At 38.3% G+C, this 288,358-nt stretch overlaps 3 protein-coding genes, 3 long non-coding RNA genes and 1 pseudogene across 17 annotated transcripts; 3 read left to right on the top strand and 4 right to left on the bottom strand.

Annotated features, from left to right (window-relative positions):
* The first annotated feature begins 29,514 nt into the window (after nucleotides 1–29,514).
* Nucleotides 29,515–30,684, top strand: Nubpl (NUBP iron-sulfur cluster assembly factor, mitochondrial). 2 transcript variants are annotated; one of them, XM_070219753.1, is made up of 2 exons: nucleotides 29,515–29,822; nucleotides 29,879–30,684. In XM_070219753.1, the coding sequence occupies exons 1-2, from the start codon at nucleotides 29,645–29,647 to the stop codon at nucleotides 30,592–30,594; spliced, it is 894 nt and encodes a 297-aa protein (XP_070075854.1). In that variant the 5' UTR covers nucleotides 29,515–29,644; the 3' UTR covers nucleotides 30,595–30,684. The 2 variants fall into 2 exon arrangements, with proteins under 2 accessions (XP_070075854.1, XP_070075855.1); XM_070219754.1 differs by having other exon boundaries at nucleotides 29,687–29,822; nucleotides 29,895–30,684.
* Nucleotides 30,685–34,307: 3,623 nt separating this feature from the next.
* Nucleotides 34,308–35,191, bottom strand: LOC138911836 (uncharacterized). Of its 7 annotated transcripts, none has more exons than XR_011417489.1 (4): nucleotides 34,895–35,191; nucleotides 34,756–34,816; nucleotides 34,498–34,687; nucleotides 34,308–34,433 (listed from the first exon to the last, which is right to left on the bottom strand). It is a non-coding gene; the product is annotated as an uncharacterized lncRNA (long non-coding RNA). The 7 variants fall into 7 exon arrangements; XR_011417490.1 differs by having other exon boundaries at nucleotides 34,498–34,683; XR_011417485.1 differs by having other exon boundaries at nucleotides 34,756–35,191.
* A 63,947-nt stretch (nucleotides 35,192–99,138) lies between these two features.
* On the top strand, nucleotides 99,139–222,717 carry Tif-IA (RNA polymerase I-specific transcription initiation factor RRN3 homolog Tif-IA). 2 transcript variants are annotated; one of them, XM_070219617.1, is made up of 6 exons: nucleotides 99,139–99,570; nucleotides 99,632–100,113; nucleotides 101,441–101,932; nucleotides 101,990–102,165; nucleotides 147,319–147,568; nucleotides 147,626–147,915. In XM_070219617.1, the coding sequence occupies exons 1-6, from the start codon at nucleotides 99,355–99,357 to the stop codon at nucleotides 147,855–147,857; spliced, it is 1,848 nt and encodes a 615-aa protein (XP_070075718.1). In that variant the 5' UTR covers nucleotides 99,139–99,354; the 3' UTR covers nucleotides 147,858–147,915. The 2 variants fall into 2 exon arrangements, with proteins under 2 accessions (XP_070075718.1, XP_070067607.1); XM_070211506.1 differs by lacking the exons at nucleotides 147,319–147,568; nucleotides 147,626–147,915 and adding an exon at nucleotides 222,611–222,717.
* Nucleotides 195,532–196,054, bottom strand: LOC138911921 (uncharacterized). The gene is made up of 2 exons (XR_011417550.1): nucleotides 195,753–196,054; nucleotides 195,532–195,687 (listed from the first exon to the last, which is right to left on the bottom strand). It is a non-coding gene; the product is annotated as an uncharacterized lncRNA (long non-coding RNA).
* LOC138911995 (uncharacterized) lies at nucleotides 204,130–204,659 on the bottom strand. Its single transcript, XR_011417627.1, has 2 exons — nucleotides 204,351–204,659; nucleotides 204,130–204,285 (listed from the first exon to the last, which is right to left on the bottom strand). It is a non-coding gene; the product is annotated as an uncharacterized lncRNA (long non-coding RNA).
* A 12,359-nt stretch (nucleotides 222,718–235,076) lies between the features above and the next one.
* Nucleotides 235,077–238,227, top strand: LOC138911999 (transmembrane protein 53). 4 transcript variants are annotated; one of them, XM_070212388.1, is made up of 4 exons: nucleotides 235,077–235,514; nucleotides 235,575–235,682; nucleotides 235,740–236,100; nucleotides 237,726–238,227. In XM_070212388.1, the coding sequence occupies exons 1-4, from the start codon at nucleotides 235,378–235,380 to the stop codon at nucleotides 238,080–238,082; spliced, it is 963 nt and encodes a 320-aa protein (XP_070068489.1). In that variant the 5' UTR covers nucleotides 235,077–235,377; the 3' UTR covers nucleotides 238,083–238,227. The 4 variants fall into 4 exon arrangements, with proteins under 4 accessions (XP_070068489.1, XP_070068216.1, XP_070067936.1 ...); XM_070212115.1 differs by having other exon boundaries at nucleotides 235,077–235,520; XM_070212712.1 differs by having other exon boundaries at nucleotides 235,387–235,514; nucleotides 235,571–235,682.
* A 13,842-nt stretch (nucleotides 238,228–252,069) lies between these two features.
* On the bottom strand, nucleotides 252,070–261,524 carry LOC138914899 (uncharacterized; annotated as a pseudogene).
* Between the last annotated feature and the right edge of the window lie 26,834 nt (nucleotides 261,525–288,358).

The raw sequence follows: 288,358 nt of genomic DNA, 5'->3' as shown, positions 1-288,358 counted from the left end.
ATAAAGTTAGCAAAGCAACTTTTGAAAAGGCAACTTTTTTTCTATCGACAATTTGCCGTTATTTATCCGTAAATTATTCGTGAAAGAAAAAAATTTGCCGCTCAATTATTTTTAAAATTATGAGATGTTCTGCTAAGTTGATATCAACTTAGCAGAACACCCCCACTAAAGTTCAAAATTTCCAAAATCTTTTGTAATGGGAATTTGCCGTTATTTATCCGTAAATGATTCGCGAAAGAAAAAATTTTGTTGCTCTTGTTTTAACATTTTTTTTTTTAAAAACATAGTTGTTCTGCTAAGTTGATATCAACTTAGCAGAACACCCCCACTAAAGTGCAAAATTTCCAAAATCTTTTTTAATGGGAATTTGCCGTTATTTATCCGTAAATGATTCGCGAAAGAAAAAATTTTGTTGCTCTTGTTTTAACATTTTTTTTTTTAAAAACATAGTTGTTCTGCTAAGTTGATATCAACTTTGATATTGATATCAACTTAGCAGAACACCCCCACTAAAGTGCAAAATTTCCAAAATCTTTTTTAATGGGAATTTGCCGTTATTTATCCGTAAATGATTCGCGAAAGAAAAAATTTTGTTGCTCTTGTTTTAACATTTTTTTTTTATCAACTTAGCAGAACACCCCCACTAAAGTGCAAAATTTCCAAAATCTTTTTTAATGGGAATTTGCCGTTATTTATCCGTAAATGATTCGCGAAAGAAAAAATTTTGTTGCTCTTGTTTTAACATTTTTTTTTTTAAAAACATAGTTGTTCTGCTAAGTTGATATCAACTTTGATATTGATATCAACTTAGCAGAACACCCCCACTAAAGTGCAAAATTTCCAAAATCTTTTTTAATGGGAATTTGCCGTTATTTATCCGTAAATGATTCGCGAAAGAAAAAATTTTGTTGCTCTTGTTTTAACATTTTTTTTTTAAAAAACATAGTTGTTCTGCTAAGTTGATATCAACTTAGCAGAACACCCCCACTAAAGTGCAAAATTTCCAAAATCTTTTTTAATGGGAATTTGCCGTTATTTATCCGTAAATGATTCGCGAAAGAAAAAATTTTGTTGCTCTTGTTTTAACATTTTTTTTTAAAAAACATAGTTGTTCTGCTAAGTTGATATCAACTTAGCAGAACACCCCCACTAAAGTGCAAAATTTCCAAAATCTTTTCTAATGGCAATTTGCCGTTATTTATCCGTAAATGATTCGCGAAAGAAAAAATTTAATTGCTCTTGCTTTAACCTTTTTTTTTAATAATAGTTGTTCTGCTAACATATGTATGTACAACGCGGACGGTAGCAGAGCTCTGCTGACGTCGACGTCAAATGTGTAAAATTCCCGCGAATTCTGCGTTCTGGAGGTTTATTAATTTCTGCAGTGAGTCTGAGTCAATATTATTTACAGAATTACACATAATGAAAAGTTAAAAATGTTAAAGCATGAAAAATGGATGTTGCTTCTCACAGAAGCAGAATTTTAGTGGAACTTTAGTGGGGGTGTTCTGCTAAGTTGATATCAACTTAGCAGAACATCTCATAATTTTAAAAATAATTGAGCGTCAAATTTTTTTCTTTCACGAATAATTTACGGATAAATAACGGCAAATTGTCGATAGAAAAAAATTTGCCTTTTCAAAAGTTGCATTGCTAACTTTATGCACATCAAAAAGTCGTCCAAAACAAAAAACTTCATATGAAAAGCAACGTCAAAAAATTTTGTTTCATATGAAGTTTTTGTTTTGGACGACTTTTTGCTCGGTTGAGTACTACCCCTAAGCGATGAACCTTCACGTTTTTAAGTTTTTAGCCAAACCACAATTAACTCAGCAAGGATCGTGTAAATGCAACATCAACGTTCATGGTTACTAATATCGATTTCTGCGGGCCATTTTGCTACAAAACTGGAATTCGAAGCAAGGTGCCTGTCAAAACGTACGTCTACGTTTCTATCTGTTTTGCGACGAAAGCTATCCACCTGGAGCTTGTTCTGGATCTTTCAACACAAGAATTTTTGGGAGCATTTAAGCGTAATCAAAATTTCGGCGATTTTTCAACCCCCCCCCCCCATGTAATCATACAAAAAAAAAAAAAATTTCACTAGAGTGATCATTTGGTGGACCAACCACCCCCCCCCCCCCAAATTGATTACGTAATATATGGACAGCCCCTTACGAACTTCGTTGGAGCTAAAAACGAACTGCCTGAACTGAAGAATTGGCCCCCACATTCGAGCTAAAGAGGAAATCTGCCTGGAAGATTTAATTGAGTGGCGTTTTATTCCCCCTTTTATTCCCCTATAAAAGCATATCTGCATACTTAGTTTTCGGGTTTAACGGGTGGTATTTGTGCAATCGCGGTTTCAAAAAAGTTGAAACATTTAATGTTTTAATATAAGATATCTTCGAGGGTCTGTGCTTTGAGTCAATCAAAGCCTATGAGCCATTGAAGTAATTTGTTCACCTCTGTTCCAAACCAACCTAATGCGGTGAACAGGCTTAAAAAATACAATGAAAACAAAAGAGAACGCTATAGGCGGGTTGGTGTCCCGACTATCTAATATCCGTCACTCAGCTAAAGGGAGGGCAAAAGAGATGGATATATAAGCTTTTTTTGATTGCGGATAAGTTTTTAATGAATGGTCCGATTTGAAAAATGTCTTCTACATTTCGATAGGTATAAATATACACAACAAAATTGCATTTATACCTCTCAAAAATCTTTAAAGATGTGGGCGTCAAAAACATTTTAAAATGTTGGTCTTGGCGCTCGTCTGAAATAAACTTGCACTGCGTAGAAAGCCCAAGAATATGTGTGGGAAATCTCAACCTTCTAACTTTTGTAGTTTCCGAGATCTCAGCGTTCATATGGTCGGACAGACAGACAGACGGACATGGCTAGATCGATTCGGCTAGTGACCCTGATCAAAAATATATATACTTTATCGGGTCGGAAACGCTTCCTTCTAGCTGGCATTACAGGCATCTAGAGGCGTCTTTTTTTGAATTTTTGAGATAAATCCGACTATTGTATAGAATTTATAGAATTTATAGAATTTGTTCCAAAAGAACGTAAAAAAAAAACAAGTATTTTCAAGTCACTATTACGTAACGACATGGTCGTGATTTCACACAGTAGGTTTTTTAAAGATAACAGTGGCGTAGCCTTAAAATTGTGGGGGGAGATTTTTAATAAGCATACTAACCCCTTGATAATATAATTTTCCAATGTTCCCCGCCTACTGCTAACCAAATTGAAAGAAAAATTTTTACGAATGTGTCAGATATTTATGTAAAATGGGATTTAAAAATACTTGTTACTTTTCACGTTTTTACGGAAAAAATTTTTCGAACTCCATCCTTCGACGTACAATGGTCTTATTTGTCTTAAAAATTCGGTGAAAGACGCCTGATGCCTGTAAAATATTTTAGGGCACATATTTTTCTTTGTATTTTTTTCAAGCCTGTTCACCACATCAAGCTGGTTGGGAATAGAGGTGAACAAATTACTTCAATAACTCATAAGCTTTGATTGACTCAAATTATGATGGAACCTTAAACCTTAAAATATTCTATAATGGTCTTATTTGTCTCAAAAATTCGGGAAAAGACGCCTCTAGATGCCTGTCAAATATTTTAGGGCACATATTTTTCCTTGTATTTTTTTAAGCCTGTGCACCGCATCAAGTTGGTTGGGAAGAGAGGTGTACAAATTACTTCAATGGCTCATAGGCTTTAATTAAATCATATTACGATGGAACCTTAAATGCAATTATGTAAAAAGGCATCTTAACAATTTTTTGGTATTGGTTTTATTATAATTGAGCACAGACCCTCGAAGATATGTTAAATCAAAACATTAAATGTTTCTAATTTTTCAAACCGCGATTACACAAATACCACCCGTTAAACGCGAAATCTAAGTAACCAGATATGCTTATATACGTTTATTTAACATATTTTAATGCCAATAGGCCTGCACCTTTTTATAAAGTCCATTTTTACAGTCGTTTGTCACATTGCGGCAATTGTCAACTCACGACTTTTTCTCCCTCTTTCAGAGAATTCGACAGATCTTGAGGTGCTAACTCCTGCACACTTTCTTGTCACATTTTCGCTGGTGCTGTACTCTGAGCCTGACGTCACAAATCCGAACTTCAACAGTTTGGACCGCTGGCAGAGAATTGCATATATTCAACAAATCTTCTGGTCACGATGGCGTTAAGAGTATCTGACCCTTTTGCAGCAACGCTCAAAGTGGCGTATCTCCAAACATGCGCTACAAGTCAACGATGTCGTCCTAGTTCAAAACGAGAACTTGCCTCTTCCTAAGGGGGGAGAACTGTAATTTTTTCAAGTTTTTCGAGATTTTTTTTAATCAATAAGGAATTGTGCTGGGATTTCCTAACTTGGCATGTTGATTACATTGTGCTTATATAATTTCAACCAGGGCTGTGAACCCATATTATTTTTGCATGGGTTCGGTTCGGGGTTCAAACCTAATCGACAGATAATGTTCCGGTTTGCGAACCGGTTCAATGATAAGCCGGAGCAGGGTTCAGGTTCGAACTAGGGTTCAAAAAAATAAATTTTTGTTTAATGAAATAATAAAGTCAAGATTTATTTCCATGTATTTTCATTGAAATATGTACCATATCATTAATAATAAGTAAAATTACAAGATTTTTGATTTATAAAGTGCTTACCAGTTAAGGCAAAGAGTATATACTTTTAGATTTAATCATGTAATTTTAACGTGGGCATACTGCGAAAATATTTGAAAGATGATAGTTATATATTATTAGATTGTTTGCATAGACAAAATATTTGCGCATTTTTATTTCCCTTAGTAAATAAATTCTATGTTAATATGATCAGAAAACCCCCCACAATTCTGAATAAAAAACCCGAACACACAAATTAAATTTTTCGTGAACCGAACCGAATATCAAAAAAAAAGTTCCGGTTCGGTTCCGGTTCAATTATAAACAAATTCGCCGCTCCGGTTTACGGTTCGGTTCGTTTTCTAAAAAAAAGTCAACCACTCCGGTTCGTAGTGGTTCAGCTCCGGAGCAGTTCACAGCCCTGATTTCAACCAATTTTTATTTTGCTTTAATCTTTTAAAATGGCGGCCGTGGGAATTTTTTTGTCAGGCTATATTAAAAAAAAGTAGGCCATCTGCGGATCTTCCACAGGTCGCTGTGTAGATCCGATTTTTATGAAACTAAGTTTATTTTGTTAAGAAATAATGTAGAAACTGTCTGAACCTAACCTACATAAAATATCTCAAAAACTATGGTTGTGACACTCTTTCAATGTTAAAAATCTATTTTTTTTTATAATTTTGTTGTTGTTTTTGGCTATCAAAAAATACTTAAACGTACAAATTTCTACATAAAGTGGGTTCAGACAGTAGCAATTTTATTACAAATATTTCTGTAAAAGCAGCATGATGATCGAGGCATTACTTTTTGAGATACAGGATCCGCAGCTAAGGAAAATGTGGTTTTGAGAAAAAGGTATTTAAAGTTATGAAATATATGCCGCTGCCTAAATAAATTCTAAAAATTCCAAGTCTTAACGTAAACTAATTTGTCGATGTTTGTTTTTGCCTTTTCCACGCTGAAAGCACGGTCGCTGATCGCCTGCCTATTTTTCTGATTTTTTCTAATAAAACTTATAACTGTTACGGTCTCCGCCTTAAAGCACTTTTTTTTAATGCTGTATTGTTGTACATAAATAAAGGCCACTATGATATTTTCCGCAAAAATAATGTGAAATACCAGTATTTTTCTTTTGCAAATACGGAGGATCAAACGTGGTTTTAAGCATATAGTTTCTTGGGCAATATGTCTTGACCATTAATTATGTTCCACCCAAACGATTCATAACTTTTTCGTGTCCATACAAATGTTCCAAATTCAAGGCAACTTAGATATTTTGTATCGAAATTTTTCTCTTGCAAAAGCAGAGGGTCAAACGTGATTTCCAAGGTATAGTTTCTTTGGCAAAATTGCTTAGAATTGCCTATAGAATATGTTCCCCCTACTAATTGATGACCTCCAAATAAATATATGTATATCAATCACGATACAAACAAATTGTCATCTTTGCTCATTCAAATACATATCGCTCACTGATCGAAAAATATTCATCATGAGTAAGGAAAATAAAATGTTGAAAAAGTGATGGAAAAAATATCCCGCACGAGTGATGAAATGATCATTGAGAATATAGTCAAAGACAAAAGCGTGTTCAATTTACAATGGGCAGAAATAAAGTATTTGATCCACAGTCAGTGGTAGACTTAGCAGAAGATGAAAAGATGTAACCTTCGTTTAAAAACATATAAGGGGCTGTCCATATATTATTAATCACAATTTCAGCCCTGCTTGCTTACTCTTTATTTTATTGTGACATATATCACCGCCCTATGCTGATATTATTATATTTAAGCAAAATGACATATTGTGAACGATATTTTACGAACCCTGCTTATGGTGGAGACCGTGAATTCACAATGGACACAGCAAAATTTGGAAATATTGGGGACTTGGTGAAGGAGGCTGAACTTCCAAAAAAATGTAAATGCAGTTATTTGCCGCTATGTCATAAGATTATGAACAGCACATTTTAATTATTAAATTAATTTGATATTTTTAGATTTTTATGTCAATCCGTTATGACTGAATTTTGCTACTGACCGTACCTTATAGGGTCCAATTGTATTAACCTAGATAATACGAGTTTCACAGGATTCAAACTTATGTGGAGATGAGCAACTGCTGTTCACTTTAGCTGTTATCGGATGGTGGATGTTTTCTGTGGGAATAGGCTATAAGGTTTCGAGACTTCAACAACCTCTAATGCGGTTATTCCACAACATTGTACGGCTCATTCATTAGGGCTTTTTCTTTACAGCCTAGACGATTTTACATAGGTGCGAGCAAGGCATACATATGTCAGCTCCAATGAGCATTTAACGAGCAAATTGTAAAAATAGATAGGCACTTGTGGTATTTTTTCGGTATTTTAAAATACCTCCAAACGGTACTACATGGCCCGATACGTCAATGAGCAAAATTGTATCTAATGCCGTTTCCTCACTGATGTACATACTGTAGTATTTTTTCGGAATTCAAAAAAATGCTATTTCCTGTCCGCACGGGAAAGCATTTAGCATTCAGCATTTAATATTTCGAAAACAGATGTGCTTTGTATTTAAATTCAAAATATTCAATGCTAACAAAAATGATCTTATTTTTGTCCTGTGTTTTCTGCTGAAAATTCAGAAACAGCTAGAGAAACAGCGCAAGCACGGAAACACAAAGGAAAGCGTTGAAAGCTTTTCATGAGGAAGACATTTTTCAAAACCTGAGATATGGGCATAATTTCTGAAATACTAATCCGCAAGCAGGAGATTTGAACAATCAAATGTATTGACCATGGACAATAAAGATTTGAATGCATTATATATTGCTATGCAATGAACATTAGATCTTTTTTTGGTATCATTTTATTGTTGATTTTGCAATCCTTCGGTGGTCTAATCGATATGGTGGTTTGTTGCCTCTTACTTCCTGTGACAAACCTGAGCGGCAAAAGATTGGTCAGGTTTTGTTAACTGCAGTTACTCGTAATTTTTTTTTCTGCAGAGAAATCATCTATAGTGGGCCTTGATAATTTCGAAAATTTTGCGATGGCCGTTTTGTCGATAGTCAAAAAATACTCAGATATTTGGTATTTTAGGCACGAGAATATCAAAATGTAGTAGCATTTATTGTCGAATGCTCTTTTCTCCCACCTCTAGAACCACTTGAAAATATATGGGAAAAATGTAACATATACCAAAAAATGTCAAAATGCTACATTCAGCTCTGGTGAGGAAAGGGCATAAAAAGTGAATTCAGTAATAAAAATTAATTTAATGCTTTTTGTTTGTATTTTCAAACCTTTTGCGACTAATTAGGTTAAACAAATAACAACAATACAAATAATATTCCGTACTACAAATATGGCTTACTCTTCAAATTCAAGACATTAATGTGTCGATATATTTATATAGAATTTACTGCCTGATATATACTTTGTACAACCCAAAACATTTTAAAAACAAGTTAAAAATGTCTGATTTCATGGCAATACACACTAGCAGTTTCCCAGCGGGAAAAGGAAAAGTGGGTTTTTAGTGTTCTTGAAATCCCGTTCCTTTTTGCCGGCGGCGGTGTGGGGATAGATAATTTTTGAGCGTTAAATGGGGGTGGGTTTCCTAATAGCATCCATATCAGGCCACTTATGCGCTCTGTGATTTCTGGGGCACCCCAATTATAATATTTTTTAGAAAAAAATCACTAACTCATAACATTCTGAAATCCTAAGACTTACACCAAAAGTCTTGGTCTCACATTTATCTGTAATTTTTAGTATTTTTAAAATACGTAGAAAAAATATTTATAATGTTTAATCAAATAAATTAAACTAAATAACTATAATTAAAATGTCTATAATCATAATATTTATTGACGATTTTAATTTATTTTACTCAAAATTTTTACAAATAATAAAAAGAATAAAACTATAAAAAAAGCCACGGTAAGAAGATTAAAATATTTGATCACATTTATCAAGGATTGCCATTAACTTTAAAAAAAAACTATTATTGTTTTTTAAATAAAATAAAATAATTTCATCGTCCGATCGTAGCCTTAATCATTTTTAAGTGTTTTTAAAAAATTAAATTAATTAATTGGCGAAAAAAGGTTAATATACCTGTTGGGGCGGGGCGGCTTGATTGTAGAAATTGTTGCGTTCCAAGGAGATGCGGCGAAAATCCGCGCGGAAATATGTATGGAAAACACGGGGAAACTTTCGGGGTTTTGCGCGACGTGCGGCTCTTAATTTGACACTTGAAAATAGAACTAATCTTAGCTTAGTGGCTCCAGAGCGGAGCGGAGAGTTGCGGGAGAGTTGGAGAGGGAGAGCGAAGGGCAGTGCGAGCGCGCGAGATGTGGACATCTGGAGAAAACTGCCCCTCGACACTGCCCCTCGACACTGCCTACCGAAATTAAACGCCCCTTTGGCGTGAACATTCTCCCCCCCCCCCCTTGCGAGGACCACCGTAGCAAAGCATCAGGAGAAGTTTCCACAGGATAGCGGAGGCGATCGTCCCAGTGTAGGAGAGTGTGGTGGTCCTGTCCACACTTGTGGCATCTGTGGTCGCTACGGCAAGATCCTTCCGAATGATGGTGGGCCAAACAATTGTTGCAGTATTGATTGAAGTTTACTGCTTGGATGCGTTTCTCGGCACTCAGCGTCAGAAAGCGGTGGCACTTCCGTAGAGGACGGATCTTTTGGCAGACTCGTCTGCCATCCAAGGCGGGATATGGAACCCAATAGTCGGAATTCTTTGTAGGAAGGACCCTTATAATCGGGTCCGGATCGGAAATTCTATTAGTCCCACACGCGTTGGATACACGCGCTGAGAATGACGAAATTCTGTATGGGATTGAGGCCGATACTGGCCCTGGAGGTTTGGATGGAATCAAAGTCATTGTAGAATTGTTGCTTGGATGCAACAGCGAATGATGCCGACTTTGGCAATTGAAACAAGTGTTAGGGCTTGTGCAATCCTGCAATTTATGGCTGCTTGCAAAGCAGTTGGAGCATAGCTGTTTGTCTTGGATGTAGGCTGAACGATCATTTAACCGCATTTGGAGAAAGCGTGGACATATACGAATGGGGTGTTTTTCCTTTAAACACAGATCGCAGCCTTTGGGTGTTGGAAGTACACTCGTGGAAAATGAATTTATTTTTGGAAGTTCTGCCAATTAATTTGTGGCTTTGGACTGGACTTGAAGTAAATTAGCAGGCCGGATGCTATCGACGGCCTCTAGAGTTCGATGGCGGTTAGTTAAGAAGGAATTAAGCTTGAGCCAAGTGGGAATTTCGGCTTTATTTTTAATGGATTGCTCCCATAATGAGAGCGTGAGCTTTGGTAGCTTCGTTGACCATATGTAGACGAGGATAGGGTCCCAATTCTCAATATTTATGCTGGACACTTGTAAGGACGTTAGGCAAGCTTGAATGGTGTTTTGAAGTTCCTTCAGGGCATCTCCAGACTCTTGTGCTATAGACTCACACATTGAAGAGAGTGTTCAGGTGGCTGTTCACCTGGAATCGCTTATTTTCGAAACGCTCAGTTAGATTTGTCCAAGCTAATCGGAAGCCATCACTGGTGAGTGGGGATTTTGAAACTATGGAATTAGCTTCGCCACTAGTTTTGGACTTTAAATGAAATAATTTCTCTACGGGCGAGAGACGCGGATTGTCTATATATATCGTCGTGAAAAGGTCCCGGATAGTCGGCCATCGAAGATAATCGCCCGAGAAAACCTCGGTGTCGATAGGAGGGAGTCGACAGCCATAAAATATGCAACTTTGGGACGGAGTTACTGGAGCTTGAGATACTTGGAAGGAGCCCTGTTGGATTTCGATTTGCTCGAGAATCTGAGCGGCGAACTTTTCGTATACATCGTACGTTTCGTTATACTTCGCTTTGAAAATAGATTTGGTGTCTGCGGCGCTGTCACCTGCAGCTACAATGCACTTGGAGCATGTGTCATATTCCTCCTTGACCTTTTGCCATAAGAAACTGACGTGCTCCCTACGGATTTTGTGGCGGATAAGGTCGGTGTGGATGCACCGGGAACATTTATGATAGTCTCAAAATGGCTAGGAGTGTCAGCTGTGACAATAAATTTATTTAAAGCGGATTTTTCTTGGGATGCCATGTAAAAGAATAACTATTTATTGAGGTAAAAAATTAGTAAACAATTTGGAATTTAGGAACCAATTGAAAAGTCCGTAAGGATATACGGTCACACTGGATTGTGTGGATGAAGTTGTGTGGAGATTTTATTTTTTCGAAATAATAACGAAAATAAATATTAAAGTGTATGCACAAAAAATAATTAATATTTTATGCAAACGGAAAATACGGTCACACTGGTGCACGGATAGGGAAAATATATATAATTGCTTAATAAAATATAAAATTCGGATTTTAAGAGGGTTTTTTTTTTTATTAATTATTGTAAGCACTTGGAAAATAACATATTTTCATGAGGTTTCTCCATACAAGCGGAAGGCACAAAACCTCATTCACCACTTACATTTCTTCCATCTCTGGTTTCAAAATACACGGGGGTGACACAAAAAGTAAGGAAGAATTGAGGTTTCTATCTGGATCTCTGGCAGAAGAATGCAGGCCAAAATCCACTGGATTTTCGACTTCCCGCATTATAGATTTTCCACACGTGCCCAGTTATGGTTTTCCTCTACTTGCAATGTCTGCTTTTCCGCATCCTCTCAGTTTTGGTTTTTCCAGACACTTGCAGTTTTGGTTTTGCACTGCTTTGCAGTATCTGATTTTCCACAATAAAAATCATTTTTTTTAAATATTTGTTGTCTGTCTTCAGAAAATATCAAAAATTATTAAGAATTATAATAAGAGTAATTACCATTATTAGGTCTCCGCACAAAATTATAGGATCTCTCCAGAAATTATGTCTGGTTTGCCATGGCCGATCATTTACCCTCTGTTCAGCTGTTTTATGTCGGGTATCTATATCAAAAACTATGAGAAGAAAAAATAAAATATGACAAACGCAGGCGCAACACTTCTGGTCCCAAGAAGTCTCAATCGGCCTGCCTGAAATAAATGTAATATTTTGATTAAGTTAAATAACTAAGTTAGTTTTTAAGTTAGTACTGAAGTACTATTTATACAACCATTTAATGAACACCTCACACCATTTACCACTGGTAAAGATTAAAAACATTTAAAGTGTCACTGAAATGCAGAATTTGTGTTGAAGATGGCATCCGGAGGCGTATATTTATTAATGGCGAAAATATCTGTGGTAATAATTTTGTAACGCTGAAATAAAGATTATTAAAAGACAACATTTATTCTCTCAGTCCCTTTTTATTGTTTTTTAGATTAAAATTAACTATTTTCTCTTTTTTCACTTTTTCCAACAAATTTAAAAATGATGTGACCCTGCATCATATACTTGATAATATCCAAAATGCAAGATGCAGATAAATTTGGTGTAAGTTTCGTTGCAAAGTAGGGCCGAATAAATATTTCGTTTAAACAATACTTTTCAGGGACCGTAATCATTAAAGGTTACGTATATTACACTAGTTTACAGCCAAAATGCTCCCCAGCAATTGATGGCAAATTCTGTCAGTGTTGGACTCCTAGATCACGAAAATACCATTTATTTTTTTTTCGATGGCACAGTTTTTTTTTAAAGATTTTTTAAAGTTCAAAATGTTAAATTTCCGACTTTTTTCGAATTTCTTCTTATATTTCGGCAGATATCCACCCGATTGGGCCAGTTTTAAATTTATTTTAAAGTCAATAGATCAGAGCTTAACTTTGCCATATAGATCAATGTGATTGGATTAGTAATGGCAGCGCAGAAGCTTGACAAAGATGAAAAATGAGTTTTTTGGTCGACTGTAAGTCGGCTGTACATACCGTAAAAACTCGAAATAAATCCGTTAAAAATCATAACGAGTACAAGCTTAAAGTTTACATCTTACCAAATAAAACAAGCCGGATATGGCCCAAATCCATGGAAAACTGGATTTATGGTGGATTTTTAAAGTTTGGATTTTTCCACTTTATTTGGTTGACAGAGTCCAAATTTAAGATTTATCATAGGCGGCGACATGTAAACATAAATGAGTGGTGACGGCAACGGCGTCAAAAAATAGCTATTTTAAAAGCTAGAAAATTATATAAATGAATTTAATTTCTAAAAATTCCTAAAAAAAAATATAAAATTGCTTGCGTTATGACTGTACGTATTTTTAATAAGTAACATACATTTGGATAATTAATAAATTTCAAATATTAAATTCACTTCTGTAATTTTTTAGCTATTAAATATCTGATTTAGCTATTTTTTGACCCGGCTGCCATCACCAAAAATTTTTGTGTACATGTCGCCGCCTACGATAAAACTTAAATTTGAAATCTGTCGATCAAAAGATGTGGAAAAATCCGAACTTAAAAAATCCACCATAAATCCAGTTTTCCATGGATTTGGGCCATATTCGACTTGTTTTATTCGGTAGGATGTAAACATTAAGTTTGTACCCATTACGATTTATCAACGGATTTATTTCGAGTTTTTACGATATATACAGCCGACTTACAGACGACCAAAAAACACATTTTTCATCTTTGTCGAGCTTCTGCGCTGCCACTACTCATCCAATCATATTAATCTGTATGGCAAAGTTAAGCTCTGATCTATTGACTTTAAAATAAAACTAAAACTGGCCCAATCGAGTGGATATCTGCCGAGATACAAGAAGAAATTCGAAAAAAGTCCGAAATTTAACATTTTGAACTTTAAAAAATCTAAAAAAAAAAACTGTGCCATCGAAAAAAAGTTAGTGGTATTTTTGTGATCTAGGGGTCCAACGCTAACAGAATTTGCCATCAATTGCTGGGGAGCACACCAAGAATATTATTTTGTAAACTAGTGTTATAGGTATATTAGGCATTTTTCTTGTTTTTAAGACTACCAACACGAATTTTTATCTTTTAACAACACTTAAAAATGGCTTAGGCCACGATCTGACGATCAAATTATTTTATTTCACAGAAAATGTTTAAAAATGTATAAACCAATAATAGTTTTCTTTGTAATTTAATGGCAATCCTTGATAAATGTGATCAAAAATTTTAATCGTTTTACCGTGGCTTTTCTTTATAATATTTTTTTGAATCCCACATTTATTCTTATTATTATTTGTAAACATTTTGAGTAAAATAAATTAAAATCGTCAATAAATATTATGATTATAGACATTATGATTATAATTATTTAGTTTAATTTATTTTATTAAAAATTAATAACATTCTTTTTTCTAATTTTAAAATTACTAAAAATTTAAAAAAATTACTAAATTTGCAAATCGAATGGCGCGACCATCGATAGTATCCCAGCTCTAGTGGTAAATGGTGTTCGGTGTTCATTAAATGGTTGTATGAATAGTACTTCGTTGTTTAACTTAATCAAAATATTACATTTATTTCAGCCAGGCAGATTGAGACTTCTTGGGACCAGAACTGATGCACCTGCATTTGCCATATTTGATTTTTTCTTCTCATAGTTTTTGATATATAATATAAATAATGATGGACGTTGATGCACTACGAGCAGTACAAACAAGTGGCCCAACGACACCAAGCACGTGCTTGTTGCGGGACCCTTTATCAATTGGGGCAAAAATGCGAGTTCGCGAGGAAAATACATAAAACAAATAAAGACGGGACACATAATAAAAGTAAAGAAGAATTGACTCTATACGGTCAATTTGCACTTGGTATTGTGGGCTCCAAACCGAAGAACAATATTCAAATATAGGACGGACAAGGGAGGTAAACATTATTTTGGTTATATAAGGGTGGTCACATTATTTTGACCAACGCTTTATAAACCCAAAAACACTCATAGCTTTGTTGACAGTCATCATTATGTGGCAGTCAAATTTAAGCTTGAGGTCCAGATGAACGCCTAAATCATTTACTGAATATATACGGTCAAGTGGCAAGTTCTAAAGCAAATAACTTATAAACGTTGGAGTAATCCTATGAAAGGCAGTTCAAATTTAAGAAGTTAGACTCACACCATACTTGAAAATTATCAATGTCTGATTGTAAGCCGAAACCAGACACTATATTATTGTATGTCAAACAAAGCTTAGCATCATCAGCATCACTATGGACGGCAGTCCATGTAGTGACGAAGCGCACCAGGAGAGTGTGCGAAGGCGACTACTATATATACACGAAGAAATGAAAATCTACTGTGATGGTCCGATCATAATGAATGATACACCTATCGAAAGGTATTGCGAAAACTAACAGGATTGCATACCAAGACTTTAAGAAAATCAATTGGCTTGGGAGAGAGAGCGTGAAAAAGTGAAAATTTCGAAATTTGGAGCTGTTGGGGCCGGTGGGGATAAATGCCCCCTCGCAAGTTTTAGTTGTATTCCTTTTGAAAATACCCGTCGAATGATCATATGTCGAAATCCGACGCTCCGTTCAAAAGTTATAGCCAAAATAAAATTTTCTTCGTCTTCCCAAAATGAAAATTTAATTCTGTTTGTCAGTTTGTCAGTTTGTCCAAAACATGTTTTTTAAGTTTTGAAAATTTGATATGACGTTCATCACATCGATATAAAAAACTTTTGTTCTACCACTTTTGGAAAAACTCGCTAGTTTAGCGGGAAAACAGCTATAAATAGCTAAAATTTGGAAAGCCGTAACTTCTATACTACTAATGCTACAGACTTGTGCTGCATCTCGTTTGAAAGGTATTTTTAAATGCTATAAACGCTCTCTATATGCAATTTGTGTAAATGTAATAGTTAAAAAGATATGAACAATAGAATTTTTTTTAAACTTTCTTTTTAGCTTTTTTTAAATTTTCTCAAAAACGGCTCTAACGATTTTCCTTACAACTTTAAATTGTATAGCCCTTGAGCTTCCTTAAATTTTGGTATATAACACATTACTGTAAAAAGTCACGTTTAAAAGTTATTTTTATACGAAAATAGCCACTTTTGCCAGCTCGAACAACTAACGCTCCCTTAGTATTGAATTTTGTGTGAGGGTATACGAACTGTATTTTAGGGTCATGGAATCAGTAAATTTGCACTTAAGAGTTCCATATAGGAATCTTTTGTTCTACGACTTTTGGAAAAAGCCGCTACTTTAGCGGGAAAAAAGCTAAAAATAGCTAAATTTCGTTAGTTTGTAAGTTCTACACTACTAAAGGTACAGACATGTGCTATAACTTGTTTAAAAGGTATTTTGATATACTTCATCGCCTTTTTAACTTAATTCGTTTAATACAATGGCTTACCAATTTAAATTTAAATGTATATATTAGCTCCTATGAGAGCAAATGTAAACAAACAAAAACTTCTGATATCAAATAAAAACACCTCTTAACGAGGTAAAAAACTAGTGACGATCGCGCCTTCAACATACAAAAGTTCTGATATCAACATTTGTGACGAAAAATTATTACACTTGTCATTAAATAGTCTTTCTAATATTTTCTCATTCGGCACGCTGCAATAGAAAATGCCTGTAAAGGGAAAAAGGCTGGAATAGTTTGCTAGGGCGGGCCGAATGATAAAATATTAGAAAGTCTATTTAATGACAAGTGTAATAATTTTTCGTCACAAATGTTGATATCAGAACTTTTGTATGTTGAAGGCGCGATCGTCACTAGTTTTTTACCTCGTTAAGAGGTGTTTTTATTTGATACATTAGTACGGGAGAATTTGTTATGATAGAGGGAAGATCGTTAATAAACAGAGTAAACAGCAAAGGGTCCAGATGACTACCCTGGGGCCTTCCGGAGGTCACGTGGATCATTTTAGAAACAGCGTTCCTAAATTAAAACCCTCTGAGTCCTCCCATACAAATAACTTGAAATCCAAGTTAAGATATTACATGGAAACCCAATCCAGTCTAGTTTGAATAAAAGGAGAGAGTGGTTAACGGAGTCAAAGGCTTTTCTAAAATCTGTATATATAACGTCGGTCTGCATTTTATTGTTAAATCCATTAATTACAATAGATGAAAATTCAAGTACGTTGGTGGTAGTCGATCTTCGCCTAACAAAACCATACTGACACGGTGATATTAGCGAGGAACATAAATGTTGCAAATGAGATGTGATACTACGTTCAAAGGCTTTTGAAATTGCTGACAATTTAGAAATACCTCTTTAACTCTGGGCATCCGACTTCGCACCCTTTTTATGAAGTGGAAAAACTGATGATGAAATGGACAAATGAATGAGTTTAAGAATAGGTTTGCAGACGGTTGATGCACAAAACTTAAGGGCACACCCAGGAAGTCCATCAGGACCGGGAGAATAGGTTGGCGTTGTTGTTGTTAAATCTCTTAAGAGAGAACTTTCGGTAATTATAGGGGAAAAATACAATTTGCCCTATTTAAGGGATTAGGGTAGTTTGAATTTGACCATGACGAGGAGCTATAAGTAGTTTGGAAAAAGTCGGCAAATAAATCAGCAATTTCAGAATCTGTCGATGCCTCCATTGAGTTAAAACGAACCGATGAAGGCAAAGCTGATGACTTACGCTTGGCGTTAACAAAGTTATAAAACTGCTTCGGATCATTTGTAAATTCAAATTTACAACGATTTAAATACATAAAATAGCAATGACTGTTAAGGACATTAAAATCAGATCGAGCCACCACATATTTCGAAAAATCGGATGGCTTACCCAATTTTTTATGCTTTTTATAAGTGTTTGTTTTAAGATTTTTAAGTCTTTGAAGCGCATTTGTAAACCAAGGGGGCCTGTTCGGCTTTAGAGGAAGCCTATCAGGAACGCATTCATTAAAAAAAGTGTTTAGAGCGCTATAGAAAAGTTCAGTTGCACTTTTGATGTCCACACAGTTATAAAGATTTGTCCAATTATATTGCGAAATAATTAAGTTAAGTTTATTATAGTCACATTTCCGAAAGCTTCTCATTTTAGTTGGAGAAACTGAAGGAGAGGTGGTAGGCAAACTGTCATTTCCATAGTTGGGTGGTATCGGTCTTCTGGTACCACAAGAGCGTCAATTCTAGATACTGTGACTTCAGACGGCTCTGAAACAAACACAAGATCTAATTGTCTATTTAATGAATTTCGTATAAAGCTAACTTGCTGTAACGATAATTCAGAAAGGCCATCCACAAAAACATGGGCGGATAAGGGAATAGCGACAAGTGAGTCAGTAGGAGGGGTCCAAGAAATATCAGGAAGATTGAAGTCACCCAAAACAATCAAAAGGTCTCTGTTGGAAAGAGAGGTTAGGATAGTTGTAATAGCAGATAGATGTTGCTCATAAATTATTAAGTCAGAGCCAGGTGGAATATAAGAACATGTAAACAAAATAGACAAGGATTGGAGGAAAACTTTTACGCTAAGCATATTCTATGTCATTAGGGACATGAGCGTTTATTCTCTCAGAAAGTAGGGTAGAGGTAACGGCGATCAGAACACCCCCTCCTCTATGGGAAAGGCGATCGGTTCTGTAGGTATTAAAGTTGTTTGACAGTACTTCGGAGTCGGTTATCTCTGGTTTCAGCCAAGTTTATGTAAAAGCTAAAATATCGTCCGTAAATGCCGAGGAGTCAGCATAAAGCTTGGGTACCTTCATGTTAAGTCCTCTAACATTTTGGTAAGCCAAAAATAAACTTTTTAGTTTTTTGGCGCCGTGGAAGGCCTGTTATTTGTTCTCGGTTTATTTGGAACAAATTCTTTGATTACCAGATCATCATTAAGCCAAAAGCTTTCAGATAGCAGTACTTTAAACCAGGGACCGAAAATAATTATTATTTTTTTTGAGTAAAAATCTCCATTTAATGATTATTTTGTAAGCGAAAAAAATATCGCTCAGAAATAATGATTATTTTGTGAGCGATATATTTCGCTCAAAAATATTACTCAAAGTGGGATTGCATCCGTCCTACGCGAAATTTTACAAAGATTTAAACGTGCTCTTGTAAGTAGAACCACGAAGCACATATTCCGTTAAGAAAAAAAATAAATTTTCTTTGTATAAACCGCTTAAAAAAAACAAAAAAAACTTTTTGTATAAAAACACTTTCTGTGGGATTCAAACTCGTGCTTACAGCTCGGTGGACCAACACACTAGCACCCAGCCCACATATCGGGTTGGATCTAAGTGGAATAGTTGTCAAGTCGTTTTACTAATAAATAAATGACATAAAGTTCTAAGGTTGATACAACTTTTTGTATTTAAGCATACATCTTGTCAACTAAAAACCGCGTTTTAAAAAGTTTATACAAAGAAATTACCATCTTTTATTAACTCGATGTGTGCGTCGTGGTTCTACCTACAAGCAGAAATTTAAAAGTTTGTAAAATTCCGTACAGAACGGCTGCAATCGCACTTTGAGTGATATTTTTAAGCGAAATAATATCGCTCACATAATAATCATCATTTCTGAGCGATATTTTTTTCGCTTACAAAATAATCATTAAATGAAGATTTTTATTTTTTCACTTATAATGATTACGGTCCCTGCTTTAAACACATCAGACGGAGCAAAAATTTTTAAAGCCGATATCCTGCGGGCGTATGAAAATCGAAATTGTTCAACCGCAATATCTTCGGATGGGAATTTTTCACGAATAAATTCCAAAACATCCTCAGATGGGGCATCAGGCGTAAATCTTGAAACAAATAATTGCTGCTTATGTGGAACAACTGAGAGTTTCTTACGCCCCCCAGCAGCAGTCTGAACCTCACTCAGCTGAGAGCCAGAAGCGGCACCTAACCTGGTTCATTTACCTGGTTCATTTACCCCTGTGTCACCAGAAACTGCAGCAGCTACCAAGTTTGGATTTAAGGCGGATTCTACACTCGCATTTACTATCGTTGAGCTAGCTTTTTTGCGTTTGGGCGAGTCGGTTAATAATTTTTTATTATTAAATTGTTCACAAACGGAATTTAACCCATCATTGAGCTGTTTAAAAACTCGTGAAAGATTAAATAGGCCGTCTCGAGTCTGCCCATAAAGCTGCTCATGTCAACTGCCAATTCCCTGCAGGACTCACATACCCACATGAGACCAGCCCGCAGTTCAATGTAGTCTTTAACTCTGCCAGTGAATCCTGAACATTTAGAATGCATCATCGCTTCGCGGAACCAATAGTAAACAAACGGGTTATTAGATGACGTCCTACAATTTTTTTTAGTGCACCCAAGAGCAATTATAGGAAAAATATGTTAATTCAAGAGAATAAATTATAAAAATATGAAAATAATGAAAAGTACCTCAAGTAAATTTGACACTGGGATCAAATTCGCAAAACCGCAAAGACACATAACAACGAATTGTAATAAGAGCGCGAGATCGCGAGTTTAATTAGAAACAAGAGCGCGAGAGAAAAAACTTCTTTCGACTGATCTTGGCTTGTGGGACACCAACAACTATACACACGAACAGTTACAAATGTAAAGCAGCGGTCGGCACACACATACGTTGACATTTTGTTTTATATTTTTTTGTGAGTAATTTGCACTGGGCAGCTCATCGATGTGTGTTCTACGTTCTACGTTATACGTGTGCGAGCAGCGCGCCGGCACTTAATAGGGCGCTGCCGACCGCTAATGTAAAGCAAGCAAGAGAGATCTGCCCTGCTTACATTCGGTCTCCCTTCGCGCAAAGGACTGTATGTAAATATAAATGTATGTATGTACGTGTCTCTCCCGTGCCTCTCTCTCTCTGAAATTCGATTTTCAGCCCTTCATTTTCTACCTGTCTTGCTCCTCTCTCTCGGTCGTCTGACCAACGTGTTTGTATTTTGGCTATTATTAACATTACATTATTTCAAAAAAGTAGTTTATCTAATCACAAATCATTGATATCCCAATAACTCTTTTTTTCTAGATGAGGAAAGGCGAAGAAAATGGATCACCTTAGGTCATATGAAGTTCAACAGACTTTGGGTAATAATAATGTTTTCAAAGTCAACAAGATAGAACGCTATAATCGGGTGCCCCGAATATCAGATACCCGTTACTCAGCTAAAGGAAGTGCGAAGGAGATGGAGATAAAAATTTTGATCCGCCGTAACTTTTTAACGAATGGTCCGATTTAAAAAATTTCTTTTACATTTCGATAGGTATTGATAAACACCATAAAACTGCATTTTTACTTTTCCGAAATATTGAAATTTTTATATTCGTATATTAGCGATTGTGGGCGTTAGAGGGGGCGTGACACCCTTTTGAAACAAACTTGCGCTGCGTAGGAACTCCTAGAATCTGCATGCAAAATGTCAATCCTCTAGCTTTTATAGTTTCCGAGATCTCAGCGTTCATACAGACGGACAGACGGACAGACGGACAGACGGACAGACAGACGGACAGACGGACAGACGGACAGACGGACATGGCTAGATCGACTCGACAAGTGATCCTGATCAAGAATATATATAGTTTATAGGGTCGGAAACGCTTCCTTCTACCTGTTACATACTTTTGCACGAATCTAGTATACCCTTTTACTCTACGAGTAACGGGTATAAAAATGTGTTATTTAAAAATGTTTAAATGTTAAGTGTTAAATGTTTTAAATGTAATTAAATATAATATGCAAAAGAAAAAACCAAGTTACATTTTATTTTTAGGGTTTCAGTGTTAATATAAAACTTCCTTTCAACTCAAGAAATAAAATTTCTTGAAAGGAAATTTGAACAAGAAAGAATTTTTCTTGTTTAAAATGTGCCTTTCTAAAAAACCCTTTCTTGAAACAAGAAAGAAAGCACCTTTGAAACAAGAATCGCCTTTCTTGTTTCAAGAAATATTTTTTCTTCTTTTAATGGTGGGTTTCTAAAAAACCATTTCTTGTTTTAAGAAATTTAATTTCTTGTTTCAAGAAATATTGTTTCTTGTTTTAAAGGTGCCTTTCAAAAAAACCATTTCTTGAAACAAGGACGAGGTCACCTTTATGAGTGCAGAAATACAGCAAGTTCAGAGGGGGTGAGAGTGGCAGAGTGGAAGAGAGAATTTCAAGAGTTTTAGCAAGTTTGGATCGTGTAATTTACACATTGTTAGTGTAACAACTTCACATCAAGCAACAACAGCGCAACGTGTAAGAAGAGAACAGCAATACGAACACGGAAGAGCAGGAATAGGAATAGGGATATTACACGTTGCGCTGTTGTTGCTTGATTCAAACTTGCTAAACTAAAATCGTTGTCTTTACTAGTAGGTCTAGCGATTACAAAAATTTTATTTTACCACTTTGTTAAGAATTGATGAGGCAATATGAGGATAATTTTTTCATTCGGAAACAGCGTGTATTTCGGCGTACGGAATTTTTTAAATTTAAAAGTCCCTTAAAAATACTTAATTTAAAAATTAAAAAATTTTTAAATTATTTTTTTGAAAGATATTAAGATATCTCAAACGAGTCTGAAGTGCTGCATAACTTAAAAATCGTAGCTTAATTAGAAAAATATTTTTTAAAAATAAACGGTAAGAGTTCAAAAAACAAAAAATACCGATTCATATTTTAATCCTCTATCGAAAAAAAAGTTTCGATTGATTCTGAGATTTGACCCAAATGGGCCTGTCACGTTTCACGTGGAATTACCCTATAGCGATTATCTTTTAATAAGGTATTGTTAAAGGCAATTAAATATGTAAAAAAACATCAAAAGGGGAATTTTTTTAGTAGGGGAGAGTGGGGGAATTTCGTCACAGGGGCAATTTCGTCACCTGCAATATCTCGGAATCCATAAGTCGTAAAAATATATGATTTTTTTGTTTTAGTCCTTCAAGACGGCCAGACACAACCAATGCATTTGTTTTGCACAGAAGGCCAAGATAATTAAGCTATAATATTAAATGTGTTTTAACAGTTCAAAAGCTACATTTAAGATACACGATTTTTTATATAATACACAGTGCTATAATGTGCATTTCTGCGTCAGTGATTTTTAACTTCGCGCCTAATTTCGCAAGAAAAATAATTATTTCTAAAAAAGTACGGTCTGGGGAAATTTCGCCACCCTACGCTAAGGGTAAATTCGCACCTATTTTAAATACATATTTTTATATTTGACGAGCTGGCTAACGAACAGACTACCAGCAGCAGCAACAAATATAGGACGTCAACAAAAATGGTACGCTTGATCAGTGTAGCATATTTTCAGGCGTTAAACTCCCTACATTTTTCAGGTGACGAAATTTCCCCAGTTGTGTGGTGATTTTACCCCCCTGTGTGGTGAGATTGCCCCAGTATATTGGTTTTACATTTTATTTTTTTATAAATCACCAAGCTAATTAAAACAAGAGAAAACGCTATAGTCGGGTTGGTGTCCCGACTATCTAATACCCGTCACTCAGCTAAAGGAAGTGCGAACGCGGGTTGGTGTCCCGACTAACAATCGTAACTCAGCTAAAGGAAGTGCGAGGGAGATAGATATATAAATTTTGATTGCGTATAACTTTTTAATGAATGGTCCGATTTGAAAAATGTCTTCTACATTTCGATAGGTATAAATATACACAACAAAATTGCATTTATACTTCTCGGAAATATTTAAAGATGTGGGCGCAGGACCCCTTTTAAAATCGTTAGTGGGCGATTGTGGGCGTTAGAGGGGGCGTGGCGCTCGGCTAAAATAAACTTGCGCTGCATAGGAAGCCAAAGAATATGTGTGGGAAATCTCAACCTTCTAGCTTTTGTAGTTTCTGAGATCTCAGCGTTCATACAGACAGACAGACGGACAGACAGACGGACAGACGGACAGACGGACAGACGGACATGGCTAGATCGACTCGGCTGGTGATCCTGATCAAGAATATATATAGTTTATAGGGTCGGAAACGCTTCCTTCTACCTGTTACATACTTTTGCACGAATCTAATATACCCTTTTACTCTACGAGTAACGGGTATAAAAATAGGAGAATGTCACATTTTAAAGCTTGGTGCTAACCGCATTCAACAATAAAAATAGAAATATGATAACGTGTCTCAAGATGGACAAAAAATAGCTTTGAAAAAATGCTGACGAAATTCCCCCACTCTCCCCTACAATTTTTTTTGTTGTAAGAAATTAAAAAAAAACCTGTTTGTAAATCTATCACCAATACTGCCATTCGCTACAGATCAAGACTCGTCTCCCACACAAACAGACTTGCTTTCAGACTTTCCAGACCTATGAACAGAAGAAGACTAAAGAGATTGCACCCATCAGACAATTGGATACTTGTGGAAAACTCATTCCAGACTTAGGCGCATAGACTGCAACACTGCTCAATTTTTGTAATGACTCTTTTTTGTTGCATTCTACTGCCAGAGATCCAGATAAAAACCTCACTTCCCCCTTACTTTTTGTGTCATCCCCGTGTATTTTGAAACCAGATATGGAAAAAAGGTTAGGGGTGGATGAGGTTTTGTCCCTTCCGCTTTTATGGAGAAACCTGATGAAAATATGTTATTTTTCAGAGGAATTTTCCCGGCGGGTATTCACCCTAATGATTTAATCAGGTCAAGTTATTTGAATTATAAAGTTTAAACTTAGAATTTAAATTTTAAGGGCCCATGTCATCTTTTTTTTTCGTCCGGAGTCCCACGGCCACACCTCCCGCCCAACCGACCGAGGGGCGCTGCCGTGTATCGTACGACACGATTTGCGAGATGAAAGACGAGATTTAGAAAATAAAAAAATTGTTCGAGGAAAAAAAGTAGGATCTAATTCTGTGCTAGGAAATTTAATATTAATTGTTTTAGGAGAGGCAGAGAGTCAGAATTTCATATACCCAGCGGCGAAAATTGCCATTACAATATGGATTACGAATGCTTTACTTCTCCTCCAGTAATAGGGAAACAATGGAATACAACATGGATTACTTTGCCATTGGTATGGCCGCCTTGTAATGTGGTCGGGACACAATTTGCATTACTAGTAATGGGAAAAGTATGCTAGGGCCGAGTCACCTTCGGGTCTCCATTACGAATTCACTATACTTTCCCAAAATTGTAATGCAAAATGTAGACAGACTAAAGAAAATTCAACATACATTTTGAAAAACGTATGCTGAGTTGTAATGCTGTTCATTTATGAAAACAAAAAATAATCTTTTCTCGTGTAGGAATTGAACATGGGGATTATTGTATAATGGATGGAAAGGCTAACCGCTCGGCCATAGTCTGTGCTTTTTTTAGTAAGTTAAAGTATACTTAGAATGCATGCTGTTCTTAATAAAGTTCCGAAGCTCAAACGTGACGGAGGGGAAACGAAAAACGAACACATAGGCAATAATTTTTAGGTGTGTTTGTGATTTTTGACAAAAGGAAATCGTTAACGAAATGAAGTGATCTTATCCGAACAAATCCCATTAAATATATATATTTTTGACCCTATCTAAGCCTCTAATGAATGAGCAGAGCAATGTCGTGGAATAACTGGATAAGCTGTAGAAAATCTGAATTTTTACCTATTATCATTAGGTACATTCAGTGGCAGATTCTATGGCGACAAATATTCAGGTGCTGTAAATTTCGACTGCTAAGATGAAAAATACATGTAGAAAACAAAAAAATAATTTTTATTTATTTCTCAAATTGGTAGATTTGAACCTGAAAATGAACCTACTTTATGTAAGATTTGTACGTTTTAGTATTTTTTAAAAAGGAAAATCACAAAAAATATTTATAAATAAGTGATTGTTAACTTCAAATGAGAACAAGAATTTATGGCATATTCTCTGTAAGTTGACTGTTAGTTTCAGACAGTTTAACAGTTATTTTCTTATTTGTAAAGTAAAACTCAAAGAATAACAGTTATTTTATGAGTTTTATAATACAAGTTGACGATTAACAGTTATTTGTCGTGATTAAAAATAAAATTCAAACTTGATTTATGGCCATTTTGTGGGAAAAACACATTTTAAAAAATTTTAGTTACATGCACGGTGGCCTTTCTGAAAAGATTTTTAGTAAGTTATATAAAACACGGTTAGGAAGTTTTTTAAAATATTTAATATTTTCAAAAATGTGAAGGGAATAACTGCTATACATAAAAATCAACAAATAACAGTTATTTTTTAAGTTTTATTATAGAAATAAAAAAATCATAACGGACAAAATGCCAATCTTCTAGCTTTTATAGTTTCCGAGATCTCAGCGTTCATACAGACAGACAGACGGACAGACAGACAGACATGGCTAGATCGACTCGGCTAGTGATCCTGATCAAGAATATATATACTTTATGGGGTCGGAAACGCTTCCTTCTAGCTGTTACATACTTTTGCACGAATACAATATACCCTTTTACTCTACGAGTAACGGGTATAAAAATGTCTGGTAAATTTACCCTCCGCTAGTAATTCTGATCAAGATTTATATATTTTATAGGGTTGGAAACGCATTCTCAGACCTGATATATTACTTTTGCATTTTGGGTTGATCCATAATTAGCTATAATTTTCTGTTGAATTTTCAACAATTTAACAGTTTAAGGAATATTTAGAATACCATAATACCCTACTTCGTTGTTAAGCCTAGTACCACCATCGTCAAAAACCGCGACCTATCCATACGAGAGAGCGACAGGCAAATAGACGACTAACGCTTTCCGTCGTGTCCTTTTCTGCCGAGATGTTCAGATGAGCTAAGCCAACAAAAAAACAGATTTCGAAGAACGCCGTTATGACTTCGGCACACAGCCGCCTAAAAATTCTGTAGCAAAATCTTTTAAGCGCGCAGCTGATCGGCACAAACGACACACAGTGGCGCCTTGGGCCAAAAAACGTGCAATAAATCACTTTTTCGACTTTGTCCTAGAAAGTTGTGACCCATACCAATCGACAGGTAATTGATCCACTATTACAAATATGTAACCCTTTTTCAAATCAAAAAATTTTTGTAAAAGATATGAATTTTCAAAGTTGAACAATTTTTCACTTAAAAAAAACACACCGTTTTTAGGTAATTTTTCGCACTTCCGGGGGGTTTTTCTTAAAAACTAGGTATCGAATCGCTTTGCTTCTTTTTTCCACGGATTGGTGTGTTAGTTAAGAGTAAAAAAAGTAAAACATATTGCAGTTTGCCATGCGCATCTCTTAGTTATGAGTTATTTGCGAAACGTCCATTTTTTCCATATTTTTCAACTTTGATGGAAAATAAAAAAAAACTATTTAATACTATTTTTTTTATACTTCCGTAAAACGTTATTTGGACTTTCTTCTTGATATTACGAAAGTTGTAGCTGCGTCCGCCTGCGTCCGCGGTTTTAAGAGCCAAAAAAGGGAAAAAAGTCATGGTCCAAGAAATTGCATATGGCGCATCCTTGTGAAAGATTTGTCCAAAACATGGTTTTAAAGTCATGAAAATTTGATATGATGTTCAACAGCTCGATATAAGAAACTTTAGTTCTACCACTTTTGGAAAAACCCGCTAGTTTAGCGGGAAAACAGCTATAAATAGCTAAAATACGGAAGGCCTTAACTTCTAAACTAGTGAAGCTACAGACTTGTGTTTTGGAAAAACCCGCTAGTTTAGCGGGAAAACAGCTATAAATAGCTAAAATACGGAAGGCCTTAACTTCTAAACTAGTGAAGCTACAGACTTGTGCTTTTTCTTGTTTAAAAGGTATTTTAAAATGCTTTAAGCGCCTCCTATATGTAATTTGTGTAACTGTAATATTTAAAAAGATATGCACAAAACACATTTTTTTAAAACTTTTTTTTAGTTTCTGTTATTTTTCTCACAAACGGCTCTAACGATTTCCTTTAAAACTTCAAACTGTATAGCCCTTGAGATTCCTTAAATTTTGGTATGTATCATGTTACTGTAAAAAAAACACGTTTAAAAGTTATTCAGAAACGAAAATAGCAACTTTTGCCAGCTCAAAACAACTTACGCTGCCTAAGCATTGAATTTAGTATGTGCGAATCCAAACTGTATTCCAGGGTCATGGAATCACAACCTTGTCACAGAGTTAGAATCTAGTAATTACAGTCCAGAAATGTTAAGTCTATTTGATTTACCAAGTTTACCAAATTGTGACCATTATTTCAAAAAACATGAAATATAAAAATTTTTATTTTTAAAAAAAAACTTTAATTTTTTTTTTTTTTTTGTTTTTTTAGTTTTTAAAAATTAAAACATAAAAAAATAAACTAAACAAAACGTAATTTTTAAAAAAAAAAAAATTTTTTTTTAAAAATTCCAATTTTTTATTTATTTTTTTTTAATAAGTTTTAAAAATTACAACATGAAAAAAGAAACTAAAAAAAACAAAAACTTTTTAAAAAAAGTTTTTTTTTGTCGGAAAAAAATGGATTTGTTTTTAAATTCTGACTTTGCCGATTTGTAAGTACGCCTCTGCCACGCCCACTCCCTGTCTCAAGCAATAATTTGAAAGGTGGATCAATTATCTATCATTTGCCGTTTACAAAATTCAATTATCTTCACTGGTTCAAAAGTTATGATTTATTACCAAAAAAAAGTCAAAAGGCGCCACTGTGCGACAACTGAAATCGAAGGAAAAGGACGCGCAAATTTAGTAACCCTGAAAATAACATGAATTACAACTAAAAACTAATTGCATACGAAATGTTTTCAGCGGAAAATGACTTGTTTATTGTTATTATCAAATTGACCAAGAATTGCATTTTCATAAATTAGAAACGCTAAAACCCCTATAAACATTCTGAGTATTTGCTAAACTGTTGAATTGCTGAATTGTTGAAAATTCAACAGAAAATTTCAGCAATTAAGGGAACGACCCAAAATAGTTCCTGTTGGATTTTCAAAATTGTTACCAAGGTAAAAAAAGAACCACAAATATGCTTTCTAAGTTGATTTTAAAATAAATATGCGTACTGGTTATACTAAAATGTTACAGAGTTGCCATGACTTTTAATAAAGATTAACAGCTGACCAAAATTCAACAATTCAGCAATTAAACAGTTAAGGGAATACCCTGATTGAATATATTTTGTTGGAAGTCGCCAATTCCCAGCGTAGGTCCTTCTTGAAATGAAATCATGTAAGCGCATCCATCTACAAAATTTGTCCAAAAATTGTTGACTAAAAGAGGTAAAATCGAATGGATTGGGTTGTAAATATTTAAAAGGGTCAAAACTTTTCTTACATGCGAAAGTTCAAGTGGCGTCACTATTGGTCCACAAATACTTTTCTTTACGCTTGCCTGTATGGAATTCACATTCCTGGACAGTTTGTCAAACACTTAAACAAATCATATGCCGCTCAAAACATTACACATGCTACTTATAAAATATTAATTTGTTTTGAGTTTTACTTATTGTATTTTTTGTTGTAAATTATAACGTTCTCTACGTTCTGTTTCGGGAGTTGTTTGCGCTGATCAGCTGAGCTGTTATTTCATCTTTACATATTTTATTTTGCTCATTGACCTATCGGCACAAAAATATCCGCATCGAATACCAAAACAAATACCAGAAGTGCCTATCGGTTTTACCAATGTTGTTCATTAATTCCTCATAACAGCAGATTAGTCTGGCAAAATATTTGTTTAATTAGGGAGCCGAACCATGTCGTGGAATAGCAATAAGCAAACCATTTAATGCTGAAAATATACGACATGCTAGCGTTGAAACTGTAATTAGTTTTGCATTGTTATAATTTAGCACGTCCTTTTCCTCGATCACGGTTCGCTTATGTCGATCAGCTGCGCATAAGTGATTCTAAAAGTGAACACGATTCCGTTAAAAATTGCAAAAGCGGCTGTGTGGAGAGGATATAAGGCCCTTAATTGGATGCATAAGCGGCGCGTTTATTCTCAATATCTTGAACTTAGTGTGAGCAAGACCTTAGTTAAACAAATAGTTGATGCTCTGTGAGAATGAGCTCTTAACCGTCCGTCGCCATTTTCTCAGATCAAATTTATATGTGTATTAATATATATAAGATACTAAAGCACACAAGTTGCTTCAAATTGACCATTATTTGTTAAATATATTTGGGTATTCTCTGATATTTTGCCATGCTGCGACTATTTCCCAGCAACCTCCGGCTTCGGCGCTCTTATGCAACTACATTGAGCGGGCATCAGGCAGCTATGATGGCGAGGGGATTGCCACAAAAGAAACCGATTATAGGAGTGCAGAACATAATAGTGGTAGCGTCCGGAAAAGGGGGAGTAGGCAAAAGCACCGTCGCAGGTGGGCTAAACAGAGAGTTGTTCTGAGACTTGATGCTATTATTTTTTTATTTATAGCAAATTTCGCTTGCAGCATGGCCAGACGGGGAAAACGAGTGGGATTGCTGGACGGCGATATATTCGGGCCAACTGTTCCCCTTCTAATGAATGTGCACAGCGAGCCGATTGTGAACGATAAAAATCTTATAATACCGCCGCAAAATTACAACGTAAAATGCTTGTCCATGGGCATGCTTACTCCTTTGGAGTCTGCAGTAATCTGGCGCGGGCCTCTTGTAATGTCAGCAATACAACGGCTGCTAAGGGGTGCTGAATGGGGATTGTTAGATGTTTTGATTATAGATACTCCACCAGGAACTGGAGATGTGCATCTTTCACTATCCCAGCACGCACCTATCACAGGTGTTATTCTGGTAACAACTCCTCATACTGCTGCCGTCCAGGTGACTTTGAAGGGTGCAAAAATGTTCGAAAAGTTAAAAGTTCCAATATTTGGCGTAGTAGAGAACATGGGATATACCATTTGTAATAACTGTTATCAACCAATGCAGTTCTTTCAAGACAGCTTAATGAATTCTCTACCACGTAAGCTTATTTCTCTCCCTCTGGATTCACACATATCAGATTGCAACGAAAGTGGCGTGCCTGTTGTTATAAAGTATCCAGAAAGCGACTATGCAAATCTATTTACTAAACTAGCAAGAGAGATTTCTGAAATTCTTGATAGACAAAATTGTAGCAAACAAGAGGTAAATGATGGACTTCTTCCGTAAATATAGTGGCTAATATAGGGTATTTCTGGCAGAGGTATACTTCATGTTGTATTGACGGTGTTCTATTAAAGATATAAAAAAAATTTTGAATGCTGCTTTATTCTGAAGTATTTGACTATATATTGCGACATTACTCATCAGAATTTTAGAAAGCCAACCGGCTGAAGAAGCTGCTTCTGCTGGTCACGACTACGGTAGGCGGAAGTACAGTGGCTCACAGCTTATTTCGTGCAGAGGTAAACTTAAAATTCAAACTCGTATAGCTAACAAACTTTACGATAATTTACCAAAATTTAAATGCAGTTATGTTAGGCAGTATTCTGGCCCTTATTAACCCACTTTTTATACCCGTTACTCGTAGAGTAAAAGGGTATATTAGATTCGTGCAAAAGTATGTAACAGGTAGAAGGAAGCGTTTCCGACCCTATAAAGTATATATATTCTTGATCAGGGCACTAGCCGAGTCGATCTAGACATGTCCGTCTGTATGAACGCTGATATCTCGGGAACTACAAAAGCTAAAAGGTTGAGAAGGCTGGTTCCGTACTGTTAAATTTACCCCATACATTTTTAATAATTTTAAGTCTGTTCCGGTTCAGATACTATTGTACAGGATGCATTTTGGGCCTATTGGTACCACTGAATTCCTTCGTAAGAAGCGTTTGATCATGGATAGTTGAGAACTAGGTCCTTGCTTAATAAATAATGCAAATTTGGCATACATTTTTCGACAATTTTATTACGAAAATATACATTTAAACATTTTAATTGATTATTTTATTTATTTTGCATGTAACTTTTTTTTTAATGTATTTGACATAATTAAAATTAAAAAAAAATTGTTAATATTAGGCGCGTTAATGTAGAAATAAAAAAAACCCATTTTTAGCCATAATTTACAAATAATAATAATTTTAAAGTTTTAAACGAAATAAGCTGTGACATTAAAAAAGTCAATGATTTTAGTTTTTTTTTAATTTTAAGTGTTATTCTATGGAATCTAAAAATAAAAAAGTGGGTTAATAAGGGCCAGAATACTACCTAACATAAATGCATTTAAATTTGGGAAATTATCGTATAGTTTGTTAGCTATACGAGTTTGAATTTTAAGTTTACCTCTGCACGAAATAAGCTGTGAGCCACTGTACATGTAGTGCCGAAGCACACCAGGAGATTGTGCGAAGCAGACGCCTTCTTTTCTATTCTTCTAAATTATATATACAGTGGCGGACAAAAGTCTACGGACGACCCCCTTTTTGGGAGTTCACCCACTCCTATTGCTTTTACGGGAAAAATAATGATGCAGTTTTGTTCATTTTATTCCTGTTCATAAAGAACTTTAAAAGTTACAGACGAAAATCTTAAAAATGGCATTGACAAAAGTCCACGGACGATTTTTTACATAGAACTTTTAAAATTTTCGCTCCAAAATTACCCAAACCTGCTTTATAATTTGTATGCCCAGGCCTTATGGTGGTGAAAACAATTGCCGAAAAGCATAAAGCAGCAGCTAATTCTTAAGGATATGCGCCGTATGCTTAGGATCATTATCCTGTTGGTGGATCGAGATGGTTCCGAGGCATTATTTGTCCACAGATGCCTTCAAATTATGTTAAAATATGGTCTTATACTGAGAACGAACCATAATACCCTCGACGATGACCAAATTTCCTACTCCCGAGACTTCAACTGATCCCTACACCAAGACTTTCCTACCTTACTCCCACCACAGTACTAATTTGGACCGTAAAGCACTTCGGTGGGAGGGACATGGACAAGACTTTCCTACCTTACTCCCACCACAGTACTAATTTGGACCGTAAAGCACTTCGGTGGGAGGGACATGGTGTGGGGAACAGTTCAAGCCTCGGGAGTAGGAACTTTGGTCATCGTCGAGGGTATTATGGTTCGTTCTCAGTATAAGACCATATTTGAACATAATTTGAAGACATCTGTGGACAAATAATGCCTTGGAACCATCTTGATCCACCAACATGATAATGATCCTAAGCATACGGCGCATATCCTTAAGAATTAGCTGCTGTTTTATGCTTTTCGGCAATTGTTTTCACCACCATAAGGCCTGGGAATACAAATTATAGAGCAGGTTTGGGTAATTTTGGAGCGAAAATTTTGAAAGTTCTATGTAAAAAATCGTCCGTAGACTTTTTTTTGTATATTATTAACATTAAGAACGAAACTGCATCATTACTTTTCCCGTAAAAGCAATAGGAGTGGGTGAACTCCCAAAAAGGGGGTCAACGGTAGACTTTTGTCCGCCACTGTACATATCTACTAGCAGGGTCGGTAGCCCGCAGCTTCGCATGCGGAAATTAAAATTGAAAATAAGGCATACCTTTATATTTACTACTTATTTTAAATTTAAAAATTCCTCATTTTTAGCCTATAAGCCGAGAAAGGATTTTATCATAACTTTTTTCCTTGATTTCCGCAAAAACATTCCTAAAATTCTTATTGTTTGCTTAAGTTATCAGCTGCACAGAACAGAAAAAAACAAATTAATTTTTCGACACAAATCCGTTCACTTAATTTCTTCCCAACATTAGTACTTTGTCCAAAACATTTTGTTTAAATATAGAATGTCATACTGCGTTAAGCATGTAATTAAATTCTAAATCGATTAGCATGTAAGTCTAGAAAAAAACTTGTTTTCTTAAAATAAAATAGAACAAATAATTTCTAAAAGATATACAGACATCTCAAACAACCAATAAAATACTTTTGATTAAGATTTATGAAATTAGCGGGAATATTTTTATAGGCAACGAAAAGGTAAATAAAAACCAAATTAGTTAATGGGGGTTTTTGGAAGGTATCCACAGTAGATAACTCTTATAAGGGAAACCAATATTTGTGCGAGGCAATGTTTTATAATTCGACTAATTTAAGAAAAGACATCGCAATTCGATATTACTGCATTTTACCATAGATATTTTGTTTCAGTATTTTTGTTTTCATTAATTTTTCACCTTGGTTAGAATAATATTAAGAATAAGGTAGGCAGGTGGAAGGGGATGCCGTGAGTCAAATTTTTTAAACATTTCCATTTGTTTAAACAATATGAGGCACGTGTAAGGAAGGGTAAGAGAATCAATTGATTTGAATATTTCGGTTTTTTTTTAATACTTTCAATGTTATTTGCATTTTAAAACACAAAAATCTGTAAGAAAATGTCTTCGATCTGTTGTGGAAATGTTAATGCAATATTCTTTAAGCAAAAGGATATCAGTATATTAATTTGAATTTAAGCGAATCTAACTTCCTTAGTCAGCTACAACGCACACACGCGCACATATCTAGGGCCCAGCGGGAACACACCGGGAAAATTCCTCTGGAAAATAACATATTTTCAAGAGGTTTCTCCATAGAAGCGGAAGGGACTAAACCTCATTCACCCCTTACATTTCTTCCATCTCTGGTTTCAAAATACACGGGGGTGACACAAAAAGTAAGGGGGAAATGAGGTTTCTATCTGGATCTCTGGCAGAAGATTGCAGGACAAAATCCACTGGTTTTTCGACTTCCCGCATTATAGATTTTCCACACGTACCCAGTTATGGTTTCCCTCCACTTGCAATATCTGCTTTTCTACACCCTCCCAGTTTTGGGTTTTCCAGACCCTCGAAGTTTTGGTTTTGCACTGCTTTGCAGTATCTGATTTTCCACAATAAAAATCATGTTTTTTTAATATTTGTTTGTGTATTTATTAATATTATTTACAATCGAAGCATTGGAACTAAAAATTTTTAATGCCTGAAGCATTCCCGGGTTTTGCTTGGCCGAATGCAGTTCTTAGGTATCCATTTCTTGTCTGTCTTCTGAAAATATCAAAAATAATTTAGATATGAATGTAAGACCAGGAATAATAATAAGAGTAATTACCATTATTAGGTCTCCGCACAAAATTAAAGGATCTCTCCAGAAATTATGCCTGGTTTGCCATGCCCGATCATTTACCCTCTGTTCAGTTGTTTTATGTCGGGTAACTATATCAAAAACTATGAGAAGAAAAATAAAATATGACAAACGCAGGCGCAACACTTCTGGTCCCAAGAAGTCTCAGTCGGCCTGGCTGAAATATATGTAATATTTTGATTAAGTTAAACAACTAAGTTAGTACTGAAGTACTATTTATACAACCATTTAATGAACACCTCACACCATTTACCACTGGTAAAGATTAAAAACATTTCAAGTGTCACTGAAATGCAGAATTTGTGTTGAAGATAGCATCCGGAGGCGTATATTTATTAATGGCGAAAATATCTGTGATACTAACCTTTGTAACGCTGAAATAAAGGTTATAAAAAGACAAAATTCATTTTATCACGCACCTTTTTATTGTTTTTTAGATTAAAATTAACTATTTTCACTTTTTTTTCACTTTTTCCAACAAATTTAAAAATGATGTGACCCTGCATTATATTCTTGATAATACCATACAAAATGCAGATAAATGTGGGGTAAATTTCGTTGTAAAGTTGGGTCACACTTTGGCGCCGAATAAATATTTAAACAATACTTTTCAGGGACCGTAATCATTAAAGGTTACGTATATTATAGGTATATTAGGCATTTTTCGTGTTATTAATACCACCAACACGAATTTTTATATTTTAACAACACTTAAAAATGGCTTAGGCCACGATCTGACGAACAAATTATTTTATTTCACAGAAAATGTTTAAAAATGTAAAAAACAACAATAGTTTTCTTTGTAATTTAATGTAATTCCTTGATAAATGTGATCAAATATTTTAATCGTCTTACCGTGGCTTTTCTCTATAATTTGGTTGAATCCCACATTCATCCTTATTATTATTTGAAAAATGTTGAGTAAAATAAATTAATATTATCATTATAGACATTATGATAATAATGTTATATAGTTTAATTTTTTTGATTAACAATTATTAATATTTTTTCTACGACTTTTAAAATTACTAAAAATTAAAACTAAATGTGAGAACAAGTCTTTTGGTTTTGGTGTAAATCATAGGATTTTTTAATATTATAAGTTGGTGATTTTTTTTGTTAAAAAATATTATAATCGTAGTGCCACAGAAATCACACAGCGCATAAATGGCCTGATATTGATGCTACTCAGAAACCCACCCTCATTTAACGCTCAGAAATTATCTATCCCTACACCGCCGCCTGCAAAAAGGAACAGGATTTCAAGAACACAAAAACCAACTTCTCACATTCCCGCTGGGGTGTTGCGCCTGCGTTTGTCATATTTTATTTTTTCTTCTCATAGTTTTTGGTATAGATACCCGACATAAAACAACTGAACAGAGGGTAAATGATCGGCCATGGCAAACCAGGCATAATTTCTGGAGAGATCCTTTAATTTTGTGCGGAGACCTAATAATGGTAATTACTCTTAAATTATGTTTGATATTTTCAGAAGACAGACAAGAAATGGATATCTAAGTACTGCATTCGGCCAAGCAAAACCCGGGAATGCTTCATTAAAAATTTGTAGTTCCAATGCTTCGATAATAAATACACAAACAAATATTACAAAAAAACATGATTTTTATTGTGGAAAATCAGATACTGCAAAGCAGTGCAAAACCAAAACTGCGAGGGTCTGGAAAAACCAAAACTGGGAGGGTGTAGAAAAACAGATATTGCAAGTGGAGGAAAACCATAACTGGGTACGTGTGGAAAATCTATAATGCGGGAAGTCGAAAAACCAGTGGATTTTGTCCTGCATTCTTCTGCCAGAGATCCAGATAGAAACCTCATTTCCCCCTTACTTTTTGTGTCACCCCCGTGTATTTTGAAACCAGAGATGGAAGAAATGTAAGGGGTGAATGAGGTTTAGTCCCTTCCGCTTCTATGGAGAAACCTCTTGAAAATATGTTATTTTCCAGAGGAATTGTGTTTATAAAAAACTCATTTTGTGGCTTTTATATATTTCGTCCATGTGTGTGTGCAACGGAGGGAAAAATGTTTTTTACGAATCAACAATTTGTCAATATCTCAACGTTGGAAAACTAATAAATAGTTTGCTGATAATATTTTGCATTATACAAATAAAAGCAATTTTTAGGTTTCGACTGTAAAAATCAGCTTAATGGGATTTCTGCAAGTCTACCGATATTTTAAATTTAACGTTTAAGGCCTCTTTACACCTCAGTAGGAATTTTTCAAATGAAATTTCATATCTTTCAAGCCCGTTAACATAGTCTGTTGTTATTTCGGTGAAATAATTTTAAAAAGCTAGCTTGGTCTGACAAAATTGTTGTATTCAAATTTACATATCCTGTTATTATTCTGTTAAAATATCTCTAAAAAATGTTGCAATGTCTCACAACATTTAAAAAAATGTAATTTGCAAATTAAAACTATTGTGTCTGCTTTTACAATGGATGAAAGCTTTTATTTGAATCTATTCTGAGTGCATTATTGGAGCTCACTAATTCTTTATTTTTTTTAATCGTACGCACTAGCGGTTTTAAAGTCATAATAATTACAAATAATATTACCTAGCTGCATCCCTATATTGGTTTACGAATGGTTTATTGTAAGATGATCAGAAACAAGTTATATTCCCATGGTCGGTGCTATGGCAGAACGAAATAAGCCCTATTCATTTTATATAACCTCTCATGGAATATGTAGGGGAGAGTGGGGGAATTTCGTCACAGGGGCAATTTCGTCACCTGCAATATCTCGGAATCCATAAGTCGTAAAAATATATAATTTTTTTGTTTTAGTCCTTTAAGACGGCCAGACACAACCAATGCATTTGTTTTGCACAGAAGGCCAAGATAATTAAGCTATAATATTAAATGTGTTTTAACAGTTCAAAAGCTACATTTAGTTCTCGACGAAATTTTTTCTGTATGCCACAATTCAAAAGGAATAAGATACACGATTTTTTAAATAATACACAGTGCTATAATGTGCATTTCTGCGTCAGTGATTTTTAACTTCGCGCCTAATTTCGGAAGAAAAATAATTATTTCTAAAAAAGTACTGTCTGGGGAAATTTCGCCACCCTACGCTAAGGGTAAATTCGCACCTATTTTAAATACATATTTTTATATTTGACGAGCTGGCTAACGAACAGACTACCAGCAGCAGCAACAAATATAGGACGTCAACTAAAATGGTACGCTTGATCAGTGTAGCATATTTACAGGCGTTAAACTCCCTACATTTTTCAGGTGACGAAATTGCCCCGGTGGTGTGGTGATTTTACCCCCCTGTGTGGCGAGATTGCCCCAGTATATTGGTTTTACTTTTTATTTTTTTATAAATCACCAAGGTAATTAAAAAAATAGGGGCATGTCACATTTTAAAGCTTGGTGCTAACCGCATTCAACAATAAAAATAGAAATATGATAACGTGTCTCAAGATGGACAAAAAATAGCTTTGAAAAAATGCTGACGAAATTCCCCCACTCTCCCCTAATCACACACATATTCCAATCGAGTCAAATAAAATAATCTTAACAGATCAAAGTTCTGTTACTAACGAGCAAATGTTAAATTTTACAAGGGCTTCTATTGTAAATTGTTTTAATCTATGCTAAACAAAGGAGGCTTTTCTTAGAGTCTTGACCAAATTCCATTTGAAGTGTAAACTCGAAATGAAAAATGAAATTGAAAATGGAATCTATTCCATCTCAGATTTTGAAATTTGTATGAAAAATTCGATTCCATGTCACATTCCATCTGAACTGTAAAGAGGCCTTTACCTAAAAATAGGGCGCAAAGAAAAGATTTGCGTTATAATCGATTTTTTAACCGCGCATTTTAAATGTGGTATTTAAATTTTACATACATACAAAGTGCGCCAGCAAAACATTTATACATACATATGGGAGGACGTGACATCACATTAGGTTAGACAAATTTGAGAATATGGGGGAATTGGTTAGGGATGCTGAATCTCCAAAAAATGTAAAAGCAGTTATTTGCGGGTATTCCATAAGATTATGAACATCACATTTTTAAACCATTTTAACAACATTTGTAACAGAAAAATGGCAAAAGAAAGAATTAAAAAAAAAACAAATCCAATTTTGGGTACCTCACACGCGGCTCCTAATTATTTTAGCAATTAATGTGATTTTTTTTGATTTTTATGTCAATCCGTTCTGGGTGGAATTTGTTAGTGACCGTTTTTTAGGGGTCGCACTTTATAATAGTTTAGATTTGTATGGAAATTTTAAATGTCCTACTCTCACCCGGCTACACGGTGCGCATTGAGGTGTTTAAGGTATACCAAATAAAATTTAAAAAAAAAATCAACTAACTTTGCGATTTTTTTAATAAAAACAGGTTAGATTGATTTAATTCAAACCTTTTGTATTTTATTAAGTGCCATTTCAATGACATCGTCTAATTTTTATAGCCGATACTATTGGCTAAAATTTTGGTGACAAAGAGATTACTGGAACACTATTAAAAAAAGGCGATTTGCGGTAATTACCACCGAAAATGATCAGGTTTCTATTATGCTTTTATACTATACTCCTACGCCCAATTTGTGTCTTTGTGGACGTGTTTTTGGGTCCTGATTACGGGAAAAATAGTCAAAGTTGGCGCAAATAAGGGGATCATGAAAAAAAATTCTCCAGGAAGAAATGAAAGGTATTAAAAAAATGTTTGATTTATGTTATATACATTTTTTCTGTAAAACTAATAGTTTTCGTTGAAAACGCTAAATAAGATTAAATTTCACAAGGTTTGAAAATAATAAACCGTTGGAGCGCATTTGCACGATATGTCGCGCGGAAGCTTGTTATATAGGTGTGTCGATAATGATATCGTTGTCACTCGATGCTTTAGTGATGGTACGACCAAAACACGAGAACGTCAATAAATTGAATGCATTCTGATTGTATATTTCGCTTAAGCCTAGTACTCAGTACGACGAAAACTGCTAGCTAAGCATAGTAAGCGAGAGGCAAATAGGTAGCTAAAGCCTTTAGCCGGGACTTTTTTCCACCGCGGTACTCAGTTAAGCCTAGTACTCAGTTTGGCTAAGAGTTTCACTAGTCGAAAAATCTTATTACTTTAGTGTGACCGATGTTTTCGGGGTTCATCCGCAATGCATGTAGCATGGTCTTACTCTCAATCAGTTGACAAACAGCAAACATCAACTGGCGCCAATTTTAAAATTTTACAAAATGTTGAGCCGACCTGGGTTGCAAGCCTTAAATTTGCTGTTGGCATGGCGATATGTATTGCCGACTCTCCTACAGGCAGTTTTCCATTGGATTTTGGGGTTTTCCTTTCATTTATAATTCGTTATTGGCACACCGCTTCTGCACAAACACAGCCATAGATTAAATTTTTTATTCTTTGGCCCGCGGCTAAAGGCGATCATCGGAATTCATCCGCTAAATCTGGTATTTTTTGGGTATTTCCTTACCATTTCCTTAGCTCAACTGAGTACCGCGGTGAAAAAAGTCCCCGGCTAAAGGCTTTAGCTACCTATTTGCCTCTCGCTTACTCCTATGCTTAGCTAGCAGTTTTCGTCGTACTGAGTACTAGGCTTTAAGCTAAGGAAATGGTAAGAAAATACCAAAAAATACTAGATTTAGCGGATGAATTCCGATGAACGCCTTTAGCCGCGGCCCAAAGAATAAAAAATTTGATCTTTGGCTGGGTTTGTGCAGAAGCGGTGTGCCAAAAACAATTTATAAACGGAAGGAAAACCACAAAAACCAATGGAAAAGTGCCTGTAGGAGTTGCTCCAATACATATCGCCATTCAAACAGCGAATTTAGAGCTTGCGACCCAGGTCGGCTCAACGTTTTGGAATATTTTAAAATTGGCGCCAGTTGATTTGTTTGCTGAGAGTAAGACCATGCTACATGCATTGCGGATGAACTCCAAAAACTTCGGTCACACTAAAAGATTAATATTTTCGACTAGTAAAACTCTTAGCCGAACTGAATAGTAGGCTTAATAAGTAACCCAGATATGTATAATTTTATTAAAAGGTCTATACGAGGAGGGTTGACACAGTGCACACAGAGATTTTCAGTTGGGAACAATAAATATTTAAATGATTTTGATAGTAGTAAACCTACTAAATTTCTTAGCATACATTGATGCTAACAATTTATATGGTTGGGCTATGAGTCAGCCCCTTCCTTTATCAGAATTAAAATTTTTAAATGACCAGGAAATTAATAACTTAATCGTATTAAGCATATCAACAAATGAAGATATAGGCTTTTTGCTCGAAGAAGACCTAGAATATCCTGATGAGGTACACATAGCACATAATTCACTTCCTTTTTGTCCTGAAAATAAATTACCCCCGGGATCAAAACCACCAAAATTAATAGCTGTCTTAACAAACAAAGAAAACTATATAATTCACTTAAAAAACCTACAGTTGTGAATTTGAAAAACATTTTTTTTAGCTAATGAATAATGCCGTATGTAACGAACTGTTTTCAACTGTTGGATCGCTGCGATGCCGCGACTAGCTCAGAGATATTGCGTGTTCGTCCCACCAAATTTGTATTGCGTGACTGCCCGTGACCCAAGAAAATGCAGAGATATCCGATTGGGACAAATCGGAAAACTTTATTAAGTTTTTCTTTTCGCTGGTATTGGGTTCTTCGTCAGCTGGCTGTAGCGGCTCGTCTGGTCGGCGACGTGCCGTCCTCGGCTTGAGATTCACTTTATGCGTTTCTCGGCGGCGCTCCTCGACGGCGTCGCTGCTCTTGTATCCCTTCGTGCGGCTCGTGGACTCCTGCGGCGTCATTCTCCAACGGCGTCTCTCCAGTTCCACCCGGCTTGTAGGACTCAAAAGTCTGTACAACCTTCCTTTCGGGTCCGACCAGAATGATCCTGGGATCACCTGTTCCGTCGTGTTCCCTGGGGTCGGTCTGGCTCTAGCCTGAGAAACAAATGTCCCGACAGGTCAAATCCGAGGATTCAGCCTTATCGTCAGTCCACCGTAACCCCGACGCCTGGCACAAACTCTTGATCCGCGCTTACCCTGCCGGTAGCTCGTCCTTCTCTCGACTCTGCTCCTGTCCTGCACTCGTCTCCACTCCAATCTCTGTGTCCTGCAGATCTCACAGTTGCAGTCTCAGCCTTGGCCTAACTCTGTTATTTTGATCTGGGCGTTGAGCACTCGGTTTCTACGGTACTCTCACGGCCACGCACTCGATTGAATCCTCGCACTTGTATCTTGATCTTGATCTCTGGGTCACTGGTTGCACTTGTACTTTCGCTCGCGTATCTTGGTTGTCTGTCCTGTACTCCGGCTGCCAGCGTCGCGTCTTCCGACCGACACGTCCCGTGCCTCCTGGCTGCATGAACTGCGGCGCTTACTGCACTGACTGTCGCGCGAATTCCAACTGACTGCCTCGAGCTGCCCCTGCGCCGTCCCTTTTATAGGCAGCGGCGGGGTCCCGTTATTTCCCTTTTTGCACACGGCTCGTTAGGGTCCAATGTCCAAGTGTGTCCCGTTAGTTCCCTTTGCACCCGGCACGCATAGGTCCAAGGTCCAAGATGTCCCGTTAATTCACGGTGCATCCTCTTTGCGTGCATCCTCTTTACCGTTCGATCTTATTGCCTTTTGGCGGCGTGGGTCCAAGGTCCAGCGCGGTACCGTTATTTCACGGTCTCTACGCTTTGGCTGGGTCCAAGGTCCAGTATTTACCGGTGGACCTGGATGCCCTAGGATTCTGCCGCATTCTCGCTGCCTTCGCTGTTGCTAGGGGCTCTCCTGCTTCGAGATTTGTGGGGAGTTTTACGACTCCTCACACGTATACGGAAAAACGATAGAGAATGTGGCAAAGAGGAGGGATATAACTCTTGTAACTGATTATGACACAAGAAGAAACTCCCCGGGACTTAGACAACGTGTAGCTAGACATAATTTTCACAGTTTAGAAATTTTAGGTCCGAATTTAGCAGCAATTGAAGCCACGAAGACTAGAATACTTTATGACAAACCAATCTATATTGGGTCAGATGTACTAGAGCTGTCGAAATGGGTAATGTACGATTACTTTTATAATTTTCTTTCGGTTAAGTGTCCATCCTTAAGAATTATTTTTATGGATACAGATTCATTTATATTATCATCTACCGAAATATATAAAAAATATAAAATTAACTATTTATGTGTTTTGTGATTTTATAATTTTTTATTTCAGCAAATTTTTTTTATCTATCCACGAACTATGACTTTCATCAAATCCAAGCCATTTCACCTTGATTTTATTCTTTCGTCTTTTTATTATTTGTTCTACTAGATATGCGTTGGGATATTTAACGCGTTGAAGTTCTTGCTCATAAATTAATCCACTTATGTGTTCCCTCTTATAATCTTGCAATTCATATGTTGCAGGGAAGGTAGACTTACTTTGGTTACTTTAAAAATTTCCGTTGTCCAATTTGGCTCATAACCTTTCATAAATACTCCTTTATATTTACTTATTCTGACATAATCCCTACAGAGAATTTATGTTTTGGGAAAATTTTTGGAATATTATATACTGATTTTAAAAAAATTCTTCATTTTGTATGCATACATCAGCTGGTTTCATTTAAATGGTTCGGTGATATGAATTATTATAATCATATACAAGGTCTTTCATTTTATGAATCCATTTATATTTACCAATCATACTAAACATTTTCCACATACGATTTTTTAATGTTCGAATAAAACGCTCACATATAGATGCTTTCAAGTGTGTATAGGTATGATAATGATTTATATGTTGATTTTTAATTAATAATCCGAATGTAGAATTAAAAAATTCTTTTCCTTGATCTGACAGAATATTCTTTGGTAAAGCATTAGCGGTTTTAAATACCGTTCTCATTGCTTCTACTACATCCGGTGCGGACTTTGTTTTAACTGCAACGGCGTACGCGTACTTTGAGAATGTGTCAATTACAGTCAGTAAGTATTTATTTCCACTATTTTCGTTACTGAAAGGAATCATTTCAACCAAATCAATTTGCCAGGTATCGTTTATCCCTTTTTGAACAAATTTACGGCGAACAAAGTTCTTTCGAACTTGCTTATGAATTTCATTAACAACTATCTGTTTACTCATTATACCCGTTACTCGTAGAGTAAAAGGGTATATTAGATTCGTGCAAAAGTATGTAACAGGTAGAAAGAAGCGTTTCCGACCCAAAAAACTATATATATTCTTGATCAGGGTCACTAGCCGAGTCGATATAGCCATGTCCGTCTGTCCGTCTGTCTGTCCGTATGAACGCTGAGATCTCGATAACTATAAAAGCTAGAAGATTGATATTTTGCATGCAGATTCTAGGACTTCCGACGCAGCGCAAGTTTGTTTCAAAAGGGTGCCACGCCCCCTCTAACGCCCACAATCGCTTATATACAATTTTAAAAATGTCAATATTTCGGAAAAGTAAAAATGCAGTTTTATTGTGTTTAGAATACCTATCGAAATGTAGAAGAAATTTTTTAAATCGGACCATTCGTTAAAAAGTTACGGCGGATCAAAGTTTTTATCTCCATCTCCTTTCCACTTCCTTAAGCTGAGTAACGGGTATCTGATAGTTGGGGGACCCGACTATAGCGTTCTCTCTTGTTTTATTATTTTTTTTATTAGATGATGATGAGTGCTTAGACATAAGTGATTGCTTATATTCAAGTACGTCGCTTTTTATTTCTTCACGCATCTTTTTAGATATTTCAAAACACAATCTATTTGAACATTTTTATCGTAAGAACCACCTAAATCAGATAGCTGAATATCATATTTTTGTAAAGCTACACACATTGGAATAATATGATTATAGTAAAGGTATATAACTGGCTGTCTTAGGGCCGGTTTCTCGAGTGCCGGCTAACATTTCTCGAACAGATGAAGTCCCTGCTAAGGCATTTTGGCTTTCTCGAGCAACAATGTGAGAGCTGACTTTGACAGGGACTCGGAGTCCCTGTTAAGCGTTTTCGACTCGATAGAATGTCAGCTGATTTCCCAAAGCCAACTAAGAAGAAGAAACGAAATAACAGCTGACTTTTCCTTTGAATTATACCCAAACAGCTGATGAAATAATCGAAGCACGCCATTTTTTACGCTTTACAGCACAATTCTGTGCGTTAACAGCACTCTGTAATTATTCTCGTTCAGATAAATTTAAGCAGTCAAGAAAGCGGATTTGCTTTTACGAACAGTTTATCTGGTCTTTAAGTTTTTCGAACAGATAGCTATCAGGGACTTTGACAGGGACTCGAGAAACCGGCCCTTAATATAGAATTCCAACATAAAAATGTTGTAAAAAATATACCTAATTTTATAAGGCACCCCACGACTCACTATCAAACTCAATTTTGTTTCCGTACTGGTTTATTAACGTCACGTATTGTTTGTCGGACTTACGAAAACTAAAATTACAATTAATAGTACTCATATATGGATGATCAATAATTGTATCCGGCATCAAGAAGTCGTACTGATCCAGTTTCAATTGAATATACTCCTTGTATGTAAGTAGTTGCATCCATTGATCTTTATCAAATCCAAAATTTTTTTTTTTATTTTGCTGCATCCAAACCATTGGTAAAAATTTTCGGGAGGTCGACAGTCCACATTTCAATCTTAAATTATGTACTACATAATAATCGAAACCAAAAATTACTTCATGGTCCTGGTTCTTTCGCGATTTTGAATTTTTATTATCTTGATGGGTGTCTATTATGTTTGAATACTTCTTTCAAACTGGTTCTTTTTATCTAGCAGCTCGCCATATAAAGGAGAAAGATTTGGAATCGGGTAACTACACACAAAAAAATTTGCTTGGTAAAATTGACCAACAAAGATAGTTACTTAAATATTAAAATAGTTACGTGTATTTTGTTTTTGCTTTGGGTTTGTGTCTTTGCTAATTGTGTGTATTTTGTTGCTGTGAAATGACTATTTACTTAGTAGAATTGACAATTTTGCTGGTTGGGGCCTGTTTGACAATTATTACAGTTAATTTTACCAAGTTTTTTTTTTTGTGTGTAGATGTGAAAAAAATCTCTATCAATCATGAGCACGGTAGATTCAATTTTTATTTGGAAACAATAAACAACTTTTTACTGGAACTGGCATTCATGCCGTCTGGGACAGTGATACCCAACTTCTTTAATTTTAAACCACCATTTAACATAAATTAATTGGAAAATGATACTATTAGACAACAAAATTAAAACCGGCAAAATATTAACGGATTCGATTGGTCAGCAGGAAATGTTCTATATACGGCGCTAGTAGAGATACTTACACCCATAGCTCGCAAATAACTGTTGTTCAGACGAACACTGATAAATAAAGTATAAGATTTTATGAGCTCTGTCCATGTCATGTGTCAATATGTAAATCTATCTAGAGCCATAAACTATGATCTGTAATTGTAAACCCTACAATGGAGCGGTGCTAGCACTTGTAATCTGTAAGTGTAGGCCACTTGAGCCTAGCCGAAAATAATCACTTGAGATGTCTCTCACGCTGCACCAAGGGTTCCTGTGCGGGGGTCCCGCTCAGGCAGACGCGGCCTCTGCGTAGGCCACAGATAAGATCAGAATAAGAATTTCATGTTAGTTTCCTAAGCAGGGACTTTGAAAATAAATACTCAGTTTTAATACAGAACTCAACTGAAAAGGTTGTTTTACTTAATTCATCCCTTTCATTTTGGTCCTTCGACAACTCTGCAGTTTTCCCCCACCAGTGGTAAGAGACTCAGAAGTCAGGCCAGCACCTTTAAAAAATCTGTAACGCATTGCAGTTTTAAAAGGTTGCTAAAAATAATTGGCTCTTGTCTTCCCCCACCAGTGGTAAGAGACAGAGTATAAATTTATAGAGCAAAAAGATACAAAAGAATCTTTTATGTTAATAAATTTTTAGCAATTATGTGATTAACAAAAAATTAATACAAAATATTTTTTGTGAAGTAGTCAAATAATCGACAAAAAAAAAAAAAAAAAATTCTTGCCATCGAGCAGTTAATTTTTTTGGCGTTTTCGAGGCCGTTTAAACATCGAAAAAGTGATTAATAAAATCAGGCGTATTCGAGGCCTACATCGAAAAAGTTATCACAATCAAATAAAAATAATCCCAAGAAGAAAAAGAAAAAATCTCAAATCATCTTTAAACCTGCATATAAGGACTCCAGGACTTCAAGGACTTCAGCACGTCTACAACTACAACTACAACTACATGATCGAGGACAGCATCTACCAAAGTCAACTTTAATCGACAGCGGCAAAAACATCGAACTTCATAAAGTCAGCAGCGACGACAGCAGCGGCAACCATAAAATATAAATAGGATCAGATAAGTCCTATCATTCATAATTAAATAATTGAAAATTATATTATTACAAATAATAATATTATATAAGTTGTCGGTAATTTAAGTCGGTTAATATAATTTTTTGAAGTATAAAAAGTATATAGCAAAATGTTGTCCGATCAAACTATCGCACTTAAATAAAGGCAGGTAGAGATTACAAACGCCAGTAAGGCGCTTGAAGAGCTCTCAAGCTTATCTTTCGAGTATTTAAAGAAGATTGATGAGCTGAAGGCTGAATGCATCCAAAATCATAAAGCTCTGATTCATATTGGAGTAGTCGACCATGACTACTTTATTAAGAGTCATTACGAGCAAATGCTCTCTATTTTTAATAGAATTAAATTAAGAATAGATAACGTGTTAGCTGATTCTGACAAGTCCGAAGGAAAATTAATGGTAAAAGAGCAGAATGTAGATACAAATTTAAACTGTGAAAGCCAATTAGATACAGCAATAGAGCAGTTAGAAAGGTATTTAAAAGACACATTTGAGGACATTCAAAACGATAAAATTAAAACTTTTGAAATTAGGATTGGGAAGATAAATTTTTATTGGGATAAGCTAGTTTGTTTAAAGCAGGGAAACACTACGGACGTCACGATTAGAAGATATAATGATATATTGGAGGAATTAGCGTTCGATATTTCCATGGTAACCAAAGACATGAGAAAAAAACTAGAGGAAATTGTGCCAAAAAAGGTAGAAGTTGCAAATCATAAAATTGATGATTTGCCAACGCTGCCTAAAATTCAGGTACCCACATTTTATGGAGATTCCAAAGATTGGGACCTATTTTATGAGTTATTCAATGAACTCATACATTTAAGGGAAGATCTCAGTCCTACCTTGAAATTTAATTACCTCAAAATCTCACTTAAGGGAGAAGCCAGGAATGTGGTTTCCCACTTATTGTTGGGATCAGGGGAAAATTATGAGGCCGCTTGGGAACTGTTAACCAAGCGGTACGAAAATAAAAGAAAAATATTTTCTGATCAACTTAATCGCCTTCTTGACCTCCAAAATGTAAATATTGACTCGGTTCGGCAATTAAGAATGTTTATTGACACTATAAATGAGTCAATTTACATAATTAAATTAAAGGCACAAATTTCTGACGAAATTGACATAATCTTTGCTCAAATTATTATTAAAAAATTTGGTAAAGAGGCTCTGCAATTATATGAGAGCCAGGTTAAAAAAACAAAAGAAATTCAAGTTCTTTCCGACGTCCTTGAATTTTTAGAGCAACGACTAAGTTCAATAAGCTCTTTTCAGGATGCAAGGCCTGTTAAAAAAGTATTTAGTATCAATGTAAGCCCATTATATACTAAAAGATGTCCTATTTGCAAAGGTGTGGGACACACATTATTTCAATGTCACATATTTAAGGCGTTAAATCCATCTGAAAGAATGGAGCAAGCCAAAAAAGCACAGTTGTGTTTTAAATGTTTAAAACACACATTTAATAAAAAATGTCCCAGCGGTATTTCGTGTTTTATATGTAAGAAAAATCATCACAGCATGATTCATATAAATTATAGTAACAACCAAAAAAATAAAAAGGTTATAAAGAATATGACGTCGGAACAAGTGTTGTTAGCTACAGCACAAGTTCAAATTAAATCTTCTAAAGGAGGATTCGAAAAGTTTAGGTCTTTGATTGACAGTGATTCTCAAAGCACAATAATTTCTGAAGCAGCTGTTCGGATTTTAAAACTACCGCTTATTCGATCTCAAAAGGAGATCAGTGGATTATCGTCCACAGGAAAGTGCATCTCGAAGCACAAGGTGAATCTTTTAATTAAAAGTAAAAGTTCAAAAAACACTATGAAAGTGGAAGCCATTGTACTTCCTAAAGTAATAAGTAATCTTCCGATCAACACAGTCAATGTTGACAAATCGAAATGGGAGAACTTTAATTTAGCTGACCCCGAATTTGACAAGTCGGGGCGGGTGGATCTGATCATTGGGTTAGATTTATACACTCACATTCTGCAGAGTGGAGTTGTTAAAAAAGATGGGCTCCTAGGACAAAAAACTGATTTCGGGTGGATTGTCTCTGGATGTCAAAAATCCAATGCAAAAAAGACTATAGTAGGGACAACTATTAATTTTAACGATTTGGATAAATGTCGGAATTTAAAAGGAAAAAATAAAAATAACAGTAATGGTAATGGTTACCTTCGGAGGTAATGGTAAAGTTGACGTTAGTTCAGCTACGAAGAAGAATAGTCCTAATGTAGTGAAAGGACAGATTGTCCTAGTACGAGATCAGACTTCCTATTTAACAAAGTGGTTGATGGGAAAAGTGGTTCAGGTCCGTATAGGAAAAGGCAAAGAAACAGTACAAGTTAAATTGCAAAATGGTTTTATAAAAAGAACTATAAGCCAAATTTATCCACTAGACAAATTAAAGTCTGGAAATAAAGTAGAGTTTGATCCTAGAAAAATATGACAAATAAGGAAATTTGGAGACTAGGGTTTTATCTAGACTAGATAGTTACTTTGATTTCATTCATTGGTAAAAGTTTCAGGTGCACTCCAAAATGTTGCAGAGTGTATTTAAAAAGTGAAGTAGTTGTCAGCTTAAGCGTTTTCTTGTTTAATTCTTTAGGTATGGACAAAATAATAGTTGCTTAACACAACGTACAGATAATAAAATATTTGTCTTACATAGAAAACGAGATACTAAAGATTCGATGAAATTAGCTCAACTTACCATTAATTATCCATTTGGATGAAATCAGTAAATTATCGAACGAAATTAAAAATGCCGATTTTAGAGAATGCATATTTAAAACTAAATATCTAAAAATATTAAAATACAAAGGCAATTACAAGCCATAGCCATACCAAGCGGTATGCATAATATCTAAACATATAAATATAATAAATTATTAGAAAATGTTTAAAATAAATAATTTAATGATTTAAATTTTGTAATGTTATAATACAATCATTTCAAGCCGTTGCAAGGTGGTAAATTTGTTATGCAAGATAAAATATATCGAATAAATACAGTCCACTAATTTTGTATTGCAATAAATATAACCAGCAATGTAATTATATCACATACACCTCATCTTGCCGGCCCTTGCCAGAATGTTCAGACGAACACTGATAAATAAAGTATAAGATTTTATGAGCTCTGTCCATGTCATGTGTCAATATGTAAATCTATCTAGAGCCATAAACTATGATCTGTAATTGTAAACCCTACAATGGAGCGGTGCTAGCACTTGTAATCTGTAAGTGTAGGCCACTTGAGCCTAGCCGAAAATAATCACTTGAGATGTCTCTCACGCTGCACCAAGGGTTCCTGTGCGGGGGTCAAATGATAACTCTCCCGCTCAGGCAGACGCGGCCTCTGCGTAGGCCACAGATAAGATCAGAATAAGAATTTCATGTTAGTTTCCTAAGCAGGGACTTTGAAAATAAATACTCAGTTTTAATACAGAACTCAACTGAAAAGGTTGTTTTATTTAATTCATCCCTTTCAACTGTTGACCGATTCGTGCGGTCCCCAAATAACTGTTTTTCTCTGAGACTTTGAGCAAACAATCAGAGAGCAACCGATTGAATTGTTCGTACAGAAATTTTGGTCGCACTCAGCCGACGAGCAGTTTTTTCGGCTTTCTTTTGCTCGGCTCGCTTACAGACCGATTGCTCCTAAACGACGTTTCAAAAAGTCTTTTGCGCATGTGTTATCGTTAACGTGCTTGGGCGATATTGCTCTCCCTTTCACTCGCACGTACTTTCAAAGGGAATACATTGTATAGTTGTATTAGTGAAAAGACTTTTTGCGATGACTTTTTCAGTCAATCGGTCTTTTAATAAGTCTCCCTGTGCGAGCGACATTCGTATCTCTCATTGAACGAGGTTCGTAACAGAGCGTCTCACGAACAGCTCAACGTAAAAGGCTCAACCGAAAACCAAAACGAAAGGAAACGAAGTGTGCTGCGCAGAGAGAGAACGAGGGGCATGCTATTTTTCGGTTGTTCTCGGGAGTAAAGCGTAAGGAAAAAAACGGTTAACAGTTATTTGCATGCTTTGCTTACACCACTAAATAAATACAGTACAATTATTGTACGCGGAGATGTAAAAAAAAATTTTTTGGAAAAATTTTATCGACAACCATTATGTGTGTTTCAAAATTATACGACACCAACACACATATTTTTTGAAAATTTGAAGAGTTGTTGTTGTTTATAGAAAGCGAAACATTTAAATGCAATGTATGATGTGTACGAAAAAAAATACCACGCGTCCTTGATCCTCTTTTTAGGGACTTAACGCTAATTTTTCGAAATATGGTCTATTTTTCGGCTATGTGCGATCGTTTCATAATTATACGACACCATTGATTTTTTCCGGTTCCAATGATCAAAGTTAACCGAAAAATTTTTTCTGGTTAAATATAAACTAAAAGGTTCCAATTTGAGCGTAATCCAGCCCAAAGGTCCTTTCAATCTTCAACCCCAACATAAATATTGAATATGTCTCTGTACACCTTAAAAAAGTAGTTTTTCGAAGTCATATCCCAAAATTCGTCTTAACTTTTGTATGGTCAATATTCTTAACCCTTTTGAATCAAATAAAAATCCTGTTCAGTTCATTACGTGCACGAAACAGACCTAAAAAATCATTTTTTTATGAACTGCCCTTTTGGAACAAAACTGTTTTATTCCAAAAATATTTGATTTTGGGCGATACTTTCTGTCCAAATGCAAAAATTTGTTCTTCAAAACCTTAATAAACTTTCCACATTTCACGATTGGAACAGTTAAAACGCGATCCCAGTCCGTGTCACTTTAAAGTTTTTTCGAAATTTTTTCATACGAATTTGAGTGTTTTCTTCATGGGATTTCATTCAGGAGCGTATACTTGGCATCCCGTTTTGTAATGTTCCAGCATTAAATGTGAAAAGTTGATTAAGGTTTTAAAGAACAAATTCCTTCATTTTGAGACGTAGTAGCGACCGAAATCAAATATTTTTGGAATAAATACGATTTTTTCCAAACACGCAGTTTTTTAAAAAATGACTTTTGAGATCTGTTTCGTGCACGTAATACACTGAACAGGATTCTTATTTGATTTAAAAGTGTTAAGAATATTGACCAGACAAAAGCTAGGACGAATTGTCGGATATGACTTCAAAAAAAAACTTTTGTAAAGGTATAGAGAGAAATATTCAATATTTATGTATGGGCCGAAGATTAGAAGGATTAAAGATCCAGCCCAAATCTGGTTTACTCTCAAAATCAAATCTTTTAGTTTATATTTAACCAGAAAAAAAATTTCGGGTAAGTTTGATCATTGGAATCGGAAAAAATCAATGGTGTCGTATAATTATGAAACACCTTAAAATCAAGATTTTGTTATAACTTATGCCATGGAGGCAAATATTATATTGTTTTCACATGAAATTCTTTGTTTTGTTATAACGATTAAATACAAACACAATCACCTTAATACGACTTTAAATAAAAAAAATATTTAAGAAATTAATGGTGTCGTATAATTTGAAACACACCTTAGATATTGGAAAAAGTTTAACCCAATTACCAAATTTTTCACCAATTGTAGAATACATAAAGAAAAGCTTCCACTTAGATGTGCTCTAAATAATTTGTTTAAACTATTTGTAATTTTGGAAAACTCAAATTATGCTGTATATTGTAGCGCTGACACATATGTTTAAGTATCAGTAAAAAAAAAAATAGTTGAACTAATAGGTTGTATTACTCAATGGATTACATTAAAGGGATGTTTGGGAAGGATCTCCGCAAAAGGGGATACTCTCAACTCATCTATTGTAATTATTGTGGTTCTGATACTCATTTCGAGAAGAACTGTGCCAAGAAACGCGATCAAGAGAAAAATTAGTGTAATTCAAAAAGTATATGAGAAAATCATAAAATTAAAATATTTTAAAGTTTATCCTGAATAAAATACAATTGTTTAATAATATATAAAAAATAAAAAAATGTTTTCACAATTTATACATCCTTTCACAATGCTAATTTGTGGACAATCAGGTTCGGGAAAAACTACTGTAGAGATTCACTCTTTACTTAACTTTATTTAGATATTAATAGGTTGAGTAACAATTGTGTGTACTATCTGCTAATTGCGCCGCAAGAGAGAGGGATATCGATATCAATCCAATTTTGTTATCGATCCAGAGTTATTTTATGACATCAGCTGTTCGCTTCGGATTTCCAGATTGGTCGCCACATCTACTCCCCCTCCAGTGACTTCGTGTGATGGGCGAAGGTAACGGAACTAAAGCTGGGGTTGCAAGTTCAGGAACTTGTGGGTGGCTGAGATCCGTATGCTCACTTTCTATAAAGTCGCCAACAGCGAGAAATGCAGGCTTTAGAAGATCAACGGATACAGCTTTCTCCAGTCCATCCATGTTTATTATGTAGACCTTCTCATCTACACGACGAGTTATTTGGTGAGGTCCAGTATATGGATGTTCAAGCGGTTTTTTGACAGAAGCGACTCTCTTGAAAACGTGTGTACACGTTTTCAAATCCTTGGAATAAAAAATGTGGGGCTTCGTGTGATGGGCGGCAGGAGTAGTTTAACTGCCCGAATATGTTGGCGCAAACCTTCAGTAAGCCGGTGTTGGTTGTTGTATGTTGTATGCGGATCGAAAAATTCATTCGGAAGACGAATAGAAGTGCCGAAAAGCATTTCAGCTGGAGATGCTTGCAGGTCCGCCTTAAAAGTCGAACGCAATCCCAATAGTACCGTGGGTAACAGTTCAGGCCAAACTATGTGAGAGTTACACATTAGCGCAGCCTTGAGTGTTCGATGCCAGCGCTCTACCATTCCATTTGATTGTGGGTGATACGCAGTTGTTCGAATCCTTTCAGCTCCAATCAGTTTCGCTAGATCGGCAAACAGCGAGGACTCAAATTGCGTGCCCTGATCCGTTGTTATGGTGAGTGGGCAGCCAAACATACAGATCCAGTGGGTGTACAAAGCTTTTGCAACCGTTTCCGCGGTCATGTTTGACAGAGGAATAGCTAGAGGCCATCTACTAAAGCGGTCGATGATCGTAAGGCAGTAACGCAGGTTGCGGACTTGTGGAAGCTCGATCAGGTCGATATGAATGTGCTTAAAACGGTTGTCAGGAATATCAATCTTGTCCACAGCACTGTGTGTGTGTCGATGAATTTTTGCCCGTTGGCATGGAACGCATTGACGGGACCATAATGTAGCATCTCGGTTAATTCCTGGCCAAACAAACCGCTGCTTGAGTAACTTGGCAGTTGCACGGCTGCTTGGATATGCTAGTCCATGCACTGCATCGAATGCTTGGCGTCTTAAGCTCTCAGGCAAGTATGGTCGCTCGCGTCCATTCGAGCTATCGCATAGGATATCGAGCTGATCAATTTGTCGGATTTGGAGATTAAGAGATGTATTGGATAGCTTTGCCATTTCATCATCAGCTTGTTGTGCATTAAAAATCGCTTGGGCGCTGAAATTGGTCGGCATACTTATCGCGTTTATGCGAGATAGTGCATCTGCGACTATATTGTTCTCTCCGGGATTATAAATGATTTCTGTAGAAAATTGGGAGATGAAGTCCAACTGCCCAAATTGACGCGGTGATGCTTTGCTGGCTTTCTGCTTGAAAGCGTATTGCAGTGGTTTGTGGTCAGTTTGAATTACAAAAGGACGTCCCTCCAATATATGCTTGAGCGCTATAAAGCCGGCGAAAATTGCTAGTAGCTCGCGATCATACGTGCTGTATCCTCGCTCCGTGGGAGACAGTTTTCGAGAGAAGAAACTTACCGGACGCCAAACATTGCCATCCAATTGCTCGAGGGCGGCTCCAATCGCTGTATCCGAGGCGTCTGTTTTTAGGGATAGCTGGGCTGACGGGGAGAGAAACGTAGAGCTCACTGCTTTCGATATTCCCAGCTTGCAGGTGTGGAATGCGCTTTCAGCATCGGGGGTCCAAGCAATCTCTCGTTTGTCGTTTTTGGTTTGCACCTTTTAGGTAATCTGTCAGCGGAATCTGCGCCTGAGCTGCATGCGGAATCAGATGTCGGTAATAATTTACCATTCCCAGAAATCTGCGTAATTCCATAATTGTTTGTGGCTTGGGAAATTCCGAAATAACTCGAGTACGTTCAGCCGGAGGCTTGAATCCGTTAGCACTGACTTCAAAGCCGAGAAAAATAACATCACTTTTACCAAATCGGGATTTTTATGGGTTGATTTGAAGGTGGTTATCCTGTAGGATTTTAAAGATTGTTTGAAGATGTTGCAGGTGCTCCTCGTGCGTCTTGGAGAAAACAATGATGTCGTCGATATAACATCCTACGAATGGTACTCCACGGAGAAGATTGTCCATATGCCTTTGAAAGGTTTGTGCTGCATTTCGCAAACCTGGTGGCATGCCAACAAATTCAAACAGCCCAAATGGAGTGGTGACTGCCGTTTTTGAAATATCGCCCATGGCGACTGGAATTTGATGGTAAGCACGCACCAGGTCGAGCGTGGAGAAAACGGTGCAACCGTGCAAACGCTGTAGAATGTCCTCACCATGGGGGATAGGATAGCGATCTGGAACTGTGCAAGCATTAAGCTTTCGATAATCACCTGTTGTACGCCACTCATTGTTTTTCTTAGGGACCAAATGAATAGGGCTAGCCCATTGGCTACTTGAGGGACGAATTACTCCTTGTTGTATTAAAAGGTCAAAGTCCCGACGTGCCGCCTTAAGTTTTTCACCTGTAAGCCGTCTTGGCTTGTCAAAAACGGGGGGGCCAGTTGTCTCAATGTAATGTGCTACGTCATTGCTTACGCGCGTTGCAGGGGGTTTATTGGGTCGTGTTATGTCCAAAAAGAGACCAAGTAGATTGGAATATGGCTGATCTACTTCGGCGAAGTTGTGTGAGTTGATTGTAGAAATGTTATAGACTTTTGTTTCCGTCAGCTCTCCTTTTGTTGATGTGGACGTTAAAGAATCAATGAGGCGTTTACCCTTGAGGTCAATGATCAGACCATGATAAGTAAGAAAATCCGCTCCAATGATTGCTGATTGGACGTTAGCGACGACGAATTGCCAGCTAAATTTGCGTTGTAGGTTAAGGCCAAACGTCAGATTTAAAGTCCCGTAGGTATCAATTACTGATGTATTTGCAGCGTATAGTTTGAATTCGTCCTTGCGACATAGGCTATTTTTTACTAATGAAAGCGGAATGAGTGAGATGACTGATCCGGAATCAATAAGAAATTTGATGTTAGTGCAGCGATCGTAAATGTGTAGTCGATATTCTTTAGAGAGGCGAGCATTCGGACTTCTGCTGTCATCGGCTGCCTGTACGGATGACAGCTTTTTTAGTTTCCCTGTGACTGGGCCCACGAACAGGGCGGCGAACACTTTCGAGCGTTATTACCAAATTTAGCATGATAAAAACATAGACGAGATGCTCGCCCTTGCTCTCTATTCTGAACGGCTTGGCTAGAATTGCTGGCACGCCAATTATTTTGCAAAAGGGCCATTGAAGTCTTGAAAGCGGCCAGTTCGCGTTTTACTTCGTCCATGGAGTCCCTAGAAACCGAGTGGGGTTGGTCGAATTTGTTTCCTCGCGATTGAGATGAAGAATGTCCAGCAGCCATAACGAAAGAAGGGGTTTTGTCGAAGAACTTTCAAACCTCGCTGTACATGCTGAGGGAGTTGGGAGAGCCATCGAACTCGTAAGGCGTCACTGGATGCGCGACCGCCAGCAAGTGTCGTCATTTGCCGTAATAGCTGAGAGGGCTTCTTGTCCCCAAGGTCTAGCTCAAGTAAGGCACGCTGCAGTTGTCGATCCGGGGATTCTGTAAAGCGCTGAATGATGATCAACTTAAGGTGCTCATACTTATTGGAATCCGGTGGCTGAGCGAGAACATCAGAGACTTCGGACATAACCTCAACGTCTAAAGCGCTAAGGAGGTGATAGTAGCGAGTATTGTCCGATGTGATACGGTTGCATTGGAATTGCGCCTCGACTTGGAGAAACCATAACGGAAGATGTTGTTTCCAAAATGCAGGGAGCTTGCATGTGCTGATTGTCTCCAAAACCGGCGTGACATTGCCGCTACCATGTGGAGTCTCAAACGAGTCGGGCGAGGCTGGTGAAACATTTCCATTATCTTGGCCGTCATCCATAGTGCTTGTTGCGGTGTTCTTGTTTGCGGGGTCACCAATGTAGAGATTCACTCTTAACTTAACTTTATTTAGATATTAATAGGTTGAGTAACAATTGTGTGTACTATCTGCTAATTGCGCCGCAAGAGAGAGGGATATCGATATCAATCCAATTTTGTTATCGATCCAGAGTTATTTTATGACATCAGCTGTTCGCTTCGGATTGCCAGATTGGTCGCCACACTACCTTCTTGGAAAATCTAATTACCAAGAAGAGTGATCTTTTTAATATTTCAATAGATCAAATTATTTGGTGTTATGGAGAGGAGAGTGCCAAACACAATTTTAACAAGGTACTTTAAAGGAGTTCCTGAATCGATTGAAAATGAAGCAAATGAACCTATTCTTTTAATATTAGATGACTTAATGATGCGAGCGTTTAACAAAAATGTTTGCGAACTGTTCACTAAAGGTTAACACCATCAAAACTTATCAGTAATAGTGGTGACGCAGAAGATATTTCATAAATCTTCGCACACCAGGGATATTTCCCTAAATACTAAATATATTGTCGCTTTTAAAAATCCTCGTGTTAAGCTTCAATTTTAGTGCTTAGCAAGGCAAATTTATCCCGAAAACCCAGCAGAGTTATTTAAAATATATAAAGAAGTAACGGAACAACCGCATGGTTATTTACTTATTGATCTCACTCAGGGAATTAACTATCTCTTAAGACTTAGATCACACATTTTTAATTCGACATATACTGTGTGCTATTCATTGTATGTACTCAAAAAGGCCGACAATAGGCTACGTAAGGTTCTTATAAGTAACAGTAATAGTGAGCTGATAAAAACAATAGTAGAGATTGTGTTGAATACATTATAAGGAAACCATAAAGTTACAAAAGCACATCTAAATGCATTAAAAAAGTACCTTTCGTGCCCAAAGCGTACATTACACTCTAACAGAAAAGTCTTAATTCAAAAAGGCGGATTTTTACCTATTCTGATAAGTTTTTTGCTTTCTGGAATTTTTGGAAAGCTTTTAAAAAATGATTTTACATAACAATTTAACTAAAGTCATTTTAATAAATCCTAACTTATGCGAAAAATTTCTAAACAATGATAGCGGAAATGAATTATTAAATATGAAATTCCTCCCTATTTTAAATAATAAAGAAATAAGTAATTTTGATAAAAATTAGTTAGGAACTGAGTTACTATCAAAATAAAAAACGACTTAAATCCTGGAATATTCAGAATACACAAAAGTCACCTCTTATTTCTACAAGAACAAATGAGTCTCAAAACACCGATTGGATTGATATGAAACCCAGCACATCTAAATTAAAGTATGATCATTCACCGATAGAAAAATTACAATCTCTCCCCTTACCACCAAAAACGGATGACAAGGATTTAAATTCAAATGAAAAACAAAATGATTTTAAGTTTTAAGTTTTAAGTTGTCAAAAATCAAAACGCCTACTTCCTACACAGTTACAATGAATTTTCTTATATTTGTTTGAATATTGCTATGGGAGCCTTAAGAGTCTGGCGAACCTATGTACTATGTACTATGTACACCTATGTACTACCTGCAATATAAAGAAAACTTTCGGGAAAGTTTCATCGCGATAGCTTCAAAACTGAGAGACTAGTTCGCATAGAAACGGACAGACGGACATGGCTAGATCAAGATGATCAAGAATGTATATACTTTATGTGGTCGGAAACGTCTCCTTCACTGCGTTGCAAACATCTGACTGAAATTATAATACCCACTGCAAGGGTATAACAAGGAAACAAGGAAATTAAATATAAAAGATATTTTTTCTAAATCAAAATGAGTAACCGTATCGAATGTATGAAAAGTGAATTAGATTTGTTTGCACCACATCCAACACAAAGTAGTTCATCAGTTTATCTAAATAACATATTGGTGTCACAAAATGATAAAAATTATCATTACAGAGCTTATTTGCAAACAGTTTTAAACTATGGGAGTTATTCCTCTGAAAGTCACTTGGCCTCTCAAGGTTATTTCTCAAATTTCGAACGAATACCTTAAAAATATATTTCAAAATAGTAATAAGGTAGAATTATTCGGTAAAATTCATGGAGATATATTTAATCAACCAAAATTTCTTGTAAATAACGTTGATGTGAGAATTAATTTCAATATTGAAAAAACAGCATTTTATTTAATGGAATCCGGTACTGAATCAAATTTAAAGATACTAGAAGCACAACTTTTCATGAATGATATAACAGTTAACCCAAGCATTTTATTGGCTCATCATCATGTATTACAAACAAAAAATGCTTTATATCCGTTTAACAAAGTAGAAGTGAAATCTTTTACCATTTATCTTGAGTACTAGGCTTAAATGGGGGAAAAAAACATAAACGCGATAGATAGTATAAAAAGGCAAAATAGGTCCATCACTAGAGTAGAAAGAAAATGCTGTTATCCACTAATCGATAACTATCTGACGCCATTTTTATGGCGAGATACTGCAGTATTTTTAAATGTCCACTACCTATTTAAAATACTTCTTTACATTTCTTTCGGAAACCTTTATGTTAACGAAAAAAATGATTAATACACAAAAGATCAGTTTTATAAATATCTGAAACATTTATAGATTTTCCTTATATTTTCCGAAAAAAAACAGCAAAAAACAGAAAATTTTACGATTTCTACCGTTATTTTTCATGATCTCGTTATTTGCGCCAACTGTAACTATTGTTCCCGTAATCAGGACCCAAAAACACGTTGGTATGGAAAGTTTGAACAAAATGGGGCGTAGGAGCTAAACGGAAGTTTATCCGAAAAGTTTCTTGAACATTTCGAGAGGAATTGACAAACACAATAAAACTTCATGCTTACTTTTCCGAAATATTTAAAGGTGTGGGCGCCAGACACCTTTTAAAATCGTTTAGAGCGATTGTGGGCGTTAGAGGGGCGTGGCGCTCTGCTAAAATAAACTTGCGCTGCGTAGGAAGCCCAAGAATATGTGTGGGAAATCTCAACTTTCTAACTTTTGTAGTTTCCGAGATCTCGGCGTTCATACAGACGGTCAGACGGACGGACAGACAGACGGACATGGCTATATCGACTCGGCTAGTGACCCTGATCAAGAATATATATACTTTATAAGGTCGGAAATGCTTCCATCTAGCTGTTACATACCTTTGCACAAATAGATTATACCCTTTTACTCCAATTAGGTTTTTATAGTTGTGATAGGTTTCGACACAGTTTGTGACGGAAAATTACGATTGATAATGGTATTCAAAGGGACCGAAACATATATTTAACTCAGTGGATCGATTATATGAAGAACTTAAAAGTGTTTCTCTTTTACTGTGTGTTGTTATCAAATAAAAACACCTCTTAACGAGGTAAAAAACTAGTGACGATCGCACCTTCAACATACAAAAGTTTTGATATCAACATTTGTGACGAAAAATTATTACACTCGTCATTAAATAGACTTTCTAATATTTTCTCATTCGGCCCGCCCTAGCAGACTATTCCAGCCTTTTTCCCTTCACAGGCATTTTCTATTGCAGCGTGCCGAATGAAAAAATATTTGAAAGTCTATTTAATGACGAGTGTAATAATTTTTCGTCACAAATGTTGATATCAGAACTTTTGTATGTTGAAGGTGCGATCGTCACTAGTTTTTTACCTCGTTAAGAGGTGTTTTTATTTGATATCAGAAGTTTTTGTTTGTTTACATTTGCTCTCATGGGAGCTAGTATATACATTTAAATTTAAATTGGTCAATCATAATTTGTAAGCCATTGTATTTAAACAAATTAAGTTAAAAAGGCGTTTAAGTATTTCAAAATACCTTTAAAACGAGGTATAGCACATTTCTGTACCTTTAGTAGTGTAGAACTTAAAAACTAACGAAATTTAGCTATTTTTAGCTTTTTTTCCGCTAAAGTAGCGGCTTTTTCCAAAAGTCGTAGAAAAAAAGATTCCTATATGGAACTCTTAAGTGCAAATTTACTGATTCCATGACTCCAAAATACAGTTCGTATACCCTCACACAAAATTCAATACTCAGGGAGCGTTAGTTGTTCGAGCTGGCAAAAGTGGCTATTTTCGTATAAAAATAACTTTTAAACGTGACTTTTTACAGTAATGTGTTATATACCAAAATTTAAGGAATCTCAAGGGCTATACAGTTTAAAGTTGTAAGGAAAATCGTTAGAGCCGTTTTTGAGAAAATAGCTAAAAAGTGATTTAAAAAAACAACTTTTAGCCATAAATTTTAAACTATTGCATTAAGCCAATTTTACCCAAGGCAACGCGATTAACATTTTAAATTACCTTTTTAACGAGGTATAGCACGAGTCTGTAGCTTTGGTCGTTTAGAAACTATAAGCCGTCAAAATCTAGCTTTTTTCAATGATTTCCCGCCAAACTAGCGGGTTTTTCCAAAAGTTGTAGAACAAACGTTGTTCATCTCCTGCTGCTAAGCACAGTAAAATTTAGTTCAGGATCCTAAAACCACGATTTGATGCATACCCACAAACAAAGGGACAAATTATTTCATTTTGGGAAGAAGAAGAAAATCTTATTTTGGCTATAACTTTTGAACGGAGCATCGGATTTTATCATATGACCCATCATTCGACGGGAATTTTCAATAGAAAAACTACTAAAACATTGCGAGGGGGCATTTATCCCCACCGGCCCCAACAGCTCCAAATTTCGAAATTTTCACTTTTTCACTTTCACCGCTCTCTCTCCCAAGCCAATTGATTTTCTTAAAGTCTTGGTATGCAATCCTGTTAGTTTTCGCAATACCTTTCGATAGGTGTATCATTCATTATGATCGGACCATCACAGTAGATTTTCATTTCTTCGTGTATATATAGTAGTCGCCTTCGCACACTCTCCTGGTGCTCTTCGTCACTACATGGACTGCCGTCCATAGTGATTAGGTTGAAAAGCAAAAATGTATAAGCAAATTATTCGTGAAATTAAGGCCTGGACCCCGACACATGCAAAATTTGTTCGGCCTGTGTGATCCGAAAAAGGAAATCTGCCGTGTTACTTTAATACCCGAGTTCTGACGGGAAAATATATAGCACGGTTTAAGCCAATTCGAAGATAATAGATATTGTTCATAACGGTATATACTTTGTTTATGCAGATACATGTACAAATAACTTGCGCTGTGTTTTCTGTAAAGAAGTGGTAAAACGTGCCTCTTACTTAGTTCATAAATGTTGTGCGTTACAATGTTTAAGGTAAAGTTTTAAGTGCTTTTCCCCGGTTTTCCTCCAATGATGTTTATATCCTGATTTTTATTAATATTTCAAGATTATAAAAATGTTTTGTCCAGCTGCAGAATGCACTATGGGTAATTTGACCACTTTTTGTGGCATTAATTAATAACTCGAAAACGAAGCAACATTTTTCGGCTCTGTTTTTAGAATTAAGTTCGAATGGTGCCGCTGCACTTGTGGCATTAAAAAAAGCTTTTTAAAGGAGCCGCTGAATCAAAAATTAGGGATATTTAGTAATTCGACTGCAAATATAGATTTATTTAACAGATTGCTTTTAAGATCTGATCCATTTATTAATGGACAAAAAAACTTAGTTATAACCAAAAGTCAACACTTTTAGAGTCAACTATTTCGTTACTTGATCAAACTATTTAAGAATGATATTAAGTCGTATCATTGTTCGTTTTATAATTTTTTTTTTCTTTTATAATTTTTTTGGTGCGGGTGGAGTTCAGTAATTCCTCCCACATTTTTGTATTGCATTTCTAAGTTTGTAAATAACGTACACACAAAAAAAAAACTTGGTAAAATCAACTGTAATAATTGTCAAACAGGCCCCAACCAGCAAAATTGTCAATTCTACTAAGTAAATAGTCATTTCACAACAACAAAATACACACAATTAGCAAAGACACAAACCCAAAGCAAAAACAAAATACACGTAACTATTTTAATAGTTACGTAACTATCTTTGTTGGTCAATTTTACCAATCACATTTTTTTGTGTGTACGGTAAACAAAACAGCTTGTTAAATTACATAAATTGAATTTTTATTTGCCCCCTCATGTAAACGGAACCACTGAGAAAATCGTTCCTATGGAAGCTATAGGATATAGTGGTACGTTCTGGCCAATTTTTTTTTTTTTTTTTCGCGCGGAGTCCCACGGCCACACCTCCCGCCCAACCGACCGAGGGGGGCTGCCGTGTATCGTACGGCACGATTCGCGAGATGATAGACGCGATGCAGAAAATATAAATATAGTTCGAGGAAAAAAAAGTAGGATCTAATTCTGTGCTAGGAAATTCAATATTAATCGTTTTAGGAGAGGCAGAGAGTCAGAATTTGATATAATAGGATAAAGTCTATTATAGTCAGAACATAGTACTCTGAAAGGTTCATGCATGTCATAGTTAGATCTACAGTGCACAGTGGTGGAAATGACTGATTTAGCAGCGATTTATTAATATCTTCTGCAAAAATGATGATATTTTTGTACGGAAAATTTTTTTTGGTAGAGATTGGATCCACAAATCAAAATTAATATACAAAAAATTTTTAATAATTTTTTTTTATTTTTTAATTTTTTTTTGTTTTTAATATTTAACTGCTCTAATCGGTATCTGATGAGGAATCATAAGATAGGTCTTCCTCTACATCTTTATTTAAAAGAAGACTGATAACATTATTGTCTACTATTTCATTGCGTTTGGAAGGTGAAACTGAGCCTTTTGATAGCATGGTAATAAATGGATCCGATGAAATAAAAAGTGTATTGGCCAAGTCTTCCATAGTGTTTTTTCGCGAATTTTTTCGAGTATGATGTAAACGATATTTTCGCAAATCTTTATTTCTGGCCTCGAGAGCTTCTTCTGACATCATACCTATCGGAAGGGCAAAATGTTGTATTATTTCTGCACCATGCATTAAAATTTTATGGACAGATGTAGGCATGTAAAACCATGGATACAAGTCCACAAATATTATTGCGGTTTGCAATGCATAATGTCGAAAGGCTTCTGTATCAATTTCATATCCACATGCTAAGGTGCGTAAGATTACGCTGAATCGATAAATTAATACAGAGCTTACTCCTGTAATTTTGGCAGCCTTTTTTGGTTCTTGGAAAAATCTTCTAGCTGTGTTGCCATTATTAGTATTACCAGAACCAGGCTTAGGAACATCAACCAATATGCCCATTTCCTTTCGCAAATTATCTTGTATCTCCTTTTTTCTAACATCAACAGCTGCTTTTTCCGCACTGCGAACTTGCCATTTTTTAAGAATAATTCTATAGCTAATATGTAGAATGCAATCAAGAAAACGAATCCAAGCGTGTAGACTTGATAAACCATAGTCATACAAATTTTCTTTGCTTGGCAAATGTTGTATATCAATAATATCGTTCATTTTTTTTGGGGTTGTTCCACATATTCCACACACTAGGGATGAACACTGCCAGAACACTGAAAACTTTTCCATCTATCATGGTCATATGAAACTTATGATGTACTTCATATTTTTCCAGTCTCGTTGGCTGTATTTCGGCTATTTGACTTTTAAATTTGTCCACTTCATCACGTATCAAATCTGATGTTTCCTTAAGACAAAGCAATTTTACTGGCCTGCAATAATGTGTATATGAAGGTTTCATATTTTTCCAGAGTATTGTTGATCCAGAAACTATTTGTAGTGGTACCAAGCACACCGAAAACATATGTTGATCGATCATACAAGCATTTGTGTCGTTAAAATTTTGACGATATGTTGCATGGCCACTACTCCCATCACAGCCCCATTTGTATATTGCAGTTATCGTAGGAATATTGTTATTCTCTGCACCTGGAAAATCTTTGGCATGTGCGGTATATAATCTGGCAACTGTGTGATCAACCAAGCTTTGTAAGGGTACCTCGAATGAATGATCAGTGACGCTTAGACCACTAGGATAGCACCTTCTTTTTTCAGACAGTAGAACATCGTACGTCGGAAATATATTTGCATTCCGCTTTTTGGTACCACTCTGCAGGTCTACATATGCCTTCTTTGTGTAACCACCGTCAATATATAAAGCTAAGGCTTCCGCTGCTGTGTACTTAATCGGTTGGTTATCAGCTGATTGAGTAGCTAATATCATTTTTTTGGGTAAGCTTTCATCAGAGTTTAATAACGTAATCATCTTAGCTGCACTTCGCTTGCCAGAATTATACAAACTTGTACTAGCCGCAGATACGAGCTCTTCGCACGGAATTTCTTTGACGATGTCCGAAACTTTTTTTTTTTTTGTTTTCTCCTGGCTGTTAGTAAAAGTAAGTTCGGGTCGTCCAGCACTTGATCTTAGGTCCACTAATATAAGGTCATCATTTAACCATTCTTTGTTGCTTACCTCAAAATTTTTACGTATACGATGGTTCTTTTGCCATTTCAATGCCAATTTTTTGGTAAAACTTTTTATTTTCTCATTTATTTTGGCGCAGTCACTATCATTATATAAATTTCTGTCTATTATATTGTTGTACACGTATGTCTGTACAGCCAAACATTTGGCTAAAGCATCATTTTCCATGTGCCATACTGAGAATAGCTCGCGCTTAGACACTGACCATGAGGCTAAAAAAAAATATTTAAAGGTAATATGCGGAAATATGCAGCTAATGTTGGACATTTTCACAGCGCAAAACATTGACTAATTTTTATAAAAAACATTGAAATCGATCCCAGTCGATCCTCAAAAGTTCTGGTCTACGAAAGTTTAGTTTGTTAGTAAACATTATATCTCCCACGTGCACTACACCTCATACAATTTTGGGACGAACACAATCACAGGTCACAAACACTTATTTTGTAGTTAATTACATACCTTTTTCCATATTAATTGCAAAAAGTTGAATTGCAATGGATAAAATCGAATTATTTGCCAATTTTAGCCAGTGGACAAAATTGGCGGGAGAGCGGTTAGCGACAGCTGATGAAACACAAATGTTGTGTTTGAAGCTTTACAGCTGTGCGAATATCGAGAGGAAAGCGAAATGAAAAGTTTTTTTGGCCTATCGGATACATTAGTTATCGATTACAAAACATTTTTGGCGCCAATAATTAAGTTGAAATTTGAATTAATCGCTGCTAAATCAGTCATTTCCACCACTGTGCAGTGGTTTAAAATTAAGGGAATGTAATTTCTAGTTAATCTACTTGGAACAAAAAAGTTAAGTCGTCCAACCAAGTCGGGGCTATCAATTTCACCTCGAATAAGGTTATAAATGAAGACAGTTCCAAGCATCGTTCTATGGTTGGTTAGGGAGGGTAAGTTAATTAGGAGTAACTTACTAGAATAAGAAGGTAAAATGCGGTTTGCAGCCCAGTTTAGGCGCCTTAAGGCAAAAAGTAAAAAGTTCTTTTGTACGGATTCGACACGGTCAATATGAATTCCGTATTGGGGACTCCAGACGGGTGATCCATACTCAAGTATCGGCCGGACGAGCGAGATGAATAAGGTCTTAGTAACAGGGACCGTAAATATCGATGTATTTTTCAAGCAAAAAAAACCATCCACTTGGAAAAGCCGTACAAACAAACGAATTATACCAATCGGCTACTATTTGTGTGCTGTATCCATATCCGCAATGATCTTTTACTTCTTGATTTTTATACATTTTACTCAATTTTAATAATTATTTGTTGAGTTTTTTTCAATCGCGCAAAGAATAATTATTATTATTGTGGGCAAAAAAATATCGATAAAAAAATAATGATTATTTTTATTTTTTATTTTTTCGCTCAAAATATTACTAAGTTAGTAATATAAGGATCATAAAATTCCTTAGACCACCTTTTAATAAAGCCAAGCGCACCCCTAGCTTTATTTACCATGGATGAAATGTGATCAGTGAACTTTAGTCTTGGGTCCAAAAGAACACCAAGATCATTGACTAGGTCTCATCAGTGTTGGGACATACCTAGATACTTTTACCTAGGTACGTACCTAGGTACAATTTAGTGGTACCTTTTACCTTACCTAGGTATAAAAATAATTGAGTACCTTTTACCTTACCTAGATACAGATTTGTATATACCTTTGGAATTATTAAGGTACTTACATAGGTATTAAACATTGATCTGATTTAAAATAGCCAAATCTGACTGCGACACTGTAGTATCGTTTCATTGTATCGTTTCGTTTCGAAATTGTAATAGTCGGAACGCAGCATTAAAAGTCATTGGAATTCAGCCGTTCTATTGTTTGTTTTGTGAAGTTAAAACTAATCGCAGTTTTATTTTATATAATTTTGTGCACGTATGTATGTTTCCATCACTACATCAATTTATTTATGAAACCAAAGTGTATTTGGCGCGCAAAAATGGCGTATGTAAGTAAACAAACGGCATATACATATGCACAATATATAGTCAATGTTTCTACATACGGAATTTTTGCGCGCCAAATATGTACATGAGGGTTTCATAAATACATTAATGAAGTGATACGTGCATACAATTATTCATGCCGCGTGTTTTAAAAATATATGCACAAAATTAAAACATTTAAATTTAAATGAAATGAAAATATATTGTTTGATTAAGACGACTAATAACTGAAAACTAGTCTTATTTTAAGTTTAAATGATTACATTGAACAAAACAAAAAAATTATAAAAATAAAAAATACCTTATAAATACCTTTTACCTTTACCTAGGTACTGGGAAATTTAAGTACCTTTACCTTACCTAGGTATTTATTTTTGCCCAATACCTTTTACCTTACCTAGGTAAAAAAACACAGTACCTTTCCCAACACTGGGTCTAATCTGTCCAGAGTGCTTTCACTCAGCGTGAAAATCGCATATTGAGGAGTAACCCGACAAAAAGTCATCACCTTACACTTGGAGCCATTTAAATTCAGCGAATTGTCGGAGCTCCATGTTTGGAAACTTTTTAAATCGGATTGTAAATTAGACTGGGAAGAAGTATCCTTGTACTGCAGGCATAATTTCACATTATCAGCGTACATAAGTACACGAGAATGACTTATAACTGATGGAAGGTCGTTTATAAATAAAGAAAAAAGTAGCGGCCCCAAGTAGCTCCCTTGTGGGACACCCGAGTGTACAAGAGTGTACAAGAAAGAGAATTTTTAAAAAGTACCCTTTGCGTTCTGCCTTTTAAATAATTTTAGATCCATCTCAAAAGATCAACTGGGAACCCAATTAAATCGAGTTTTCTAACCAAAAGTAGGTGGTTTACGGAGTCAAATGCTTTACTAAAGTCAGTGTAGATGACGTCTGTTTGAAAATTGTTTTTGAATCCCTTTATCACAAACTAGCTATACCCGGAGCGACTTCGTTCGCGCAAAATTAATTTGCAGTTCGGAAATTAGGTTGTCAGGACTTTCTTATATCTTATATGCGCGTTTGTTGAAAACCTTTGCGTAAACAACCTTTCTAGAAGGTTCTTCCAGAGAGAGAATCCGAAGGGTGCTGATAGAGCTATATAATAAATGAATGCGATCTAAGTAAAAGTAGTGAATTTTTATACCTTCTATCAGTTACAATGTTATTAATGCAATTTTAGTTTGCGCACAAATGTACACTTGTTTGTAAATTGGAATTTGTTATTTTTAAATTTATTGTTTTGAATGAAACGAAAACATTTGTACACACACGAAAAGATTGACATCCCATACAAAAGTAGCGAAGTAACTTATTATTTTCCGATTCCACATTTGATTGATAATTATTAATTTTAAACTCTTCCAATTTTGCATTGGCTGAAAGGAAATGAATAATTTTAATTGTATTTAAGCACATTATGTACTTTCAAGTAGAAACATAAGCACACATTGTGTGTATGTATTGCATTGTACAAATCAAAACATTTCTTAATATGCATATGTACATACGTATTTGATGAAAAGTTAGAATCTTAAGATTAATAATTAACTTGGAAACATTTTGGCTTTGTTTACAGATTTTGTAGTAATTTTTTATCTTCTTCCATGGTGGAAATTAAATAAGGCTCTTACTTCTGCTGCAAAATGAAAAATATTTTTTGAAAAATAAAACCTAGGCATTTGATCTACAGGACTGACTATTGTTCGAAAATCATATTGGTCGGAACAAATTTTAACTTAAATTGCCCTTTTCCCCTCCCCCTTCCCAGCAGTACTACCCCTCCCTCTCATCAGTTTTCTTGGCTGCTGCTCTCTCGGCCGTCGCTCTCTTCGCATCCGCTCTCTGGGTTTCGCTCTCTCGGCGGGCTCCCACAAAATGCAACGCAATAACTTAGGAAATCTAAATAAATTCGTTAAAAAAACTTTAAAAAAATGTTAAAAACTTAAAAAATTAAACTTAAGCATTTGGGCCATAGAATAACCATTTACCAAAAAAACATCTCGATCGGAGCAGCGGCTTAGATTTTTTAAATCGAAAAGTTAATTTTAAATGTAGCCCCCAAATTATGGGGGATATCGAAATTTCTTTTAGATTTCTAATTAGGCCCTTTTAAGACCCAAAATTCTGCAAAATCAAAATTCCAACCACTTTAGAAGCTAAGCTTAAGTAAATCTAATGATTTTTTGCTCTAAATAATGATATTGGAGCTGTTTGGGGCCACTGGGGGGACATGTCGGACCTTAAGGGGCGCCTACGCCCCTTAACCTCGATGAATGCTATATTTTTGGATTCGTTACGAATTCCCAAGTTAAACTGCGTTTTCCAAAGAGTTCCCCGACGCACAGTGGTGGAAATGACTGATTTAGCAGCGATTAATTCAAATTTCAACTTAATTATTGGCGCCAAAAATGTTTTGTAATCGATAACTAATGTATCCGATAGGCCAAAAAAACTTTTCATTTCGCTTTCCTCTCGATATTCGCACAGCTGTAAAGCTTCAAACACAACATTTGTGTTTCATCAGCTGTCGCTAACCGCTCTCCCGCCAATTTTGTCCACTGGCTAAAATTGGCAAATAATTCGATTTTATCCATTGCAATTCAACTTTTTGCAATTAATATGGAAAAAGGTATGTAATTAACTACAAAATAAGTGTTTGTGACCTGTGATTGTGTTCGTCCCAAAATTGTATGAGGTGTAGTGCACGTGGGAGATATAATGTTTACTAACAAACTAAACTTTCGTAGACCAGAACTTTTGAGGATCGACTGGGATCGATTTCAATGTTTTTTATAAAAATTAGTCAATGTTTTGCGCTGTGAAAATGTCCAACATTAGCTGCATATTTCCGCATATTACCTTTAAATATTTTTTTTTAGCCTCATTGTCAGTGTCTAAGCGCGAGCTATTCTCAGTATGGCACATGGAAAATGATGCTTTAGCCAAATGTTTGGCTGTACAGACATACGACATAATGATAGTGACTGCGCCAAAATAAATGAGAAAATAAAAAGTTTTACCAAAAAATTGGCATTGAAATGGCAAAAGAACCATCGTATACGTAAAAATTTTGAGGTAAGCAACAAAGAATGGTTAAATGATGACCTTATATTAGTGGACCTAAGATCAAGTGCTGGACGACCCGAACTTACTTTTACTAACAGCCAGGAGAAAACAAAAAAAAAAAAGTTTCGGACATCGTCAAAGAAATTCCGTGCGAAGAGCTCGTATCTGCGGCTAGTACAAGTTTGTATAATTCTGGCAAGCGAAGTGCAGCTAAGATGATTACGTTATTAAACTCTGATGAAAGCTTACCCAAAAAAATGATATTAGCTACTCAATCAGCTGATAACCAACCGATTAAGTACACAGCAGCGGAAGCCTTAGCTTTATATATTGACGGTGGTTACACAAAGAAGGCATATGTAGACCTGCAGAGTGGTACCAAAAAGCGGAATGCAAATATATTTCCGACGTACGATGTTCTACTGTCTGAAAAAAAAAGGTGCTATCCTAGTGGTCTAAGCGTCACTGATCATTCATTCGAGGTACCCTTACAAAGCTTGGTTGATCACACAGTTGCCAGATTATATACCGCACATGCCAAAGATTTTCCAGGTGCAGAGAATAACAATATTCCTACGATAACTGCAATATACAAATGGGGCTGTGATGGGAGTAGTGGCCATGCAACATATCGTCAAAATTTTAACGACACAAATGCTTGTATGATCGATCAACATATGTTTTCGGTGTGCTTGGTACCACTACAAATAGTTTCTGGATCAACAATACTCTGGAAAAATATGAAACCTTCATATACACATTATTGCAGGCCAGTAAAATTGCTTTGTCTTAAGGAAACATCAGATTTGATACGTGATGAAGTGGACAAATTTAAAAGTCAAATAGCCGAAATACAGCCAACGAGACTGGAAAAATATGAAGTACATCATAAGTTTCATATGACCATGATAGATGGAAAAGTTTTCAGTGTTCTGGCAGAATCATCATCCCTAGTGTGTGGAATATGTGGAACAACCCCAAAAAAAATGAACGATATTATTGATATACAACATTTGCCAAGCAAAGAAAATTTGTATGACTATGGTTTATCAAGTCTACACGCTTGGATTCGTTTTCTTGATTGCATTCTACATATTAGCTATAGAATTATTCTTAAAAAATGGCAAGTTCGCAGTGCGGAAAAAGCAGCTGTTGATGTTAGAAAAAAGGAGATACAAGATAATTTGCGAAAGGAAATGGGCATATTGGTTGATGTTCCTAAGCCTGGTTCTGGTAATACTAATAATGGCAACACAGCTAGAAGATTTTTCCAAGAACCAAAAAAGGCTGCCAAAATTACAGGAGTAAGCTCTGTATTAATTTATCGATTCAGCGTAATCTTACGCACCTTAGCATGTGGATATGAAATTAATACAGAAGCCTTTCGACATTATGCATTGCAAACCGCAATAATATTTGTGGACTTGTATCCATGGTTTTACATGCCTACATCTGTCCATAAAATTTTAATGCATGGTGCAGAAATAATACAACATTTTGCCCTTCCGATAGGTATGATGTCAGAAGAAGCTCTCGAGGCCAGAAATAAAGATTTGCGAAAATATCGTTTACATCATACTCGAAAAAATTCGCGAAAAAACACTATGGAAGACTTGGCCAATACACTTTTTATTTCATCGGATCCATTTATTACCATGCTATCAAAAGGCTCAGTTTCACCTTCCAAACGCAATGAAATAGTAGACAATAATGTTATCAGTCTTCTTTTAAATAAAGATGTAGAGGAAGACCTATCTTATGATTCCTCATCAGATACCGATTAGAGCAGTTAAATATTAAAAACAAAAAAAAATTAAAAAATAAAAAAAAATTATTAAAAATTTTTTGTATATTAATTTTGATTTGTGGATCCAATCTCTACCAAAAAAAATTTTCCGTACAAAAATATCATCATTTTTGCAGAAGATATTAATAAATCGCTGCTAAATCAGTCATTTCCACCACTGTGCGACGCAAGGATTCTTAGCAAAAGGACCTCAAAGTTCGAAAAATGCTGAAATTGACCAACTTTGCGGAGCTCTCAGAGGCAAATGGATGCATGGCTTGGTTCGAAGCTAAAGTTTTTTAAAAGATACACCCTTTATCTTTCAAACCCCATATATAAAATAATTTTAGGATTTTTTTTAAGGCAGAAATAAATTCCAAAAAACATAGTCAAAAAACTGAAAAACATACAGCTGCGGTCAAAATAGTAGCAGTGTTGCCGCCTTGTGTTTTTAAAAGTTTGATGTTGTAATTTTTTCTGATCCAAAAGATCAATTACAACAACAAACTTTTAAATACACAGGGCGGCAACACTACTAGCATTTTGACCGCAGCTGGTCAGGGCGGCAACACTACTACCATTTTGACCGCAGCTGTATACTTTTATGATTTTTGACTAAAGGGTGTATCTTTTAAAAAACTTTAACATCGAATCAAACCATGCATCCATTTGCCTCTGAGAGCTCCGCAAAGTTGACCAATTTCAGCATTTTTCGAGCTTTGAGGTCCTTTTGCTAAGAATTTTTGCGTCGGGGAACTTTTTGGAAAACGCAGTTTAACTTGGGAATTCGTAACGAATCCAAAAATATAGCATCCATCGAGGTAAATTTAAAAAGCACTAAAAATGCTGCACAGTGTAATTATTAAAATTAAACTCGTCAAATTTTGCATTAGCTGAAAGGAAATGAATAATTTTATTTGTATTTGAGCACATTATCGACTTTCAAGTAGAAACATAAACACACATTGTGTGTATGTATTGTATTGTACATGTATTGTACAAATCAAAACACCCTTCAGTACCAGATGTCACTTTTCCCTCAGTAATCATCAAAGGAAAACCCGAGGACAGGTCATCTGTACTCGAGGACGCACCGAGGACGCCACATAGAGAAAATTGTATGGGAGTTCCGCTTTTTCCTCTAGTACAACAACAAATTATAAGACAAGGAAAGAGAGCGCAATATATAAATACCGACTGCTCTGCTGACGTCGACAGCGGCCGAGCGTTTGGCCTAAGGAATTGTCCCCGATATGGGACGCCAGAACTGAAGGGCATATACAAATAGTAGTAGTAGTAGTAGTAGGTTGTTTATTGTTTGTGTTTTGTTTTTCTTTGTTGCTTATTTATAGCTGGCTGTACATATTTAAGGTTACATCAAAACAGATAAACAAACAAAAATTGGTTACAACGACAATGGCTTTTATGCCGTCAGTCGGATTAATTTAGTTAAATTAGGTTCTAAAATTGTTCTAAAATAATTTTTTTCCTGTAATTACTGGCTTTTGTAATGAAGAATGCCAGATTCTCCCAGTTTTCCCCATTTAGAAGACTGTGGAGATCGGATTCGCAAAGGGTGGTTTTCGTAAAATATGTAAAACGAATCTCTCTCAGAATAGGGCAGACTGCAATGAAGTGTTGAACATCCTCGATTTCTCGCATGTTGCAGAGGCTGCATTCCAGTGATGTGTTGCTGCTGTAAGGCCTGCCATTTAGAGGTAAAGTCTCGGTTCTAGCTTGGAAGATATGTTTTATGAGTTCTCCTTTATGTTGATCGTGGAAGTAGTTTTTTTCATATAAATTATGCTCAAGATTTCTATACACACTCCTGGACGCGCTGTTTTTGGCCTTAGTTATAAATGTTTCTCTTTCTATGTTGTGGTATTTGGAAATTATTTCGGCATGTGTCCTGCTCCACGAACTTGCATCCTCGAGATCAAGATGGCAACCGCATTCGGTTGCAATATCCGTCCACCTAGAGAATAGAAGTTCTTTTCTTTCACAGAGAGATTTAGCAATTATTTTTGGTAGTCTATTATTTGGCATATGCATAACCTTATCGATGTAGTTAAAGTGCTGCTGAAGTGTGTAGGAGAATATACTAGGCAGTCCTGTTTCAATAAAGATTGCATAGTCGGGAGTATTTTGTGGCAGTCGAAATATCTTTTTTACAAAAAAAGTTAGTACTCGTTCCGCGTCTTCATATCTATGATTTCCCCACACCTCCGCTGCGTAGCACATAATGGTTTTCACTGTCGCCTGAAAAAGGCTGTACTTGGCACTCATTTTAACGTTTTTTCTGCCTAAAAAGTTTTTCCAGGTGGCGTTCATAGCTATTTTTGCATCCTTGAGCTTATCTTTTATGTGGGTATAAAAACTAATATTTGTGGTAAGCGTTACACCGAGGTATTTGAATGTTTTTACACGTTCCAGCTGGACTCCGTTCAGTTGCCATTCTTCGTTCCTAGCGTGACGGCCACCTGTACCCTTAACTACCATAATCTTTGATTTGCTTGTATTTATGGTGAGGTTCCATACTTTACAGTACTCGGATATGCTAGCAATCATGTCCCTTAACGTTTCAGGGCTATCAGCCAGTAGGCACATGTCATCGGCATACATAAGGGTCTTTACATGGGTTCCATTCACAGTCACTCCACCTGGTAAGAAATCCACAACATCGTCCACGAAGAGAGAGAAGAGGAGAGGGCTGAGAATGCAGCCTTGCTTAACTCCACTGTTGGTATCGAACCATTTTGAGAGCTCTGATCCGTCCCACACACTTGCTTTGTTATCCTCATAGATACTGGACAGTGCTAGTATCGCTTTTGTTGAGAGTCCGAGTTGGCTAAGTTTATACAGTAGGCTATTTCGGTTCACTGTATCAAAGGCGGCTTTAAAATCTACAAAGAAAATGTACAGCTTCTTTTTTTGTTGCAGAAAGGTTTGGGCGATTGATGTCAGAACGAAAACACTGTCAACTGTAGAGAAACCCTTTCGAAAACCTGTTTGAAATTCACTAAGAATGTTTTCTCGGTTTACCCATGTCGTCATACGTTTTAACAGTGCTCCTGCAAAAATCTTAGCGACTGTGTTTTGAGCAGATATGCCTCGGTAATTGCTGGGATCACTCTCCACACCTTTTTTAAAAATTGGGCTGATCAGACTTTTTTTGAAGCAATCCGGGAAAATTCCATGGCTGTAAAATTCGTTGTAGGCATCGGTAAGTCGCTGTATAAAGCAAAGCGGCGCGTTTTTGAAAAATTCTGCAGTTATTCGGTCTTCACCAGGAGCTTTGTTTAGCTTTAGTGCTAGGACAGCGCTTTCTATTTCTGCAAGGCTGAAAGGGGAGTCCATATGATCTGAGGAAAGCAGAGGCTTAGCGTAGCTGATTTCTGATTCATTTTGAATTTGGGAGAGTAGGCCACTAAAATAATCAGCCAAATCTGTTGCCCTTACTTTTATGGGTTTTTTCTGTTTGTTCCCGTTTAATTTATTAACGATTTCCCAGAACTGTTTGCTGTCGCGAACTTCTTGCAGTTGGCGTTCCATATTTACCCAGAACTGTTTTTCTTTGTCTTTGCATAGACGTTTGTAATTTGTTACTGCCGTTTTGTAGATGTGTCCCATTATTTCGTTTCGCCTTAGCTGTTTAAGGCAATCAAAAGAGTGTTTCCTGGCCCTTTCGCATTGTACGTCGAACCACGGTTGCTTTCTGCTAAAGTTTAGTGACTGCTGCATGGGCTTGGAGGCATCTACGATTAAGTTTAGCAGTTTGGCTAGCAGTGTAGACCCACTCAGATCTTCTATTTGTTGGACTCCTGATACTAATGCATCTGTGTAACTTAGGAGGTGGTTGTCCTTCCACTTTAACCTTCGGTTGAGTTTTGGCTGGGTACTATCGACTTGTTCATGTAGAATGAGTTTTAAAAGGACTTCGATGGGCATATGATCAGAAAGAAGTTGAGCACCTACCCCCAAATCTTTCACCACGTCGTGCCACTTTCCTTGTATGAGACAGTAGTCAATAGTCGACCTTGCTTCGCCCCTTATAAAGGTATATTCTCCTTCTTGGTCACCGATTGTCCTGCCGTTCATTACCGTCAGTCCCAGTGATTCGCACATCTCAACAATTTTTGCGCCTTTGCTGTCTGAGATTTCGTCCTTAGATTTACGAATCGTGCTACTGGTCCTAAGGTCTATATTTGTGGGTTCTGATGTGGCTTGTGCTTTTCCTATTCGAGCATTTATATCCCCAATAATCATTAGGTTATTGCAACCTGCTGTCAGTCCGAAATCGTACACCTTTTCAAAATCTGCTTGCCAGTTATTGCAGTTAATGTATACTGGGAGTATATGTAGTTTTTCGTCTTTCGTGTTTATTTCGATGACTTCTGCGTTTTCCTTGCTCGTAAAGGTAATGTGTCCTTCGTTCACCAGCTGCTTTCTGATTCCGTAAACACTTCCTCCGCTGGCCCGTCCACGGGCTGCTACTCTCACTGCTGGTATCCAGTGCAGCAAGTGATCAGGAAAGTAATTTGCAAAACTCGTTTCGTCGTTGGTCAGAAAAGTTTCAAATAGTAGAAAAATATCGAATTGTGTTACAAAATTAAAGAATTGTTTAAATAATGTCTTATTTGCTAAGCCAGCTATATTATACGATACAATTTTAATATTAAGGGACGGTACTACATTGGGGACATTTAGTTTTTTGAATTTAGCTTGCTCAATATAACTTCGTAGTCTAGGGCTATTTTAAATGAGGTACCATATATGTTCTCCAGGACATTTTGTGCTAACTCTTCTCCACACATCAGCGTGCCGTCTTTATTCCAGTAGAACCATCTACCTTCTATAACCATGCGATCATTTCTAACAGTGACCTTAAAGTTTTTGTGGCTTTCCAGAATGTCCCGGCGGAGGCCTAGCATCACGCGTTTTTTAACTCTTCTTTCGATGTTTAGATCCTGTTCGATTGAGACTCGCGTTCCTTTCAGGTTTTTGGTATGCTTAAGGATGGTCTGTACTGCGCTTGCTGTGTTAAGTTCAACCAGAACAGCCATTTTTCCGTCGGCGTCGTGCAGCTTCTTTACCGAGTCAATCTCCATACGGTCTTTTATCAACAATTTCCTTTTTATTAGGTCAGATACAGCATTAAATGGATTTTTTTCGGATTTTAGACCTCGGATAATTATATTTTTTCTTTTATTTGCGTCTTCTAGTTGTAGAAGTCTTGCATGTTTGTTTTCGTTGTCGCTTTTGATTTTGATAATCTCTGCCTGCAATATTTTGTTTTCCTCTGTTAGCGAATCGACCTTTGTTGAGAGACATTCTACATTTTGCTGAATCGTATCCATTTTTGTGGCAATCGAGTTAACGTCCGATTTTGTAGCTAGTTCTTTGAGCTTTGAGTCGAACATACCCTCCAGCATGGATTTCAGATCTTTAAGATCTACCAGGTTGCCAGTGTTTGTTGGTGTGAAATTATTTTGCGGGGGAGTGTCTGATCGACTCCGTTTTGAGACGCTAGCAGGTGTCGCATTGAATGTCCCGGCCTGACCGTTACCCTGAGACTTGGTAGGGGTCCTGGCGAGTCCTAACATTTTTATTTAGTTTTGAGCAGAGATTTAACAGTACGCCTAAAACGATGCTTTAAAATTTTTTTTTCCTAAACTTTTCTAAACGCCACCTGTTGGCTAAAGCTGGGACCGTAGATTAGACTTAGCTATTATTCTGGTGGGCGTTCGATAAGCAAGAGCTTTGGATCCGACTCACTGTGATTGCTTCTCAGCTGTTGTGTTCCGTCACTAGTTTTGTTTGCGCCTAATCATTGCCGGTCTTCTGAGTGTTTTTTATTTTGGTTTTCCTCCTTTGCCGTCGGTTTCCACCAACAAAAATGGTCCGTTTGAGTGAAAAGCCGTGTTTCCAGGTCGGTTTGGGAGGGGCGATACCAAGTGATTTTAGCCAGATCCGGAGGTGTTTGGCCAGAGATTTCACGGTGCCGATGTAGCCCCTACCAAGTGACAGTGTTTAGGTACGTCCAGCAGGGCTTTGGCGGACCAGGAGTGTTATGTTTTGAAAAGAATTCAGGAGCCACTTTTCGCACGTCCGTACTGTGTATCTTCTTCTTCACATTTATCCCTATCATATAAATTTGTATATATCATATACAAATATACATACGTATTTGTGCTAAAGTTCGAATCTTAAGATATTTAACTTGGAAACATTTTGGCTTTGTTTACAGAATTTGCAGTAATTTGTTATCTTTTTCCATGGTGGAAATTAAATAAGGCTCTTACTTCTGCTACAAAATGAAAAATTTTTTTTTAAATAAAACCTAAGCATTTGATCCACAGGACTGACTATTGATCGAAAATCATATTGATCGGAACAGCAGGTAAAGTTTTTAAAATTCAAAACTAATTTTAACTTAAATTGCCCTTTTCCCCTCCCCCTTCCCAGCAGTACTACCCCTCCCTCTCATCAGTTTTCTTGGCTGCTGCTCTCTCGGCCGTCGCTCTCTTGGCATCCGCTCTCTGGGTTTCGCTCTCTCGGCGGGCTCCCACGAAATGCAACGCAATAACTTAGGAAATCTAAATAAATTAAAAAAATGTTAAAAACTTAAAAAATTAAACTTAAGCATTTGGGCCATAGAATAACCATTTACCAAAAAATCATCTCGATCGGAGCTGCGGTTTAGATTTTTTAAATCGAAAAGTTAATTATGGATGATATCGAAATTTCCTTTAGATTTCTAATTAGGCCCTTTCAAGACCTAAAATTCTGCAAAATCAAAATTTCGAAATTCCAACCACTTTAGAAGCTAAGCTTAAGTAAATCTAATGATTTTTTGCTCTAAATATGGATATTGGAGCTGTTTGGGGCCACTGGGGGGACATGTCGGACCTTAGTGGGCGCCTACGCCCCCAATGGAATACTGTGAAAAAATATGGTTGCTCTAGCTCTTATGGTTTAGGCTGTGGTCGTATCCCCCTAAAAATCGGTCTTTCATTTTATAATCTTTAGAGACTAGAGATGAAGTGAGCTCCAAAAGGTTAGTAATTGTTGATCTACGTTTCATAAAGCCATGTTGTCATGGAGATATAACTGACCTACATAGGTGCTGCAAATGAGGTGTAATAATATTTTCAAAAAGCTTCGGGAGAGCTGACAATTTAGATATAATCCTGGGATTTAAGCTCCGATGTCCAGAATCTGCTTACTTTGCTTTTCCGTTTCAAAATTTTATTCTCATCAGACGAGAAGAGACAAATTTTGAAATCCTCCAAACATTGCATAGTATGGTTCCATGCCGATGGACTCATGTAATCCACTTCTAAGAGTACAAGCAATTCGGCTTAATTGTACATCCCAATTTCGCTGATCTTGTGCGATTGTTGCTCGTAACATTTGGAGTACTGAACGGTTTACTCTTTCAGCCGCGTTGGCTTGAGGGGAGTAGAACCCCGTTCTCACATGTCGTATACCATATTTATCAAGGAGTTCAGTGAAAGCTTGCGCAACAAACTGCTTACCGTTGTCTGAATGTATAAATTCAGGTACGCCAAATTGGTGAAATATATGAGTCTCCAAAAATTTGATGACTTCGGCAGAAACGGCTTGCCGCATTGGTTGTAGCCATACAAATTTCGAAAAATGATCCAAGCATACGAATATTACTGTGTTTCCAGTTTTGGTTCGGGGATACGGGCCCATAAAGTCAATGTACAACCTTTGCACTGGCCTTTCGGTAACCTGTTGGTTACCCATTGGAGGTCTTGTTGTTTTGTTGAAGGTTTTGCTGACTTTGCAGATTTCACATTCAGTTACTACTTTCTGCACGTCGTTGGTCATAGACGGCCAGTAGTAGAACTGTCTAAGTCTTGCAAGGGTCTTATGTAATCCTCCGTGTCCGGCTGTGATAGAATGGTGTGCCTTGTATACCAGATCAGATCGTAGATCTGTAGGGACCCAGAGTTTCCAAGCTCTGTCATCTCTTATGGCATCATTTGATGTGAAGCCCATCCGTTTATAAACGTATCCCTCGATTATCTCAGTATCGAGAATTTTTCCTGCATTTTCTTCAATTGTATGAATTAATTTTTCGTAATCCGCCGATTGAAATTCTGCAGAATTTAGATCCAGGTGCAATTCCATAGTATTGGCGTTGGCCATTGCAACCTCATCCATATTTACAGCATCGAACCGAACTGTTGAACGGACGTGTTTTTGATAGCTCCGAAGAAAATCCAGTTTTTACCTAGTATCTTAGGCCAAAAATCTAATCTCCGGTGTAATATTGGAACATTTTCCTGCCCTCACTGTGAACACTGTGAATTGTGGATCGCCACTGACCGTGCAAAGTTTCAATCGATTTAAAACAATTAATAATCACAAACTTCGATCTGCACTTGTTTTGTTGTTTTTGTGCATCAAACCGGGCATCTACACTTGTGTGTGTGAATCGAACATCGTTTTACCGCCTTCTTCAACTACCACCGTACCTCTACATAATCACTTGCCTTACACGTACGCAGTAACCATGTCTGTGACTGCTGCTCCATCTACCAAGCGTCTGCGTAGCAACAACAACAACTGCAACGGGATAGCCAACGAGCGTGTGTCCGATGCGCCGTCATCTCAGCTGCTGGAGATGCTCAACTTGCGTCTTCAAGAGCAAACACAAAAACTTACTGGCCTGGTGCAAGACGCGGAGCAGCGTATTCTTGGTGGCCTTTTGACTCGTCTGGATGGAATCGCAGCTGATCTAAAGCTGGTGGGAGAGCGGGTCGCGAGCGTGGAGGCTGAGGTTGCGATGCTCTATTGTGAAGTCAAAAGCCTGTAATTTTAAACTCCACCTTGCTAATCTTCCGGATAAATCCTTTTGGTTCATTAGCCATTTTAAGCTAGCATGATCGGTAACTACCGTGAAGGACATTCCTTCTACATATGCACGAAATTTACTAATGCTAAGAATTGCAGCATAGCATTCAAGCTCAGTAATGCTGTAGTTAGTCTGTGTTTTATTTAGTTTGGCAGACATGTAAGCTATGGGGTGTTCACCACCTGCCTCGTCTACTTGAAATAATACCCCCCGACTCCTGTTTTTGAAGCGTCACACTGGATAACGAATGGTTTTTTGAAGTCCGGTGTAATTAGAACGGGAGCTGAAACCATGTCTTCTTTCAAAGCCCTAAAAGCCTTTAGTTCCTCTTCATGCATCTCAAATTTCTTAAGACGCTCCTTCTTCAGACAGTCATGAAGAGGTGCTGCAATTATTGCATAATTTTGTATAAAGCGTCGGTACCTCCTCATCTGCTTTGCAGATTGTGGCTGGGGGAATTCTTGTATTGCCTGAATTTTTGTATCGTCAGTTTTGATGCATCCCCCACCTACAACATAGCCTAAATATCGCGCTTGGCTATAGCAAAACTTGCTTTTTTCTACATTGATGGTTAGTTTTGCTTTTTGTAGACAGCTGCTAACTTGTCGTAACATTTCAAGGTGTTTTTCAAATGTAGGTGAACACATCAGGAGATCATCCAAATACACGAATACGTGTTCTCGTAATGCAGCTGGAATTACTTTGTCCATCAGTCTGCACATTCTTTGTGCAGCATTGCACAATCCGAAAGGCATTACAGTGTATTGGTACAAAGGTCGACCTGGCACTGTAAAAGCTGTCTTTTCGCGACTTTTCGCTTCTAGGGGTATTTGCCAAAAGGCATCCCTCAGATCTATTGCAGAAATGTAGTATGTCTCTTGTAGTCGGCTCAAAAGACCTTCAATATGTGGTAACGGGTATGCATCTTTGATAGTCCGGGTATTTACTTTGCGAGCATCAAGGCAAAGCCTGTTCTTAATACCTTTCTGCACTAGGGTTACTGGAGAACTCCAGCTACTGTTGCTTTCCTCAATCACACCCAATTTTAACATCCGATCCAATTCGTCATAAACCAGCTTTTGTTTTGCTGGTGAGATCGGGTAGTGCCGTTGCTTGATCGGCAAGTCTTCTTCCGTGACTTTGATTATATGTTCCTCTAGGTCAGTTTTGCCTAGTCCTTTATCTATGCATGAGGGATATGTATCTATGACTTTGGTCAACTCCTCTTGTTGTGTTGCCGTAAGCTTGTGTGGTGTGTAAGTGGTCTCGGGCTTCGGAGTTCCTTCATCCAGATCGATTTCGGATATTGGAAGCGAACTTTTTATCTCATTCCATCGCTTTCCTATGACTGGTAAGCCGAAAGCGATCCAGAAGTCAATGCCAACGTAGAATCTTTGGTTTAACCCAGGCACGATCAAAAATTTGAGATCCTTAACTTCGCCTTCCCATTCGACTGGTAGAACTATAGCTCCTTTGACTTGACTTTCTTCACCGCTGGCGGTGCGAACATTTTGCCCGACCATCTTTGATATCTTCTTAGTTCGGTTCTGTAAGAAGGCTTCAGCCCCTTTTCCGATGCAGTTTGCGCCAGCTCCTGAGTCAAGTAGGGCTACTATTTCTTCTCCGTCCACTTTTGTCTGGGCAAAATGCCTGTTGTCATTTCGCTTATGTACCACGGTATCTATGACCTTTTGTTTAAGCCGATGACCATCAGCTCGCCTTCCATATAATCTTTGTATTTTCCGGTGGTCTCGGGTGGCATTATCTAGTTCTTCTGTGCCTTCAAAAATGCGTTCCCTGATTTGGTAGTACTCCTGCTCTCTTTGAGGAAGGCTTTTATCTGGGGAGATTTGTTTTGGAGTGGGTATTTTTATTGTTTCGGGGTGGACTCCGTCTGCGTGGTTACCCCGTTGTTCGCCGGCAGACTCGTTTGTAAACACACCGGAGCAGATGTGGTTGCAGAATCTCTTAAACCACATACTCTGCAGGTGGTTTCGTGGAAATAGGAACCACATTTCGGCTCCACAGTCGGATGTTTGAGGTAATAGTCCACTTCTTTATGGCATTTAAAGCAAGAAAGTAGATGGAGTGGTGCCGTGCATGTTTGAGTGGTCTGGTATGTTGTCCGACCTGAGTTCTGGTTTGTATGCCCTTGGCTTTTCACCTGGTCTTTACGGTATTCTGGCCTACGGTTTTGCTGATAGGCTTCTACTAGTGCCAGATCTGATTCATCCTCGTATTCAGGGTATCCCCCAATCTCATCCACACGCCTTGACCTTGACTGATTACCTTTTAACCATCTTTCTGCCTCGGCTCCTTGCCTTCTCAATTCTGCTACTGATTTTGTAGGTGTTATTAAAAGGAAAGGTCCCATGGTGGCATTGAGATTTCCTTTCAAGATCTTTACTAGATCAGGCTCCGGAATTTTTTGTCTCATTTTAAAATGCAAGTTGTGCATTGCTGCTAGATAATCCGCAAGTGGTTCGTTGGATCCCTGACGACGCTCTACTAACTCCTTGACTGTAACGAAGTCATTGTCACATGTGGAGAACACTCTGCGCATTTCCTGGGTCAATCCACCATAGTCAAATTCGTATTCATGCATCTTGTCCTCCATTAGTTGCCAATACCACTTTGCAGCAGCGCCTGTCAGTAGGCAATGGAATTCCCGGAATACTTGTTCGCGGGTGATTTCGTACATCTCTTGTAGCCTCTCTACGCGGAATAAAAAACTTTCTACTGTCATCCCCTTGCTTGATCCATCAAACTTAAGGTTCCACTTATCTAAGCGTACTATTCGATTGTTCCGGTTGTAGTTATTTCCTTCCCCGGCTCTTGAATCGTGTTCCGTCCATGAGCTTGGTGCAGCTGGTGGTGGCACACTATTTTGGCCTATTGAATGCCTATTTAGGCGTACTGGCGGCGGTGCCATTGGTGTCGGGGTTTGTTGAGTTCGCCAGAAGCTATCTCCCATATTTATCCCGGGGTTATTATTTGGAGTGCCAATTGCTCTATCCGACTGATTACCACCTCGAGTTTGATTCATTTGCGCCTGCAACCCGGTCATCTGAGTTTTCATCCCAGTGACTGTTTCTTTTAATTCATGGTTTTGCTTTATCAAAGCAGACATCATTCGTTCGATTCTTGAAGAATCTATATTTCCTGCGAGTGCATTTTGTGGTAACGGAAGTATACTAGATCTTCCTCTTGGGGGTCCGAAATTTATGTCTACACCTCCCACTGCTCCTTCATCACTTCCTACATCTTCCAAATTGCCTAAGTTATCAATTTTAGAATTAAAACTTAGGGATGTATTTTTCTCTGGAACTCTGCTGGTGCTAGTATTCCTACTAGTTCTTCCTGATGCTGCCGCGGCTAATGCAGCCTGTCGCATAGCAGTGGCTCTGGTATGACGACCCGGAAGTGGTACCGCGTATAGCGAAACTTTCTTTCTTGCCCCCGCCATTGTCACTTTGTATTTTTACTTGACACGTATATATATACTATGTAATGAAAATATAGTATACGCGAGCGCCTAAAATCACACTTCCTTTCGCGAGTCGTATGTAGATAATATACAAAAGTAAATATAATGTAGATACGTACAAGCCTCTGATAGTTGACGTGACTGAATCAGAGCATACGTAAGTTCACGAGAAAGGTTATATATATATTAAAATATATGTATATATAATATAAATATATGCAATTATTTTTCAATAGAATATTATCGCATGGATATACAACCTAGTTGTACACAGATTATCGAATACAATATAAAAATTAATTCAGGGGTGCTGAGTTACTGTAAGTTATTTTTCGGTCAAGAAACTGTCCAGTATTTAAGCCCCAGAATAAAATCAAAAAAAGGTCCCTAACCAAGAGTGCAAGTTGAACTTCTGCGCGCGTGGTTTCATTCAGCTAACAAGCCCTTGTTCCTTCTTCTAAGGAGCCCTTTGGCTGCGGTTCGCACGTGGAACTGGCTACACCTACAAGAAAGATCCGTCCGAAGCCCCCCCCGCCCGTCGTCGGAAATCAGGTTAGGTCCGTCCATGACCTCTACTGATCTGGTAGTTGTCTACACCTGCTGCTGTCAGACCGATACGTTCGGGATCCACAACAGTTTCCCTATTTCTCTGGACTCGAGCCTCACAAGAGTACCTGGCGTGGCCTAGTACATCCGGCAGCGTCGGCCAGAGAAACTAAAATCGTCCACCCGCCCAAGTAGATGTGGCTATCATACGGACTCGAGCCTCACAAGAGTACCTAGCTTGGCCTAGTACATCCGGCAGCGTCGGCCGTATGATTTCCGTCAGTCCCCATCCCCCCATTCAGTCCTGGATCAACAAACGACTGATGTAACCGCACATCTCCAGATCGGGGATAACACACTATATAAAACCCGCTGTAGCTGTGAGTGCGTCATCATATAGTCTGTGCTCCCGCCCTTCCTGGACTCGAGCCTCACAAGAGTACCTAGCTTGGCCTAGTACCTCCGGCAGCGTCGGCCAGAAAGAACAACTACAGTTTATTTACGTTAATTAAAAAGTTTGTCTGCACTAATTTAGGTAGTATTATCCAAAGGACCAGGTATTGCACAAAAATTAATTTTTAGAATTATTCTATTATAACTACATTTTTTAAATAACGTGCATAAAATCCCCTTTCTGATACTGCAGGTTTCTGAAAACGGGATTACACGCACTTGGACTATTTTCGTTAAGTATACATCGATCTCGTACCGCTAGAAATCAAAACTGATACCAAAGTTAAAAAAAAAGGTAAATTAGGGATATTAAACATGTCCTTTGCGTTGGGCGCCATTTCTGTTACGTAGGCGTATTAGGGCCCTGTCCTGAGGACATGGGCCGAGGGAGATGTTCAGGCACCATTTTGCCGGCTGAGCTCGACGGATGGGGTGGGTTCTTGGTAATCATCTCACCTCTCCCGCATAACCAGAAAGAATTATTAAAAGTGCCTGGGAAAAATAATAGAGATAGTCTGTTTCGTCTGTCATCTGTCTCAGCTGCCCGTAAGTTTCCCGAATAGCTAACTCGAGCACTCAATCGAAATACGATCGGCAGCTTGTGGCTGTTACCCTCCCCTTTTCACAAATCGTGTGCCGTTGGACCAGTGCTAGCCTTGCAATCTGATCCCCTAATGTTAATGTCGTCTGTCAAGTCGTCGTCATTATTCTAGACCTACTTCACTTGTGGAATCAGCACCCCCTTTTAAACGTGAACCTAGCAACTCATGTTGAGACTTTTCCTCACACGATAAATTTTAATAAATATATATTGAAATAATTCATAACGTATAGGCGAAGAATCTTTGTTTATGACACTGGCATTATCAATTAATGACAAGGTATTTTTTTTTTACGGAAGGTATCGAATTGATCGCTTGTAAAAGCGCGCACGTCAGCAAAAAGATTTGCAGACTATTCACGACAAAAAGGTCGCTCTGTGGGCTGCTTATATTTGAACATGCAAATATAAGAGCGGATACCTCCCGCTGAAAAAGAAAATTTTATTTAATAAAAAAAACTGAATACAGAGTTTACACTATTATCGAAATATTACCTATACATATGATTAACATGGATATTAAAAGTAGTTAAAATTAACTAAGAGGTAATAAAGTAAATTAACAAAATAGTGCTCAATAATAAAAAGGCATGCTAATAATTAGAACTCATTAAATGTAGTTAGCTTACTCAGTTAGAACTAAATTTTATTAACATGCACTTATTATATAAATGCTTAATATTATTATAAATATAGGTTAATTAGAGGTACTTAATATTTTAAGTATAATTTTAAAAGTATAAGTATTTAAGAGTACTTAATAGTAAAATTTAAAAATAATATTATTTTTCGTAGTACGGTTCTACTTATTAAGATAATATTCTTTAAGATAATCTATGAAAGTAAAGATTTGATTCCCGGAACTTATTATTTACGAGTAATTACAAACTTCATAATTCTCCCGAGAAATTGATTTTCTTCAATGACAGAATATACCTTGGTAAACGGAAGGGTAGATATAACAATCGCTTTCTGAGTGTTAGTGCAATGGCTAATCGGAGAAAAATCTAGGTTGTATAGATCCATATATTTTTGTTCGAATTCATTAACAGATATTGGAAGTGAACATTTCATTAAAACATATTCGGATCGACTATAAAAATCTGAATCCTTCTCATAAGTTTTGGCAATAACTTTCGTAGTTAACATTATGTATTCTTTATATGCACAAATATGTATATAAATAAGAAATAATATATAGAGAGTGGAACTTGGGTTCCGTAAAACTCACCCTCTAATATCTCCAGCGAAGAGAGCTCTCCTTACTGTGGTATAGGCTGTAACCTTGAAGAATTGTTAAACATATATTTGTGCACGTCTACACTCTTATGGGGTATTAATATGTGGTTATACTTCACTTATTACACTAAGTTATACATAGATTAAGTTCACACAACAATAATAATATATAATTTCGCCGATCAAGCGTTTTTCGTGGCACACGTCACGTCACGGCACATCTGAGTTTTCATCCCAGTGACTGTTTCTTTTAATTCATGGTTTTGCTTTATCAAAGCAGACATCATTCGTTCGATTCTTGAAGAATCTATATTTCCTGCGAGTGCATTTTGTGGTAACGGAAGTATACTAGATCTTCCTCTTGGGGGTCCGAAATTTATGTCTACACCTCCCACTGCTCCTTCATCACTTCCTACATCTTCCAAATTGCCTAAGTTATCAATTTTAGAATTAAAACTTAGGGATGTATTTTTCTCTGGAACTCTGCTGGTGCTAGTATTCCTACTAGTTCTTCCTGATGCTGCCGCGGCTAATGCAGCCTGTCGCATAGCAGTGGCTCTGGTATGACGACCCGGAAGTGGTACCGCGTATAGCGAAACTTTCTTTCTTGCCCCCGCCATTGTCACTTTGTATTTTTACTTGACACGTATATATATACTATGTAATGAAAATATAGTATACGCGAGCGCCTAAAATCACACTTCCTTTCGCGAGTCGTATGTAGATAATATACAAAAGTAAATATAATGTAGATACGTACAAGCCTCTGATAGTTGACGTGACTGAATCAGAGCATACGTAAGTTCACGAGAAAGGTTATATATATATTAAAATATATGTATATATAATATAAATATATGCAATTATTTTTCAATAGAATATTATCGCATGGATATACAACCTAGTTGTACACAGATTATCGAATACAATATAAAAATTAATTCAGGGGTGCTGAGTTACTGTAAGTTATTTTTCGGTCAAGAAACTGTCCAGTATTTAAGCCCCAGAATAAAATCAAAAAAAGGTCCCTAACCAAGAGTGCAAGTTGAACTTCTGCGCGCGTGGTTTCATTCAGCTAACAAGCCCTTGTTCCTTCTTCTAAGGAGCCCTTTGGCTGCGGTTCGCACGTGGAACTGGCTACACCTACAAGAAAGATCCGTCCGAAGCCCCCCCGCCCGTCGTCGGAAATCAGGTTAGGTCCGTCCATGACCTCTACTGATCTGGTAGTTGTCTACACCTGCTGCTGTCAGACCGATACGTTCGGGATCCACAACAGTTTCCCTATTTCTCTGGACTCGAGCCTCACAAGAGTACCTGGCGTGGCCTAGTACATCCGGCAGCGTCGGCCAGAGAAACTAAAATCGTCCACCCGCCCAAGTAGTTGTGGCTATCATACGGACTCGAGCCTCACAAGAGTACCTAGCTTGGCCTAGTACATCCGGCAGCGTCGGCCGTATGATTTCCGTCAGTCCCCATCCCCCCATTCAGTCCTGGATCAACAAACGACTGATGTAACCGCACATCTCCAGATCGGGGATAACACACTATATAAAACCCGCTGTAGCTGTGAGTGCGTCATCATATAGTCTGTGCTCCCGCCCTTCCTGGACTCGAGCCTCACAAGAGTACCTAGCTTGGCCTAGTACCTCCGGCAGCGTCGGCCAGAAAGAACAACTACAGTTTATTTACGTTAATTAAAAAGTTTGTCTGCACTAATTTAGGTAGTATTATCCAAAGGACCAGGTATTGCACAAAAATTAATTTTTAGAATTATTCTATTATAACTACATTTTTTAAATAACGTGCATAAAATCCCCTTTCTGATACTGCAGGTTTCTGAAAACGGGATTACACGCACTTGGACTATTTTCGTTAAGTATACATCGATCTCGTACCGCTAGAAATCAAAACTGATACCAAAGTTAAAAAAAAAAGGTAAATTAGGGATATTAAACATGTCCTTTGCGTTGGGCGCCATTTCTGTTACGTAGGCGTATTAGGGCCCTGTCCTGAGGACATGGGCCGAGGGAGATGTTCAGGCACCATTTTGCCGGCTGAGCTCGACGGATGGGGTGGGTTCTTGGTAATCATCTCACCTCTCCCGCATAACCAGAAAGAATTATTAAAAGTGCCTGGGAAAAATAATAGAGATAGTCTGTTTCGTCTGTCATCTGTCTCAGCTGCCCGTAAGTTTCCCGAATAGCTAACTCGAGCACTCAATCGAAATACGATCGGCAGCTTGTGGCTGTTACCCTCCCCTTTTCACAAATCGTGTGCCGTTGGACCAGTGCTAGCCTTGCAATCTGATCCCCTAATGTTAATGTCGTCTGTCAAGTCGTCGTCATTATTCTAGACCTACTTCACTTGTGGAATCAGCACCCCCTTTTAAACGTGAACCTAGCAACTCATGTTGAGACTTTTCCTCACACGATAAATTTTAATAAATATATATTGAAATAATTCATAACGTATAGGCGAAGAATCTTTGTTTATGACACTGGCATTATCAATTAATGACAAGGTATTTTTTTTTTACGGAAGGTATCGAATTGATCGCTTGTAAAAGCGCGCACGTCAGCAAAAAGATTTGCAGACTATTCACGACAAAAAGGTCGCTCTGTGGGCTGCTTATATTTGAACATGCAAATATAAGAGCGGATACCTCCCGCTGAAAAAGAAAATTTTATTTAATAAAAAAAACTGAATACAGAGTTTACACTATTATCGAAATATTACCTATACATATGATTAACATGGATATTAAACGTAGTTAAAATTAACTAAGAGGTAATAAAGTAAATTAACAAAATAGTGCTCAATAATAAAAAGGCATGCTAATAATTAGAACTCATTAAATGTAGTTAGCTTACTCAGTTAGAACTAAATTTTATTAACATGCACTTATTATATAAATGCTTAATATTATTATAAATATAGGTTAATTAGAGGTACTTAATATTTTAAGTATAATCTTAAAAGTATAAGTATTTAAGAGTACTTAATAGTAAAATTTAAAAATAATATTATTTTTCGTAGTACGGTTCTACTTATTAAGATAATATTCTTTAAGATAATCTATGAAAGTAAAGATTTGATTCCCGGAACTTATTATTTACGAGTAATTACAAACTTCATAATTCTCCCGAGAAATTGATTTTCTTCAATGACAGAATATACCTTGGTAAACGGAAGGGTAGATATAACAATCGCTTTCTGAGTGTTAGTGCAATGGCTAATCGGAGAAAAATCTAGGTTGTATAGATCCATATATTTTTGTTCGAATTCATTAACAGATATTGGAAGTGAACATTTCATTAAAACATATTCGGATCGACTATAAAAATCTGAATCCTTCTCATAAGTTTTGGCAATAACTTTCGTAGTTAACATTATGTATTCTTTATATGCACAAATATATATATAAATAAGAAATAATATATAGAGAGTGGAACTTGGGTTCCGTAAAACTCACCCTCTAATATCTCCAGCGAAGAGAGCTCTCCTTACTGTGGTATAGGCTGTAACCTTGAAGAATTGTTAAACATATATTTGTGCACGTCTACACTCTTATGGGGTATTAATATGTGGTTATACTTCACTTATTACACTAAGTTATACATAGATTAAGTTCACACAACAATAATAATATATAATTTCGCCGATCAAGCGTTTTTCGTGGCACACGACTGTCGCGGGTAGACGGGTCTTCACTCCACTCCGATTCCGTTGTGTCAATGGGTTTATACTTTGGCGCCGTCGGCGGTTTACTGTTTCATGCACTTATCTTCTTGGCACACTTATACTGCAAACGGATGATTGTGTTGTACTTTTCGCAATGCTTGGATGTTCATCGCGATTCGGATTAAATGGAGCACGGCAATAAAAACGAGAATATAGAACACTTCCGCGATTTGTTGATTGTGGTCTATTATTTGTATTTGGCAATTAGGATCTATGTCCTTGGAGTTCGTTCCTCCCATGGTTTTGTTGATGTTATGGTATAGTTGTTTATTATATATTTTTTTTTTTTTTTTTGATTTCGCCTTATTGCTGCGAAATGGTATTTAAGCCCAGAGCGCGTTCGATATCACTATTGTTCACTGTGTATTTCTTCCTCAAATTGCGCTTGTGCATTACATATGCATTCATAGCCACATTAAGGAGCAAAAGGACAGCAATAATGATCAGGACGTTGTATAGTTTATCAATCTGTTCTGAGTGATCGACTACTTGAACATTGTTGACAACATTAGCTGAGTCGTTGTCGGCCTTGGAGGTCTTTCCTCCCATATTGCATATGTTTTGGCCAGGACCAACTATATATTGCTTTGTTCCTGGATCCTTTAGTCCTTTTTTGGCAGGACTATTGTCAGGATTGGCTTCGTCCTCTCTTTTTTTTTCAGGAAGACTAAGAATGTCCTTAGTGTTAAGGACTAGGTTCTTATGCCTTTCCTTGGATCCTGTTAACTTAGCCTTTTAGGTTCACTGTTCACTTTTTGCCCGATTCTTTTTTTCTGATCCTCCATTTTCAGATGCGGCTCTTTATAAAGGTTTGCCGGGACTAAGATCGGAAAGAGGTGAATTCCATCGTTCCTATTAAAATTCCCGTTCCATCCAGAATCCCTTCTCTTCAATACACCCCGCTTGAACTCCCACATGGTGAAGTTAGAGTGCAACGCCGGTGCATCCACCTGCAAAGTGTCCAATTTCCATGTGTCGGCGGTATTTAAATCAGGCCACGCAAGTGCATCCACCTGTTCACCATAGGTGTCATCTTCTTGTTTCTGCATCCGGCGCGTGCCGACGGCCACGTGGAACTTTTCTGCATGCTAAGCGTTTCCCACGGCAATTATGTAACTTATCAGGTGGGGTTAGGTATTCTTACGTAATTGACAACGGTGGTTGACACGTGACCTTATTGTTTTTGCATCTGCTGTCTGCATGATCACTTACATAACTGATTGTTGTCTTTATCGGATGATGTTGTCACACTTGGTAGATGTAATATAATAATTGTTTGCTTCCAATTTATTACCTTTCTTGTGGAGGGGAATCACAAACGATTCTTTCCACATAGAAGGAAATTGAGACGTTTCTAAAGACAAGGTAAACAATTTGAGAAGGGGTTTGCAAAGGGCTTCTGCGCAATGTCTAAGCACGCAGCCGGGAATGCCATCAGGACCAGGTGAATAGACGGGCTTGACTTTTTGGAGATCAATTAATAGGGCGCTTTCGTTTAATGTGGGACAAAATATTAAGTTCGACTTGGATACAGTGTAAGAATAAGGCCGTGTACAGTGAGATGAAGGAGAATATGTCGTTTGAAAAAACTGAGCAAATAGATCGGCTATTGCCTGATCAGTTGTTGCTGTCATGTTTTCAAAAGATAGCGAGGAAAGATAATTTGTGGATTTACGCTCAGTGTTAACAAAATTGAAGAACTGTTTCGGATCCTGAGAGAATTGGATCTTACAACGGTTCAAATAATTTTTGTAACACAGAGCGTTATATTTCCTATAGAGTCTGGACTGACGGATAGTACAACGGAACACAAGAATTAAAAAACGAATTTACTGTTGAATAAAAAATATTTATCGCATCATCCATATTATGACATGAGTAAAGATCAGACCAATCGATTGGTTTGATTGCAATCAAAGGCAGATAAATAAGAGTTTAGCATGCAAAAGTCGGCCTTGCGAAAACAAAGTAGTTGCTTAGTAGACTTCTCTAATTTTGCATCTATCACAGTACCAGTGTCGATTGAAACCTCAAACGACGGATGATATGGATCTTCAGGTTGAGTAAGAGGTGCTATCTTGGATAGAAATACGCGGTCCGGATTTGAAACGCAACATAGGTCCAATAAACGACCTAGTGAATTTTTAATATGGTTAATTTGAGACAATGATAAATCTAGCAAGCCTTCAATAAAGTCGTGCTTTCTCTAGCATTTTGTAACATATATTTATAATATGTACATTAGGGTGGACTTATTTTGTATGAAATTTCTAAGGCCATGCTCTCACCCCTTCATATATAGCATTTTTGTATCCTTAATCCATTAAAGAAAGAAAAAGTAAAAAATAATTAGTTTTAGGCGGTGCGCAACGGCTTTAAAGTTTATTACGCATATTTCAGATTCATCTAGATGCCGTAGACTTAATTTTATACTTTGACAGTATTTTAAAAAGTATCTTAATCACATTCCCGAGCTTTTTAACAAGGGATGAAGTCGTTGATAAAATTCGAGTCCCTGGGAGACAATTACAACTTAAAAATAACATTAATAACGAATAATCAAGGACTTTTAGAGTAAAACTTATAAATATTACGGTCTCTGAAAAATAAGAGTCAATATCGTTATATCCTAAATGCTGGTTTTCTTTTTTGACGAAAATTTTTATTGGCGAACGCAAAAGTGATAGTTAATCTTCAAAATTGTAAAATAGAATCTCTATTTTATTGTGAGTCACAAAAAAAATGATGAGTCGGGGATCGAACTCGGTTTTTTTTGTCCGGAGACAGAAGCTCTACTGGCTAGGCTACGTCCAACTGTTAATATTCATGAAATAAATTTCTACTTGATTCTTTTATTCGAGCGAAACCAAAAAGTTGACGTGTTAAAATCTGACAAGAAATGGAATGGGGTAAATTCCTAGTTTTACACTTAATTTTCAGCGAAACTTTAGGGCCATTGCGCACCGCCTAAACGATGAAATACAATTTTTCTGTTTTCGCATAAATTTATTGGACACAGAAACCTACCATTTAAGATGCTGAGCTCAGTTGACCTTAAAGAAGTCCACCCTAATGTACATACGTAGATTTTTGGTGAAAATTTCATAGCGATAGCACATCTAGAAGTTTTTATGGCCGCGGCTCCATACAAGCCCGACCACTGTGCCGTCCGCGGTTTTTCTGACACCCATGTTCAACATTTTTTTTGCCCACAGCTGCAAAAAATTGCCACAGCGATACATGTTTACAAAGATAATTTCTTATAATGCACCACGGATTGGCACAAACAACACCGAAACCAAAGGAAGAGGACGTGCAAATATAGTTCCTGAATATAGTCCTAAAAACAAAATGGTTTACAACTATAAACTAATTACAATTTGAACACTAAAATATGGAATGTTTTCAGCGGCAAAGTATTTGTTTAAAGTCATTAGAAAATTGCCCAAGAATGAGAACTCATCCCAGGCAAGCGTAGTAAAAACTATTTGTAGACCAACAGTGACGTTAAAAGTATCTCCAAAAACTAGAATCGATTGAGGGCATTAGCACGCGCCAACAGCGAAGATGAAACAAAAGAAAATGGGTAGAGGGTATGGGTTAGAGCTGGAAAACTATCGATAGTGTAGTCAGTCGATTCTTTGACAGAATTTCAGTTGACTGTTTTGGATATAAGTCAACTAGTCGTTGTTTGACAATAATATGATAAGTAGACATCGGATTCTAAAAAAAATTCAATAAGAAAATAATGACATATCGAAAATATGCCGTTTTTTAGCCCAAACGAGGACGGAAGCTAACTTCGGCAAGCCGAAGTTTTAATACCCTTGCAGATTTTACGAATGAAAACTTGACTAGAATAGCAACATGAATTAATAAACAACAAAACATGGGAGCTATAGGATATAGAGACCGATCGGCACGCGCTTTTACCCTAATGAAGTTATGCATAAAATAATAAGATTTGGAAAGTTTCATGTCAATAGTATATATTCTGCGTGAAATATCCTGAAAAACTTTAAATTTTTACCGATTTTACTCTATTGTTCCTATGGGAGCTATAAGATATAGACGTCCGATCGGCACGCGCTTTAACCCTGATCAAGGTATGCGTAAAATAATAAGATTTAAAAAGATTCTTGTCACTAATTAGGTGCTATAAACAAATAAAAACATTATAATTATTATTTCAGCGGCCTAACTACTCCGTTGCGAACTAATAGCCTCTTCCCATAGAGTCCATCCGTTTGAAACGGTTGGGATTTTTGACGAATGTGAAACTCGTGTTCCCACAGAACTCCATCCACCATCTACCATCCAATAACAGCTGAGTAAAGAGCAGTTGCTCAGCGCAACATTAACGAAGGGGGATTTTAACTCGGAAAAACTGTCGTAAAATTGCGTTCTCCTAATTTTATTGGAGAATAATAAATATAATAAATAATAAAAATATAGTTTATTAACATATCTGAACGTTTATAACATATCCTACAATGAGTATGCATACATATTGCTGACTGCGGGGGAGCCTAACCTCCCGTATCCCACACTCCGCTCTTACTACGCCTCTGCGTAGCCAATATTAATATGAAAAATTTGTAAACAAAACCAAATGTTTGCTGTTTATGGTAAATTATAGCAACTTTGGAACTTTATAGGAGTACAAAGTACACTTTTAATTAACATTAGTTATATTTACGAAGTGCAGAACATATTTTGACGCTTTGCTGCAAACATTTATGTTTTCGTACGCACGACAGCTTACATTTTGGCCCACACATAACAACCTGCTTGCGAACGCTTTTCCGCTCATAACAAACTACAAAAAATTAAAAAAAACCCAAAAAACAACGGATGGTAGATGGTGGATGGAGCTCTGTGGGAAGACCCTATAAAATAACGCTCACACTTCAAAATTAAGACATTATTGCGTATAGAAATTTATATAAAATAACCTTTCTAAAAATTATTGCCGGATATGATAAATTAAAAACAATTACACATGTACCTTATACAGGCCAAAACATTTTAAAAACGTGTTAAAAATGTCTGATTTCATGGCAATACACACAATTAATTTTATAGTTTTTAACATTTATGATTTGACCGTTAAAGTTATTTGAATTATAAAATTTACGATTAACGTTTAATTCTAAGTGACCATGCCATATTATACGAACAAATCCCAGTAAATGAAGATATATTTGTCCCTTTCCTAAGCCTCTAATGAATGAGTCGAACAATGTAGTGGAGTAAATAAATAAGCCTGCTCTCAAATTTTGTTAATACCTTTAATGGTTTATCGGCTAGACAACTTTTAAATTAAAATATGTATCTGCACGAAATAAGCTGAGAGCCACTGTATGTATGGAATAACCGCATAAGAGTTTTCGGCTCCATAAAACAATAGCTGATTTTTCAAAACCAACTTAGAGGAAGAAACGAAATCACAGCTAACTTTGCCTTTGACTTAAACCCAAACAGCTGATAGAATAAACAATTGTGTGACCTAACAGCACTCTGTATTTGTTTCTCGATCAGATAAATAAAAGGAACGAACAGCTAATCTAGTCGTTAAGTTTTTCGAACAGATAGGTATCGGGGACTTTGACAGGGACCCGAGAAGACGGCCCCTAACCCTCTTAAATATATGGTTATATATATATATATATATATAACCCCGAGACCAAAGTAAGAGGACGTGTAAATTAAGTTTTTTCGAAAAGAAAATGGAATTTTTTTCCAACCAAACTAAATACAATTTTAACGCTAGCATGAAAAAATACTTCGAACCGAATGTATCCAAATCCGAAATTGTGTTCCAAAATAGTGTTATAACTAAAAATGCAGTTCAACATAGCATACAATTACCAAATAATTGTTGAACTTTTCCTATAATGAGACGTTTAAAATTAACATTTATATTTAAATATTATTTAATAGGTGAAGGCTTTAGCAGCTTTTTCGTTTAGTTAGCTTAGTTTAATAGCCTCTTCCCATAGAGTCCATCCGTTTGAAACGGTTGGGATTTTTGACGAATGTGAAACTCGTGTTCCCACAGAACTCCATCCACCATCTACCATCCAATAACAGCTGACTGAAGAGCAGTGGCTCAGCTCAACATTAACGAAGAGGGATTTAAACTCGGGAAAACTGTCGTAAAATTGCGTTCTCCAAATTCTTTTGTAGAATAATACAATAAATACCATAAGATAATAGTTTAAAACATATCTGAGCTTTTATAACAAATCCTATAACGAGTATGCATACATATTGCTGACTGGGGGAGAAACCAAACTCCCGTACCCACTCCCACTCCGTTCTTATTACGCCTCTGATTAGCCAATATTAATATGAAAAATTTTCAAACAAAACCTTTGTGCTGTTTTTGGTAATTTATAGCAATTTTGAAAATTTTAGGAGTACAAAGATTTCTTTTAATTTATATTAGTTATTATTGCAAATATTAATGTTTTCGTACGCACAACAGCTTACATTTTGCGTTCTCCCACTCATAGCAACCCGTTTGCGAACGCTTTTCCGCTCATAACAAACCACAAATAATTCGACGATAAAGCCTAGTACTCAGTACGACGAAAACTGCTAGCTAAGCATAGGAGTAAGCGAGAGGCAAATAGGTAGCTAAAGCCTTTAGCCGGGGCCTTTTTCCCACCTTGGTACTCAGTTGAGCTAAGGAAATAGTAAGAAAATACCACTAAAATACTAGATTTAGCGGATGAATTCTGATGAACGCCTTTAGCCGCGGCCCAAAGAATAAAAAATTTGATCTTTGGCTGTGTTTGTGCAGAAGCGGTGTGCCAATAACATATTATAAATAGAATGAAAACCTCAAAAACCAATGGAAAACTGCCTGTAGGAGTTGCAGCAATACATATCCTCATTCCAACAGCAAATTTAAAGCTTGCGACCTAGGTCGGCTAATCATTTTGTAATATTTCAAAATTGGCGCCAGTTAATTTGCTTGCTGAGAGTAAGACCATTCTACATGCATTGCGGATGAACTCCGAAAACTTCGGTCACCCTAAAATATTAATATTTTTCGACTAATAAAACTCTTAGCCGAACTGAGTACTAGGCTTAACCAAAAAACAATGAAGCATTTTTTAATTTTCTCTCGCCATCGATTTGATTTGCAATTTTTACAGTCCAGAGGAAGAATTCAGAGTTGCACAGAGAAAACATCGCCTAACTATCGTATAAAAGAGCCCGTCAAGGTCCGTCAAAATTGGATGGCGGACTAACCGGGAAATTTTTGGATCGGCAAAACCTTACGGACCATCCGTTCACCGGATGGTAGATGGTGGATGGAGCTCTGGTGGAAGACCCTATTAGGCTCTATATATATTACATTATAACACCTTCCTCCACCTAAAGATCTCGCCAAGCACCAACGAAGATATTCTTATAACAGCTGACTTGGGTCATGCATTAAAAATTAATTTTCTCCGAAACAAAAAACTGATTTTATCTTAGCTGAGTGGAAGCGACATTTTCCGTCTCTGTCTAGAACGTGATAACAAAAAATTCCAAATAAAAAACTGCTTATTAGGCTCCACTTTTAGCTGAAGTGGAGTTGTAACGACTTTTCTTGTCTCATTCTAGCACGTGTACCCCTGAAGCGAAATTTGGTCTCTGAAACAGAATTTCCCTTTGCCTTAACACGATCTGCAGGTCGATTTGTTGCTTTTCGATTTCAGCGATCATGTGTGAATGAGATGAAATACTTTTTCGCAACAGCCATGGAATTGTTTGAATATGGTATTACTATATAACTTGACATTATTGTTTCATGTAAAACGCGGTCACACGACAACGTGTTTTGTTTTGTTTTATAGTTGAAATTAATTATTAATTTATTAAAATAAAAATCCTCTGTGGTAAAAACAAAAGGGGTCAATAAAGCTTGTAAATATCTTATTGACGATTTCTGTGGACTATCGTTACGAAATCGGTTTTTGTAATATAGCAAATTTTCGGAAAGACATATTGACTTGCAGTCTGTGCATGGCAATATGTCATTATACACAAGCAAGTCGGGTGTGACATCCATTTTAAAGACATTTTCTAGTGCGGAACGTCATCGTTCCACTTCAGTGGCTGTCAACAAAGTCCGATTTTTCTGTCCAAAAACAGTTGGTCTCGCCGAGTCTATACGCGTCGCCCAAGAAGAAGGGAATTTCCATCTGGTTAAGGAGTTTACACACTTTCTCCGTCAAGCAGAACTTCAAGTAAGTGTTATATATCGTTATTTTTTATTTTTAATTTTAACTTTTCTCTACTTTTTTAAAGGATGACGAAGTTTTACTAATCGTAAAAGATGCCAAAAAAATTGTGCACAACTTAACTCCTGATTTTGTTAACGTTGTCGAGGCTTTGCTTTCACTTAACTGGAAGAAAAGAAGTTCGGAGATAATCAAAGCTTATACTGAATTTTATATAGACGTAATGGTGACCCACAATAGATACTTACCAATAGGAGTATCCAAATTAATTGCACACTGGATTCCTGGTGATTTGGACGATCGCGACTGGGTCACGGGATGTCCATCGGAGCGTACACGACTTGAATTGAAACCCATCCATGAAGTCCTAAATCGCATTTTAACGGCAGTGCCAATGACATTTGATTTGGTCATAGATGCCATATCCGCTAAATTTCCATATTTTAAAAAGCCAACTCATGTGACGGCAGGGTACCTGTTTAACGTGCTCTGGCTAATCGATTACAAGCCGATTTTTGAGGAACTAATTTTGCAGCTGGTTCTGCAAAAGTAAATACTTTACAAATATTGTTATTAATATCAGCTACTCATTGACTTGAGGGGTATAAAGTATCTACAGTGTGCCACTTAGGGCCGGTTTCTCGAGTCCCTGTCAAAGTCCCTTTTAGCTATCTGTTCGAAAAACTTAAAGACCAGATAAACTGATCGTAAAAGCAAATCCGCTTTCTCGACTGCTTTAATTTATCTGAACGAGAAACAATTAAAGAGTGCTGTTAACGCATGAATTGTTGTGTAAGCCGCAAAAAATGGCGTGCTTCGATTATTTCATCAGCTGTTTGGGTAAAATTCAAAGGCCAAGTCAGCTGTGATTTCCTTTCTTCTTCTTAATTAACTTTGGAGAATCAGCTGTCATTCTATCGAGCCAAAAACGCCTAACAGGGACTCCGAGTCCCTGTCAAAGCTAGCTCTTACATTGATGATCGAGAAAGCCAAAATGCCTTAGCAGGGACTTTATCTGTTCGAGAAATCTTAGCCGGCACTCGAGAAACCGGACCTTAGTCATGCTTCACCAGTCGATTTTAACTTCATTTGCAAATTGCTCCTTTTTTAAAGGACATTATATTCTTGATCAGGGTCACTAGCCGAGTCTGTCTGTCCGCATGTATAAGCGCTGAAATCTCGGAATATACAAAAGCTAGAAAGTTGGGATTACCCACACATATTCTTGGGATTCCTTCAGCCGAGCCCCCTCTAACGCCCACAAACGATTTTATACTTTGTCTAGCGCCAACATTTTTAAAGATTATAAATGCAATTTTGTTGCGTTTATTTATACCTATCAAAAATAAAAGAAATTTTGTAAATCGGACTATTTGTTAAAAAGTTATGCACAATCAAAGTTTTATACCTCCATCTCCCTCGCACTCCCTTTAGCTGAGTAACGGGTATCTGATAGTCGGGGCACCAGATTATAGCGTTGTCTCTTGTTTTTTTAATGAATGGTCCGATTTAAAAAATTTAAAAAGTCGATTGGTATTAATAAACACTAAAGATGTGGCCGCCAGATATTTGACATTTCTTGCCATAATTTTGTAAGATTCTTCATCATTATCATTATACTCGTTAGTCGTAGAGTAAAAGGGTATATTGTATTCGTGCAAAAGTAGGTAACAGCTAGAAGGAGGCGTTTCCGACCATATAAAGTATATATATTCTTGATCAGGATCACTAGCCGAGTCCATCTAGCTATGTCCGAAGGCATACTTGCGATAATAAGTGCCTTGTTTTTGAACCTTTTTTTCAATCTATCGAATAGCTTTCTTTTTTGTTGACACTCATTTAATATAATTATGTGTTATATTTTTACGCCTCTCAGACTTTTAGTACTAGATGTTAACGCACCACGAGATGAAATTGGCGCAGAATCAGATGATGAGGATGACAACGTGGAGGCAGATACCTTGTTTCAAATAGACGATATATCCGTCGATAGCTTGACTAAGACTGGAAAAACTATTGGGCATCCTGTCGGCAAAACCTTGGATATATGCCTTTTTATGCTTTATAGGTTTTTTGACGAAAGATGTCGAATTCACCAAAACAGTAGCGACCAACAGCGGTGGACTGCTAATCGTTTATTTAAAATGTTGCTGCATGTATTCGACGAGGTTCTGTTACCCACCCACAATACCCATCACGTGCAATTCGTCTTATTTTATGTGACTAGTATTCGGTTTGCATACTCTGAAGATTTTCTTGATCTGCTTTGGCAGAAGGTTAAAAATCCAAATATATCGGCGATTATTCGACATGCTGCGGTTGGATACATGGCTAGTTTTTTATCTCGCGCTAGGTTTTTACCACTTAGGTAAGAATAATTGTGAGTTATGAATTAAGAACATATATTATTGACACTTTTTTCTAGCATTGTAATATTTTATTTAAAAGAATTGAGCAAGTGGGCTCATACCTACATAGACGACTCCGGTGAATATAACCAAACTTGCTCGTTAAAGGCTCATTTGGTTTTCTACTCTATCTGCCAAGCCGTATTCTACTTGATTGCTTTTCGTGCCAGAGAATTGACTGCTTGTTCAAAAGGTATGCTTAACAATTATTTATCATTATACATATATGTAAATTGCTTCGACTGAGCCGAATTATATTTTACAATATTGTTGACCAGTGGTCAGCAGATGCAGCGCCCTTGGTCCGTGGGCTAGAAAAGATGCCTGTCCTGCTAAGATACGTTACTTTTCAGTTTGCACAAACAGAAAAGAAATGCGGTCATCGCTCACATTTCAGAAAGTTTCACAGAGCAAATCACTCACACAAACAGATTCCAACATGTGATTGTATGCTCTAATTCTGCTGGGCATCGCTGTTTCGCAGTAATTTATTTAATGAACATTTTTTTTATACGAGTTTTATTTTCTTTCTAGATAGATAGCACTTAAAAAAATTAGATGATATTTATTTTAAGTCACAACAATAATGCCATCCTTTAACTTGCCAAATAAATGAGCTACAGGTCGGCAAACTTTTGACTGTAAGATACATTTTTGAAAAGTGAGGTCACATTTATATTTGTAAGACCAATAGAATGAGCTGGTTTCCCAGTCGAATCGAATAGGGGAGAGTGGGGCAATTTCGTCAGCATTTTTATACCCGTTACTCGTAGAGTAAAAGGGTATATTAGATTCGTGCAAAAGTATGTAACAGCTAGAAGGCGTTTCCGATCCCATAAAGTATATATATTCTTGATCAGGGGCACTAGCCGAGTCGATCTAGCCATGTCCGTCTGTATGAATACTGAGATCTCAGAAACTACAAAAGCTAGAAGGTTGAGATTTCCCACACATATTTTTTGGCTTCCTACGCAGCGCAAGTTTATTGGGTCCTGCGCCCACATCTTTAAAGATTTCCGAGAAGTATAAATTCAATTTTGTTGTGTATATTTATACCTATCGAAATGTAGAAGACATTTTTCAAATCGGACCATTCATTAAAAAGTTATACGCAATCAAAATTTATATATCTATCTCCCTCGCACTCCCTTTAGCTGAGTTACTATTATTAGTCGGGACACCAACCCGAGTACAGCGTTCGCACTCCCATTAGCTGAGTGACGGGTATTAGATAGTCGGGACACCAACCCGACTATAGCGTTCTCTCTTGTTTCAAAGCTTTTTTTGTCCATCTTGAAACACGGAACACAGAAATATGATAATTCTTTTTTTATTGTTGAAGCACCAAGCTTAAAAATGTGACATTCCCCTTTTTTTTAAATTACCTTGGTGATTTACAAAAAATTAAAAAGTAAAACCAATATACAGGGGGAAAAAAAGGTGTGACATTCCCCTTTTTTTTAAATATCCTTGGTGATTTATAAAAAATTAAAAAGTAAAACCAATATACTGGGGCAATTCCGCCACATAGGGGGGTAAAATCGCCACACCACTGCGGTAATTTCGTCACCTGAAAAATGTAGGGAATTTACCGCCTGTAAATATGCTACACTGATCAAGCGTACCATTTTTGTTGACGTTCTATATTTGTTGCTGCTGCCGGTAGTCTGTTCGTTAGCCAGCTCGTCAAATAAAAAAATATGTATTTAAAATAGGTGCGAATTTACCCTAAGCATAGGGTGGCGAAATTTCCCCACACAGTACTTTTTTAGAAATAAATATTTTTCTTCCGAAATTAGGCGCGAAGTTAAAAATCACTAACGCAGAAATGCACATTATATCACTGTGTATTATATTTAAAAAATTCTGTATCTTATCCCTTTGTAATTGTGGCATACAGAAAAAATTTCGTCGAGAACTAAATGTAGCTTTTGAACTGTTAAAACACATTTAGGGCCGGTTTCTCGAGTGCCGGCTAACATTTCTCGAACAGATAAAGTCCCTGTAAAGGCATTTTGGCTTTCTCGAGCACCAATGTGAGAGCTAACTTTAAGCGTTTTCGGCTCGAAAGAATGACAGCTGATTTCCCAAAGCCAACTATGAAGAAGAAACAAAATCACAGCTGACTTTTCCTTTGAATTATACCCAAACAGCTGATAAAATAATCGAAGCACGCCATTTTTTGCGTTTCACAGCACAATTCTGTGCGTTAACAGCACTCTGTAATTGTTTCTCGTTCAGATAAATTAAAGCAGTCGAGAAAGCGGATTTGCTTTTACGAACAGTTTATCTTGTCCTTAAGTTTTTCGAACAGATAGCTATCAGGGACTTTGACAGGGACTCGAGGAACCGGCCCTTAATATTATAGCTTAATTTTCTTGTCCTTTTGTGCAAAAAAAAATGCATTAGTTGTGTCATGCTGTCTTGAAGGACTAAAAAAAATTATATATTTTTACGACTTATGGATTCCGAGATATTGCAGGTGACGAAATTGCCCCAGTGACGAAATTGCCCCACTCTCCCCTACGCAACAAATTTTGATTCTGTAAGTCTTTAAAAAATAACTTTATGTAAGAGAGTATTATCCAATGAAGTTTAAGTCAAAGATTTTATATGCAAAGTTAGAGACATGGTTCGATTACAACTACTCCCAGTGACAATGACACTGTTTCAGAATTCATATTAATTTTTTATTTGGGACAATTAACCGTGTCAAATGCCTTACTAAAATTGATTAAGGGTCGTTTTCTCCGTCCGTTCTGCAAAGTAGAATTTAACTAACGGAAAGATACTAAGCAATTTTATTCATTTGTTAACTCCAATCGTAAATCTAACGCATATCCTTCGTCCTGCCGCTATCGTAATAGTGCTGAATCTATTATTCTTGGTATATCTAACTTATTTGCTTCTTTCATCCCTTCAACTCACTTTACACAACTCTTTTTTTCCCGTTGTCTGTATCCTTGTACTCTTCCTCATGCGAACAATATTTTTCTGGCATCTTTCACGGAAGGTGATGTTCTTGATGGGTTGTCTTCGATTAACAATTCATTTGCTGCACGTCTTGATAAGGTTCCAAGCTGCATCTTAAAACAATGCGCCCAAAATCTTGCACGTCCTATCATACATTTATTTAATCTATCTGTGAACCAATCCAGCATGCCAGTGATTTGGAATAAATCCTACATTATTCGTCTTCACAAAAAAAGGTTCAAGGTCTGACCCTGAAAATATTCCCAAACTGCTGATCGCAAACTCGGTGGAATATTGTACAGTAGAAACAAGTGGCCCAACGACACCAAGCACGTGCTTGTTACGCGCGGGACCCTTTTATCAATTTGAGCAAGAATGCGAGTTCGCGAGGAAAAATACATAAAACAAATAAAGACGGGACACATAATAAAAAAAAAGAAGCAATTAGGTGTGAAGCAAATAAGCTAAAATATTAGTTCCTAATACCGGGATAGAAGTTGAAATGCAAATTAAATGATAAAAGTTGTTATTATTATTACCTAGAGCGCGAAAGGGCTCGTGCAGACTAAAATGTACAATTTTTTCTTAATTTTTTTATTTTTATTTTGATAGTAGATAAAACGACTAAAAAAATGAGATATGTTTCATTAAGATCGGTAAACAACTTAAACCGTACTACATGAATCGCACAACGCTAGATATCTATACATAAATACAAATTGCCCGTCCATACAAGTTTGTATGAAATTCGTTTTTAACGATATAGCAGTTTTGTTATCGTGCACATCGTCAACAGCCATTTTATAATTTGTTGACCGATCTTTATGAAACATATCTCATTTTTTTAGTCGTTTTATCTACTATCAAAATAAAAATAAAAAAATTAAGAATTTAAAATTTAACTATTTTTTTTTAAATTAAAACCGCATGTAACTTTGGTTTTTTCTTATTTATTTCCCCTTTTTCCTAATTTTTTACGGTGTAAGTACTCATTTTTTTCCAAATCGATTTTATTTATTCAGAGTAGTATTTTTAAGGAAATTTTAGGGAATCACAAGCCATACTTAAGTGTTAAGTGCTCCTTTTAAGCTGCAAATCAGATTTTAGCATGGATGATGACTTTGAAATAACCAAATCCAGGCTTGAAAACTTTTTGGATCGTCCAATTGGACCAGACTTCTTATAAACATGATCCTAACTTAAGATAAAATACTAACCGTAGCCCCATTCTAGATTTAATATTTTAAAATTTATAAGCAACACAAGTGTACTTATTATTTTGACCACACCAAAACCGACCTATCGCACAAATGTAGGGCTAACATGGATTAGACAGGTTTTACTGTATCCATTGTTTATTTAAATATTGCAGAACAGAATAACCTTTCCAAATAAAAAGGTTTGGGAGGTCTGGCCTCAATAACTATAGAGATATCTCTTAGCAAGTGAGGGTGTAACGTGTGTACTTATTCTTTTGACCAGTAGTGTATAACCCCTTAAGGGTTTTTGAGATCTGTAAGGTTTTATAAAAGAAGTTCCGAAAATCTGGATTTTTGCGAATATCTTCAGAACGGTTCCTTGAGAATTTTTTTTATTTGTTCAGCGTGATTAGCAACTCAAAACTTATCGAACAAAATTGGTCTCAATGTTTATCTTTTTTTGCTGTAAACTAGTGTTATGAACGTAGGAGTACCCCTATGAAAGGTCATTACGTTACATTTCAGGCAGTTCAAATTTAAGAGACTATACTCACACCATACTTAAAAAGAATTTCTTATGATAGAGGGAAGATCGTTAATAAGCAGAGTAAACAGCAAAGGACCAAGATGACTACCCTGGGGCACTCCAGATGTCACGTGGATCATTTTAGAAACAGCGTTCTTAAATATAACCCTCTGAGTCCTCCCATTCAAATAACTTGAAATCCAAGTTAAAAGATTACATGGAAACCCAAACAAGTCTAGTTTGAATAAAAGAAGAGAGTTACAGTGATAAAGAAATTGTTAAAATGTTTCGCTTGCGTAAAATCCCGGCGCTATTTGTTTTGCAAAAAATATTTTTGCGACTTGAATCTAAAGCAGCGTTCGGCACACACATACAATTTGATTTTGTTTTATATATAATTACTATGGACGGCAGTCCATGTAGTGACGAAGCGCACCAGGAGAGTGTGCGAAGGCGACTACTATATATACACGAAGAAATGAAAATCTACTGTGATGGTCCGATCATAATGAATGATACACCTATCGAAAGGTATTGCGAAAACTAACAGGATTGCATACCAAGACTCTAAGAAAATCAATTGGCTGGGGAGAGAGAGCGGTGAAAGTGAAAAAGTGAAAATTTCGAAATTTGGAGCTGTTGGGGCCGGTGGGGATAATTGCCCCCTCGCAATATTTTACTTGTGTTCCTTTTGAAAATACCCGTCGAATGAGGGGTCGTTTGTCAAAATCCGACGCTCCGTTCAAAAGTTATAGCCAAAATAAGATTTTCTTCGTCTTCCCAAAATGAAAATTTAATTCTGTTTCTCAGTTTGTCAGTTTGTCCAAAACATGTTTTTTAAGTTTTGAAAATTTTATATGACGTTCATCACATCGATATGAAAAACTTTTGTTCTACCACTTTTGGAAAAACTCGCTAGTTTAGCGGGAAAACAGCTATAAATAGCTAAAATTCGGAAATCCGTAACTTATATACTACTAAAGCTACAGACTTGTGCTGCATCTCGTTTGAAAGGTATTTTTAAATGCTATAAACGCCTTCTATATGCAATTTGTGTAAATGTAATAATTAAAAAAATATGAACAAAAGACAATTTTTTAAAACTTTTTTTTTAGCTTTTTTTTATTTTTCTCAAAAACGGCTCTAACGATTTTCTTTAAAACCTTAAACTGTATAGCCCTTGAGATTCCTTAAATTTTGGTATATAACACATTACTGTAAAAAGTCACGTTTAAAAGTTATTTTTATACGAAAATAGCCACTTTTGCCAGCTCGAACAATTAACGCTCCCTGAGTATTGAATTTTGTGGGAGGGTATCCGAACTGTATTTTAGGGTCATGGAATCAGTAAATTTGCACTTAAGAGTTCCATATAGGAATCTTTTGTTCTACGACTTTTGGAAAAAGCCGCTACTTTAGCGGGAAAAAGCTAAAAAAAAAGCTAAATTTCGTTTGTTTGTAAGTTCTACACTACTAAAGGTACCGACATGTGCTGTACCTCGTTTAAAAGGTATTTTGAAATACTTAAACGCTTTTTTAACTTAATTTGTTTAAATACAATGGCTTACAAATTATGATTGACCAATTTAAATTTAAAGGTATATTTTAGCTCCTATGAGAGCAAATGTAAACAAACAAAAACTTCTGATATCAAATAAAAACACCTCTTAACGAGGTAAAAAACTAGTGACGATCGCACCTTCAACATACAAAAGTTCTGATATCAACATTTGTGACGAAAAATTATTACACTCGTCATTAAATAGACTTTCTAATATTTTCTCATTCGGCACGCTGCAATAGAAAATGCCTGTGAAGGGAAAAAGGCTGGAATAGTTTGCTAGGGCGGGCCGAATGAGAAAATATTAGAAAGTCTATTTAATGACGAGTGTAATAATTTTTCGTCACAAATGTTGATATCAGAACTTTTGTATGTTGAAGGTGCGATCGTCACTAGTTTTTTACCTCGTTAAGAGGTGTTTTTATTTGATAATTATTACAGGGAAACGACAATACAGCCATGGGTTAAGCTTCTAATAGCACTTAGATTATATTCAAGCGGCAGTTTTCTTATAACTGTATGCGATTTTTGTGGTGTAAGTGTGCCCACAGCCAGTCGAGTTGTTAAGGAAGTTTCTTTTGCTATAGCGTCTTTATTAAAACAATTTATGAAGTTCTCGCGTATTGAAAGTCTTCACGAAAATGTTGTTGATTTTTATAAAATAGCAAAGTCTCCGAAAGTCACAGGAGCCATAGATTGCACGCATGTAAGAATTTAATCTTCCGGAGGCTTTTCCCAAGACACCAGTTCTACAAGAATTGTCTCCTGTTCATCGGTAGGGGAGTGTAGGGTAAGGTGACAAACGATTCGTTTTTTAAATGTAACTTTTCTAAAAATCAATATTTTTTAAAAGTGTAAAAGTAGAAAGTTGCTTTTATCTACTGAGCATATTTCTGTAAAATTAGAATTCGAAATTCCAACGGAGCTGAATCCTACAGCGTTTGGCGTGAACCATACTTTTTTTGCACTTTCAAAGGTCGTAGGGTAATGTGACGAACGATTTGTTTTTTACTGTAACTTTCCCAAAAATCAATATTTTATTAAAGTATAAAAGCAGAAAATTGATAACATCAACTGAGCATATTTCTGTAAAAATTACGATTTGAAATTCTATCGGAGTTAAATACCACAGCTTTTGTCGTGAGCCATCCTTTCCAACTGACGGCCCAACTAAAAACAACACAGTGCAACATGAAAAATGTAACCGCAATTTTGATTTCATGGGCGGAAAGTACTCATCGAAAAAAGCTAAAACCCATTTGGGTTTATCTGGCTTAGCTCGCGTTTACCTATTATAGCGAGTTAAAGTTTTACATACTAAATTTATTTGTAACGGCCATATCTTGTGAACCGATTAAAATTTCACTATCAAATCTTCAGTTATGAACCCAAGGAACTAAATTGACAAATGACTCTTGCGAAGAAGTGCACCTAGGGCATTAAAAATCGAAAATGAGCGAAATTTTTTTTTAACGTGCTAGGTGCGCAAGAGCCATTAGTCAATTTAGTTCCTTGGGTTCATAGCTACATAACCACTGAAGACTTGATAGTGAAATTTTAATCGGTTCACAAGATATGGCTGTAGAGATCTCATTTATACGTGTATATATTTATTTGATATTATTTTCAACACATCTTCACTCTGGCACTGCTGAAACACAAATAAATTGAATAGGTTTGCTAATTTCCGCACCACCTTTTTAGAAAAAAAACCTTACAAAGAAATTACGGGACTTCTTATTAATATTACTGTCATACATTGTCGACACGATAAGGGGGGAACTACATTTATTTGGAATTTTTGTCGTGACGTCATATGTGGGATTCGACGAGTTCGTCACATTACCCTACTCGTCACATTACCCTACACACCTATAATTTTTACCGCAAAACTTTTTTCTTCCGACATTTTTATACCCTTGCAGAGGGTATTATGCTTTCAGTCAGAAGTTTGCAACGAAGTGAAGGAGACGCTTCCGACCACATAAAGTATATATATTTTTGATCAGCGTCAATAGCCGAGTCCATCTAGCCATGTCCGTCTGCCCGTCCGCTTGTCCGTCCGTCTGTCCGTTTCTACGCAAACTAGTCTTAGTTTTGAAGCTATCGGGTTGAAACTTTCCCAAAAGTCTTCTTTATATTGCAGGTAGTATATAAGTCGGAACCAGCCGGATCGGACAACTATATCCTATAGCTCCCTTAGGAATAATAGGAAAAAAATTCTAGCTTCGGTGTTTTTTGAAATATTACCTTCTACTTTTGGGTAAGAATTTCTAAACTGCGCATATGAAATTTTAGATTTTCTTCAAGCTCGGGTACCTCGTAGAGTTTGGCTTGGTTATCATCTGTGATTTTTTAAAATTTGTTGGTGTCCATTTAGGGGCGCTATGAATTTTTTAAGTTAAGAACTTAAAAAATGTTCTCAAACTTCAAATTAGTATATGGGCACTTCCAAAATGTCGCTCGGGACATTTGCACACCTTTAAAGGTGAAAAAAAATTGTAAAACAATGGATTTAAATTTTAATTATGGGCTTTACCTTTCACTCTTCCCAAGCTCTATTTTTGGTAAAAATCTTGATTTTGTTCCACTTTTAGTTTTTAAGATATCGGTAAAAAACTGCCGTATTCGCTCGGGACAAAAATAGAAGTGGATTTCGGGGAAGTTCATACAACACCAGAAATTAGCTAATTCTGATGGAATATTTGAATGCAATTTTTTTTAGAATGTCGATCAAACATGTCGCTGTGAAATGCTTTTGGTTTTACTCAAAAATTCTTTGCCGTTTTTTTTTTATGCAGTTTCAACATTCGCTCGGGACATGTCGCTCGGGACATTTTTTCCGACTGTTTTGTAAAGCGGATTTCTTTACCTCTATCTCTCAATTGCTGGATGTTTTGCTTTTTACTTAATAGTTTAGCATGTGAATGAAGCATTTAGTACAGAAAAATGTCACATATTAGCATTCCTATAGGATAAATTTACAACAGAAGATAGGTCCAAAAAATAACAAAAAAGTAGCCAAAAAGTGATTTTTGCGTATATTGGTGGGGTTTGTCATAAAAATAATCAAACTGTACTCCAAATTTGTAGTTAAGCTCAGTATCCAACTAATTAGAAACTAATATCGGGGCAAAATCATGTGGAAATATGTTTTATTCAATTTAGAAAACCCTATTTAAATTTCCAATGAGTTCACAAGAGTACAATTCTTACATGTTTAAGCTGAAAGTTTGCACAACTCAATTACTCACTGATATTATGCACATATATTAATATCATAATTTTACCACCGTCCCTTCATATAGCTGCCATACAAATTGATGAATTTTCTTATTATTAAAAAGGTAGGCTTTGAAAAATTAAAATTACAATCTGAAACAACATATAGGAACAACATAGGAACGAAATTAATTGGAAAATAATAGGAAATATAGGGGAGAGGTCTGTAGGTTGGTACACCTTGTGTTTTTGATCTGCCATTTCGACATTCACTTATGAAATTTTACGCATTTGGTACTGATCGAAAGGTTAATTTATTAGCTTAATAAAAAACAAAAAAAAAATATTTTTTTTCCTTAGGGAAAACTGAAAAATTATTTTTTTTGAAAAGTGCCGAAAAACGACATTTTGAAAAAGAGGTCTGTAAGTTGGGACACTTTTAAAAGTCAATAATACTCTCACAGTACTCCAAACTATAAGGAACTATTTATTTATGTTAATTTAATCAATTTTAGTTCGTCCTAAATTATTTCAAATCCATTTTTTAAGAACATAGACCAAATAACAATTAAAATCAAAAGGCCCTTTGAATATTCACTTTTCCCCTAATATCAATAAAATGTACTTGGCAGAAAGCGACCTCTGTTGGCCTAAGGCCTTTTTGTATGAAAAACGGGTGTCTCAACTTACACGCTCAAAGTGTCCCAACTTACACAAAATGGGATGTTTCGGGAAAAAATTAATAACTTTTTTTCTGACTGATTCTTTTTTAATTTGTTAACAGTTAATGTTTTAAATCTCTTACCAAGTTAATTTAAGGACGTTATTAATTTTAAATGGAATTTTGAAAAAAGTAGACAAAAACTTTTAGTGAAAAATGGTACACGACTCTCACAGCTTAGATCTGGCCAGAGCCTGGCTTATAATGTTTTCCCCAAAAGTTTTTTCACTAAAAAAGATTACAAAAAAAAAAAAACAATTTTTTTAGTGGATACGTTTTGAGAAAATTGAGTGTCTCAACTTCTCCTCTCCCCTATTATAGATTCTTTGGTTTTTATTGTATTCTCTCCTACTCTAGGATATGACTTTTTTTAATATTTCCGAATTTCAAATTAAATTTAACAAAAATCGGACAACTTTATTATATAGCTGCCATAGGACGGTCAGAAAATAAAATGTCAAAATAACAGGAAATTTAAAATTTTTGCGGTTTGTAAATTAACAGGAGTGATCTGCAAGGGTATATTAGATTCGGCTGGCCGAAGCTAGCTTGTTTTCTTCTTTTTAATTATTTTGAAATGTTGTGTATATCATCAGGCATTAGTATGACTGTTTTCTGGTATTTTTCGACTAATTGTTAAAAATAGTTAACTCTTCTGTTGTGGTGTTGCCATCTAGTCTCAAATTAGTGCGCCTTTACTTGGAGTTTTAAATGACGGACGAGAAAACGAAAACCGATTTACCGCCTGGATAAATTAATACTTCCATTAGGTAAATTCTACTTTGCACCACGGAGGAGAAAACGGCCCTGTATGTATCGCTAGTGCGTCAGATTTTGGAGTAATGTTCTTATGTTTGGAGCCCACAATACATAGAATAACAGGTTATTATTGAATCTGTTCAAAAAAAATTTTTTTATTTTTCATTGCGCAATTTAAATTGGGTCTCTGGTAAATTATTGCCACCTTTCCGAAATAGGCTACAATTAATTGACATGCCTTCTATATATCATCGACAAATTTGTAATGGCGTTATGTTTGCTCATAAGCTTCTTCTTGGTTCAGTCGATTCACAAACTCTGCTTTCCTATATTGATCTTACAGTTACTTCAAGATTTACACGCAAGTTTCGACCTTAGCGGTTACCAATATGTAGGTCTTACTATGCTCAACACGAACCTTTTCGGGTTCTTTGCAATAATTACAATACTCTGTCTGATATCCTGTCCCCTGAGGTACCTTTAAGTTGTAACCGTGTAAAATTTACAATTACCTAAATAAATAAATAAATAAAATACATTTTTCAGACGGCAAATCGGTTTTTGTTTTCTTGTCTCTCCTTTAATACCCAAGTAAAGGGCGCACTAATTTGAGACTAGGTGGCAAGCCCGCATCAGAAAAGTCAAATAATTGTCAAAAATAAGTCGAAAAATTATAGAAAAGTACGATAAAACGGTCATACTAACAGCTGATGATAAAACAACATTTTAGGCAAAATAAAAAACAATGTCTGCACGGTAAAAATTATACCGTGAGCAGCGTCAGAGCAGAAATATATATATTAGAAAACAAAAAGTCTGACGCTGTCACGTGAAATCCAAAAGAACTGGCTTGAAAGGATTTAGCTGAACGCTTTGCCGTTAAGACTAGTTTAGATTCAAGTCGCATATTAATAATCTTTTGCAAAACAATTAGCGCCGTGCCTTCACACAAGCAAAAGCTTTTAACAAATTCTTCATCACTGTAATGCTTGAAGTAAATTCTTTGGTCTTGATATTTGCCCCGATGGGTTCGCACTTTAGACAATTCGACAATATCCCACAGACAGGGGCTGATAAAGACAATGCGCCGCCCTAGGCATTTTTGATTTTGCCGCACTAGTCTGCAGCCTGTTTCTCGCCTAGCTTTTTTCTGTAGGGCTAAGGGGGGAGATACATATAAAACAGCAATGTTTTTATGTGTTCCTTTTTTTTGTTGTTGATTACACTTTTTTTTATCTTACCAAATTTTTTTTTAGTCTATTTTTTAAAAAGGTAGGTCAGCTGCGCATCGTAATCAGGTCACTGTATAGATCCAATTTTTATGAATCCAAGTTTATTTTGGTTAGAAATAATGTAGACTCTCTAAACCTAACTTACAGACAATATCTCAAAAATTCTTGTTGTGGCACTCATTCAAAGCTAAAAATCGCCTTTTTAAAAATATTTTTGTTGTTGTTTTTCTTTTACAAAAAATATTTAAATGTACAAATTTCGACATTAAGTAGGTTCAGACCGTGGGTAATTTCATAAGGAACATTTCTGTAAAAGCATCATGATGATCGCAGCATTACTTTTTGAGATACACAATCCGCAGCAGAGGAAAACATAGTTTCGATAAAAACGCATTTAAAATAATGAAATATATCTACTGCAAAAGGAAGGTGGGTGTCGACGTCCTGGTATAAGTTCCAAAATAGTTCAGATTTTTACGTGAAACTTTCATGACACATTCTACCAATTTGGGAAATTACAAAAAAATTGCATCTTTTTTCTATATGAAATTTGCCGCTCCTGAAAATATTAGTTGGCGCTGAAAGCGCGTAGTTCTTGTTTTTTTTGTCGCATCTGGTCATAATATACCTTGTTGGAAAGCAAATTCCACGCGCTAAAATTGATTGATTGATTGTCTTTTCTTTTAAGTCGTTCGTGAGCTATAGCGTCGCAATCATGGACCAAAATACAGAGAAAATACGGCATATCTTACAGTACTACTGCGATAAAGGCAAAAATGCATCTCAAGCCGCCAATAAAATTTGTGCAGTTTATGGACATGATACGGTTTCCATTTCCCCCGCACAACGATGGTCTCAACGTTTTCGTTCTTGTGCAGAGGTGGTCAAAGAAGGAAGGCCTGTCGTAGAAAATTGCGATAAAACCGGCATAGTAGTAGTCGTAGCATCGGTCAAGAGCTTGGCTTAAGTCATCAAGCCGTTATAAACCATTTGAAGAAGCTTTGAGTCACTTTAAAGCTCGATGTACAAAAAGAAAAAAATAATATAATAAATTTATTACTTAAATTGGTAGAATAACTCTTTAAAAATGTGTCATGAAAGTTTCACGAAGAAATTCGACCTATTTTGGAACTTATACCAGGATGACGGCACCCACTTCCTTATGCAGTAGATAGAGAGTAGATAGATTTCATAACTTTAAATACCTTTTTCTCGAAACCACATTTTCCTTAGCTGCGGATCGTGTATCTCAAAAACTAATGCCTCGATCATCATGCTGCTTTTACAGAAATATTTGTAATAAAATTGCTACTGTCTGAACCCACTTTATGTAGAAATTTGTACGTTTAAGTATTTTTTGATAGCCAAAAACAACAACAAAATTATAAAAAAAATAGATTTTGTAGGTTAGGTTTAGACAGTTTCTACATTATTTCTTAACAAAATAAACTTAGATTCATAAAAATCGGATCTACACAGCGACCTGTGGACGATCCGCAGCTGGCCTACTTTTTTTAAAATAGCCCGAAAAAAAATTCCCACGGCTGCCATTTTAAAGGATAAAAACAAAATAAGAATTGGTTAAAATTATCAACATGCCAAGTTATGAAATCCCAGCGCAATTCCTTATTGGTCAAAAAAATCACGAAAAATGTGAAAAAATTACAGTTTTATATGTATCTCCCCCCTTAAAGTTGATAGTAAAGGGTAAGAATTTCTTCTCTTCGAACTTGGTTACCTCTTAGAGTTTGCCTCTCATCTGTGATTTTTTTTGACATTTTTTGGTGTCTATTTAGGGGCGCTATGAATTTTTGATGTTAAGAACTTAAAAAAGTTCTCAATTTTCAAATTAGTATGTCTCGGGAACGGCTAAGAGGAACAACGTTCAACTTTACACGTTTTTAAATGTGCACTAGGGGAATTTGGGAAATATTTTCTAAAATTTGTTGTTGTTTAAAAAGTATAAATTTTAATTATATGAAATTTTTATCCCGGTTTTGGAAGTTGTTATGTTTAAAAGAATGGCAGCCCTTTTCATTCTGACAAGATCACCCTGTGGATTAATCGTGACGTGTCGTGGTGAATGTTAACTACCATATAGATATCCCATCTCTACTTTTTCTGTACTCTTAAGCTCGTGCATAATGCGAACCAATTAAATATGTATTAAACCTAATAATAAAGGACATATCATTTGGTGTCCGAAGTGAGTCAACATGGCAGACGAAAACCTAGATCTGAACAGCCTAATTGCTTCCATAAGTGCTGCAATAACCCAAGCAGCCACAAATGCTGGCCAGGCAAGCAGCTCTTCAATGACGCCGCCGTTTTCAATGGAAAACTACAAGGCGGGCGAGGACGCATCGGTACGAGAATACTTCACACGATTCGAATGGGCATTACAACTGAGCAAAATCCCAATTGCTGAATATGAAAACTACATCCGAGTCCATATGGGTCCAGAGCTAAATTCCGCTTTGCGAATTTTGATAAGTTCACGAAATCCGGAAGGTCTTCAGCTCAACGAAATTAAAATTGTGATTTCGGATCTTTTCTAGATAGAATGCTAACGGAGCAAATGCGCTTTGGAATGGAGTCTCGCAGTATATGTGACCAGATTATTTCTAAACAACCGAGAACTTTTACAGATGCTTACGAAATTGCTTATTCCAGAGAACTTACGCATCGATCCACTGGGATAGTAAATGCATCAGAATCGGTATTCCACGAGACAACAATCAAGCCAGAACCTACGTACAAATTGGGGGTAAGAAAGAAACAAGGAAATACATCGGGATACACGCAGATGAATTCTTGCTACGGCTGTGGGGGCCAACATCTTCGAAAGAATTGCAAATTCAAAAATGAGAAATGAGAAAGATGTGCAAATCTACTACAAACCAAATCACTTACTTCGAAGCAGAGGAAAATGAGCAGGTGCAAGTCAATGAAATAAACTGAGCACGTCAGGGAAACACGGTAAGAAAATGATTCAAATGCAGATGAATGGGAAGGAAATAGTAATGGAACTAGATACAGGGGCTCCATGTAGCATCATAAATCATGTCGAATTTCGGAAGAATTTACCTACAACACCCCTAACGAATACAAACCGAAGATTTGCGAGCTACACAGGTCACATCGTCAACTGTATAGGTCGTGCAGTGGTCAGAGTGAAATATAAGAACACCACCTAGAAACTAAATATGTATGTAGTGGAGGGAAACTTTGACACATTATGTGGACGAGAATGGATTTCACAATTCGTGCGAGAAACAAACTTTTCAAGCCTATTTGCGCCCGATCAGACACCGCAGCCGTCCGTTCAGGGAACCTCAAATGGGAGTAGAGCGTTGGTCAACGCAATAGAAATACGAGCGACAGACTTGAGCACAGCTGAGATGTTGCGCTTTCAACAATTACTTCAACAACTCACAGATGTTTTCAGTGCAACAGCGGGCATGTTTAAGGTACCACCTGCAAAAGTTCACCTCAAAGCGGATGCCAAGCCAATATTCGCACGACCAAGAGAGGTACCCTTTGCACTGAAGGATGTTTATGCCAAGGAGATCGAATCAAAAATTGCGGCAGGATTTTACAAACGTGTCGAATTTTCAGAGTGGGCATCAACTACACATGTAGTAACAAAGAAGAATGGAGGCATTCGCATTACAGGCAATTACAAACCTACAGTAAACCCGCAAATGATTATCGACGAACATCCCATCCCGAGAGCAGAAGATATCTTTAATAAAATGAGTGGAGCCACAGTATTCGCTCACTTAGATGTAACGGATGCCTATTCACACTTGCCTATCGACGAGGAATTTGGTCACTCCTACGCATGCACAGTGGTGGAAATGACTGATTTAGCAGCGATTTATTAATATCTTCTAAAAAAATGATGATATTTTTGTACGGAAAATTTTTTTGGTAGAGATTGGATCCACAAATCAAAATTAATATACAAAAAATTTTTAATAATTTTTTTTTATTTTTTAATTTTTTTTTGTTTTTAATATTTAACTGCTCTAATCGGTAACTGATGAGGAATCATAAGATAGGTCTTCCTCTACATCTTTATTTAAAAGAAGACTGATAACATTATTGTCTACTATTTCATTGCGTTTGGAAGGTCAAACTGAGCCTTTTGATAGCATGGTAATAAATGGATCCGATGAAATAAAAAGTGTATTGGCCAAGTCTTCCATAGTGTTTTTTCGCGAATTTTTTCGAGTATGATGTAAACGATATTTTCGCAAATCTTTATTTCTGGCCTCGAGAGCTTCTTCTGACATCATACCTATCGGAAGGGCAAAATGTTGTATTATTTCTGCACCATGCATTAAAATTTTATGGACAGATGTAGGCATGTAAAACCATGGATACAAGTCCACAAATATTATTGCGGTTTGCAATGCATAATGTCGAAAGGCTTCTGTATCAATTTCATATCCACATGCTAAGGTGCGTAAGATTACGCTGAATCGATAAATTAATACAGAGCTTACTCCTGTAATTTTGGCAGCCTTTTTTGGTTCTTGGAAAAATCTTCTAGCTGTGTTGCCATTATTAGTATTACCAGAACCAGGCTTAGGAACATCAACCAATATGCCCATTTCCTTTCGCAAATTATCTTGTATCTCCTTTTTTCTAACATCAACAGCTGCTTTTTCCGCACTGCGAACTTGCCATTTTTTAAGAATAATTCTATAGCTAATATGTAGAATGCAATCAAGAAAACGAATCCAAGCGTGTAGACTTGATAAACCATAGTCATACAAATTTTCTTTGCTTGGCAAATGTTGTATATCAATAATATCGTTCATTTTTTTTGGGGTTGTTCCACATATTCCACACACTAGGGATGATGATTCTGCCAGAACACTGAAAACTTTTCCATCTATCATGGTCATATGAAACTTATGATGTACTTCATATTTTTCCAGTCTCGTTGGCTGTATTTCGGCTATTTGACTTTTAAATTTGTCCACTTCATCACGTATCAAATCTGATTTTTCCTTAAGACAAAGCAATTTTACTGGCCTGCAATAATGTGTATATGAAGGTTTCATATTTTTCCAGAGTATTGTTGATCCAGAAACTATTTGTAGTGGTACCAAGCACACCGAAAACATATGTTGATCGATCATACAAGCATTTGTGTCGTTAAAATTTTGACGATATGTTGCATGGCCACTACTCCCATCACAGCCCCATTTGTATATTGCAGTTATCGTAGGAATATTGTTATTCTCTGCACCTGGAAAATCTTTGGCATGTGCGGTATATAATCTGGCAACTGTGTGATCAACCAAGCTTTGTAAGGGTACCTCGAATGAATGATCAGTGACGCTTAGACCACTAGGATAGCACCTTTTTTTTCAGACAGTAGAACATCGTACGTCGGAAATATATTTGCATTCCGCTTTTTGGTACCACTCTGCAGGTCTACATATGCCTTCTTTGTGTAACCACCGTCAATATATAAAGCTAAGGCTTCCGCTGCTGTGTACTTAATCGGTTGGTTATCAGCTGATTGAGTAGCTAATATCATTTTTTTGGGTAAGCTTTCATCAGAGTTTAATAACGTAATCATCTTAGCTGCACTTCGCTTGCCAGAATTATACAAACTTGTACTAGCCGCAGATACGAGCTCTTCGCACGGAATTTCTTTGACGATGTCCGAAACTTTTTTTTTTTTGTTTTCTCCTGGCTGTTAGTAAAAGTAAGTTCGGGTCGTCCAGCACTTGATCTTAGGTCCACTAATATAAGGTCATCATTTAACCATTCTTTGTTGCTTACCTCAAAATTTTTACGTATACGATGGTTCTTTTGCCATTTCAATGCCAATTTTTTGGTAAAACTTTTTATTTTCTCATTTATTTTGGCGCAGTCACTATCATTATGTCGTATGTCTGTACAGCCAAACATTTGGCTAAAGCATCATTTTCCATGTGCCATACTGAGAATAGCTCGCGCTTAGACACTGACAATGAGGCTAAAAAAAAATATTTAAAGGTAATATGCGGAAATATGCAGCTAATGTTGGACATTTTCACAGCGCAAAACATTGACTAATTTTTATAAAAAACATTGAAATCGATCCCAGTCGATCCTCAAAAGTTCTGGTCTACGAAAGTTTAGTTTGTTAGTAAACATTATATCTCCCACGTGCACTACACCTCATACAATTTTGGGACGAACACAATCACAGGTCACAAACACTTATTTTGTAGTTAATTACATACCTTTTTCCATATTAATTGCAAAAAGTTGAATTGCAATGGATAAAATCGAATTATTTGCCAATTTTAGCCAGTGGACAAAATTGGCGGGAGAGCGGTTAGCGACAGCTGATGAAACACAAATGTTGTGTTTGAAGCTTTACAGCTGTGCGAATATCGAGAGGAAAGCGAAATGAAAAGTTTTTTTGGCCTATCGGATACATTAGTTATCGATTACAAAACATTTTTGGCGCCAATAATTAAGTTGAAATTTGAATTAATCGCTGCTAAATCAGTCATTTCCACCACTGTGGCATGGTCTAATTCGCCCAACACGTGCAGTCTATGGCGCTGCAAATATACCTACAATTTGGCAGCGTACAATGGAATCTGTGCTTCAAGGCTTCAAATGTTCGGAATCATTTTAAATTTTTTCGACGATATCTTGATCTACGCTAATAATGTGGAGGAGCTTCTAAAAGCATTAGACAAAACATTACGTACACTGAAGACCCTGGGGTTCAAGCTAAATAAGAACAAGGTTGTATTCGCCGCCCGATCCATCGAGTTTCTAGGTCATAAGATCAATGATCAGAGCATTCAAAAATTTTTATGCACCAATGCCGAAATCAATTGAGGACGTACAACTATTTCTGGGAAAATCAGCGTACTACACCAACTTCATTCCAAACCTGGGCAGTTTAGAAAGACCGCTTAGGAATGTCCTTAAGGAAGGCAAGTTTTATTGGACCGCAAATCACAACTCGGCATACAATAGCATTAAGGACTTGCTAGTATCACCACAAGTCTTAATGCCATATGACCCCACGCTCCCACTGCTACTAGCAACAGACGCCAGCCCAACTGGTCTGGGTGCTGTTTTGTCACACCGCCTGATGGATGGGAAAGAGAGACCAATAGCCTATGCAAGTCGAACTATGACTGGAACAGAACAGCAATATCCCCAGATTGATAAAGAGGTGCTCGCTATCGTATGGGCGGTGAACAGATTCTTTAAGTATCTGTACGCAAGGCATTGGACCCTTATAACAGACAATAAGCCGCTATCCCAGATACTTCACCCAGTGAAATCGTTACTAACGTTATGCATCTCGCGTTTGGCAAACTACGCCGACTTTTTGTCTAACTTTAACTTTGAGGTGATAGCAAAAAATATCCAAGGAAAATTGCAATGCCGACTACTTATTCTGTTTGCCTATCATGAAAAACAGAACTGCGACGAAGAACCCGATGCATTTGACAACTTTGTAATTCGCCAAATTAGACAGCTACCAATAGCACTGCACTACTCGAATAGCACTGGAGACAAGGAAAGATGACCAGTTGGGAAAAATAATACAAGCGATTGAAGGGGCCCAATGCCTCAAGCGAGCAGGATATAAAGCTCCAGAACATCACTACTACTACATATTGGCCAGGGATTGATAAGGACATTGAAAACATAGCCAAATTATGTGAGATTTGCGCAAAAAATGCTAATTTTCCGCGAAATATTCTCAGCATCACTGGAAATATCCGAAAGCACCCTGGGAACGCGTGCATATCGACTATGCTGGACCATTTCAGGGCAAGATGTTACTGATAATCACGGATGCTTTCTCCAAATGACTAGATGTGGCAGTTACAAAATCAATCACAGCGTCAGCTACCAGCGCTTTACTGGATAACCTTTTTGCGAAGTTTGGAGTACCCCAGATGATTTTTTCCGATTACGGAACCAATTTTAAATCCGATGAGTTCAACGATTTTTTGACCAAAATTTGAGTAAAATACCATAAGTACACAGCCCCATATTACCCCGCAACGAACGGACAAGCTGAGCGCAATGTACAAACCGTCAAAGGTGCCCTTAAAGAAATGGGTACTTCTTCTAGTTCCTTGCAGTCAGATCTCAACGAATTCCTCCGTCAGTACAACAACGCTCAACACTCCACAACAGGCGAGTCACCAGCGAAACTATTTATGGGCAGACAACTACGCACGCGCCTGGATCTAATTCGCCCTGACGGACCCCAGAGCAAAGTAACATCCAAGCAATCAACACAATGCAAACAGACATTCCGACGATTTGTTCCAGGTCAGAGAGTCTACTTTGCGACCTACACCCCGCGAATTGATAAGTGGGTGCCAGGAAAAATTTTCAAGAACTCAGGTGACCTCCATTATGAAATCGCCCACAACAACAAAATCTAGATGCGACATATTGACCAGATAATGAGCGCACTGGAGGGGGTATTATAATTTCACTCAGATGTTTGCAACGCAGTGAAGGAGACGTTTCCGACCACATAAAGTATATATATTCTTGATCAGCGCCAAAAGCCGAGTCTATCTAGCCAAGTCCGTCTGTCCGTCTGTCCGTTTCTATGCGAACTAGTCTCTCAGTTTTAAAGCTATCGCGATGAAACTTTCCCGAAAGTCTTCTTTCTATTGCAGGTAGTACATATGTCGGAGAGAGCCGGATCGGACCACTATATCTTAAGGCTTTCATAGGAATATTCAATATTCGATAAAAATTAAGTGTAAAACTAGGTATTTACACCATTCCATTTCTTGTCAGATTTTAACACGTCAACTTTTTGGTTTCGCTCGAATAAAAGAGTCAAGTAGAAATATATTTCATGAAAATTAACAGTTGGATGTAGCCTAGCCTGTAGAGCTTCTGTCTCCCGACAAAAAGGACCGAGTTCGATCCCCGACCCACCATTTTTTTTTGTGACTCACAATAAAATAGAGATTCTATTTTACAATTTTGAAGACTAACTATTACTTTTGCGTTCGCCAATAAAAATTTTTGTCAAAGAAATGCTGGCTTAGGATACAACGATATTGACTATTATTTTTCAGGGACCGTAATAGTTATAAGTTAAAAGCTAAAAGTCATAGATTATTCCTAATAACGAATAATAATAATAATAACAATATTAACTGTTATTTTTAAGTTGTAATTGTCTCCCAACGATTTCAATTTTATCACCGACTTCATCCCTTTTTAAATTGCTCGGGAAAGTGATTAAGATACTTTTTAAAATACTGTCCAAGTATAAAACCAAGTCTACGGCATCTAGATGAATCTGAAAAATGCGTAATAAACTTTAAAACCGTTGCGCACCGACTAAAACTCATTATATTTTACTTTTTCTTTCTTTTATGGATTAAGGATACAAAAAAGCCATATATGAAGGGGTGAGAGCGTGGCCTTAGAAATTTCATACAAAATAAGTCCACCCTAATGTACATATGTATGTATGTAGCTTGACATGCATACCCATATATGTATAATATACATTGTATATATACCCACCGGGAAAATTCCTCTGGAAAATAACATAACCTCAATCACCCCTTACATTTCTTCCATCTCTGGTTTCAAAATACACGGGGGTGACACAAAAAGTAAGGGGGAAATTAGGTTTCTATCTGGATCTCTGGCAGAAGAATGCAGGCCAAAATCCACTGGATTTTCGACTTCCCGCATTATAGATTTTCCACACGTACCCAGTTATGGTTTCCCTCCACTTGCAATATCTGCTTTTCTACACCCTCCCAGTTTTGGTTTTTCCAGACCCTCGAAGTTTTGGTTTTGCACTGCTTTGCAGTATCTGATTTTCCACAATAAAAATCATGTTTTTTTTTAATATTTGTTTGTGTATTTATTAATATTATTTACAATCGAAGCATTGGAACTAAAAATTTTTAATGCCTGAAGCATTCCCGGGTTTTGCTTGGCCGAATGCAGTTCTTAGGTATCCATTTCTTGTTTGTCTTCTGAAAATATCAAAAATAATTAAGATATGAATGTAAGACCAGGAATAATAATAAGAGTAATTTCCAAAATTAGGTCTCCGCACAAAATTAAAGGATCTCTCCAGAAATTATGCCTGGTTTGCCATGGCCGATCATTTACCATCTGTTCAGTTGTTTTATGTCGGGTATCTATATCAAAAACTATGAGAAGAAAAAATAAAATATGACAAACGCAGGCGCAACACTTCTGGCCCCAAGAAGTCTCAGTCGGCCTGGCTGAAATAAATGTAATTTTTTTAATTAAGTTAAACAACTAAGTTAGTACTAAAGTACTATTTATACAACCATTTAATGAACACCTGACACCATTTACCACTGGTAAAGATTAAAAACATTTCAAGTGTCACTGAAATGGCGAAAATATCTGTGGTACTAACCTTTGTATTATATCAGTCCTCTTTTTATTGTTTTTTAGATTAAAATTAACTATTTTCACTTTTTTCAACAAATTTAAAAATGATGTGACCCTGCATCATATACTTGATAATACCAAAATGCAAAATGCAGATAAATTTGGTGTGAATTTCGTTGCAAAGTAGGGTCACACTTTGCCGCCGAATAAATATTTCGTTTAAACAATACTTTTCAGGGACCATAATCATTAAAGGTTACGTATACTTATTATAGGTTTATTATTAATACTACCAACACGTATTTTTATTTTTTAACAACACTTAAAAATGGCTTAGGCCACGATCAAATTGTTTTATTTTACAGAAAATGTTTAAAAATGTATAAAACAACTAGCAGAGTGTGTAGCCCGCAGCTTCGCCTGCGGAAATTAAAATTGAAAATTAAGCATTGCTTTATCTTTGGTACTTATTTTAAATTTTTTTGTGCTTGTGTGTGTACATAGCAGAGCAAATCATTGTTTGTTTTTGTTTTATACAAATCCAAAGTTTGTCGATAAATCAACATTTGAAAACTAATAAATAGTTTACTTATCGGGCTTTTGCATTTTAAAAAAGAAAAGCAATTATAAGGAAAATTTCGACTGTAAAATTCAGCTTAATGGAATTTCTGTAAGGTATACCGATATTTTAAAATTTAACGTTTACTTAAGATTTGCGATATAATCGATTTTTGGCTGTGGTATTTTCATTTTCCCCTTGCGCGGTCACACTTAAATTGCGACAGCAGGACATACATATGTACATACATACATGCGCCAGCAGAACATACATACAAACATATGGGGACGCGTGACGTCACATCAGGTTATCCAAATTTGAAAATATTGGGGACTTGGTTAAAATTTATTGAAATGCAAGGCAGAGGGAGAGGGAGGGAGACGGAATCATTTGTTGACAATTTGTATGAAAATGCAGAGAGAGATAGCAATATGCAGGCAGCATTACGGAGACACTTGAATTCGATAATAGGTCGACTTTTTGCTTAGTTTCTCTGTTTAAAAGATAGCTAGAGCTTTGGTAAAACCATCAAATGAATCGTTAAGGTTTAAGGAAAAACTTTACCGAAGGAATTTTCGATATTCAGTTTAGAAGTACCATTTTTCGACGTTTGAAGAGATTTTTGGCAAAATTGTAATTTTAGAAGGGCTGTTAAAAATAGTATTTTTTTGCGAAAACACGGATTCGATTGGTTAAACGGTTTATCCAGAATTTTTGAAAGGAGCATTTACGTTTTTTCCAATTGGAAGCGATTGGGGCCACTTGGGGAGCCCCAATAAATCTTAGCAAATCAGTTTAAAGTTATAAGAATGTAATAAAAGTGCATTTTAATATTGTAAATCAATGGATTTGGCTGTGCGTTGTTTCCTAGTTTTCTTAGTGATAGCTTTATATATAGAGATGAATGAATTCCCTTGGTCGATCGAATACGTGTGTGTATTTCTGTATGGGCTTTTGCATATATGTATTTTATTCTTTTGAATGTATTTGTTTTTGAACATGTTCAAGAAATTACTATTTGGTATTGGGTTTGCGAAAATATAGTTTTACCAACTTTAATTATTTTTTGTAATGGTATTTCGAAGAAAAAAATGACAATCATAAAGCAGAGTCAGGGGGTGGAAAAGAGATGGAGATATATAGTTGCAAGCGTACGCTGGATAGGACGGCAACTAAAGTCTACAGAAATTAAAACCGTATTAAAGCTAAGTTTATATTTTTAATGAAGCGCAGGGAAATGCAAGGCAGAGGGAGAGGGAGGGAGACGGAATCATTTGTTGACAATTTGTATGAAAATGCAGACAGAGATAGCAATATGCAGGCAGCATTATGGAGACACTTGAATTCGATAATAGGTCGACTTTTTGCATAGTTTCTCTGTTTAAAAGATAGCTAGAGCTTTGGTAAAACCATCAAATGAATCGTTAAGGTTTAAGGAAAAACTTTACCGAAGGAATTTTCGATATTCAGTTTAGAAGTACCATTTTTCGACGTTTGAAGAGATTTTTGGCCAAATTGTAATTTTAGAAGGGCTGTTAAAAATAGTAAAAAGCCTTAAATCTAAGCGGTCAAATTTTTTAAACATGTATAATATTTTAAAGTATTTTTGGGCGAAAACACGGATTCGATTGGTTAAACGGTTTAGCGTCCAGAATTTTTGAAAGGAACATTTACGTTTTTTCCAATTGGAAGCGATTGGGGCCACTTGGGGAGCCCCAATAAATCTTAGCAAATCAGTTTAAAGTTATAAGAATGTAATAAAAGTGCATTTTAATATTGTTAATCAATGGATTTGGCTGTGCGTTGATTCCTAGTTTTCTTAGTGATAGCTTTATATATAGAGATGAATGAATTCCCTTGGTCGATCGAATACGTGTGTGTATTTCTGTATGGGCTTTTGCATATATGTATTTTATTCTTTTGAATGTATTTGTTTTTGAACATGTTCAAGAAATTACTATTTGGTATTGGGTTTGCGAAAATATAGTTTTACCAACTTTAATTATTTTTTGTAATGGTATTTCGAAAAAAAAAATGACAATCATAAAGCAGAGTCAGGGGGTGGAAAAGAGATGGAGATATATAGTTGCAAGCGTACGCTGGATAGGACGGCTACTTTTTAATCGGGTATTAAAAATAGTAAAAAGTTTAAAATTAAAGTCGTCATATTTTTTAAACCTTTATTATGCTTTTAAGTATTTTTTAGCGAAAACACGGTATCGGTTGGTTTAACGGTTTAGCGTACAGGATTTCATTTTCTAATTGAATGAGATTGGGGCACTTTGGTGGGGGGTGGGTCACCAATAACTATCAACTAAAGTCTACAGAAATTAAAACCGTATTAAAGCTAAGTTTATATTATTAATGAAGCGCAGGAATATGCAAGGCAGAGGGAGAGGGAGGGAGACGGAATCATTTGTTGACAATTTGTATGAAAATGCAGAGAGAGATAGCAATATGCAGGCAGCATTATGGAGACACTTGAATTCGATAATAGGTCGACTTTTTGCTTAGTTTCTCTGTTTAAAAGATAGCTAGAGCTTTGGTAAAACCATCAAATGAATCGTTAAGGTTTAAGGAAAAACTTTACCGAAGGAATTTTCGATATTCAGTTTAGAAGTACCATTTTTCGACGTTTGAAGAGATTTTTGGCCAAATTGTAATTTTAGAAGGGCTGTTAAAAATAGTAAAAAGCCTTAAATCTAAGCGGTCAAATTTTTTAAACATGTATAATGTTTTAAAGTATTTTTGGGCGAAAACACGGATTTGATTGGTTAAACGGTTTAGCGTCCAGAATTTTTGAAAGGAACATTTACGTTTTTTCCAATTGGAAGCGATTGGGGCCACTTGGGGAGCCCCAATAAATCTTAGCAAATCAGTTTAAAGTTATAAGAATGTAATAAAAGTGCATTTTAATATTGTTAATCAATGGATTTGGCTGTGCGTTGATTCCTAGTTTTCTTAGTGATAGCTTTATATATAGAGATGAAGCGCAGGGAAATGCAAGGCAGAGGGAGAGGGAGGGAGACGGAATCATTTGTTGACAATTTGTATGAAAATGCAGAGAGAGATAGCAATATGCAGGCAGCATTATGGAGACACTTGAATTCGATAATAGGTCGACTTTTTGCTTAGTTTCTCTGTTTAAAAGATAGCTAGAGCTTTGGTAAAACCATCAAATGAATCGTTAAGGTTTAAGGGAAAACTTTACCGAAGGAATTTTCGATATTCAGTTTAGAAGTACCATTTTTCGACGTTTGAAGAGATTTTTGGCCAAATTGTAATTTTAGAAGGGCTGTTAAAAATAGTAAAAATCCTTAAATCTAAGCGGTCAAATTTTTTAAACATGTATAATGTTTTAAAGTATTTTTGGGCGAAAACACGGATTCGATTGGTTAAACGGTTTAGCGTCCAGAATTTTTGAAAGGAACATTTACGTTTTTTCCAATTGGAAGCGATTGGGGCCACTTGGGGAGCCCCAATAAATCTTAGCAAATCAGTTTAAAGTTATAAGAATGTAATAAAAGTGCATTTTAATATTGTTAATCAATGGATTTGGTTGTGCGTTGATTCCTAGTTTTCTTAGTGATAGCTTTATATATAGAGATAATATTTTTCTTTGTAATTTAATGGCAATCCTTGATAAATGTGATCAAATTGTGACGAAGTCGCAAATTAGACATAAGTATATAAGCACATTAGCCTAAGATTTAGTTTAAGAGGGCACGAAGCCACACGTTATTTAGTTTAAGAGGGCACGAAGCCACACGTTATCTAATTTAAGAGGGCACGAAGCCACAAAGTCAGTTATAAGTTAAGAGAACTAGAAGTACAAAGAGAACTAGAAGCACAAAGAGAACTAAGAGACGAAGAGCAAGCACCGATCAAAGACGGCAGCCGCGCCGCTCCCACTAGCCAAGGAGCGAAAGAGACCACCAGCGACGCGAACAGCTCTGCCGCCAAAGTTTCCGGCAGCGCTGTCACCGAAGTTTAAAACAGCGCTCTCGCGCAAAGCAGCGCTGTCCCGGAGTTTTCGGCAGAATTAGGCCCCAGGAACCACGAGCAGAAAAGGCAAGGGGAGTCGAAAGTAAACCAGCGAAGTGATCGGACGCGAATGTGACAAGTAACCTGAGGACACATCGAGGCGCTCCGCTACGGGTGAGCATGGCCGCCGGCCAACAATGGAACTGCTAGAACCTTTGGAACAAATAAAAGGACGAATAGATCACCCCTCTTCTTTTCCTCGCGTACCCCAGGACCTTCAACTAGAACTCTTCGCCGGGGTGCCTGATCCTTATTCCTGTGACCGCTGGACCATTTCCGGGTACAGGCTTGAGCGCTGACCGCTGGATTATTCCGGGTACAGGCTTGAGCGCTGACCGCTGGATTATTCCGGGTACAGGCTTGAGCACGGGCCGCTGGGACAAATTCCGGGCGCCGACTCGTGTACGCGCCGCTGGATTATTCCGGACACGGACTGGAGCACGGGCTGCTGGACAAATTCCGGGCGCCGACTCGGGTACGCGCCGCTGGATTATTCCGGGCACGGACTGGAGCACGGACCGCTGGACAAATTCCGGGCGCCGGCTCGTGTACGCGCCGCTGGATTATTCCGGGCCGGACAGAGGCATTGGCCGCTGGAGTATTCCGGGCCACAGCAGTAGCCGCCGAAAGCCCCGCTGGCTCCGCATAGTCCCTAACAACCCCACCTTGTTCGTTTCCCTTTAAGAAAACCCCAGACAAATCATTGGCGTCTTATGTCTTGGCCGTCTCAGAATATTATAAATTTTGTGGGGAACTCAGGGCCGCTGAGGATCACCCCGGCCGTAGTAGCTTCTTTACAAAATATTTTAATCGTCTTACCGTGGCTTTTCTTTATAATTTTTTTTTGAATCCCACATTCATTCTTATAATTATTTGTAAACATTTTGAGTAAAATAATTTTTAAATAAATAGTATGATTATTTGATTATAATTATTTAGTTTAATTTATTTAATTAAATTTAATAATATTTTTTCTACGAATTTTAAAATTACTAACAATTTAAGATAAATGTGAGAACAAGATTTTTGGTTTTGGTGTAAATCATACGATTTTTTAATATTATCAGTTAGTGATTTTTTTTGTTAAAAGAATTAAAATCGTAGTGCCATAGAAATCACACAGCGCATAAGTGGCCTGATAGCGATGCTACTCAGAAACCCACCCCCATTTAACGCTCAGAAATGATCTATCTCCACACCGCCGCCTGCAAAAAGGAACAGGATTTCAAGAACACAAAAACCAACTTCTCACTTTCCCGCTGGGTATACACCTATATATGTATATATAGCTATATATGTATGGTATACTCATTTTAATACGACATAATTCCACGCGAACTTATGTCGTTTGCCATTTCGCGTTTTTTCCTAGGCGGACTTATGTCACTTTAAAACGACATAAGTTCGCCATAAATAATTTTTAAACGATACAATTTCGCGCGATCTTATGACGTTTGGCAGCGACTTAATTTCGCGGCTGGGGAAATTATTTCGTTTTTTCCTCGGGGGACTTATGTCACTTTAAAACGACATAAGCTCGTTAAAAGTAATTTTTAAACGACACAATTTCGCGCGATCTTATGACGTTTAGCAGCGACAAAATTTCGCCAGAAAAAAGTCATAAGTTCGCGGACCAAATGTACTGGGCGGAATTAAGTCGCTATGCCTCTTGTCCTCCGCATCGCGCTGTTCAGTCATGCCCTCTGCCTTATTCTTGGCCATCTTGCCGAGAATGAAACGAGCCCGACTGACCTTGGCCTTGCGGTGCTGATGCGTAGCAGTGGCTGCCTTGCTGGTACCCGGCTGGGTTCCGCTGTTGTGTGGGTTGATGTTCTTGGTTTCTAGTGGGGTGCTGGTCTTAGCAGCCCCTTCCGTTCCCATCCTGGCACCCTACCTGGGTGTTCGCGGCCCTTCCTCGATGGTAGCGGAAACGATTTGAGGCTTAGCCTCCCTCGTGAGATTCGAAGCTACGGTCTTGGATTTAATTTTGAATACATAATCGCCCGCGTTGTTGTTATGAAAAAGTCGACCGTGACTCCGCTCCAAAGCCACGGCAAGGCCACTTCCGACCGAGGCTTGCCCGGTCCTGGGAAGGCTCCGTTAAAACGCAGCTGGATTAACCCCTCAGCTGCGAACCTGAAAGTTAGTGGGCACGGGTCGCTCGACGCGCCTGACTTGAGGGTAGGCACTTTAAAGACCTACCCAGGTCCGCCCGACTACGATTCGTCAGCACCCGTAGTCATAGCTAGACTATGGACCTGCTTCCGTTTTAATACAGTCGTTGAGAATTTCTAATCGGCATTCCTTTTCGCACGGCTCGAAGGGACGCGTCTGCGTGCGAGCTGCCTTATGGATCCGTTCAATGTTTCGCCTAACGCGGTCCAGCTTTTCAAGCAGAACATTTGTATAGGTATGATGTTCTTCAACAGAAGAAGCCTTGCCTTGCTTTTTACCCATATTTAAAAAAAGATGGCTGTTGTACAAGCAGTTACGTACAAGCACTGCGAAGGGATGAGAAAATGAATGGTCATTTTCTATACACTAAAGCACTGCTACTCCCGACGATTGTATGTAGACCCAAATAGAAACGAAATCAATTAAGCTTGATGCACTCAGCAATGGAAATAAAGAACAGCTATGAAAATTCGGAAATTCGCTTCAATGCCCTTAGGGCTCTCTAGGATTCTATCCTATTGGAATTTCGCAGTCTTTCTGCGATGCGCAATTTTTTGAGTACTATTGTGGCCATGTTGCATACAGCATACCAATTTTCTTCTGAGTCAAGCATAATATCCCCCAGGTTACAAGCGGCTGGCGTCTTCCCAACCCTGATGCTCAGATCTCTTCGTTCATTTTCAAACAAAAAACACGTGTTCTTCGTCTTCGTTATCCGACTCGCAGAGTGGACAGTGCGGATAACTTGCATGCTTAAACCTATTTCGATAGTATTTAAAGCATCCATGTCCTGTCAACAAGTGCGTTAAGTAGAAATCCACCTGTCCATGCTTCCGTCCCAGCCATCTCTGCAGTTCTGGGATAAACTTATACGTCCATCGTCCTGTACTACTTCGTTCCGACCTCTCTTGCCACTTCGCAATGGTACACCTTTTCCGTAGGGATTTAGCAGTTGCGATTCCTGTGCTACCTGCTCGGATCTCAGCTGATTCCAATGCCAGCAGGTCGATCATTATAACTTCCTATTACCAACGCCGCGCCATGGGATACCGTGCGGAACGCACAGCATACCAGCAGGGCACACAATCTCTGCACGCAGTCGGCTATTTGCATATAACTTTCAGTTTCAGTGGCTCGGGCCAACGCTAACCATTAATCTCCGACCTGGTTGCCTCGGTCCCCAAGTATTTGCCATAATCCTCGAGATTGCGGCCGCGTACGCTAGATGATCTTTGAAGTTTAGCCGGTGGTCAATCATAACACCCAAGTATTTTAGGCTTGGCCGAGATTTAATTGTGGCTTCTCCAATTTTGATAGTAGCCGTCTCTACTATCTTCCTGCTAGTTATCGGGACTGCTTCTGTCTTGTGCGCTGCCAAGAATAGACCCTTGCTGTCGAGCCATGCGCTTGCTCGTTGCCCAGCTTTGTTGTAGATTCTCTGTACATCTGGGAGTTTCTTTGCAGTCCCTAGCTACGTCATCGGCAAAGCCAATGAGTCGTGTCTCTACATGCATCTTGATCCTAAGGATCCCATCGTACATGGCATTTCACTGTGGGTCGATTGAATCAGTTTCGTACAGGAGCAGACGGCCTTCAAAGTAGCTCCCTATAACTCTCTGTATTTACGTTGGAACATTAAGGTTTCTCAATGCATTCTGTGTGGTGCCAGCTAGCGGAGTTGAGTCCAGCGTTGCCGCTATGCAGTACTTGTGAGGAGTTGAATAACTCATCACAAATAGCAGCAGCTAGAATAACGGATGGCGGCCGCTTACCAGTTACGCGGCGAATTAGCGTAGTAGCGGCGCGGCGAAGAGAGTTTGGAGACCGAGAAGTGTAGAAGAGAGTTTGGAGACCGAGAAGTGTAGAGTGAGAGTTTGGATACTTCGAGGTCAAGAGAAAGAACTCTCACAAAGAGAGTTTGGAGAGTCATGGCGGAGAGTGAGAGAGTGGAGACTTCGCGGGCAGAGCCAAAGTGCTGTGGGTGCAAAGGGAAATAACGGAACTGCACCGGACTTTGGACTCTGCCGTGGACTTTGGACCAGGAGGACAAGTGCCACCTCTCAGCAACAGAGCGGCACACAGGCGTGCCACATGCAACAACAGAATCAGCGGGACGGCAGCAGCATGCAGAAGAACAATTTAAGGCCGTGCGTGAAGGACAAGTGGGTCAAACAGGGACCACGGACTTTGGACCTGGAGTGGAGAGATTCAGCGGGCAGAGCGCAAAAATAATAAATAATAAATAACGGTTCCCGGAGGCCCTATATAAAGCCGCCGGGCGCTGGCAACTAGATCATTCGATCACAAGGAATCAGTCCGTCAAGATCAGTCAAGATATCAAAGTGAATAAGTCAGTCAATCAGTGCCAAGTAATCTACAAGTGAAAACACAAGTCAAGTCGTCGGAAGCAGCGCCGTGGGAGCCTACAAGGAGCAAGATCGCTACGTCGAGACGTTCGGGATTGGATTATCAGGAATCTCCGAATTGAGACACAGGTAGCTGAGGTCCGGAGGGCATCACACGGCTAAGTCAAGGCAAACTGTTCCTACTCCTGTCCGACTAAAGCCTCGCATTGCGTCTGGCGTGTCCCTCAGAGTGAACAGACCAATTGTCATCTCAAGGCGCTGTCTTAGAGAGAACAGGCCGTTGGTCATTTCAAGGCGCTGTCCTAGAGCGACTAGGCCCGTCGTGATCTCAAGGCGCTGTCCTAGAGAGAATAGGCCAGTTGTGATCTCAAGGCGCTGTCCTAGAGAGAAGAGGCCGTTTGTCACTTCAAGGCGCTGGCCTAGAAGACCCACGGTTTTACGAGCCGTGACCGGCGTGTCCGTAACCCCAAGTACCAAAAGCCACGCTACGTCCAACCTCACAACCAGCGCATCCCGGGGCAGAGCATAGGACATCGAGCTGCACGGAAACGTCACGAACGAGCTAGCGGGTGAGGCCAGGGTGGAACGTTCGTTTACACCAGGCGTAAAGCAAGGTGAAGCACTAGGCAGCCTCCAGGTGTCCGCCTAGACTGTCAGCGCGATCCGAGCAAGAGCCTAGTGGGACCATCCGGGACAGAGCCAGGGACAGGCGGTTGTGTGTCTATAGGCGTTGCTCTGTAGAGCGCAGCTCCTGTTCGCCCTAGTCTGAGAACGGTGACGCTTCCCTAAGCCCACACGGCTGATCTCCTTGCGAGTCCGAGGCGCTACGTGTGGTCGGCGAGTCAACGCATCGGAGCAGAACATCGCCGAGCGTCCACAGGGAGCTACAAGACCGGAGCACGGAGTCAACGAGGAAGGCGATCACCGAGGCGACGCACCGTCGTGGAGAGACGAGCATCACTAGGGGGCACCGAGGACCACGAGTGGCGACACCAAGGCCAACCGAGCCACCAAGCCCGCTGTAATCATACCCGCCATAAACCCAATTTGAACCCGTGAATTCTGTGCTTTCTCACTGATCTATTGGGCGGTCACGTTTATATAAATTTGGTGGGACGAACACATTACTTCTCTGAGCTAGCCGCACGAATCTCGTAGCGAGCAGACCTACAAAATCAGTTCGTTACATACTGCATAGTGCGTACAACCCCCTTTTCCCCTCGATGGCTTTATCTGCGATTTCGCACAGTTTACCAACGGCGTCGATGATAGATAGTCCCTTTCGACCATACTGCATCTCTGAGAGGCCGTTGGCTTCAGCAAGGGCACTTTCTAGCCGGGAGTGGTTTATTCTTTCGAGAATTTTACCCACCGTATCTAGCATGCAGAGTGGCCTAGATCAAGAAGGCTCCTCCGCCGGCTTGTCCCCCTTTGGTATGAGTACCAGCCGCTGTATTTTCCAGCGACTAGGTGTTTGCTTTTATGGCAATTTTAAGGACTTTATTTGGAATGCCATCTGGTCCCGGTGCCTTGTCGTCCAGTATTGTCTTCAATACCCGGAGGACTTCTTTGGCACTTGTAAGCTTTATGCTCGCAGTATTCACGATCTTTGGGCCATACTCCCTTGCTCTGGGAATAATGTTTCCACTATCCGACTGGGGATGTTGGCGATGGCCTACTAAATACCCGAAGCCGTTTTGTGACAAGCTTATATGCGAAGTCCCATGGATTGGAGTCCATTTCCTCGCATATATTATTAAATCACCTGCGTTGGTATGCGCGTCTTGCCCTGTGGCAGTCTTTCCTGGCTTCCGCAATGAATTTGTTTCACTAGTAAGAAGGTCTTCTTCTCGATTGGATTTTTCTCATTCTCTGCATAAAGGCTTACTTGGTGTTGTCTGCGATGTGGTTTGCCCTTTCTTCAGCTGAACCTCTAGTGGAGAGGTCTTCGAACAACATCTGTACCGTCTATTTTGTACCCTGGCACGATCTTAGGAATCCGTGGTGGGTTATTTCTCGACTTAACGTGCAGATTATTGCTGCATGGTCATTACCCAAGTAGGTGCCACTAATCTCCCATCTGGAGCCAGAGGCCAATCCAGCGTTCACATATGTAAGCGCTCACAATGATGGAACTGGTGCCGGCTCTAAAAAAAAACCGGTTTCGTTCCATTGCTTAGCTGCACTAGGTCAACTGCGGCTAAACTCTCAAGTAGCGCCTTTCCCCTTCCATTTGTTCGGGGAGAGCCCCAATCGGTAGCCCGGTAGGCTATTACGACAGGGCGATTTTCCCGGTCATCTTATGCAATCTCTGCGAGCATAGATATTTTCTGGGGAAGGCTAAGGATTGGCGGCAGATAGCAGCTATAGAAAGTTATTCCACTTACCCTAGTAAAGCGATTTCCTTTTTTTTCTTGGCCCCTGGGTCGCTTACTGTTTCCGCTCGCGAGCTCTTTTGTGCAGGTTTTTCTGGCTGTCTCCTTAGCCCATTCCTGTTCTTCGATTATGCATTGCACAGCCGACAGGATTTACGCCTGGAGATATTCGATTTTGTAGACTATATCCGTTATGGGGTTTGTAATAGAGCTCTTTCCGTCCATTAGCTTCCATTAGCTTTAGACCAGTCATCTGGTTTCTTCATCTGAAGCTTTTAGTCTGCTTTCTTCTCCTGCTGGGAGGTGCCAGGCTGTATGCCACCGCACTCCACCGTTTTTTTTTAACGGGCCACCTCCCATGTTGGTCCAATCAGGTAGCGTATGAAAGCCGTCGTTGTACCTTTCCCGCAGTATGCTGTTAATCTTCGATCAGACTTTTATGTATTAAACAATTTAAAAATAAAATTTCATAGAAAGAATACATTTATAAAAAATTTCTATATTTTAATTTTTTAAAGGACCCGCCGAAAATTTCAAGACGTGTCGCACTTTTGTGCTTTTTTTTTGTCTGCACCCTGTCCGCTGCTACAGCACACGCAGGCCCTTTCGCACACTACAATCAGCTGATCGCAAAAGCGAATCTGAGAGTGTGTTTGCAAAAATAAAAAGCGCGAGTAAAAAATTTAGCAACAACAAACAACGAATGGAAATGAAAAGAGGCAGAGATGCCTCACTTATGACTTGCCCCTACCTGGCATACAATTCCCAGATGTCGCCCACGGCCTCCTGGCCACCAGATGATGTCCAGTGCGTGTACTCCAAGCCGGATGGCCGGCTGCGTTTTTGGTTTTGTGCTGACAACAAGAAGAATTAGGGTGACCGATTTTAAAACGCGACCGAACTCTCTGCTTTCACAACACTATCCTGTGGTTGGGATACAACACAATTTATTTATTGGAGGTGAATTCCTGGTTGAAGTTTGAAGTTTCTTTTGAGAGTTGGGACTAATGATGTGCAACCAGGTTAGCGATTGGGTTTTTGTCGGTGGCAGTCACGTTTTTGTTGGTTTTTATGCTGTGTATTTCTTTTGCTGGGTTAAGACCGCTAAATCGGCGAATGTTGTTCCATATTTTTGTTGTTGGTGTGTTTGATTGAATGGTTGATGTAAAAGTGGTTGGATATTATTTATTACAATTTAAAATAAATATAAGTATAACATATAAAACAATGGTAGGTGGGGTTTTGGGTGTGGGTGAAGGGGGGTGTGGGGATAAAAGTGGTGGCTATAGTGGACCGCGATCGGGCGGTACGGCAGCTAAGCATTGCTTCGCCCGGTCAGCCCACGGTGCTACTTACTCTCTCTTTCAGCCTGCCTGAGTGCCTTCATCACCTCGGCTATATATTTCGCTACCTACTCCCAGTTCCCTTTGCTTCTCAGCATTATGTGGACCAGGTTCTCTGCAGTTACTCTCCAGCGTGTCGCTTCCTCCAACCTAAGCCTTTGGAACTCGAACCGCCTGCAGTCAAGGATTACGTGGCTTGCGTCCTCTGGTATACCGCTGCCGCATTTCTGGCACCCGTCTTCCGTGTCCTTGCCGAAGCGCTTGAGGTAGCTTGGAAAGCACCCATGGCCGCATAGAGCCTGAGTCAGGTAGAAGTCCACCTGGCCGTGCTTACGGGATACCCATTCCTCGATGTTGGGGATGAGTTTGTAGGTCCATCTCCCTTTGCTAGACGCTTCCCAGTTCCTTTGCCAGTTTCTCAAAGTCTTACCGCGCCCTTCGCTTTTGCATTGCGCCACGTTCGTGTCGCCTCGCTGCCTAGCTTGATAAAGCTCTTTGGCCTCGCGCTCTCTCTCGCTTATTGGTGCCAGTCCAGCGATTACTAGGTCTGCGTCATCCGATATTGTTCGGAAGGTACAGGCGACCCTTATTGCGCCAAGCCGATAAACGGAGTACACTCCCCTCCTGTAGCTGGGAACGGCCATGGCGTCCGCCCACACCGGAGCTGCGTACAGAATTTGCGACGATGCCACGCTCATTAGCAATTTCCTGGTATCCTGCCTGGGGCTTCTGGTGTTTAGGAGGATTCGGGACAGACCTCTTACCGTAGCGGTTGCCATTTCGTGCGCGTAATCAAGGTGCTCCAGGAATACGCCGATATACCTGATGGCTCTCTGCGATGATATTGAGGTGCCACCAACCGAGACACATGCCGTCTCTACCTGTTGCCGGCTCGAAAACAGGACTGCCTCGGTCTTGTGTGAAGTTAGCGCGAGGCCGTCGTGAGCCAACCAGTTTTCTACCGCTCTTATGCTTTCATCCGCTCCAGACTCGGTATCAGCCAGTTCCTTGGCGACGACAACGTGGGCTACGTCGTCGGCGAACCCGATCACCGTGGTATCCTCTGGGAACTCCAGTCTTAGGACCCCGTCGTACATGGTGTTCTAAAGGAGGGGACCCAGAACGGAGCCTTGTGGAACGCCAGCCGTTACGTCGTATGATGCTGCTCCGCCGCTTGTTTCGAACAACAGCACTCTGTTGCTGAAGTAACTGTCGATGATGTTAAGCAGGTACCCAGGTACGTTAAAGTTCCTTATTGCCTCCATTGTCCGATCCCAGTTAGCCGAGTTGAAGGCAATACGAATGTCTAGTGTGAACATTAGGCAATACTTCTTGTCGCCACCCTTCCATCTTGTCCCAGCGATTGCATCGCTGGCTAAGTCGACGACCGTTTTGACTGCATCCACAGTTGACCTGCGCTTTCGGAACCCGAACTGGCGGATGCCCCTAGTGCCGCGTTGAGTCTGGTCGAGATTACTGACTTCAGGACCATTCCTATGGTGTCCATTAGGCAGATGGGTCGGAAGGAGGACGGTTCCCCCGGTGGCTTCCCGTGCTTCGCCAGCAGCAGAAGCTTTTGCCCTTCCACCTTGTCGGAAATTGTCCTTCCCGGAGGCACTTGTTGAGCATCTCCGACACGGCTGCCAGGTACTCGGCCAGGACCAGTTTCAACGCCCTGTTAGGGATCTATGCGGGCCTGGGGCTTTCTTGGTTGGCAGTCTCCTGCCGGCCGCTGCGATTTCCGCCGTTGTCACCACTTCTCCCACAGGAAGACAATTTTCGTCTGCTGTCTGCCGCCTTAATGGGTTCCCCAACGGGAAAAGCTCGCGCACTATGTGGTCCATGGCTTCGGGCTACACCGCTCTGTTTCCTGCCTTTATCCTCTTTACCACTAGCCTGTAGGCGCCGCCCCATGGGTTGCCTTCCACTGAGTCGCAAAGCTGCAGATAGCATGACCTCTTGGACGCTCTTATGGTCCTTTTTAGAGCCCTTCTCTTCTCTTTGAAGTATTGGTGGCACTCCTCGAACCTCCTAGCGTGTAAGCACGATCGATGGATATCCGCAATGTCCTGGTTCCACCAGTACGTTGGCGCGTGATTCTGCCGGTAATGTTTCCGCTGCTGCATCCCTCTGTCGCAAGCGGACTCACGGCGAATGTGTCGGATGCCTCGTTAGCGCTGTTGGGCTGGGCTCCATTTAGAGCTTGGGCCGCTCTTAAGAACTCTGGTACGTACGCTGACTTCTGCCATAAACTGTCTACTAAATAGGTGTCGCGCCCAGCACTTGGAACTAGGTGGACGGCGGAGAATGGTGCGCAAGATGAGGATCTGAAGACACAGCGACAGCCTCTGTTGATTGCGATGGTAGATGAGTAACAGTCAGTGGTATTCTGAGATTGAGACTGATTTTATTGAACAAACTTAACGGTATTTATAAAATATGTAGAAAGGGAAAATGAAATTACAGCTGTTCTGCATAACTCGCAGTGGGTCAAAGTGCTTTATGCAGTGCTACGTTATTGCTCTATTTCCGAATTGTGGCGTCAGCTATTTTCGCTGCGTCGGCAGATTGACCACTGTTAAGCATACTGAATGTCTAGGTGTATAATTGCAGTATCGGCAGCAAGTGTCATGATATATGATTCTTTGTTCGACATTCGTAATTGCGATAATAATTATATTATGTAGGTCGATGAGTCTTAACATAGGGTATCCGTCCTGTATGCCTTTACAATACGCGGCTGGGTTTCCGTCCTGCTCGGCCGTACCCCTAGGCTGCACTTGATGGCCTTATGATCGCTGGCTGTGAAGAACTCGCCGATCCGCCAGAATGCCTGCCGCGCAAGGCTGGGACTCGCAAACGTCAGATCGATCACTAAGCCAGCTCCTGCCCTGATGAACGTCTGTTGGGAGCCTTCGTTCAGGAGCACCAAGTCTAGCGAGGCGACGGCCTCTACCACTATGCGTCCTCTCACGTTTGTCCACTGGCTTTCCCAGTCGACAGCCCACGCGTTGAAATCTCCCGCCAACAGGACGTTGAGCTTCCCTTGGGCTCATGAGCTATGAGCTCTATAAGCTTGTCGAGGATCGACCCGATATCCACAAGGCTTTCGCTGCGCTTGAGCTCACGGTCGGCCTTCGACTTCTTTGCCGGCGTTTTCCTGAGCGATCCGGTGGGGCTACTGACATCCCTCTGCCTCTTAGGCGTGTCATGCCCGCTCTCGTAGCCAGCGTGGTGTGTCACGCTTTGCGGGGAAGGGCCTGGGGCCGCTGGCAGAATTGGTGATCGCTGGATCTTTCTGCTGGACTGGAAGACTCCCGCCATGTCATTCTCCTTTGAGCTTGTTGCATTCACTGCCGAGGTGGCCAGGTGGTCAGGTTTGGATAGAATGGGATTTGGGGCCTCCAGAATCCGTGCCCCTGCCGTGAATGTGTCCAGGGGTGAATTTCCACTTAAGTGGTTGCCACCTGGAGTAGTTATGTTTGTAATCGGCATTCCTTCTCATGAAGCAGTCTATACCTTCTGCCAGGTTTTTTAGTACTGCCGGCAACTGTGGCGCAGACGCAGATCACGAAGCCGCCCACTATGGGCCAGACGCAACGTGGATTTTCCGGGGAGTGGGTTTGGTGGCACAGTTGGGATCCAACGGTGGTCATGAGTTTCCCCATGGCTTTTCCAGGAGAAGCTATACATCTCCTGCTCGGTCGCCAGAGCCCCGATTTGCGGTGTACCGCCTAGGCGGAGGGGTTGGCTGTTAGTCCGCTCCTTGACCATTTATCACCTTTTTTATACCCGTTACTCGTAGAGTAAAAGGGTATATTGTATTCGTGCAAAAGTATGTAACAGGGAGAAAGAAGCGTTTCCGACCCTATAAAGTATATATATTCTTGATCAGGGTCACTAGCCGAGTCGATCTAGCCATGTCCGTTTGTCCTTCTGTCTGTCTATCCGTCTGTATGAACGCTGAGATCTCGGAAACTACAAAAGCTAGATGGTTGAGATTTTCCACACATGTTATTGGGATCCTACGCAGCGCAAGTTTATTTCAGCCGAGCTCCACGCCCCCTCTAACGCCCACAATCGCGCACTAACGATTTTAAAATGTGTCCTGCGCCCACATCTTTAAAGAATTCCGAGAAGTATAAATTAAATTTTGTTGTGTATATTTATACCTATCGAAATGTAGAAGACATTTTTCAAATCGGACCATTCATTAAAAAGTTATACGCAATCAAAATATCTATATATATCTATCTCCCTCGCACTCACTTTAGCTGAGTTACGATTATAGTCGGGACACCAACCGGAGTACAGCCTTCGCACTCTCTTTAGCTGAGTGACGGGTATTAGATAGTCGGGACACCAACCCGACTAAAGCGTTCACTCTTGTTTTAGTTTAGAGTTTCTTCTTCTGAGACATCCTTAAGCAACTTACAACAACAAACTCCTTTGGCCTTGTTAAGGTTCTTGTGTTCGTATGCTTCTACGTCTACTTCACCAATTTGTTAAATTTTTATTAGTTTTCAGCTTGTATGTTTATACCCGTTACTCGTAGAGTAAAAGGGTATATTTTATTTGTGCAAAAGTATGTAACAGCTAGAAGAAGACGTTTCCGACTCCATAAAGTATATATTTTCTTGATCAGGATCACTAGCCGAGTCGATCTAGCCATGTCCGTCTGTCCGTCTGTACGCAAACTAGTCTCTCAGTTATGAAGCTATCGGGTTGAAACTTTTCCAAAAATTATTTCTTTTGCAGGTAGTATATAAGTCGGTACCAGCCAAATCAGACAACTGTATCATATAGCTGCCATAGGAACTATCGGAAAATTAATGGGAAAATAATAGGAAATAAATTATAGCTTCTTTGTTTTTTTTTGTATTCTATATACAATCTCTAAAGATTATAAAATGAAAGACCGATTTTTAGGGGGATACGACCACAGCCTAAACCATAAGAGCTAGAGCAGCCAAATTTTTTCACAGTATTCCACTGGGGGCGTAGGCGCCCACTAAGGTCTGACATGTCCCCCCAGTGGCCCCAAACAGCTCCAATATCCATATTTAGAGCAAAAAATCATTAAATTGACTTAAGCTTAATATCTTAAGATTCGAACTTTAGCCCAAATACGTATGTATATTTGGATATGTTTTGATCTGTACAATACATGTACAATACAATACATACACACATTGTGTGTTTATGTTTCTACTTGAAAGTCGATAATGTGCTCAAATACAAATAAAATTATTCATTTCCTTTCAGCTAATGCAAAATTTGACGAGTTTAATTTTAATAATTATCAATCAAATGTGGAATCGGAAAATAATAAGTTAGTTCGTATACATATTTGTGCGCAAATTAAAATTGCATTGATAACATTGTAACTGATAAAAAAATATACAAGTTCACCACTTTTACTTGGATCACATTCATTTATTATATTTGTTTAAACAATCTGAATTTAATATATGTTTTTAAGGAATCTAAAAAGATGATATATATTTTCATCGACGATTTAACAAATTAATATCGCAAGTATTAGAAGAGGCGTATGCAAAAAATACACTTGCTCTCCTTTGCCACAATTCGATTTTTGGGAGTGAGAAGCAGGCAATTAGAAGAGGGCTATTTTATTATTATACATATTAAACTTCCTTCGGATTTAGTTAATTTAGAAACACCTCATTGCTCTATTTCAAAGCAATGTAATAATGACTGCGGTGTTTAAAGATTGTAAGTTTATTGTTTGGGATGAGTGCACCATGTCACATAAAGGTGGGCTTGAAGCCATAAATAGAACCCTGCATGCAGAATTATCCGTCTTCTCTTGTTCGTTTTTCGAATTTCTCCGAAGATTTCAGGCAAACAAATTGGGTTGTACCACTCAGAATTGACCATCCTACGTTGCTCAAGTGAAACAGTCGCCACATGACCTGTTTTACCGGAGAAACAGGCCACCATTTGCTTCGAAGTGCTTCATCCACGATCAACTTTCGTTGGATTTGGCTCGTCTTCGAAGACCCACACGGTCGATTGCTGTTTTGTTTCGGGCTCATAAGCATAGATCCATGATTCGTCACCTGTGATGATCTTATAAACGTCTTTTGAAACACCGCGATTGTTTTTTTTCAATTTTTTTGGTGAAAACCAATCCACACGAGTCTTTTTTTGAGCGATTGTCAAATTGTGGGATCCAACGAGGACAAATTTTTTTTACGACCAAGTGTTCATGCAATATCGAATGTATGCTGGTGGAAGAAATGCCCAAGGATGCTTCTATCTTACGGTATGTTACATGACGATCTTGCATTATCAGTTCATGCACGACCTTCGTCTGCGAGCGAGCGTCGGCCACGATTGAATTCATTATACCAGTCTTTCACAGTGCTATAAGATGGTGCTCCATCGCCATATAAAGACTTAAGTTCATCGATGCACTCTTGTCGTGTTAATTCACGTCGAAAGCCGTGAAAAATGATTGCGCGAAAATGTTCACGAGTAATTCCATTTTCTGCCAAATTGATTTTTTCAAGTCACTGTAAGCCAACAAAAATTATGGCCGTACGTCAAAACGTTCTGAGCACGTTTCTTCTAAAACATGTCAAACTTCCCAATGAAAACGTCAGTTGGCGCCGGGCAACATTTAGTATGGCCTAGGCCAGAAATATATATAGCAGCCTACGTAGGAAGGACAAAAAAAATGCCAAAATAATAGGAAATTTAACTTTTTGCGATTTGTAAATTAATATGAATGATCTGCAAGGGTATATAAGCTTTGGCTGGCCGAGGCTAGCTTCTTTTTTTGTTTGAAATATTAGGGGAGAGGTCTGTAGGTTGGTACACCTTTTGTTTTTAATCTGCTTATATTACTTTACGCATTTGGTACTGATCGAAAGGTTAGTCTATTAGCTTAATAAAAATCATAAAAAAATAATTTTTTTGTTCCTTAGGGAAAATTTAAAAATTATTTTTTTTGAAAAGTGCAAAGAAAACGACATTTTGAAAAAGAGGTCTGTAAGTTGGGACACTTTTAAAAGTCAATAATACTCACACAAAAAGTACTCCAAACTAAAAAGAACTATTTATTTATGTTAATTTAATCAATTTTAGTTAGTCCTAAATTATTTCCTATCCATTTTTTAAGAACTTAGACCAAATTAACAATTAAAATCAAAAGGCTCTTTTGTCTGGTGGTAACGTTCCACTATGGGTAATTTGATCACATTTTTTGGCCAAAATCCATTTTTTAAAAGTCGTTAGAATTTGGTTTTATCAATCACAATGTATTAGAATAATATCAATGTCAAATGTTATTAACAGAACGGTTTAACAGTGCGCATCACTGTTAAGTTATCAGCTGTGAAAGCCTTCTAATGCTTCAACGAGATGGCAGCGCTGGTAAATCGCTTATTTTGATTAAAAGTTACAATTGTCAAAAGGAGTATAATGAAAAAATGCAGCTCCGTTTCTGCAATGCAGTTAAATCAGAGGGACTTGTAACTTTTTTTGTGAGCGTACCGATGTATTTATTTATTGTGGTGTTCCTATAATCTTTGGTAAAATCTAACCCCAAAAAACATTAAAATTGGTATTGAATTTTTATTTTTAAATGGAGCTACAAAGTGAGTCCATCTCTGGAACCTTTTTTATCCGGAAGAATATTTAATTCCCTTTAAACTCAGTAAGTATAAAAGTGCACTTTTGCGCACTTTTTCTGAAATAAATGTTCTAAGACCACCATCAAAACATGAATAATTCCCGTATTTTTGTATGGTGAATGCCAGTTACAGTGCAATATTGGCAAAAGCGGTATGCAACTATATTTGTTATTAAATAATAATTATTTAAAAATTATGTTACATCATTGTTTCACTGAAATAACTTTGTTATAAAGGTTTACAGTATTTTTGTTAGAAATTATAATGGTAATAATTATAAAACTAAAACTTCAATCAAAAAATAAAAAAAAATTGAAAACTTTTATATATTTTTAAAAAATGAATATGTCGTGTTTATTAAATTAATAAAAAAAATATTTTTTTTCTTTCCTTAAAAAAAAAAATTTTTTAAAAAAGCGATATTAATCCTATTTTTCCTACAAAATTTCTTTTAAATTTTATATAGTAGTGATGGTTTTTGTGATTACGTGACTGTTTGTTGTTGAATTGGTTTTTTTTTTTGGGTGTCTTTTTTTTTGTTCATTTTTTTGTTATTGCAATTTTGCTGATAAGCACTGGCTATTGGTGATTTTAGACCGCCGTAGCTGCTGTCTTTACTCACTGAGGTTTAGAGTGAAACTTAAAATATGAAAATTAAGATTTCAATTACGTTTATTTCGGAGTAAATAATAACCCAATTTCTTCGAAAAAAACGATTTTAAAAGCTGTCTGGCGCCCATACCTTTAAAGACTTCGGTAAAGTGAAACTGCAGTTTTATTTACAATTTTTTAAATCGTACTATTCGTTAAAGCGATCCAAATTCGAGTGGAAACGGTCTAATATATTTAAACAATAACCCAATAATTATAATAAGCAACCAGAGAGAACCGGATGCCCCGACTATCAGAAACCCATTTCTCAGCTAAAGGGAGTGCGAGGGAGATGGAGATATAAAACTTTGATCGCGCATAACTTTTTAACGAATGGTCCGAAAAATTTCTTCTACATTTTGATAGGTATTGATAGACACAATAAAACTGCATTACTTTTCCGAAATCTTTAAAGTTGTGGGCGCCAGACACCTTTTAAAATCGTTTAAGGCGATTGCGGGCGTTAGAGGAGCTAAGCTCTCGTCTGAAACAAACATGCGCTGCATAGAAAACCCAAGAATATGTGTGGTTAATCACAACTTTCTAGCTGTTGTAGTTTCCGAGATCTCAGCGTTCATACAGACAGACTGATGGAAGGACCAATCTAGATCGACTGAGCTAGTGATGTTGATCGATAACACAGGCCGACAAAATATGACATGGATCGGTGTCCAGCTCTGCCATCATTTTATTTCGATAAATTGACGCTTTTCTAAGCATAAGTTGCCACCATGCCTATAGTCCATCAGCTCTGGTATTTGCGGTATTCTTTATTTAAAAAATCACTAATTTTTGTCGTCTTTTGGGATATATCTTCAAGAGTGGTTAACCAATTTTGGTAATCTTTTCGGAATTAAATAGTTACATGTCTCTTTTATACGGTCGTTTTGGAAAATCCAATCTAACTGAACCACAAGAGAAGGTGGACGCATTCAAAATTTTAAAGTCACAGCAAAGTTTAAAAATCTTAATTTGTGAACAGCGTTTAAAAATTAAATAAAAATATTTTCTTCTACAATGCATTTTTGATCCAAAGACACCTTATGACCTTAATTTTTAGGACACTCATCAGGTTTTTGTGAATTGCTTTGGAATTTTTAAAATTAATTTTCTAACTTCCTTCACAGTGACGATTCACAAACTGTTCTTTTCGGGTCATAATAGACCCCAGGGTTTTGTTTCTTCAATACCTATCGAAAGACCTTAATAAAAGTTTCCACGCCTCTACAACGCCCACAAACTTCGAAAAACTGTGGCGCCCGCAGTTTTAAAGCTAATTGATAATTGTAACTCAAATGTTTTTGATCTGTCAATACTTACAAACGCCCTTAACGTTTTGCGCCCACATTTATGCCTTGCGTTTATTCTTGTTTTACAATTGCTTAGCTGAATAACTGGTATCTAATGGTCGAGGCACTCGACTATAGCGTTCTCTTTGTTTATAGCCTCTTCCTAAAGAGTCCACTCTCGACTATAGCGTTCTATCTCGTTTTATATTGGACCCAGAAGTACATACTAAACACGCACCTACTGTAGTATGAAATTCTAATTTGTTTAAATAATTTTTTTTAGATTTGCTTTTTCTTCAGTCCCTTCAACTATCCCGCCTCGCTATGTGCAACTTTAATCCCCTTCGATACTGTCTAGCCCCAGTGGCCACGGCTTTTGCTGGTGTAACAAGAACTTACCAGCTGGCCTACTGTCATACAGTTTTGGAACGCAACGCTCGACGTAAACTAGCCACAGTTTATGGCCATGACAAATGTATGCCCGAGGAGACGCTCGAATCGTTTTTCCCCTTCGATCCATATTTACTAAAGCTGTGAGTATTTAATTTATAATTCTCTACCAATATATAATCGGCCTAATACATTTTAAGATCAAACAAGTATATTGAGCCCAACTACATAATTTATCACTGCAATGATACGGACGACTATATGGATGGCTCTACCAATAATCACCATTGTAGAAAACGTGGTGATTCTGAAATGATCGAGGAAGACGACTTTATTATAGCGGACAAACGTCAGAAGCATTTGGAACTGTCTAAAAGTCCAGAGTTTGAAAAGCAATTTCACTTCGGGTCTTCTCCGGTATTCAGCACATAAGTCGTATTTATTTATAAATATTGATTTACCAATAAACTTAATTTTTAGGTATGATGAAGTTATTGACTTTTAATTATCATAACCAGCAACAGAACTGTTTAAATAATATTTTTAATAATAATAATATACCCTTGCAGAGGGGGTTAATAATTTAGTAAAAAGTTTGCAACGCAGTGAAGGAGACGTTTCTGACCACATAAAGTATGTATATTCTTGATCAGCATTAATAGCCGAGTCCATCTAGCCATGTCCGTCTGTCCGTTTCTATGCGAACTAGACTCTCAGTTTTAAAGCTATCGCAATAAAACTTTTCCAAATGTCTTCTATTGCAGGTAGTACATACATATGTCGGAACGAGCCGGATCGGACCAATATATCTTATGGCTCCCATACGAATAATACAAAAAATAACAGAAAAAACATTGTAACTTTGTAGAAAGTAGGCGTTTTGATTTTTGACATTGTAAAAACAACATTTTAAGTACGCATACCTGCAAGGGTATATAAACTTCGGCTGGCCGAAGTTAACTTCCTTTCTTGTTTTAAGTCTTTTGAAATAATACAACTTAATAATAATAAAACATTAGAAGCCAAGCTGAAGTTAGATTTAAGCTGTGACTTTCGTCTATAATTTTTCAGCAAAAAAGTTAAGTTTAACTAATTTTCAAATTTTGTTAAAAATTATTAACGTGGTTAAATAAAGTTAATAAGAGGTTTAAAGTATTAGTAATTGAACTGTTAAGTAATTAAAAAAGAATTTGATTAATTTGATAGTCAGAAAAAAAATTATTCATTTTTTCACAAAACTACCTAAGCTGGGACATTTTAAACGTGAAAGTTGAGACACCTGTTTGCATTGAATTTGAATTCTTTATTTGCTGATATCTTTTTAATGATTGGTATGATTTGAAAAATTTCTTCTATATTTCGATAGGTATAAATCAGCGGTCGGCACACACATACGTTGACATTTTGTTTTATATTTGTGTGAGTAATTTGCACTGGGCAGCTCATCGATGTGTGTGTGCAGACCGCTGTTCTACGTTATACATGTGCGAGCAGCGCGTCGGCAGAACAAAACCCTATGCTCACTTAATAGGGCGCTGCCGACCGCTGGTATAAATCAACACAAGCCCAAGAATATATGAGGGTAATCCCAACTTTCTAGCATTTATAGTTTCCGAGATCTCAGCGTTCATACGGCAGAAAGACAGACAGGCGGACGGACGGACATGGCTAGATAGTGATCCTGATCAAGAGTATATATACTTTATAGAGTTACTAGCAGGGTGCCCGCAGCTTCGCTTGCGGATACCCCAAATATCTGAAGCTACTTTTCATATGAAATAGTTTGCAGTAGAATTATATAATTTTGCATTTTAGAAGTTAGTTAAAATTTATTTGTAGATTTGGATGAAACTTTAATTAACCCTCATTTCCACACCACCCGGAGGTAGAGGATACGGCGCGTTTTTAACGTGGTTTCCCCTAAATAGGCCTAGTCCACAATACAAGTTCAAATATTTTTAAAAGTTATTTTAAAACCTCTCTGTAAACAACATTTTTTGTTTGGCCATCAGGAGATAGGATGATTAAGCTCTTTACTGAGCTAACTTTTGAACAGGCCACATAAAATTGTCCATGGGAAAAATATCGTCAATAAGACAAAACAGACCTTTACATTACATACTTATGTATGTACATGCCAATTTGTCGATGTGTGTGTGTGTCATTGCGTTTCTCACATGCAAATGTGACGACTGAAAGTTTTTCCCTTCTCTCCCCTTGAAAGCCAATCCAAAATGTGTTTAAAATCAAAACCTAAATTCCTTATGAATTTAATGGGTTGGCTACACACTTTGACTTAGAATTGCATACATTAGATAATCCCTTCTGGTATCCAAATAGAAAAATTTTATCAGGTGTTTCTAAGCCAGAAACAAAACATTGGCGGCGTCTCTTTCGCTTCAAATGACTCTCTCTCTGCTCACTACTCTCTCGCTCTGCTTTTGCTGACGTTCGTGAGTGCTGCGAAAAACAAAAACAACGTGCTGCCAAAGAGGCCCCCTGCAACCCGCGCAAACAAAAAGGATCATATAAAATCAACCGTGGGTCCAAAAAACGAAAAAAAAATACCTTACTAATTGTATGGCATAGCTCCGCACTTTAAAACAAAAACGGATGCGATCGCATAATCGGTAATTAAGTGCCCCAACCGGAAGTCGGTGGGGGCTCATCTTCTGGGCTTTCAAAGATTTCCACAAAGAAAGCTTAAAAAAAATATCAACTTGTTTGGTTAAAAACTGTGGGAATGGTTGATGTTTTAATCAACCAATTTTGCATTTTTCGAGAGTCCTGGGAGTCCTTAGGAGCCGAATTTTAAAAAATCCTTTCTTAGTGCACACCTCCTCTAACACACGATTCAGACCCAATTTTTTCCAGAATTGTAGGACTTATGGTTTGGGCTGGGGGAACATGACGCAAATCGACATCTACTCTTTTATAGTAATACTCGATGAATGTGATCCAAGTAAAAGTGGTGAACTTGTATATTTTTTTATCAGTTACAATGTTATCAATGCAATTTTAATTTGCGCACAAATATGTATACGAACTAACTTATTATTTTCCGATTCCACATTTGATTGATAATTATTAAAATTAAAATCGTCAAATTTAGCATTGGCTGAAAGGAAATGAATAATTTTATTTGTATTTGAGCACATTATCGACTTTCAAGTAGAAACATAAGCACACATTGTGTGTATGTATTGTATTGTACATGTATTGTACAAATCAAACCATATCCAAATATACATACGTATTTGGGCTAAAGTTCGAATCTTAAGATATTTAACTTGAAAACATTTTGGCTTTGCTTACAGAATTTGTAGTAATTTTTTATCTTCTTCCATGGTGGAAATTAAATAAGGCTCTTTCGAGTACGTTGAATAAACCGCATCACGTAGCCGACAATGTGTACGAGCTTGATCCAAGAAGAGACTCGTTCGATTAGTTCATCAAGTAGATGAATCTGGGTTGCTTCTGTCAATGTAGCCAAACAGTTGGATTTGACTTCTCCTTGAATGCGTTTGTCTGTAAGAGATAAACCAAACCGTGAATCATTTAACTTTACCAGGTACTGATCCTTGTCCCGTAGCCAATGAGGCCCATTCCACCACAAATGGAAGTCGATGAGATCAGCAGCCATCAATCCCCTGGACGCACAGTCAGCTGGGTTTGTTTTGGAATCGACGTGACGCCAAGCACTCCTTGGAATGGTGTCAAGGATTTCCGAGGTTCTGTTTCCAACAAATGTCTTGAGTTGGGCTGGCGCATACGATAGCCAGGAGAGCACTATTGATGAGTCGGACCAGCCAAAAACAGTTATGTTCTTGTGGCGTAATCCAGATGTGATCGAGCGAATCAGTTGGCTGAGGAGAAGTGCTGCGCAAAGTTCCAGACGTGGCAAGGATTGTTGTTTCAGTGAAGCCACCCTTGTTTTCGCAGCCACAATGGACACCGAGATGGATCCATCGTTATTTGTAACTCTGCTGTACACCACAGCAGCATACGCCTTGGTTGAAGCATCCGTGAATCCGTGGAGTTCGATGTTGTCCGGGTCGTTGGGAACAAATCGTGGTAGTCGGAATTTTTGAAGAGTGTCCAGATCTGCTCTCCACTTCAGCCAGTTGTCCGCCAGTTTAGTTGGGAGTGGGTCATCCCAGTCCAAATTCAAGAGCCAGAGCTTTTGGAAAAGGATTTTGAATTGAATGACAATGGGTGCCAAGAGTCCGAGAGGATCAAATATCCTCGAGACGTCGGACAAGACTTGTCTCTTTGTGCAATCAGGATTTGCAGCTAGACCGACATTGTACGTTATAATGTCTTTTCCAGGATGCCAGTACAGTCCGAGAACCTTTACTGGTGACGTTTGTGCAGTTTGTGTGTCGCTATCATCCGTTTGTATACACGGTGTATTCGATACCCATTTACCGAGTTCAAGGTTGGCGCAAGACATCCGCTGAACCAGCTCGTTTCGGTTTCGATTTTTTGTATGTATACATGTTTTCTTGTACATAGATTAAAGTATATAAAGGAATGGAGATGGCATTATGCGCCTATATATTAGAGATGATTAAAGCTGCAAGCGTTCACGAACAACAGCAGTTAAAGTTTTTAAAATTCAAAACAAATTTTAACTAAAATTGCCCTTTTCCCCTTCCCCTTCCCCACAGCACTACCACACCCCATCGACAGTTTATTTTGCTGCTGCTCTCTCGGCCGTCGCTCTCTTGCCATCCGCTCTCTGGGTTTCGCTCTCTCGGCGGGCTCCCACGAAATGCAACGCAATAACTTAGGAAATCTAAATAAATTCGGTAAAAATACTTTAAAAAAAATGTTAAAAATTTAAAAAATTAAACTTAAGCATTTGGGCCATAGAATAACCATTTACCAAAAAATCATCTCGATCGGAGCAGCGGTTTAGATTTTTTAAATCGAAAAGTTAATTTTAAATGTAGCCCCCAAACTATGGGGGATATCGAAATTTCTTTTAGATTTTTAATTAGGCCCTTTCAAGACCTAAAATTCTGCAAAATCAAAATTTCGAAATTCCAACCACTTTAGAAGCTAAGCTTAAGTAAATCTAATGATTTTTTGCTCTAAATATGGATATTGGAGCTGTTTGGGGCCACTGGGGGGACATGTCGGACCTTAGTGGGCGCCTACGCCCCCAATGGAATACTGTGAAAAAATTTGGCTGCTCTAGCTCTTATGGTTTAGGCTGTGGTCGTATCCCCCTAAAAATCGGTCTTTCATTTTATAATCTTTAGAGATAACACACAAATACCTATGAAAGGCTACGGCCAAAATGCTTTAAGCGAAAAACGGATCCGCTCGCAGGATCGGTAGGTAAACATTTTTTGTATGTATACATGTTTTCTTGTACATAGATTAAAGTATATAAAGGAATGGAGATGGCATTATGCGCCTATATATTAGAGATGATTAAAGCTGCAAGCGTTCACGAACAACAGCAGTTAAAGTTTTTAAAATTCAAAACAAATTTTAACTAAAATTGCCCTTTTCCCCTTCCCCTTCCCCACAGCACTACCACACCCCATCGACAGTTTATTTTGCTGCTGCTCTCTCGGCCGTCGCTCTCTTGCCATCCGCTCTCTGGGTTTCGCTCTCTCGGCGGGCTCCCACGAAATGCAACGCAATAACTTAGGAAATCTAAATAAATTCGGTAAAAATACTTTAAAAAAAATGTTTAAAATTTAAAAAATTAAACTTAAGCATTTGGGCCATAGAATAACCATTTACCAAAAAATCATCTCGATCGGAGCAGCGGTTTAGATTTTTTAAATCGAAAAGTTAATTTTAAATGTAGCCCCCAAACTATGGGGGATATCGAAATTTCTTTTAGATTTTTAATTAGGCCCTTTCAAGACCTAAAATTCTGCAAAATCAAAATTTAGAAATTCCAACCACTTTAGAAGCTAAGCTTAAGTAAATCTAATGATTTTTTGCTCTAAATATGGATATTGGAGCTGTTTGGGGCCACTGGGGGGACATGTCGGACCTTAGTGGGCGCCTACGCCCCCAATGGAATACTGTGAAAAAATTTGGCTGCTCTAGCTCTTATGGTTTAGGCTGTGGTCGTATCCCCCTAAAAATCGATCTTTCATTTTATAATCTTTAGAGATAACACACAAATACCTATGAAAGGCTACGGCCAAAATGCTTTAAGCGAAAAACGGATCCGCTCGCAGGATCGGTAGGTAAACATTTTTTGTATGTATTGGCTTAATGATGATCTGGTTATAAAAGAATTTGTTCCTAATAAACCGAGAACAAATAATAGGCCTTCCACGGTGCCAAAAAACTGAAAAGTTTATTATTGGCTTACCAAAATGTTAGAGGACTTAACATGAAGCTACCAAAGCTTTATGCTGACTCCTCGGCATTTACGGACGATATCTTAGCTTTTACTGAAACTTGGCTGAAACCAGAGATAACAGACTCTGAAGTTCTGTCTACCAATTTTAATACCTACAGAACCGATCGCCTTTCCCGTAGGGGGGGCGGCGTTTTAATTGCCGTCACCTCCACCATAAGTTCTGAGAGAATTCACTCTTATGCCTCTAATGACATTGAATTTGTTTGTGTGAAAGTTTCCCTGCAAACCTTGTCTATTTTTATTACATGTTCGTATATTCCGCCTGGCTCTGACCTAATAATTTATGAGCAACATCTATCTGCTATTAAATCAATTTTATCCTTTTCTTCCAATAGAGACCTTTTCATTGTTTTGGGTGACTTTAATCTCCCTGATATATCTTGGTTCCCCCCTTCTGACTCACTTGTCGCTTTACCTTTATCCACCCATGATTTTGTGGATGGCCTTTTAGAATTATCGTTACAGCAGGTTAGCTTTATACGAAATTCATTAAATAGACAATTAGATCTTGTGTTTGTTTCAGAGCCGTCTGAAGTCACAGTATCTAGAATTGACGCTCTTGTGGTACCAGAAGACCGATACCATCCAACTATGGAATTGACAATTTGCCTCCCCTACCTTGATACCCTCTCTCCTTTAGTTTCTCCAACTAAAATGAGATGTTTTCGGAAATGTGACTATAATAAACTTAATTTAATGATTTCGCAATACGATTGGACAGATCTTTATAACTGTGTGGACATCGAAAGTGCAACGGAACTTTTCTATAGCGTTCTAAACACTTTTTTTAATGAATGCGTTCCTGATAGGCTTCCTCCCAAGCCGAACAGGCCCCCCTGGTTTACAAATGCGCTTCAAAGACTAAAAAATCTTAAAACAAACACTTATAAAAAGTATAAAAAATCGGGTAAGCCATCTGATTTTTCGAAATATGTGGTGGCTCGATCTGATTTTAATGTTCTTAACAGTCATTGCTATTCCATGTATTTAAATCGTTGTAAATTTGAATTTACAAATGATCCGAAGCAATTTTATAACTTTGTCAACGCAAAGCGTAAGTCATCAGCTTTACCTTCATCGGTTCGATTTAACTCAATGGAGGCATCGACTGACTCTGAAATTGCTGATTTATTCTCTGACTTTTTCCAAACTACTTATAGCTCTTCTTCATGGTCAGAATCAAATTACCGTAATCCCTTAAATAGGGCAAATTGTATTTTTTCCCCTATAATTACCGAAAGTTCTCTCTTAAGAGATTTAACATCAACAACGCCAACTTATTCTCCCGGTCCTGATGGACTTCCTGGGTGTGTGCTTAAGTTTTGTGCATCAACCATCTGCAAACCTATTCTTAAACTTTTTCAATTGTCTATTTCATCATCAGTTTTTCCAACTATCTGGAAGGATTCTTTTATTATTCCACTTCACAAAAAGGGTGCGAAGGCGGATGCCCAGAATTATAGAGGTATTTCTAAATTGTCGGCTATTCCAAAAGCCTTGGAACGTATTATCACTTCTCATTTGCAACATTTATGTTCCTCGCTAATATCACCGTGTCAGCACGGTTTTGTTAAGCGAAGATCGACTACCACCAACCTACTTGAATTGTCATCAATTGTAATAAATGGATTTAACAATAAAATGCAGACTGACGTTGTATATACAGATTTCAGTAAAGCTTTTGACTCTGTTAACCACTCTCTTCTTTTATTCAAATTAGATTTGCTTGGGTTTCCATGTAATCTATTAACTTGGATTTCAAGCTATTTGAATGGGAGGACTCAGAGGGTTATATTTAAGAACGCTGTTTCAAAAACGATCCATGTGACATCTGGAGTACCTCAGGGTAGTCATTTGGGCCCTTTGCTGTTTACTTTGTTTATTAACGATCTTCCCTCTATTGTAACACATTCTCGTGTACTAATGTATGCGGATGATGTTAAGCTTTGTTTGACATATAATAATATAGAGTCTGGTTTTGGCTTACAATCAGACATTGATCAATTTCAAGTATGGTGTGAGTATAACCTCTTAAATTTGAACTGCCTAAAATGCAACGTAATGACCTTTTATAGGGTCACCCCTACCTTTATAAGTTATTCGCTTCAGAATTTGCCACTTGACCGTATATATTCAGTAAATGATTTAGGCGTTCTTCTGGACCCGAAGCTTAAATTTGACTGCCACATAATGTCGACAGTCAATAAAGCTATGAGTGTTCTTGGGTTTATAAAGCGTTGGTCAAAAGAATTTGATGACCCTTATATAACCAAATTATTATTTACCTCCCTTGTCCGTCCTATATTGGAATATTGTTCTTCGGTTTGGAGCCCACAATACCAAGTCCACATTGACCGAATAGAGTCGGTACAAAAAAAATTCCTCCTTTTTGCCCTTCGTAGTTTGAACTGGGATCAAAACGTAAGGCTACCTTCCTACCAGAGTAGATTATTATTGCTTAATTTACCGACACTTGCAAATCGTAAAAAAATGCTTGGTACCATTTTTATGCATAATCTTATAAGAGGTGATATTGATTCTGTAGAACTTGTTAGCCGCCTAACTTTTAATGTTCCCGTTAGACTAACACGTAATTATCATCCTCTTAATTTACCTCGATGTACATCAAATTTTGGTCTGCACGAGCCCTTTCGCGTTCTATGTAATAACTATAATGTTCTTTATCATTTAATTTGCACATCAACTTCTATCCCGGTATTAAAAACTAACATTTTAACTCATTTGCTTCACTCCTAACTGCATGTTTTTTTTTCATTATTGGTCCCGTCTTTATGGGTTTTATGTATTCTTCCTCGCGAACTCGCATTTTTGCCCAAATTTACAAAAGGGCCCCGCGCGTAACAAGCACGTGCTTGGTGTCGTTGGGCCACTTGTTTGTACTTCTCGTAGTGCATCAACGTCCATCATATATACATGTTTTCTTGTACATAGATTAAAGTATATAAAGGAATGGAGATGGCATTATGCGCCTATATATTAGAGATGATTAAAGCTGCAAGCGTTCACGAACAACAGCAGTTAAAGTTTTTAAAATTCAAAACAAATTTTAACTAAAATTGCCCTTTTCCCCTTCCCCTTCCCCACAGCACTACCACACCCCATCGACAGTTTATTTTGCTGCTGCTCTCTCGGCCGTCGCTCTCTTGCCATCCGCTCTCTGGGTTTCGCTCTCTCGGCGGGCTCCCACGAAATGCAACGCAATAACTTAGGAAATCTAAATAAATTCGGTAAAAATACTTAAAAAAAAATGTTAAAAATTTAAAAAATTAAACTTAAGCATTTGGGCCATAGAATAACCATTTACCAAAAAATCATCTCGATCGGAGCAGCGGTTTAGATTTTTTAAATCGAAAAGTTAATTTTAAATGTAGCCCCCAAATTATGGGGGATATCGAAATTTCTTTTAGATTTTTTATTAGGCCCTTTCAAGACCTAAAATTCTGCAAAATCAAAATTTCGAAATTCCAACCACTTTAGAAGCTAAGCTTAAGTAAATCTAATGATTTTTTGCTCTGTTTGGGGCCACTGGGGGGACATGTCGGACCTTAGTGGGCGCTTACGCCCCCAATGGAATACTGTGAAAAAATTTGGCTTCTCTAGCTCTTATGGTTTAGGCCTTTCATTTTATAATCTTTAGAGATAACACACAAATACCTATGAAAGGCTACGGCCAAAATGCTTTAAGCGAAAAACGGATCCGCTCGCAGGATCGGTAGGTAAACAAAAAAGGAAGTGCCCCAATGTCGGCTGGGGATCAACAGCTGGAGTTAAACATTTCGGGAAATGAGGAAAATTAGAAAAAGCACCTAAAGCTCCAACTATTTTGGGTGAAAACAGTAGGTGTAATTTTGGAGACGAAATTTGCCAGCAATTTTCGTCGTGCGCCACTCGTCTTTAACATAATTTAAATTTTTGCAAAATATTTGATTTAGAATGGCTGCATTGGGTGATCCGTTATTTTGTCCTAATTTAATCATTACATACTTAGTAGGTGTAATTTTGGAGACAAAATTTGCCAGCGGGTCCAAAAAACGAAAACAAAAAACCTTACTAATTGTATGGCATAGCTCCGCACTTTAAAACAAAAACCGGATGCGATCGCATAATCGGTGCGGAAAAATTAATTAAGTGCCCCAACCGGAAGTCGGTGGGGGCTCATCTTCTGGGCTTTCAAAGATTTCCACAAAGAAAGCTTAAAAAAAAAATATCAACTTGTTTGGTTAAAAACTGTGGGAATGGTTGATGTTTTAATCAACCAATTTCGCTTTTTTCGAGAGTCCTGGGAGTCCTTAGGAGCCGAATTTTAAAAAATCCTTTCTTAGTGCACACCTCCTCTAACACACGATTCAGACCGAATTTTTTCCAGAATTTTAGGACTTATGGTTTGGGCTGGGGGAACATGACGCAAATCGACATCTACTCTTTTATAGTAATACTCGATGAAGACCTTTTATCTGCAATCGTGTCCCATTGCATAACTTTAGGGGACTTCAATTTCTCAATAACATTACGGGTGCTACAATCCTAAGAGACAGATTATGCTGAGGAATTCCTGGAGGATTCAAAGAATTTAAAAATTCAACAGGGTAATGAACAGCATTATCAGCATCAGGAACAGAGTCGACCGATTTATAGAAGACCATCATTCTAAACCAGGGGTGCTCAGTCCTATGGCACACGAGCGCAATTGTTTTTGTAATAGCACTAAGCATACGGCAGTGCACTCGCAATGCTTGCCTATGCACACGCCGAGTCCTCTTTGTCGCTATCCGTAATAGATAAGAGCGAGCCAAGCCAACAACAAATTCCATTAAACTTTTTTTTTCTCCTCAACTCACAATGCAAAGTGTTGTTGTCTTTTTCATGACTGTGTGTGACTTGTTACTCGCGTGCGTGTGTTTTTCTTTTAATGGTGTTTGTAACTGCACTGCCATAAGGCGGTTTTGAGCACCCCTGTTCTAAACCATCAAATGAGTTTAGCAATAAATTATTAATAGTGGTTGCTCTTTCATTTTTCGTTGTCAATGGCGCGCTCAGATAGCCAATCTAAGCTTTTACTTGATATGTTAGAAATGTCAGGAAATATTTTGGATGTAAGATCTTGAACGTTTTTGACTACATTTCCTAAGCGTGATGTTATAACTATTTTTCCATCAACTGTTGGATGGACGCCATTCCCAATTTTTAAAAGAGTTTCGGCAAAAATTCCTGCAGAACTGTCTCCTTTTAAGTGCACTCGCATATTTTTCGTGAGCGCTAGTTTTTTTATCTGTGGCCATAAAAATTAAGATTTTAAACAGGCCTTTATTTCGTCAGCTCTTGCACCCCGTGGCACAACAGGAAGGGTTTGGCGAAAGTCTCCAGCTAGCAGGACTGTAATACCACCCATCAACATAGTATTCTCATTAATATCTTGCAGGGTTCTATTTATGGCTTCAAGCCCACCTTTATGTGACATGGTGCACTCATCCCAAACAATAAACTTACAATCTTTAAACACCGCAGTCATATTACATTGCTTTGAAATAGAGCAATGAGGTGTTTCTATTTACTTACTTTAACTTCACTTTTTCTTAGTAAAGCTTGTTTGTCACCTTGACCTTATCCTCACTAAAGTCCAAACGAACTTGATCTTTCTCACCTTCACCCTTCCCTTACAGTTCTATTACCCTAATCTATCCAATACCTCCTTAATCGCAACTTAATTTTATAGATTTGGTTAGCTAAACGAATGCAGAGAAAAACTTTTACTCTTTTTTACCGTTTATTTTGAACAGATCTAACCCCCAAAAACCTTTAAAACATAAAAAAGAATATATAAGAAATAACACACAAATACCTATGAAAGGCTACGGCCAAAATGCTTTAAGCGAAAAACGGATCCGCTCGCAGGATCGGTAGGTAAACAAAAAAGGAAGTGCCCCAATGTCGGCTGGGGATCAACAGCTGGAGTTAAATATTTCGGGAAATGAGGAAAATTAAAAAAAGCACCTAAAGCTCCAACTCTTTTGGGTGAAACAGTAGGTGTAATTTTGGAGACGAAATTTGCCAGCAATTTTCGTCGTGCGCTCTCGTCTTTAACATAATTTAAATTTTTGCAAAATATTTGATTTAGAGTGGCTGCATTGGGTGATCCGTTATTTTGTCCTAATTTAATCATTACATACTTATGTATGTACATGCCAATTTGTCGATGTGTGTGTGTGTCATGGCGTTTCTCACATGCAAATGTGACGACTAAAAGTTTTTCCCTGCTCTCCCCTTGAAAGCCAATCCAAAATGTTTTTAAAATCAAAACCAAAATTCCATTAGATAATCCGTTCTGGTATCCAAATAGAAACATTTTATCAGGTGTTTCTAAGCCAGAAACAAAACATTGGCGGCGTCTCTTTCGCTTCAAATGACTCTCTCTCTGCTCACTACTCTCTCGCTCTGCTTTTGCTGACGTTCGTGAGTGCTGCGAAAAACAAAAACAACGTGCTGCTAAAGAGGCCCTCCGCAACCCGCGCAAACAAAAAGGATCATATAAAATCAACCGTGGGTCCAAAAAACGAAAAAAAATACCTTACTAATTGTATGGCATAGCTCCGCACTTTAAAACAAAAACGGATGCGATCGCATATTCGGTGCGGAAAAATTAATTAAGTGCCCCAACCGGAAGTCGGTGGGGGCTCATCTTCTGGGCTTTCAAAGATTTCCACAAAGAAAGCTTAAAAAAAAATATCAACTTGTTTGGTTAAAAACTGTGGGAATGGTTGATGTTTTAATCAACCAATTTTGCATTTTTCGAGAGTCCTGGGAGTCCTTAGGAGCCGAATTTTAAAAAATCCTTTCTTAGTGCACACCTCCTCTAACACACGATTCAGACCCAATTTTTTCCAGAATTTTAGGACTTATGGTTTGGGCTGGGGGAACATGACGCAAATCGACATCTACTCTTTTATAGTAATACTCGATGAATGTGATCCAAGTAAAAGTGGTGAACTTGTATATTTTTTTATCAGTTACAATGTTATCAATGCAATTTTAATTTGCGCACAAATATGTATACGAACTAACTTATTATTTTCCGATTCCACGTTTGATTGATAATTATTAAAATTAAACTCGTCAAATTTAGCATTGGCTGAAAGGAAATGAATAATTTTATTTGTATTTGAGCACATTATCGACTTTCAAGTAGAAACATAAGCACACATTGTGTGTATGTATTGTATTGTACATGTATTGTACAAATCAAACCATATCCAAATATACATACGTATTTGGGCTAAAGTTCGAATCTTAAGATATTTAACTTGGAAACATTTTGGCTTTGTTTACAGAATTTGTAGTAATTTTTTATCTTCTTCCATGGTGGAAATTAAATAAGGCTCTTACTTCTGCTACAAAATGAAAAATATTTTTTTAAAATAAAACCTAAGAATTTTATCCACAGGACTGACTATTGATCGAAAATCATATTGATCGGAACAGCAGTTAAAGTTTTTAAAATTCAAAACAAATTTTAACTAAAATTGCCCTTTTCCCCTTCCCCTTCCCCACAGCACTACCACACCCCATCGACAGTTTATTTTGCTGCTGCTCTCTCGGCCGTCGCTTTCTTGCCATCCGCTCTCTGGGTTTCGCTCTCTCGGCGGGCTCCCACGAAATGCAACGCAATAACTTAGGAAATCTAAATAAATTCGGTAAAAATACTTTGAAAAAAATGTTAAAAATTTAAAAAATTAAACTTAAGCATTTGGGCCATAGAATAACCATTTACCAAAAAATCATCTCGATCGGAGCAGCGGTTTAGATTTTTTAAATCGAAAAGTTAATTTTAAATGTAGCCCCCAAATTATGGGGGATATCGAAATTTCTTTTAGATTTTTTATTAGGCCCTTTCAAGACCTAAAATTCTGCAAAATCAAAATTTCGAAATTCCAACCACTTTAGAAGCTAAGCTTAAGTAAATCTAATGATTATACCCGTTACTCGTAGAGTAAAAGGGTATATTAGATTCGTGCAAAAGTATGTAACAGGTAGAAGGAAGCGTTTCCGACCCTATAAACTATATATATTCTTGATCATGATCAAGAAATGAGGAAAATTAAAAAAAGCACCTAAAGCTCCAACTCTTTTGGGTGAAACAGTAGGTGTAATTTTGGAGACGAAATTTGCCAGCAATTTTCGTCGTGCGCTCTCGTCTTTAACATAATTTAAATTTTTGCAAAATATTTGATTTAGAGTGGCTGCATTGGGTGATCCGTTATTTTGTCCTAATTTAATCATTACATACTTATGTATGTACATGCCAATTTGTCGATGTGTGTGTGTGTCATTGCGTTTCTCACATGCAAATGTGACGACTGAAAGTTTTTCCCTGCTCTCCCCTTGAAAGCCAAACCCAAATTTTTTTAAAATCAAAACCAAAATTCCATTAGATAATCCGTTCTGGTATCCAAATAGAAAAATTTTATCAGGTGTTTCTAAGCCAGAAACAAAACATTGGCGGCGTCTCTTTCGCTTCAAATGACTCTCTCTCTGCTCACTACTCTCTCGCTCTGCTTTTGCTGACGTTCGTGAGTGCTGCGAAAAACAAAAACAACGTGCTGCCAAAGAGGCCCCCCGCAACCCGCGCAAACAAAAAGGATCATATAAAATCAACCGTGGGTCCAAAAAACGAAAAAAAAATACCTTACTAATTGTATGGCATAGCTCCGCACTTTAAAACAAAAACGGATGCGATCGCATAATCGGTGCGGAAAAATTAATTAAGTGCCCCAACCGGAAGTCGGTGGGGGCTCATCTTCTGGGCTTTCAAAGATTTCCACAAAGAAAGCTTAAAAAAAAATATCAACTTGTTTGGTTAAAAACTGTGGGAATGGTTGATGTTTTAATCAACCAATTTTGCATTTTTCGAGAGTCCTGGGAGTCCTAAGGAGCCGAATTTTAAAAAATCCTTTCTTAGTGGACACCTCCTCTAACACACGATTCAGACCCAATTTTTTCCAGAATTTTAGGACTTATGGTTTGGGCTGGGGGAACATGACGCAAATCGACATCTACTCTTTTATAGTAATACTCGATAAACGCTTCCTTCTACCTGTTACAGAGGTTAAGATAGGTGGGTATGGTTGAGGATTAGAGACTAATCCCCCCACATAGGCCGCATTGGGCCTCTTGTGATACCATTTGATCGCAGAACAGATCCATTTTCCTAAGCTCATTGGTTAGTTGGTTGGTTCTTCTTAGGAAACAAAGGAGCTTGGGGATGCTTGTGCCTTGTATGGCCACAAGGCTTGGAGGCGTGTAGCTTCCTAGTGTTTGAAAAAGTTTGAGGTTGTGCGCTGGGCAGAAGCATAGGAGGTGTTAAAAGTTCTCATCTTCTTCTATCTGTTTACAGCTGCGACAGTAGTCGTAGCTGCTGAATCCTAGCCTGCGCACGTGTGTCCCTAAAGGCGGTGGCCCGTAAGGGGATTAAGTAGAGTGGAGATGTCAACCCTGTTGCATTGGTTCTTTTCGGGTTATAATTACCTCAGATGAGCGTGGAAGAGTCGCATGTTGAGATCGTATTCCAACGGTTATTGGAGAGGGTGTGAAATCTTTGCTTAAGTAGAAGCTTACAGGTACCTATGGGCATGCCCACCGTGTCCTTATCGCGAAGGATGTCGGCGGTTGTCTTGCTAGTTTGTCTGCTAAGCAGTTGCCCTCAATGTTTCGGTGTCCAGGCACCCAAATGAGGTTGATTCTGAGAGAAGTGGCCATCTCGTTCAAAGAGTTAGTTGTAGTTGGGCCCTGAGGGCTGCTCGACTATTTAGGTGAGACATGGCTTCCTGGATTGCCATAAGGTTCATTTCGGACACCTGGGCAGTCGGAAAACGGTCGCAAGAGTGGCAGCAAGACTGCCACTGGCCGGGTATGCAAAAATATGTGCGGAACTGTGAAAGTTGCACAAATTACAAGCCTTACAACGGCGTGCAGGTTACAAGCAGAGCGTTCAAGAAGTTTATGGAGGACCTGGCAGCGCTGGTAAATCGCTAATCTCTAAAGATTATAAAATGAAAGACCGATTTTTAAGGGGATACGACCACAGCCCAAACCGTAAGAGCTAGAGCAGCCAAATTTTTTTTACAGTATTTCATTGGGGGCGTACGCGCCCCCGACATGTCCCCCCAATGGCCCCAAACAGCTCCAATATCCATATTTAGAGCAAAAAATCATTAGATGTACTTAAGCTTAACTTCTATTTCACCATTTTCACAATTCACAATTCTTGGACGTTGATGCACTATGGTCAGTACAATCAAGTGGCCCTTACGACACCATGCAATGCTTGTTACGCGCGGGGCCTTACACCGTTTTGGGCGAGTAAACGAAATCGCGGACAAAGAAGACAATTTCACAATAGACAATTAAAAATACATGCAGGTCAAAATACGAGTAGTCAAGATACATAAAATAAAACTAATTAGTTGCTAAGTAGGATAGTATTATTGATTTAAGGATAGGCAGTGAGTCGGTAGTAGATATTAGGTGATATAGTCTATTATAGTCATTGCAGAGTACTCTAAAAGGTTCATGCATTGCGTAATTGCGTAATGATTTAAAACTAGAGGAATATAGTTTCTTGTGAATCTATTTGGCACATTAAAATGCAGGCGACCCAGTAACTCGGGACTCTCCACATCACCATGAATAAGATTCCTAATAAACGTAATACCAAGCATAGTTCTTCGATTAACTACTGATGGTAAGTTAATTAGAAGTAGTCTACTAGAGTAGGATGGCAGTATTAGGCTTGTATCCCAGATAAGTCCCCGTAAGGCAAATATTAAAAAGTATTTTTTCACAGACTCAATCCGGTCTATATGCACCCCATTTTGGGGACTCCAAACTGGAGCGCAGTACTCAAGAATTGGTCGGACTAATGAAATAAACAAGGTCTTAGTAACATAGGGATCATCGAATTCCTTCGACCACCTTTTGATAAATGCAAGCACACCCCTGGCTTTATTTACCATGGTAGTAATGTGATTGGAAAATTTAAGTTTAGGATCCATATAGACTCCAAGGTCGTCAGCATGCGTTATTCTATCTAACCCACAACCGCTTAAAGTATAAGTTGAATGGTGAGGGCTGACACGGAAAAAGGTTTACACTTAGAACCATTTAAATTTAAATCATTATTCATGCACCATGTTTGAAATGCATTGAGATCAGATTGTAAAGCTAAACTTTGTGCGGGATCATTAAATTGCAGGCACAACTTAACGTCATCTGCGTACATAAATACAAGTGAGTTCGTTAGGACTAGGGGAAGGTCATTAATAAATAATGTAAACAGGAGCGGACCAAGATGACTTCCTTGTGGTACACCGGACGTAACTCGGATTAGGGATGATAAAGAGTTTTTAAAAATGACCCTTTGAGTCCAGCTATTCAAATAACTTAAGATCCACCTAAAAAGATCATCAGGAAACCCCAAAAGGTCCAATTTCCGAACTAAAATCGGATGGTTTACAGAATCAAACGCTTTACTGAAATCAGTGTAAACCACATCAGTCTGACGATTTTTTCTAAAACCATTTAACACAAATGAAGTAAACTCCAAAAGGTTGGTTGTCGTTGACCTACGTTTTATAAATCCGTGCTGACAAGACGAAATAAGAGACCTACAACTGTATTGCAAATGGGGAGTAATAATGTTCTCGAAGAGCTTCGGAATAGCTGATTGCTTTGAAATACCTCTGTAATTACTTGCGTTCAATTTGCTCCCCTTTTTATGAAGCGGGATAACAAACGATTCCTTCCATCTATGCGGGAAATCTGACGTTTCTAAAGACAAAGTAAAAAGTTTGTGCAATGGTCTATGTTGCGGCTAGAATGAGCTTTTTCACTAGCACTGTTGGCCAATACGGCGCTCGAGAATCCAATAACTAAATCACCAAATACAAACAAATTGTCCGAATTAACAATATAAGTATTCGTTGTTTATTGGCGAATGTATGTACAAAGCTTGATGAGTTCAATTCAAGTTTAATGAAGTTTAATCCAGTGACGTCTGGAATTGCCAGAGATTTGGGTGGAGTAGTACCCAAAAAATGAGCAGGAGTCAGTACATCCAAGTCGTCTGGATGCTCTGTAATGGAAATTAAGGGTCGTGAGTTTACGATTGAAGTAATATGGCAAACTAGGGTACGTAAGTCATCAAAAGCGAGGATCGAGCTAGAAGCTGAGCGATAGAAGTGGTACTTAGCAGTTTTTACCGCGGCCTCCCACAGCCCACCAAATTGCGGAGAGCGAGGAGGTATAAAACGCCAATCGATTTGATCCGCTACACAGAAGTCTTGTACTGCCTTCTGATGCGTATCGCTCATGAACAACTCCTTTAAACGCTTAAGCTCGTTACTGGCTCCCACGAAATTAGTCGCATTGTCAGACCATATTTCTCTGGGCCGGCATCTAGTAGAAATAAACCGCTGAAGGGCGCTAATAAAAGCAGGACAAGTCCTACACCAGTTCCAGGTGTATGGCCTTCGTTGCGAAGCAGATGAACACGCAGATGTAGCACTTTATTGGCGGCCGACTACGCACTTCGCTTTTGTAATAAAAGGGACCATAGAAATCTACTCCGGTGATCATAAAAGTGTACGATCCGTCATCCAATCTTTCCTTGGGGAGGCCTGCCATGATGTGCTGGAGTAGACGCGGCTTGGCCCTAAAACACCTGATGCATTTGTTCACTACGCTTGCCACTAATTTGCGGCCGCCGACCGGCCAGTACTGATGACGAATTATAGCAAGCAGCGCACGAGGTCCAGCGTGGAGATTCTTTTCATGGAAATATAAGATCATAGCGACTGTGACAGGATGGCTTTTTGGAAGTATAATAGGATGACGAGCATTAAAGTCCAGAGTTGAGTTCTTAAGTCTTCCGCCGACGCGCAGAATCCCAAATTCATCAACGAATGGATTGAGTGACGATGTTGAGCTGGACAGCGCAACCTGGCCCTTCTCGGATATGCCTATCAAGTCGCTCCACAGGTGCACTTGTTGGATCGACCGAACAACTATTCGAGTGCCTCCAACTAAATCGGCCACTGTCAACCCGCTTGATTTGGTCCTCTGATGAAACTTAAACATGTATCCAAAAGAACGCTGCAATTTGTAGAAGGAGTTTGCGAATTTGTGTCCTTCCGTTAGATCCGCAAATGGACATGTTGCGAGGAAGACTCGTTCACGAAGCTCTGGCAATGGTTCCTTTGAAATTATAGATACTGGCCTTGAAGCTTGATCCTTGGATAGGAAAGTTGGCCCTTCAAACCATAGTTTTGAGCCTATGAGCTCCGAAGGAAGAGCTCCCCTTGACAATGTGTCTGCCGGATTCAATTTAGTGGGTATGTAGCACCAATCTGCGTAAGTCAACGTCAGCTTCTGAATGCTGGCGACTCTGTTTGATACAAAGACAGTAAACCGGGCGGGCTCGCTGCGAATCCACGACAAAACAGTGGTTGAGTCGGACCAACAATAGAATCTTCCGGCGAATATTTTTTTATGCCTGCTACTTCATTAATAAGCTGAGCGAGCAACTCTGCTCCGCACAGCTCCAGCTTGGGAACTGTCATACCCTTAAGAGGTGCCACACGAGATCTTGAGCACATCAGCTGCGATTAAGTTATTCCCTTTCCTCTTGATACAATGTAGATGCAAGCACCATATGCGAGTATACTGGCGTCGCAGAATCCATGGACTTCAACTTGAGTATCTGGAAGGTGAAACGTGGAGAGTTAGACAAACTATCATAGAAGGCGATCCAAGCAGATGCCAACGAGGCCGGCAAGCTTTCATCCCAATGAAGTTGCTCCTTCCATAAGAGCTGTAGAAATATTTTGGCCTTCGTTATGATGGGTCCAACCAATCCTAGGGGGTCATAAAAGGGAGCGACGATGGACAGAATAGAGCGTTTCGTTGGCCTAGGTGACGTCGATCCGGGCGAGACAGAGAAGAGAAATCGATCTGAAGCGGGGTCCCAAAGCAAGCCAAGGGTTTTTGTGAAGTCTGTTCCATCGTGAAACCTTAGTAGATTCTCCTTATCCTGGCTAGAAATTCCATTTAAAAGCTCTGATGCGTTAGAGCACCACTTTCTGATTTGGAAGTGACCTTCCTTCAATAATTCCGATGTCTGCTTCATGATCTCAGCCACCTCTTCTGTAGATTCACCTCCCGTCATTAAATCATCGACGTAAAAATCTCGATTTAGAATGACAGAGCCGATCGGATATGCATCTTGCTCATCATGAGCCAACTGTTGCATGCAACGAGTTGCAAGAAAGGCCGCTGATCGGGTTCCGTATGTAACTGTATCGAGTCTATAGGTTTGTATTTTCTCCCGTGAAGAGTCTCTCCATAGGATCACTGCAGGAAGCTATCAGGCTCTGGAACGCGAACACATCTGTACATCTTACAAATGTCCCCGGTTAATGCTACTCGAAAGGTTCGAAAACGCAGCAGAGTATGGAACAATTTAGCTTGATGAGTGGGACCGGCCATGAGAACGTCGTTCAAAGAAAATCCGGTGGACATGGCAGCAGAGCCGTCGAATACAACCCTAAGCTTCGTGGTCGAACTATCCTCCTTGAGGACGCAATGATGCGACAAATAGTATTGGCACCGACTCCTTAGTTCGGGACCCACCAGCGACATGTGAGCCAAATCTCGATATTCCTTAATGAACGCTGCGTACCTTTCCTTTAGCTGAGGATGCCGGTCCAGTTTTCTTTCCAAATTGAGAAAACGTCGAATAAGTATCGCCTAAAACATCCAAGTTTCGCTTTAACGGCAGCTTTACAGAGAACTCCCCAGTTGGGAGGCGAGAAAAATTGGATTTGAAGTGTTTCTCACAATCTATATATTCTTGGTAAGCCACAAGATTCAATATCCTAAAAACGCCTTAGCAGCATATCGATTCTTTCATCAGCCTCTTGTTCATTTTGCGGCGTGGATTGAGTTGCAACTAATGCCGTCCTCTGAGATTGTCCGCTACCTCCTGAAGCCACCCAACCGAAACGCGTTTTCTGAAGTATTGGTAGCTCCGGTGACAACCTGATTTGGCCTACTGAGAGAAGATCAAAGAACAAATTGGTTCCTATGAGAAGATCGATGCGCTGAGGCCTGAAGAAATCTGGGCCCGCTAATAGTATGTTGTTTGGAATGTTCCAATTTGCAATGTTAAAGGAGAAACTTGGCTGGTGATCTGTGATCTTAGGCGCAACTAGAGCGGTAATATTGGCCTGGTAATCAGAGATTCGAGAATGCAGGCTTAGATGAATAGTGCAGCCATGGGATGCGAAGCTGGCGTCTCCAAGTCCTGAAACGACATCTGTAGACTTGGTTCGTTTTAGTTGCAACTGTTGCGCAAACTTGGAGGTGATAAGATGGACCTGCGAGCCTGAATCTAATAAAGCGCGGCAAGGAACGAGAGTTCCAGCATAATTTTTTACAAGGATGACTACTGTCGCAAGAAGCACTACATCTTGATTGAGATTTTGGGCTATAAGAATGTTGGACGAATAAGTTTCTTCCACTGGAGAAGGTGGTTCGATGGCTTGGGACACGCTCGTCAAATTTGGTGATGCAGTGGCATCCGGTGTGTTGAAATGAAGCAATGTGTGATGCCTTGAGCCACAGACGCGACACGCACTGATAGATTTGCATGCTCGAACCTGGTGGCCTCCTTTAAGGCAATTGATACAAAGCCCAATCTTTTTGACCTCCTTTAATCGAGCAGACGGTGCAAGGTTGCCGAAAGATGTGCATGAGTATATAGAGTGGCTAGGATTTCTACAAAAATCACAACCCTGACCGCTGAAATTAGTTGCTACAAATGAATTTCTACTAGTGTTAGGTTTGTTTCTTCCAACCTGCTTGCCAGGCGCGCATGTGGCCGTGGCATGTTCCATAGTTTCCAGGCGTTGGCATCGTGCCTCTAAAAACGAGGTGAAATCCGCGATCTTCGGTATTTCCCCCATCGATGCATTTTCTTCCCATTTAGCTTGAGTAGCTCTGTCCAATTTTTGAAGAAGTATGTAGGCAAATATAGCACCAGAAAACTCCTCCCATTCCCAGAAGAGCGCGCAAATGTGCATTTAGCTTGTCCGATAGTTTCCGTAGTTTTATTGCAGACGCCACCTCTACCTTCTCAAGCCCAAACATCTCGCTGATGTGTGCCTGAAATACAAGACGCTTGTTACTTAAACGTTTATTTAATAGATCTAGCGCTGCAAGATAGTTTGTGTCAGAAATCTCCAGCGCTCTGATTGTATCTAACGCCGGGCCATGTACACAGGATCGCAGATATTGAAGCTTCTCGATATTTGACAATTCCGAATCGTTATGAATTATTGACGTGAAAACGGAGACGAAATCTGCAAACTCCGTGTAGCCGCCAGCGAAGGTTGGCAATTTTACTTCCGGGACGCGCGATCTGTTGGCCACAACGACGGTTGGCCGATCCGATGATTCTTCATGGCGGAACGTAGAGCAGGGCGGCTGCTCCGGCCTACGAATCTGCAGTTGGCTGCGAACACGAACTATAATTGCCATTACACAATTGTCGAAAACTTCGCGAGTTTGGCTATCGATTTCGTCGTTGTCCAATTCTTCAAGCGCATCGTGCGCAGTATTATAGTCAAATTCGAACGCGAGTACACTTTCCGCGGGCGCGAAGGAGGTGGAATGAGATAGAGATGATAAGAACCGTTGCAGTGAGACCGGTGTTCACGAAACTGTATTTGAACCCGTTCACTGTATGCGCGTATGTATGTGTGCGAAAATTCTAAAATGCACGCTCGCACTGATTTTTAATTATTTGTTAATGCAATAGCCGAATTGCTATCACGTCGGGGTCACCAAATGTTGCGGCTAGAATGAGCTTTTTCACTAGCACTGTTGGCCAATACGGAGCTCGAGAATCCAATAACTAAATCACCAAATACAAACAAATTGTCCGAACTAACAATATAAGTATTCGTTGTTTATTGGCGAATGTATGTACAAAGCTTGATGAGTTCAATTCAATGATTGCAAAGACGGCAGGCCAAATGCTTGCCGTTTGCATGCGAAACGAAAAGGCGAGAGGTAGAAACCGAACTGAACTACGATCGGACGCAGCCGAAGACTTGCTGCAGCAGCCGATAACAAGAACAAGGGACAGCTGTTATGCGGCGCTCTTCTTCTCAGCTGTGTTGCGCGGCTAAGCTATGCGCTTAGCTGGACAGTCTACACAAAGTCTCAGCGCAATACTTGAGCACACATCCAGGGACTCCGTCAGGACCCGGAGAGTAGACTGGTTTCATCCTTTGCAAATCTAAAAGAAGTGAGCTTTCACTTATAACTGGACAAAAAATAAAGTTCGATTTATGCATGTCATATGGGTAAGACTGATCTGACAGACTTGTTGTTGAATAGGTGGTTTGGAAAAACTGTGCAAAAAGATCGGCTATGGCCTGATCTGTGTTTGCGGCAGAATGTTCAAATTTAAGGGTTGATGGGTAACTTGAAGATTTACGCTTAATGTTAACAAAATTATAAAACTGTTTTGGATCCAGTGTAAGCTGCGTCTTACAACGAGCTAAATAGTTTTTGTAACACTGAGCGTTAAGCACGGTAAAATCCGACCGAGCACTTAAGTATCGGGAAAAGGCAGCTTTTGATCCGTAAGCTCTAAACTTTTTGTACAGTCTAGACTTCACATTTTTAAGTCGTGACAACTCTTTACTAAACCACGGAGGTTGGCTAGAAATTTTAGGATAATACGTAGGAACGCATGTATCAAAAACTGCGTTTAATACATAATAAAATATATTAACAGCTTCAGTCATATTAGTACATAAGTACAGATTAGACCAATCCGAGCAAGCGATAAGGCTATTGATAAGTGTAAAGTTTGCTCTACGAAAGCAGGGGATGCGTTTAGCTGACTTTTCAGATATTTCAATTAATTTTGTACCCGTGTCAACAGTCAGCTCCAGCGTTGGGTGATATGTGTCTTCTGGTAAAGTAATTGCTGAGGTTTTAACTATGCAGACACAATCTGGACTTGAAACAAAGCAAAGATCCAGTGATCGTCCTAACGAATTTTGAACATGTTTTACTTGAGACAATGAAATATCAAGCAATCCATCAAGAAAATCATGCTGCGTCAAAGGTAACAATATATTCGAGGTTTCGACGGTGGACCATGTCGCTCTAGGTATATTAAAGTCACCTAAAACTATTAACTGATCCCTATCTGATAGTTTACTTGAATTAAACTGGATAGCGGACAGATGATTTGCATATTGTTTAAGAATTAATGCAGTAATAGCAAACTTTGTTGTTTTATTTCCATCCGATATTTCCCGCTAAGGAATAGGGAATACCTTTAATGCTTTGTATCGATATATCGTAAGTTAAGTAGGCGATAACTATGTATCTCTACTGCTTATCCCTAAGAACACATACATACATTGAAACCATTGAAATTTACATGTGAGGTAAAGCGCCGAAACTTAGGAGTTTTTACCAGGCCAAATAAAAAGATTAAATACAGTCCACTCTTTGTCTTATTCGCAAACATTTTGGTCCTTCGAGCCGGATCGATCGGTCTCGTTTAGTTTTCTAAACAATTAGTGGTAAAATTCTCGTTCCTAAACGCACATGGTCGGGCCTCGGAATTCATATCAACCGTAACAGCTTTGGACACTTTGGAACATCATCTTCGCCGTATCATGGACACGTTCGACCAACTTCTAAAGCTGTCAGCGGAAACTTACTCCCTCTCGGAAGGCGAGGATTTGGCCGAACCCGACGATTTACCCGAGTTCGAAACCAAGTACTACGAATTGCACGCTTTGTTATCAGATGCCATAGCAGAAAGGAAACGGACAAACCCACATTCATCTACCCTAATCGGCAACGGGGAGGACCCACTTGAACGACTGGCTACCTCGCAGGCACAACTGGTGGCTTCGCAGACACAGTTCTTGGAGCAGGTTCGGGAATCACATACACACACGGATTTGAGGTTTGAAAAGATCAAGATTCCTACCTTTCGAGGCAACTACGAAGATTGGCCTCAATTTTGTGATCTCTTTTTGGGATCGGTGGATCGACGTGAAAACCTAACAAGCTGCCAGAAAATCCACTACTTGAAGTCTTATTTGGATGGAGATGCTCTCAACTTGGTGAAGCACATTGCCGTCACCGAGGAGAATTATGCGGAAGCCTGGGACAAACTGGTCCATCGGTACGACAAAAAGCCACTTATAACGCGTTCGTTAATTGCGGGATTTTTGGCGTTACCCAACGTTGCAGCTTCGGGAGTGGCTGCCCTGCTCAAGCTAGCTGATACAGCAGACGAATCTATTCGAGGATTACACGCACTTGGATGCGATCAGCGGGACCCATGGCGAATCCACATACTACTAGGCAAATTAGATATGGACACCCGTCAATCTTGGGCGGAACGGCAAGAAGGCTGCTCGAACGACGTGAAGATCGGGACCTTCTTGGAATTCTTGTTCTCCAGATGCGACGCTCTGGAATCTTGTCAATCGACTCCCAAGGCATACGGGAGGCGCACCGCCAACGTACACGTCGCTGGTGAAGCTTCTAAACCATCACAAAACCTTTGTATTGTCTGCACCCAACAGCGTTCGATAATGGCTTGCACTCAATTTCTATCAATGGAAATACCAGATCGTCGATCACTCGTAAAGCTTCACAAATTGTGCTTTAATTGTTTGAGTCACAACCATGTCGCTAGGCAGTGCACTTCGAAATTCATATGTCGGCTCTGCAAAGGATCACATCATACATTGGTACATCAAGAATCACAAGGAACACGTGAGCCCACAGCTTCGAACTCATCGGACAGCAGCGGCACAAGAACCGAAGATCTACCAGCCGGAATATCGAACTTTTTCGTAGAGACTGCATTTCTTGCTCGAGTGCAGACCATGATGCCCACCATACTAGCTCATGTGGTGGACAGATGTGGTACACGGACGCTGTGCCGAATTCTTTTGGATTCGGCATCAACCATTACATTGGCCACGGAGGCATTCATTCAACGCATTGGCGCACCTCGTACCCACGCGCGCATTTCGGTTATGGGTATTTCTTCTCAAGCCGCAGGTACAACTCGAGGATGTGCAAAAATTCAACTGCAATCAAGAGTCTTGCAGGACGTCCAGGAGATTAAAGTTCTTATTATGAGTTCTTTAACTGATGTCATTATCGGATCGGACCAGCTATGCAGCTTCTTTACGGGCCAACGAAAACTGTTAAGTAAACCTAATTTGTTCGCACTTAACACGTTCTTTGGTTGGGTAATTACAGGGGGACTTCAAAAAGGTAGCTGAAAAACCGGAACAAGCGCATCATGCTCAGGTCGATTTGGACGAGGCGGTGAGGGCATTCATGGAAATGGACACTATTCAGCCCAGTCAGGCAACTATCGACGCATGTGATCCCGTGGAGCAGCTTTTTGTCGACACCCACAGACGAGATCAGGACGGCGTATACATTGTGAAGTACCCGTTTAAGAAGGACATGCCGACTATTCAAGACCCTTCTCTGCGTCAGGCTTTGAATCGATTTGCAATGTTGGAACTCAAATTTCGCCCGAACCCAGCATTGAAAAATCAATATTGTGAATTTATGAAGGATTATTTACAACGGGGGCACATGGAAGTGCTGGATAAACCCCAGCTCAACCTGCCGGATAAAAATTGCTTTTATCTAGCTCACCATGCCGTCCTCAAAGCGGAAAGTTCCACAACCAAATGTCGTGTTTGATGGATCCGGTAAGGATATCACTGGCCATTCTCTCAACGATCGCTTACACATCGGCCCGCCGATTCAACGAGATCTCTTCGGAGTTTGTTTGAGATTCCGACAATATCGATATGTGGTTTGTACGGACATTGAGAAAATGTTCCGGGGCATAAAGATAGCTCCCGAACATTCTGATTATCAACGGATTGTTTGGCGAGAGGATGAGAAGGACCCGCTTCAGCACTATCGGCTGCTAACTGTAACGTACGGGCTAGCACCATCACCTTTTCTGGCAGTATGAGTTCTCAAACAATTGGCAGACGACTATCAGCACCGATATCCACTGGCAGCTTCCTCACTATTAACGGATGCATACGTTGACGATATATCAACAGGTGCGGATACAGAGGACGGACTCAAAAAAACTGCAGAAGGAATTTGTCGGGCTACTGGCGGAGGCCAAATTCAACTTGCGAAAGTGGAGTTCCAATTGCAAGACACTTATGGATACCCTACCAAAGGAGGATTGCGCTTTCCAAGCAGGCACCACTCAATCAAACAAGGTGAAAATATTGGGTCTACTTTGGGATCCCGATACGGACACATTTTCTACATCTCCACGATCAATTATTGTTACACAATTGCCCACCAAGCGGACCTTACTATCAGAGCTCTCCAAGATATATGATCCATTGGGTATTGTATCCCCAGCTACAGTTATGATGAAGATTCTCTTTCAAGAATGTTGGCTCTGTTCTCTAAGCTGGGATGAACCTTTGACTGAAAACATTGCCAGGCGATGGAGCATATTAGCAGGCGAGCTGTCAATGTTGGCACAATGTCCAATCCCTCGATACTTGGCGAGACCCTCGCAAGCTATTGAGCTGCATGGATTTGCGATTGCCTCTTCACAAGCAGTCGGAGCCGTTGTATACAGTCGAGTTACAACAGGGATGGAAACGCTTGTCACGCTAATAGCAGCCAAGACTCGGGTAGCTCCTATTAAAGCTATTTCGATACCGCGACTGGAACTCACAGCAGCTCATCTACTAGCCAAACTACTAACGCTCGTCATGTCGTCTTTGTCAATCCCGATTACCAGAATCTTTTGTTGGACGGACTCTGAAGTCGTTCTTCACTGGCTGTCAGCCCCACCTCGACGATGGAACACCTTCGTATGCAACCGGACGGCTGAAATATTGACAGAGTATCCCAGAAGCTGCTGAAACCATGTACGTTCGGAGGACAACCCAGCGGATTGCGCGTCCCGCGGTCTGCTCCCTTCGACATTGCGGGATCATACTCTATGGTGGACAGGACCTAACTGGTTAGCGGAATCGCCGTCTTTGTGGCCCACTGGCAAAAACGGGCAGAATCGAAAGCTGCCTGTAGAGGCCTGTGAAGAAAAACCGGACAAGCAACTCAATTTCTCACTGGAAGCTACTCATCAGGATATTATCAATGGTTTAAGTCACAAACTTTCGAGTTGGATTCAGCTTTTCCGAGTTCTTAGCTACGTTTTCCGCTTCATAAGCAAAATGCGCTCCAAGGTCTTACCAAAAACTCGGATCTCCAGAGGTCATCACAACAAGCTGTTTCACATAGCGGATTCTTGACAACTAAGGACTTGCAGTACGCTCGGGAGAAATTGTTAAAACACATGCAGATCTCTTCATTTCCGTTGGACTACGACGCTGTCAAGCATGGTCAATGTCTGCCCAGAAAATCAAAGTTGTTGAGGCTCACACCGTTTTTAGATGAGTCTGGATTGTTACGCATCGGTGAACGTATCGACCGATCAGTATTGCCGTTCAACGCAAAACACCCGATTATCGTATCAAAGGAATCTCCGCTGGCACTACTCATCATACGCTATTTTCACAAGGCTAATTTACACACGGGAGTAGATGCCACCTTCCACCACGTTCGTCAGCAATTCTGGATTTTGGGAGCCAGAAACCTGACTCGTAAAGTAGTTTTCCGCTGTAAATCCTGCCTGACGCAGCACCAGATCTTGGCTGATTTAACGATACCACGAATCCAACAAAATCCTTGCTTCCGTCACACTGGCCTTGACTACGCTGGACCCATCGCTATTAAGGAAACGAAAGGTCGCACTCCTTGCATCGGCAAAGCTTGGTTCGCCATATTTGTTTGCCTGGCCACCAAGGCGATGCACCTAGAAGTCGTCAGCGATCTTACCACAAAAGCGTTCATTGCTGCGTTCAAACGGTTTTGTGCACGTCGGAAAACCCCCACCGATTTGTATTCCGACAATGGAACTCATGGAGCAAGACGAGAGCTGGAGCAAATGCGGAAGTTAGTTTAAGATCAAGCTAAGGACGAGGAGTTGGCTGATTTTTTCTCGACTGAAGGCTTGAATTGGCATTTCATACCCCCCTCCGCGCCCCACTTTGGCGGATTGTGGGAATCGGGAGTGCGGTCGGTAAAGCTGCACCTACGCCGAGTTGTGGGAGCAGCTGCCCTAACCTTTGAAGAATTGTCAACAGTGGTCGCACAAATCGAAGCTATTCTCAATTCCTGACCACTGGCCCAGGTCAGCGATCACACTGTCGATCCACTTACGCCAGCTCAATTTTTGATTGGACAGCCATATACAGCGGTACCTGAGCCTTCTTTACTGGACGCGCAGATGAATCGATTGGACCTGTGGAATCAACTGCAAGCCATGGTACAGGGATTTTGGAAGCGATGGCACATCGAATACTTGACTTCTCTACAGTCACGCGGCAAGTGGCAAGAAGGGACGACTAATTTAAAAGTAGGCACTCTTGTTGTACTCAAGGAGCCCAACCTACCACCGGCGAAATGGATACTTAGTCGCATCCAGGAAGTACACCCAGGACAGGACTCAAAGGTCAGAGTGGTCACCGTCAAGACAGCGCATGCAACCTACAAACGCCCTATCACCAAGATCGCAGTACTTCCCCTTAACTGAACGCGTCGTTCAGGGGGGCCGGTATGTTCAAGAATTAATGCAGTAATTGCAAACTTTGTTGTTTTATTTCCATCCGATATTTCCCGCTAAGGAATAGGGAATACCTTTAATGCTTTGTATCGATATATCGTAAGTTAAGTAGGCGATAACTATGTATCTCTACTGCTCATCCCTAAGAACACACACATACATTGAAACCATTGAAATTTGCACGTGAGGTTAAGCGCAGAAACTTTGGAGTTTTTACCAGGCCAAATAAAAAGATTAAATACAGTCCACTCTTTGTCTTATTTGCCAACACATATATTGGGAATTCAGATTACGGCGGAATATAAGAAGATGTTATGTATATAGAAATACCGGGAAGGGATAGTTTTATACACAGAAATTCAATGTCCATTATTTCGTCGGACGTTATTTCTTCAGACGTTATTTCTGAGTCAACTGCAATTATAACTCCACCGCCACCTCGGGAGGGACAATCAAGCCTGTACGTTGTGAACTTACTTGGAAAGACTTCGGAACTAAGAATTTCCGGTTTTAACCAAGTTTCTGTGAACACAATAACATGGGAAGACAAGGAAAAACTATCAGTATACAATTTGGTCAACTTACTTTGTAAACCTAGATGGAAAAAATCTAGTTTTTTGAGACAGATACAGATGAAGATGTGGATGGCTCTTTAAAGGGATTTTCAACTTCCTTTGAACGAATTTTCTTCACCACTTTTACTTGTTCAAGTTCACCTTACTTTACTTTTACTCTAAAGATTATAAAATGAAAGACCGCTTTTAAAGGGGATACGACCACAGCCCGAACCGTAAGAGCTAGAGCAGCCAAATTTTGGCACAGCATTCCATTGGGGCGTAGGCGCCCACTAAGGTCCGACATGTCACCCCAGTGGCCCCAAACAGCTCCAACATCCATATTTTGAGCAAAAAAACATTAGATGTTCTTAAGGTTAACGTCTAAAGTGGATGGAATTTTGAAATTTGGATTTTGCAGAATTTTAGGTCTTGAATAGGCCTAATTAGAAATCTAAAAGAAACTTCGATATCCCCCATAATTTTGGGGCTACATTTAAAATTGACTTTTCGATTTAAAAAATCTAAACCGCTGCTCCGATCAAGATGATTTTTGGCTCAATAGTTATTCTATGGGCCAAATGCTTAAGTTTAATTTTTAAAGTTTTCAACATTTTTTAAAGTATTTTTAAAGAATTTATTTAGATTTTCTAAGTTATTGCGTTGCACTTTGTGGGAGCCTGCCGAGAGAGTGAAACCCAGAGAGCGGATGGCAAGAGAGCGACTGCCGAAATAGCAACAGCCAAGAAAACTTTCGAAGGGGAGGGGTAGTGCTGTGTCAAATTTGTTTTGGATTTTAAACACTTAAACTGCTGCTCCGATCAATATGATTTTCGATCAATAGTCAGTCCTGTGGATCAAATTCTTAGGTTTTATTTTTCAAAAAATATTTTTCATTTGTAGCAGAAGTAAGACCTTTATTTAATTTCCACCATGGAAGAAGATAAAAAATTACTACAAATTCTGTAAGCAAAGCCAAAATGTTTCCAAGTTATTAATAATTATAAGATACAAATAAAATTATTTATTTCCTTTCAGCCAATGCGAGTTTTAAATTAATAATTATCAATCAAATGTGGAATCGGAAAATAATAAGTTACTTCGCTACTTTTGTATGGGATGTCAATCTTTTCGTGTGTGTACAAATGTTTTCGTTTCATTCAAAACAACAAATTTAAAAACAACAAATTCCAATTTACAAACAAGTGTACATTTGTGCGCATATTAAAATTGCATTGATAACATTGTAACTGATAGAAGGTATAAAAATTCACTACTTTTACTTAGATCGCATTCATTTATTATATAGCTCTGCCAGTAGCCTTCGGATTCTCTCTCTTGAAGAATCTTCTAGAATTGTTGTTGACGCAAAGGATTTCAACAAACGCGCAAATAAGATATAAGAAAGTCCTGACAACTTAATTTCCTAACTGCAAATTAATTTTAAGGGGTTATATACCTTTTTGAGCGAAAAAATTGAGGGAATTTTGAATTTTTTTTCAGCAGTGTAGCAATTATTTTGTGACACTGAATTTATTATTTATTGATAGTAATAGTTTTTTTCGAAACAACAAGCGTTTGTTCTTGAAAAATATGAATAATTTACGAAGTTATGGCAATTCTCTCGGAACCCTTTTTTTTATAGCGGCTTGCGGTGAACACGATGGAAGTGCAGCAGGTCAACTGAATTCAAAAAACCAAAAAATTTTTATTAGTATAGTATTATTTCCAGTTTGTGAACGATTATTTTTAAGAATATTTCGTTTTTTCTGCATTCAGTAAGAATTTTTCCAAAAAGTTGATTTTTCAAGTTCTAAAAATTTTATTACAAAATTCGGATGTGCGAAATCAAAATCGGCGCATAAAAACTGAATCGTTCACGAACTCGGCACATTCATTACGAATAATTTAAAAAAAAATTGAAGAAGATTGATCAAATAGTTCTTGTGCAATCGTGGTCACAGTAGTCCATTGGGGGCGTAGGCGCCCACTAAGGTCCGACATGTTCCCCCAATGGCCCCGAACAGCTCCAATATCCATATTTAGAGCAAAAAATCATTAGATGTACTTAAGCTTAACTTCTATTTTACAATTTTCACAATTCACAATTCTTGGACGTTGATGCACTATGGTCAGTACAATCAAGTGGCCCTTACGACACCAAGCAATGCTTGTTACGCGCGGGGCCCTACACCGTTTTGGGCGAGTAAACGAAATCGCGGTCAAAGAAGACAATTTCACAATAGACAATTAAAAATACATGCAGGTCAAAATACGAGTAGTCAAGATACATAAAATAAAACTAATTAGTTGCTTACAAGGATAGTATTATTGATTTAAAGATAGGCAGTGAGTCGGTAGTAGTTATTAGGTGATATAGTCTATTATAGTCATTGCAGAGTACTCTAAAAGGTTCATGCATTGCGTAATTGCGTAATGATTTAAAACTAGAGGAATATAGTTTCTTGTGAATCTATTTGGCACATTAAAATGCAGGCGACCCAGTAACTCGGGACTCTCCACATCACCATGAATAAGATTCCTAATAAACGTAATACCAAGCATAGTTCTTCGATTAACTACTGATGGTAAGTTAATTAGAAGTAGTCTACTAGAGTAGGATGGCAGTATTAGGCTTGTATCCCAGTTAAGTCCCCGTAAGGCAAATATTAAAAAATATTTTTTCACAGACTCAATCCGGTCTATATGCACCCCATTTTGGGGACTCCAAACTGGAGCGCAGTACTCAAGAATTGGTCGGACTAATGAAATAAACAAGGCCTTAGTAACATAGGGATCATCGAATTCCTTCGACCACCTTTTGATAAATGCAAGCACACCCCTGGCTTTATTTACCATGGTAGTAATGTGATCAGAAAATTTAAGTTTAGGATCCATTTAGACTCCAAGGTCGCCAGCATGCGTTATTCTATCTAACCCACAACCGCTTAAAATATAAGTTGAATAGTGAGGGCTGACACGGAAAAGGCTCATTCCACGTGAAACGTGACAGGCCAATTTGGGTCAAATCTCAGAATCAATCGAAACTTTTTTTTTCGATAGAGGATTGAAATATAAGGATCGGTTTTTATTTTTTTTTTTAACACTTACCGTTTATTTTTAAAAAATAATTTTCTAATTAAGCTCCGATTTTTCAGTTATGCATCACTTGAGACTCGTTTGAGTTATTTCAATATTTGGTATGCAACTTTGTGCGATATGTTCATGTCTTTCAGAAAAAAAATTTAAAAAATTTTTAATTTTAAAATTAAGCATTTTTTAAGAGAATTTAAATTTTAAAAAATTCTGTACGCCGGAATACACGCGGTTTCCGAATAAAAAAATTATCCTCATATTGCTTAATCAATTCTTCACGAAGTGGTAAAATAAAATTTTTGTATTTGCAAGACCTACTAGTAAAGACAACGATTTTAGTTTGGCAACTTTGCATCGAGCAACAACAGCGCAACGTGTAAGAAGAGAACAGCAATACGAACACGGGAGAGCAGCAATAGTGCTTTCCCTTTCTTACACGTTGCGCTGTTGTTGCTCGATGCAAAGTTGCCAAACTAAAATCGTTGTCTTTACTAGTAGGTCTTGCAAATACAAAAATTTTATTTTACCACTTCGTGAAGAATTGATTAAGCAATATGAGGATAATTTTTTTATTCGAAAACCCCGTGTATTCCGGCGTACAGAATTTTTTAAAATTTAAATTTTCTTAAAAAATACTTAATTTTAAAATTAAAAATTTTTAAAATTTTTTTTCTGAAAGACATGAACATATCCCACAAAGTTGCATACCAAATATGGAAATAACTCAAACGAGTCTCAAGTGATGCATAACTGAAAAATCGGAGCTTAATTAGAAAATTATTTTTTAAAAATAAACGGTAAGAGTTAAAAAAAAAAAAAATAAAAACCGATCCGTATATTTCAATCCTTTATCGAAAAAAAAGTTTCGATTGATTCTGAGATTTGACCCAAATTGGCCTGTCACGTTTCACGTGGAATGAGCCAAAAAGGTCATTAGTTTACACTTAGAACCATTTAAATTTAAATCATTATTCATGCACCATGTTTGAAATGCATTGAGATCAGATTGTTAAGCTAAACTTTGTGCGGGATCATTAAATTGCAGGCACAACTTAACGTCATCTGCGTACATAAATACACGTGAGCTCGTTAGGACTAGAGGAAGGTCATTAATAAATAATGTAAACAGGAGCGGACCAAGAAGACTTCCTTGTGGTACACCGGACGTAACTCGGATTAGGGATGATAAAGAGTTTTTAAAAATGACCCTTTGAGTCCTGCCGTTCAAATAACTTAAGATCCACCTAAGAAGATCATCAGGAAACCCCAAAAGGTCCAATTTCCGAACTAAAATCGAATGGTTTACAGAATCAAACGCCTTACTGAAATCAGTGTAAGCCACATCAGTCTGACGATGTTTTCTAAAACCATTTAACACAAATGAAGTAAACTCCAAAAGGTTGGTTGTCGTTGACCTACGTTTTATAAATCCGTGCTGACAAGACGAAATAAGAGACCTACAACTGTGTTGCAAATGGGGAGTAATAATGTTCTCGAAGAGCTTCGGAATAGCTGATAGCTTTGAAATACCTCTGTAATTACCTGCGTTCAATTTGCTCCCCTTTTTATGAAGCGGGATAACAAACGCTTCCTTCCATCTATGCGGGAAATATGACGTTTCTAAAGACAAAGTAAAAAGTTTGTGCAATGGTTTCCACAAAGTCTCAGCGCAATACTTGAGCACACATCCAGGGACTTCGTCAGGACCCGGAGAGTAGACTGGTTTGACCCTTTGCAAATCTAAAAAAAGTGAGCTTTCACTTATAACTGGACAAAAAATAAAGTTTGATTTATGCATGTCATATGGGTAAGACTGATCTGACAGACTTGTTGTTGAATAGGTGGTTTGGAAAAACTGTGCAAAAAGATCGGCTATGGCCTGGTCTGTGTTTGCGGCAGAATGTTTAAATTTAAGGGTTGATGGGTAACTTGAAGATTTACGCTTAATGTTAACAAAATTATAAAACTGTTTTGGATCCAGTGTAAGCTGCGTCTTGCAACGAGCTAAATAGCTAAAAAAATCATGCTGCGTTGAAGGTAACAATATATTCGAGGTTTCGACGGTGGACCATGTCGCTCTAGGTATATTGAAGTCACCTAAAACTATTAACTGATCCCTATCTGATAGTTTACTTAAAATAAACTGGATAGCGGACAGATGATTTGCATATATTGGGAATTCAGATGACGGCGGAATATAAGAACATGTTATGTATATAGAAATACCCTGAAGGGATAGTTATATACACAGAAAATCAATGTCCATTATTTCGTCGGACGTAATTTCTTCAGACGTTAATTCTGAGTCAACTGAAATTAAAACTCCACCTCTACGTCGGGAGGCACGATCAAGCCTGTACGTTGTGAACTTACTTGGAAAAACTTCGGAACTTAGAATTTCCGGTTTTAACCAAGTTTCTGTAAACACAATAACATGGGAAGACAAGGAAAAAATATCAGTATACAATTTGATCAACTTACTTTGTAAACCTCTGGTATTCTGATAGGAAAGCAGAAGGAAAGAATCTAGTTTTTTAAGACAGATACAGATGAAGATGTGGATGGCTCTTTAAAGGGATTTCCAACTTCCTTTGAACGAATTTTCTTCACCACTTTTACTTGTTCAAGTTCACCTTACTTTACTTTTACTCTAAAGATTATAAAATGAAAGACCGCTTTTAAAGGGGATACGACCACAGCCCGAACCGTAAGAGCTAGAGTAGCCAAATTTTGGCACAGCATTCCATTGGGGCGTAGGCGCCCACTAAGGTCCGACATGTCACCCCAGTGGCCCCAAACAGCTCCAACATCCATATTTTGAGCAAAAAAACATTAGATGTTCTTAAGGTTAACGTCTAAAGTGGATGGAATTTTGAAATTTGGATTTTGCTGAATTTTAGGTCTTGAATAGGCCTAATTAGAAATCTAAAAGAAACTTCGATATCCCCCATAATTTTGGGGCTACATTTAAAATTGACTTTTCGATTTAAAAAATCTTAACCGCTGCTCCGATCAAGATGATTTTTGGCTCAATAGTTATTCTAATTTTTAAAGTTTTCAACATTTTTTAAAGTATTTTTAAAGAATTTATTTAGATTTTCTAAGTTATTGCGTTGCACTTTGTGGGAGCCTGCCGAGAGAGTGAAACCCAGAGAGCGGATGGCAAGAGAGCGACTGCCGAAATAGCAACAGCCAAGAAAACTTTCGAAGGGGAGGGGTAGTGCTGTGTCAAATTTGTTTTGGATTTTAAACACTTAAACTGCTGCTCCGATCAATATGATTTTCGATCAATAGTCAGTCCTGTGGATCAAATTCTTAGGTTTTATTTTTCAAAAAATATTTTTCATTTGTAGCAGAAGTAAGACCTTTATTTAATTTCCACCATGGAAGAAGATAAAAAATTACTACAAATTCTGTAAGCAAAGCCAAAATGTTTCCAAGTTATTAATAATTATAAGATACAAATAAAATTATTTATTTCCTTTCAGCCATTCCAAATTCCAATTTACAAACAAGTGTACATTTGTGCGCATATTAAAATTGCATTGATAACATTGTAACTGATAGAAGGTATAAAAATTCACTACTTTTACTTAGATCGCATTCATTTATTATATAGCTCTGCCAGTAGCCTTCGGATTCTGTCTCTTGAAGAATCTTCTAACCTTTCTTTCTAAAGGTTTTCAACAAACGCGCACATAAGATATAAGAAAGTCCTGGCAACTTAATTTCCTAACTCTAAACAAATTTTAAGGGGTTATATACCTTTTCGAGCGAAAAAATTGAGGGAATTTTGGATTTTTTTCGGGAGTGTAGCAGTTATTTTATGACACTAAAGTTATTATTTATTGATAGTAATAGTATTTATCGAAACAACAAGCGTTTGTTCTTGAAAAAATATGAATAATTTACGAAGTTATGGCAATTCTCTCGGAACCCTTTTTTTTATAGCGGCTTGCGGTGAACACGATGGAAGTCCAGCAGGTCAACTGAATTCAAAAAACCAAAAAATTGTTATTTGTATAGTATTATTTCCAGTTCGTGAACGATTATTTTCAAGAATATTTGGTTTTTTCTGCATACAGTAACAATTTTTCCAAAAAGTTGATTTTTCACGTTCTAAAAATTGTATTACAAAATTCTGATCTGCGAAATCAAAATCGGCGCATAAAAACTGAATCGTTCACGAACTCGGCACATTCATTACGAATAATTAAAAAAAAATTGAAGAAGATCGATCAAATAGTTCTTGTGCAATCGTGGTCACAGCGAAGGCACTTTTGGAAAACCACGACTTTGAGAGAATCGCATTCAAAGTTTTACGTTGCAACTATTGAAGTCGAGCAGACAAAACGCTGTTTTCCTATAGAAATATTATTCGGATCTCTATGAAAATTTGGGAAAATGTTTTCTAAGAAATATACTTTTGGATTCAGCGAAAAAAATTTTTGTTTTTAAAAAAAAAAATGTATATAACCCCTTTAAGCGAACGAGGTCGTTCCGGGTATAGCTAGTCATACCCGTTACTCGTAGAGTAAAAGGGTATATTGTATTCGTGCAAAAGTATGTAACATCTAGAAGGAAGCGTTTGCAACCCCATAAAGTATATATATTCTTGATCAGGGTCACTAGCCGAGTCGATCTAGCCGAGTCGATCTAGCCATGTCTGTCTGTCTGTCCGTATGAACGCTGAGATCTCAGAAACTACAAAAGCTAAAAGGTTGAGATTTTCCACACATATTCTTGGGCTTCCTACGCAGCGCAAGTTTATTTCAGACGAGCGCCCCCTCTTACGCCCACAATCGCCCACTAACGATTTCAAAATGTGTCTGGCGGCCACACCTTTAAAGATTTCCGAGAAGTATAAATGCAATTTTTTGTGAATATTTATACCTATCGAAATGTAGAAGACATTTTTTAAATCGGACCATTCATTAAAAAGTTATACGCAATCCAAAAATAGATATCCATCTCCCTCGCACTCCCTTTAGCGGAGTAACGGTTATTAGATAGTCGGGACACGAACCCGACTAAAGCGTTTTCTCTTGTTTTGATTAAAAGTTAAAATTGTCAAAAGGAGTATAATGAAAAAATGCAGCGCCGTTTTTGCAATGCAGTGTAACGTAGTTTCCTGGGTGAAAGGGACCCTGGCTGGACTAAGCTATATGTCCGGCCAGGGTCCCTTTCAGAAAAATTTTTAAGTTTGGGACTTTTTGGAAATTTTTGTAGAGGGTGAGCCGACTCGAAGGTGGAAGTCGTCGGGCTCGCAGAGGGAAATTTTGGGGGAAACAACCGGGTGGGTCGTCGGTAATATTACACCAGTGGGAGCACAGGCCTGGCGCCTGGCTGCTATTACCCAACAATGCACGCGGAACCGGAAAATGATACACCAGCGGGGCAGAGGCTTGACGCCTGGCAGCAGAGGCTTGGCGCATGGCTGCTATTAACCAACAATGCACGCGGAACCGGGAAATGATACACCAGCGGGGCAGAGGCTTGACGCCTGGCTACGATCACCGAAGGATGCACGTGGGAGTGGGTAGCGATACACTAGTGGGAACAGAGGCTTGGTGCCTGGCTGCTATCACATGCGGAACCGGGAAATGATACATCAGCGGGGCAGAGGCTTGACGCCTGGCTACGATCACCGAAGGATGCACGTGGGAATGGGTGGCGATACACTAGTAGAAACAGAGGCTTGGCGCCAGGCTGCTATCACCCAAAAACGTACGCGGAACCGGGAAGGTTTAATAGACACGCAGGTTTTCAAGCTTCGAATATAATATTTTATTTAATGAGAAACCTATGGGTCCCTGCCTATACCGCACTCCATGATTTAACGCTACTCACTCAGACAGACTCGGCCAATAAGAAAATAATCTCGATCTGTGTTTCTTGGCGGCAGATAATCCTCGCTGCTCCTTGCGGCGGGTACAGGTGAAGCACTGTTGTTGTGTCCAGGGAAAATGAGAAACGAGTACGATGGCACGTGGTCCAAAGGCGGGTCGGCACGTAGTCTCAGACGGGTCAGCACGCATTGTCGCGGCGGACTGGGGTCGCGAGCGATCGCGTGTGGTCTGGTTCAAGGTCTGGTCACGACTGACTTCTCGTTGTCCCAGTTTTAAACCGCGGCCCAAAGTTATTTTCCTTTCTTCATTCTCGCTGCTTTTGTCCTCTGCTCGGCATGATCCTGTGGTCCTGTTTTTACACTTACTGAGTGTTTCGTAGATAACTCTCGGGAATGTTCTGTCCCGCTCTCCCGCCTTCGCTGGTCCATTTCGGTCACCCACGCTGTTCTATGCCTCCGCTGCTTTGTCCCTCTCTCCGCTGCTGCTCTCTCGTTTATCTGGTCCTCTTTGGATCTGCAACCGTTCTCGGGGTCTTGTCTCACTTTGCCGCGTTTGTTGGACCCGCTCTATCCATCTGCTGCTGTTGTTCCTGTCTCCGCTGCTGTTGTCCTCTCTCTCCGCTGCTGCTCTCATGTTTATCTGGTCCTCTTTGGATCTGCTACTGTGCTCGGGGTTTTGTCTCGCTCTGCCGCCTTCGTTTCTATGCCCCCCACCCCCTGCTGGCTAGAGATGGCTCTTTAGTCGATCGTTGTTATCTTAATAATTATTTATTATATTATAGCGAGAAAACAAATGGAAACTTCATGTTCTTAAATTATAAGGAACTTTGCGTATTTCATTAGCCTTATTGTACGGACAATTCGGGCCGTTACAACAGTTATACCAGAGGGACTTGTAACTTTTTTTGTGAGCGTACTGATGCATTTATTTATTGTGGTGTTCCTATAATCTTGGGTAAGATGGAGCTACAAAGTGAGTCCAGTTCTGGAACCTTTTTTATCTTGAAGAGTAATTAATTCTCTTTAAACTCAGTTAGTATAAAAGAGCACTTTTGCGCACTTTTTCTGTTTGTTATACCCGTTACTCGTAGAGTAAAAGGGTATATTAGATTCGTGCAAAAGTATGTAACAGGTAGAAGGAAGCGTTTCCGACCCTATAAACTATATATATTCTTGATCGGGATCACTAGCCGAGTCGATCTAGCCATGTCCGTCTGTCCGTCTGTCTGTCCGTCTGTCTGTCTGTCTGTCTGTCTGTCTGTCTGTCTGTCTGTCTGTATGAACGCTGAGATCTCGGAAACTATAAAAGCTAGAAGATTGACATTTTGCATGCAGATTCTAGGAGTTCCTACGCAGCGCAAGTTTATTTCAAAAGGGTGCCACGCCCCCTCTAACGCCCACAATCGCTTATATACGATTTTAAAAATTTTAATATTTTGGAAAAGTAAAAATTGTGTTTATCAATACCTATCGAAATGTAGAAGAAATTTTTAAAATCGGACCATTCGTTAAAAAGTTACGGCGGATCAAAGTTTTTCCCCATCTCTTTCGCACTCCCTTTAGCTGAGTAACGGGTATCTGATAGTCGGGGCACCCGACTATAGCGTTCTCTCTTGTTTTTAATTTGTTTTAAGTTGTTAATGTTTTAAGACCACCATGAAAACATGAATAATTCCCGTATTTTTGTATGGTGAATGCCAGTGCAATATTTGCAAAAGCGGTATGCAAATACATTTGTTATTGAATAATAATTATTTAAAAATTATGTTACATCATTGGACTCACTGAAATAACTTTGCAGTATTTTTGTTAGAAATTATAATGGTAATAATTATAAAACTAAAATTTCAGTCAAAAAAAAAAATTGAAAACTTTTATATATTTTTTAAAAAAATGAATATGTTGTTCTTAATTTAAAAAAATATTTTTTTCTTTGCTTTAAAAAAATGTTTTTTTCCAAAAAAAAGGCGGGATTACTCCTATTTTTCCTACAACATTTCTTTTAAATTTTATATAGTAAAATAAAAGAACAAAACTGTTAAATATTGCGTCGTTTTTAAGATATTAATTAATGCCACAAAAAGTGGTTAAATTACCCATAGTGCTTTCGTGGGGCGAACCCCCTACTAGTGGTTTTTGTGATTACGTGACTGTTTGTTGTTGAATTTTTTTTTTTTTTGGGTGTCTCTTTTGTTTATTTTTTTGTTATTGCAATTTTGCTAATAAGCACTGGCTATTGGTGATTTTAGATCGCCGTAGCTGCTGTCTTTACTCACTGAGGTTTAGAGTGAAACTAAAAATATGAAAATTAAGATTTCAGTTACATTTATTTCGGAGTAAATTTGGTTTTTAGCTTCTTCAAAAAAATAAACCGCGTCGAAAGGCTCCAAAAATTCCAGACTTACAAAATCTTTAAAAACATAGTGTGTCTGCTACATTTCTTTCAGGTGTGGGCCACGCTCCATCTAACGCCTACAATCGCCGTAAACGATTTTTAAAGGTGTCTGGCGCCCATACCTTTTAAGATTTCGGTAAAGTGAAACTGCAGTTTTATTTACAATTTTTCAAATCGTACTATTGTGGAAATGGTCTGGCAACTCAGATCAGCTGGTCCTATAGCAAGAGATTTGCCTAAATTAAGGACGAGAAGCAATTAACATTTTGCAACGACGAGGAGAAGACGTACGAAAAACGACGCGAGTACAAAAGACGTGGAAAAACGAAAAGACGAAGAACTAAGACGCAGAATATTCAATTTAACGAAACCTACTTATAATACTAAATAACTCAATAAAACTATAATAAACATAATCAAAACCAGTGGGATTGTGTGTACGTAACTTAAAAAACCTAATCACAGTTCGGTCCCACATAATTTGGGGGCTCAACCAATAAAACTCAAGAGTAAAAGTGAGAAAGAAAGTGATACAAAGATCGAGAAAACACACTATCAGAACAGTTTAACTCCGCAAAATTTGCGAAAATTTTCGCGATCCGCATAAAAAACGCAGCCGGCAATCAAGCGTGTGCAAATATACATACAATTTCTGATATCTGTGAGCGTACGTGAGAGTGCAAAATGACAAAATTGAACGAGTTTGAAAGTATTAGTGCGATGCTTCGCGATGAAAAGAAGCAATATATTCTACTTTTGCACAAGTTCGTTTTTGAGAAAGACGGAGACAGAAACAATAGAAAACGGTTGCGAGAGTTTCAAGGTTACGTATATGACGAGTCACACAGAAATTATTCGAGGAAAGTCAATTAAATTGCTTACCATTTATCTGATATGGATCTGGCTATAATTTGTAACTTGCTCAAACTTCCCTATGATACAGATGACCTGACAAAACACATATTTCGCAATTTGCAAAAAGATTCCTTGCTGGTCGACGCAGAATTCAACGAGAATGAAGAAGGTGAAAGCGAAGATGATGAATCCGAACACGAAAGAGACGAGAATCAAGCAGCAGACGCCATAAGCATTCGAAGCAGTAACAGTGCCTAAAACAACAGCGAAACAAGCAGTTTTTCTGAAATACCGAGGTTCGTTTTAAACTTTCGTGACATAGAGGACTCAGTCCGCGCGTTCAGTGGCGAAGACAATTTGTCGGTAGATGTGTGGGTGAAGGAATTAGAGGACATGGCGACAATTATGTTCTGGAACGAACTACAAAAGTTCATTTTTGCCAAGCCATCGCTGCAAGGCCTTGCCAAAATGTTGGGTGAAACTAAAGAAAGCCTTACTGGCCGAGTTCAAGACCGCGACAAACAGTGCGCAGTTACACAATTTGATGGCGGAAAGAAAAATTAAAAAAGGTGAAGGTCTGCAAGAATATTTTGTATATGAAAGAACTAGCTTCACGGGGAAACATCGAAAGCAGCGCCTTAATCCAATACGTTATCGACGGAATTGACGATTCGTGTGCAAATAAGCTAATGCTCTACAACGCAAAAAGTCTGAGCGAGTTTAAAGACAAACTAAAGTACTACGAAGTAATCCGCGGAAAATCAAAAAGTGAGAGTAAAAGTCAATTCACGTTTTCAAAAGCTAACAAAAGTAAGGCAAAAAGTGAATTCAAAAACCAAGCAGCTTCCAACAGAAATACAAGCAGAGACCTAAAGTGTTACAATTGCGGCGCAAAAGGTCACACATCTGCGAATTGCGAAAAAAAATCGAAACCGAAACGAAAATGATTTCAGTGTAACAATTTCGGGCATATCCCAGCGAAGAGTTTGACTGACAAAATGGAATCAACCAACATGTGTAAGGTGTCAACTGCTCACGCGTTTATGTGCATAACTGTAGAGGCCAATAATGTAAAATTCACCGTTCTAATCGACACCGGAAGCAAGTACAATTTGGTTACCGATACCACATTTAAAAATCTAAGAAAGCCAAGGCTTAGTGAGTGCAACGTTTATCTAATCGGGTTCGGTAAATCAGATCAAAACAAGTTCAAACCATCGGGTTCGTTCGAACACGAAATTGCAATTGACGGTGAACAATTCGTAACAAAGTTCCTAGTGATCGAGTCACAGTTCTGGACAAAGAGATGGTTCTTGGTGAAGAGTTTTGCAAGCAAGCTCAATTGACAATTTCTAGTGAAATTGTGCCGACGCAGAGATCAGTTCGATTTTTAAAATTTACACTGAAGACTGCGAAGCAGTTGTAACTGACATCGAACCATCAGCAAGCGTAAAAGCTAAAGAGATAGTATACAAAGCCGTCCAAAACTATCAACCAGTAAGTACGAAATCCACAAACATTCAAATGCGTTTGATTCTTAACGACGATATGCCGATACACTCACGACCTCGAAGACTTTCGTATGCCGAGCGATGCATCATAGACAAACAAACCGACCAATGGCTGAAGGACAGTGTAATTGAAACCTCCAAGTCAGAATATAGCAGCCCAGTTGTCTTAGTTAAAAAACGTGACGGATCTCATCGCCTATGCATCGATTACAGACGTATCAATAAACTGATCATTAGAGACCATTTTCCACTCCCTTTAATCAAGGATCAACTTGACAGATAGCAGGACGCACGTATTTTTAGCTCGATAGATTTAAAAAACGGATTCTTCCACGTCAGTATAGAAGGAGAGAGTCGCAAGTACACGTCGTTCGTCACACACAACGGACAGTTTCAGTTCCTTCGAGTTCCTTTCGGTCTCTCCAATTCGCGGAGCGTTTAGAGACCTGACTTGTAAAGGAGTGGCCATACCGTACGTCGACGACATTATAATTCCTGCTAAAACCGAAAAAGAAGCTGTAGAAAACATCATTGAAGTTCTAAAGAGATGCTCAGAGTATGGACTTTTAATTAACTTTAAAAAGTGTCATTTTCTGAAAACTAAAATAATTGAAAATCAGAAAATAAGTCCATCGCCGTCCAAAACACATGCTGTCACATCGTTTCTTGTTCCGACTAACCTGAAACAGCTACAGAGTTTGCTTGGCTTAGTGGGCTATTTCCGAAGGTTCATCGCCAATTTCTCGCAGATAGCTAAACCCTTATCTGACATGACGAAACAAGATGCGAAAATTCATTTCGGTGACCAACAGCTAGATGCATTTAACAAGTTAAAGGTTCTCATTACGCAAAAACCAGTACTAAAAATTTTCCATTAGCAGCGCGAGACTGAACTCCATACGGACGCCCATAACAATTACTTTTTGAAATCTCTTACACAAAGTTGTTAACGACTGTGAACTTATTGTTGTTCCTTCGGGTATGCAACGAGAAATTATCAAGCAAGCACACGAGCACGGTCACTTCTCTGTCAAGAAGTGTAAGGAGATCATTGGCAAGGAGTTCTACATACCGAAGCTGGAAGAGAAGATTCGATTGTTTCACCAAATTTTACTGGCTCTATCGGACCAAGACGAACTCTGCCAAAGATGCTGTATCAAGACTTCAGGAGCAAAGCAAAATCTTCTGCAATCCTAGTCACATAATCTCTGACAAAGGATCTGCATTCACGTCGGAGGACTTTCAACTGTACTGCAACACCGAAGGCATCAAGCATCATCTCATCACAACGGGCCTACCACGTGCCAATGGTCAGGTCGAGAGGCTAAATACGACAATAATTGCTGTCCTTTCGAAACTTTCAATCGATGATCCACGACAATGGTTTAAGTTTGTCAGCAGCGTACAACAAGTCATCAACTCAACATTTTGCAGAAGCACTAAAACAACGCCTTTTGAGTTACTTACGGGAACCAAGATGCGTCTCAAAGCCGACATAGAGATGTTAGAGGCAGAAATGATTCAGCTCTTCAACGACGATCGAGATGAACTTCGAAATCAAGCAAAGCAGCAAGTTCTTAAAATATGTAGCATATAACGTTTAAAAACAATTGATTAATCGTATGAGCAGATGTTAATGTAAACTGAGTTGGGAAACACGCGCTTGTTCCGGCTCATCTTCGTCGGCATTATGGGCGAGGGTCAAGGGAATATACTCTGTTACGTGTTCACAATAGTATGCTAGTAATAAGTAATTTTCGCGTGTTATATTTTGAAAGGGAAATAAGGGAAAAAGCCTTTCAACTAGCCTCGAAAGAAGAAGAAGAGAGGAAAGAAAAAAAATAGAAGGACTAGAATAGGATAGATAGGAAAATTCCTTTAGCGACATTACGACACACTAAGATGTTTGCTAGTGGCCTTATACCCCACCCTACCTCGATCACTATATTGCAGTATAACTCCATTTTTGGTAGTGATCCCTTGTGGTCGCTAAAGTGTTTAAATGATTTTCGTTGTTACACTTCTGTATCCCATGATTTCCGGAATACTCAAGGTTTAGTTCGACTTCATAATATAAACATTTATTTTAAACATATTTGTAGTTTTGTGTATTTAACATGTTTGCGTTTTATTTGTTTAGGATAAAAGAATTTAACTTTACTTTAAAGCATTTAATTTTAATTATTATTTCATTATCTAGTTGCGTTCTTTCTTCATTTTATTTCGCTCACTTTTATAAATTTAATACTTATTCACTTTTTGAATCTATTCAATAGCTCTGTTTAATTTTATAATATTCAAGGGATTTAAGATGTGGCTGTAAGGGGGGTAGAAAATATATATATAATGTATAAATGAATATATAAAGAAAATACAATATAAAGAATTTTAAATGTAGAATTACAAATGTAGATAATCATTAAAAAATCAAAATATTATTTATAGATTTCGAAATTAAAGTATTAAATGTTTAGGAAAATAAAGTAAAGTAAAGAAAAGGCGTGTCTAATAATGTGCCTTCCATTGTATAATATTATTTTTATTTATGAAAATCAAGAACAAAATTAATTGTTAAATGTACCTAGTTAAGTGCCCTGCACTGTATGAATGTAAATTCGGAAAACATTGAGGTAGGTCAGCGAAGCTCTGGTCGGAAGGATGAGCAGCACAAAAGAAAACGCAAGCACAGCTTCGCTCGGTGCGCTGGTAGATAAGGGCACATGAGCCAGAGAGAGACGGACTATTTGGCTCGCATAGGCTACACTGGCAAAAATTTACGGGGCAAAATTTAAATGTTATAAACAGGGGAGAGACTAGAACAGTACCGATGCGTATTCACAGAATTTGTTTTTGTTTGTCACTTACATTTATTATGGATCCATCGGTGAAAGATCTTTCGCCGACCTGTATGAGAATCAAAATTGTGTTTGCATTGATTGTGATTGCATTGGTTTTGTTTGGTTTTATTTTCACTTGTTCACTTCTCTGGGGCTATTGTTGTTGTTATTGCTAATTCATTGCTTTTGGTTAAACTGAGCTTTATTTATTTCAGCTTATCTTTTATACACTAAAGAAAAATATTTGCTTTCCATCCACCATCTTTCACTTGAATATTTTATTCACCAAAAAAAATTATATCAAAATAAATGAAAGAATAAAATGAACTAAAGAGAAAACGCAAAATAATAAAACAAATAATATAAAGAAAGAAAATTAACAAAAAATACAAAATAATAAATTTGAAAATTATCAAAAATACAAAATAATAATTTTGAAAATTAACAACCATAAAAAATAATAAATTTGAAAATAAAGAAAAGTAATAAACTTAAAATAATTCAGGAACCAAATTTTAAAAAATATAAATCCGGGGACAAATTTCTCGCACTGTAGAGGGTAGCTGAGACGGCACGTGGTTTGCGTTCATGCACGGAAAAAAATAACGTTATGTTGAAACCGCGTGGTTTTTCCGCCGAAGGGTTTCTGGCGATGCCAACACGTTTTTCGCTCACTGCATCCACTATTTTGGGCACCGATTTTAACACGTTTTTCGCGGGCCTTTTTTTCTTTTACTATTTCGGGCACTGTAATTGCTGGGATGAGGCTCGTTTTTTTTTTCTGCTACAGGTTGTTTGGCCGATGTATGTATGATGGGCTGAGCAAGCTGGCTACAGCGGCGGCTGAACTTCTAAGATCAACTGATGTCTTGGCGGCCTTTTTAATGAGTTTATTTGCTCAATTAAACAAGGATTGAATATGTTATTTTTTTGGCAACATAATACCTGGTGCCAGATCTACATGGAAAAACGTGACAATTAGGAAAACTATTGAAAATGCCCTTTTTTGTAAAAATAATTACCCAAAAAGGCCTGGCACGACTACTGGAAATGATATTTCTCCTTTCTTCGTATGGATGGCTGGCGGATTTGTATTTTAAGGCACTGTTAATAGCTTAACCTCATTGGGGTATTTTTCTATAGACTTTGAGCTGCACTTAAACACGTCTATATAGTATGACAATCCGGAAGAAAAGAGAACGTGGGTAAGCTTGGCCTTACAGACGTACCCCTTAGCGATGGTAAGTATGACTGTAGATCTGCATTAGTGCAAACGCTGCACACTAGGTGGCGCGGCCGATAGTGAAGGGTGGCCACATCGGTGAGTCACGATATAAGATAAGATAGGAATATTTATAACACATTCTTGGGCAGCTTTATTTTGCCTACTTTTAGGAAACTGGAGTGACAAGCGCCACTACAAAACCTCCCGGCCAAAATCACACTTGGCCTTGAAGACAAGTGGGATACACGCTGTCACGAAAGATCTATTGTTTGATATCTTTGGCGTGGTATTTGCCAATAATATTACCCTGAAGATCTTCCAACTCGTAATAAGTGTTTCCCAACACTCGCCTAATCCGTGATTTAACGAATGTAGGGGCTAATTTAGCGTTAAATCCTTTGACGAAATTGCTCTGTTGAAAGTTTCGGCGGAACACCTCCTGACCTACTTTAAAGAACACCTCACGACTCCTTAAATTATAAGATTTTTCGTTTCGATCGTGTTGGGTTTGAATGCCCTGTTTAGCTTTTGCTCGCATAAGATCCAAAGAGTCGTCTTTACTAAGTTGAATGGTACGATCCTCCAAAAGATTTAAATTTCTTAACAATTTGTACGACGAACCATCCGTTATCATATGCTGACCAAAAACTAATCGGTATGGGGTAGAATTTAAGGCAGTGTGTAGACTAGATCGCAAGGAACAACAAATTTTACTTAACTGTTCATCCCAATTGGTTTGGTTTGGATGAATATACGCCTTAATACCTGAGACAACCGACCTGTTCACACGTTCAGAGGAATTTCCTTGTGGGGAATAGGCGGCAGTATAGGCGTGAGATATTCCATAGCTTTGCAAGAGATTATTAAACGCATGGGATCTAAATTGAACTCCGTTATCGGAAATCAACTTTTCCGGTACACCGAAACAATGAAAAAGGTCCTGTTCCAAAAATGGCAATATAGCATCAACTGTGAATTTTTTTACAGCTTTTAGAAAAGGAAATTTTGTACAATTATCTAAAACTATAAAGATTCCTATGTTGCCAGATTTTGACCGCGGGTAGGGGCCCAAAAAGTCAACATATAGTGTCTGAAAGAACCGATCACTTTCCTCTGATTTCTGTAAAGGCGGTCTTAACGGTTTGTTAGAACTTTTTGTGCACTTACAAATTTCACAGCGATTTATATAATCTCTTACGTCCTTTACTAAATTAGGCCAATAGTAAAAACGGCGAAGTCGTTCTAAAGTTTTGTTTATGCCACAGTGTGACGATAATGGGTCATCATGAGCAATTCGCAAAGCTACGGGCACTAATTCCAGGGGAAGCCACAGTTTCCAAACAAGGTCATCGGCTATCCTGTCACCAGAAGCATGCTCTGTTCGGCGATATATGTAGCCATCGATAACTTTGACATCAGGAATACGATCGGAATTTTCCTTAATCTTATCCTGCAGGACTTTGTATGCCTCAGATTGGAAATGTGAAGATTGAATATCGATAATCTTGGTACTGTCTAGTTCTGATAAATCATCTGTATGCGTTCGGGATAAGGCATCTGGAACGATATTCTTACTACCCTTACGATGCTGAATAGTAAACTGGTAACCCTGTAATTTTAAGGCCCATCTAGCTAGTCGACTACTAAGGTCAGATTGTGACATAAGCCATTTTAATGACGCATGGTCAGTTATCACGGTGAAAGCATGACCTTCGACATACGCACGAAATTTCTTAATACTCAACACCGCTGCCAGGCACTCTTTCTCGGTAACAGAGTAATTTCTTTGGCACCGATTAAGCTTGCGGGACATGTACGCTACAGAAACCTCATTACCTTCAGGATCAATTTGCATAAGCACTCCCCCAACTCCGGTGTGACTTGCATCACAATGCAGGTAAAAGGGCTCATTGAAATTGGGAGTGTGAAGTACTGGAGCCTTGCACATTTCGTTTTTAAGTAACTGGAAGGCATCCTCAGCTTCTTGTGTCCATTCGAACTTACGATTTTGACGAAGAGCATCTGTTAACGGAGTGGCGATGGAAGCAAAGTTACGGATGAATTTTTGATACCATCCCGTCATTCCCAGGAATCGACGTAACTGTTTAACAGAACGAGGTGCTGGATAATTAACAATGGCAGTGATTTTATCTGCATCCATAGCTATTTTTCCGTTACCTACTACGTGACCCAAATAACTAACTTCTTTTACACAGAAATTACTTTTTTCCACATTTATAGTTAAACCGGCTTTAGACAGCGCAAACGAGATATCCTTTAATACTTCCACATGTCTTTCAAACGTCTCAGAAACTATTAAAAGGTCATCTAAATAGACAAAGACTTCGTTCTTCAATGAGATCGGAATAACTCGGTCCATTAACTTGGACATCGTCGCAGGTGCATTGGTCAGACCAAAAGGCATTACTGTAAATTGATACAGCGACCGGCCAGGCACGGTAAAGGCCGTCTTGTCGCGGGAACAGGGATCCAATGGTATTTGCCAGTATGCGTCTTTTAAGTCGAGACTCATTATGAACTCGGCTTTCGGTAGTCGGCTAAGAATACTATCGATGAGGGGCATCGGATAGGCATCCTTTTTGGTCACCTCGTTCACTTTTCGACAATCTATGCATAGTCGCACCTTGCCAGGTTTGCGGACGAGCACAACCGGAGAAGACCAGGAACTTTCCGATTCTTCAATGACACCTAGTGAAAGCATGCGATCCAACTCATCAAACAATAACTTTTCAATAGCTGGAGACACGGCATAGTGACGTTGCTTTATGGGTGTGGCATTGCCAACATCGATTTTATGGGATAGAAGATGGGTTTTACCTAGTCCTTTTTCAGTGAAGGAGGGGAACATACGAATTACTTCTTTTAATACCTTCTCCTGGGTATCTGAAAGAGCTCTAAGATCGCTACTGTCTAACTCTTCAATATTGGTAGCATTATTAGCTGGAAGTAGATTAGATGGAAGTAGCTCGAACTTCGTCCAAAAATCAATGCCCAGATACAATGACTGTATTAATGATGGAATAATATAAAATGTTATGAGTTTTGTTTGTCCATCAAACTGAACATTTGTGCTTACTTTTCCGACGATATTTTGCTGATTACCATCTGCAGTTCGAACGGAGGAAGAAAAGTTTTTAAAAGGCACTCGATCACGGATCAAGTCTGCTGCTAGGTTTCCACCGATGCAGCTAACGGACGCCCCTGTGTCCATTAGACCGGACACAGTTCTACCCAAAAGAAATACCTTGGCATATGAACGCTGATCAGGCGCGACAATAGCTGATATCAACGCCTGGTTTTCCAGCCTACATTTAAGGTAGAATTCTTTGATTCGTAACTTTGACCGAACTTTTCTTTTATTTGGGCGACTAATGATAGGTGTTACCCTAAAAGAACGTTTGTGTAAAGGAATGTCAGGGATATGTGAAAAGTCTGGGATATTTGATGAAGATATAATTGTGGACTTTAATCTGTATTCGTCGCTTTCGACGCCACTTGTCTGCGTGCACCTTTCTGTGGTGCACGGGCTGAGTAGTTTTTTGCTTGACTACATTTTGGACACGCCGTTTTGTAGACATTTACTAGGCCACAGCCCCAGCAAAAGAGACGACTTTCTTCTGGACATTGTTTATGCGAATGTCCACCTTTGCCACAGTTCCAGCACGTCACATTCATTGCCGAAATTTCTGGTTCATCACTTTCGGATTCCTCAGATTCTTGTGTTTCAATTTGAACTTCGTGAACATGTCGACGAGGAGCTGGTCGTGGTTTAAAAACATCTTGTTTTGGCACTGACTGCATAAACGACTCGCGGGTACGAACTACGTGACGAAGTTGCGCAGTGCTGAATATTTGTTGATACAGTAACTCGTGCTGTATTTCTGGAAGTAAGTTTGAACGGACGGACTCTAGCATGGCTGAATCGGTCAATGGAACAGTTAGCTTATCAGACAATCTAAGGATGGACTCGTAAAATTCGTCGAACGATTCTCCAACTCTTTGCTTGCGACGATCAATAGACCCTCGAATGCTAAGATCCGTTTGGTCCTCCTTAAATTGTATACGCAATGCTTGGCATAAAGGCGACCACTCTACTTTTTCCACGCTTTTGTGATACCTCCAATACCACTCATTTGCAGTACCTTCAAACAAAGTACTTATTTGTCCCGTCAATAACTCAAAATTTCCATCTAAAGTTTGATTGGTTAGGGCTTCAATGCGATATAGAAAGCTTTCTACGCTCATGCCTGACCTTCCTGTAAACTTAAGTTTCCAATTTCCTATAATTTGACTAACGCGCTCAGGTCGCAAATCTGTGCCTGAGAAGGAAGACCTAGATTGGTTAAGCAGACGACTTTCATGTGCATTAGAACCACTCTGGTTAGCAGATTCCTTTTCAACTTGAAATGTATTGGGTCCACTAGGTACAAAACAATCCTGATTTTGAGTACCTGAGTTCCCCTTCTGGCTATCTTTAGGAGACAATGCGGACATAAGATTCTTAAATTGCGCTTGCAAGGCCTGCGACAAAATCTCTGCTTGTCGTAATGATGCCTCAGTCATGGCTTTGGTCAAAGCCTCTTGCATTGCTTTCATAGATTCGGATGGACTTTCTACACTTTCCATTGTGTTTTCCTGATCTTCGTTTTCCAAAGCCTCATTAATATTTGGATTGCTTCTTCCGGCTGAATGTCTGGATGCTGTTTGTCCACTCTGATTTAAATCTGTGTTGACGGTTAAACTCATCAAAGCAGTCTGTAATGGAGACCTGCAAACAGGACAGATTTCCTTATTGGCTACTTTACTATTAAAACAAGCCCAATGAAAAGTATGATTACAGTTAGTAGACAACAATTGTGCGGTATATGCTATTTCTTTGAGACAAAGATAGCATTCAACATTTCCTGCTAATTCTATGTTGCTTAGTGGATCAGACATTATTGGTCCCGTTTTTTTTTTCTAGCTAATTATTAATAAACTTATTTTAAATATATATTTTTTTTTTTTAAAAGGTTAGAGAATTTTGTAAAGACAGATAGTTTTTCAAATATAATTTTTATCCGGAAACCATGATTAACTTCCATGAACAACGATCACCTAATGAACTTTTTTAAAGGGATTGGAAAGTATAGAGGAATTTTACTAAAATACTCATCGATTTCTCTCTCTGTCGCTTCCTACTATTTATCGGTATAAAGCAGAGCAAATGAATTCCACTTTATAATCCTGAATAAAAGCGGGGATACAATATCGATAAATTCGTGAGATTTTAGAAAATATCTTTTTCAAAACGTTGGCCAGAATAACCGGTGCAAAAGTCATTCAACAGAAATAACTAAAAGCCTTCTCGGGGTATATCCTAACGTTCAAAATCGATATGGAAGAATAAAGAATAGGAAATAGATGTATGGTGAAAAATAAATAAATAGTTGCGATCTCTGAATTGCTGTTAGAATATTTTTCGGTAAGTCGTAGATTTCTCCACGTATCAGAAATCCAAAAAAAAAACTTTACCATCCAATTAAAGAACCATAAAAATAATAGAGAAAAATAAGGAAACAGTTTTAAAAGCTGGGGTTGCTAATAGTTTTCAGTAAGTCGTAGAATTATTCCACGGATCAGAAATCCAGAAAGCTACCAACCTCCGTTGACCAAAACAAAACCATTACGGGAAAAGGGATAGTTGTGACAGGGGATAGTGTTACTAGTTTTCGGTACGTCGCAGAATTACTCCACGTATCGTAAATCCAGAAAATTTCACAAATAAATTTTTGTCTCAAATATATTGCTAGCGGCTGTAAATATACTCAGAATATAAACTTTTCCACCTAGTACTTATCTGAGAGGGGATTTTCTAATGTTTTGGATAACCTTGGCAATAACTTTTTGTAAGTAATATTAGCTTTATTTTATCCACAGGCTTCCTATTAGAAAAGTTTTGGGAATTGGAATAGGGTATGGCTAGTTGATTTAAGTCAGATGTTGATGACTGAAGATATGGGTTTAAAATTTTTCTGGGGCCTTGCCGGAAAATCAGAAAGTCTCGGAAAAGCTTCGTAGAACCTCGGCCATCCCCGAGCTGCCTCGGGCCCCACGTTGGGCGCCAAATTATTACTGTAGCATATAACGTTTAAAAACAATTGATTAATCGTATGAGCAGATGTTAATGTAAACTGAGTTGGGAAACACGCGCTTGTTCCGGCTCATCTTCGTCGGCATTATGGGCGAGGGTCAAGGGAATATACTCTGTTACGTGTTCACAATAGTATGCTAGTAATAAGTAATTTTCGCGTGTTATATTTTGAAAGGGAAATAAGGGAAAAAGCCTTTCAACTAGCCTCGAAAGAAGAAGAAGAGAGGAAAGAAAAAAAATAGAAGGACTAGAATAGGATAGATAGGAAAATTCCTTTAGCGACATTACGACACACTAAGATGTTTGCTAGTGGCCTTATACCCCACCCTACCTCGATCACTATATTGCAGTATAACTCCATTTTTGGTAGTGATCCCTTGTGGTCGCTAAAGTGTTTAAATGATTTTCGTTGTTACACTTCTGTATCCCATGATTTCCGGAATACTCAAGGTTTAGTTCGACTTCATAATATAAACATTTATTTTAAACATATTTGTAGTTTTGTGTATTTAACATGTTTGCGTTTTATTTGTTTAGGATAAAAGAATTTAACTTTACTTTAAAGCATTTAATTTTAATTATTATTTCATTATCTAGTTGCGTTCTTTCTTCATTTTATTTCGCTCACTTTTATAAATTTAATACTTATTCACTTTTTGAATCTATTCAATAGCTCTGTTTAATTTTATAATATTCAAGGGATTTAAGATGTGGCTGTAAGGGGGGTAGAAAATATATATATAATGCATAAATGAATATATAAAGAAAATACAATATAAAGAATTTTAAATGTAGAATTACAAATGTAGATAATCATTAAAAAAACAAAATATTATTTATAGATTTCGAAATTAAAGTATTAAATGTTTAGGAAAATAAAGTAAAGTAAAGAAAAGGCGTGTCTAATAATGTGCCTTCCATTGTATAATATTATTTTTATTTATGAAAATCAAGAACAAAATTAATTGTTAAATGTACCTAGTTAAGTGCCCTGCACTGTATGAATGTAAATTCGGAAAACATTGAGGTAGGTCAGCGAAGCTCTGGTCGGAAGGATGAGCAGCACAAAAGAAAACGCAAGCACAGCTTCGCTCGGTGCGCTGGTAGATAAGGGCACATGAGCCAGAGAGAGACGGACTATTTGGCTCGCATAGGCTACACTGGCAAAAATTTACGGGGCAAAATTTAAATGTTATAAACAGGGGAGAGACTAGAACAGTACCGATGCGTATTCACAGAATTTGTTTTTGTTTGTCACTTACATTTATTATGGATCCATCGGTGAAAGATCTTTCGCCGACCTGTATGAGAATCAAAATTGTGTTTGCATTGATTGTGATTGCATTGGTTTTGTTTGGTTTTATTTTCACTTGTTCACTTCTCTGGGGCTATTGTTGTTGTTATTGCTAATTCATTGCTTTTGGTTAAACTGAGCTTTATTTATTTCAGCTTATCTTTTATACACTAAAGAAAAATATTTGCTTTCCATCCACCATCTTTCACTTGAATATTTTATTCACCAAAAAAAATTATATCAAAATAAATGAAAGAATAAAATGAACTAAAGAGAAAACGCAAAATAATAAAACAAATAATATAAAGAAAGAAAATTAACAAAAAATACAAAATAATAAATTTGAAAATTATCAAAAAGACAAAATAATAATTTTGAAAATTAACAACCATAAAAAATAATAAATTTGAAAATAAAGAAAAGTAATAAACTTAAAATAATTCAGGAACCAAATTTTAAAAAATATAAATCCGGGGACAAATTTCTCGCACTGTGGCACGTGGTTTGCGTTCATGCACGGAAAAAAATAACGTTATGTTGAAACCGCGTGGTTTTTCCGCCGAAGGGTTTCTGGCGATGCCAACACGTTTTTCGCTCACTGCATCCACTATTTTGGGCACCGATTTTAACACGTTTTTCGCGGGCCTTTTTTTTCTTTTACTATTTCGGGCACTGTAATTGCTGGGATGAGGCTCGTTTTTTTTTTCTGCTACAGGTTGTTTGGCCGATGTATGTATGATGGGCTGAGCAAGCTGGCTACAGCGGCGGCTGAACTTCTAAGATCAACTGATGTCTTGGCGGCCTTTTTAATGAGTTTATTTGCTCAATTAAACAAGGATTGAATATGTTATTTTTTTGGCAACATAATACCTGGTGCCAGATCTACATGGAAAAACGTGACAATTAGGAAAACTATTGAAAATGCCCTTTTTTGTAAAAATAATTACCCAAAAAGGCCTGGCACGACTACTGGAAATGATATTTCTCCTTTCTTCGTATGGATGGCTGGCGGATTTGTATTTTAAGGCACTGTTAATAGCTTAACCTCATTGGGGTATTTTTCTATAGACTTTGAGCTGCACTTAAACACGTCTATATAGTATGACAATCCGGAAGAAAAGAGAACGTGGGTAAGCTTGGCCTTACAGACGTACCCCTTAGCGATGGTAAGTATGACTGTAGATCTGCATTAGTGCAAACGCTGCACACTAGGTGGCGCGGCCGATAGTGAAGGGTGGCCACATCGGTGAGTCACGATATAAGATAAGATAGGGATATTTATAACACATTCTTGGGCAGCTTTATTTTGCCTACTTTTAGGAAACTGGAGTGACAAGCGCCACTACAAATACCAGCTTCAAAGTACAAAGTCGGCGACTTAGTTGCTATCAAGAGAACCCAGCTTGGTCCAGGGCTAAAGTTAAAGCCGAAGTATCTTGGCCCATACCGGGTTGTGAGGGTGAAATCGAATGATACCTATGACGTAGCTAAAGACTCAGTATTCAGCGAAGGCTCAAGGCAGACGAGTACTTGCGCTGCGTATCTAAAGCCGTGGATGCCTTATGACGACGATAAAGACGACAAATTCGAGGCGAATGCAGTGTAGAATAGCCGATTTGTGGGAATGGTCTGGCAACCAAATCAGCTGGTCCTATAACGAGAGATTTAACGAACTAACGACGTGGCAAGCTTGCCTAAATTGAGGACGAGAAGCAATTAAGAATTTGCAACGACGAGAAGAAGACGTACGAAAAACGACGCGAGTACAAAAGACGTGACAAACGAAAAGACGAAGAACTAAGACGCAGAATATTCAATTTAACAAAACCTACTTATAACACTAAATAACTCAATAAAACTATAATAAACATAATCAAAACCAGTGGGATTTTGTGTACGTAACTTAAAAAACCTAGTCACAGCCCTGTCCCACACTATTCGTTAAAGCGATCCAAATTCGAGTGGAAACGGTCTAATATATTTAAACAATAACCCAATAATTATAATAACCAACCAGAAAGAACGGGGTGCCCCGACTATCAGAAACCCATTTCTCAGCTAAAGGGAGTGCGAGGGAGATGAAGATATAAAACTTTGATCGCGCTTAACTTTTTAACGAATGGTCCGAAAAATGTCTTCTACATTTCAATAGGTATTGATAGACACAATAAAACTGAATTACTTTTCCGAAATCTTTAAAGTTGTGGGCGCCAGACACCTTTTAAAATCGTTTAAGGCGATTGCGGGCGTTAGAGGGGCTTTGCCCTCGGCTGAAACAAACATGCGCTGCATAGAAAACCCAAGAATATGTGTGGTTAAGCACAACTTTCTATCTGTTGTAGTTTCCGAGATCTCAGCGTTTATACAGCCAGACAGATAGAAGGACAAAGCTAGATCGACTGAGCTAGTGATCCTGATCGATAACACAGGCCGACAAAATGTGTTATGGGTCGGTGTCCAGGCCTTTGGGTCAAAAATGCATTGTAGAAGAAAATATTTTTATTTAATTTTTAAAGCGGTTTATAAATTAAGATTTTTAAACTTTGCTGTGACTTTAAAATTTTGAATGCGCCCACCTTCTCTTGTGATTCAGTTAGATTGAATTTTCCATAACGACCGTATAAAAGATACATGTAACTATGGAATTCCGAAAAGATTATCAAAATTGGTTGACCACTCTTGAAGATATATCCCAAAAGACGAAGAAAATTTGTGATTTTCTTAAAATTAAAAATAGCGTGTTGTCACCCAGAGATGCCGACCATGGGCCGAAACCTGCAGCGGGTTTAGACTCCGACAATCGAGTACAGGACTCCTTCGAAAGCTCCACCCGCCACACGCTTCGGGATCCGCATTGCCCTTGGACCCGACAAACGAGCGTAGGTCCGTCGTGATCCACGGCCACTGCGTGCTCCAGGACCGGTGATAGCTTCGGATCCGACAATCGAGTGCAAGACTCCGTCGTAATCCTTGGCCATCACACGGCTCGACCACGATCGGCGGGACGGGGTTTTCCTAGATGAAAAAAGGAACACGAATTTAATTTCCCCTCCTACAATCACACACACACAAAACACAACAGGCGAATTAGATTTTTAATGCGAATCACTTTGGGTCATTTATTGTTCTTTACTTAGGGTTTTTCTGAGGCGTACAAAGTCTCTTTACGCCACTTCAGTCTGGTCGTTCGAAAAAATATCTAAGTCGAGGAAAAAAAAATTGCGGGCGCTTACGTTTCCGCCCACAGCAGATCCAGCCAGTCGATTTCCCATGCCCCTGCGGCGGCAACCGGGTCATACGCTGCTTCCACTTCACCACTATTGCTCGACATTGTCTCTTCACGTTTTCGCACTAATAATACAATAATACAACTTTTGGGTAAAACATTAGAAGCCAAGCTGAAGTCAGATTGTGACACTCGTTTATATTTTTTCAGCAAAAAAGTAAAATTTTATTAATTCTCAAACTTTGTTAAAAATTATTAACGTGGTTAAATAAAGTAAATAAGCGGTTTAAAGTATTAGTAATTGAAAATGAATCTGATTAATTTGATAGTCAGAAAAAAATGATTTATTTTTTCACAAAACTACCTAAGCTGGGACATTTTGAGCGTAAAAGTTGGGACACCCGCTTTGCTTTGAATTTGAATTTCGTTATTTGCTCATATCTTTTTAATGATTGGTATGTTTTGAAAAATTTCACACAAGCCCAAGAATATGTGTGGGTAATCCCAATTTTCTAGCATTTGGAGTTTCTGAGATCTCAGCGTTCAAACGGCAGACAGACAGGTGGACGGACGGACATGGCTAGATCGACTCGGCTAGTGATCCCGATCAAGAGTATATACAAGTTAAGCACAGCAATATTTTATATAATTTTGCAAGAAATATTGCAACATTGTTAATCAACAACATTGCAACATTGTGACAATTTCGTCCAGAGTCAGATCTTAGAGTTCAATAACACAGTGCAACATGAAAAATGTAACCGCAATTCTGATTTCATGGGCGGAAAGAACTCATCGAAATAAGCTAAAACCCATTTGGGTTTCTTTGGCTTAGCTCGCGTTTACCTATTATAGCGAGTTAAAGTTTTACATACAACATTTATTTGTAACGGCCATATCTTGTGAACCGATTAAAATTTTACTATCAAGTCTTCAGTGATTATATAGCTATGAACCCAAGGAACTAAATTGACAAATGACTCTTGCGCACTTAGCACCTAGTGCACCTAGCGCGCTAAAAAACAAATTTGCCTAATTTTTCGATTTTTAACGCGCTAGGTGTACGTCTTCGCTAGAGTCATTTGTCAATTTAGTTCCTTGGGTTCATAGCTATATAATCACTGAAGACTTGATAGTAAAATTTTAATCGGTTCACAAGATATGGCCGTTACAAATAAATGTTGTATGTAAAACTTTAACTCGCTATAATAGGTAAACGCGAGCTAAGCCAAAGAAACCCAAATGGGTTTTAGCTTATTTCGATGAGTTCTTTCCGCCAATGAAATCAGAATTGCGGTTACATTTTATAACCCTAAAAATGTTGCACAGTGTAACATAAACACGAGCATCCGGTCAGTTGCCACAACGCAAATCCATAAATATCAATTCTGCCGATCTTGCAGTTTCTGCAGCTCAGCCAGCATTCCGCCGATATGAACGTTGCCTCTGCCGACATCAACGCCGCTACCGATATCAACGCCGCCGCCAGCGACGGCGCTGCCCCAACCCACAGCTTAGATCAGGGTATTCTTAAGTAAAGTAGTATCAGTCCCGATTTTAACATCAAATAAAATACAACGTGAAACTTAAATTTGGGTTTTAATATCCTGGAAGTTAACTGGCGCCCGAACAGGGACCAGCGCGAATAAAACCGATTAAGTTCGATAAAGTGCCAAATTAATTAGAGGGACTCCTTCACGAAATCATTGGTGAAGCTGAAGACGACAGCCGGTCGGTAAATTAAATTTTACTGATCCATCGGTGGACTAGAAGTACTGTCTGGTACGCCCGCAGGACAACCTCTATATTGTGTGAGTCGCAGGATCCTTAGTAGGCGACAAAAAGGAAGACATCCGGACCACCGGGAGGAGTAGCCACATCAAGTTAAGTTAAGTGAGATAGTGAATAAGTGAATAACAAAAGTAAATGCAAATCAATCCAATTAATTAAAAGTTTAAAGTAAGAAAATTTTAACTGAGCTTATCAGCATTAATATTAAAATTACAAGACTAAATATTAAAAAAACTAAAATTAAAATCGTAATTAAAAGATAAAATTTAAGAAAATTTAAAATCAAATTAAATAAAACTTAAAGTTTAATTTTACTACATTTTAAATATCAAAATATTAAAATTTGACAATAATAAACAAGAAAGAACGCTATAGTCGGGTGCCCCGACTATCAGATACCCGTTACTCAGCTAGAGGGAATGCGAAGAAGATGGAGATAAAAACTTTGATCCGCCGTAACTTTTTAACGAATGGTCCGATTTAAAAAATTTTTTCTACATTTCGATAGGTATTGATAAACACAACAAAACTGCATTTGTACTTTTCCAAAATATTGCAATTTTTAAAATCGTATATAAGCGATTGTGGGCGTTAGAGGGGGCGTGGCACCCTTTTGAAACAAACTTGCGCTGCGTAGGAACTCCTAGAATCTGCATGCAAAATGTCAATCTTCTAGCTTTTATAGTTTCCGAGATCTCAGCGTTCATACAGACAGACAGACGGACAGACAGACGGACAGACAGACGGACAGACAGACGGACAGACGGACATGGCTAGATCGACTCGGCTAGTGATCCTGATCAAGAATATATATAGTTTATAGGGTCGGAAACGCTTCCTTCTACCTGTTACATACTTTTGCACGAATCTAATATACCCTTTTACTCTACGAGTAACGGGTATAAAAATAGGTGTAAAATTAAAATTCAATTTATTAATTAAAAGTCATTTTAAATTTTCCCAATCAATTTTAAAACGATTTTAAAAACTTTTATATTTGTTATTTACATAATTTTTACTAACATTTAAAATAATTATTAAGATGGACATTATTGTAAGAAAGACCCATTCCCTTTTTATTCCCTTTTTCTAAAAATTTTACAAATGGCCAATCAGAGAAACCTTTTAAGACCTCCAATCCTCAATATTGAACAACAACAAATTATAGCCCAGGCAGAAAAAAACCAAGCTATCCTAGAGCAACAACAAACTATCTTACAACAACAACAAGCAAGACAGAACCAAGCTATTTTGCAGCAACAACAAGAATTAGTACAGGGAAATCAATTAGAGCAGGAAGAAATTCAAATAAATCAACATCTAGCGCTCTTAGATCAGCAAAAACAAAGACAGGCCCAAAGACAGGAATTATTCCAAAGAAATAGAAACATGGCACTAAATCAATTGCAAGATGCTGTTAGGCAGATACTCGGAGAACAATTCCCAATTTTGTTACAACAGGCACAGAACCCAGGTTTTGATTTTGCGCGTGCCCCAAATCAGGAAATTGCCCCCGAAAATCGGTCTAACCTCGAAGGATAAGATAGGGTACCAGATATCGTAAAAAGCTTAAGAGAATTTTCTGGTAATCCAGCGGAATTTAGTTCTTGGGAAAAAGGGGTTGACAGGGTTTTAAAAACATACGAACATACAATGGGTACTGCAAAGTAATTTGGTATTTTACACACACAACATATTAGAATAGAAACAATATCATATTAAATTGGGGTGCCATTTCTAAATGCCTTACCTTACACTACGCAGACAAACGCGATTTGAGAACCCTCGAGTATCAGATGACGACAATATGTCAAGGGGCTCACCAGTCTGTGGAAGAATTCCACCAAGCAGTCTAAAAACACCTATCCCCAATACTCAATAAGACAGGATGCATGGAATTAGGAAGGGAAGCTGAGCAACTCATGACAAAAATGTATAGGGTCGAGAGCGACACTCCCTTTAGCAGACTAATGGGTATCTGACAGTCGGGGCACTCGACTATGGCGTTCTCTTTTGTTTTAAATTATTTTGGAAAAAAAAGTGTTTGTAAAAGAGCGGCCGACTTTTTCTTAAATTTTTTAGACTGCGGCGCATTTTTTCATTTACTTTTTTTTTTTAGTGCATTACTTTGAAATGCTTCCTATTTGGAAATAGTTCAGCAGAGAAATTTTTAGCCCATAACAGGTTAGTTCAAAAAAATGCAACTTAAATGCAACATTTTTGGTGGCAAAATTTTCGCTTCATGCTTTTGGACCGCAGCACAATGGGTAATTGACCACTTGGGTGAACTTCCGTTTAGCTCTTACCCCCAATTTTGTTCAAACTTTCCATATCGACGTGTTTTTGGGTCCTGATTATTGGAAAAATAGTCAAAGTTGGCGCAAATAACGGGATCATGGAAAATAACGGTAAAAACTGTTTTTCTTAAATATCTTCGAATATAATAACTTAATCAAAAAGCTAGCTAGGAGAAATGAAAGCTATTAAATAAATGAGTATTTTATGTTTTATACATTTTTTCTGTAAAACTAATAGTTCTCGGTAAAAACGCTAAATAAGAATATTTTTCACAATGTTTGAAAATAAAAAACCGTTGAAGTTTATATCGTTTATATCGATGTCTCTCGATGTATTAGCGATGATACTACCTAAGCACGAGAATGGCATTACATTTTTTAAGAAGAGCATTTCTGTTCTCGTAGTTAAATATAACATTTAGAAAACAAAATTAAATACAAATTATACAACGGAAATAAAATTTATTAACAAAAAATACATATAAATCATTTATAAAGTCGCAGGCCTGCGGCGCTTTTCTCGCCCGTACCTTACTACTTTCTTTAAAAGCTTATCCAGCTTTCATTCAGGTCATCCGTTCCATTTCCTTTTTTCGAGGAGCATGAACACGATACATCGTATAAAAAGGCAAAATAGGTCCGTCACTAGAGTAGAAGGTAAAATGCTGTTATCGACTAATCGAAAACTATCTGTCGCCATTTTATGGCGGGATATTGCAGTATTTTAAAATGTTCACACCCAATTTAAAATACTTCTTTTAGTTTTTCCTCGAAAACCTTTATGTTTACGAAGAAAATGATTAATACACATAAGATCCGTTTTATAAATATCTTCTGTTTTTGTCAAAAACATTTTTTGATTTTTCTTTTATTTTACGAAAAAACTGAAAAAAACCGAAAATTTTACAATTTTTACCGTTATTTTTGAAGATCCCGTTATTTGCGCCAACTTTGGCTATTTTTCCCGTAATTAGGACCCAAAAACACGTCAATATGGAAAGTTTGAAAAAAATTGGGGGTAGGAGCTAAACGGAAGTTTATCCGACCACTTTTTGTGACATTAAATAATATCTTAAAAACTACGCAATATTTAACAGTTTTGTGTTTTGATTTTACTATATAACATTAAAAAGAAATTTTGCAGGAAAAAAAGGCGTGGTCCCGTTTTTTTGGAAAAGTTTTTTTTTATTAACGTTCAGAAAAAAAATAATTTTTTTAATTATTTTAATAAGAACACTATATTCATTTTTTAAAAATTTATAAAAGTTTTTAATTTTTCTATTTTTTGATTGAAATTTAATTTTTATAATTATTACCATTATAATTTCTAACAAAAATACTATATACCTTTATAACAAAGTTATTGAACGGTGAATTATAGAGCGTTTTCTATAATTATAACTCATTTAAATCAGATTATGGGAGTGCAGAAAATTTTAAGTATAAGATCGAACAACCGAAAACTCAAGACCAAAACGACTGTTCTCTTTCATTACCGAACGCTCGTTAAGCCAATCAGAGCGGAGAGTATTTAGAGGGCTTACAGCTGTACATGTGTAGACATTAGGATTATACAGTATTCTATTAATAAAGTGATCCAACATCCCGGCCCCGTTGAAAGAGTCCACTTTCAAGATACAGGAAGTACAGCGAGCTTGTGATCCTACCCATTCTTCAATGCTGAGGGGGTACATTATCTTTGTTTATAATCATCATTGTACCGACAGACACGTTTGGCAATGGGGAAGTCCATTTAGTTCTTGATCGAAGTGAGTTGAAATAGTCTGTAGACCAGCGACGCCAAAAGGACTGCTTTATTGCCGTGACTGCTTCAAATCGTTGCAATGTTCTGGCCTTATGGTCGTTGGCGATGCGTTCTGGCATTGAACGCAGTTCCCGTCAAAAAGTGACCTGCTGTTAGGGCTGAGAGATCGTTCGGATCTAATGACATCGGAGTGAGGGGGCGTGAGTTGAGGATGGCTTCTATCTCAACCTCGTAAGTAAACATAGTGTTTACAAAGGTTCTGTTGAGTAGGCCCTTTGCGCTCTTTGCGTGGCCGGCAAAATTCTTCGGCTGTTGAACGAGTGTGAGTTAGCGATGGTCTTCCTATAACCTACTGCTAACTCGTTGGTTTTCCGATAGCTTAGTTTTGCCACAGTACTCCCCCTCCAGTGAGGACGTCACGATTGGATTCTGCTGTCTCGAATAAGTGCGCACCACTCTTGCATTTGCTGAATCCATGGTGAATCAATAACTATGTGTGCTGGTTTCAGTCGATCCACAGATACAGCCGTCTCTTTGTTGTTAACTTTCAAAATAAATATATTATCCGTGTATCGTCTTAAAACTTCATATGGACCGGTATAAGGCGCTTCCAAAGGTGGTTTTACTGCATCTGTACGGATGAATACATGCGAGCACTGATCAATCCCTTTTAGTCTAAACAGCTTCTTTTTAATATGATGGCTTGTTGGAGAAGGTTGCACGGTACGCATTTGTTTTCTGAACGTGGATATAAAGGTCGAAGGATTAGGCTCCGTGTCGAGGTGGTTAAAGAATTCATTCGGAAGACGTAAAGGAACTCCATATAATATTTCTGCGGCGGATGACTTTATATCTTCCTTGAAACACGTGCGTAATCCGAGGAGCGCAGACGGAAGTACTTTGGTCCACGGAATACCAGTGCTGCACATCAATGCTGACTTGAAAGATCGATGTCATCTTTCTACAAGTCCATTGGATTGGCGATGATAAGCTGTAGTATGAATATGTTGACTTCCGAGAAACTTGGCGAGTTCCTTAAACAGTGCAGCCTCAAACTGGGTTCCCTGATCAGTAGTAATCGTCTTTGGGGCGCCAAATCGTGAAATCCAGTGGGTCCAAAAGGCGGTGGCAATCGTTTCTGCGGTGATGTTAGTTAATGGTATAGCTTCAGGCCAACGTGAGAAGCGATCGATCATTGTGAGACAGTAGCGGAAATTCTCATATGCTGGCATTATTACTGCGTCTAGATGTACATGATCGAATCTTCCGCTTGGAACGTGCATTTTTTCAGGAAACAGGTGGTTGTGTTTGGTGATTTTGGAACGTTGACAAGCTATACAGTTTCTGCACCAGGTAGTCACATCCTTATTCATGTGAGGCCAGACAAATTTTTGACAAATTTGCTGCGATGTTGCTCTGCCGCTTGGTGTTGCTTCGACCTGTCGATATGTCACAGTATATTCAAACATTGTTGTCAAAACTAGTTCTTTGCAGCTTTAATGAGGTGTTTCCTTAAAGCAGTCCTGTTAACTCCTGGTCTGACGCCTGCGCCTCCTCTATCTCAGCTGTAGTCACAGATACCGGCATTGAGATAGCCCACAACCTTGAAAGAGCATCTGCTACTGCATTGTCGGCGCCCTTAAGATGAACAATGGTTGTAGAAAATTGAGATATAAAGCTGAGATGGCGAATTTGTCGAGGTGATGCTTTTTCCGGACGCTGTTTGAAAGCATAAATGAGGGGCTTGTGATCCGTCTTAATTATAAAATTACGCGCTTCGATCAAATGCTTAAAATATTTCACAGCTTCGTAAATGGCAAATAATTCCCTGTCATAGGTGCTGTAGTTTTTCTCTGTATAACTTAACTTTTTCGAAAAGATTCCCAGTGGCTGCCAACAATCATTTGTGAACTGCTCTAGTACGGCTCCTATTGCCATGTCAGAAGCATCACACACCAATGCAAGTGCAGATCCTGGCGAAGGAAAAGAAATGACTGCAGCTTCGGCTACACTCTTTTTGCATTCTTCGAAGGACGAAATAAGTTCAGGAGTCCATATGATTTTGCGGTGATCATTTTTCCTTACATTTTTTAGTAGCTCTGATAAAGGTGCTTGTATATGCGAGGAATGCGGAATGCATCGACGATAATAATTAACGATGCCCAAGAACCTTCCGAGCTGGTTGATAGTGTCTGGGCGAGGGTGGTTCTGAATGGCGTCAACGCGATCCCTTGGTGGTTTAATCCCATCACTATTGATGACATAGCTGAGAAAACGTACCTCTGATTGAGCTAGCTGACATTTGTCCACGTTGACGCAAAGTCCATGTTTCTGAAGAATTTGAAGAACATTGCGAAGATGGTCTTCGTGCTGATTTACGGAATCTGACATGATCAAAATGTCATCGATGTAATAATATACATAGTCAATGCCGCGAAAAATGTTATCCATAAATCTTTGAAATGTTTGTGTGGCGTTCCTCAAACCGAAAGGCATGTAAAGAAATTCGAAGAGACCAAATGGTGTGCATATAGCGGTCTTCGGAATGTCGGGCTCTGCCATGGGAATCTGGTAATAGGCTTTTACCAAATCCAAAGTGGTAAATATTCTTTTTCCATGCAGTTGCTCGGTGAAATCTTGCAGGTTAGCTATCGGATATCGGTCTGGTATTGTGGCTGCGTTCAGTTTCCGGTAATCGCCACATGCACGCCAGCCCCCGTCTTTCTTGGCTACCATATGAAGTGGGCTGGACCAAGGGCTATTGGAAGGGCGACAAATTCCATTCCCTAATAAAAAGTTTACCTCTGCCTTAGCAGCGGCGAGTTTTTCCCCAGCGAGTCGTCTAGGTCGATCGGCGATAGGACTACCATTGATTTCAATGAAATGTTGAACTTCATGTAATGGAGCTCCGTTAGTACTCGGTTTTGTCGCGGTGACAAATTCTTGGATCATTCGCTGGATATGGAGCTGGCCTTGCACGGTTGAGACAGTAACTCGGTTTGACACATCTAGGAATGTGGTTGTTCTAAGATCCGTTATCGAGTCGACCAAACTTTTGTGTTTCAAGTCGATTAACAGTTGAAAATTGGTCAGGAAATCGGCACCAATTATTGCAGTTGGAACGTCGGCTATGATGAAATTCCAAGTGAAGCTGCCTTGAAGGTCTAAATCAAGTGTTTTAACTATATTACCGTATGTCCTGATCATGGTTTGGTTGGCTGCAAACAATAGCAAATTGCTTGGCTTGATTTTCTGTTTCACCAGTGAGCAAGGTAAAACAGAGACCACTGACCCAGAGTCTATAAGGTAACGAATTCCTGATTTCTTATCCCGAATGTATAGTCGGTGATCTAATAGTTGGATTGGAGTATTTTGAAATTCGCTGGTGATGTCGTCGCTGTCGTCAACCAGCGTATTTGACGACAGTCGTGTTAGTTTAAAGTCTGGTTGAACGAGCAAGGGTTCCTGCACTTTCTAGCGTTTGTCCCAAAACGTTGATGATAGTAGCATAATTCAGAGATGGACTCTGTCATACCTTGGATGTTTCCAGGACTACGCGATGTGCCAGACGATCGGTTCGATGGTGGTTTCTTTAAGCGCTTAACTTCGTCTTGTAGAGAATTTACTTGTTGTGACAAGGAACGTATAGAATTAGCCACATCTTTGAGGGTTCCACCCTGCTCGAGGGCGTTTACAGAGTTGTCCATAGGCGGAGCACTGTCAGATGCGATCGAAAATGTTGAAGTTGGTGTCATTGTCGCCTCGAGCATTTTGTCAGCCACTTTCGCCAGTTTGTCCAGATCAGATTCCTCCCAAACGGTTAAGGTTGGCCGAATAGACTGTGGCATTTCTGCGAGAAAAAGTGTGTGAATAATATTCTCGTTACCAGGCTCCGGGGCAAGACGTCGCATGTGTGTTAAAATCTCGGATGGCTTAAGGCCTGCAGTCTCGCCTCCACGCAGAAGGCGATTGAGCTTTGATTGGGGCGTCTCAGAAAATTTGTGTAGCAGCCGCGACTTGAGAGCTTGGTATTTGTTGGTCACCGGCGGACGTGTTACCAAATCCTCTACAGACAGAATAACATCTTCATCCAAATTGACTGTTATCAAATCAAACCTATCCGCATCATCGGTAATGTTATGAAGCCGGAACGAGCGCTCGACTTGTGCAAACCATAGCTGGGGATTATTGCGTGCGAAATTCGGTAACTTTATCGAGACACGCTGAAAGGAGAAAGGAACTTTAGTGGACCTTTAAGTGGTTGGTTTTTCCTGAGGTATCGAAGTTCTTCCGGAAACGAGTGGTTTGAAGATTCCAAGTTATGCAGTTTTGTGCGTGTTCTAATTCTTCCGGACTGAGGCTTACACCTTTGAACTTCGATGATTTTCCAACGATGTGTATGAATCGAAACATCCATGCGACAATGGATGAGGTGTGCCTTTCGAGTGACGCCAGCAGTTAGTTGTAGTTGTGGTTGAAAACATGTGTTTCCGTTTCTCGCAGTTAACGATGTCCAAATCGATGGCAGCATTTTTTGCCACAGGACACTTTGAAATGCCTTCATGCTAAAAAAGGACCGTTGAAGAGCTGGCAACGTGTTCAAGGATTACAAGTAGTCGGTCCATGCATCATGTAGGGATTGAGGAACCGATTCGTCCCAATTAAGATTGAGCATCCACAGTTCCTGAAGAATCATTTTCGCCACGATAATTATCGGTGACAAACGACCAAGGGGGTCAAAGAGTGATGATGCGATGGATAAGATGGATCTCTTTGTAGCTGGCAAGGTAGGTTGTTTTGAAGCAAAGCTGAAGAGAAACGCATCATCCAATTGATTCCAGATGACACCGAGTGCGCTTGTAACGTTGTCCTTACAGATGTGGAGTCTCTTCGTGGGCTGGTAATTAATAATCAATAATCAATAATCAATTGAGTGCCACTTGGTCAATGGAAAGTTCCATTTTTGTAACGTCAGCTGTCATGGCATATTAAAACAGTCTGAATTTGAGAAGCTGCAGATAAAGATCCGTTTGCACAGTGGGACCCACAAACAGTAGTCATTAAAAGACAGTTGCGACGTTGTTGTGCACGAGGCGTCGAAAACCACTCGCAATTTTGTAGATGTGCTCGATGGCTTCAAAACGCAGTGGTGCGGTATATAGTCGTGCGACTCATGAAGGGCTGGAATGGTCACCAATGACATGTGACCTAGCGCCTGATATTCCTGCATGAATGAGACATATTGGGATCTCAATTTAGGGAATTTCAGCATGCGGCGTTGCATTGCGTTAAATCGTCGACGAGCCACTTCAGCGGAGTTTCCAAGACGAGAGGGATCATCCTTAAAGGGAAGGTTGACTACAATGCGACCGTGGGAGCCCTGAACTGTAGTGCTTGTATAGAGCGCCTCACAGATTTGGTGATGTGGATGTAGACTCTCAGGTGAGGCAGCGACGGATTCTAGCTCCCAAAGCTTCTGCAAGTAGTTTTCAATGGAGACTGTGCTTGACATAAAACAGTCCGAAACTTGCTTCTGCTGTTGTTGACATCGACCGGCGATGAACCAGCCAAACAATGTTTTTTGGAGTATTGGCAAGTGAGGTGAGAGCTTTATTTGCCCAACGGCAAGCGAATGGAAGAAGACTTCAGCGCCAAGTAAAAGATCGATGCGCCGAGATTCATGGAATCTATCATCTGCCAAAGGTGTGTTGGTGGGCAACTTCCAAGAAGAGATGTCAATCTCAGAGTCTGGCTGATACGAGATGTGGCTGATGACACAGAATTCAAGTGAGAAGTGACAGTCTGTGATACGCGATTGGATGATTGTTGTGGCCAAGTGCTTTATATTCGTTAACGAGTCTCCAACGCTGCGGAATCCCATGTTGAATTTTTCATGCCGAAGAAGAAGTTTTCGGGCGAACTCCTCGTTGATGAGATTCACCTGAGAACATGCATCAAGCAATGATCTGCCAGGCCTGTATGTTCCTAATGCGCCTTTGACCAGAACCACAGCCGTGGCTAGGATAACTTGTCCTGGTCGAGTGTGCAGATGAGAGAACGTTATCGGATCACTTGGCTGTACTGGATAGTTTGCTCGGCTGTCAGGACGCGCTTCTATGGCCTTGTCATGATGCAATATAGTGTGATAAGCTTGATTGCAGCTGCGGCAACGACTTCTTGATGAGCATTGAGCGATTCGATGTCCACTGCCGAGACAATTGAGGGATAAGTTAAGTTGTCATCGATTTAAATGTTGGGCATCCAAACAATTTGCCATTGACGAACATAGCGCACATGCAGATTGAGTGATTGCGAACGATGATTTATGTCCATACGACATATTTCGAGATGACTTGCTTGGATGGACTGGACCTTGTGCTGTGGGGTTGCTTGGTTGAAGGTATTGACAATAGCGTTCCAGCAGCTTCGAACACTGCTTCCAATTTGGAAGATTTTTGAAATCCATCGACTCGCTCCATTTATTGCGGGTGTGCTGATCGCGTCTAATGCTGGTCCCTTTAAGCTGTGCAGCAAATGGTTGAACTTTTCTAGATTAGACAAGGTTGCCTCACGAGCGATAATTTGTGTAAACGAGTTGATGAAATTTTTGTATTCTGCTAATTTTCCGTCGAACGTTGGCAAGGTAAGACGGGCAACTTCGTCGACGACAGAGCAATCGAACTGGATTGGGCCAGCGAAAACGGAAAATGTGGTGGTCGAGTGCTGTTGAGTTCCTCACCTAGCTGATCTTTGATGGCGACTTTGTTCTCGACATAACTGTCCTCCAATTCTCCGCGACCGCTGTCGCTGTGATCCAAAGTCTCAATCTCAGATTGGACTGCCATTGCTTGCGTGAAGTAAGACTCCAGAGTTCCCAACCGGCATCGCAGTTCGGCGCTGGAAAGTCCGGTGTCTTCGCCAGCGCTTGTTGTTACGAGGGTTTTGATGCGAGTTATTGTCCTTTTAATGTTGGTCCGTTGACGTTTGCATTGCTCAATAGTTGACATCCTAGAGATTATGTAAAGCAATGCTAAACGGCGATTAATTTGCGAAGTGCAGTGAGCAGCGATCCTGGTGCGAAATGAGTGCGAAAATGTGTGCGAATGCGATCAATGTAGAAGCCGACTGAAGTTTCAGCAGCGACAAGAGCGAGAGCGAGCTGAAGTCTGGCAACAGCGGCGACGAAAGGCAAGCAGCAGAACTGAAGTTTCGGCAGCAATGATAGCGAGAGCGAGCTGAAGTCTGGCAACAGCGGTGACGAAAGGCGAGCAGCAAAACTGAAGTTTCGGCAGCAATGATAGCGAGAGCGAGCTGAAGTCTGGCAACAGCGGCGACGAAAGGCGAGCAGCAAAACTGAAGTTTCGGCAGCAATGATAGCGAGAACGAGCTGAAGTCTGGCAACAGCGGCGACGAAAGGCGAGCAGCAAACTGATGTTTTCGCCGGCAACGAAAGCGAGAGCGAGCTGAAGATTAGCAACAGCGGCGACGAAAGGCGAGCAGCAAAGGAATGGGCTAACTGTAATTCAGTAGCGCCAATGAGTTGGATGCTCTTGTGGAGAGCTTTGCGATTTGACGAGGGCTGGCTGAACTTACAGCCTCGGCGTGACGAAACGAAGAAATGAGAAAATGAGCGTCTACACCGGTCAAGAATTTTCTCGACGATAAATTAGGAATTGTTCAATTGCACTGTGCAGCATTTTTAGTGCTTTTTAAATTTACCTCGATGGATGCTATATTTTTGGATTCGTTACGAATTCCCAAGTTAAACTGCGTTTTCCAAAAAGTTCCCCGACGCAAGGATTCTTAGCAAAAGGACCTCAAAGTTCGAAAAATGCTGAAATTGGCCAACTTTGCGGAGCTCTCAGAGGCAAATGGATGCATGGTTTGATTCGATGTTAAAGTTTTTTAAAAGATACACCCTTTATCTTTTAAACCCCACACTTAAAAAATTTTTAAGATTTTTTTTAAGGCAGAAACAAATTCTAGAAAACATAGTCAAAAAACATAAAAGTATACAGCTGCGGTCAAAATGGTTGCCGCCCTGTGTATTTAAAAATTTGTTGTTGTAATTGATCTTTTCCTGGTAATATTGTATTGATTATAATTTTACTATTAGACTAATTGGATAAGAAAAAATTACAACATGAAACTTTTAAAAACACAAGGCGGCAACACTGCTACTATGTTGACCGCAGCTGTATGTTTTTCAGTTTTTTGACTATGTTTTTTGAAATTTATTTCTGCCTTAAAAAAAATCCTAAAATTATTTTATGTATGGGGTTTGAAAGATAAAGGGTGTATCTTTTAAAAAACTTTAACTTCGAACCAAGCCATGCATCCATTTGCCTCTGAGAGCTCCGCAAAGTTGGTCAATTTCAGCATTTTTCGAACTTTGAGGTCCTTTTGCTAAGAATCCTTGCGTCGGGGAACTCTTTGGAAAACGCAGTTTAACTTGGGAATTCGTAACGAATCCAAAAATATAGCATTCATCGAGGTTAATTTTTGATGCTGCATAGTGTTGTTTATAACTTTTAAATTTGCAAACTCTGCCCCACGTTGGGCGCCAAAATGAACGGTGAATTATAAAGCGTTTTCTATAATTATAACTCATTTAAATCAGAGTATGGGGATGCAGGAAATTTTAAGTATAAACTGATCGAACAACCGAAAACTCAAGACCAAAACGACTGTTCTCTTTCAAAGATGATATGCTACTGCTTTTATTACCGAACGCTCGTTAAGCCGATCAGAGCGGAGAGTTATTGGAGGGTTTACAGCTGTACATGTGTAGACATTAGGATTATACACTATTCTATTAATCAAGTGATCCAACAGTTATTTCAGTGAAACAATGATGTCACATAATTTTTAAATAATTAATATTTAATAACAAAAATAGTTGCATACCGCTTTTGCAAATATTGCACCGTAACTGGCATTCACCATACTAAAATACGGGAATTATTCATGTTATGATGGTGGTCTTTAAACATTTATTTCAGAGAAAGTGCGCAAAAGTGCACTTTTATATTTACTGAGTTTAAAGGGAATTAATTACTTTTTAAGATATAAAAGGTTCCAGAGCTGGAGAAAACTGGGTTCACTTTGTAGCTCCACTTAAAATAAAAAATTTAATACCAATTTTAATGTTTTTTGAGGTTAGATCTTACCAAAGATTATAGGAACACCACAATAAATAAATACATCGGTACGCACACAAAAAAAAGTTACAAGTCCCTCTGATTTAACTGCATTTCAAAAACGGCGCTGCATTGTTTCGTTATACTCTTTTTGACAATTTTAACTTTTAATCAAAATAAGCGACTTACCAGCTGCCAGATCGTTGAAGCATTAGCAGGCTTTCACAGCTGATAAGTTAACAGTGATGCGCACTGTTAAACATTTCTGTTAATAACATTTAACATTGATGTTATCCTAATACATTGTGATTGACAAAACCAATTTCTAACGAAAATCGCGCAAATACACTCTCAAAGGTGAAGACTTTTTACAACAAGAGAGAACTCTATAGTCGGGTTTGTGTCCCGACTATCTAATATTCTTCCCTTAGCTAAAGGGAGTGTGAGGGAGATGGATATATACAATTTTTTTGATTGCGTATAACTTTTTAATGAATGGTCCGATTTGAAAAATGTCTTATACATTTCGATAGGTAAAAATATACACAAAAAATTGCATTTATACTTCTCGGAAATCTTTAAAAATGGGGGCGCCAGACACAATTTAAAATCGTTAGTGCGCGATTGTGGGCGTTAGAGGGTGCGTGGCGCCCGGCTGAAATTAACTTGCGCTGCGTATGAAACCCAAGAATATGTGTGGGAAATCTCAACCTTCTAGCTTTTGTAGTTTCCGGATCTCAGCGTTCATACAGACAGACAGATGGATAGAGATGCAAAACCATCGATTGTGGGTGTATCGATGTTTTCACAATCGATGGTTGAAAACCTGGATATATCGCTTAAACCATAGAAAATTTGTTTCATTTTTTAAAATTTCCCATAAATTGATCCAATTGCTAATAAAATGATTGTTTTGCTGAACCTTAATACTAACTTATATTTATTTAACGAAAAATTTGTTACGAACTGCTATTTTTTTCTTTGGCAGTGCCACTAGCTCAGTTTCTCTCAGGGCGGAGTCCCCCTAATGCCACAGCTCGCAACATAAATATCGACGACTACGCAGTCTCACATCACTAAACTATCGGTCATCACTACATATAAAACGTAAACAAAGGCAAATTATTACAAGTGACGGGAAATATGGTATGTTTTGGTGGCTATTGATGACTTAGCCGAGCACGCCCACCCAACCAAGGATGCCCCGGAGGATTCCGCAGAGGCATTACCCATTTTCGGACCGTCGGAGTCACTCCTCGCGCCTACCTCAGTTCCATCTCCCCCACAGTGACAACTCACTCACACATTTCGGTCTTCATTTACAATTTAATATTCGCAGTAAGTCTTATATATAAACATTGTGATTACTGTACTCCCATCAACTAATTTCTCTTTTTTCAGCCTTCAATATCACAGTTGGCCGCCGTCTCAAAACTTAGGCTGTCAAAGCAGAGGAACTTGCTTCCCTGGGAAAAGCTACAGGCTCCGCGGAACTATGCTCCACCAGTCATTTGTTAGTGGAGCTCACGCTAAAACGGGGCGCAAATGAGACACACTATCCCAAAGGAGCTCCCTGGGAAAAGAAGGGACAGGCCAAACATGTAATTGCGCGCTGCAATCTCCCCCACCGAAAACCAAGGCTCGCTTCACAAGTGACTACGGGAAGTATTCCGATTAAGACTAACAATGAGATACATATAATTAATTATAACAATTTTCAGCCACTTCTAGGCTAGATAACGGGCGATATTCTATCCCGGACGAGAGCCGGAGGCCAGCGGCCGTTAAAGCCGGGATAGAAGCCGTATAGAAGAGTTTCCAAAAATAACCTCCAAATTAAATCTTCCGGGGCCCTTTGTGCTGGGACCCCGGTTGCCCTACGGATAATTAATTGAAATTAAACTAACTATGACACTTAACATTCTAAACTCTCACTTTTTCTGGTTTTGGCACACACTTAATGACGGAACTAATCGCTGCGTCCAGCTTTCATGACAATATGGCTGCGACTATCTTCATATCTGCCAATCATCATTGCGATATTGCCATATTCTATTGTCTCTCTCTCAAAACTAGGTCATCGGACAGATTCAAGGCCACGGCAGAGTAATCCCGGAGCGAACCGGGATTAATTCAAACGGCCAGATCGTCCCTCAGATTCCCCACAGGGGAGCGCCACCGAAACCGTCGCCCTATCGTCCTAACCTATCTATAGAATCTATCTCATCATCGACTCCAACTGCAACAAATTGAGATACATGAAGAACAAAACGAAAATAAAGACAAAAAAAAAACATCAGTCCATTTCTTAAAATGAATGGAACTGTAGCAAAACTTAAAATATTGGAAAAAATGTACTCATTTATTAAGTTTACTTTCGGCTGCTTAGCGTCTCTTTCTCTTAGTGATACATCGATGGTTGAAAAACTACATCGATGTATCGCCGTTTTTAAAAACATCGATAATATCGAAAGTTACATCGATGATTTTGCATCTCTACAGACGGACAGACAGACAGACAGACAGACAGACGGACAGACGGACAGACGGACAGACGGACAGACGGACAGACGGACATGGTTAGATCGATTCGGCTAGTGACCCTGATCAAGAATATATGTATATACTTTATGGGGTCGGAAACGCTTTCTTCTAGCTGTTACATACTTTGCACGAATACAATATACCCTTTTACTCTACAAGTAACGGGTAAAATGATTATCGATTACTGTAAAAATGGATTATATTACACCATACGGTTGATTTCGCTTGTAAAATACAAGTTAGAAATTCGAATTTTAGGTTTGTTTAGGTTTCTAAGCCAGTGTGACCGAAAAATAACGCACGGATATTACCAAATTAATCAACACTGGACCCTCAAGAAATAATTGACTGATATTTTTGTTGGGCCAGTTTTTGTTAGGTTGAGTAGCCCTTACTCAAAACATAAACAAACCTAAAATTCAAATATATAATTTGTATTTTACAAGCGAGGAAGGAATCGCTCACCTTCGCGAATATTCAGTACACGGCTGTGGGGTCTGGCCCTCTCTAAAAACAATTACACATACATATTTGTCGAATTTTTCAGAAGGCATATTATTTTGACAATGTATACAAATCCAATATGCTTTTTATAGCAAGTCGTAGAAAAGCCAACTGTATTTTTATAGCAAAACACGCAACTTTGAAATTCGTTTACAAGAAAACCAAGGCAGACCATGCCTTTATTTCTTTCGCGGTCCGCCGAGAAGAATTTTATCGCGAAATTCGTGGGTGAGAACCGTAAACTAAGCTAAACCCATACTTCTTTTTTATAGCAAAACATGCAACTTGAAAATTCATTTAAGTATTTCCAACCGTTTTACTATTATAATGGTTATATTTACCAATAGATTTTGTTGTGAATATAAGGCACAACTTTCAAATGCTTTCTATTCGGGAATAGTTAAGCGGAGAGATTTCTAGCCCGGAACAGGTTATTAAATAAAAACCTAAAACTTTGCCTTAATAATGGTGCGGAAAAGTGTTCATCGAAACTATTTAAATAAATATAAAGATACAAATTGTTTGGAAAAATAGTTATTTAACGCATTAAAATGGTGGGGGACCGTGGTGATCATTCCTGTCCGACACTGAATTTTCGATACAACATTGTGACTTCAAGCATATGTCTTATATAAAACAATATTATTTGCTTAAGTTTTATTTATGTGACATTTAGTGATCGAAAATATATAAGTCTTAAGTCTCTTTTGTTGGAATTTTAAAGGTTGCAATTTGTACTTATACACAAGCTATACCCGAAGCGACTCCGTTCGCTTAAAATTAGTTTAGAGTTAAAAAATTATGTTGTAAGGACTTTCTTATTTCTTATTTACGCGTTTTTTGAAAACCTTTGTGTAAACAATCTTTGTGGAAGATTCTTCAATATAGAGAATTATTTTTATACCCGTTACTCGTAGAGTAAAAGGGTGCAAAAGTATGTAACAGCTAGAAGGAAGCGTTTCCGATAAAGTATATATATTCTTGATCAGCGGCACTAGCCGAGTCGATCTAGCCATGTCCGTCTGTCCGTCTGTCTGTCTGTATGAACGCTGAGATCTCAGAAACTACAAAAGCTAGAAGGTTGAGATTTCCCACACATATCATATTCTTTGGCTTCCTACGCAGCGCAAGTTTATTTTAGCCGAGCGCCACGCCCCCTCTAACGCCCACAATCGAATTTAAAATGGGTCCTGCGCCCACATCTTTAAAGATTTCCGAGAAGTATAAATGCAATTTTGTTGTGTATATTTATACCTATCGAAATGTAGAAGACATTTTTCAAATCGGACCATTCATTAAAAAGTTATACGCAATCAAAATTTATATATCTAACTCACTCGCACTCCCTTTAGCTGAGTTACGATTATTAGTCGGGATACCAACCCGAGTACAGCGTTCGAACTCTCTTTAGCTGAGTGACGGGTATTAGATAGTCGGGACACCAACCCGACTATAGCGTTCTCTCTTGTTATACTTTCTATCAGTTACAATGTTACCAATGCAATTTTAATTTGCGCAGAAATATGTATACTTGTTTGTAAATTGTAATTTTTGTTTTAAAATTTGTTGTTTTGAATGAATCAAAAACATTTGTACATAAAAAAGTAGCGAAGTAACTTATTATTTTCCGATTCCACATTTGATTGATAATTATTAATTTTAAACTCGTCATATTTTGCATTGGCTGAAAGAAAATGAATAATTTTATTTGTATTTTAGCACATTATCGACTTTTAAGTAGAAACGTAAAACACATTGTGTGTATGTACACAATGTAATTGTATTGTACATGTATTGTACAAATCAAAACATATCCAAATATGCATATGTACATACGTATTTGGTCAAAAGTTCGAGTCTTAATATTAATAATTAACTTGGAAACATTTTGGCTTTGCTTACAGAATTTGTAGTAATTTTTTATCTTCTTCCATAGTGGAAGTTAAATAAGGCTCTTACTTCTGCTACGAAATAAAAAATATTTTTTGAAAAATAAAACCTAAGCATTTGAGTCACAGGACTGACTATTGATCAAATATCATATTGATCGGAACAGTAGTTTAATTTTTTAAAATCCAGAAACAAATTTTCACTTAAATTGTCCCTTTCCCCTCCCCCTTCCACACAGCAAAACCCCTTCCCATCGACAGTTTTCTTGGCTGTTGCTCTCTCGGCCGTCGCTCTCTTGGCATCCGTTCTCAGGGTTTCGCTCTCTCGGCAGGCTCCCACAAAATACAACGCAATAACTTAGAAAATCGAAATAAATTCGTTAAAAATACTTGATCGGAGCAACGGCTTAGATTTTTTAAATCGAAAAGTTAATTTTAAATGTAGCCCCCAAATTATAGGGGATAATACAATTTCTTTTAGATTGGGCCTTTTCAGGACCTAAAATTCAGCAAAATCCCAATTTCGAAATTCCAACCACTTTAGAAGTTAAGCTTTCGTACATCTAATGTTTTTTTTGCTCAAAATATGGATGTTGGAGCTGTTTGGGGCCACTGCACACTGGGCCAGAAAGTTAATTTTTTGGCCAAAAATCTGTAATTTCTTTCCTAGGACAGTTAGAAGGATGCAGTTTTTTGCGTTTTTTTCTTAAAAGATTGAACTTTCCAACGAACTAAAATTAAAATTTCTTGGAATTTTATATGATATAGATAATCCAGACCAAAGTCGGAAAATTTTACGTACTTTTCGGTTTTTTATTTTTAAAAAAATAACTAGAAGACGCACTTCTTCCATTTTCGAAAACAATAAAGTATGAGATAAAACAAACTAAAAAAAATTAACATCACTAAAAAATATTATGTCATTTAAGGTTTATGAACCGTTAAAAAGTGCAACTTTCGGAGGCTCCCACATCAACGTTTATCAAACAATCGATTTAAAAAAAATTTCTATTTTTTTGTTCTTGTTACCTTTTAAGTTTTATATAATCAAATTATGTAAAAAAAAATTTTTTAAAAATATTGTTTTTTGATTTGTTTAATGTTAATTTGACATATTCTGAAGTCATCACAAAAGTATGCTACATTTTTATTTGCATAGTCCTGATTAAATAGATAGATATAGGTTTGGAAAATACCATAATCGATTAGTGTACGTAAAAAGTAGATTTTAGATGTTAGTCACACTAAAATCAAATTTTTGAGCGCAAAATGTTCACCAAAACCTGAAGAAATAAAGTATGACATACTCTTGGCTCTCTTAGCTAAGCTCTTCAAAATAGCTCGACTTCGAGTTAAGCCTTCAATTAAAACTTAAATTACCGAAAACTAAGGCAAAACCGCATCGAGTCGGTGGGCTACGCTTTTAGTAAATTGATCAACGAATTTTTTTTTGAAGGAATGAACTAATTTGGGGATGGCACTCGAAGGCACTCGAAAAGCAAAGTACTCATTTGCTGAAAAAAAGCGTAAAAATTAACAATTACATTTATTTTCGCAAACAAGTAAGACATACGAGCTATATTATATTTTTTACTTGTTGAAAATAATCCCTTCTGCAAGTTTCGGAAAGAAGTCGAACAGCAACATCAGCATCTTTGACTTCTAAATTTTTTTTCATTTCCATCAATATTTTATGAATTTTTCACTTTGAAAATATGGTAAAAGAAAACTACTTGCCCGCATTCTTTGAAACTTTGGCATAAATTAGTTTAATGTATTATAAAAAGGATCCCAAACTCAATTTGGTCATTTTCTTAAAAAAGAAAAACGTATTTTTGGCCAAAAATCTGATCGGCTGGCCCAGTGTGCACTGGGGGGACATGTCGGACCTTGGTGGGCGCCTACGCCCCCAATGAAATACTGTGCAAAAATTTGGCTGCTCTAGCTCATACGGTTTGGGCTGTGGTCGTATCCCCTTACAAAATCGGTCTTTCATTTTATAATCTTTAGAGATTACACAATTATTGTAGAAGTACAAATTGCAACCAGGGACCCTAACTGTTATGAGTTTTATGTTAAAAATCACATTTTAACAGTTATTTTCGGATTCGTAAAGTAAAACTCAAAGAATAACTGTTATTTTTTGAGTTTTATAATAAAAGTTGACAAATAACCGTTATTCGCCGTTATCAAAAATAAAACTCAAACTTGATTTATGGCGATTTTGTGGGTAAAACAAATTTAAAAAAAATATAGTTATACAATATGCACGGTTGGCTTTTTTTAAAGATTCTTAGTAAGTTATATAAAACACAGATAGCATGTTTTTTTTTTAATTATTTAATTTTTCTTTAAATGTCAAAGGAATAACTGTTATACATAAAAATCAACAAATAACAGTTATTTTTGACTTTTATTATAAAAATCAAATAAATAAAAATCATTACGGACTTGTAAACTACAATGGCTAACAAAAATAATGGTGTATTTAAAAAAATTGTTGGACTCTTCTAAGTGCATGATTTTTTTGGTAAGAAAAATTTACAATAACAGGTATTTTCGGTCCCTGATTGCAACCTTTAAAATTCCAACAAAAGAGACTTCTGACTTATATATTTTCGATCACCAAATAAAAGTTATTTAAGAATTTTTTTAATAAACGTCTTCTCATAAAAGTTACGCAGGACTTTTATTTTTTCAGTCAAAAAATAACAGTTGTTTCTAGACTTTTTTTATAAAAGTCATTAATAAAAGTTTTAAAAAAAAAGCCTGTTATTCTCTGACTTTTAAATTAAAAGTCTGAAATAACAGTTACTTTATGACTTATAAATAAAAGGTGATGAATAAAGAATAATCAATGGCTTTCAAAGTAAAACTTATAACTTATATTGAGATCGCGAATTCTTAAGACCAAGAGTAACCAGTAATGACCATGGTCACCATTTTATTTGTGCTTAACAATAAAGCCATTCATGACTTTTTTAACGTAAATTTTGCATTGGCTGAAAGGAAATGAATAATTTTATTTGTATTTGAGCACATTATCGACTTTCAAGTAGAAACATAAACACACATTGTATTGTACATGTATTGTATAAATCAAAACATATCCAAATATACATACGTATTTGGGCTAAAGTTCGAATCTTAAGATATTTAACTTGGAAACATTTTGGCTTTGTTTACAGAATTTGTAGTAATTTTTTATCTTCTTCCATGGTGGAAATTAAATAAGGCTCTTACTTCTGCTACAAAATGAAAAATATTTTTTTTAAATAAAACCCAAGCATTTGATCCACAGGACTAACTATTGATCGAAAATCATTTTGATCGGAACTGCAGTTAAAGTTTTTAAAATTCAAAACAAATTTTAACTTAAATTGCCCATCGACAGTTTTTTTTGCTGCTGCTCTCTCGGCCGTCGCTCTCTGGGTTTCGCTCTCTCGGCGGGCTCCCACAAAAGGCAACGCAATAACTTAGGAAATCTAAATAAATTCGTTAAAAATACCTAAAAAAAATGTTAAAAACTTAAAAAATTAAACTTAAGCATTTGGGCCATAGAATAACCATTTACCAAAAAATCATCTTAATCGGAGCAGCGGTTTAGATATTTTAAATCGAAAAGTTAATTTTAAATGTAGCCCCCAAATTATGGGGGATTTCGAAATTTCTTTTAGATTTCTAATTAGGCCCTTTCAAGACCTAAAATTCTGCAAAATCAAAATTTTGAAATTCCAACCACTTTAGAAGCTAAGCTTAAGTAAATCTAATGATTTTTTACTCTAAATATGGATATTGGAGCTGTTTGGGCCACGGGGGGGGACATGTCGGACCTTAGTGGGCGCCTACGCCCCCAATGGAATACTGTGAAAAAATTTGGCTGCTCTAGCTCTTATGGTTTAGGCTGTGGTCGTATCCCCCTATAAATCGGTCTTTCATTTTATGATCTATGGTTGACAATGCAGGTTCCTCTAGTGCTAAGGAATTCGCGGGCATATTGTGTAGATGAATGTATTGTATTGTATTTGTTCAATTTGTTAGCAAAAAAAAAGACTACAAATATCTTTACGATGGTCAATATTTGTTCCTCTTGCCCTTAAGAACTCGCGGTCTCATTGTTTTGATGAATTCATGTATGTAGGTAAATACAAATTGCCACTATAAGAACATAAGTAGAACATAAGTACATAAAGACGGATATGAATAGGCCGCATTAAGCGGAAGATATGGTTAATTCGGCAAAAAAAAGGAAAATTTTCATGAATTTTTTCACACGATACGGTTAATGCTAGATAAATTATTTTATTATTATATCAAAGTACAATACTTAAACTATATTTTCTAAAATTTTCATCGAAAGAAATTAAAAAATGAGCCGTCTGCGGCCAATCTCCGTTGGCGCGTCCAAGAAAAGAGGTTTTGCAATGAACAGCATAACTCATTACTGGATCATCAAAAAAATATAAAAACAAGAAAGGAAGCTACCTTCGGCCAGCCGAAGCTTATATACCCTTGCAGATTCAGCGTTTCTATTTTTGAATTTTGTTTTTAAAGAGTCAAGAATTAAAACGCCTACTTCCTACAAAGTAACAATGAATTTTCTTATATATCTTTGAATATTCCTATGGGAGCCTTAAGATATAGTGGTCCGATTCGGCTCGCTCCGACATATGTACTACCTGCAATAGAAAGAAGAATTTCGGGAAAGTTTCATCGCGATATCTTTAAAACTGAGAGACTAGTTCGCATAGAAACGGACAGACGGACAGACGGACAGACGGACCGACGGACCGACGGACAGACGGACAGACGGACATGGCTAGATCTACTCGTCTAGTGATGCTGATCAAGAATATATATACTTTATGTGGTCGGAAACGTCTCCTTCACTGCGTTGCAAACATCTGACTGAAATTATAATACCCTCTACAAGGGTATAAAAAAATGTCTATTAGTTAGGATGTTTCTTAAGGTAATCAGGTCGACTTTTTTATACCCTTGCTGAGAGTATTATAATTTCAGTCAGATGTTTGCGACGCAGTGAAGGAGACGTTTCCGACCACATAAAGTATATATATTCTTAATCAGCACCAATAGCCGAGTCCATCTAGCCATGTCCGTCTGTCCGTTTCTATGCGAACTAGTCTCTTAGTTTTAAAGCTATCGCGATGAAGCTTTCTTAAAAGTCTTCTTTCTATTGCAGGTAGTACATATGTCGGAACGAGCCGGATCGGACCACCATATCTTATGGCTCCCATAGGAATCATGAAAAAAAAAATAGAAAAAACATTGCAGAAAGTAGGCGTTTTAATTTTTGACATTGTAAAAACAACATTTTAAGTAGGCAAACCTGCAAGGGTATATAAACTTCGGCTGGCCGAAGTTAACTTCCTTTCTTGTTTTTTTTTTAATATTTGGATTTTTGGTAACACTTTGAAGTCAAAAACGTGATTTTAGCTAAAAACAAGAGAGAACGCTATAGTCGGGTGCCCCGACAATCAGATACCCGTTACTCAGCTAAAGGGAGTGCGAAAGAGATGGAGAAAAACTTTGATCCGCCGTAACTTTTTAACGAATGGTCCGATTTAAAAAATTTCTTCTACATTTCGATAGGTATTGATAAACACAATAAAACTGCATTTTTACTTTTCCAAAATATTGAAATTTTTAAAATCGTATACAAGCGATTGTGGGCGTTAGAGGGGGCGTGGCACCCCTTTGAAACAAACTTGCGCTGCGTAGGAACTCCTAGAATCTGCATGCAAAATGTCAATCTTCTAGCTTTTATAGTTTCCGAGATCTCAGCGTTCATACAGACAGACAGACAGACAGACAGACAGACAGACAGACGGACAGACAGACGGACAGACGGACATGGCTAGATCGACTCGGCTAGTGATCCCGATCAAGAATATATATAGTTTATAGGGTCGGAAACGCTTCCTTCTACCTGTTACATACTTTTGCACGAATATAATATACCCTTTTACTCTACGAGTAACGGGTATAAAAATTGGATATATTAGTTATTATAAACTAAAAAAGAAAAAATAAAAAAAAAAGCTCGACCTGATTACCTGCGGATTTAGGTACAGAAATGATGTGCAAAATTTCAGAACAATCGGTACATTAGATTTCGATGGACAATGTTCACCGACTTAAAAAACATACTTTTCAGGAGAGCGAATTAAAGTTTTGGATAGGTATAGGGACGGCAGGGACCGCCCCTCGTTCAAATGGTCATATTTTTTGGAATTTTTACACATTCTTAACTTGTTGTACATTAATAAAAAAAATTTTTTTTTTAATTGGCTTTATGATATTTTAGTTATCGTAAGAGTATGATTTTTTCGATTAAAAATAATAAATTAACTGGTATTTTCGGTCCCTGAAAGAAATAAAAAAAAGTTTATAGGAACTCATTTAAACAATTAATTAATTTTATAGGAACTCATTAAAATGTAATTACTTTGATTGAAAATATGAAAAAACAAGAGAGAACGCTATAGTCGGGTTGGTGTCCCGACTATCTAATACCCGTCACTCAGCTAAAGGGAGTGCGAACGCTGTGTCGGGTTGGTGTCCCGACTAATAATCGTAACTCAGCTAAAGGGAGTGCGAGGGAGATAGATATATGTTGACAATTTATAAAGCGTATAACTTTTTAATGAATGGTCCGATTTGAAAAATGTCTTCTACATTTCGATAGGTTTAAATATACACAACAAAATTGCATTTATACTTCTCGGAAATCTTTAAAGATGTGGGCGCAGGACCCATTTTAAAATCGTTAGTGGGCGATTGTGGGCGTTAGAGGGGGCGTGGCGCTCGGCTAAAATAAACTTGCGCTGCGTAGGAAGCCAAAGAATATGTGTGGGAAATCTCAACCTTCTAGCTTTTGTAGTTTCTGAGATCTCAGCGTTCATACAGACGGACAGACAGACAGACAGACAGACGGACAGACGGACATGGCTAGATCGACTCGGCTAGATCGACTCGGCTAGTGACCCTGATCAAGAATATATATACTTTATGGGGTCGGAAACGCTTCCTTCTAGCTGTTACATACTTTTGCACGAATCTAGTATACCCTTTTACTCTACGAGTAACGGGTATAATCACCCATGTTTTTTATAGCAAAAGAGGGAACCTTGAAATTCAATTACACGAGAACCATGGCAGACCGCCATGTTCTTTTTGCACGTAAATTCTTAAGAAATTGCGGTCCATTGAGAATAATTTTTTCGCGAGTTTCGGGTGTGAGTCCGCTAATCTAGAGTATGCTCCGATGGAGCATTCCTGCGGGGATATGGGCATTGGTTTAACCTTCTGCTTTTTGCGCATGACTAACCTATTGTCGAGTATATGAACTGGAAACAGCAACCACAAAGATTTATTTCACTGAAATGCGAAAAGTAGCTATCGTCATGGCATCTGGAAAACTTTGAACAGCAGAGAAAGGACAAACCATTTTTTCGTTTTCTTTGACAATCTTCTGCAAGCAAAATCAATTTTATTAAACAAAAAGCGGCCATCATTTACACTGGACATTTAAACGAGCTAAAGGTTGAAAAATCAATATATTTTCAATATCTCGAAACGACCGTATCGTAGCAGTAGTCTTTGTGTAATCACCCAAAAACACAGAAAACCACATTCTCAGCTCCTCGAACTAATACTATGTCAAAATGTCTATATCGCCATCGCATCCACGTGGGCTAAAAGCTAATGACTCAGCTAGGAAGCATGAAGCAGCGACGGCCTCCAAACACATCTATGGGCCTGAGTCGTCACACGGGGTCCACTTTCCAGAGCAGGAGGACATGTTAGAGTACTTTATTAAGTTCCCTAAGTCTTCATCTGACAACGACATTGTACTAGCTAGCGCCAACGATTTCAAGGACAACGACGTGCCTATCGTAATGCTGTTGGGATGGGCGGGTTGCCAGGATCGATAAATAAATAAAATAAACTTGCGCTGCGTAGGAAGCCAAAGAATATGTGTGGGAAATCTCAACCTTCTAGCTTTTGTAGTTTCTGAGATCTCAGCGTTCATACAGACGGACAGACAGACAGACAGACAGACGGACAGACGGACATGGCTAGATCGACTCGGCTAGATCGACTCGGCTAGTGACCCTGATCAAGAATATATATACTTTATGGGGTCGGAAACGCTTCCTTCTAGCTGTTACATACTTTTGCACGAATCTAGTATACCCTTTTACTCTACGAGTAACGGGTATAATCACCCATGTTTTTTATAGCAAAAGAGGGAACCTTGAAATTCAATTACACGAGAACCATGGCAGACCGCCATGTTCTTTTTGCACGTAAATTCTTAAGAAATTGCGGTCCATTGAGAATAATTTTTTCGCGAGTTTCGGGTGTGAGTCCGCTAATCTAGAGTATGCTCCGATGGAGCATTCCTGCGGGGATATGAGCATTGGTTTAACCTTCTGCTTTTTGCGCATGACTAACCTATTGTCGAGTATATGAACTGGAAACAGCAACCACAAAGATTTATTTCACTGAAATGCGAAAAGTAGCTATCGTCATGGCATCTGGAAAACTTTGCCAGCAGAGAAAGGACAAACCATTTTTTCGTTTTCTTTGACAATCTTCTGCAAGCAAAATCAATTTTATTAAACAAAAAGCGGCCATCATTTACACTGGACATTTAAACGAGCTAAAGGTTGAAAAATCAATATATTTTCAATATCTCGAAACGACCGTGTCGTAGCAGTAGTCTTTGTGTAATCACCCAAAAAACACAGAAAACCACATTCTCAGCTCCTCGAACTAATACTATGTCAAAATGTCTATATCGCCATCGCATCCACGTGGGCTGAAAGCTAATGACTCAGCTAGGAAGCATGAAGCAGCGACGGCCTCCAAACACATCTATGGGCCTGAGTCGTCACACGGGGTCCACTTTCCAGAGCAGGAGGACATGTTAGAGTACTTTATTAAGTTCCCTAAGTCTTCATCTGACAACGACATTGTACTAGCTAGCGTCAACGATTTCAAGGACAACGACGTGCCTATCGTAATGCTGTTGGGATGGGCGGGTTGCCAGGATCGATACCTGATGAAATACTCGAAAATTTATGAGGACAGGGGGTAAGTATGAAGGCTTATATACCAATGCAGTACTCACTCATGACCCGCTATTTCTAGTCTTATAACGGTCCGCTACACAGCGCCAGTCGATACCTTGTTTTGGAATCGATCTGAAATGGTTCCTATCGGTGAGAAGATCCTCAAACTTATTCAGGATATGAATTTTGATGCCCATCCCCTGATATTTCACATATTTTCTAATGGCGGAGCCTACCTGTACCAACACATAAGCCTAGCTGTGACTAGGCAAAAGTCTCCGCTGCAAGTTCGCGGCGTCATTTTTGACTCTGCTCCGGGAGAACGTAGGATGCTGGGTCTTTATCGTGCAATCTCAGCCATTTATGGAAGGGAAAATCGCTGTAATTGCTTGAAAGCATTGCTTATAACCATCACCCTCAGCATCATGTGGTTTGTAGAGGTGGGTGAATTTAAAGTAATACTTAAAGAAGTTTATCCAATTCCCAAAATTTCTTTTCAGTTTCTTTAGAATTTACAAAAAGAAATAACGGGGTTGTCAGCATCCTGTAATTTAATTTCAAAATTGCTTGGTTTCTTATAAAGTACACTTTTCCATTATTTGCTTTCTGTGTCACAAATCTCTAAAAATATACCTGTTACTCGTAAAGTAAAACGGTTTACAAATTTATACCTATCGAAATGTAGAAGACATTTTTTTAAATCGGACCTTCTTCTAGTCTAGAAGATGACTCTTTTTAAATATTTCCCAATTTCAATGCCATAGGGACGGATAGAACAAATAATGTCAAAATAATACGAAATTCAAAATTTTTGCGATTTGTAAGTTAATAGGAATGATCTGCAAGGGTATATAAGCTAGCTTCTTTTCTTGTTTTTTATGTGCATTGAAGTAACTGTCACACGCTACATGTCGCACGCGCCAGTTTTTCCGTCGTTTTCTTAGGTAGATTTCCTTTAACTCTAATATCAAAATAACAGTTTAGGAATACCGAAAAAATACAAAAAAATGACTTTTTGTCCATATTTGGTATTGTCCTGAAAAATTAACCAACGATACTCAAATTACTTATCTTAGTTGAGGATCCGTCTAACTAGAATCAAATATCAGTGCAAAATTATATAGAAATAGGTTTTTATCAAGTTTCAAGCCTTTTGGCTTGGTTGACATCCTCAGAAAATTGCCCATATACTATGGGGTCGGAAAAGTCTTCTTCCCTGCGTTTCAAACATCTGACCCTCTGCAATGGTATAAAAATAAAAAACGCAAGCCAACATTATACTACATTCTACAGCAATTTATTTCAAAATCTATTTAGTTTAATAGGAACTAATTAAAAAATTAGCTTAATCTTATAGAAACTCATTAAAATGAAAATCGTTTTTATTCTTAATAGCAAAGCACGGATCTTTAAAATTCAATTACAAGAAAAACATGGCTGATCGGCACGTATTTCTATACCCGTAACTCGTAGAGTATTGTATTCGTGCAAAAGTATGTAAAAGGGAGAAGGAAGCGTTTCCGACCCCATAAAGTATATATATTCTTGATCAGGGTCACTAGCCGAGTCGATATAGCCATGTCCGTCTGTCTGTCTGTCCGTCTGTATGAACGCTGAGATCTCGGAAACTAGAAAAGCCACACATATTCTTGGACTTCCTACGCAGCGCAAGTTTATTTCAGCCGAGCGCCACGCCCCCTCTAACGCCCACAATCGCCCACTAACGATTTTAAAATGTGTCTGGCGCCCACATCTTTAAAGATTTGCGAGAAGTATAAATGCAATTTTGTTGTGTATATATGTACCTATCGAAATGTAGAAGACATTTTTCAAATCGGACCATTCGTTAAAATCTTATACGCAATCAAAAAAAAAGTTATATATCAATCTCCCTTGCACTCCATATATTAGATAGTCGGGACACAAACCCGACTATAGCGTTCTCTCTTGTTTCATATGCATTTTAAAAAAATCGCAGTCCATCAAGAATATGTTTTTTGAGAATTTCGTCTCTTTTCTCAAGTTTTAAATCAATCTCATTAATTACCGGATTTTGTCGTTTCAGGAATCAATTTCCGCATTTAAAAGTCTATTCGGTCAATCATCACCAGTACGCTCAAGCCCGTTTTGTGAGCTGAAGAACGAGGCCAATAAGTACCCTCAACTGTTCCTGTACTCCAAAGGTGATGTCGTCATTCCCTACCGAGATGTGGAAAGGTTTATTCGACTTCGGCGCGATCAGGGTATCGACGTATCTTCGGTATGTTTCGAAGATGCCGAACACGTTAAGATCTACACCAAGTATCCCAAACAATACGTCCAGTGTGTGTGTAATTTTATAAGAAACTGTATGGCAATACCTACTTTAGATGTGACTTCTAATTGTGAGTCGTCAAAAAAAATCTCTCTAAAAAACGATTAGAGAGCAACACACAAGAAAAAAAACACAATTATATCCATCACAAAAAAAACTTCTAACCCAATGTAATTATTACAATTATAAAGCGCTTGATATAGAAACGAATTAAAATGTTATCCAAATAAATAAACAGAATATTTCATTGTAACTCATTTAGATTTTAATCAACAAACTGAAAAATCATCAGGCTGATAACACTAATTTACAAAATAATATTCTTGATGTTCGGTACGATGTAAACTTTAAGTTGGTACCCATTATGATTGTTGAACGGATTTATTTCGAGTTTTTACGATCTATACGGATACCGTCTTAACATTTTTTGATGAAAAAAATTTAAAACCATTTTAGAAAATTGAGTTATTAATTTGTGTAAGTCGTCCACGACGGACAGCGATTTCTATTCAGACAGAGGGGGTTTCCACCTCAGTGGAAAGTGTTACCTTTGTTGGAGCAGGACCAAAGAGCCTTGCAACGACTCGGAACTTTTTTATAAACTGCCCAACCTCCAGCTTATGCCCTTCTTGACAAGACCTGCCAACTGTTGCACCAAAACATACGCCTTTGGCTTATTCCACGTGAAACGTGATAGGCCAATTTGGGTCAAATCTCACAATCAATCGAAACTTTTTTTTCGATAGAGGATTGAAATATAAGGATCGGTTTTTATACCCGTTACTCGTAGAGTAAAAGGGTATATTAGATTCGTGCAAAAGTATGTAACAGGTAGAAGGAAGCGTTTCCGACCCTATAAAGTATATATATTCTTGATCAGGGTCACTAGCCGAGTCGATATAGCCATGTCCGTCTGTCCGTCTCAGAGAGCTGCAACGAGTCAATCATTTTCGGGTACACCCGATCATTTACTCGTATCCGTTTTGATTAATCGCTTCGGGTGAGCGAAATAAAATGAGCGGTGAGCGAATGCGATCGTGCCATGAATGATCGTTCGTGATCGTTCAAGTGTGTGATCTGATCGTGTGTGAACGTTCGGCTTGAAGATTTTACCCGTTTGTGATCGAATATTTTGTGCAATCGATTGGTGTGATCGTGCTTCGCGCCTATCGGTGCAGTTCGTGTTATTGCTTTATATTTTGCAAAACATATTGTTATATTTACACAAAAGGGCAACAAGCAATGGATATTGAAAGCGTTTCACAACTAATATCAAATGGAACCTACACGTTGTCAGGCCAACGGAAAGGAAAAAGTTCCATATGGAATTTCTTAGCGGAAATTCTCAAGCCAGACGACACCAAACTTGGAGGCTTTGTATTCTGCCACAACTGTTCTAAAGTGTTAAAGTACAACGCAGGGCAGACATCGAATTTAAACAGACACAGTTGCTGCAAATCAGCGAAGCAGACACCAGATCTCAAAACTGTGTCTGCTAAGGACAAAGAAGATGCCATTGAAAAATGCACCTTATGGATCACTGAAGACTGCCGACCCTTTTCAGCTGTGCGTGGATCTGGCTTTCTAAAGCTAGTGCAATTTTTTATCAAGATCGGTGCAAATTATGGAGAACATGTTGACGTTAAGGATCTGATTCCGGATCCAACCACTGTTTCCCGCCACGTCAAAAAGTGCGCTCAGGAGAAGAAAAATAAAATCAAGGAAGAAATATCGAGCATTGTGAGCAGCGGTGGAGCTTCGGCAACAATCGACATGTGGACCGACAACTATGTGAAGCGTAATTTTCTCGGCGTAACATTTCATTACCAAAAGTATTTTAAATTCTATGATATCGTTTTGGGTATGAAGTCTATGGATTTCGAAAAATCTACAGGGGAAAATGTTCTTAGGAAACTTCAAAATCTATTTATGGAATTTAATGTACCAAATATTGATAATATCAAATTTATTACTGATAGGGGCTCCAATATGGTAAAAGCTTTAGAAAATTGTACTCGTCTTAACTGCAGTAGCCATTTATTTTCGAACGTGTTGGACAAATCCTTTTTTGCCACCAAAGAACTTTCAGCTATTTTAGACTCCTGTAAGAAAGTAGTAAAATATTTTAAGAAAGCTAACTTACAGCATCTTTTGCCCACTTCATTAAAAAGCCAATGTCCAACCAGGTGGAACTCGCACTATAGAATGCTCAAATCTATAATTGATAATTGGGGCGAAATTTATTTTAAAAAAATGCTCAAATCTATAATTGATAATTGGGGCGAAATGAGCAACATCTTAAAAAACAATAATCACAGCCATCTGTTGTTGCATATGGACATTCTTACACTTCATTATATTTAGAAAGTGGACCCTCAAGTCAATCCACGCCTTCCTTTGCTTCGACATCTAATTTTTCTTTTGATGAAAGTGAAATATCAAATAATTTGAATTTAAGTTCTCAAGCTTCATCACTTAATAAATCAGACGATAGTTTCTTTTTTTCGAACTTGTTTACATCTTTCACAAAAACCAAAGACACTCCAGAGGACGAATTGGAAAAATATTGTAAGGAAGTGGTTGAAATGGATAAACATTTTAATTTAATGGAATGGTGGCAAAATAAGCAAAAAAAAATACCCCTTATTGTCAAGGCTAGCAATTCAAATTCTTTCTATACCTGCAAGCAGTGCAGCAGCTGAACGATCATTTTCTTTGGCCGGTAATATAATTATGGAAAAACGGAACAAACTGGAGCCGGGATCAGTTGACAGCTTGTTATTTCTTAATTCCTATTTTACAAATTTTAGTTCCTTTAAATGAAATGTTATTTAGTTGATAAAGACAAAACCATGAATTAATTTTATGTACTTAATATGCTTATTTTTTAAAAAAAAACTGTGCCTTAGTTTGTAAGCATACATGAAGTCAATACGTTTAATTTAATCTTACATTTCTTATAAAACATGCCATAGTTTGTAAGCATACATGAAGTCAATATCGTTTAATTTAATCTTACATAAATATTTCTCATTAAACATATACCACATTAAAACGCACTCTTCTCTAATTTTATTTCGTCGTCACAAGAAATCATATTAATCCGTTCGCAATCTATTCACTCGAGGTCGCAATCATCGGGAACGATTGAGCGCTTCGGAACGATCATTTTGTTCACCTACACCCGAAGTTCAAAATCACATCATTGATCGTTACGAAGCGACTCGGGTAGTTGATCGGATCGTACTTCGGCTTCCGGGTTTGTTCGTGATTATTCTTTGCCGAGTGAGTTTACCGGATTAAACGAAAATGATCGCGAGATGATCGATCATACTCGTTGCAGCTCTCTGGTCCGTCTGTATGAACGCTGAGATCTCAGAACCTACAAAAGCTAGAAGGTTGAGATTTTCCACACATAATCTTTGGCTTCCTACGCAGCGCAAGTTTATTTCAGCCGAGCGCCACGCCCTCTCTAACGCCCACAATCGCCCACTAACAATTTTAAAATGGGTCCTGCAGCCACACCTTTAAAGATTTCCGAGAAGCATAAATGCAATTTTGTTGTGTATATTTATATCTATCGAAATGTAGAAGACATTTTTCAAATCGGACCATCCATTAAAAAGTTATACGCATTCCCTTTGGCTGAGTTACGACTATTAGTCGGGACACCAACCCGAGTACAGCGTTTGCACTCCCTTTAGCTGAGTGACGGGTATAAGATAGTCGGGACACCAACCCGACTATAGCGTTCTCTCTTGTTTTTAACTCTTACCGTTTATTTTTAAAAAATATTTTTGTAAATTAGCTCCGATTTCTCAGTTATGCAGCACTTAAGACTCGTTTAAGTTATTTTAATATTTGGTATGCAATTTTGTGAAACATCTTAACATCTTTCAGAAAAATATATTTAAAAATTTTAAATTTAAAAATTTTTAAAGGGAATTTTTAAATAAAAAAATTCTGTACGCCGGAATACACGCGATTTCCGAAAAAAATAATTATCATCATGTTGCTTCATCAATTCTTTACGAAGTGGTAAAATACAATTTTTGTATTTGCAAGACCTACTAATAAAGACAACGATTTCAGTTTAGCAACTTTGCATCAAGCAACAACAGCGCAACATGTAAAAAGAGAACAGCAATACGAACACCGGAGAGCAGGAATAGTGTTTTCCCTTTCTTACACGTTGCGCTGTTGTTGTTTGATGCAAAGTTTGATATGACTCTTTTTAAATATTTCCGAATTTCGGTTTTAATTTTATCAAAATTGAACTACTATATCATGTAGCTGCCATAGGAACGATCGGAAAATTAATGAGAAATAATAGAAAATTTAACATTTTTGCAATTTCCTAATTAATAGGAATGATCTGCAAGGCTATATAAGCTTCGGCTGGCCGAAGCTAGCTTCCTTTCTTGTTAAGGTTTTTTTTTGTCAGAAAGGTACCAGTCTAAGACAAGTTGCTTTTTTACTAATTGTGTTTTTCCGACTAGCACAAATTTTCTAAGCACTGTGTATTCCAAATGTATCCAAACAAATTCCGGTTGCTTTATATTAGTTGTAGGGCAAAATATACATTGGCAAACGCGTTTGAAAACAGTTGTTCTATGAAATAGTCCTTACAGTTTGGCGCCCGAACAGGGACGATTCAGGGACGCCCCACAGTGGGGCGAAAAAGCCAAAAGTCTGCCTTAACTCAGCGGAGCCCTACAGCGAATAGCTTTCGATGTGGTATTGTTAAAGGCAATTAAATATGTAAAAAAAACATCATAAGGTGAATTTTTTAGTACAATTTTGTTGTTGTAGAAAATTATGTAGAAAAAAAAATTTTTTAAGAAAAAAAATATAAATAAATTTCTTATAGAGTTTTAAGTTTTCCAATATTTTTTAAAATTTAACTTGATTTTTGAAAAAAAAATATTGAAATCAGTTAACTATATCTTATAACTACCATATAAACGCTTATTACAAAGGGGAATTTCAATATTGGTTCATATAAATCGGGATTAAGTCATTATTTATCATTTTAACTCTATGTTTAACATTTTTTTTAAGTCGGTCAATGGTATCTTATAGGTGTCATAGAATCAATCAAGGAAATATAGCATATTTTCAAAAAAATCTGTTGGAAATCGGTATTTATTTCAAATATATATTTTTAGTAAAATAACAAAATTTTAAATTTAAAACGTAAATTTTATTATTAATTTATCATTATCTTCATCAATACCTTTGGATAAGTAAAATATCTTAATGATGTTAGGGCGCGCGGATGAACCTCGGCTGACGATATTTCTTGCTAACTTAAACTGCGGTTTTCTCAGAACAGGGACAAAAGGGCAGGCTAATTTTTTCAGAGTTACAGAATTAAACAGGGATCTAGGGTGTAACACCAATTTACGTCCAAAAAAATCAAAAAAAAAAAACTATTGTTTTGGACAACTTTTAAAAAATTAAAATAAAAATAGTATTATGCACTTAACATTTTTATTATTATTTTTATTTTATTTTTTGGAATATTATAAGAATTGGTTGGTCTTAAAATTTCAATCGTTACATATACAACCTTGTGCGCTTTTAGAAAAATTTCAAAGATTAAGAAAAATACTTTTTTTTTATTGGCTAAAATTCTATTTTGAAAAATCAACTTTAAAAATCATAAGAGGGAGAACCATTCATCACATATCACGTTTATTTTTTGATTTGTTGTTATGGCCACCTTTATGTATCGATAGGTTACCCAGCAATCGGTTAGGTCCTGCCAACTTATTTTTAGCAAACAGCAAGCAGTGCCGGTAGACCTGCCAGCCTAGCCATGTGGCAGACCGGAATTTTTGAATTTGAAACAACGGAGTTCTGACTCCATGGCTTGGCGAAGAGAAAGAGAGCGAAAGATCAAAAAAATTGAAAGTCGAAGAAGGGCGTTTTGGCTGCTGCACTGCACAGTTTTTTTTTCAGTTTTAATAAGTTCGTTTCCACGTAATTTTAAATCTTCTTGCAACGTCATCGTCTGTTGTGCAGTGGCAGCAGCGCGCCATTGCTAATTAAATAAATATAATTATTTTTGGTGGCAATAAGGATCCGGAAAATAGCTGGGAAGCGGGAACGAGGAACCCCTTGAGGTGAGTTGTCGACGTCCAGGAGTGAGGCCGTGCTAATTGGCTTTTCCTTCTAGGCTCGAGCAGACCCAGTGAACTCTTGAAGAGATTAGCCAGGTCAGGACGGCTGACCTGGCTAAGATTTTTATTGGGAGTGCTTATATCCAGTCGGAAGTCCCACAAGGAGTGAACCTAACCTGGAACTCCGTTTTTTTGCGAGACGGTTGCATAAGCTTGGTAGTTTTTCGTTGTGAAAGACCGACACGCCTCCCAAGTGGCGGCACCGAGAGCCAGTAATTCAGTCATTTTTTTTATAATTTTTAAGAATTTTTACAAATTTTTATTTTTAGTTTTTTATCTATTTATTTGTGTATTTATTTATTTATTCCATATTTCGGCCTTTATTTGTTTATTTATTTATTCCATATTTTGGCCTTTATTTATTTATTCAATTTTGTTTTAAAATTATCTTCATGTGTATGTTAGTGCAGTTTTGTGTGAGTGTAATTTATGTCAATATGGGCCGTTCTTTTACAAACCAAACAGATTTGGCCAAAAAAAAAATTTCACATTTTTGATTTGCCTGAAACTTTTTTTACACGTACTATTCGGAAAATAAGTAAACACGTGTATCAGGATTTGACCGAAAAAGAATTATTTTCCTAGTTAGAATTTTTTTAAGTGTGCCAAAAATTGTCAAATTTGAAAAAGTACCCTCTCATTGAAAATCTGTATCTCGGGTTATATGAATCCAATTGACTTCATGTCTTTTGCATTATTTCCTCTAAAACCTCTCCTTTCAAAATAAAATTTCTTAAAAAAAAAATTTTTTAATTTCTTAAAAATAAAAACAAATTAAGATTTAAAAAAAATTTTTAACTATTGCCCCCACAAAAAAAAATTTTTTTTTTTATTTTAATACTTGCGCTATATTGTTAGTTACAATCGGTTTTTGTAAAAAGTTGGAGCCACTTTTAGTTTTTAAAATATCGAATTTGTTTTAGCAAGGCCTCGGCTTTTTTCTATGAAAAAACGTCGCAGCATGTAGATCTACTCTCTCACTCTTATCGGATCCTAATGGAATTTATGTTTTCTCATTGTTTACTAGTCCTTTCACAATTGTTAATGATTAAAAGTTAAGTTTTAAGTTTTTTGACAATTTCTGAATGACAAAAAGTAAAAAGTCATTTTTTAATCAATTAAAAACTTACAACTATTTATTTAACCGTCTATTTAATAAACAATAATTTTAAATTTATTTTATTTATTATTTTTTTATATTATGTAATTTATTAAACATTTTTAAATATTTATTTTTAAATTTAAAAAAAAAAATTATTTAAATTTTATAATTTTTTATTTTTATTAAAAAAATTTTTTAAAAAACTTAAAAAAAAATCATTAAAAATGTTTAATAAATTACATAATATAAAAAAATAAAAAATAAAATAAATTTAAAATTATTGTTTATTAAATAGACGGTTAAATAAATAGTTGTAAGTTTTTAATTGATTAAAAAATGACTTTTTACTTTTTGTCATTCAGAAATTGTCAAAAAACTTAAAACTTAACTTTTAATCATTAACAATTGTTAAAGGACTAGTAAGCAATGAGAAAACATAAATTCTATTAGGATCCGATGAGAGTGAGAGAGTAGATCTACTTGCTGCGACGTTTTTCATAGAAAAAAGGCGAGGCCTTGTTAAAACAAATTCGATATTTTAAAAACTAAAAGTGGCTCCAACTTTTTACAAAAACCGATTGTAACTAATAATATGGCGCAAGTATTAAAAAAAAAAAAAATTTTTTTTGTGGGGGCAATAGTTAAAAATTTTTTTTAAATCTTAATTTGTTTTTATTTTTAAGAAATTAAAAATTTTTTTTTTTAAGAAATTTTATTTTGAAAGCAGAGGTTTTAGAGGAATTAATGCAAAAAACATGAAGTCAATTGGATTCATATAACCGGAGATACAGATTTTCAATGAGAGGGTACTTTTTCAAATTTGACAATTTTTGGCACACTTAAAAAAATTCGAACTAAAAAAATAATTTTTTTTCGGTCAAATCCTGATACACGTGTTTACTTATTTTCCGAATAGTACGTGTAAAAAAAGTTTCAGGCAAATCAAAAATGTGAGCCAATAAAAGGTGTTCGGTTTGTAAAAGAACCGCCCATATATATGTATATATATCGAATTCAATTTTTTTTTAATTTTTGAATTTGAATGTAGACGTGCAGTTTACTGTGTTGAATAACGTTGATTTTCTGTTAGAGGGTCAGCGTTATATTTATTGTTATGTGTGCAGTTGGCAGGGTGCGGTGACTCACGGCCCAGACTTGAGATAGTCGGCGAAAAGCCCGAAAACCACACAGGTCCTGTAAAAAGGATAATAACAGTATGGCGCCCAATTTTGAATAGCAACACATTAATCTCCACAAGGAGAAAAGGATATTTCTGGTTAGTGGGTCTAATTTAAAGGGGAGCAGTTGCTCGAGAGATTGTTCTCTAATGGATGGCCCCAAAATCAAAAATGTTTAAGCGGCGGACAAGCCTATATCATTTAAGGTATAGGTTTTTAAAACACAAGGGCGACGTCAGCTCAAATTGATAAAAGAGTTGACGTGCGAACTGTGATACATAGAACCATAAACCATATGTGATATAAGTCTGTGATATAGCCATAATAAAGTATAGATGTAGAATATAAATTATAAGTATTAGGAATAAATTAATCAGACTGAGCCGACGACTATGTCAGATGCATTTAGACTGGCATATCGCGATCAGCGAAAAGGGGGAAAGTCAGCAGCGACATTATACAAACAAATAAAGATTGTGTAATACGCGCAAAAAAAACCTGTGGCATCTGACGACCGGAGGCGATAGTTAAAGTCCTCTGTAGCGATCAGATGAAAGTTCAGGATGACCTCGACTTTCGGCAATGGGGTAGTGATTGGCATCTTGGATGGCACAGGATGAGTCCGGCTGGAGGAAAAGAAATTAATTAGTTTTCTGTTATATGATGATTTTGGTACACACAAAAAAAAGCACGTCGCCGTAAAATCGATAAGTCCAGGTAATTTTCTGGTTATTCCTACTCATATCGTTTTTACCTGAAATATTCATAAAATTACATTAAATAATATCATATTGCCGAATTCTCTCTCTCGGAGATTCTCTAACTTCGAAAAAGAGCGCAAGAATCAATATGGCGAGCAAAATGATATGAGTGGAAGTGAGAAAGACGTATTCGAAATTCGAACTTACGTACTTCAAGAATGTTTTCTCGCTCGCACTAGAATAAGTTTTGGTCAGGAATAATGAAAATTTTCGTTCTTACATTTTCGACCATATCACATTTACCTGGCCCCATATCAAGTTAAAAATGATCTTAAAAAAGGTCAAATTGACCTACGATTCATATCGATTTTTTTTTGGGTGTAGTTGACGAAGCCAGGCAGCAATGTTTTGTTTTTAATTCTCGCAAATACATATTTGGCAACAATGACTATCTAATCACACACACGTCCGGGGAACCTATTTCCTCCATCACACAATGTATTTGATTGAAAATCCGTCGAATTATTTGAAGTATTACTAGCTTTAACCTTGCGGTCTCTATATCAGGAATAACTCGATTTGTCGCATACATAAATCCGTTTCCATGTCTGATACAATTAAGTTCATCACAGCGTTGTCAATTTCAATCTTCCGGGGAGAGTCCTGCTCATAGTGCGAGGGTGTAGTACTCCCGCTTATTTCCGGCTCAAGCAAAGACTGATCTTCGCAGTAAGCATGCTTCCTTCTGAGATGATCCCTTAGGTTTGAGGTGTTGTTGCTGGTCTTATATTGTTCGTTGCGCAAAAGACATTTTGCGGTCGTCTTGTCGATTTTTTGGAACCTCTTCCAAACACTGGAACCTCTCGGTTTCCCTTTTTCTTGAGAGTCTACTCGTAACCAAATTAATAGATTATGCTTATTAAATAATTTAGTTGTACTTACTGATCTTCGCAGTAAGCATGCTTCCTTCTGAGATGATCCCTTAGGTTTGAGGTGTTGTTGCTGGTCTTATATTGTTTGTTGCGCAAAAGACATTTTGCGGTCGTCTTGTCGATTTTTTGGAACCTCTTCCAAACACTGGAACCTCTCGGTTTCCCTTTTTCTTGAGAGTCTACTCGTAACCAAATTAATAGATTATGCTTATTAAATAATTTAGTTGTACTTACCATTTTCTTTGGAAACAGCTAAAAACTTCTCCATTTTAAATGAAAACAAGAAAGGAAGCTACCTTCGGCCAGCCGAAGCTTATATACCCTTGCAGATAAAGTAATACTCACTCGGTGCAGTTCCAGGGATTCCAGATTCAGCGTTTCTATTTTTGAATTTTGTTTTTAAGTAGTCAAGAATTAAAACGCCTACTTCCTACAAGTAACAATGAATTTTCTTATATATGTTTGAATATTCCTATGGGAGCCTTAAGATATAGTGGTCCGATCCGGCTCGCTCCGACATATGTACTACCTGCAATAGAAAGAAGACTTTCGGTTTCATCGCGATAGCTTTAAAACTCAGAGACTAGTTCACATAGAAACGGACAGACGGACATGGCTAGATAGACTCGGCTGTTGGTGCTGATCAAGAATATATATACTTTATTTGGTCGGAAACGTCTCCTTCACTGCGTTGCAAACATCTGACTGAAATTATAATACCCTCTAGAAGGGTATAATAATTTCAAAAGATTCTTTGGATTTTATAAAGAAATATTAGAGTTAAACTATAGAAATGAGCTACAAACGGTACTTGATTTTAATAAAAGTCGATAGTAGTCGATTGAAAATCGACTGAACAATCTCAAAGCATACTATCGACATGTAGTCGACTTCAGTAGATCTTTTGTCAGCTCTACTTTATAGGGTCGGAAACGTCTCTTTCACTGCGTTGCAAACTGACTGAAATCATAATACCCTCTGCAATGGTATAAAAAGAGATAATGAAATGATAAACCTGACAGGAATACTATAAGTTTCACTTATTTTTTTGTCTCAACTGTGTACGAGTCGTTACTCGTGTTTGTAAATGTACTGCCATAAGGCAGTTTTGAGCACCCCTGCATTAGAGCTGGCTTAGAAAGGGGCAAATATATATTCATTTTGTTACAAACTGCTTTTTTCCCTTTGGCAGTGCCGCTAGCTCTCAGGGCGGAGTACCTATAATGCCACAGCTCGCAACATAAACATCGAAAACTACGCGGTCTCACATCACTAAAATGTCGGTCATCACTAATATACAAATCGTAAGCAAGGGCAAATTATTACAAATGACGGGAAATATTGAATGTTTTGGTGGCTATTGATGACTTAGCACGCCCACCCAACCAGGGATACCCCGGAGGATTCCGCAGAGGCATCACCCATTTTCGGACCGTCGGAGTCACCCCTCCCGCCTACATCAGTTCCATCTCCCCCACAGCGACAACTCACTCGCACATTTCGGTTTACATATAAATTATTATTTTTAGTGTGTCCCACGCAGCCGTCACTGAGATTTCGTAGTTAACTATTCCCGCGCAGCAGTCACTAGTATTTTATAATTCATATTTCCTGAATTGGGTCCCACGCAGCAGTCACTGTAATCGTGCAGCTCGGGGGGTTCCTCATAAATATGTGGGCCGGTTGGCCGTGGTCTCCAACCTGAAGAATTAGGATGAATAGGGAAAGGATACTGCCTTTCTTTACCTGCTGGCCTAGAGACTCAGACAGCTGATATTTAATAGATTATAACGGCGGTTGCCGGAGTTTGATTAGCGGAGCTTGTGCTCTTACTTTATTGAAGTCAAAATCAGAACTGCTAACAAAGCTGACAGCGGCCACGCAAATATGCAGTGTCTGCCGCTGTGGACGAGCTTCCGGCCCAGGGACTTGCTGTCCCTGGAGCTCTCTTCCGGGTGTTATCGTGGTTAATGAAGAGTGTGTCATTTACCGTGACTTGTTTGTCAAAGGTTATGAGGTGTGTGCCATGAGTCCAAGTTTCTGTGCCATTGTCCACTCGAATTTTGGCCAATCTGTCGTTGATGATTATAATTCCCTCGTCCACATAGGTCATCGGGTGCAGATCGGCAATGTGCTACCCCACCGGCATGCAATTCTTTGGCGCATGAACTCTCTGAAGCCAGGCGGCAGAACATGGTCCCCGGTGATACGGAGCAGTTTTTAATGGCGTAAATTTCTCCGCTGCATTCGGGTATGACGTTGTCTATTATCTGCAACATTGTCTCACCATGACTGGAAAAACTGCAATCTTTTTGCAGGCTAGTTTAATTTTCGGAAATTTTATGATAAAATGTAAAATGTTAGTAGACTGCAGAATTTTTACAGACGAGACGGACAAAAGATCTCCTATAAATGTGTTGGTGGGTTCCTCAAGCCAAACTGTTTTTAAGTCTTCGTGATCTAAAATGTTCGGACTGTAAACATCTAGTTAATATTATCTTTAAGTGTGAATTGTGTATATATGTATAATCCATAAATGATGTGATAAATGGTCACTCATAAATGTCACATTTAGGATTTAAGAGGAAATGAGAGAACGGTCACTTTTTGGACCGGCTTTGGTAAAAGAACACGCTTTGCAGAGCGAAAAATTAAATTAAATAAACCGAAGCCCATCCTAGTGGCTTTTTAAAAACGAATAAATAAAGGCGATTACAGGACTAACAATATTAATTTTAGCAAGGGTTATGGCAAGCATCAAATTATGTAGTTCCGTCATCAACATTCGGTTTCTAGCAAGCAGTGTCTCGTATAAATGTCCGGTGTCTACTTATGAGTTTTTCGCTGATTTCAAGATTTTCTCTAAGTCACCGGCATCCGGTGTTCCTGCTACGACCTTTAGAATTATGGCTTTAGAATCCCAAGAATTATGGCTTTACACAGCAGTGGTAAGGCCAATTCTCACACACGGGGCACTAGTCTGGTGGCCAGCCCTGACAAGAGCATACAACATTAACAAGCTGACAAGAATACAGAGATCAGCTTGCGCAGGAGCTACAGGGGCATTAAGATCATGCCCGGCTGCCGCGTTGAACACTATTCTGAATATAATGCCTATAGAACTTTTTATAAAGGATATGGCAGCGCAGAGTGCGGCCAGACTGAAGGCAAGTAAATGCTGGAAAGGCTACCACACAGGGCACTGCCGTATTTCAGAGGACAGCAATTATCTGGCAAAGAACAAAACGGATTATATGACAGCGGAAATAAGATTTGGAAACGGATTTACGACTACCTTTCCAACGAGAAAAGACTGGGAGAATGATAGAGTAACCGAACAAGATGAGGTATCACTCTACACTGACGGCTCTAAGATGGACATCATTGGAATCAGCGACAGTTTTTCAAGCTGAGGTACTTGCTATTTTAGAAGCAGCCAAGCTTTCTCTAAGTCACCGGCATCCGGTGTTCCTGCTACGACCTTTAGCATTGATCCCAGAAATCCAAACTCCTAGCTACTCTGTGATGAACGCCCAACGACTCTAACAAGTCTTGGAGATGAGCGGTATTCACGCTTAGAAGCTTCTGCATGTGGGATAGTGGAAACATATCAATCATGTTGGTTTGTCTCCTCTATTAGACGCCCATATTCTGAGAGGTTCGCTGTATGTGTAACGTAAGCGAACTCCTCCCATACTAGGATTTCACCATCCAATGTATGGGAGTGTATTTGGCCTGCGAGTAATCGGTAATGTGGGCCGACGTCAAGGACAGGAATATGCAAAGTATGGTCCGGACCTGTGAAATTAAACTTTAGTTATTTCTATGCTCATAGAGGGTTTTCCCACCACCGTTAAAATGAAATATGCCCGCAACTATGAATCTTAAAGTTAGAAAAAATATGCGCCAAGTGGCTATGAATGTTAAAGTTAGAAAAAATATGCGCCAAGTGGCTTGAAAGTGTAATAAAAAAACATGGAGGACATCGTTGGTGGTATCACTTGAGATTGTCCTTGTGGACCACCCTTCCCCTGAATGAGGACCGTGGTCCCCAGGTCCGCGTCTACGGCTCTCTCCTCACACAAGGGTGTAAGTTTATTTCCTAGCCTTCTGTTGGATTTTACCAATACCTTTTCCCCAAGCTCGAAAACCCTGGGCGCTTTTTATTTTTTCTTGAATTTTCATCTGTAAATCTTCCGAGTTCGTCTGTACAACATCACCTGGTCTTTTGTTCATGACCGAGTGAATTAATTTGTTGTATTTGGCAGTGGCTAGTAAAATCATTTCTATGGTATCATTTATACCTTTGTCAATTTTAATGCATCTAGCGAGTGTTATCAGGGTGCTGTGAAAGCGTTCACCTGTCCGTTAGATACACTGTGTAAGGGTGGTGCATTTGCGATACCAACCCCAAAGTGGTTAGTCAGCATGGCCGAGATCGTATGCGAATTTATTGAAGGTTCATTGTCGCAATAGATCGATTTGGCCGTTGGAAAATAGTCCATTAGCTGTAGCACCGCTGGTTTTAGGTCCTCAATTGTTCTAGAGGGAATGGGTTGCACGACTGCGAACTTTGAAAATTTGTTGAGAAAATATCAATGTGCAATATTTCCCCTGCGTGGGATGGAATCGGTGACTCGTCGATTTCTTGTTTTTTGGGGTGCCTATCATACTTGTCGGCAGAAATGATTTCCTGTCTCTCCTCGACTGTCACTCGGTTTTTGCAATACCAGAATTTGGTGGCTGGGAACCGGACCAATTTATCCTGTACCATTGCTAGCGTATGCAGATCACTATGCATGGCATTTACGCCCCTGGAAAGTATAGTTTCCGCGAGCTCTCCTAGCAGCGACTCCATGCATGTGAAGTTAATGTTGTGCCGTCTCTTGTTTCCAACAAGAGAGAACGCTATAGTCGGGTTCGTGTCCCGACTATCTAATATCCGTCACTCGGCATTCTACTCAGTAGAATGCAGGCCAAAATCCACTGGTTTTTCGACTTCCCGCATTATAGATTTTCCACACGTACTCAGTTATGGTTTTCCTCCACTTCTCAGCCTTTCTACACCCTCGCAGTTTTGGTTTGGCACTGCTTTGCAGTATCTGATTTTCTACAAAAAAAATCTTTTTTTTTTGTATTATTTGTTTTAATAATATTGACAATCGAAGCATTGGAACTAAAAATTTTTAATGCCTGAAGCATTTCCGATTTTTGCTTGTCCGAATGCAGTTCCTAGGTATCCATGTCTTATCTGTCTTGTCTGAAAATATCAAAAATAATTAAGATATGGATGTAAGACCAGGAATAATAATAAGAGCAATTACCATTATTACGTCTCCGCACAAAATTAAAATATCTCTCTAGAAATTATGCTTGGTTTGCCATGGCCGATCATTTACCCTCTGTTCAGCTGTTTTATGTCGGGTATCTACATCAAAAACTATGAGAAGAAAAGATAAATATGACAAACGCAGGCGCAACACTTCTGGTCCCAAGAAGTCTCAATCGGCCTGGCTAAAATAAATGTAATATTTTGATTAAGTTAAACAACTAAGTTAGTACTGAAGTACTATTTATACAACCATTTAATGAACACCTCACACCATTTACCACTGGTAAGGATTAAAAACATTTCAAGTGTCACTGAAATGCAGAATTTGTGTTGAAGATAGCATCCGGAGGCGTATATTTATTAATGACGAAAATATCTGTGGTACTAACCTTTGAAACGCTGAAATAAAGATTATTAAAAGACAACATTTATTTTATTAATACTCTTATTATTGTTTTTATTCCCGTTACTCGTAGAGTAAAAGGGTATATTGTTTTCGCGCAAAAGTATGTAACAGCTAGAAGAAAGCGTTTCCGACCCCATAAAGTATATATATTCTTGATCAGGGTCACTAGCCGAGTCGATCTAGCCATGTCCGTCTGTCTGTCCGTCTGTCCGTCTGTCTGTATGAGATCTCGGAAACTACAAAAGCTAGAAGGTTGAGATTTTCCACACATATTCTTGGGCTTCCTACGCAACGCAAGTTTATTTCAGCGGGGCGCCACTCCTCCTCTAACGCCCACAATCGCCCACTAACGATTTTAAAATCTGTCTGGCGCCCACACCTTTAAAGATTTCCGAGAAGTATAAAATTTTGTTGTATATATTTATACCTATCAAAATGTAGAAGACATTTTTCAAATCGGATAATTCATTAAAAAGTTATGCGCAATCAAAAAAAACGGTTTATATCCATCTCCTTCGTACTCTCTTTAGCCGAGTGACGGGTATTGCATAGTCGGGACACCCACCCGACTATAGCGTTCTCTCTTGTTTAGATTAAAATTAAATATTTTCACCTTTTTCACTTTTTCCAACAAATTTAAAAATGATGTGACCCTGCATCATATACTTGATAATACCTACATGCCAAATGCAGATAACTTTTGGTCACAATTTCGTTGTAAGTTAAGGTCACACTTTGCACGCGAATAAATATTAAGTTTAAACAATATTTGTCAAGAACCGTATTCATTAAAGGTTACGTATATTATAGGTATATTAGGCATTTTTCGTGTTATTAATACTACCAACACCAATTTTTATTTTTTAACAACACTTAAAAATGGCTTAGGCCACGATCTGACGATCAAATTATTTTATTTCACAGAAAATATTTAAAAATTTAAAAAATACTTATAGTTTTTTTTTTGTAATTTAATGGCAATCATTGATAAATGTGATCAAATATTTTAATCGTCTTACCGTGGCTTTTTATATTTTTTCTTTGAATCCCACATTCATTATTATTTGTTAACATTTTGAGTAAAATAAATTAAAATCATCAATAAATATTATGATTATATTTAATTTATTTGATTAAAAATGAATAATATAAAAAAATTATAATCGTAGTGCCATAGAAGTCACACAGCGCATAAGTGGCCTGATATTGATTCTGCTCAGAAACCCGCCCCCATTTAACGCTCAGAAATTATCTATCCCCACACCGCCGCCTGCAAAAAGGAACAGGATTTCAAGAACACAAAAACCAACTATCTCACTTTCCCGCTGGGCAATTCAGTGGCTTCTCTGTTGCTTCGATGGTGTGTGTGAGCGACACTTCACTGTGGATAGTGGCCGCACACGAATGAGCTTCTTCCGCCTCCACAACGTAAAGTTGCTGTCTGGAGAGGGCATCCGCGACGAGATTCTCTTTGCCGGGCTTATAAAACATTATAGAGCCGGATGCGAGCTTTCCATCGTTTGATTTTCGCATTCGGATTGGATTCCGATACTGCAAATGTCAATGCCTGATGATCAGTGTAGATTTTTATATCTTTTACTGCATACAAAAAGTGCCTCAGCTTGGCCAGTGCCCAAACTATGGCTAGGAGCTCCCTCTCGTTTGTGGCGTAATTAACCTCCCTGTATTTCAATGTCCTTAAGATCATTGTTATTGGGCGTCCCTCTTGGGTCAATACTGCGCCAATGCCATAGGCCGAGGCATCTGTCGTTAGATTAAATGCCTTTTTGTAGGCGGGATACCTTAGCATTACGTCGTCGGATGCCAGAATATTTCGTAGTTTCTGGAACGCTTCTTGTTGCGCCGTAGTTAACTATTCCCTGGAGGGGTCCCGCGCAGCAGTCACTAGTATTTTATAATTAATATTCCCACGCAGCACTCACTGTAATCGTGCAGCTCGGGGGGTTCCTCATAAATATGTGGGCCGGTTGGCCGTGGTCTCCAAGCTAAAGAATTATGATGAACAGGGCGGAAAAGAAAATTCCTTTCTTTACCTGCTGGTCTAGAGACTCAGACAGGTGATATTTAATAGATTCTAAAGGCGGTTGTTAGAGTTTGATTAGCGGAGCTTGCGCTCTTACACTTGTCAGAAAAAGTATGCGTACAAATATTTTCCGCAACTTTAGAGCTTAAAAAAACCTCTTAAAAAAATTTGTAATAATGTCATTTTATTTTTAACATTCAGTACACTTATTAAGCTTTAATTTGACGTAACTTATTCATTTCTAGCACCTTTACTTTTCCTAATATAAACAAAAATGTAAAAATTGGCCGGATTTCGCATCAGAAAAAGTATGCGTACAAATGATTATAGTATTAGAAAAAGCCATATTTTGGGCAAAGTACGTCGAGTTTAGTACGGAGTTTGATACCCTTTATGTTTTATAACTTCAGTCTACATATTCGGCATCGATTGGACCAATGTCCTTGCATCCTTCGCTGTTATTTACTTCCATTCATCGACATTGAGTTTTTTCAGGATATCCGTGGATGCAAGGGTGTGAAGGCGAGTCCTGCCCTCCAGGACATCACAAAAATGCTGTACGGGATTGAGATATTGTAACGGGTAGCTACACTGGAACAAAATTCTGGGCGAGATGTGGTAGATGAAATGCGAGCGCACGCGAAAAAAAAAGGTTGTCCGGCTCGGCTCGTCAGCTATTGGGGTGATGATCTTGCTCGTTTTCATCGGTGCCCACTTAAATGACAATTAGATAATTCGCGTGCTATACTGATTTGCTGAGAAAAAAGAGACACACAAACACAAGACTTGCTGGTAGAATAGAGATTTCGATTGGCTACTGAATTCCTTCCTTTTGGGCCTCCATCGATGTTTTCGGAGGACCCCTGTCTGCCCACCCTTCCTTCGGTCGCTCAATTCCATAGTGGCCATTGCCTGAGCGACCCCTTTCTTAAAATGATATTCTACATGTTGATTAAGCTAGCTGCTGCCAACTCGGGATTTTTCAAAACATTATAAAAATATGTATTACGCACTAAATATGATTCTTAAAGTTGTAAACAGGGTATTGGAATTCATTTCCATAAGCAAGGGCATTAATAATATAAATCAATAATAAAAGATAAAAATAAAAAACAAGAGAGAACGTTATAGTCGGGTGCCCCGACTATCAGATACCCGTTACTCAGGTAAAGGGAGTGCGAGGGAGATGGAGATATAGATTGAAAACTTTGATCACGCATAACTTTTTAACGAATGGTCCGATTTGAAAAATTTCTTCTACATTTCGATAGGTATTGATAAACACAATAAAACTGCATTTTTACTTTTCCAAAATATTAAAGTTTTTAAAATCGTATATAAGCGATTGTGGGCGTTAGAGGGGGCGTGGCACCATTTTGAAACAAACTTGCGCTGCGTAGGAACTCCTAAAATCTGCATGCAAAATGCCAATCTTCTAGCTTTTATAGTTTCCGAGATCTCAGCGTTCATACAGACAGACAGACGGACAGACGGACAGACAGACGGACAGACGGACAGACGGACAGACGGACAGACGGACATGGCTAGATCGACTCGGCTAGTGATCCTGATCAAGAATATATATACTTTATGGGGTCGGAAACGCTTCCTTCTCCCTGTTACATACTTTTGCACGAATACAATATACCCTTTTACTCTACGAGTAACGGGTATAATTAACAAATAAATTCATGCAAAAAGAAATTCGAACTAAATTTTCGTTTGAGCTGTATCTGGTTTAATAAAAAGCTTCAATAGGATTTTAAAAGCTTTCAACACAGGTCATCTGGTTTTGGTTATTTCCAATAACTATAACTGGAAAGTCATGCCTTGTCTTTCTCTTTTAAATAAATGCCCGAATTAAAAATAGTGCGAACATGTGCGATCGACAAGCGAACATTTCCAGGTTCGATGGTTTTGGTTTCATCATACATTTACTGCTCTCCCTTTTCTACTCCCTTTTTCCGTTATTCTCTAATTTGCATCTCTTTGCTATTGCATTTTTTCCCTTTTCTTTTCAATTTATTTTAAACGATATCGAAATTTTGACTCACCGCATACTCCAAATCCAACGACGAAAGCGCTTTCTCGTGGTGTGGGTGCTGCAATTATAGGGGGAAAAGCAAGTAGAAATGGAAAAAAAGATGGGGAATGCACATGGCCGACACAGAAAAAAAAACAGGGCTCTATGGGGTTAATATGTTACACCCGCTTATTTCGCATGCATTTAAAAATTATTTTCTCGCTTATTCCTCCGCGATGACCACTGTTTAGGCACTTTAACCCTTTTTTCACAGCAAAAAAACTAAAAAAAACTACTCTCGCTCTCGCCACTTACTCTACTTAACACTATTCTGCCGCTTCATTTCATTGGACTGCGGGGAATGGCTTTAAGCCAGGATCGCTACGGATTAGACCTTTTTAACAACTTTTCACGCCGCGAAATTATTCACTTATTGCTCTATTGTTCCCTCCTCTCCTTCGTAGCGGAGCGCGACAAAAACGGCCGCCGAGATTTAGCGCGTACAACAGACTGCCAAATATGCTCGATCGAAACCCTTGGCTCTCCTGGAACTAGGCTCTGGTCGCCACTGGAATTATATTCCTCTCAGCTGGTCGATTGGGAAGGCTTATTCGGGTTGATCGGGAAAGTGAATTTGGGGAACGGTTCTGAGAATTACTAGGCTACTTCAAACTAATTTTACGTTTAGATATAAGTATGAAGATATAGAAGTAAGGTTTAGGTTATATAAGATGTCGCTGTCTCTCTCCTCTGCCATCCCAGACCCCTGGGAATGATTTTCCGGGGTGTCGCTGCTTTTCTGGATGTCGGTTGCGATGGTTGGGGTGTCAGCTTCCGTTTCCCTCCGTCTTTCCGATATTCCCTGCATACGCTGCTCTCAGACGTTTGCCTGAACCAAAATTCTCGTCTAAATAACCATATAAAATCTCCTGATCACTAAACTCACCGGATTCTGGCTTGAACTAGAAGAAAAGACAATTCTTTCCCTCGGCACTTCGCGATACTTTTTCTTAACGATTTGTCAGACACTTGTAAGAAAACTAGGTGTTGCTTCTGCGGCTGCCGGATATGGAAAGACAGCATGTAGCGCCTCCAATCTATTCGTAACCTCGACTTGAAGCTAAGGTGAATTGTTCTAACAATTGACACTTGCCACTGTTAACGGAACGGATGAACTCCCACCACCCCCTGTTAGGCATGCCCTAGGTGGCGCCACTTCTACGCTAACCCTGAGCCACAGATGGAGCCACTAAAAGTATCTCATACTCCGAGCAAGCGCTACAAAATACCCCCCCCCTCAAGATTAGACTTGGAGGTCGACGCTCCAAGGATGATACCAACCAAGCTTGCGAGACTGGACCTACTGCTTTATGTCCTTTGCGTGAAAGCGCCCTACATATCGCCCTTGCAGATCCTCGAGATCATAACAAGCTTGCCCAATCCTTTTCCTCACTCGCGACTTTACAAAGGCCGGTCCCAACTTCGCGTTATACCCAGCAGCGAAATTACTCTGCTTGAAGTTCCTGCGATAAACTTCTTGTCCTTCGTGGTAACACACTTCCCTGGATCTTAAATTATATTTCCTTTCGTTTTTCTCGAACTGATTTTTCATTACTTCTAGAGCTTTGCTACGGATAAGCTCAAGCGAATCCTCCTTGGAAAATGCTAAAGTCCTATCTTCCAGTAAACTGAGAGCTCTCAACAGCTTGTATGTGGCACCCGACGAAATGAAGTGCTGCCCAAACAACATGTAGTACGGTGACGTCCCTAGGCTCGAATGAACAGCTGATCTAAGGGCACAGCAAATGCTGCTTAACTGCTCGTCCCAATCCTTCTGGTCACTACGCACATAGGATCGGATAGCCGCTATCACTGAACGATTTACCCGCTCAGAGGCATTGGACTGAGGCGAGTAAACAGCAGTCAAAGTGTGAGCTACCTTGTACTCTCTCAAGAACTTCTGGAAAGCTTCTGCCTTAAATTGCGATCCATTATCAGACATAATCGTTTCGGGAACACCAAAAACATGAAAGAGCTCCTGCTGCATGTATTTCACAACCACATCTACCGTTAGCTTCTTTACTGCCTTTAAAAACACGAATTTGCTGTAATGATCTAACACAATGAAGATTCCAATGTTTCCACTTCTTGATCTTGGGTACGGTCCTAGGAAATCTATATACAATTTCTGAAAAGCCCTCGCTGATTCCGGAGCCTTTCCCATTGGAGGTCGCAACGCTTGGTTTGGAGCCTTGTTCATTTTACACATATCACATGAGCGAATGTATTCTTTAACGTCCTTAACCAACCCTGGCCAATAATAATATCGCCTTAGCCTCTCCAAAGTCTTGTGAACGCCTCCATGCGACGCTAACGGATCATCATGAGCCTTTCTGAGCACTGCCGGTACCAAACCCGAAGGAATCCATAACTTCCAGCAAAAATTGTCATGAATTGGCTCGCCAGACGAATGTTCAGTTCTTCGAAACACGAAACCATCGGCTACTTTGAGATCAGGAAGACTGCTACCATTAGACTCAACCTTCTCAATCAAACCTACATATTCTGGATCTTTAAACTGGGACGATTCTAAGTCGACAAGCAATCCGTGGCTTGCATCAATTGTAGCAATCTCCTCTTCATTAACCCTCGATAGGGCATCAGGGACAACATTTAGCTTGCCACTACGATGTTCGATTTTAAAATTAAAGCTCTGTAGTTTCAAAGCCCACCTTGCCAATCTAGAGTGCAAATCTGTTTGCGACATCAACCACTTAAGCGACGCATGGTCTGTGATTACCGTGAATTCGTGGCCCTCAACATAAGCGCGAAATCTTTTTATACAAATTTTGGCGGCCAAGCACTCTTGCTCTGTAACCGAATAATTTCTCTGGGCCTTATTGAGTTTTTTCGATACAAAGGCTATCGGACACTCTTCACCACTTTCGGATTTTTGAACTAAAACGCCCCCTACACCTGTATTTCTGGCATCGCAGTGAATGTAAAACGGCCTGCTGAAATCCGGGCTACGTAGAACCGGTGCGGTGCAAAGCATTTCTTTTAGCTTTTTGAATGCTTGCTCGCCCTCGACCGTCATTACAAATTTTTGCCTGGGCTTCAGAAGATCGGTTAGTGGAGCTGACACGGCTGCAAAGTTATTAATAAATTTCCTATACCACCCAACCATGCCAAGAAATCTCCTCAAGGCTTTCAGAGAGAGACTTGGGCAATGGAAAATTCGCCATTGCTGAAATTTTATCAGGGTCCGTACGCACTACACCTTCGCCCACTATGTGTCCTAAGTATTTTAAACTTTTCATACAGAAATTACTTTTTCCTACGTTTAATGTCAAACCCGCACTCCGAATACACCTTGCGACCGATTCCAAAACCTTCATATGACTGTTAAAACTATCTGAAACGATGAGCAAATCATCCAGGTAAACGAAGACTTCGTTTCTAAGCTCAGCAGGTATTACCTTATCCATCAGCCTAGTCATCGTCTGTGAAGCGTTGGTAAGACCAAATGGCATTACCTTGTACTGATATAGGGGCTTACCCGGTATTGTGAAAGCAGTTTTATCACGCGACTGAGGCTCTAAAGGAATTTGCCAGTAGGCATCTTTAAGATCGAGGCTGGAAATCATATTTGCTTTGGGGAGTCGACTAAGAATACCGTCTATTTGCGGCAACGGGTATGCGTCTTTCCTCGTCACAGCATTGACTTTTCGGCTATCAAGACACAGACGCACTTTTCCCGGTTTCTGCACCAACACAACCGGTGACGATCAAGGACTGTCGGACTCTTCGATTACTCCAAGTTTGAGCATACGATCCACTTCTTCGTAGAGCAATTTTTCAACCGCTGGCGAAACCGGAAAATGCCTTTGCTTCACGGGTTTCGCATCTCCCACATCGATAGAATGCGAGAGGAGACTTGTTTTCCCTAGACCTGAGACAGCAAAAGAAGGAAATTGGTCGATCACAGCCTTCAACTGGGTTTTTTGGTTGTCTGATAAAATATGTGAATCGCTTGTCAACTCCTCCAAGTGCATGTTAGGTGGCAGAAGTTCAAAAGTGGACCAAAAATCAATGCCCAAGTACAAATCTTGACTGAGCGAAGGAATTATATACATTTCTAGATCCTCTATTTTTCCCTCGTACTCTACTGGTGTTCTTAAACGTCCTATCACGTCTTGCTTTTGCCCATCAGCTGTGCTTGCTGATATTTTACCCCTCTTAAATGGAATTCGGCTTTTAATAATTTGTTCGGCTAACTTTCCGCCTATAGCGCTCATGGATGCCCCCGTGTCTAACAGTCCAAGAACAATTCTATCAAGTAGATATTCTTGTCGGACTAATTTTAATATTTGGAAATTTATTACTTTTCAAAAGTTGAGGCCAGAAAATAGGTGAATTACTTCCCGAATCGGAGATAATGAAAGTTTTATTTGGATTGTTTGATTGATAACTAATTATTGGCTTGCTTCCGGGTTTATTTGGTTGTTGCGCGGAACACACGACTGTTGATTGCGCCGTGTGTTCGGCTTCCCGTTTTTTAGACACTTTGGGCAACTCGGCTTGTACATGTTCGGTGCACCGCAGCCGTAGCAGAACACCTTCTTCTTTTCTCCACAATCAACATATCGGTGGCCATCTCTCCTGCAATTCCAGCATACCAATGTGAGGGCTTCAACCTCGGCTAGAAGTTCAGCCTCAGAGAAGTCTGTAGCATCCTCCCAAGGACAGCCCTGCCCTAACTCGGATACTTGTCTGCGAAATGGTGCTGGTTTCTGATAACCATAGCTTCGCTTAACATCTTCAAGGAAGCTTTCCCTGCGCCGGCAAATATCACGCAGCTTGGCCATGGAATCGATATTAACGTTTAACAATTCATGCCTAATTTCCGGTCTCAGATTCCTCCGAAGTGTTTCAATTAGATCTTTTTCAGTCATAGATTCCTCCAAACAGTCTGTTATCTGAACGACCGAATCGTAAAAACAATCAAAAGTTTCCTTTTCATGTTGCTTCCGATCTCGGATCGCCTCTCTCAAATCTACATCAGTTCGAGTATCTCGAAACTGCTTGCGAAGGGCATCACACAACGTAATCCAATTCAAATTCGTGGACGCCTTGTGATATCTCCAATAAAACTCGCGTGCTTTCCCTTCAAAAAGAATGCTCGCATTGCTACATAGCACCGAGAAATTGCCCTCCAGAGTTTGATGTGTTAACGCCTCTACTCTGTAGATAAAATTATCCACGCTCAACCCGTCTTGACCATTGAATTTAAGTTTCCACCCGTTGATAATTTGGCAAACCTTATCTGGCCTTGGCCCTAAATCAGCGCTTACGGCGGAATTGGGTCTTGTTCCTTGCATCTCCTGAAGCTGAACTCCGGAGACATTCTGCTCTAGTGGTGGCGGAAAGTGAGCGCCAATGTTGGTCTGTATTATCTGGGTCATCTTCTCCGACAATTGAGCTAACAAATTATTCTCCATGCTTTTAACCTGTCGCTCGACAATTTTCCCTATATTTTGCATAGTAATTCCCGACGTATCTGAACCAACTTGACCCACAGGTGGGGTTTGACCCTTCCCCTGACCCCTTGTTACAGGAGGCACCTTTTCAAAACATATCGACTTACAAGTCGGGCAAGTGCTGTGAGTTTTACCATGGTTTTCAATGCATGCTTTGTGGAATTCATGTCCACACTTAGTCCTAATTTGCGGAGCCTCAGACAACGGTTTTGCACAGATATTGCACTTGGGCGAAGGAGCTGGATTTACAACTTCTTCTGGGTCAATCATTATGAATGAAAACGGCAAAAATAATGGCTAACAAAAATTATGTGAATCCTTACTGCGAGGTTTTCAGTAACAATATAAATGAATTAATAATAATTTAAACTAAATTGTAAAGCGTAAGTAAGAGATTGGGAATTAGGATTTATGAGGCCAATTCTGGAAAGTTTGTAAACTTTCACTTTATATTTGGGCTAGTGACGAGCAATGTCGATCCGCTGTTCTATTGTTGTGCTCCCTTGTATCGCAACAACTTCGCATGTGGACAGCAAAAATTCCCCTAATTCGATTAACCAACGCGGCGTTTTAAGAAAAATAATGAGATGGTTCAATACAATATAAAATATTAATAGTAATTAATAATTATAATAATTATGTAATAATAATTATAATAAAAAATTGTAACTTTGAATAGTTTCAATATCGACAAAAGAAAATCTTCAACAAGATCGCATAAGATTTTGTGGCCTGCAAGCATAGCTAACTACATGCAAAATAAATCACTTTAAATACAAACAAAAGGTTTCAATCAGCGCAAAAGAGAAATAGAAAAAGTCTTCAGAGTTTTGCTTATCTCTTGTCCGCGACGACAAGAACAACAAGTGTCCGCCGTGGATAAATAGAAGCGAACATGTTCGCCTTCTCTTTTCCACGCTGACAATTGCACTCTGTAATAATGTCGGGCATATGCCTTCTATCATCATCCGTGGCCTGAGGATTTCTTGCTAGAAAAATATTAACTCAGTTTTTCCTATGCGAATGTATGATAAATGCATATGTTCAACTTATGGAATTTGTTGTGAGCCTTTGTCGATGCTATCATCCGTGGCCAAGCGTCTTGAATGTTGTGAACAAGCGCACTTGCTTATCCTATGCGTCTGATCAGCAGCAACTCGAGCCACACTGTGTACAGAATACACAAAAGGAATTGCTTCGGCTTATAAACTGTCTGCAGTGGCCGGAATCATGCCTTGATCTTTATCTTTTTCTTTTTGATTCCGTTATTCTAAGCTTCTGAACAACTTATAAGTCGAAACTAATATCTTAACAACTGGAGCAACTTTGGCTAAAAGAATAACTGTCAACACAACTTATCTTTTTCACCCACCCCTTGGTTATTTAAGATCTCAGCAAAGTCGAATGTATGTGTGTGTAAGTCACATAAAATATATGTGGCCAACACGTTTGGGCGCCAATCAAATTATCATTATTATTTAACTTAATTATTCATAAATGTAACGGGTAGCTACACTGGAACAAAATTCTGGGCGAGATGTGGTAGATGAAATGCGAGCGCACGCGAAAAAAAAAGGTTGTCCGGCTCGGCTCGTCAGCTATTGGGGTGATGATCTTGCTCGTTTTCATCGGTGCCCACTTAAATGACAATTAGATAATTCGCGTGCTATACTGATATGCTGAGAAAAAAGAGACACACAAACACAAGGCTTGCTGGTAGAATAGAGATTTCGATTGGCTACTGAATTTCTTCCTTTTGGGCCTCCATCGATGTTTTCGGAGGACCCCTGTCTGCCCACCCTTCCTTCGGTCGCTCAATTCCATAGTGGCCATTGCCTGAGCGACCCCTTTCTTAAAATGATATTCTACATGTTGATTAAGCTAGCTGCTGCCAACTCGGGATTTTTCAAAACATTATAAAAATATGTATTACGCACTAAATATGATTCTTAAAGTTGTAAACAGGGTATTGGAATTCATTTCCATAAGCAAGGGCATTAATAATATAAATCAATAATAAAAGATAAAAATAAAAAATTAACAAATAAATTCATGCAAAAAGAAATTCGAACTAAATTTTCGTTTGAGCTGTATCTGGTTTAATAAAAAGCTTCAATAGGATTTTAAAAGCTTTCAACACAGGTCATCTGGTTTTGGTTATTTCCAATAACTATAACTGGAAAGTCATGCCTTGTCTTTCTCTTTTAAATAAATGCCCGAATTAAAAATAGTGCGAACATGTGCGATCGACAAGCGAACATTTCCAGGTTCGATGGTTTTGGTTTCATCATACATTTACTGCTCTCCCTTTTCTACTCCCTTTTTCCGTTATTCTCTAATTTGCATCTCTTTGCTATTGCATTTTTTCCCTTTTCTTTTCAATTTATTTTAAACGATATCGAAATTTTGACTCACCGCATACTCCAAATCCAACGACGAAAGCGCTTTCTCGTGGTGTGGGTGCTGCAATTATAGGGGGAAAAGCAAGTAGAAATGGAAAAAAAGATGGGGAATGCACATGGCCGACACAGAAAAAAAAACAGGGCTCTATGGGGTTAATATGTTACACCCGCTTATTTCGCATGCATTTAAAAATTATTTTCTCGCTTATTCCTCCGCGATGACCACTGTTTAGGCACTTTAACCCTTTTTTCACAGCAAAAAAACTAAAAAAAACTACTCTCGCTCTCGCCACTTACTCTACTTAACACTATTCTGCCGCTTCATTTCATTGGACTGCGGGGAATGGCTTTAAGCCAGGATCGCTACGGATTAGACCTTTTTAACAACTTTTCACGCCGCGAAATTATTCACTTATTGCTCTATTGTTCCCTCCTCTCCTTCGTAGCGGAGCGCGACAAAAACGGCCGCCGAGATTTGGCTCTCCTGGAACTAGGCTCTGGTCGCCACTGGAATTATATTCCTCTCAGCTGGTCGATTTGGAAGGCTTATTCGGGTTGATCGGGAAAGTGAATTTGGGGAACGGTTCTGAGAATTACTAGGCTACTTCAAACTAATTTTACGTTTAGATATAAGTATGAAGATATAGAAGTAAGGTTTAGGTTATATAAGATGTCGCTGTCTCTCTCCTCTGCCATCCCAGACCCCTGGGAATGATTTTCCGGGGTGTCGCTGCTTTTCTGGATGTCGGTTGCGATGGTTGGGGTGTCAGCTTCCGTTTCCTTCCGTCTTTCCGATATTCCCTGCATACGCTGCTCTCAGCCGTTTGCCTGAACCAAAATTCTCGTCTAAATAACTATATAAAATCTCCTGATCACTAAACTCACCGGATTCTGGCTTGAACTAGAAGAAAAGACAATTCTTTCCCTCGGCACTTCGCGATACTTTTTCTTAACGATTTGTCAGACACTTGTAAGAAAACTAGGTGTTGCTTCTGCTGCTGCCGGATATGGAAAGACAGCATGTAGCGCCTCCAATCTATTCGTAACCTCGACTTGTAGCTAAGGTGAATTGTTCTGACAATTGACACTTGCCACTGTTGAACGGATGAACTCCCACCACCCCCTGTTAGGCATGCCCTAGGTGGCGCCACTTCTACGCTAACCCTGAGCCACAGATGGAGCCACTAAAAGTATCTCATACTCCGAGCAAGCGCTACAATATACTATTTTGATGGCGAATGTAGCTGTTTTACACATAAAAGCTTTGTTTTGTGGGCGAAATGTTTAGGTTCGTTGTCCTCTTGGTACCAAAAGTCCTTTTCGAGTCCCACTTTCAGGGCGCTTTAATTTGTTGTCTTAAAGTGCATAAAACAACCAACAAAATGAGGTATCGTTTATTAAAATCGGTCAACAACTTAACGAGAAATGGCTAGCCATATAACCAAAAAAACAACTGCATTGGCGTAATGCACGAATTTCATACGAATTTCAAAAAAAAACGAACCTTCTATTTAAATAAGAAAGTTTTTATACCCATACGTTAAGTTGTTGACCGATTTTTATAAACGATACCTCATTTTGTTGGTTGTTTTATGCACTTTAAGACAACAAATTAAAGCGCCCTGAAAGTGGGACTCGAAAAGGACTTTTGGTACCAAGAGGACAACGAACCTAAACATTTCGCCCACAAAACAAAGCTTTTATGTGTTAAACAGCTACATTCGCCATCAAAATAGTATATCTCAATCCCGTAAAGCATTTTTGTGATGTCCTGGAGGGCAGGACTCGCCTTCACACCCTTGCATCCAAGGATATCCTGAAAAAACTCAATGTCGATGAATGGAAGTAAATAACAGCGAAGGATGCAAGGACATTGGTCCAATCGATGCCGAATATGTAGACTGAAGTTATAAAACATAAAGGGTATCAAACTCCGTACTAAACTCGACGTACTTTGCCCAAAATATGGCTTTTTCTAATACTATATGCATTTGTACGCATACTTTTTCTGATGCGAAATCCGGCCAATTTGTACATTTTTGTTTATATTAGGAAAAGTAAAGGTGCTAGAAATTAATGAGTTACGTCAAATTAAAGCCTAATATGTGTACTAAATGTTAAAAATGAAATGACATTATTACGAATTTTTTTAAGGCGTTTTTTTAAGCTCTATAGTTGCGGAAAATATTTGTACGCATACTTTTTCTGGCAAGTGTACTTTATTGAAGTCAAAATTAAAACTGCACTTAAGGGCTAAACTTAAAGCTAAAAAAGCTCACAGCGGCCACGTAAATATGCAGTGTCTGCCGGTGTGCACGAGCTTCCGGCCCCTTGCTAGGTCAGCAATTTCGGCCGGAGCTTATTTTCGACGTAACTGCGGTCAATGATCTTGATCGGGTTGACCACAGTTAACTTATACAATTTAATATTCGCAGTAAATATTATATATATATATAAACACTAGCAGATCTGTAGCCCGCAGCTTCGCCTGCGGAAATTAAAATTGAAAATTAAGCATTGCTTTATCTTTGGTACTTATTTTAAATTTAAACAAGAAAGGAAGCTACCTTCGGCCAGCCGAAGCTTATATACCCTTGTAGATAAAAGAATACTCACTCGGTGCAGTTCCAGGGATTCCAGATTCAGCGTTTCGATTTATTTCAATTTTGTTTTAAGGTAGTCAAGAAACAAAACGCCTACTTCCTACAAAGTTACAATGAATTTTCTTATATTTGTTTGGGAGCCTTAAGATATAGTGGTCCGATCCGGCTGGCTCCGACATATGTACTACCTGCAATAGAAAGAAGACCTTCGGGAAAGTTTCATCGCGATAGCTTTAAAACTGAGAGACTAGTTCGCATAGAAACGGACAGACGGACAGACGGACAGACGGACATGGCTAGATAGACTCGGCTATTGGTGCTGATCAAGAATATATATACTTTATGTGGTCGGAAACGTCTCCTTCACTGCGTTGCAAACATCTGACTGAAATTATAATACCCTCTACAAGGGTATAAAAACTCCTAATTTTTATTCTATAAACCGAGAAAAGATTTTATCAGAACTTTTTCCCTTGATATCCGTAAAAACAAAAATATTTTGTCTTTTGAAAACTACTTAAAAAACATGTGTCTTTTTTAAATATTTTTAAAATTACTATGGATTGTTTGCATAAGTTAACAGATGGACAAAACCAGAGCTTGCAAGGTTCGGTCAACCTTTTCAAAGTGTCGGAGAAAAACCTGTCACTAACAACCCTATGACAACTGGGTGTGAGCTAAGTTAGCTAGGACTAGTGTGAACCACCACTTTGCTGTACGTAGCGCCTTGACTTTTGTGAATAGTTATTGCTTCTGCAGGTACCACTGGAAACTGCTTTCGGTCAATGGTTGTGGCCTGGTTAGAATTAATCTGAAAGCTTTTTATGATCTTAACTACTGGGGTCCATGAAGCCTCTTGGCGATGACTGCACTTTGATCGTGCAGCTACTCCTATACTGTCATCTAAAAATTGTATCCAAAGAATTTTTGGAGAGTTGGACGTGTTGAAACCTATCTCCATAAGGACACCAGTGGCTCCGTTTACGAGACCATCTGATGTGTCTACATTGACCGTCATCATGTATTTAGCAGTGGTTTTTAGAATGAGCGAGGTACACAAACCTTGTGTCTCAGATGTTTTTAATGTCATCTAAAAATTGTATCCAAAGAATTTTTGGAGAGTTGGACGTGTTGAAACCTATCTCCCTAAGGACACCAGTGGCTCCGTTTACGAGACCATCTGATGTGTCTACATTGACCGTCATCATGTATTTAGCAGTGGTTTTTAGAATGAGCGAGGTACACAAACCTTGTGTCTCAGATGTTTTTAATGCCCTAGCTTGCTCCAGACATCTGTTTCCCTGCTCTGAGCTAATATGTGCAGATTTTACAGAGTCAATGGCTTCCGAAATGAACTGATCAGTGGGAATCGAGTTGAGCTTCTCCCTATTGTATCGGTCTGTGTCCTGATTGCTTGAAAAAAGGTGAATGGCGTCATTTGGAATCTGACTTTCTACGGAAGTGCGGCCTCTAAGTAGGACAATATCTTCAGACGACATTTGGCCAGACGCCATGTTGTTGAGTGCTATTGCAAACGGCTGGTCATCTCGCTGTCGCATTATCTCTGTGAGCTCGAAAAACCTAAAAGGACTCCAGAGGTGGGATCCAAATATAGCGCTGTATGGATCATGCGACGGCGGCTGGAAAATCCAACGATCACAAACTGGCCGCAATTGCCTAAGATCGCCGAACACAATGACCGAAATGCCTCCGAAGGGAGTATCAACGTTGGAGAAAATTTGCTTAAGGCGAGAGTCCAGATGGGAAAACATGGTTGCGCCGACCATAGAAATTTCGTCTATTATAAGAACTTTAAGATCAATAAATCTTGAACGAAGGGTATTTAACAGATCAGGGCTTAAACTCCTAAATGCAGACCCAGCCTGATTTACAGGGAGAGAAAACATGGAATGGAGAGTTGAGCCTCCGATTCCAAAAGCAGCTTTGCCTGTGGGAGCACACAGCAGTATTTTAACAGAAGTTGGGTCGCATCCTACTCTACCATTATACTCCTTGGAAAGGGACTGAAATAGTGTGGATATAAGTCTACTCTTGCCGACACCTGCTCCGCCTCCTACAAACTCATGGAAACTAGCATTTCTCCTTGCATTGTGCAAGACATGCGTAAGGAAAGTTTTTTGCTTTAAATTAAGAGATCTAACTAAGGTGGCTAAACTTTCAGGGGAAATAATTGTCGGGAGCTTTATTATGCGGATATTGCTATCCGGATCTACTTCCTGAACACGGTCGTCTAAGTTCAAAACATTAATTTGAGAAGATATTTCTGGAAAACCTAAGGCCCTAAACTCCTCATTAACTGCGGCCTCCTCATCTACATTTTCCTCGCTACTTTCCTCAGCCTCCATGGCCCTTCTGAGCGCGTCTTCTAAGCTGTCTATGGCATTATACCTATCAAAGTTAGCTTTAATAGCCTCCTCGTGCTCATGATAAAACTCCTCACAATTTCTCTGAAACAATTCTACCTGTTCATCTCTCCATGGAGAATATAACATAACTAATGCTCTAAAATAGTTGGGCCTATCAGAATTAATATTGAATGGGCTATACCTAATGATACTCGGCTGGTTTCTTTCCCTAATAAATCCACTACCATCGCGAAGTTCGAAATAAACTGTTCCTAAGATCTCATTTTCTTCAGCCTCATTGTCACTATTTGCCCCTTGGCGAGTTCTTCTAGGCCGTCATGGGAATCTGGTCTTTGTTCGTATCTGTCCAGCAAACCTTTCTGAAAGATGTCAGTGGAATCCTGAGGCATATTTTGCAGGACGCTTGTAGGTTTAAGCATACGAACGCGTTGTTCTGGGGGGAAGGTGTTTATGAACACGCTTTTATTGCTTGTTTCTGACAACGCCAGTCCCATACAACAATATACGGCCTCCTGAGCAGAGATCTCAGTGCCTGAAATGAACTTGTGACCAAGATACTGTAGCTTTTGACGAATGCTTGAATTGCCTCTACGAATGTCATTAGCTGCTTCGCGCATTAGCTTCGAAATACCCCTTTGGGATTTGTTAATGTAATTAATGATATAGCTACAGCACGCATAAGGGTCCAAAATTAACTGGATATCCATATTTGCCCTTTGCATTGAAAGAATGTGTTTATTATAAGCGTTAACTTGAATTTCTGCAAATGTTCTCTTCAGAATAATCTGTGATTTTTTCAAACTAGACCTAATAGCATATATATAGTCCTCGTAACTGAGGCTCACCTCATCGTGAGAAAGAAAGTTTTCGAATATGCTAAGATGGCTAATCAAATCCTCGGATTGATCGCGAAGTAAAAGACTGCGAATTTTCTGATAGTTTTCGTGATGAAGAGACAAATTGGGAGTTTCTTCGGGAAGTGGCTTCAATATTTCCGTGCGGGGCATTGGGGGGTATGGAATACCGAATCGACAAACGGATTGTCCGTGCACCTTTTTAAGACACGAATGCCCGTGCTTATGCTTTTGGTATTCAATATACGGAGCCAAATCTGTGTTTGTAACATCCACAGTTACAAACTGATCAATGAAGGCTATTACAGTAGCAATAGATTCCTCACTGTTGAAGTCCACTTCCGGGGCGTCTTTCAGCCAAAACATGCCGTGAATGTGAGGGGAACCTCTCTGTTGAAACTCAACTCGCCAATAATAGGTAGTGACAAAGTTACTTCCAAAAACTCCCCCCGGTTTCTTCATGAGCTTTAGAACTTCCCTATACCTATAATCGAAATACCTAGCACACGTCACTGGGTCAGTTCTGATCAGCCGCGCCTTTTCTCTAAACTGTAAGTTTAAAGCTTCTTCCTCACTAATGTCAGTCCTATCTACATTGCGCTTGAGCAGTACTAGCAGCTCTGGCCACCTAGTTTCTGCGGCCGACAGAGTTATAAAAAAAGTTGGCAAACCAAATTGGCGAATCATAGCCATGACTTTCTTCTTCTCATCTTCCCAGTGAGCAGAAGACGTGCGAATGTCCTTTAGAATTCGATATCCGTCATCATGGGAAATTAAGTTTCCCATGAAAGCTTCATCGAGTACGTTGGCGGCAGTTATCGCGCTAGAAGCGCTCCGCTTACGTAGGCAAGTTGAAATATTGTTTCGAATTTTCAACAATTCCAACTTCTTATAATTAAAGAACAACTTGTCAGTTCTACAACCTCTTCTATCTACGTTCCTAAGCTCTGATCTAACTATGGTTGTATAACTTTCCGAAGATGGTCTCTTGACGCCAGCATAAATGCTTGGGAACGCCAATTCTTCGGAGTCGACATCGAGAATCACGTCGAGAGGCTTTTGGCCCTCACCTGGAGCCATTGTAATTCTCGGAATTCCTACATTGTGTGCCTGGTTATTCTCAAGCAGAGTTTCCTGTCCTCCAGGATTTAGCTCTTCGGCTTCTTCATTCTCATCGGAATTTCCTGCCTCCAAGTTTACATCCTCCTGCTGGATGGCTAGTTGTCCCTCTACAAAGGCTAAAGGAACAGTTTCGGATGTGAAATCAGAGATCCACTGCTCGTTCACTGACACATTGTGCTTTCTGTAAAGCTCTGTACTAACTAAGTACCTGACGGCGTCAGCAATTTTTGAAGGCCTAATGGTCTCTGCCATGAAATCATGTCCGTACTCCATTCTTCGCTTGAGGTGGAGCTGTACAACCTCTGCCTCATGGAAAGCTCGTGGAAGGGACGTCACGATGTTGCTAACCGGAACTCTGACGCTCATGCCCTATCGACTTAATTATCATAAATGGAAGGCGAGGTGAAATCAGTCGCTCCTCCAAGGGAGTAAGCCCCCTCAAGGAATGATGAATTTCGGGGAAGTCTAGGCCATTGGAAATGGCACCTTTTGGCTTTCTTCCGGCTTTTATATTGCTGTGGCAAGTTTCACAGAAACTAAAAGATTCCCCAGTGAAAGCAAGCTGGCTTGCATTATGGTAAATCTCTTCCCTAAACTCGCAATGCTCTTCCAAATAGACTCTAGAAAGCTTACGCATTTGCTTGGGGAACCACAATCCCTTGCAGCAGAAGCAAATCTGATCGGGGCCAAGCTTTACTAATCTATTGAATTTGGCTATGTGAGCATCCAATCCAATAGGAATATTTCTAGGAGTCCTATTTCCCTGGGATAAATCAAGTCGAATCTCCTGACTTCGGTTTGCATTCCGAAGGTTTTCTGCATACCTATTGCCACTGAGGCTTCTATGCTGACTAACTCTCTGACTAATATTTCTAATGGCATCGATAGTTGCTTGTCGAGCAGCTATACGAGCACTTCGTCGAGCCAGTGTATTTCTCGCCTGCTCGACGGCCCTACGATCCCTAATACTCCTTGCCGTAGCTCTCCTAACCCTATCCTGCGCTCTTTGAAATAAGCGATCCTGAGTTGATCTTGCCCGTGCTCGATGCAGGGTATTTGCTTCTTGCTCCCCCGCACGATACGTAGCATCCAACCGCCTAAGAGAACGCCGCCGAGTATCGGCTGCTTGCTCTACGGCACGAAGATCGGGATCCAAGCGAATTTCCCTACGCCGTGCAGCATCTGCTTCTTGTTCATTCGCACGGAAATCAGGATCCAAGCGCCTTTCCGAATGGTCAGCAGTATTTCGGACCTGCTCTGTAGTTCGGACTTGCCTAACTTGTCGCCTTATAGCGCGACGCCGAGTATCGGCTGCTTGCTCACCCGCACGAAGATCGGGGTTCAAGCGCCTTTCCCTACGTCTTTCAGAATCTAGATCCTGCTCCACAGCTCGGACTGGTATATTTTGTCGCCTAATAGCGCGACGCCGAGTATCGGCTGCTCTTTCACCGGCACGAAGAACGGGATTCGAGCGAATTTCCCTACGTCTTGCAGTATCTGCTTCCTGCTCACCCGCACGAAGAACGGGGTTCGAGCGAATTTCCCTACGTCTTGCAGTATCTGCTTCTTGCTCATCCGCACGAAGAACGGGGTTTGAGCGAATTTCCCTACGTCTTGCAGTATCTGCTTCCTGCTCACCCGCTCGAATAACGGGGTTCGAGAGAATTTCCCTACGTCTTGCAGTATCTGCTTCTTGCTCACCCGCACGAAGAACGGGGTTCGAGCGAATTTCCCTACGCCGTGCAGTATCTAAGACCTGCTCTACCGCACGAGTATGCGGATTCAAGCGTCTTGACCTACGAGACGCTCTGTCTACACCCTGCTCTACATTCCTGGTTACTGCATTTTCCCTTCTCCTACGCTGAGACTCAGAATTTTCTACCCTCTCCATCTCTGCATACTCTGGATTTTCCCTATTGGCCCTATTTCTCAACAACTGGTTCCTAGCCCGCTGTGATGCAGTGGGTCTATTCAAACGAGGCATATTTGATAATCTTAAATTTATATGAATATAAATACTACGAATATATACGCTAATTACGTATATTAATAGAAATATAAGAGTAAGGCTTTAAAAAGCTAAATTCTTATATTTATATAATATAAATTTTATAATATAATATAGTTAATATAAATTAATAGAATTATAAGTGTAAGTCTTAAAAAAGACTTAGACTTATAGTACTATTACTAAGATAAATACGTAAATGTATAGAAATATAAGAATAAGCCTTAAAAAAGGCTGAATTCTTTTATTTATATACGGGTAAAGGGGCAGAGCGATTGAAAATTATTTACGTTAAGAATTGGCAAGTGTGAAAAATATGAATAATAATAATATAAGAGTAAGTCTTGAAAAAGACTATTGTTAAAAAATCTACGTTAAAGGAGCAGAGCGAAAAAAATTAATTACGTTAAAAATTTGCAAAAGTGAAAAATATGAAAAATAAGTAATAATAATCTAAGAGTAAGTCTTGAAAAAGACTTAATCTTATATTATTATTAACAAAATTTACGTTAAAAGGGGTACTTAGCAGCGAGTGCAGCAACCAGCCCAGCAGCAAGCAACGGCAGCGACGTCGGCAGCAAATCGGCACAAGCAGCAACAACTCGCGAAAAAATTTACGTTAATTTTAAGCAAAGAGAAATGAGTTTAATGAGTTTACGTTAATTTGCTTGCAAGTAGAAATGGGTTTGGGTTTACGTTAAGATAAATTCGCTTTAGAATCGGCAAAACTGGCAAAATTGGCAAAAATCGCAATCGACAGACGGGGATCACATACGATGGTTAGTCGTAGACTAAAGCGAGAGCAGAATAGTTTGCAGCTCTGCAAAATTCCTAACCGCCAAGATCGGGATCCAAGCGAATTTCCCTACGCCGTGCAGCATCTGCTTCTTGTTCATTCGCACGGAAATCAGGATCCAAGCGCCTTTCCGAATGGTCAGCAGTATTTCGGACCTGCTCTGTAGTTCGGACTTGCCTAACTTGTCGCCTTATAGCGCGACGCCGAGTATCGGCTGCTTGCTCACCCGCACGAAGATCGGGGTTCAAGCGCCTTTCCCTACGTCTTTCAGAATCTAGATCCTGCTCCACAGCTCGGACTGGTATATTTTGTCGCCTAATAGCGCGACGCCGAGTATCGGCTGCTCTTTCACCGGCACGAAGAACGGGATTCGAGCGAATTTCCCTACGTCTTGCAGTATCTGCTTCCTGCTCACCCGCACGAAGAACGGGGTTCTAGCGAATTTCCCTACGTCTTGCAGTATCTGCTTCTTGCTCATCCGCACGAAGAACGGGGTTTGAGCGAATTTCCCTACGTCTTGCAGTATCTGCTTCCTGCTCACCCGCTCGAATAACGGGGTTCGAGCGAACTTCCCTACGTCTTGCAGTATCTGCTTCTTGCTCACCCGCACGAAGAACGGGGTTCGAGCGAATTTCCCTACGCCGTGCAGTATCTAAGACCTGCTCTACCGCACGAGTATGCGGATTCAAGCGTCTTGACCTACGAGACGCTCTGTCTACACCCTGCTCTACATTCCTGGTTACTGCATTTTCCCTTCTCCTACGCTGAGACTCAGAATTTTCTACCCTCTCCATCTCTGCATACTCTGGATTTTCCCTATTGGCCCTATTTCTCAACAACTGGTTCCTAGCCCGCTGTGATGCAGTGGGTCTATTCAAACGAGGCATATTTGATAATCTTAAATTTATATGAATATAAATACTACGAATATATACGCTAATTACGTATATTAATAGAAATATAAGAGTAAGGCTTTAAAAAGCTAAATTCTTATATTTATATAATATAAATTTTATAATATAATGTAGTTAATATAAATTAATAGAATTATAAGTGTAAGTCTTAAAAAAGACTTAGACTTATAGTACTATTACTAAGATAAATACGTAAATGTATAGAAATATAAGAATAAGCCTTAAAAAAGGCTGATTTCTTTTATTTATATACGGGTAAAGGGGCAGAGCGATTGAAAATTATTTACGTTAAGAATTGGCAAGTGTGAAAAATATGAATAATAATAATATAAGAGTAAGTCTTGAAAAAGACTATTGTTAAAAAATCTACGTTAAAGGAGCAGAGCGAAAAAAATTAATTACGTTAAAAATTTGCAAAAGTGAAAAATATGAAAAATAAGTAATAATAATCTAAGAGTAAGTCTTGAAAAAGACTTAATCTTATATTATTATTAACAAAATTTACGTTAAAAGGGGTACTTAGCAGCGAGTGCAGCAACCAGCCCAGCAGCAAGCAACGGCAGCGACGTCGGCAGCGACGTCGGCAGCAAATCGGCAGAAGCAGCAACAACTCGCGAAAAAAATTTACGTTAATTTTAAGCAAAGAGAAATGAGTTTAATGAGTTTACGTTAATTTGCTTGCAAGTAGAAATGGGTTTGGGTTTACGTTAAGATAAATTCGCTTTAGAATCGGCAAAACTGGCAAAATTGGCAAAAATCGCAATCGACAGACGGGGATCACATACGATGGTTAGTCGTAGACTAAAGCGAGAGCAGAATAGTTTGCAGCTCTGCAAAGTTCCTAACCGCCAATTTGCTTGCACGGATTCCCGCCCTTTTTGCTAACAGCGAACCGTGCCTTCTAGAACTATTCATTCTGCCTAGCACATCTTCCGTCTCTCTCTAGCGCAGGTGAATGCACTTGTGAGAAACGAATAGGAGCAAAAAGAGACAAAATGCGCGCCCCATTTCAAATGATTTAGATTTTGCATTAACATAATGTGAATTAGAGTGACCACAGGAAAAAAGGACAAAATGCTCAAAAAAAGTTCAAATTATCAATTTGAATTCGGCGATCTTTTAGAGCTGGCAGCTTTCAAGCACGAGCATCAGCACCATCGCTGTTTTAGCGCAAGCAGCTTTTGTCATCCACCAGCCGTTTTTTTATGTTTATGTTTTAGAGTTCAATAAATTGACTAGAAATTTTAAACAAACATACATACTTATGTTGGCTAAACACATGCTTTCTTAAAGGGTATTATGTATATTAAAGTCTAAATGTTTACACAACAAGAGTAACGGGTATAGCTAATAGCTTTCTTTGAAAGGAGTTATCTTTGTAGGGCAATTGCAACTGTGTACATACATATGTATATGCTTACATACATGCACACATACGTCATTGCTTGACTCTGTCCTCCAATTTGGCTAACTTTTCACCAAATTGTTGGATTTGCATAGTTTTTGGCATATATGTAGATCGGTTGTGACAAATGAAAGCCATCGCAATTTCCTCGTATAGAAATCCTTATCGAGAATTAACGTTTACTCTGTTGAGCACCTTGGCCGCTGTTTCAAAGTGATCCGTAAGATGGCGCTATTGCCATTGTATTGCGCCATCTACCCCAAGATTTTGGTACCACGGGCCATGAAAGGCGAAAATGCAGGCGGTAGCCAGGTTTAAGCGTTTAATGGGTTTGTGGGCGTTAGAGTGGGCGTGGCAAACTTTTATTAGGGCCAATAGATAGGTATTACCGAAACAAATACATATTAATTCCAATTTTCATAATAGCATCAAAGCTGTGGCCACAGCTTGTGGCTTGTGGGCGTTAGAGGGGGCGTGGCACCTTTTTGAAACAAACTTGCGCTGCGTAGGAACTACTAGAATATGCATGCAAAATGCCAATCTTCTAGCTTTTATAGTTTCCGAGATCTCAGCGTTCATACAGACAGACAGACAGACAGACAGACAGACGGACAGACAGACGGACATGGCTAGATCGACTCGGCTGGTGATCCTGATCAAGAATATATATACTTTATGGGGTCGGAAACGCTTCCTTCTACCTGTTACATACTTTTGCACGAATCTAATATACCCTTTTACTCTACGAGTAACGGGTATAAAAACTGCCAAAATATGGATTATCACGCCGCGTGATTATAGTACTATTACTAAGATAAATACGTAAATGTATAGAAATATAAGAATAAGCCTTAAAAAAGGCTGAATTCTTTTATTTATATACGGGTAAAGGGGCAGAGCGATTGAAAATTATTTACGTTAAGAATTGGCAAGTGTGAAAAATATGAATAATAATAATATAAGAGTAAGTCTTGAAAAAGACTTAATCTTATACTATTGTTAAAAAATCTACGTTAAAGGAGCAGAGCGAAAAAAATTAATTACGTTAAAAATTTGCAAAAGTGAAAAATATGAAAAATAACTAATAATAATCTAAGAGTAAGTCTTGAAAAAGACTTAATCTTATATTATTATTAACAAAATTTACGTTAAAAGTGGTACTTAGCAGCGAGTGCAGCAACCAGCCCAGCAGCAAGCAACGGCAGCGACGTCGGCAGCAAATCGGCACAAGCAGCAACAACTCGCGAAAAAAATTTACGTTAATTTTAAGCAAAGAGAAATGAGTTTAATGAGTTTACGTTAATTTGCTTGCAAGTAGAAATGGGTTTGGGTTTACGTTAAGATAAATTCGCTTTAGAATCGGCAAAACTGGCAAAATTGGCAAAAATCGTAATCGACAGACGGGGATCACATACGATGGTTAGTCGTAGACTAAAGCGAGAGCAGAATAGTTTGCAGCTCTGCAAAGTTCCTAACCGCCAATTTGCTTGCACGGATTCCCGCCCTTTTTGCTAACAGCGAACCGTGCCTTCTAGAACTATTCATTCTGCCTAGCACATCTTCCGTCTCTCTCTAGCGCAGGTGAATGCACTTGTGAGAAACGAATAGGAGCAAAAAGAGACAAAATGCGCGCCCCATTTCAAATGATTTAGATTTTGCATTAACATAATGTGAATTAGAGCGACCACAGGAAAAAAGGACAAAATGCTCAAAAAAAGTTCAAATTATCAATTTGAATTCGGCGATCTTTTAGAGCTGGCAGCTTTCAAGCACGAGCATCAGCACCAGCGCTGTTTTAGCGCAAGCAGCTTTTGTCATCCACCAGTGTAATAAATTGACTAGAAATTTTAAACAAACATACATACTTATGTTGGCTAAACACATGCATTCTTAAAGGGTATTATGTATATTAAAGTCTAAATGTTTACACAACAAGAGTAACGGGTATAGCTAATAGCTTTCTTTGAAAGGAGTTATCTTTGTAGGGCAATTGCAACTGTGTACATACATATGTATATGCTTACATACATGCACACATACGTCATTGCTTGACTCTGTCCTCCAATTTGGCTAACTTTTCACCAAATTGTTGGATTTGCATAGTTTTTGGCATATATGTAGATCGGTTGTGACAAATGAAAGCCATCGCAATTTCCTCGTATAGAAATCCTTATCGAGAATTAACGTTTACTCTGTTGAGCACCTTGGCCGCTGTTTCAAAGTGATCCGTAAGATGGCGCTATTGCCATTGCATTGCGCCATCTACCCCAAGATTTTGGTACCACGGGCCATGAAAGGCGAAAATGCAGGCGGTAGCCAGGTTTAAGCGTTTAATGGGTTTGTGGGCGTTAGAGTGGGCGTGGCAAACTTTTATTAGGGCCAATCGATAGGTGTTAACGAAACAAATACATATTAATTCCAATTTTCATAATAGCATCAAAGCTGTGGCCTCAGCTTGTGGCTTGTGGGCGTTAGAGGGGGCGTGGCACCTTTTTGAAACAAACTTGCGCTGCGTAGGAACTACTAGAATATGCATGCAAAATGCCAATCTTCTAGCTTTTATAGTTTCCGAGATCTCAGCGTTCATACAGACAGACAGACAGACAGACAGACAGACAGACGGACAGACAGACGGACATGGCTAGATCGACTCGGCTGGTGATCCTGATCAAGAATATATATACTTTATGGGGTCGGAAACGCTTCCTTCTACCTGTTACATACTTTTGCACGAATCTAATATACCCTTTTACTCTACGAGTAACGGGTATAAATAGAAATAGAAAATGTAGAACGAGGTAGCAAGGCCAATATCAACAGGATTTGTTTTAAGGGACCGATGAAATAAAATTAAGCTTAAAATTATCCTATCTCTGGCATTAATTTTTTTTAAATGAGAATTGGAGACATTATTTTTTTTTAACTGTCAAAGGATAAACATCCCATCACATTTTGAAGCGGTTGTAACATTTCAAGGCGAACTTAAATTAAAAATATTCCCTCAAATTTTTTAAATCCTTATCAAAATTATTATATTGGTTCTTGGAGAGCTATGTAAAACTTTTAGCAATTTTTTTTAAGAATACAAGTTTTTTTTTAACGCGGCGTGATAATCCATATTTTGGCAGTTTTTATACCCGTTACTCGTAGAGTAAAAGGGTATATTAGATTCGTGCAAAAGTATGTAACAGGTAGAAGGAAGCGTTTCCGACCCCATAAAGTATATATATTCTTGATCAGGATCACCAGCCGAGTCGATCTAGACATGTCCGTCTGTCCGTCTGTCTGTCTGTCTGTCTGTCTGTATGAACGCTGAGATCTCGGAAACTATAAAAGCTAGAAGATTGGCATTTTGCATGCATATTCTAGTAGTTCCTACGCAGCGCAAGTTTGTTTCAAAAAGGTGCCACGCCCCCTCTAACGCCCACAAGCCACAAGCTGTGGCCACAGCTTTGATGCTATTATGAAAATTGGAATTAATATGTATTTGTTTCGTTAACACCTATCGATTGGCCCTAATAAAAGTTTGCCACGCCCACTCTAACGCCCACAAACCCATTAAACGCTTAAACCTGGCTACCGCCTGCATTTTCGCCTTTCATGGCCCGTGGTACCAAAATCTTGGGGTAGATGGCGCAATGCAATGGCAATAGCGCCATCTTACGGATCACTTTGAAACAGCGGCCAAGGTGCTCAACAGAGTAAACGTTAATTCTCGATAAGGATTTCTATACGAGGAAATTGCGATGGCTTTCATTTGTCACAACCGATCTACATATATGCCAAAAACTATGCAAATCCAACAATTTGGTGAAAAGTTAGCCAAATTGGAGGACAGAGTCAAGCAATGACGTATGTGTGCATGTATGTAAGCATATACATATGTATGTACACAGTTGCAATTGCCCGACAAAGATAACTCCTTTCAAAGAAAGCTATTAGCTATACCCGTTACTCTTGTTGTGTAAACATTTAGACTTTAATATACATAATACCCTTTAAGAATGCATGTGTTTAGCCAACATAAGTATGTATGTTTGTTTAAAATTTCTAGTCAATTTATTACACTCTAAAACATAAACATAAAAAAACGGCTGGTGGATGACAAAAGCTGCTTGCGCTAAAACAGCGCTGGTGCTGATGCTCGTGCTTGAAAGCTGCCAGCTCTAAAAGATCGCCGAATTCAAATTGATAATTTGAACTTTTTTTGAGCATTTTGTCCTTTTTTCCTGTGGTCACTCTAATTCACATTATGTTAATGCAAAATCTAAATCATTTGAAATGGGGCCCGCATTTTGTCTCTTTTTGCTCCTATTCGTTTCTCACAAGTGCATTCACCTGCGCTAGAGAGAGACGGAAGATGTGCTAGGCAGAATGAATAGTTCTAGAAGGCACGGTTCGCTGTTAGCAAAAAGGGCGGGAATCCGTGCAAGCAAATTGGCGGTTAGGAACTTTGCAGAGCTGCAAACTATTCTGCTCTCGCTTTAGTCTACGACTAACCATCGTATGTGATCCCCGTCTGTCGATTGCGATTTTTGCCAATTTTGCCAGTTTTGCCGATTCTAAAGCGAATTTATCTTAACGTAAACCCAAACCCATTTCTACTTGCAAGCAAATTAACGTAAACTCATTAAACTCATTTCTCTTTGCTTAAAATTAACGTAAATTTTTTTCGCGAGTTGTTGCTGCTTGTGCCGATTTGCTGCCGACGTCGCTGCCGTTGCTTGCTGCTGGGCTGGTTGCTGCACTCGCTGCTAAGTACCACTTTTAACGTAAATTTTGTTAATAATAATATAAGATTAAGTCTTTTTCAAGACTTACTCTTAGATTATTATTACTTATTTTTCATATTTTTCACTTTTGCAAATTTTTAACGTAATTAATTTTTTTCGCTCTGCTCCTTTAACGTAGATTTTTTAACAATAGTATAAGATTAAGTCTTTTTCAAGACTTACTCTTATATTATTATTATTCATATTTTTCACACTTGCCAATTCTTAACGTAAATAATTTTCAATCGCTCTGCCCCTTTACCCGTATATAAATAAAAGAATTCAGCCTTTTTTAAGGCTTATTCTTATATTTCTATACATTTACGTATTTATCTTAGTAATAGTACTATAATCACGCGGCGTGATAATCCATATTTTGGCAGTTTTTATACCCGTTACTCGTAGAGTAAAAGGGTATATTAGATTCGTGCAAAAGTATGTAACAGGTAGAAGGAAGCGTTTCCGACCCCATAAAGTATATATATTCTTGATCAGGATCACCAGCCGAGTCGATCTAGCCATGTCCGTCTGTCTGTCCGTCTGTCTGTCTGTCTGTCTGTCTGTCTGTATGAACGCTGAGATCTCGGAAACTATAAAAGCTAGAAGATTGGCATTTTGCATGCATATTCTAGTAGTTCCTACGCAGCGCAAGTTTGTTTCAAAAAGGTGCCACGCCCCCTCTAACGCCCACAAGCCACAAGCTGTGGCCACAGCTTTGATGCTATTATGAAAACTTGAATTAATATGTATTTGTTTCGTTAACACCTATCGATTGTCCCTAATAAAAGTTTGCCACGCCCACTCTAACGCCCACAAACCCATTAAACGCTTAAACCTGGCTACCGCCTGCATTTTCGCCTTTCATGGCCCGTGGTACCAAAATCTTGGGGTAGATGGCGCAATACAATGGCAATAGCGCCATCTTACGGATCACTTTGAAACAGCGGCCAAGGTGCTCAACAGAGTAAACGTTAATTCTCGATAAGGATTTCTATACGAGGAAATTGCGATGGCTTTCATTTGTCACAACCGATCTACATATATGCCAAAAACTATGCAAATCCAACAATTTGGTGAAAAGTTAGCCAAAGTGGAGGACAGAGTCAAGCAATGACGTATGTGTGCATGTATGTAAGCATATACATATGTATGTACACAGTTGCAATTGCCCGACAAAGATAACTCCTTTCAAAGAAAGCTATTAGCTATACCCGTTACTCTTGTTGTGTAAACATTTAGACTTTAATATACATAATACCCTTTAAGAATGCATGTGTTTAGCCAACATAAGTATGTATGTTTGTTTAAAATTTCTAGTCAATTTATTACACTGGTGGATGACAAAAGCTGCTTGCGCTAAAACAGCGCTGGTGCTGATGCTCGTGCTTGAAAGCTGCCAGCTCTAAAAGATCGCCGAATTCAAATTGATAATTTGAACTTTTTTTGAGCATTTTGTCCTTTTTTCCTGTGGTCACTCTAATTCACATTATGTTAATGCAAAATCTAAATCATTTGAAATGGGGCGCGCATTTTGTCTCTTTTTGCTCCTATTCGTTTCTCACAAGTGCATTCACCTGCGCTAGAGAGAGACGGAAGATGTGCTAGGCAGAATGAATAGTTCTAGAAGGCACGGTTCGCTGTTAGCAAAAAGGGCGGGAATCCGTGCAAGCAAATTGGCGGTTAGGAACTTTGCAGAGCTGCAAACTATTCTGCTCTCGCTTTAGTCTACGACTAACCATCGTATGTGATCCCCGTCTGTCGATTACGATTTTTGCCAATTTTGCCAGTTTTGCCGATTCTAAAGCGAATTTATCTTAACGTAAACCCAAACCCATTTCTACTTGCAAGCAAATTAACGTAAACTCATTAAACTCATTTCTCTTTGCTTAAAATTAACGTAATTTTTTTTCGCGAGTTGTTGCTGCTTGTGCCGATTTGCTGCCGACGTCGCTGCCGTTGCTTGCTGCTGGGCTGGTTGCTGCACTCGCTGCTAAGTACCACTTTTAACGTAAATTTTGTTAATAATAATATAAGATTAAGTCTTTTTCAAGACTTACTCTTAGATTATTATTACTTATTTTTCATATTTTTCACTTTTGCAAATTTTTAACGTAATTAATTTTTTTCGCTCTGCTCCTTTAACGTAGATTTTTTAACAATAGTATAAGATTAAGTCTTTTTCAAGACTTACTCTTATATTATTATTATTCATATTTTTCACACTTGCCAATTCTTAACGTAAATAATTTTCAATCGCTCTGCCCCTTTACCCGTATATAAATAAAAGAATTCAGCCTTTTTTAAGGCTTATTCTTATATTTCTATACATTTACGTATTTATCTTAGTAATAGTACTATAATCACGCGGCGTGATAATCCATATTTTGGCAGTTTTTATACCCGTTACTCGTAGAGTAAAAGGGTATATTAGATTCGTGCAAAAGTATGTAACAGGTAGAAGGAAGCGTTTCCGACCCCATAAAGTATATATATTCTTGATCAGGATCACCAGCCGAGTCGATCTAGCCATGTCCGTCTGTCTGTCCGTCTGTCTGTCTGTCTGTCTGTCTGTCTGTATGAACGCTGAGATCTCGGAAACTATAAAAGCTAGAAGATTGGCATTTTGCATGCATATTCTAGTAGTTCCTACGCAGCGCAAGTTTGTTTCAAAAAGGTGCCACGCCCCCTCTAACGCCCACAAGCCACAAGCTGTGGCCACAGCTTTGATGCTATTATGAAAACTTGAATTAATATGTATTTGTTTCGTTAACACCTATCGATTGTCCCTAATAAAAGTTTGCCACGCCCACTCTAACGCCCACAAACCCATTAAACGCTTAAACCTGGCTACCGCCTGCATTTTCGCCTTTCATGGCCCGTGGTACCAAAATCTTGGGGTAGATGGCGCAATACAATGGCAATAGCGCCATCTTACGGATCACTTTGAAACAGCGGCCAAGGTGCTCAACAGAGTAAACGTTAATTCTCGATAAGGATTTCTATACGAGGAAATTGCGATGGCTTTCATTTGTCACAACCGATCTACATATATGCCAAAAACTATGCAAATCCAACAATTTGGTGAAAAGTTAGCCAAAGTGGAGGACAGAGTCAAGCAATGACGTATGTGTGCATGTATGTAAGCATATACATATGTATGTACACAGTTGCAATTGCCCGACAAAGATAACTCCTTTCAAAGAAAGCTATTAGCTATACCCGTTACTCTTGTTGTGTAAACATTTAGACTTTAATATACATAATACCCTTTAAGAATGCATGTGTTTAGCCAACATAAGTATGTATGTTTGTTTAAAATTTCTAGTCAATTTATTACACTCTAAAACATAAACATAAAAAAACGGCTGGTGGATGACAAAAGCTGCTTGCGCTAAAACAGCGCTGGTGCTGATGCTCGTGCTTAAAAGCTGCCAGCTCTAAAAGATCGCCGAATTCAAATTGATAATTTGAACTTTTTTTGAGCATTTTGTCCTTTTTTCCTGTGGTCACTCTAATTCACATTATGTTAATGCAAAATCTAAATCATTTGAAATGGGGCGCGCATTTTGTCTCTTTTTGCTCCTATTCGTTTCTCACAAGTGCATTCACCTGCGCTAGAGAGAGACGGAAGATGTGCTAGGCAGAATGAATAGTTCTAGAAGGCACGGTTCGCTGTTAGCAAAAAGGGCGGGAATCCGTGCAAGCAAATTGGCGGTTAGGAACTTTGCAGAGCTGCAAACTATTCTGCTCTCGCTTTAGTCTACGACTAACCATCGTATGTGATCCCCGTCTGTCGCTTACGATTTTTGCCAATTTTGCCAGTTTTGCCGATTCTAAAGCGAATTTATCTTAACGTAAACCCAAACCCATTTCTACTTGCAAGCAAATTAACGTAAACTCATTAAACTCATTTCTCTTTGCTTAAAATTAACGTAAATTTTTTTCGCGAGTTGTTGCTGCTTCTGCCGATTTGCTGCCGACGTCGCTGCCGACGTCGCTGCCGTTGCTTGCTGCTGGGCTGGTTGCTGCACTCGCTGCTAAGTACCCCTTTTAACGTAAATTTTGTTAATAATAATATAAGATTAAGTCTTTTTCAAGACTTACTCTTAGATTATTATTACTTATTTTTCATATTTTTCACTTTTGCAAATTTTTAACGTAATTAATTTTTTTTGCTCTGCTCCTTTAACGTAGATTTTTTAACAATAGTATAAGATTAAGTCTTTTTCAAGACTTACTCTTATAATATTATTATTCATATTTTTCACACTTGCCAATTCTTAACGTAAATAATTTTCAATCGCTCTGCCCCTTTACCCGTATATAAATAAAAGAATTCAGCCTTTTTTAAGGCTTATTCTTATATATTTTTATACATTTACGTATTTATCTTAGTAATAGTACTATAAGTCTAAGTCTTTTTTAAGACTTACACTTATAATTCTATTAATTTATATTAACTATATTATATTATAAAATTTATATTATATAAATATAAGAATTTAGCTTTTTAAAGCCTTACTCTTATATTTCTATTAATATACGTAATTAGCGTATATATTCGTAGTATTTATATTCATATAAATTTAAGATTATCAAATATGCCTCGTTTGAATAGACCCACTGCATCACAGCGGGCTAGGAACCAGTTGTTGAGAAATAGGGCCAGAGATGGAGAGGGTAGAAAATTCTGAGTCTCAGCGTAGGAGAAGGGAAAATGCAGTAACCAGGAATGTAGAGCAGGGTGTAGACAGAGCGTCTCGTAGGTCAAGACGCTTGAATCCGCATACTCGTGCGGTAGAGCAGGTCTTAGATACTGCACGGCGTAGGGAAATTCGCTCGAACCCCGTTCTTCGTGCGGGTGAGCAAGAAGCAGATACTGCAAGACGTAGGGAAATTTGCTCGAACCCCGTTATTCGAGCGGGTAAGCAGGAAGCAGATACTGCAAGACGTAGGGAAATTCGCTCAAACCCCGTTCTTCGTGCGGATGAGCAAGAAGCAGATACTGCAAGACGTAGGGAAATTCGCTCGAACCCCGTTCTTCGTGCGGGTGAGCAGGAAGCAGATACTGCAAGACGTAGGGAAATTCGCTCGAATCCCGTTCTTCGTGCCGGTGAAAGAGCAGCCGATACTCGGCGTCGCGCTATTAGGCGACAAAATATACCAGTCCGAGCTGTGGAGCAGGATCTAGATTCTGAAAGACGTAGGGAAAGGCGCTTGAACCCCGTTCTTCGTGCGGGTGAGCAAGCAGCCGATACTCGGCGTCGCGCTATAAGGCGACAAGTTAGGCAAGTCCGAACTACAGAGCAGGTCCGAAATACTGCTGACCATTCGGAAAGGCGCTTGGATCCTGATTTCCGTGCGAATGAACAAGAAGCAGATGCTGCACGGCGTAGGGAAATTCGCTTGGATCCCGATCTTCGTGCCGTAGAGCAAGCAGCCGTTCTCTTAGGCGGTTGGATGCTACGTATCGTGCGGGGGAGCAAGAAGCAAATACCCTGCATCGAGCACGGGCAAGATCAACTCAGGATCGCTTATTTCAAAGAGCGCAGGATAGGGTTAGGAGAGCTACGGCAAGGAGTATTAGGGATCGTAGGGCCGTCGAGCAGGCGAGAAATACACTGGCTCGACGAAGTGCTCGTATAGCTGCTCGACAAGCAACTATCGATGCCATTAGA

This window comes from Drosophila takahashii, chromosome 2L, assembly GCF_030179915.1.
Source record: "Drosophila takahashii strain IR98-3 E-12201 chromosome 2L, DtakHiC1v2, whole genome shotgun sequence".
Taxonomy (NCBI): domain Eukaryota; kingdom Metazoa; phylum Arthropoda; class Insecta; order Diptera; family Drosophilidae; genus Drosophila; species Drosophila takahashii.
The sequence above is the reverse complement of the archived record's forward strand: the minus strand, read 5'-3'. Positions and strand labels throughout refer to the sequence as shown.

Coding starts and splice junctions, on each gene's coding strand:
- Nubpl (XM_070219753.1), top strand. CDS start 29,645: ATGCTGCGACTATTTCCCAGCAACCTCCGGCTTCGGCGCTCTTATGCA. Junction 29,823..29,878: donor AGGCAAAAGCACCGTCGCAG/GTGGGCTAAACA, acceptor TTTTATTTATAG/CAAATTTCGCTTGCAGCATG.
- Tif-IA (XM_070219617.1), top strand. CDS start 99,355: ATGTCATTATACACAAGCAAGTCGGGTGTGACATCCATTTTAAAGACA. Junction 100,114..101,440: donor TTGCAGCTGGTTCTGCAAAA/GTAAATACTTTA, acceptor TACGCCTCTCAG/ACTTTTAGTACTAGATGTTA. Junction 102,166..147,318: donor ATTGACTGCTTGTTCAAAAG/GTATGCTTAACA, acceptor AATTTTTTTTAG/ATTTGCTTTTTCTTCAGTCC.
- LOC138911999 (XM_070211835.1), top strand. CDS start 235,378: ATGTCTATATCGCCATCGCATCCACGTGGGCTGAAAGCTAATGACTCA. Junction 235,683..235,739: donor AAAATTTATGAGGACAGGGG/GTAAGTATGAAG, acceptor CGCTATTTCTAG/TCTTATAACGGTCCGCTACA. Junction 236,101..237,725: donor GCATCATGTGGTTTGTAGAG/GTGGGTGAATTT, acceptor TTGTCGTTTCAG/GAATCAATTTCCGCATTTAA.